Genomic DNA, 238,766 nt, shown 5'->3' on the forward strand with positions numbered 1-238,766 from the left:
CTTGCACCGAGTGATGTGTCTCTAAAGCTCCGGCAGGGCAATATGGTTATCCGGTAACACGTTTTTATTATTTTTTTCTCCCGTGAGAAAACTACCCCCACGATGTTTAGATGATTTTTAATTGTATGGATCGAAAAGATTGGCACTCATATAATCGAAAAAAAATGCACAAAATTGCAAACGTATAATAGCACAAAATGCACAATGGCCAAACAAATAAAGTCTGGTCCGGCGTCACCCCCCGGCATACAGTTCTTTGTTCTGGAGGGCCGGTCGAGGACCAGTTCAACCTACACGGCATGTTTTTACCCCTCTGTCACTGAAAATCCGGCAGAGTCAACCGCCTAAACAAACAAACAAAAAAAAACACATCAGAAAAGCACCCGAGTTGTTAAAGTGGGAAGAAAGAAAAATCACGGCGACGCGGAGACGAGGCGAGCCGAGTCCACTAGTCCACTGCCGTCTGCCCACCAAAACCCCACCCAGAATCGAACGATTCTCCGACGCAGCGTGCGGCCGGCAATTCCAAATGTAATACAGTACAGAATAGCTTATGCGTGGAGTAAGATCTAATATCAGATAGATACCGATTGTAATACCTATTGACACCTGACTCTTACACTTAGGTACCGTGCTAATGTTAGTATGGTATCGTAGATGTTACCGGGTTTAGTTCATGAGGTAAAGATACATCAGATTATTATATCTAAGTATCATGTTGACATCATAATAATATTAACTATTCAATTGAAACATTGCTACTCCCTCTGTCTTACAATGTAAGTTATTCTAGCATTTTCCACCTTCATATTTATGTTAATGAATCTAGAAATATATTCATTAATATCAATATGAATGTGGGAAATGTTAGTATGACTTACATTGTGAAACGAATGAAGTACTATTTTGTAAGAATATTTCTACGAAAAATGCTACAGGATGGTGCCCCGTATTCTCGTTCAGACGGAATGATGCCTCTGAGTTATCGTCGGATACTTATTAGGTATCGATCGATACCCTATTTAGACAGGTTGATATCTCTAAGGTATCGTGTGATACCTAATACTTATGATATCTCTGAGATGTAATCTGATATCTGATAAGTATCAACCAATACATTAAAAGTATCATTTCGTTCAAACGAGGTGCCGTTCTACAGCATTCCTATGTAAAACAAAACAATACCCTCCGTTTTAGTGAAAAAAGAAAACCCACGCGTCGCATTGACTTTTCCCTCCCGTTTCTTGCCTTTGCCGAGGTGAGCTCCACACACACACACACACACACACACTCTCTCTCTCTCTCTCTCTCTGCCCCACTCTGCCTGCCTCATGTTGAACCATTCCCCTTCCCATTCCCGACCCGGCTCGCTGTCCCCCCTCCTCCGCGTCCTCCTCCCCTCCCGCGCCGCCGCCGAGCGCCCGCCGCCGCTGAACTCCATCAGCTACCCCGAGCCCGCGGGGGCCTGCCGGGTGGCGATGGAATTCCCGTCGTCGACGTCGCCGTCGCCGTCGCCGTCGTCCGGGCAGCATCAGCAGCAGCCGACGACGCCGCGGCGGCAGCTTCAGGGCCCGCGCCCCCCGCGGCTCAACGTGCGGATGGAGTCGCACGCCATCAAGAAGCCGTCGTCCGGGGCGGCCGCGGCGGCGGCGCAGGCGCAGGCGCACCAGCTGCCGGCCCAGGCGCAGGCGAGGCGGGAGCAGCAGCAGCCGCCGCCGCGGGCGCCGGTGATCATCTACGACGCGTCGCCGAAGATTATCCACGCCAAGCCCAACGAGTTCATGGCGCTCGTGCAGCGGCTCACCGGCCCGGGGTCGGGGCCGCCGGCGCCGCCGCATCAGGGGGAGGCCCAGGCGCAGGACTACCCGATGATGGACGAGGCCGCCGCGCAGCAGTTCTTCCCGCCGGAGCTGCTGCTCTCGCCGTCGGCCGCGATGTCCCCGGCGGCGAGGCTGGCGACCATCGAGAGGTCCGTCCGCCCGATGCCCGAGCCGGCGCCGGAGTACGTGGACATCACGAACGGCGGCGGCGGCGGCGGGGTCGACGACGGCGGCCTCGCGGCGATCCTCGGCTCGATCCGGCCAGGCATCCTCTCCCCGCTCCCCTCCTCCCTCCCGCCCGCCGCCGTCCCCGGCCAGTTCTCGCCGCTCCCGTTCGACGCGAGCTGCATCAGCTGGCTCAACGAGCTGAGCCCCATCCTCCGGGCCGCCTCCGCCGGCGCCGCCTCGTCCGGCAGCGGCGGCGGCGGCAGCGGTGGCAACACCAGCAACGGCGGCGCCGCCCGCCCGCCGCCGTCCTACTACGCCGACCCATTCGTCCCCAGCCCACGTCACCTCCTCGCCACGCCCACCGTGCCGTCGCCGGCGACCTGCGCCGAGCTCTTCAGCAACCTGCCGGATCTCTAGCCCGCCGCCGGCCGCCGCATCCGTCCAAGGCAGCTTCAGTGGCAGAAGCTTAGCTCCATTTCCTCTTTTCTTTTTTTTCCCCTCCATTTTTTTTCTCTCTCTGGTAGGCTCAAGGTGGTGGGCCCGATCACTGATGACAAATTGATTAGTGCTCCGTTTCATCCATGCGCTTTGTTAATTATTCTTGGGCAAACCACTTAGCAATGAGAAGGAGCAAAGAGGAAAAGAATTGAGAAGAAGAAGAAAACCCCAAAAGAAACAATAGGCAGTGGCAAAAGTAGTAGCAGTAGCAGATGAGAGTGTAAGACTATAGAACAAACCGGCTGGCCCAGCCATGTCTCTTTTACTCCTAGTTTTCTTTTGATTCCGTTACATCTCTTGTGTAAGGTTAGGGAAAGATTGCTTGCTTAATGCATCATTTGTTTATTCTTTACTGCTGGTGTGCCTCTGATTGGATTTGGATTCTGCATGCTGACTTGGTGCACTAGACTAATAAAAACCGGTACTGTATGAGTAAAGTAAAATGAATGTTTTACTATACTACTCCCTCCGTCCCACAATATAAGAGATTTTGAGTTTTTTTGCTTGCAACATTTGATCACTCGTTTTATTTAATTTTTTTTGCAAATATAAAAAACGAAAAATTATGCTTAAAGTATTGTGGATAATAAAGTAAGTCACAAATAAAATAAACAATAATTTTAAAAAATTTTGAATAAAACGAGTGGTTAAACGTTATAAGCAAAAACTTAAAATCTCTTATATTATGGAACGGAGGGAGTATCACTACTAGTACTATGTTTCTTGTGATTAAATTGTGTGATGTTTGTGTGTGGACTGACCGTGTCAGTGGTAGCAAATGGAGTTTTCGTGCCGGCGGAAAATTGGAGAGGAGAGTAGTTGTTGTTGGGGCCGGGGGGCGGAGAAAAAAAACGGTGGTGGATAGGGATTTGCGGGTGTGAACGGGGAGGGGATTGGAAGGCTCCGTTTTTTTGTCGCTGGCGTCGCACGTGCTACGGGGGGGGGGGGGGGGGGGGGGGAAGATTCGGGGCACCCGTTCACGGCCGGGAAAAGAGGCTTCGCAGCCACGGACGCCCGGAAGGAGGGCAGAATGGGGGCCTGTGTCGTGCCGTTCTCCTCGCTCTTTTGCCATGTGGCTGTTCCTGAGGCCGTCGGTATCTTACGGGGACCAAAGATCCTTTACACTGAAATGCACGGTATCATTAACATATGGGTCCAGGGTTTCACATGTAAATGATAAAGTCAAGTGACTCCGATTACATAGAATAATGATCTATTTTTTGGTACTACGGATGTGTTTATTGCTGACCGTGCTGAGTTTGATGGATAAATTGTTAGTTATAAAGTATTGTAAAGTTGATAAAAAAATCAAGTCTATAATATACGAGACATAGTGAGATATTCGGCTGCTGGGTTGTGACTGCGCTCACTGCGAGCAGCCGCAGCCAGCACGAACAATGTTGTACTCACTGTGAGCAGCCGCAGCCGCAGCCGCCGGCCTACCGAACACTCCTAGTATTAAAAAAAATATGGTAAAACCGCAATTGTTGAGTTAAACAAACGTATATGCCTAATACCATCGCACAAACAAACAGACGACACACCAAACGGGGCAATGCTTATTTCACGACTATAAATTTTAGCTAAGGATTTCTTTTTCTTTACAACCGTAGTCTGTATATTTTATACGATCTGTATATCCTCATCTCTTTATTATATCATAAATTTTCAACGTGAATATGACATATGCTAAATATTAGCATTTGTCGATCTGGCGAGAAGATCATGGAGGAAATATTAATTCACACTATCTAATAACGTTCTATTTTATTTTTTTATTTTCGGCAAGGAATATTCAGTAATATATCGATGTATTTCAGATAGCTCTTTCGAGGCACCATATGAGTTTTCCAGTTAAGCATGTGGATTTTTCCTTTTTTAGAAATCGGTACTGCTCAATAGATATACGACTTACTTCCTCCATAAAAAAAAGGAAAATGCTAAATACTGGGATACCGTCGTGCTGCAGCTACTCGCGCCAGCTGAGGACGGCAGCGACGCGTGGGGCTTGGCCGCCGTCGCTGAGGTGCTGTGTTGACGAGCAGCGCGAGCTCGGCGTTGGAGCTTATGGACGTGGGTTGTCGCGACGGCCGGGGATGCAGCTGTCGCCGGAGTGGATAGACGTGGAGCAAGGAGGACACGGACGCCGGCGACGAGCTCCAACGTGGCGTGGACAGGGGAAGATGCGGCCGTCGGCAACGAGCTCCGGCATGGGGTGTGGATGATGGAGGATGTGGCTACCGCGACGAGCTCCGGCGTGGGGTGGAGGATGCCGGCAGCGGCGACTAGCTCCGGCGTGAGGCGTGGATGACGGAGGACGCGGCCGTCGGCGATGAGCTCCGACGTGGCACGGACAGGGGAGGATGCGGCCGTCGGCGACGAGCTCCGGCGTGAGGCGTGGATGGAGGATGCGGCCATCGGCGACTAGCTTCGGCATGAGGCGTGGATGACGTAGGACGCGGCCGCCGGCGATGAGCTCCGACATGGCGTGGAGCGTGGAGGACTTCACCGCCGGCGACAAGCTCTAGCGTGAGACGTGAATAGTGGGACCACCAGCGACGACACTTTGGTGCCCGGCTCCTGATACCTTGTAAGTATTACCTAATACGTGGTAAGAATCGCCTGATACCTTACAGGTTTCACCTGATACTTCGCAAGTATCACCTGATACATAATAGAAATCGCTTGATATTTGACAGGTTTCACCTGATACTTCGCAAGTATTACCTGATAAGTAGTAGGAATCGTCTGATACCTAACATGTTTCACCTGATACTTCGCAAGCATCACATAATACATGGTAGTAATCGCATGATACCTGATACCTCGCAAGTATCGCCTGATAAAGGTGAAGTATCAGGACATGATACCTCAGAGGTAGCAGGACCTAATATTTAACCGGTATCATCCCGTCCTAACGGGATTCTGCTGTATTAGCAGCCTCCAAAAAAACAAAGCTAGTTTGGTACGGAGGGAATAGCTCATTCCGACGATGAAATAGTGAACTCGCTCCTAAACAGCAGCAGGCAAACGTACAGCAAAATGAGTCAACATATATACTCCTACTTTTTCTGGAACTAAAGAGTCAATCAACATATATATACTCAACACTAGGTCACTAGCACTAGTAGCAACCATTAACCATGCATAGACTGTTGAGATTATAGACATATAATGATTTAATCTATTCCATAAATAAATCATGACATTACAGATGAAAACTAGCATGAACGCATCATTAGATCTATACATGTAAACTACACAGTACAACATGAACAGATCAAATATGCGCAACATATTGAACACGTACCGAGGTGACGGAAAGACCGGTTGTTTAGTCGAAACTTTTCGCAGGTGTCTACGAAGGCACGAAACACGCGAGCGAAGAGGAAGGCGAGCCGTCGCGAACGAACAGGGAGCAGTCGCGCGAAGCGCTTCCCGAAAACCTTATTGCCGCCTTCTCCCGGTGCAGAACGTCGAAGGCAGAGGTTCCGGAGACCTGCTCTCCCGATCGCCGGTGCACGCCGGCGAGCGGGATGGAGTAGTCTACGAGCGACGGCGCAGTACAGAGTAGGAGACAAACCCTAGATTGATTCGCAAGCGTTGTGTGAAGACGGCAAGTCGGTTTATATAGAGAAGGGTCGCTTGATCAGGGCGCCCGCACGATCTCTACTGCGCGTAACCGAACCGGATAAGTCGCGCGTAACTTATCCGGACTCCACGCCGTTTGCACGCACCGGATTTTTCGGAACGTTTCCAAAACAAAAACGAATCCGAATTTGCAGCAAAACAAAACTGCAAAAGGAGGTTGCATCTGCGCAAGGGTGAGGAGCCAATTTTTCGGACCATTCGACGCGTACGTCGTGCACGCGCGCCACCGGCCCGGCCCGGCCCGGCGAGGCGAGGCGAGCGAGCGCGCGCGTGTGTTTCCCCTCTTCTCTCCACCACACATGCTTCAAGTGGCTAGGAGGGCATCCTCCCTTTTAAGGAGGTCCCCCTCTCCTAGAATAAGCAAGGTGGTACTAAACTCCACATGCATGCCATCTCATGAGGTGGGCTTTTGTGATTTTCCAAAGAATTAATCTTCGAGTGGGCTAAGGCCCATTCATTAATTCCAACAATCCCCCACCAAATCTCAAAATCCCACTGAGATTTGCCTTTTCCAATGTACTGTTTATATACCAGCGGTTCGATGGAGACCAATTAAGGTTGAACATCCACCTAGAACTCCAAGCTACACTTACTCACAACTTGAACAATGGACTACGCCTTGAATTGCAAGTCTTGTGCAAGCAAGTTTCACTCAAAGTCTTATCTGGTACTAGACCGTCTGTAGACTACCCCTCGGGTGGAACGTATAAGTCATACTCCTAGGTCTTTAGTAAGCTTCCTAGAAGATTCACCCAAAATCTTCATAGACTGCGACCAACAGTCAAGCTCACAAAGGTGAGTTCTTTCAAGAATGCTCTGCAGGACAACATCTTTGCTAATTAAAGCCAACAGAACTCATTAAGGCATAGCCAACCTGCCTTGCAGCTCACGAGAGTATATGCATCTTCACTTGGAGAGGGTATATATATTGGTACTCTCCTCTAGTTTATTAATGGTTTGTTCTTCCCAGGATCTAATTCACGGGATCTCCGATCACATAGACTGGGTTACCACCATAGTATAACTCACATGGGTCTCAAACCCATCTCCTTCGATGCATTGTCTATCACATTTCGTGATAGTCCCTTCGTGAAGGGATCTGCCAGGTTTCTCGCTGTTTGGATGTAATCCAACGTTATAACTCCGGAGTTTCTTAATTTCCTGACAGACTTCAATCGTCTTTTCACATGTCTAGACGATTTCATATTATCCTTAGAACTATTCACTTTGACAATTACCGTTTGATTGTCACAGTTCATAAGGATAGCCGGCACCGGTTTTTCAACAACAGGCAGATCCATTAATAGATCACGCAGCCATTCTGCCTCAACAGTAGCAGTATCCAGTGCCGTTAGCTCTGCTTCCATGGTTGACCTCGTCAAAATTGTCTGTTTGCAAGACCTCCATGAAACAGCACCACCACCCAGTGTGAAAACATATCCACTAGTGGCTTTGATCTCATCCACATCAGAGATCCAGTTAAAATCACTATAACCCTCCAGTACCGCAGGATACCCAGTATAGTGAAGCCCCAATTCCACAGTACCTTTCAGATAGCGCATTACTCGCTCAAGCGCACGCCAGTGATCATCTCCCGGATTAGAGGTAAATCGGCTCAACTTGCTCACAGCAAAGGAGATATCAGGCCTAGTTGCACTAGCCAGGTACATCAACGAGCCAATGATTTGGGAGTATTCCAGTTGATTCCTAGCAATTCTCTTGTTCTTGCGAAGTAACAAGCTAGGATCATAAGGTGTTGGAGAAGGCTTACTATCAATGTAGCCAAAGCGATTCAAGATCTTCTCCACATAATGGGACTGCAAGAGTGTAATCCCATTCTCACCTCTAATTAGCTTAATGTTTAAGATAACATCAGCTACTCCCAAATATTTCATATCAAAATTTTGAGACAAGAATGATTTAACCTCATTTATCACCTCAAGGTTTGTCCCAAATATCAGTATGTCGTCAACATACAAGCACAAAATAACTCCCTCACCCCCACCATGGCGATAGTACACACATTTATCTGCCTCATTGACTGCAAAGCCTGCAGATGTCAATGTTTTGTCAAATTTCTCATGCCATTGCTTAGGAGCTTGTTTCAGACCATACAAAGACTTCAACAATTTGCACACTTTGCCTTCTTGACCTTCAACTACAAACCCATCAGGTTGATCCATATAGATCTCCTCATCCAGCTCTCCATTAAGAAAAGCTGTCTTAACGTCCATTTGATGAACGAGAAGACCATGTGAGGCTGCTAGGGAAAGTAGCACACGAATTGTGGTCAATCTAGCAACAGGTGAGTAAGTGTCAAAGAAATCTTCGCCTTCTTTCTGAGTATAGCCCTTAGCAACAAGCCGAGCCTTGTACTTTTCAATAGTATCGTCAGGCCTAAGCTTCTTCTTGAACACCCACTTGCACCCCACAGGTTTACACCCATAGGGTCGCTCTGTCACCTCCCAAGTCCCGTTAGCGATAATGGAATCCATTTCACTATGGACAGCCTCCTTCCAGTAGTCTGCATCAGGAGATGCATATGCTTCTGAAATTGACTTAGGAGTGTCATCCACGAGGTACACAGTGAAATCATCACCAAAAGACTTAGCCGTCCTTTGTCTCTTACTCCTTCGAGGAGCTTCACTGACATCCTCCTCAGAGACAAGTTCATGTGTATGTTCAGTTTGTTCTGGTGGTGTGATTGAACTGGGAATTATTTCAGAGGGTTGGTTCGAACCACTATGTGTATCCTTCATTGGGAAAAAGCTCTCAAAGAAGGTAGCATCATGAGACTCCATAATTGTACCAACATGCATGTCCGGTACCTCGGATTTAACTATTAAAAATCTATAGGCAATGCTATGATGAGCATATCCCAGAAAAACACAGTCCACAGTCTTAGGTCCAAGTTTGCGCTTCTTCGTTATTGGTACATTGACTTTCGCCAAGCACCCCCATGTGCGCAAATAAGAAAGTGATGGTTTTCTACCAATCCATATCTCATATGGTGTTTTGTCCTTATTTCTGTTAGGAACTCTGTTTAACACATGATTTGAGGTCAACAATGCCTCCCCCCACCATGCCTTAGGCAGTCCCACGGTGTCCAACATGGCATTCACCAAGTCAGTCAGTGTGCGGTTCTTCCTTTCAGCAATCCCATTAGACTCGGGAGAATAGGGAGGCGTCCTCTCATGTATGATGCCATGTTCCTCACAGAATAAGTCAAACTCGTTCGAGCAAAACTCTCCACCACGATCAGACCTAAGCCTTTTTATCTTTCTGTCAAGTTGATTTTCAACTTCTGCCTTATAAATTTTAAAATAGTCTAGAGCCTCGTCTTTCGTTTTCAACAAGTACACATAGCAAAATCTAGTAGCATCATCAATCAATGTCATGAAATATCGTTTTCCACCCTTCGTCAACGCCCCATTCATTTCACAAAGATCTGAATGTAGGAGTTCTAGTGGTGCCAAGTTTCTCTCCTCGGCAGCCTTGTGAGGCTTGCGAGGTTGCTTCGATTGCACACAACTATGGCACTTAGAACCTTTGACAATGGAAAACTTAGGAATTAAACACATGCTGGAAAGCTGAGACATCAAGCCAAAATTAATATGACATAAACGTGAATGCCAAACATTAGCCTCATCATCCACACTACCACAAATATGGTTCACAGACTTATTGCAGAAATCAGAAAGGGAAAAGCGGAACAGGCATCCGCACTCATAACCTTTACCAATAAAATATCCATGTTTAGACACGACTACTTTATTAGACTCAAAAACCAACTTAAATCCGTCTCTAGTCAGACGGGAGCCACTAACAAGATTCCTGTCGATAGAAGGGACATGCTGCACGTTCTTCAGCTGCACGATCTTTCCCGAAGTAAACTTCAGATATACCGTGCCAACACCATGAACAGAAGCATGTGACCCATTCCCCATTAGGACGGTGGAACCCCGTGCGACCTGATAAGAAGAAAACAATGAGATGTCAGCACAAACATGTACATTGGCCCCAGTATCAACCCACCAATTAGTAGATTGATTAACTGAAAAAACAGTAGGTAAATTACCATACCCGCTTCCATCTCCAGTGTTGCCAATGGTCACATTAGCAGACTTAGAAGTCTGCCCTGCAGGTGCCTTCATCCCCTTGCGCTGTGGACACTTCCTAGCCAGATGACCAACTTGGCCACACACAAAGCAAGTCCTCTCATCCTGATTAGGATTGTTTTTGTTCTTCTTCTGCTTCTTGAAGTTGGTGGTCTGCTGAGCTTTGTATTTCCCCTTGCTCTTGTTCTGGGCCTTGTGCACAACATTGGCACTGGACTGCCCACCATCGCCCTTAGACGCGGCATCTTTTTCCCGAGCTTTCTCCTCAACATCAAGAGACGCAATCAACCCCTCAACGGAGTATTCCTGTCTCTTGTGTTTGAGTGCAGTACCGAAACTCCTCCAAGATGGAGGTAGTTTTGCAATAATGCACCCGGCCACAAATTTGTCGGGTAAGACACACTTAAGGAGTTCGAGTTCCTTAGCCATGGTTTGTATCTCATGAGCCTGTTCGACTACAGAACGGTTGTCAGCCATTTTGTAGTCATGAAACTGCTCCATGATATACAGATCATTGCTAGCATCAGTAGCACCGAATTTAGTATTCAGTGCATCCCACAACTCCTTAGCGTCGGTCATATGCATATACACCTCGACCAGACGATCGCCAAGAACGCTAAGAATGCATCCCACAAAGAGAGTAGTGGCTTCCTCGAATTGCTTCTGCTGTTCAGCAGTAAGAACTCCTTCAGGTTTGCCAGTACTCACCCAGAAGCATTTCATAGCTGTCAGCCACAGAGTGACCCTGATCTGCCATCTCTTAAAATGCACACCGGTGAATTTATCCGGCCTCAGTGCATCGGAAAAACCAGCCATAGTAAAATCACAGTGCCTACAATAAGGTTTTTGGATTGTTGAGATTATAGATATATAATGATTTAATCTATTCCATAAATAAATCATGACATTACAGATGAAAACTAGCATGAACGCATCATTAGATCTATACATGTAAACTACACAGTACAACATGAACAGATCAAATATGCGCAACATATTGAACACGTACCGAGGTGACGGAAAGACCGGTTGCTTGGTCGAAACTTTTCGCAGGTGTCTACGAAGGCACGAAACACGCGAGCGAAGAGGAAGGCGAGCCGTCGCGAACGAACAGGGAGCAGTCGCGCGAAGCGCTTCCCAAAAACCTTATTGCCGCCTTCTCCCGGTGCAGAACGTCGAAGGCAAAGGTTCTGGAGACCTGCTCTCCCGATCGCCGGTGCACGCCGGCGAGCGGGATGGAGTAGTCTACGAGCGACGGCGCAGTACAGAGTAGGAGACAAACCCTAGATTGATTCGCAAGCGTTGCGTGAAGACGGCAAGTCGGTTTATATAGAGAAGGGTCGCTTGATCAGGGCGCCCGCACGATCTCTACTGCGCGTAACCGAACCGGATAAGTCGCGCGTAACTTATCCGGACTCCACGCCGTTTGCACGCACCGGATTTTTCGGAACGTTTCCAAAACAAAAACGAATCCGAATTTGCAGCAAAACAAAACTGCAAAAGGAGGCTGCATCTGCGCAAGGGTGAGGAGCCAATTTTTCGGACCATTCGACGCGTACGTCGTGCACGCGCGCCGCCGGCCCGGCCCGGCCCGGCCCGGCGAGCGAGCGCGCGCGTGTGTTTCCCCTCTTCTCTCCACCACACATGCTTCAAGTGGCTAGGAGGGCATCCTCCCTTTTAAGGAGGTCCCCCTCTCCTAGAATAAGCAAGGTGGTACTAAACTCCACATGCATGCCATCTCATGAGGTGGGCTTTTGTGATTTTCCAAAGAATTAATCTTCGAGTGGGCTAAGGCCCATTCATTAATTCCAACATAGACTTGGAAGACAAACGCTTGATCGAGGCCACGGTGATAGTGATGTACTCCCTCCGTTTGACAATGTAAGTCACTCTAACATTTCTCACATTTATATTGATATTAATGAATCTAGATAGATATATGTGTCTATCTAGATATATCTATCTAATGTAAGTCACTCTAACATTTCTCACATTTCACGATCCTCCTTGCTCCACGGTGATCGTGACATTAATATCAATATAAATGTGGAAAATGCTAAAATGACTTACATTGTGAAACGGAGAAAGTACATGTACAAACAGGGGTGGAGCTAGTATTGTTAGGGGGGTGCCCAGGAACCCGGTTCGAAAATTTTTTTACCTATAGTTTATCTATTTTGACCATATATATACCCCGTCAGTTTAAATATAGACACCCGTATCAAGCTAAATTTGATTTAAAGCAGAGTAAAGTAAGCGAGTGGAACCCCTTTTATTTTATTCTAGCTCCGTCCCTGTATACAAAACATAGCTCACTGCACTCCATTTCAAGAAATAGCGCCGTCCTTAGCTATCACCATTCGCCTTAGGCTTAAGATGGTGGTGGTAGTGTTGTGGAAGCAGCCTGAGCAGTAACTTCTTGTCCGCCTGGTTGGACATTTCACCGCTGGATTATTCCATCTCGGGTAGCAGATTTTGAGCAGCTCGTTCTTCTTCTCCTCGACTTGGCTAGTCGTACGTTGTTGTCGTTGTTGTTGTTGCAGGTAATTCTCTCATGTTGCCGGCCGGATTCGTATGATGAGACGGCGTGCGCGGCGTGTGATGGTTTGGTGCTCCGCCGGCCGCGGAGGTGAATGAGCGGAGGAGCGGCGTCGTACGTCGACCTGGCGCCGCCGGTGCCGGGGGGATAAGCTAGCCTCGGCAGCAGCAACACCCGCCATTCTTCCTCCTTGAGGATAGTAGCCGCCGCCGCCGCCGCCGTCCGTAGCACGCGACGTACGGCCGCCGGCTCCGACGACACCCTTCGCCGCGTGTCGAAAAGCCGCCGCCATGCGGTTGATTTCGCTCTCTGCGTACCCAGGTGTGGGCGTTTCGTGATCTCTTCTCTATTTTCGCCTGCCCTTTTTTGTCGATCCTCAAACATACCAGGAGTTTAGGTGGACATATGCATGGTGACACCATTTAGCTATCCGATTTGCACTATTAATAGAGAATCAATTACAAACTAATTTTATTATGGCCGTTTCAGTTCCAACAATATAAGTTTTGTTGTGTTCTTGCTTTGTTCCCGAGTACGGCTTGTGGATCATGAATGAGTCCATATAGAACGGGAATTACCAAGTGTCCTATACTAACTACGTAGACATAACTCCTTTCTTTCCGTACCAATATGATAAAATTAGTGGCATATAAATTTATAAGTAAAATACACCAACAGCTCCTAAATTTGTTATATTGTGTCATATAGGTTCTTATACTTTGAAAAATCCAAATCCATAGATTCTAGACCTTATTAAAGTGTGTCATCTCAGTCTAAAATTGTCATGACCCATTAGAAATCCTACTTGACGCTAATATGGTTGTCACCTCCTCCTAATTTTTTTTTAGAAATAATATTATTTTAATGGAAAATTGTAAAAGTAGAAGCTGATCGGCTGCCCTGTCAAATATCCACAGTTTGACAGGGGGATATATCAAACAACCATAATTCGACAGGGTATCTGTCGAACTGTGGTTGTTCGACAGGGCATAAAAAATACCCTATCGAACTGCCCCTGTTCGATAGGAGATAAAAAATGATAGAAAAAAAGAGATCAATCACTATGCGCACTATACACTACTGTGCACCTCTGTGCATGCAGACCTATCGAACTTTGGATGTTCAATAGGCCCCCTGCCATGCTCTTTCTAGTCCTTTTCTATTTTTTTAAGTGAACAACAACCCTGTCGAACAACTGTAGTTTGACATGATGTTAAACTTGCAATTTTAGCTGACCAGTTTCTACTTTTGCAATTTTCCATTAAAATAATATTATTTCTAAAAAAATTCCCTCCTCTCAACCCTAGCAGCAACAACCTACACAGCTCCACTGAGAGGCACCGCTGGCAACAGTGGCAGAGACAAGGGGACGGCCGGTGGCCTGGCTCTCTGTAACAATTTTTAATACACAGTTATCTAATTAATTAGTTAATTAACCTAAGTAATGATGTATTAGTTGATTCTGCCGCTGGCTGATAGAGAGGGAAAGAAATGAGGTGACAGGAGGGAGGGGTGGCAGCCGCGTTAGAGCAAGTTTAATAGTAGCCTATTACTGTCTCCAAATCATTTATTTATAGCCAATGTAATAGTCAATTCATATAATAGTTGCTTACTATACTATTAATACATGGTTCCACCTGTCATACACACATTACATCTTGAAGTCTGTGCTGCAGCTGGCTACAGATCTGTAAACCGCTGCTCTTCTCTCTTTTTTTATCTCTTTAAAATATGTTTATAGCTGGCTTATAGCCTGCTATTATACCTGCTCTTAGCGTGACTTATATTATGATCCCGAATGAGCCATGACAATTTTGAACTGAGACAACACATTGTAATAAGTCCTAGTTTAGGGACCGCTTGTGTGTTTCACTCTAGATTTAGGTCCGGTTGGCACAACTACAGATCACATAGGCCCTGTTCGGCAGGTATGGCTGCTGCAGCCGCTGCGGCTGCGGTAGTTCAAAATCGTTGTAAGCTGCAGTAATTTTGAAATGTTGCAACCGTAGCCGCAGCTGAAAAAATGGCAGCCGAACACACCCATATTCACTGTAAATTTGAAATTTCAATGTTTAATTAAAGAGGTTTAAAATTTTAAATTTTATCTAAAATATTAAAGTGGTTTAAAATTTTAAATTTTAGCTAAAATAGGAAATGTTATGAAAATAATCGCAAATATAGATTTATAGATTTATGGAGTTATGAATATCCAGCTCTAAGAAATATTGGATCTGTAAGCTGTGCCAACAAGAGACTTAACCTATGCCCAACACACCATGCAAGCTGTATCTAGATCCACCCATAAAATAATGTATTGCTACCTATGAGAATTTTCTTGCCAAATAACAAGATAATTGAAGAAAGGGAGTAGCTATACAATATTAGACAATTGATTGGTAGAAAAAATTAAATGTGACAATAGTATAATTAAAATATAATTATATTATAAATTTATAACTATATTATAATTACGTTATAACTTACATATAGCTCGTATAGAAAAAATTGCATGTGGCCAGTTGGTTGTTATAACTTAGACCTTGTTTAGTTCCCAAACAAAAACTTTTCACTCGTCACATCGAATGTTTGGATACATGCATGGAGTATTAAATGTGGGGAAAAAAACCAATTACACAGTTTACGTGTAAATTGCGAGACGAATCTTTTAAGCCTAATTGCGCCATGATTTGATAATGTTGTGCTATATTAAACATTTACTAATGACAGATTAATTAGACTTAATAAATTTATCTCGCAGTTTCCTGGCAGAATCTGTAGTTTGTTTTGTTATTAGACTACGTTTAATACTTCAAATGTGTGTTCGTATATCCGATATAACAAACAAACCTAAAAAATTTCCCCAACTAACCAAGATATTACATCTGTGCATCCTTCCTACCACACTTGGCACAAAATTTGTTCTCCCTACCCCGCCGGAGGTCGTGGTCACGGTGCATTGGACCATGGAGCCGTTCGTTGTGCATGTCTTGTCTCATTTTCCACATGCGTTCCCTCGGCTTCCCCTTACCATCACAGCGCGTGTATTAGGGGACCTACCAAATAGCAGCACTCGGTTGATATTTGTCAAGCTCCCAAAAATAGCTCCCTTTTATCATCCACTTTGGCGTTTCAGCTATAACCACCACAAAGGTACCATTCCTTGCTTTTTCTAGCCCATAAAACATTAAAGCGAACATTCATTCATGTTAAGAAACTTTTCACATATGGATTTGCATTATATAAATAGGTAATCTGCTAATTTATACACTTGATAAGAGAAGAGGGTCTCACCATAAACTTTGTGTCTTTACTTTTTCACTTTTAGATTATACAGCCCCGTTGGACTACTCTATAGTAGTGGGTTGTATAATAATTCTCGCTGTAGGATCATATTTTTCTGTTGAATCGGCTGGTTTTACTGGTCTTTTTTATGAAACACAGTGCAAACAAATGATCACAACGCGCATACACTCACTTTTATAAATACACACGTACTTCTTACTCTCGTAAGTATCTTTGAAAGTTTAAGCCGGCTATCTTGTGATTGATAAAGTTAACACGGACATCACACCGTCGACGGGTAAAGAATAATTAGGCAATCGATTGATCTATTAACACCACGGTTATTAGCTGAAGAGAAATTGTGAGGCTTGGCCGCCTTCCCCTCCCATACCACCACTGCATCTCGGCATGTACATGTTGGTCACGGTGATCCCCCCTGATCCTGACTAACGATAAGTAACTGGAGGAACCACGGACTGAAAGCGCTATGCCCAGGATCATACGCGGTCGGCGATTGTCCTCGTCTGCTTGACTAGAGGTAGACTAACGGCCTTTTTGGTTTCTAGGGACTTATTTCAAGTCCCTGTCACATCGGATGTTTAGACACTAATTTAGAGTATTAAACATACACTACTTACAAAACCCATTCCATAACCTTGGACTAATTCGCGAGACGAATCTTTTGAGTCTAATTACGCCATGATTTTGACAATGTGATGCTACAGTAAACTTTTGATAATTATGGATTAATTAGGCTTAAAAAATTCGTCTCGCGGATTAGCTCTCATTTATAAAATTAGTTTTTTTACTAGTCTATGTTTAATACTCCAAATTAGCGTCCAAACATCCGATGTGACATGGGCTAAAAAGTTTTAGCCCCATCTAAACACCCCCTAAAATGCAGACAAAGCATCTCAACTTCACACAGCTTGGCCTACGTAGGGATGACAGGGATAGCAGGCGACGTCAGCTGAGCTGAGCCAACGGCATCGCATCAGCTGCTGGTTAGTTGCACTTTCTTAATTATTAGATCTGCTCGTTAATTACCTCGGAGAGAGGTAGTACTCCAGTATTTCTGAATTGTTTTCTGATCAAGGTCAGATTCAGTATTCAGAGGGAAGAAGTCTTCCCACAAGTGGAGCAGTACATGGTAAAAATGGACTGAAATGGTACAGAAGCATATGGACAAGAGGGAAAAAACGCTTCTGGATTGACCACCTCATTTCGACAAGCACCACAAGTTCAGATTCTGAATTCGCAGTACAAAAAAAATAAGATCCTCTCCTCACCTTCCTACCATCTACTACCAACAAAAAAACTTTACTGTGTTAGTAAAGGCTATCACCAAAGCTACAGTTTTCTGTAGCTTCTTCTTCAGCGAACACACTCACGCACGCACGCAAATCAGAGTCAGACTATACCAAAGCTGATTGCCTTGCATTTGCAGATCATCACAATCTCACAGGCAAGCCGTAGTTGTGGAAAGACCTGATCACACCGTCTCGACTTGCAGTCACGATCACCGTGTTCCAAGCAGGCGAGATCGTGGAGAGACAGTCAGACAGTCGTGGGGCATCAGCGGCTTTTGCAGGTGGAAGCTTCTCCTCCGGCCATGTCGGAGTACCCTTCATGCCGTCAGCGAAACACCGCGCTGCGGGGGAACGGCGTTCCCCGTGGCGGTGCAAAATGGGTGAACTGACGGATTCTTCAGTCAGGCTGGAAGAATTCTTCACCTGCTGTCTTTCTTGATGCAGCCCGGGCCATGGTACCGCGGTTGTCACGTCCTTGGAGAAGAATTTCTCACAGGAGCGAACCGATTTAGCTTCGCCTTTATGATCGGCGACACTTGGAATGTCAAAGTTCCAGATGTAGACATTGGAATCCAATCCGGCAGATATGAGATATCTTCCATCTGATGTTAAAGATGGTGAAGAAAGAGCCTTCAAATTCCAAGGCCCTGCATCAGAAGGTATATAAAAGGAGATATCAGTACTGAGGCCACAAAATATTACTGTATAAGAAAAACAGTTATAAAATGACAGACTTCTCAGGAATGAAATATGGCATCTTGTTTAGCAAATATACCTTCAAACTTTTGAATGATATCAACACCATCGGCAACTCGAATTTTGGAACCCGTTGATGTTATTGTAATCCTAGAGGAATCACTTGAACGTGACTGCAAAATGACAACCACAAATTAGTGGAATGATATTAACGACTCCATGGAGATTATTGCTTGTCGATATCACTGTTAAAGAAATCTTAAACGAACCAAGTGAGGAGTAGAAATCAACCTGCAGACTGTTGACCCGATGGACAGCAGACTTCTTCCCTTGCATAAACAATTCTTTGTCTAGTTGGATGTTTTCACCTAATCAAGAAAATGAACTGCTCAGTTAGACGTACAAACACACCAATTGGGACAATAGTCATATTACTAACAGAAAGCACGCAGGTAGTGTGCACAATGAGCTCTATGTACCTGATTGATCGTAAAAGCGGCATTCTCCAGAAGTAGTGCCAACAATAAAGCCCTGGTTTGAAAAAAAAACAAATTAATAATTAACATCTAGTTGTGCAGAATATTTCAAACTACATTTTGATCAGATTCAAACCTTTCCATCCGGTTGGTAACTAAGAGCAGTTATGATCTTCCGTGTATCAGTCCAGTCAACTACTCTCTTATCCAAAGCATCCCAAACACGAACTTTTCCATCTATTGAACCACTGATGAAGTATCTTTCATCGATAGGATTGAATTGAACACATGTCACTGTTAACAATTTCAAAGGAATGAAAAAAAAAGTCAATGCAATAGCCCAAAGTACATATAACATTATAAGACTGTCTTTCATCGCAATAAGGATATAATCAACACAGAGCAAATAATTCTTTTTTGAAACCGAGGCGGAACTTTGTTCCAACTTTTATATTTAGAAGAAGAGAATTTACTCAGTTTATAAGGAAAACTGGGCCCGAAAACCATACAGAGCAAATAATTAGTAGTAAAGAACACTATAATAGTATGTTGCTTACCGTAGTCTTTGTGTTTAAACAGTCCAAGACAACCATCACAGCCAACTTTCCACAAACGCACCATCTTATCTTTTGATGAGGTCAAGAGATACTGCAGTCAAACCAGTTCAGACCTAGTAAGCATATGAAAAATTGAAGATATGCTAACATATGTTTATGGTACATGAAACCATGTTGATAGACATTGGACAGAAATTGTATTTTCAGACAAGCAATTTGAGTATGATTAATTGCGTATGCTAGCAATATAGTAAGATACAAGAGAAAAACTTACATCTGACTCTGACCATGCCATATCCAGGATATCATCTGTATGGCCTTGGAATTCATGTAATGGAGTCTCTGAAATGCGGAAACCCTTCTTTGGCACTACTGCAAGGGCATGATTCTTCCCTCTTCCTAGTTCCGTTTTGATGATTGTAATTTTATCATCATAGTTCTGAGGGTTGTCTCCCCCATGCAACTTCGAAGATGCTTCCACTTCCATAATCTGCCATATCCGTACAATGCAGTCCTCACCACCAGTTGCCAAATACCAGCCTGACGGGCTGAATTTCATGACTTTAATTAAACCCTTGTGAGCTTGGATTTCTTGACCCAGATGGACAGCAGAAAATTCCATAGTTTTTTTCTTTCGATGTTGAACTTTTGTTCTGGATGGTATGCCTATTGTGCAGTTTTTTACATTGACGTCGTGCTTGCAAATTCCACCAAAACTCCTGTTTTTCATGAAGCTCTTCCACAAGCTCTTGACACCCTTTTTCTTATTAAACACATTCTTTTTCTCTTCCATAGAACTGCTATACACCTTGCGCAACAACTTTTGAACAGATTGAGAAAGGCCTGGTACGCCATCAAACTCCAGAAGAGACACCACCTTATGTGATGCCACATCCTTAAGCATGCTAGTCAATTCGCCGTATCCATCATTCTGAACTGTGTATCTCTCGCCACTGTCAATATCTCCTATGCAACAGGAGGCATCAGAAACTGATTCATTCTCAGGAACAGATGAATTCACGGAAGAAATGTCACTGGTAGTACTCTCCTCCAACCCCAAGTCAGCGAAAGGACCAACAGTTGTGATTTCTCCCTGTGGTTGAGAAAAATCCACTCTGGTAGCAAGAAATTCATCAAACCCCATTCCCTTCAGGAACCTTTGCCGCCTTTCTTCAACACTCATTGGCTCGTTTCCCCAAATATCATACTCAAATCTCCTTGATGCTAATCCTTCGTCACTTGTGCTGCAATCATCTGACAATGAAGGCTCCCTTGTTGAAGTAACATCATCAAATGCATCAAAGAAGATATCATCCCTGTCTGATTCGGAACTTGGCATATCTAACCGAAATACTTCTAGCCCAAGAAAAAGAATCAACACAGAGGGGGGTTCTCTCACCCTCTGTGAAGTTAGCACGCGGTGCTCAAAATGTCATCTGCAATTGGCAACACAGGTAATCAGCCTCGTGATATATATATAGCAAACAACAACATTACCTCCTAATGTACAACAATATGGACTACATGGACATAAAAGATAATTGCAAATTTAACCATTTACAGAGCACAACTAATACAAAATGCAAACAGTGAAACAGAAGAAGCATCTAATTACCAAGAAAAACAAACAAGAACAAAGCACAGGATGCTCCTTGCCTCTCCCCACGCCAACTGTTCCCTGAACCAATAACTCACCAACCACGCACGCAAAACCCAACCTCGGGGATCCCACCCAACATGAGGAGCAGGAACAGGAACAGGAGAGCCCAACCCCAACCCCAAGAACCCACACGGGGGCGCAGATCCCAAGTAACCGAGACAAAGCAACAGCTAAAAACAGCGCAGAAAGGCTAAAAAGGGACAAAAGTAAAAGAGAGTTCTTTGATTCTTTCGACTAGGGGGCGGCTGGCACCGTAAAAACTGCTGCTACCGCGCAGTGCCGGTGCTTGGCTGGCTGGCAGCACGGGCCCACCTGTCAGCGACGTGCGCAGCCGCCGCGCGCCGGCTATCCTACCTCTACGCCGATGGCCACGCAGGCTCAGGGCGTAGGCGAGTAGTTGGCCATTAAAACCGCGTCCTTTATTAAGGTGTTCAAAGAGAGAGAGGAAAAAAAAAAACAACGAAATTCTGTGGCAGAAATGCAGGCCTAAAACAAAAGGAAGAAATTTTGACTCTTCGCTTTCCTTGTTTTTCCCCTTCAATAAAATGATTTAGGAGTACACTGAACCTGCAATCAGACGGATTAAAGTTTCGCACTTTTCAAAATCATTTAGCATTAATTGAGTGCTATAAATCTGGCGGCTGTAGCAAAATGAAAACATGAACAGAAAAGGGATTGCTGATTTGCTGGGGTTGAAAGAACATTAAAGATTCTCGACTATGCGCGCCATTAAAAGGAACAAAAATCCGATCATCGTGGCGATAAAGCGATCCGAGAGAGTTAAAAGCTCACCCGTTTTCGTACCGACAGAAATGAAAATTTGAAACTTTCCCTCTATTAAAACGACCGGAATTTTCGGTGGTGGGCGAGTGCTTTGTTCTCGGGGGAACTCCACAAATCCTCGGCTAAATTTGCGCAGCAGAATACAAAAAATTCATGCCTAGAAAAATCCAAATTCCCATAAAAAGAACCGAGAAAAAAATGATGAAAACAATCCGCGAATTCCTAATCGGCTATTCGTGTCTCCCCTCGAACTGTTCCATTAAAACAGGAAACCAAACCAGAGAGACCAAATCACTGCGCCATTCCAAACGCTAAAACCACACGAATCGATCCTAAACGGAAACAAACTTAGTACTACTAGAAAAGATTAAGAAAACCCGAATCCCATCGTCACCTTGTTCGTCGTCGTCGTCGGTGGTTCACTCCACGGAGGCGGCAGGAAGAACAACCGCCGCCGCCGCTCGTCTCCACCCGCGCCGCAGCGCCATGCCCAACCAGGTGTAGAGGAGGAGGAGGGGACACAGAGGGGGGGGGGGGGAAATGGTGGGGAGAGAGTGGGATCTCTCGCTCCTGCGCGAGCGAGCGAGAGAGAGAGAGGGCTTGGGATTTGGGATTCTGCTTGGACGCGTCCACCTCGCCTCGCCTCTCCTCTCCTCGTGGCCTTCGTTTTCTTGGCGTTTCGTTGTAAACCGGAGAGAGCTTTGTATCGCTAATGCTGATGATATGCTAATATGCTAATCCCAACCAAGACGAGGTCTTTAAAACTCGTCAGTCCAAAGTCGTCTCCGTCCTGCCCCTGGGCCCGGGCTGGGCCCCCGGATAGGGCCCGGTCCACACAGTCCAGCGATCTTCGTCATAAAAACAGTAAGTTGACTAGAACACTCCTAGTCCCCCTCACACAGCATCACCACAGAAAAACAGGGAAAAAATCTCACTGACAAATCACCAGAATATTTTCTTTTCTGATAGTAGTACGCATTATAAGGATTATTATCATAAAAATTATCTAAAAGAAATATATTTAGTGCTACTACTAATTAATACTGTTGTTTTTTCTCATTAGAATTGGGGAATAATTTTCTTTTCTACGCATTATAAGGTTTATCAAAAAAATATATCTTTAGTACTGCTAAAACTGATATTGTACGCATCAGAATTTGGTGTGTGTGGTCACTTGTAGAAGGGATTGAGGAGAACCTATCCAAACCGTCAGATGGATCTTGACAATGGATGAAAGGCAGTGGTGGTGGGGACAGTGACGCGTGCATGTGATTTTGGGTGAAGGACTGGAGGTAGTGGCCTTGATTAGTTTAGCATCATCTCCTCCTGCAATTGGGCGCTTTTCCATCCTCGAGATAAACCCCACTACGGTGCACATACTTCTAATAACATCTTTTTACGAAAAAAAAAAGATCATTATTCATTCGGCTTTTAGACCTTCTGAAGTTCTGATCGATCACTCACGGGGTACATATCTCACTTTGCATATTGTTCTTCTTCCTACAATCACTTGCCTGGGTTCACATGATGAGAAAGAACCGTGTAGTGCATCACTTCCCTTTACAGGAGAATTGGCTACAGTCGCTGTAGCATTTTTCTTTTCTTAGATGCTAGATGTATACAAGTTTATAGAGCTAAAGTCTTTGACCAGCTGGCCCAACCGGAACCCGACCGGGTCAGGTTAATCACGCTGGGTTTTCTCTTGGCCGCAAGACGCTTTTAGCAAAGCAAATATTCCAGCACACGCATGACAAGATCTAATCTGGCACAATTAGCTTCTCATAATGACAATATTATATTGTTATCTATGGTTGATAACTTACGTCTGTGCTGGAAGTAGTAGTACTGCTACTTGCTTCCATTTTTTCTGTACACGTTGGCACTTGATTTTCTCGAGAAGGGTACAGGTTGGCCAACTTGCCCATATGGCTGCAGTTGCGCCACCCACCCGTATTCTGAATATTCGCTCACGATCGAGCGTGTACTTATTTCTTAATCATTTCATTACTTGAGAAAAAAATGCGCCAGATGTCTGGATGCATAACGTTTCTTTATCAGAGAATGATGATGCTCGATTGCTCGCTGACTCTTAGGCATTTGACAAAAATAAACGATATGCCAAACTGTGCGCACAGAACTGATCGTGCCTCGGATCATCAGATATAGTTATGCACGGCAGCTTAGCTCTGAAGATGTAGCAGTACATGTTCTCCAGGAAACAAAAACAAAAAATGCAGTGAATGCAGCTGTGAACTGCGTCACAGCTGCAGATAACTTTAATATGTGATTGTGGGCAGCAGCGAAATGCAGACCACTTAAACAGCGAAATGCAGATTCACGTTTGACAGGATCATCATAATCTAATCTAGTCAAGCAACAACATCTGAACTAGTAAACCGAAATTACTCCCTACTTGTTATGTAGCAAATGCAGTGCTGGTCAGAGGATGAGTACGCACCTAATTAAGCTGCCGCTCGGCGACGGCGAGAGTTGCAAGAAGAGATCGAAGCCGGTCTCAGTCGGTAGTGACCAGCAAAAAAATGTTTCGGCAGGCAGCAGATCAAGAGTGCTTAGTTGGTGGTAGTTGTGTGCTTAGAGAAAGAAGAGCATGCAAGAACCTAAATGTATACCCATATATAGGCATGGTTAAGGCGACAGAGTAATTAACAGCTACCAATGAGCCGCAAAGATCGTTATTACTAGTATACTAACACTGTACTCGGCAGGTCAAAGCCATATCGCCATCGCCAACCTCCCAGATGGCAGGACAAGCATGTGGGCTCTCTCTCTCTCTCTCCCTCTCTCGGATTGACGATGCAGCAACGCTACGCTGCGTTATCTAATCTAATCATGCCCAATCAGGAAGATTCCGATACTTTTTTGTGCATGGATCCCCGCGCAATAATTCCGAAAAGCTCCACTTCCCCCTACTTGCTCCCGCAGCCAGTTGCACGCCACGCCGCCCGTCCGCGCGCGCGGCTCGCGTGCGCCATTACAAAATTGCCGTGAGACGCCCCCCGCACCCGCATCCGCCGCGCGCGACGTACGCGAGACAGCATTACGCGGTGGAGACTACTCGTTCTCGTCAGTCGTCTCGTCTCGGCTCACGGCGCGCGCGGGCGGGCTCGGCGGCGGCGGCGACGGGAGGACATAGATTATGCGGGCATGTGCGCGAGGGGGTACGTACGTACGCCCATGTGTGCAAGTTGCGGCTGGCTCGCGGTCGCGGACGCCGATCGATGCGTACGCGCCGCGGGTGGGCGCTGCACATGGCGGTGTGGTTGGTTTTGTTTGGAGAGTAGCGTGTGGTTGCGCCGGTTGCGACGTCGCCTGACAATCTGTCATGCGAGAAAGAAACGCGGGAAGGGGGGGGGGGGGGGGAGTGTTGCAGAAGTGGACAAGCGATCACTTTTCGGGGGGGGGGGGGGGGGGGGGTGACAGGAAGGAATCGGGAGATCACCTGCGCGCGACATGACAGGATCGCAGGGACAGCTGCAGGTTTTGATGATGATGGCGATGACGATGAGGATACGATCAGGACCGAACTTTTCAGGGGGGTGGGGACGGGAATTAAACTGGGCGATCGGATCATGACCGTATCAGCCTGGGTTTGTGTCGACGGTGTTGTTAAGTGGCGGTGGGGAGATACGGTTGGATTTGGTCATTTGGAGGCTGGGAGAGGAGAGGGGAGGATTGTGCATGTTGAGGCTGGCAGGATCGTCGCAGGGATATTTTGGTTCCATTCACTTGGCTATCATTGATGGTGATTAGTCTATCAATTGGATCATGATTCCATCGCTCACCAGGCACTTAAGATGGCACGCGACCTATACGTTTGCAACTTGAAGGAACACAAGTATGGGTAATTATAGATTTATAGTCCCATTTGTCATTGCATTAGGAAACAACCCTGACAGTCAAGATCAGACTATGTACACGGTGTACCCTCTCTCGGGACAAAGTACGCAGGGGCCATGCCTAGAGCCCTAGAGCATATGCATAAGGTATTCTACTACCTTTTGGACCTCTTCATGTTGGACCAAGGAGGATTTCTTTTGAGGGCCAGTTTAACATCAGAGATACACAGAGTTAGCCCACTATGTAGGAGTTTTTCCTACATTAATTTTCCTTACAAAAATTTCCATGTTTTTTAAAACGATGCATTCAAAATAGTGCGAGATCTCGTATTGATATAGCAGAAGAAAATTATAAAATTACAACCTTGTAAGATAATAGCTCCTAGCCTCCTAACACATCCTTGATCCTTGCTATTTTTAGAACATGAAAAGTACATTCCATTAGGACGATGATATAGACTGTGTTATTCTCCCAGTTTTTCCAACTCACCTCTTTCGTTTTCCACGCGGACGCTTTTCAAACTACTAGATAATGTGTTTTTTGCCAAAAATATATATATATGAAAGTTGTTTTATAAAAATCATATTAACCCTTTTTTTAAAAAAATAATACTTAATTAATTATGCAATAATACGTATTTCATTTTGCATGTCGGGAGGACCTAACCCCTCCTACCAAACAAGCTAAGTGGCTAGCTACCACACGAGTTACAAAGTTATTAAACCAGGACAAATGATTTGTCGCGTTCCATGGAAGCTCCCAAATCCGACAAAAGAACGGGCAACACGACTGGACATTGTTGGAGTCTAACATCATTATAACTAGATAGCACAAAAAGTTTATCTACTGTAAAAATTACAACATTAACACCATTATTTTGCCTCAGAATCATTCAAACCTTAAACTAGATTGAGAACAATATATATTAAATAGTTGGCAGTGTTCGGCAGCGCATGGAAGAGAGTAGATTTGTCTCGTTTTTTCACGCGCACGCTTGCCGAACAATTAAACTGTGTGTTTTTTTAAAAAAAATCTATGAAAAAGTTGCTATGAAAATCAAATTAATTTATTTCTCAAGTTTAAAATAATTAATACTTAATTAATCATACGACAGTGACTCACCTCATGTCGTATATTCAGATTTCCTCTCCTCTTGTACGCACCCAAGCTTGCAAGTTGCAATGCCCATTTCCGCTAGCAAAACCACTGTTCTCTCTGCAGCAGCAGATGCCTCAAATCTTGTACTAACTTTTTCAACCTTTCGGCTACAGCCATCAACAGGTTCCCAGTCTCATCACGAATGTAGAACACACCCCATTTCTCGTAGTTGAATCAAAAGTTCCGGGGAGACAGGGGAGATTGATTCTCGTTTTCCACGTGCACGCTTTTCAAACTACTAAACGGTGTATTTTTTGCAAAAAATTTCTATAGGAAAGTTGCTTTAAAAAATCATATTAATCTATTTTTGAAATTTAAAATAGTTAATACTCAATTAATCATGAGCTAATGGCTCACCTCGTTTTACGTATCTCCCCAATCTCCTCAATCCCCTTCTCCTCAAACACACCCTTAATATTTACTTTCAGAATATATATATATATATATATATATATATATATATATATATATATATATATATATATATATATATATATATATATATATATATATATATATATATGCTTACTCCACGATAGACGTTCTGTACTGGCCTGCCTTGTTTGCAAGCCGAATCACCCATCCTGCCATTCATCATTCATTCAATTTTTTGTTAGAAATATTCGGGATGCAAAATCTTTTGCACAAATATACCATCGGTCTCACACAATCATTACGCGAAAATGACGTGGAAATGACGTTGCGACCGGTATCGCGCAATGAAAGCGCACGGTCTCGCACGGTAGCAGTGCGAGACCGCGCGGTCTCGCCCAAGCAAACAGCGATAGCGCTGAAGCAATCAACGCTATCGCTCAAGCAAAGAGCGATACCGTGCCTTGCCAATTTAATTAGTGGTTAATTATCCTTATTAGTGATTAATTAATAATTAATTAATTAATCATTAATTAGAATAATTAATCACTAATTATTATTAGTTAAATGTTAATTAAGTAATTAACCACTAATCAAATGGATCCTATTGGACAATGTCGCTGATTGCTTCTGCGAGACCGAACGGTCTCGCTCTTCCATTCCGTGAGACCGCACGGTCTCGCGCCGTTGCCGTGCGATATCACCCGCGACGTCATCCCCACGTCATTTTCGCGCAACGGAAGTGCGACACTGATGGTATATTTCTGCACAAGTTTTTGCACCCCGAATATTCCTGAGAAAAAAATTAAATAAACAGTATATTTTCAAATTTAATTCACTGGAAGCTCTCTCACTGACCATCTTTTTTTTTCCTTGCAGTAATTAGCTTGTGCACCTTACCTTCTGATGCAGCTCGATCGCACGCACCTGCAGGTGCAGCGAAGCTAGCTGCCACTAAAGAGCCCGCGGTGAGTAAAGGAGCCAGAGAGAGAACTGCATTTGTTGGTTAAGGTCTCGCACGCAGAGACCGGTGGTAGTGTCGTCACACTGCCGTTTTTACACACTCATCATACATACTATTTGCTCCATTCTGAAACAACTACTGCAGCTAGCTTGGATCGGCAATTGGTGGTTTCACGTCGCCTTCTTCCTACTTCCCAGTGTCAAGAGATTAAATCCTCTCTGATCAAATTGTTACATGTACGTGGTTGTTCTTCCAATCAACAATGTGAACTCGCTAACACCATTCTAGTAGAACCCGTTTCCATGGCCCCTTCTAGCTTGGGATGATCACAGCGTGGTATTGCCTGCTGCGTGTGCTTCACTTCCCCGAATGGCGAATACCCGATCGATATATCATCCACCCACTCACAACTCGCGACACCGAAATGGAAAACGGGAAAGCGTTGGTTGATGATCTCGCTTCTGCCCCGTGGCCACATGCGAACATAACCAGTTAACCGCCAATTAAAGCTTCCGATCGATTCACATCCTTATATATTTAGTACAACTTTACAAGTTAAGCATTTGAGCACAGCGCATTATTTGCAGACGCCTTACCTTAACTTGCATTCGGCAACTTCCATCTCTTTGCAATGGTGCTTTGGCCAAGCAAGCCGGCCAGTTATATATGGCAGGTTGGAGCAGTCACGTCTGCGTTTCCGTTTTTCCTTCTACATTAGTGTGCTTACGTTTAATCCATGGACAGCCCGGTCTTGTATTCTTGTGCAAATGCACTGCCTAATTGGCCAGACCATGCATGCACTAGTAATACTGACCTTAATTAACTTCAAAGATTTAGTAGCTAGCTAGATGACCATCCTGGCATATGAGTATGTGCAGCAACACGTTGTGCTGGCAGCCGTTTCATTTCATTTCACATGTGCCTATATCACTATCCCCTTGAAGCCCAGAAATCCATTGCGTGCCAACTCAAATCCTAGGCAGTCTCATCCTCCCATGAAGAAGCAAGCTGCAGCTGCACGATGCAACGCCCTTTTTGTTGACAGATTTGAGAGTGAGTTCCTGTTAATCCTTGAATAATTCGTTTTTTCTGCTCCAATTCCCCTCCCGGCCCATGTATGATGTTTTTTTTACTTCATTTTTTTTTGTGCCTGCAGAGATAATGATGTATCCCCTGGTTGCGTCGTTGGAATACATTTTTTGTTTCGGGGGCTGGACTGCATCATGCGTGGTGTTCTTCCACTTGATCGTGTCATTTTACGGCACAGAAATGACGGAAAACCTGGTAATTAAACACATGTGCTCCTCCAAGTTGTATTTTTGCACTGTTCGTTTTAGTCTGAATCTGATGTGTTTGTAATATATGCTCGTGTAGTGTTCTTGCGATGGGATGACGGCCGAGGAGGCCGCCGCCATGCGCGGCGTCGAGGCGTGCATGCTGCTGAGCTGCGCGGCGCAGATGGCCGCGGCGGCGGCGGCCATGGCACTGACGACGGCGACGGCGACGTGGGGGCGGCGGTCACGGCGCGCGCGCGCCGTCCGCCGCGCGTCGGCGTCGGTGGCACTGGCGGTGGCCGGCCTCACCCTGTGGCTGTGGTGCGTCTACCTCCGGTTCCTGCCGGGGCTCCGGTGCTTCCGCTGCTTCGGCGTGCTCAGGAGGGTCGCCGTCGCCGCCGTGGCCCTGGGATTCGCCACGCCGGTGTTCGCCTTCGTCGCGCTGGGCTCGCACGCCGTCGTCCGCGGAGACGAAGCCGAGTGGGACGAGTGACGTCTACTGATCGATCGATCGATCAGTGAGTGTTTGGTGCGTGTGGTTTCTTGGGAGATCATGTTAGTGGGGACTAATTAATTAATGCGGTGATGTGGAGCTGATTAGTTTCATGCCGATTTTGGTTTTTGGAGTTCGGTCTTTCTCAGCAAGAGTGTTTACTGATCGCCAACCAGCTGTCTAGCGTGAAAGACATACATGAATGAAGTATAGTTAACTTGGTACCAAACTACTAGAGTACTAGTCCAGCCATAACTAGAAACGCTCTGGATTCGAAACCTCACCCCTTCTAATTATTTGATATTAGGTCATTCTCTAATATTCACGTTTTTACTAGTCCAGCCATAGAAACCCCAAATCTCTTGCCTGTGGTAACAGCTCACAGCTCAATTCCATTTCCATCCTACTCCATCATCAGTGTCAGGTAGGAGTAGAGCAAAACTTTGTAGCCAGAGCAGCGGGGCGCTGCCATGTACAATCGTAGAGCGGACGTGCAAAGCGGGCTGATTTCAATGGGCTGCGGCGCAGGGGAATGGCCTGACAAATATTTTTCCAGCCCAGAACGCATGGTCACCAAGCGATCCAATCCCTTCGGCTTGTAAGGCACGGTGCGGTCGACTGTAGGGGATCCCAATAAGCATTGGGCCGCATAGATAGACCATACGTGCCAGGTTGACAGAGTTTCAGCCCACACTGGCTGACCAAATGGTAGCGATCCAATCTGCCTCCGGGCCCTGTCACACTAACGGGCCAACTTGGTTAGGCGGGCCGCGTGTTGAAGAAACGGCCCATTTTTGTGGTCCTGTCACGGCGAAGTTACGGGCCTATATTCAATACGGGCCGAAATGGCAGGCCCACATAAGCGCACGAAACACAAAAAACATCACGACAAAACACCCCGATTCCACCCACCCCACCACGAAACCTCGCCCTTCGTCTCCGCCTCCGTCGCCTCCATCTCGCCGCGATCCCTCTCCCCGGCGATGGCCGCCGCCCTCCGCTCCTCCTGCGCCGCCGCGCGCCGTCTGCTCCGGATCTCCCCGGCCGCGCTGTCCACCCTCACCGCCGCCTCCTCCCGCCCCGCCGCGGTGGCGCCCCTCGCGCGCCCGATCGCCGCCGCCGCCGTCTCAGGTCCTCCTCCCATCTGACTCTTCTTGTTCTTGCTGTTTCGCTACCTTGTAGTCGATGATGATGATACCTCCTTCAGTTCGTGTTTGGGGTGGATTGGGCTGACGATGCGTGTTTAGGGTTCTGTGCGTGCTGCTTGCTTGTGCAGGCTGATTCCAGATTTGTGTTTGCCGTGTGGTAGAATCTGATTGTTTTGGGGGATTTCAACTCCGAGAGATTGGATTTGAGATGCTATCGTGTGTGGTGATAATAATTTGCCAGGAAGTTATTGGTTGTAAAGATACAAGGTTCGGGGGTGGCGGGGGTGCCAATTGTTGGTCGCTGCGTTGTAGTTAAAGCATCAATAGGAAAAATGTTAACACTCTGTGTATAAAGGTTTACATTTCCAAGCTGATCCTGAACTTCACTTCAGATGTGTTGTCCTGAAGTGTTGTTCCTGCTCGTGTTGCATCTTTGATCACATAATAACAGGCAATATTGTTTAAAATGATGTTGCTGCAAACCAAGAATAACTGGTTCAAAACAGTGAGATTTTTCACTTGATTCTGAAGTAAATAAGCTTATTATTCTCTAACCTTTTTGTCAAAGAATACGTTGACGGGAAAAAAAACCACTGTTTGTCCTTTATATGCCATAAGTGTATAAGAATGGGAGAAGCATGGTAAGAGGATGGTTGACAAAGAGAAATATATTTGGAAGAGTCATTGATGTCATCTTGCCTTTTGTGGTCTTCATTTTGCTGCAATGTAACACTGTTGCCTTAGTTCAAAATTGTACATACCCCAATATCAAATTTTCTGTGCTCAATGTTGTTTAACTTATACTTGTTTTAAATTCAGGTGGCAACAATGCCTTTTCATGGAACTTGAGGCGCTTGTTCAGCTCAAATGAAAAGCATCTGCCGGCGATATCTGACCCAGAAGTTGAATCTGCGTTTAAGGATTTGATGGCTGCTAGCTGGACTGGACTTCCAGATTCTCTTGTAATTGAAGCAAAGAAAGCTGCATCCAAAGCTACGGATGATAAGGCTGGGAAAGAGGCTTTGCTAAATGTATTTCGTGCAGCTGAGGCATGTGAAGAATTTGGTGGAGTTCTAGTCACCCTAAGAATGGCTCTAGATGATCTTTGTGGTATAACTGGTGAGGTCAGTACCTAATCACATATATCCCTCATTGATGTATTGCTTTCTGCCAATTTGGGGGATCAGTCATCAGTGTCTCTTTCTTATGCTTATTACTTGTTGTACCACTCCTTGCTCTTGCAGAATGTGGGCCCCTTGCCTGGTTATATAGAAGATGCTGTTAAATCTGCATATAAGCGTTACATGAAATATCTGGAATCATTTGGCCCGGAGGAAAATTATCTACGTAAGAAAGTGGAGAATGAGTTGGGGACTAAAATGATACACCTGAAAATGCGGTGCAGTGGTGTAGGGTCCGAGTGGGGAAAGGTACACTCTTATGTTACCTATCCCTGTTGTATATTTTACCTTTGTGACAGCTTCTGTGGTAGATTTGCATTTGACAAGTCCATGGATTGTGGGTCCTGATGTATGCTTTAGTGCGGATTTATGCTATCATTTTTAATGGTTTCTTATGATTGTATTCAAGATGTTGTGTAGATGTTATTTTCAGCGTAGAAGCAGAGTTAGTATGTGCAGTTTCTGCTATCACAAATGTGTTATTTGTGTTTAAGAATATATTCCTTTCTATGGCTAAGGATCATTTAATATCAGACTGCATCTTGGGTCATCACTTGTCATTGGAGTAGGTTGTACTATGTCAGGACAGTCCTTTATTATTATTTTGCTTGATACAAAGGGAGAAATGAGATTCTACATCCATCTTTTTACTTGACGATTAGAACATTGTCACAGCCTCCAGGGCTCATGTTTGATCATATCTTTTCTAATTGAATATGTATATAAAAATCATTAAAACTAAAACTACATTAAAGTGTTTTTCACGACAAATCTACTACAGTCATTTTCACATCAAATCTTAATGTTTTTGCAAATATCCGTGATTTAGGATTTTGAGGTTTGACCACATACATCCTAAAAAATCATGTATTTGAGAACGGAAGGAGTAGCTTAGAGTGAATATAAACACCTCAACCTCATCCAAAAAAACCAAGTGAATGAACTAGGACCATCATCTTGTCTATCTATTCATTTGGTTTGAAGAAGGGAAATTGCACAGGTAAGTTGAGATTTGAGAACAATTGCAGCGCATTCTCATTTTACCAAGTCTTGTGCTAGATATACTTCAAATAAATGTAAATGTAAAATGGAAGCTAAATCAGTTTATCCTGCACAGCTATACACTGTGTAAGGCTCGGTAATAAAAGGTACATGCTTGTTATTTTGTTGTTTGCTTGCACAGAGACCTGTAGTACTTCCAATTGAGCACTGGCATACACCCCTGGTACCATGTAACATGTTAACTTTCAAGAAGGGGGTATGCTTATCTTATTTTATCTGTAATTAGTCAAAAAAAAAGGAGCTGTTCATTTACCATTGTCACCACTTACTTCAAACCTTATAAGGGCTTATAGGGGTGTTTGCTTCCAGCCAATTTGGAACATATGATTTAGACCGAGTTTGAATTGTTTTCAAATTAAAATAGACGAGTTCATGCTTGACGTTGTAACATGTGTGGAATAATATTTTCATGTCAGTGTATAGCTGATATGCTCGTTCCTCCTTGCTTCGACTGGAGTTAGAAGGACAAATCTATATCCAACACCTGAAGCTCATGATTTATTTATTTCACTTGCAGATCACCCTGATTGGCACCTCAGGCATCTCAGGATCCTATGTCGAGCTAAGGGCATGAGGAAAGTCTGCAGATCATAACCATGGCAGAACATCGTTTTCTGAGGGAAGGATGCATATCAGAACAAGGTGTTCCGTTTCTCTTTTCTTCTTACTGTGTAGCTACCTTGCCAATAACAAGGAGATCATCAAACAGATGTGCACTTAAAGTAATTCAGTGTGCTCCAGACCTTCCTGCTGTAATAAGAACGTGTTTCTGGGGTTCACGTCGATTTGTTTTTGCTCCAGTCATGGTGGTGCGTGAAGCATGTAGATTCAGTTGATTCCTTGCATGAGCCGTGAATTGTTTGTTCAAGCTCCTACTCTGTATGGCTCTATTGAACTCAGAAGTAGCTTAATCGGTGTTCAGATTCCTTGCATGAGCCCTGATATGAGCTCTATTGAGTACTTCCTCCATTTTATAATGTAAGACTTTCTTATATTATGAAATGGATGGAGTACTAATGTTTGGCTTTGTTAAACATTAGCACTTGAATCGTCGTTCTGAATACAGTACGACATCACGGAGTATGGCCGTGTTTAGTTTCCCCTCTATTCCCGACTTACCATCATATCATATCACATCAAAAACTTTTCTACACGTATAAACTTTCAACTTTTTTTTTAAAACTCTCAACTTTTTTTAAACTTTAAATTTTTTTCATGAACTAAACATACCCTATGTTGATATGCGGGACGTTTGTCTATCCTTGACTTCAGAAGTTATAATTAGCTAGAATCGGTGGTCCAGAACTTAGGAGTGATGTGATATGGGTGTGTGAAGTCGTCATCCGAAGGCAATGATGCTATCGACCGCAATTGGACGACGAAAATGCCTCGGATGCCCAAACATCTTCCTCTCGCTCGTCGGCTGACAATGGCGCTGCTGCTGGGAACGGGGACACACCTGCCAGTTCGACTAATCAATCATCCGTCACCATGCGTTAGGGCTAATCATCCAGTCATCCGTCACACCGTTCGCTCGAGTACTTCCCAGTGTCTTGCTGTCTTGAAGCATTACAGCTAAATCTGTGGCTTCCAAGGCGGGGGCCCCGTTGCCGGCGGTGCGGCGGCGACTGGCAGTAGCAGGCAGCCATGGGCCATGCATGGCGAAGCGCGCGTATGGAGAAACGACGACGACGAAGACGAACGGGGGGGCACAGCAGCACACAGCACTACGCGTCTACGCGCGTGCCGGTTTGAAGTATGCAGTGGCAGCCTGCAGAGACGTCGGCCGCACGCGCACGCTCATACACACGTACGGTGTCAAACCCCCAGGCTGCTACTGCCGGTGCTCGTGGACGCGCGCGCCGCTGTGCGTGCGCCTGTTCGTTCGTAGCAGCAGCATGCAGTCGGCCAGCGCGCGGGCGTGCGGACTTCGCAACGTTGCGTGCGACTCGGCCCCGGTTGCGTGTCCATCCACTTGTGCCAGTCCTGTAGTACTCCTGTTGGCGTAGAGGAATCCTGTCCGAATCTACTACAGCATGTACTGTACTACTTCCTCCGTTTTACATTAAAGTCGTTTATTTTTTTTATTAGCCAAACTTTTAAGTTTGCTTAAGTTCAGAAAAAAATAACAATATTTTTAATACAAAATAATCATATTATCAAAATATATTTAATGTTAAATTTAATAAACCTAATGTGACGTTGTGGATGTTGCTATCTTTTTCTATAAACTTAGTTAAACTTAAAGAATTTTAACTAAAAAAAATAAAACAACTTGTAACATAAAAACATAGAGGGAGCTTTTATTTGATTTGTTTGGCTGGTAGTTTTTTTGAGCGGCCAGTAGTTAAGAATTGGTGCAGCTTGTAGCGAATTTGCGATGCAGCAGCTGCAGCTTGTATTGCTGACGAACAGAGCCAATTTACCCTCTCCGATTCGACCTGCGCGTATCACAGTGCATTCACGCTAGCGTTGCATATAAATGCAATGCGGGCTGGCCGGCGTGGTCGCGTATGCACGTAGCTTTCTTCCTCTTCTTGAGTTCTTGGTCGTCGCTTCAAGCATGATGCAGGCAGGCCAGCTGCAGCGTCACCCTCTAGTGTAAATTTTGCAGCAGCTCATCACAAGTTCACAACTTACGCACAGCACGGTTGCATTGCACGCCTTGACCGATCGAGAGGTCAAAATTGGGTAAAAGTCGAGCATACTGTTCTCGCACAGGACGACAGGCAGGCTGGCATTGTAGCATTCTACTACATTTCTATTGATCTTTCAGACGACGGACGCGAGACGAATAAGGCAGGGTTCACAATTCCAATGAAAACCAGTCGAATTCCGTAAAATTTTGACACTTTGACATGGCTCGGAATTAAGTTTCGATTGGAATTTCGAAGGTTAAACAATAAATTTGGTCAAAATTTATCGAAAACCAATCGAAATTTATCAAAAATCGTGATACTGATGGGGCTCAAAATTTAGTGGTCAATCGTTATTGTAAACCCTGAACGGAGGCTAGCAGCAGCAGCTGCACAGGTTATCTTTATTGGCCGTGAATGTGGTGCATTGGCCTCTTTCGTCTGCACCTCTCTGAAACGTCGTCCGCATTCCCTGTTCAGATCGAATGACGAGTGGTAGTAACTGCGAAAAGGGCGGCGAAAAGATCACACTATTCGTGCGCTCTTGCGTCGTCCTTGCCAATGTCCTAGAAAGCTTCCAGGTCACTGTGTGGGCGTCTCTGCCAGTTAATGAGCTGAGCTCACGTTCTGCAGCCACCAACAAGAGGCTTTTTTTTTAATCGCTTGTGATGATCTGAGAGGTCGTACTGCACGATTGTGTTTTAGTTATGATCCGAAATGCAATTTGAAGATCGAAAAGGACCGATGTCTGACATGAACCTCTGCAATCAGGCGTTGTGATGAAAGGGTTGGTTTCAATCACGAGTTGTTCAGATGATGTCTCGCATGAGCCTTTGCAATCACTGTACTAAGACGTTCTAATTAAACCACTAATCTCCTCGCATGCATTGCTTGGATGCAGTCTAGTTTCCTGCCTCCTAGGCTCCTGGCTTTATCTTTCTGAACTAGTCGATATCAAACCGTGTTTGTTAGTTCAGACGAGCACATCACAATTTCCAAGCGATTTTCCAAGCGATCAGCTTATTAGCATTCTCTCCAGGGGAGGAAAAAATATATATTTTATACTGTACGAAAAAGCAGCATGTCCAAATAGCGTCATGTCATCACGCCTTCATCCTTCTCGTCCACACCTGCTTGTTCTTTCCATCGATAGATCTCTACTACTTGACCAAATATCACAGGCAAAAAGTGTCAACCAACTACCCTCTGCAGAAGGCTAGTAATAAGCATACGCACTGTTTAATTAGCGACAACATATGACGTGATATTAGTTAGTTAATTAATTAGCATCGACTGACAAAGGTTAGCGAGATCGCATCCAACTACCTGGCGCAAGTTTAATGCGTATCCAACACACCAAACTTTGAGCTTGTGAGGATAAATGATTCAGTTGCAAACCGCTATTACTGTCGATCTCAACGGCCATTTAAATCAAACGTTTCTAAATATAAGTATCTTTTACACTATTGAGACTACTACTTAATTATCCCATCAATCATATTTCATTTAAATTTCTTTCTAACCTACCACTAACCGTGAAAGAGCATGTAGTCTAATAGTTACAGTGACCTGAGTAGCATCAAAAATCCTGAGTTCAAGTCTCCATAGTAGGGAATTTCATATAGGGTTATTCGAGAGCTAAGTTCCATATGTTCGATAAGCTAAGTTCCTAACTTTTAAAAAAAACTTATCGCTAACCAATCTCACACTCCATGGGCATCAAAAGTATATATTTTCTCCTCGATCTTAATCTCTACTAGACAATATATAAATGTAACAGTTGGAATGGAGAGAGTACATGGGGGCACACATATTTAAATGTCTTCATGGAGAGATTGTTTTAGAAAACACATATAGTTTCGAGAAATATTTAAAGCGACTTACATCATGCAACAACGTTTTATCTATATATAATGAGGGATAAAAATGATAGGGATACGCTGCCCTCTAAGGAGAAAATCTTTAATTTATATGGTCAAAGAAGTAGGATCAGCTGTTGGGCAAGGTGCTCCCAACTTCAACGTTTTTCGTCAAAGCTGGCCCTGCAATTCTGCCCCAACTAAGCTGCAGGAAAGTCATCAGCAGCCGACCAATTTCAGACATCCTCTCCTTTTCTCTCGAGAGAAAGAATGCCATAGCAGTATGCATCATCATATCATTGTTTAGCTTTAATAAACAAATGAAATCAGGTTTACAAATAAAAGAAAAAGAGCATCAACAACTCTGCATCCCAGAGTAAGAAAATGGAAGAGAAGCTTCCCCCCAAGTGATCAAAGTCGTTGTTAATCACCAAAACCTGCTCCCTTTTCTTTGATCTCCAAAATATGTAACCACTTCCTACATGGCACATGCAGGCTGCAGCTCATATATATATATATAATCAATACTACTAATTACACCACATAAAAAATGTATCTATATAATGATCTCTATACTATATACTCCAAATCTATAGCTCTCCTTCTCCTTCTTCTTCTTCTTCTTCTTCATGGAGTCTGCAGCTGGCTGTCGAGGCCGATGGAGTTGTGCTGCCTCGACGGGCCGGACGGAGGGATGGGCCCTCTCGGCAAGAACCCGAGGAAATGGTTGGAAGCTCCCCTCTCCAATGGCCTGGCCTTGAAGGTCTGCATGCCCCTCGAAGCCTTGCATCTCGGCACCATCAGCAGCAGCAGCAGCAGAAGAAGAAGCACAAGCAAGGACGACCAGCGAAACTGTAGATGATGATGAGCCTTCTTCTTCCTGCAGCTTCTCTGCCAGTAGCAACCCATGCAGATCGAGCAGCTAGCAAGATGAGGATCGGAGACTGGAGTTCTTGGGAGAGTTGGTATGATGTGAAAGTTTGAGATGTGATGAGGGTTTTGGTGAGTGCAAAATGCAGGTGAGAGGGGAGAGGAGCTGAGGGAGCTGAGAGATGGTGATATATAAGCTATAAGCTGCTAGCGAAAGTGTTGAGAACGTATATATGCGTAGTATGGACAGCATTGAGAGGAGAGGAGAGAAGAAGCCGCCATTAAATTTATATAGGAGCATATGCTGGACATATTCACAGCTCGCAGATTAAAGGGAAGAAGAAATTAAAATGAAAATCCACATGCATGACGTTGTTGCTGGCTGCTATGTATGTCTGCGAAATGCTTGTGTGGAACCATTCTTCTGGTGCAAACTGAAGATATATATGTGTCATGTACACCAATAATTAAGCTCGATCACATAAATATTTTTTTTGATTATTTGTTGGAAAAAGAAGAACAAAGTGGTGCATGATGTTAGGAGGTTTTTAATGTTGAATCTAAATCGATACAATCGTGCATATTGGTGCTCAAAGTTTAAAACTGTATTCTAAGACGACATCTAAATATAATACATTAATACAGCTACAATCAGATAAGATTAGGTCAAACTGTCGAAATTTATAAAAAAAAATTCAAGTGCTTAGCTTATAAACAAAGAATATGGATTTTGATTTGTCAAGACGTAGGTGTATGGTTTTATCCGCCAACCCTGATGTCATACTTGGGCCATGTTCTAAAGAGCTAATTGAACTTAACTGCTTCTTGTTTTTCGTTAGAACGTTTTCTAAACCGTTAAACAGTGTCTTTTATGTAAACTTTCTATATATATGGTGCTTTAAAAAATTATTTAAAAATCATTTCTTTAAATAATTCATAATATACTAATCACGTTTCTTGTTTTAGTTGTAGCTAATCATCCAAAACCTATGGGCCGAAAATAACACGCCCCTAGTTTGTGTTTAAGGATCAATTTAGTCCCTGATATTCTATATTGTCCAAACAAGTCACTAAAGTTTATTGTGTGATTTTAATATAGTCCTTAGACCCACTAAAAAGCCACGTGCACACACATCATCTATGCATTCAAATTCAATAATCAAATATCCATTCTACCCTTAAGTTTTTCATATGAAAAAAATAAAAATTATTGAGAAAAAAAGTGGCATTTGGCCATTGGCTGCCAAAAGATGTAGCATGCAATGGCAACTAAAACAATGTGGCATTTTCCTTTGTTTTATGATTGCTTTCTACTTGTTTTTCCCTTTGTTTTTCTTTTCTTTGTTTATAGAAAATGTAAGGTTAAAATGGACATTTAAATGTTGACTTTACATGCACGAATTATGTGGCATGTCCACGTGGCGTTTTAAGTGGGTCCAAAGACTATATTAAGACACATGATAATATTTAAGGACTTGTTTGGAACTTTAGACATTATAAAACATCAATGACTAATTCGAGTCCTGAGCAAAAGTTGAAGGATTGAACTAGCTATTCACCCAAAGACAAATGTTACCTTTCATTATTGTAAGGGATTGACCCCCCAAAATTGTGCGAATAAATTTCATGAGAAAATTATAAAGAAAAATCAAATAAGAATAATTTGGCTCCAATTGGGATTGAAATAGGTTCTATTTATTGCTCCTAGATTTACAGTTGTACATATGTGAGGATGATAATTATCTCAGGATGCACCTATAGAAGATTGATCAAGTTGGTGAAGAGGTTGGAAATAAATGTGCACATCTACCTCTAGCTAGCCATGGCCTATGAAGATATAGTTTTGAGACTTGATCAGGGACAACAGTGGTGATGGACATGGTCGGTGTGGGGTTGTGCATGGTGGGTCTGAGGATGTTGAGTGCATTAATAAGAGAGGTACTTGCACCTGTCTAGAGAGAATAAATTCTTTTGGAGTGAGAAAATAAGGGTTTCTTTTCTTCTTTTTTTTTTTTTGAGAGGAGATCAAGGGAGATTCAGAAGAAAAGGGAGGCAATGTGCTAGTAGCAGCGAAAGAAAGCTCATGGCCGCAAGGAAGAAAAAGAGGTGTCTGTCTCCTCTCATCATCCGTAGGTGAGTGAGACCACTGCATGCCCCACTTGGGGAATTCAATAGCCGACTTGGGCACTTGCTGATTTGCATAACCGTTCGTGCATGTACCTACAAACATCAGTGATTAGCTAGCAGGATCAGCAGCTGCGGCTCGGTGCTTAGCTGCTTGTTGTGTAGGAGTATATCTTCTGAATTTTGCAACTAGGGGTGTGTTGCCATCTCTGATGTCTCCCTGCATGTGGCCCTTGTGCAGTTGTGCTTGTGTGCCCACAGTACTTAGCAGAAAGATACTTGCCATGCCGTCAGATACTGATATGTTTTCGTACTATATACGATGTACATTGTATTGTATACGGAAGCTCTCAGACGAAACAAATTAAATGCAGATATTTGACCAGTCTTGCGTAGAGAATAATACAGTACATGCCTCTTTGATGACTGGCGATTGGCGAACAACTGTTTCTGAGGAACAGCACTGTGCAGCGATCTTTTACTGTTAACTGACCAACATTAACGATTCAACAACAGTCATTGACATAACACGTTTTGGTCAAAAAAGTTTCAGTCAAAAACTCAGTTTCCTATGTAGAAAGTTTTTTCTTGGCGTGCATAAAGTAAACTTGAACAATCTCCAGTCGATCCGTAGCTTTAGTGCAAACCGGGTGAGGTACATGACAATACGGCAAAAAGGACCAGGCAATGATCGAAAGAAATGACAAAGAAATCTAAAATAAACTACGGCCAGAACGACACAAACGCAGCACGACGCCACGAATTAAGACGAGCGTGCAACCAGCATAGGCTAAATCCAGGTTACAAAACAATAGTGCCTGCTTCCTAGAAGGGGAGTAGACGCAGTGGCTTGTGGCTGCAATCATGGATTAGGGTCTCCTAATTGCTGCCCCATGCAATAAACTATGGCCCACTGTAAGTCACTCCTGTCTGGGCTTTTGGGAGTTCAGTCCATTCCTTACTTGTTTGATAGGAGTAGGCGTCTAACAGACTAACGTACACTAAGTACACACCCCAAATTCAGCCACCATGCCTGGATAAAAACAACATGAAACGTAGCATCTACTCAATGATCAGCGCCACTGAATTACATCGACGTCCTTCTCTAGAAAGCCAATTTTTAGTAGCTCTGAACAGCTGCAGCATGGCATTGTTAGAAAAGAGTCTGGTAGTGATACTACATTTGAGCCCCCTTGATTCCATGAGGAAGCAATATAAGAGCAGGTACAATAGCAGGATACAGCTGTAAATATATTTTAAGAAAATAAATGAGAAGAGAGAAGAGGAGCGGGCTACAGATTTATAGCCAACTGTAGCACGGACTCCAAGACATATGGTGTGTATGATAAGTGGGACCGGGTATTAATATTGTAGTATGTAACTACTGTATGAATAAGCTATTAGATTGGCTATAAATGAATTAAAGCTAGTAGTTGGCTATACTATTAAACTTGCTCTAATGGAGACTCGGAGAGCCCCTGAATGCATGCACATCTCATCTCAACGTCCATATTTGCTATTTACGCGGAACGACCTATATATGCATGTGGGTTGTCATTTAGCATAGCTAAACAACGAAATTACTAATTGAGTACAGTACTCCCTCTGTCCCACAATATAAGGGATTTTGAGTTTTTATTTGCAATGTTTGACCACTCGTCTTATTCAATTTTTTTATAAATATAAAAAACGAAAAGTTGGGCTTAAAATACTATAGATAATAAAGTAAGTCACAAATAAAATAAATAATAATTTCAAAAAATTTTGAATAAGGCGAGTGGTCAAACGTTACAAATAAAAACTTAAAATCCCTTATATTATGAGACGGATGGAGTATTTGCTAGTAGCGGGGATTTACGATGTGACAGTTGATCGTGCAGCGACATCCATGGCAATCGATCAATTAATCTCGAGAGCTCATATCAGCAACAGCGATTTGGGGATCGATATACTCCCTCCGTCCCAAATAAAAAGACAAACCCTGAATTTTCGTGTTCAACTTTGACCGTCCGTCTTATATAATTTTTTTTATAATTCATATTTTCATTGTTGTTAGGTGATAAAACATGATTAATATTTTATGTGTGACTTGTCTTTTTAATTTTTTTTATAATTTTTTAAAATAAGACGGATGGTCAAATGTTGGACATAAAAACTATGGTATGTCTTTTTTTTAAGGACGGAGAGAGTATTCTTGTAGAGTCTAGACCGGCCAGTAGGACTCGCATGCATAAGGCTGTAGCTAGCTACGTTGTGTCACTCTCGATGTCGATGGGTAGATCGATCGATGACGTCCGGCACAGACGAAGAAGATCGATGATGATTGCCGGCAGGCGCTACAGTGCCGTGGATTCTCCGATCGGCGGGACTCACACTCACTATATCGGTGCAACTTTTGCTGCCGACCTGGGGCCATTAATTTGCTGCCTTGAGCTGAACTAGCATGGTGGCCCGCATAGATTGTATCTGTGCGGCTAGCATCATTATATTTTCTCTCATATAATAGCATATACGTTTTCTCATTATATTATTCAGATATATTAAAATGACAACATAATTTTAAATTTTGCAATAACTTTACGAAACAACTAATGTATAATATTCATATTTTATTTTATATACGTGATAGTTATTAATTTTTTTAATATCAAATTTTAGTTATTTGTAAATTATATATATTCCTATATGGACTCTAGACTCGTCTTTTAATATTTTTTTAATTCTGAATTTTTATTATTTCTAATTGTATTTCCATGTGGACTCTAAACTCATCTTTCAATATTCTTTAATTTTTAATTTCAAATTTCAGTTACTTCTAAATTGTATTCCTATATTGACTTTAAACTCTTCTTCCCATGTTTTTCTTAATTTCTAATTTTAGTTTTTTTTGTAAATTGTATTTTTATACGGACTCTAAACACTACTTTTAATTTTATTACGTTTATTCCGAATTTTAGTATAGACTCTATACTCTACTTCTAATATTCCTTATTTTTTAATTCCAAATTTCTTTTTTTTTCTTAATTGTATTTCTATATGGACTCTATACTCTACTTCTAATATTCCTTATTTTTAATTTCAAATTTCAGTTATTTCCTAATTATACTTCTATATGGACTCTAGTCTACTCTTCTAATATTCCTTATTTTTTAATTTCGAATTTCAATTATTTCTAAATTGTATTTCTATATGGACTCTAGTCTTCTCTTCTGATATTCCTTACTTTTTAATTTATAATTTCAGCTATTTCTAAATTGTATTTCTATACAAACCCATCTTTCAATATTCTTTAATTTTTAATTTTAAATTTCAGTTACTTCTAAATTGTATTCCTATATTGACTTTAAACTCTTCTTCCAATGTTTTTTCTTAATTTTGAATTTTAGTTATTAGTAAATTATATTTTTATACGGACTCTAAGCTCTACTTTTAATTTTATTATATTTATTCCGAATTTTAGTTAGTTTTAAATTCCTATATGGACTCTATACTCTACTTCTAATATTCCTTATTTTTTAATTCCGAATTTCTATTTTTTTTCTTAATTGTATTTCTATATGGACTATATACTCTACTTCTAATATTCTTTATTTTTAATTCCGAATTTCTATTATTTCCTAATTGTATTTCTATATGGACTCTATACTCTACTTCTAATTTTCCTTATTTTTAAATTCCAAATTTTAGCTATTTCCTAATTGTATTTCTATATGGAATCTAGTCTACTCTTCTAATATTCCTTATTTTTTAATTCCGAATTTCAGCTATTTCTAAATTGTATTTCTATATGGACTCTGCCTTTTCTTTTTCTCCGATTAATGTGAGAATTTCTAGACCATTTGAGCGAACGTGGAGTCTCTTTTTTCTATTCCTTTAATAATATAATAGATAGATTTTGGCATAATCCAAACATATTTTACTAATCGCTCGGTCTCACAGAGAGATTTCATTTATAACATGGCACAGGCAAATTAGTACTACAAGCGAAGGGAAGAGAAATGACTTTAGTGTACCTCATTAACACTCTTAATTAATTATAGTATACTAGTACTCCCTCCATTTTAAATTGATCTACATATTTCAAAGATACACCAAGACCAAAAAAAGCTAATAACTCTCTCATACTATATTTACTCAATGTATGCACCATCCCCACTATTTCCTAGCCAATAGCAAATCAAGATATTCCATGTGGGTTATAAATGCTTGTGTGCATGGATTTATCAATGTCCATTTATTCCAATGCACAAATAACGAATAGACCTAATAAATGAACACAAATATGTAGATCATTTAGGAATAACCTTAAAAAAAGACTATGTAGATTAATTTGGAATGGAGGGAGTATTTCTTAAGCTTCAATTAAATACGTATGCCAGTCTAATTGATTTTAGTCTCTTGAAGTAAAATCTTTGCTAGAGATGACTCAGATGAGGACTGCGTCGTCTTCTCGTTTTCCCAGCTGATGACTGATGTTGCCGCGCAGGGGGAAATGGGCCGGATGTTAGGAAAGGCCCAACTCAAGGCCCGTTTATGGAGCAGGCCACGCTGGGCCAGAGCCATGCGTGGCAGAAGAACTTGACTTCAGAAACCAGAATTGCCCAAACAAACAGATGGTCGACAAATTCCAACTTGTTTGGTAATAGTCTCCGTTCGTTTCCACTTAAAAAAGTGGATGAAGTTTTAAATATTCGTGGCACACTTTTTAAACTGCTAAACGATGTACGGTGTGTTTCGTGCGAAAATTTTCTATATAAAAGTTGTTCTAAAATATCATATTAATCCATTTTTCAAGTTTGCAATAATTAAAACTCAATTAATCATATATTATTACCACCTTATTTTACGTGAATACTTAATCTTAATCTTCATCTTCAGAAGATTCAATCACCACCTATGTCTGAAAGTTTTTGGTCAATCCTTCTAGTTGCGAACAGGTGTAGCCGCAAGAGACACGGCCAAGCCGAGCCAAACAAGCAGTCCGAGTTAGGAAGTCTAAGCGGATCATATCCATCTAGAATTCAGTTTGATCTGCTGGCCTAACTCCGGATTCAGGATCTCTAAGATTGCAACATGCACATGCAACTGAGGATCATATTCGTATCACGAAGTTTAGGATGCTGGGATTTTTCTTCTCTCTCTAGCAACCATGCCGTTACGCACATTGGCTAGTGAGAAGAGGAAAGAAAAAAAATATCCCATCCAACGACATAATTTTCATACGGATCATCCTTTTTTCTGCATTTCATCTTTACTGTCATAAAAGCGGGGTCCTTCTCTTTTTCATCCTCTTCTCCCAGCACGCATGAGAAACTAAATTGATTCATATGGAAATCTTGTAAAATTGCCGCATTTCAAAGGCCTCAAAGTCTACAACAGAGCTTGAATTTCAGGCCTATTTTGCTGTTACCGATGTCCAGAAGAAGAAGAAGAAGAAGAAAACCAGGGGACTGTTGGACGGAGACGTGTACAACTGTATCTCAAAGCGTCGCAATGCCAATACAATACTAGTACGACTCACTCAACTAGACCACAAGTCTACCGATGTACTAGTAGTAACATACGCTGTACCTTGGCACCAACTGACCCGACAACACACCACCACTACCAGCATACGTATCGCAGCGGGCATCGCGACGCGAAGGCTATCTCCTCCTCTACTCTAGCACGGCAGGCAAACTTGCAAGGCAAAAACCCGATCGACACGAAAGTTTTCGGGTCAAATAAGGAACAGAGAGATTCGAGCGGCAATTCCAAACTCGCGAGCTTGGATATCGTCGTCTTCCCTTTGCAAACACACATAGCTAGCACCACGCAGAGATTACAGCTCACACAACGCGAGAACTTTTCTCAACGTCACGCGGCGTCGCTGCTGCCTGCGTCGCCTGCTCGGTCGATCGGCGTCGTCGCGCGCCGTGCTAGGTCCTCGCAAAAACCAGACGTACACCGCCGCGGCGCCGCCCGAATCCGCGGCTCGTTTTCTGGCCGCGAACTCGTCGCCGTCACGCGCGCGAGCGCGGATTGGGTGGGGGTTTTTTCCTCGGCATCACGGGCGGGCGGCCGTGCTACCGTGCACCGTGCGACGGGACGGCCGGGACGCGAGTCAGTCTCGGTCACGCGCGCGCGCGCGCGCGGGCGCCCGAGTGAGTAGTAGTGTGACCGAGGAGGCGTGGGCGCGTCGCTCTCGTGCGCGCCACTCCACGTCTCCACCACCACCACGCCGCGGCGCCGTGGTTAGGTCGCGTGTGCCCGTCTCATCCGTTTCTTCCACCGCGACACCGTGCTCCGATCCGTGCGTGCGTGCGTGCGTGCGTGGGGGATCGGTAGGGATGCAAGCGGACCGACCCACGAGCCCACATATTAATCAAATAGGTGGTAACTCGTGGGTTTTCACGTCATGTTCAGCTATATAAATGGATCTATCCATAAATCCATTTATAAATTAAATTAGTAGATAAACCGTAGATTATACACTAATTTTGTTTATAAAACAGGTTTGCGGGTTAGCCCGCTTGCATCTCTTGAACGGGGTGGATTGGTGAGCGATTTGCTTTGCGAGCGATGGACATGGACTGACCGGCCGAGTGATGACTAGGCGGGAGAGGGTAGTGGTAGGCATTGTGCCGTTCATTGTGGGTGCTGATTAGTTATTTTTGGTTTTGTGAGCTTTGATTAAGTTTCGTGGTCGCGCACACACGCAACTTGCACGCCCCTGGTCAATGATTGCATTCTCCGGCATAATTCAAAGCGATTTATAGCTATATTGTTTTATTGCAGGGAGGGGCCAGCTCGTGTGGCCTTTTTTTTCTTTTAAAATAAATCTGGTTGAACTAGCTTGGATGTGTGACCAAGGAAATTGTGATTCCGCTATTGTTTGTGGTGCGTGACTTCGTGCACCCGAGAGCAGGAGAAATGAGGACCCGTTCGGGGCATGCACCTGCTGGAGCGCTGGGTACCCAAAATCGGATGCTTCAGATTGCACACGTCTGTCATGCCCGGTGGGGTCGAGAACCGTGAAATTTCGAATGTTTTTTTTCAGAATTCAAGCTTAAAATAGTAAAAGTTGACCAAAAGTTGATCAAAATATTTTCTCAAGAAAATTGATCGAAACAGGTCCAAATTTACAAAAAAAAAAAGTTATATCATGGGGTTCAGGATCTGGCACCAAATCGAATAAGTGAGCCTTAGAGAGTGTGAGAAGAGATTTACAAGATTGCGGTTATCATACGGTTATTGTGGTTATTACGTGCGGTAACCTTCTCAGTTTTTAAAAACCATGGTATACCTCACGGTAACCACGTGGTTACTGCAATAACCGCTAAACCGTGGAGTGGCGAAAACCCCACCCAAAACAGTTTGGTGAAACCTAATTTATACTTGGCCTTTGAGGAATCAATTACGTTTTTCCTTCGGTGATTCTTTTTAATGCAAAGAGTGCATATATAAAGAAGTCCATGCTATACCGACTATAAAATAGAACTGATTTATGGTTGAACTAATCTCTAACCATCTTGGTTTATTGACTTGAAAATGCAGGTTTGGTTTACTTTGAATAAATGGTTCTTTTTTTATATTCAAGGAGGGCATAAAGAAATCAATAACATAAAGAACTCTATGAATAAATATAATTTATAGTTCAGCTACTCCCAAACCATTTTGGCTTGTGAGTTCAAATAGTTCAAATTATAAAATCTACATTTAAGAGATCAAACCTTTTGTTTTAGGATTTATCAATTGAACCAATATATCTAAAACACACAAAAATAGGGAAGTCATGGAATAGAAATGATGTGTTCAGTCTAAGTCCCATATATAATACTACATCTGTCTCAAAATACAAAATACAGTGAAGTTTGATTAGAATTTTAGGACGTATACAATAGTATAAATCTGGACAAGCTATGCATATACCAATGGCTATATAGTATTTTAGGACGGAGAAAATAAAATTATATATAGCCATTGGTGTGGGTTACTGTATCAAATACTAACAATCGCTTTTAAAGCTAAGGCCTAAAAGCTACATATGCATGAATTTAAAAATTAAAGGAACTTTGGTGGTGACCAGAGTTGGGTTGGATGATCTTTTGGACTTTCCGGTCAAAGAGCGCATCAGAACAGATCGGTGTGACCATGCTAGCCGGGTTGTTCGCTTGGGGAACAAAAAATGGTTGGACTAAAGTGTTGAGGGTGCAGCTCTCCTCATCAACTAAAAGTGCACTAACACTACGTCCATTTCTTTTCAGTAAAATAAATATTTAAAGTGCTCATTTTTTTGAACGACTAATTTAAAGTGCTCATGATTTTACTCAAAGAAACATAAACACAATAATGATGCTTATGTGAGTTAGCAAGCATGGTGAGACCCTATTTGGAGCACCACTAAGGAGACGAAGGGCATCGTTTTGCATGATGAGAAGGTCCATGATTTGATTAACACAATGATGATAATCTGGATATAAGCATATTTGCACTGCCTTGTATGCGAAGTCATTTTCCTTCTTGATTGGGTGTCTTTATTATCATGAGATATAACAAAACGCGTTTTATTTTTTGGGAAGATAAAATTTTCATCCATAGAAATTTTGATTGGATATACTTAGATTTGATATGTAAAAATAAATCATAGTGTGTCTATATATATATATATATGTATATATATATATATATGTATATGTATATATATATATGTATATGTATATATATATGTATATGTATATATGTATATGTATATATATATGTATATGTATATATGTATATGTATATATATGTATGTATATATATACATATAAACAGTAAACAGTAAACTCAAAGTGGTATCAGAGCCAGTCATCATAAAGTGGTATCAGAGCCAGTCATCATAGAGAAATCAAATTCAGAAGCTAATATTGGAAAGGTAATTACTATCAAAGATAATCTGAATATAAGGTGTTAAATCACATTGAAGACCATAGTTGACACTCTAACAATAGTCAATTAATTTTAATTGTTGATCTGATATATAATTTTTATATAAATTGGGATAAAAAGCAGGAAGATTTAGAGCGAAGGTTTGAAGATTTGTTTAAAGAACGAAAGCAATCTGAAGAACAATATTTGCTTGTCAGTAATAAATTAAATTCAGTGCTAAAAGAGCTAGAGGAATATAAGATAAGGCAGAATAAGATATTACAAAACAGTGACTATATCAAAAAATTATTAGAAATAATAAATTCTAGTAAAGGAAAAGAGATAGTTTTGGCTTCAACAGGCATAATTACCTCGTCTCAAGCTATTAATTCAGAAAAATGGATCTATCTAGGAGTTTGTTTAGAAGAATAGCAAGCAGAGACGATAAATCTTTAAGTTGTATTGATAAACAAAAAGGTAAAAATGAAGACATAGATGAGCTTGAAGATATTGCAGAAGTAGACAAACAGCTCGAAAGATATCAAAGAGATACTCTGAGGGCAATAAGACCTCAACAAATATATTGCATGGGATTTTTTGAGAATAAAAATGGGTTATACAGAATATCTAAAGAAGTACAGTTAAGTGTTTTAACAAAGCCAATTGAGTTAAAAATTGTAGCCAAGGAATTTGAAAATGGATTAAAGTATTCAGGGTATAAATATATTCACCAATGTATGTATATAATAGGAATCAAAGGTATGACAAGAAAGAAATTAGGAGCTAAAGTTTTAATAATAAAAGGTGGGACACAATAGATAAAGCAGCATTAGGATTTTTAGAAGGTGATATGAATGAGAATATGTTGATAACATATATAGCCCCAGATCTAATGATGCCTATAAAAGAATTTATAGATAAAATAAGTTTTGGTTTTCAAACAAAGAGATACGAAGAATTTAAAGGAACAAATTTGCTAGTAAGCATAGAATTTATAGGAAGATTAACTAATAGAAGTGCCTCCAAATACAAAATAAATGTAAATGACGTGATTGAAAATATGCACTCTAAGGGAATAACTTTCATGAGCCCTTTAAAAATAAGTTCTGAAGAAAGGGCAGGAGAAGAATGGAAAATTAGTGATTTAATTGAAAGCAAAACTTTGAGTCAGCCTGAAAATTATATAAGTTATCAAAATAGTAAAGGAAATACCAGCATTAGATTTATAAATTACAAACCCAGAACCACAGATGACTTAGAAACAGAAGCATATGATAGAAATATAATAGATAATAGAAGACATAGTGTTTCAGAGTTTATGGAAAAATTAGATCAAGAAAGTGAGATAAAATATTACGAAAATAAATTAAAGGAAATAAATGAAGAATATAATAACACTCAAAGAGTGAGTGGCCTAAAATAAGAGATAAAGAACTTTATTTCTATAGAGAATTAGCTAGAGTAAAGAAAGTAAAGAAGAACGAAGATATGGCAGTAGAAATTTTTAAAAACCAAGAAACCAAGATAGAACAGATAAAGAGGAAAGAGCAAGATAAGCATGGCAAAGAAGAGCAAAATCTTGGTAAAATTTTAAGTGAAGAAGAGCAATGGGCAGAGAATGAAAGATTATTTCTGGAAAGTTATGAAGAAGAAATTAATCTAATAAATGAGATGGAGAATATAGAAAACGAAATAGACAATGCAGAACAATATAATGATTTTATAAACACATTAGATGAAGTAGGGTTACATAATCTTGATAATGCAATGGAAGCTATGGAAGTGGACTTAGGAACAGGAAAGAGAAAAAGATATGGAGAAGGTACTGTGAAAAACGAAGGAGAAAGAGAAAGACCAGCTAGGGCAGCAGGAAAATGGCCCCCTGATAGAGAAGAATTTTCATATAACTATATACCAGGACAATATAGGCACATGGGTACTAAGAGAAGAGACTTTGAGAAGCCTGTTAAATTTCAAAACCAGAGGAGTGATAGTGCTATATTAAATTTAGCCGCACATGACCCTATTGATTGGCCTAATATTATTAGTATTTGGAAAGGTTTAATAGTTCAAAAATATATACAAAACCAGCACAATATAGGAAGTAAAGTTGAAGATATGATAACCTACTTAGAAATATTTTTAGGTGAATCTGCTAAGGTTCTATGGGAACAATGGGTTGAAAAGAATCCTAATAATTATGAAGAATTGAAAAGAGCTGGTAGCAATCCGCATAATTTTGCAAATGTTATATCTAACATTATTATAGCTGAAGATCAGGAATTAGGTTATACAACTTTGCAGAATGAAAGGTTAAAAGAAATAGAAAAATTAACGTTAACAAGTTGGAAAGGCATAAAAGAATTCTCCCAACATTATTTATATAATGCTACAACTGCTAAACAAGGATATAACAGGGGAATAGTTGAACGTTATTTCAATAAATTACCTGACCCACTGGGAAGTATAATATTTGAAGAATATAAAAAGGAAACTGAAGAAGCTGAAATCAACATCTCGCAAGCCATAACTTTTGTGTTTAAGCAACTAAGAAAAATATGCACGGGTATCCAAGCCCAAAGATCTATGAAACACTCGGATTACAATTTCTGCAATAAAATAGTTCAAATACCCTTGTCATATGGAGAAGACAAGCATAGAAGTAAAAGGATTTATAAACATCAAAATAGAAACAACAATAATATTAGAACAAAGAAAAGGTATTTCTTAAGAAGATCAGATAATAGAGCACCCTTCTTACATAAAAGAAATGTAAGAAGATATAATCCAAAGAAAACCTATGACAAAACATGCAGATGTTTTATATGCAACTCGCCAGATCATTTAAGTAGAACATGCCCAAATAAAGATCAAAAGAGATATTCTAGTAAATATGAAGAACAAGAGAGGGTTCTAATTATAGATAGCGTAAACGAAAACATATTAGTATGTGATGATGAAATAAAAGATGACGAATCAATATATTCTATCATAGAAACAGACGAAGTTGAAACCATCAACGAAGAATATGAATCATCCGATGAAGAGTTAGATTTAATTGACGAATTAGCAGGTCTAAAAGTTGAAATGATGGATCAATTAAATTGTGAACATGATTGGATTAGAGGAAAGGGTGACTATAATATCAAATGTGCTTTTTGCATATATTACCCAAGTCAAGAAAATAGAGTGACTTGTAGTATATATCTAAAACAAGCTTGTGCTGAATGTATAAAAGTAAATAAACAAAAATGGAGAAAAGAAATAGAATTAGAATCAGATGAAAAGACTTTATCTAGTAGAGTACGAGTGTTAGAAAATAGACTAAATAAACTAGAAGTAGAATTAGAGAACCTAAAAAATAATTGTGATATTAAGGCATTACCAGAGAATAAGGACATACAAAACACCGAATTTAAAGAGCAATTGATAACACTAAAAGACAGTAATACTGCTAAAATAATTCAACTAAGAGAGGCCATAACTAATTTTGGAAATAAATATATAGTAAGATTGCCTTTCAAAGAAATATTAGGTATAAGAATCCCTGTTAAAATAAAATTGACACCCAAAGTATCTTATAAAATATTAGCACTAGTAGACACCGGGTGTACAAAGAATATTATTCATGACAAATATTTCATAAGATGTCCTTAAATAGTTCACACAATTGACGACAATAAGGCAGAAGTTTCCACAGACATGTCTGGAATAAAGAAAATTCATAATCAGCTAGCTTATAATATTGAGGTTTACATTAATGCAACTAAATATATAATAGATGAGATTACAATAAGAGATTTGTCAATGATTAATGATGACATGATAATTGGCCTAAGGTTCCTTCAACAATCAGTACAAACCACAGTAATACATGAGCAAGGAATTACTTTTATCCCATATCAAAATAATGTTCCATATATCTCAGAGGTACGAAAGCGTGGTGGAACCTCCCCCAAACTCGACAACTTAGAAGTACCTAATCTTGAGTCTGAAGAAAGAATTAATGAATATGAGCTTAGTGAGAATATAGACAACTATTATATATCAAATTCCAATATAGAGTGCATAGGACTACAAGCATTTGCACCAAATTGGTATAGGGATATTAAGTCTAAAAGGGATATAGAAAAAATTATTCAAAGATTAGAAGAAATCCAAATTATAGGAGAAATTCCTATGAAATATTGGGAAAAAAATGCTATTGAGTGCAAAATTAATATAATAAACCCAGAGTATATTATTAAGACTAGCCCAATAGAAGCAACTCCAAAAGACATAGAAGAATTTAATATGCATATAGAAGAACTGTTGAAACTAGGAGCCATAAGAGAAAGCAGAAGTCCACATAGGTCTGCAGCGTTCATAGTAAGAAATCATGCAGAAGAAGTTAGAGGTAAATCTAGGATGGTCATAAATTATAAAAGACTAAATGATAATACTATAGAAGATGCCTATAATATCCCAAATAAGCAAGAATGGATTAATAGAATACAAGGTAGTAAATATTTCTCAAAATTTGACTTGAAAGCTGGATTCTGGCAAGTAAAGATGGCAGAAGAATCTATAGAATGGACTGCATTTACATGTCCTCAAGGACATTATGAATGGCTTGTTATGCCATTAGGATTAAAAAATGCACCAGCAAAATGCAGAATATATTTAACGAAAACCAAGAATTCATATTAGTCTACATAGATGACCTGTTAGTCTTCTCAAGGACTTACAAAGAACATATTGCTCATCTTGAAATATTTTTTAGAAAGGTGGAACAAAATGGGTTAATATTATCCAAAAAGAAAATGGAAATATGCAAAGAAAAAATTAACTTCCTTGGACATGAAATAGGAGAGGGCAAAATTCATTTGCAAGAACATATTGCTAAGAAAATTTTACAATTTCCTGATGCTATGAATGATAAAAAGAAATTACAGCAATTCTTAGGACTTGTAAATTATGCTAGAAATCACATCAATAATTTAGCAAAGATAGCAGGACCGTTATATGCTAAATTAAGAAAAAATGGTCAGAGATATTTTAATTCTGAAGACATTAAATTAGTAAGATTAATAAAAGAGAGGGTGAAAGAATTAAAACCTCTAGAATTACCATTAGAAGAAAGTTACTTTATCATTGAAACTGATGCATCACAACACGGTTGGGGTGCTATATTAAAGCAAAGACCTACTAAATTTTCCGCTAAATCAGAAGAAAAAATATGTAGATATGCTTCTGGAAGTTATAAATTAAAAACTGTCAATAATACAGATAGAGAGATCATGGCAATAATCAATGCAATCAATGCCTTTAGGTTGTACTTAGGATTTAAAGAATTCACGGTTAGAACCGATTGTGAAGCCATTTGTAGGTACTATAATCAGCTAAATAGCAAGAAAAGCTCAACTAGAAGATGGGTTTTATTTGAAGATATTATAACAGGAAACGGCTATAAAGTTATATTTGAACATATTAAGGGGAAAGATAATAATTTGCCTGACATGCTTTCTCGTTTACCTGAATTGCAGGTATGAAAAGATCAATGAATTACAGCGGAATTGAATGCTTCACATTTGGAGATGACAACAAGCTCAGAATATTCCCACCAAATTCATATAAATTTAAGCCAAAAGACCATATAATCTTAGATGAAGTGCAAGAATGCATCTTGGATAATTTTTGGTACCAATACAATAATAAAAGGGAAGAAAAAGGATATATGTTATCAATATTGAATAGCCTCTCTGAATATTTTCACTTAATAAACGGGTTATTAATGCCAGCTAATGAAGATCATGAAATAATCCAACGGAAGCCTATATATGTCGTATTTGATAGAAAGCTCCTAGGGGTCTATATATCTTTTGAAGAAATTGTGGCCCAAAAGATAGATGCTAAATTTGATAGACTGATGCATGAGTTCGATCCTGACTGCTGCTACGTAACAACAATATTACAGGAAAATGCATATTTGCACTCAGGAAAATGCATATTTGCACTCGGGTTCATATGTACCTACAATCTACACCGTTGATGTGTTTCAAGATTCGTGCTGCAAAATGTACCTAACCTTAACCAAATGAACGCTTACTATAGGAAGAAAATATAATTAGGATTAGGTTGGTTCACAATATGTATAACATGTATGTTGCATTTTTTACCAAATAAAATTTTCAATAATAATCATATATGACATTTATATATCTAGTGCATTGTATTTCTGTAACCCTTATTTTGTTTATAACATGATATTTAGTCAAAATGAGAAAACAATATATCTACTATGTCACCAAATTGTCATCTTGCAAAAATGATATTTCCAAAATGATATATATCCTACCATCAAAAACTACATAAACAAGATAATTTATATAAACAAGGTAAACTACATAAACAAGTTTTGCATACAAGAAATACAAAAATTATATAAACAAGGTATTTTACACTTGTAAAAAATATAGTATAACGTAAATATCATGCATGCTACATTTTGTTAGCACCTAATATACTTGTCCTAAGATTCGTGCAATATACATATATTGTGGGTACATGTGAACTCGCGTGCAAAAAAATCAAACTTATATATATATATTCTTCTCGGTAACCATGATTACAGTCTCACTATGGTGCTCTTTACCGTAAGTAGAAAATAATCTGAGCCGTTGATCTAATTTTATCAAAGGGTTCAAATCTCGGTTGGCGCTAGTAGAAACGTCGAGGATATAATTATCCAAAAAAAGATCTTCTTTCCCTTTAAATAGGAAGCTACGTGAGATTTTAGGAAAAAAAAAAGATCGATCTCCACCTCACGACGACTCTAGCCTCGCTTTCGATGCATCTCTATGGCTGCCCTTACCGGCCATAGCCACAGCCGACGCAACATTCACGGAGCTGCAGTCAAAGGTTCACAAAACCGATGAAATTTTACGAAAATCAGTGAGCTTTTGTGAAACTGTTAGATGTCGGTTTATAAAAGCCGGTCGGTATTAATCGGTTTTTGTACGGCGTTGATAAAAAATAGTCGGTTTTTACCCATTTTTGGTCGGACTTTAGTAAACCGGTGAGGAGCAGTTTTTATTTCGAAATCGAAAAGTTAAACACTGGCTAGCTCCAGTGCCCACGCACGGCGGTGAAAATGGGTTGGCGTGGGATTGCAGGGTTGAATGTTGCCAGAGTGTATTGCCGTGGACGGGAGGATCTCACGATCAGAAGCGAGCGAGTTGTTTTCCTTTTTCTTTTTTTTTATTGGAATATGAGCGAGCGAGATGCCAGTGACCGTACGTGTGAGATGAATAATCAAAAGGCAAAATTTGCTACAGGGACACGTAAAAAACGTGTAATTAGCTGGGAGACACCATAAAAACGTAATACGGCTGATGGACACTACAAAAATTGTGTGATTGGCTATATGATACTGGTCGCATTATTTTATTATTTCTGGATCAAAAGAGGTGAGATATTTTCCAAAATGACCAAATTGCCCCTTCTCTTTCCTTCGTTTTCTCCTTTGCTCGGAACGCGCGCGGTGGGGCGAGGTTGGCGCAAGCTCAATGGCGGCAGTGGGGCGGCAGACGGAGAGGCCCGCCGTCGATGGCCCTCAGGCTATACCTCGACATGTCCAGCGGCGGCAGTGCGCTGGCGCCGGGAGGAGGGTAGTCGAGTAGGCAGAGCCCCGCGGCGTGGTGAGGTCGTAGTATATGCGGCCGTCGAGGCCGTTGAGGGAGTTGGTGAAGGAGACGAGGACACAGGAGAGCGCGAGCAGGGCGAGGAGGGCGGCGGTGAGGAGCCAGGCGGTGCCGTCATAGGAGCCGTTGTTGGTGAAGGTGGGCGCCAGCAGCTAGAACGCCATCATCGTTCCCGTCGGGAGCAGGTTCGCTAGGCTCGCCGTCGGCGCCAGCGCCTGCGAGAATAGCGATGGCCTTGCAGCTGCCGGCGGACGACGACCACCGCCGTCGCCGGTAGCAGCGCTCTCTCCTTCTCCAGCTTGCTTACCTACCGCTGGCCTTTGCCTGACGACAGCGGGAGACACCATGATCGATCGACCGGATTGTTCTTGGATAGGCAGCTAGCTAGCTCGCGCTCGCCCCGATCTCAACCCACCGCACGCGTTTTTGGCGAAGCAGAAAACGAGGGAAAGAGAGGGCAATCCGGGCATTTAGAAAAATATCTCACCTTTTTTTTTACCCAGAAATAATAAAATAATAAGACTAGTGTCTTACAGCCAATTACACAATTTTTTTAGTGTACATCAGCCATATCACGTTTTCGCGGTATCTCCTAGCTAATTACACGTTTTAGGTGTCTCCTGTGATAAATTTTGCCTAATCAAAAACAGGACAAGAGGAAATGAGCACAGACCAACCAAGAGGACAGAAACTTAAATATCAAACTTATCCCTAATCAATATGCTAGTAGTAAAATAGTGATATGTTTTTAAGAACTAGTAACTGTTTAGATCATTTCTATTCCTATTAGTATTAAAGCACCGTACCGTTTCTCGGGTTAATATTAGTATATGTTCGAAGGTATAATTGGGGACTTGGCTGTGTTCGGATGCCTGAGTTTCCAACACTAACAGTACGCACGAAAAACAGAGTGGTTCATTAGCGTGTGATTAATTAAGTATTAGATAATTCATTTTTTAAAAATGAATCAATATGATTTTTTAAGCAACTTACGTATAGAAACTTTTTTTAAAAAAAATGCACCGTTTAACAGTTTGAAAAACATGCGCGAGAAAAATGAGAGGAGAGTGTTAGAAACTTAGAGTTCTGAACACAGCCTTAGAGCAGGTACAATAGCAGGCTATAAGCCAGCTGCAAATATATTTTAAGGAGATAAATGAGGAGAGAGAAGGCCAGCGGGCTACAGATTTGTAGCCAGCTGTAGCACGGACTAAAAGACGCGGTGTGTGTATGATAAGTGAGATCATGTATTAATAGTGTAGTATGTAACTATTGTACGGATGAGCTATTAGATTGGCTATAGATGAATTAGAGCTAGTAGATGGCTATACTATTAAACTTGCTCTTACTAGTTACTCGTGACAGTTTACACCAAATTTAAGATAGGGTAAAGTTTCAAAAGTTTGAGTAAATTGAGAGTACCATGGAAGGACCTTTTGGATTTAGGGCAGTCCCAGCCCATGGTGTCTATAAGTAGTGTCTATGGTGCCATGTCAATAATACATCACAATAGAAACTACAGTGTATATTCCATGGTTTCTTAAAGTGGGCCATTAAGAAATGTTTCATCTCTCTTCTCTATCAATCATATTTATTCTTCATGTATTATGAAGACATTATTTTCTCCCAATGCAAAACTTGGTAGTGTCTAGTGCATAGGTTCTCGTGTTGGAGCTGTGTAGACCCAGTTTCTTCCTCTCTCTCCACTCTCTCTCTCTCTTAATTAATATAGTGCCACATAAGTTAAAAGTCTTATATGACAATGTAGTTAATATCATATACACCATTCTAAGCGAAGAGTTAGGACTGCCCATAGCAAGCACAATCCCAAGGAACACGTTGGAGGACCGACAAGGACGTGGTAATAAAGATATTTGAATATCGACCTTTTTCCGTTCACATCTTCACTGAACTTTTCAGTTGCAATATTACAGCTAATAATTTGATATGACCAACAAATCGCCGTCAATTGCACAACGACGTCTGGAAATGGATCGATGTGTACCGCAGGTTGAATAATATATACTGCACGGAACATAATTGACTTGGAACAACGTTACAGCCTTACAAGCTTACAGCTAGTCATGCACGATTTTTTTTTTACAGATAATTGTGGTTATGAACAATGTTTTTTTTTAAAAAAAAGGTACTAAATTCACACTATATTTTCTCGGGGCAGAGGCCGGTTTATCTGCATGTGGGTCCCAGCCACTGAAAGCAATTTATTTTTGAAAGGGAAAAGACCAAAACACAGGTCCCCAAAGCCACAATGTACATATATGCTCCTTCGCGGACAAACAAACAACCACATATATATAATATAAGATTAATACTCCTATCGAGGGATGATCATCGTTGTTAGAGTAATGAAAAATCGTATAGATCTCTCTGTTATTTGTGGACTGGATGGTGGGTAGTCTTTATTTTTTTTTCTTTTTGATGAAAAACATAGTAAAAATATAGGTGTCCACAACGCATCCACACTCACCACTATGAATACACACACGCACATTCTACCCCTATGAACACATCCAAAGAATTGGATCGATATATTTTGAGATTAGCGAAGTCACCATGACGACTCGCTGTCGACGGGTACGTCACGTACCGTTGAAAGAATAATTAGCCATAAATGCGAACACTCATGTTAAATCCAGGATTTGAATTTGGATAAACTGGTTTTACCACAAGAACCTAACTAAATTAGCTACGCTCACTCTTCAAAATTTTCTTAAACTATCATGATTTTCTGCACATGAGAAGAGATAAATTTACATGAGATTCCATGAAAAAAAGAATAGCAGTGACATATAATATGCACCCGCAGGCACGGATGGCACTGTTTGATCGGCATAAATGATTTTGGTGGCCTTGTGCTATCTAAATGATTTTAGTACTCGATGTATCATGCATCATCCAGCTAATTCGGAGGCTGGAAATTATTAGCAGCACCACACGCAGCGCGTCGTCCCAACTTCCGGCGGATCAGAGAAGATACATGTGAAATATGAATAATATTTAGGTATAGGATCATGTTCTTTGTGAAATGCTGCCCCCTTGCCCATGAGAATCACAACGTGATTTCTGTTCCCGTTAATAAGATACGCATATATAGATGGTTAGAAGAAGTTTAATAGTATAGCCAACTACTAACTTTTTTTTAGGTAAAAGCAGGAGCTCTGCCTATTTCATATAAGGAGAAGAGAGAGAAACCAGAGTTTTACAAACAAGGTTAAAAAAGGATCCCAAGAGGACCCTCCTCCGAGAATGGCAGGTCGGAGACAAGAATTTTTAGGTAATGTAAAGCAACTAATGTGAGGATACGAGGACTAATGTGAGGATACGAGGACTACTCATGTAAGTTGTGAGCTCCGTCATAGGCTTTTCACATGTTGGATTATGGACTCAACGACTTGCAACACTGTGCTGTACGCCCCATTGAAAATCCTAGCATTTCTTTGTAGCCAAATGCCCCAAGCTGTGTAGATGAAGAGGCCATCAAAGTTTCTTCTTTGATCTTTCGCCATCTCTCTCCTGCAGGCCGTCCACCATCCAAGCATGTCTCCATTGTAAGTGGTGGCTAATGGCATATGAAGGCCCGCTTCCTGCCAACTACTAACTTTTAATCATATATAGTTAATATAATAGCCAATTCATACAATAATTACTTATAAACATATACTACACTATTAATATCTGGTACCACCTGTCATACACACATTGCGTATTGCCCGCCGCTCTTCTCTCTCCACTTTTATCTTCTCAAAATATGTTTATAGCTGACTTATAGTCTGCTAGTGTACCTTATCTTATGTAAATGGAATCATCTGACTTCCCACCATGACACGCTTTGGATGTTGTACCTCGATACCTGTTAGTACTTTTTAAGCATAAGTTCACTACTAGAAAATTCATTTGTTGCCACGAAAAAAATCGTGGCATCAATACTAAAATTGTGGCAATAGATACATGTTGCCACAATTTTAAAATCGTTACTAGCCATGGTAATAAATAGCGTAGCAATAGGTTATTGCAACGATTTTTATTTAGTGGTAATAAATTTAGATGTTGCCACGGAATAGATGTGGCAAAAAGTCATATTGCAACACTTCGCATCGTTGTAATAAAAATTATTGCCACCACTCCATATGTGGCATTAGTTTTATGTACCAAAATAAAAGTTCAAATATTAATCTATCATCCTATCTATTTATCTATTTGTTTTTTTATATCGTGTCTTGGCTAGTATTCGAACCCAAGACCTATCCTTCACGCGTGCTCTCCTTTACCCACTGACCTACGCATCAGTTCTGTTGGAAAATGCATATCGTTCCATTTGAGCCTATCTAACTGAGATTTGAATCATAGATTTGATTATCTAAAAGATTTCAAATGAAAAAGTTATCACCTATAAAATTGTAGATCTCGTCAAGAGCTATAATTTCCATAAAAATTTGTCTCAATCCGTGTCCATATAAAAAAATTAAGTTAAATTATAATACGGTAATTTTTTTATTGCAATAAATTTGTTGATCGTGGCAACAAAAAAATAGTGAAAAGTAACATGTACTGTGTAAATTGCCACAAAAATTAAAATTGTGCCGATAGAACATGTTTTTTGCAACAGTACGATTTTTTTTAGCGATATCTCATTTTCTATTGCAACAAAAGTACTAAATAAAACAATGATTGTATATCGTTGCATTAAAATATAATTATTTGCCACAGAAAAATTATCGTTGCAATAGTACAATATATTGCTACAAATTATTTTTTGTTATAATAATTTGGTGGCAATAGCTCAATTATCTTGTAGTGGTTAGACTCATATCTTGTAGTGGTTGGACTCATATATCTATATAGACGCGTGTTGTACTTATGCCACACATATCTATGTGGATGCATCCTAGCGATGTGCGATATCTAAATGAGATCGAAGAAGATATAGCCTTTGCGTAGCATGAATACACATTTACCACTAAACATACCCATGTGTATATTCAATCTCTTTAGATTAAATTCCGCGAAGATGTGGGCACTGGTGCCAAGTTTGGGACATTAAAACTTTGTTCAAATTATTGCCAAATTGAACCTTTTCAAAATTTGACAATACCAAAATTCTGGTAAATTGACATCATTGCCTGGTTTTGATATGGTAGGCTAAATGTAATGTTGTCAAAATTCTTTAGGAATTAACGGCGTTTGGTAACAAACTAATTGCATCTACATGTTTATCCATTTTACCAAACAAGTGGTATAACTTAAAATGACACCAATCCAAACAAGCTTAAAACATGGGTTAGATTGAACATGGTTAGACAGGTTAAGGCTACAACTACCTAAGTCACAAGATTTATAAAAGGTTTACTCCATAGATTCATAGACATGATTTTTTCGAATACTTTTATAATGAAAATGTATTAGATACCGATATCTTTTGTACATAACCATATCCTACCCATTTATTTTTAAAATTTTGAGTCAACTGATTCATGACATGATGGCTTTTGGAATATTTTCTCTATAATGAATGTGTTGACAGCAGGGTTTACATTACCGTCAGTAACCGCGGTTACCGCTCTTACCGCGGGGGTACGGTAATAGAAATACCGCGGTAACCCCTTAAATTTTAATAAATTTAAAAAATAATTTGAATTTTTGATCAATTTTACACGGTTTCGTACGGTTTTTTATGGTTACCGCGGTAACCGTGCTTACCGCCGGGGGCGCGGAAACCCCGGCCCAGGCGGTTTGGGAAACCCTGGTTGATAGTGATATACATGTCTATCAACACATGATAGCTTTAGGGAGTATTTTGTAACATAACCTAGGTGAATCTGTTGGCCTTTTATTTATTTCTTTTTTCTTGTTGGATATTTTAATTGCCCATTCAATACAACTGGTTGTTTTTCACCCAACGAGAACACCTGGGGTCTTAAACACACGAGAAAAGGCAGCTTTTCCAACCCATACACATCCAAAAGTAAGAAACCTCGTTCCTCTCGAGAAAAAGGTAAAAATTTCAACGGCGAGCTTTTACCACCTTGCATGGTCGAAACGTCAAGGTCAATTACTGATCCATTCACCTGAACAATTTGAGAGAGAAAAAAAGTTGGTGATTCGACGAGCCTTTGATCGTGTGATACTAATTAAGAGCAAGTTTAATAGTATAGCTAATTACTAGCTTTAAATTACCTATATTCAATGTAATAGCTAATTTGTATTGTAGTTGTTTACTATACTATTAATATCTGGTACTACCTATCATACACACCGTACGTCTTGGAGTCCGTGCTGGCTACAAATCTGTAGATCGCAGCTTTTCTCTCTTCCTTTATCTTTTTAAAATATGTTTATAGCTGACGTATAGCCTGCTATTGTATCTGCTCTAATGGTTAGCTCAACAAAAGTTTGATGGCGAGAGCATCTAAGTTTAATACAGTAAAATACTTCATCCAAAATACTCCTACTACTCCATAAACATCTATGCGTGTTTTTTTAAAAAATAAACTCGGATGATGGATATTCAAATATACTTTTAAAAGCAATACTTATATTTCAAAATGGGTGTAGTAGTACTACACATTATGTAAATAAATAAAATAAAGACATACTCCCTCCATCTTTTTCATATAACATTAGCTAATTAAAAATGTAATAAAAAAGGAAAAGAAAGATGGAAGGAAACTGTTGAATTCTAAATCGCATTTGGCCGGTACAGCCATGGCCGAGCTGGCTGGAATGGCCGGTATCGTCGACAAGACTACAACCTCGGATATTTCAACCAAAATCACAATCAAATTTGACGAGCACATGTCATGCCAACATTCTCTACGCAGACACGGTGGAAGGAGGCGCCAGTTCATTTCTCGTTGTATGAAACGGCGATCGAGTTGGGCGACACGGTAACCAGCGAGCGACAAGAGGCGGACGCGAGCGCTAGCTCCATCGGCACCAGCTAGCGTGCGTGGCTCCATCTCCTCTCCCTCATCTTTTCTTTCGCCTTCGATTTGGACGGGGAGGCCGACGGCGACATGGATCCGTATCATCCTTGACCATTGACCGGAGGACAAAATCCGTGCAGCCCAGCCAGAATAATAATTCCCCCAAAAACAGAGACACGGCCATTTTTTCTCTTACTATGTGTTTAGTTACTTTGGCTGTAAAGTTCTTTTTAAAGTATATCGACGCATATTCGAAGTTTTATACGCAGACTAATAATAAAATAAATTATAGAATCCACCTGTAAACTGTGAGACACATTTATTACTTAATTAATCTGTCATGAGCAAATATTTACTATAACATCACATTGTCAAATCATATAGTAATTAGGCTCAAAATATTCATCTTGCAATTTACATGTAAAATGTGCAATTAGTTTATTTTTTCTCACATTTAATATCTCATGTATGTGTCCAAACATTTATACGACTTTTTAGCCAAATTTTTTTGGATCTCTTATACGGCCTTATTCGTTTTTCTTTCCAGTTTTCTCCACTGGAGTACGTGTTTATATATATATATATATATATATATATATATATATATATATATATATCGTTTTTCTGTGAAGTGAAAAACGAAGCGAAAACAAGGCCGGAGTGAGACGAGAGGAGGGAAAAGGAGAGAAAGGGAGAGGTGAAGCCGCACGACAGCGAGCAAAGCAAAGCCGGGGGGAAAGCGACCGCTCACCCCGCCCCATACGTCACCCTCAATTGCTCTTCCTTTGACTCATCCTGCTTTTCTCTTTGAATAACCCCCCCCCCCCCCCCCCCCCCCCCCTCCTTTTCTTTTCTTTTCCTCGTGGTATTCCCCCCCACACGCCCTCTTTTTGTAACACGCTCTTTTGCGGGTACACACCCAACAAAACGGAAAGTTGCATATCTGTACTAGTACATCATATCAATATGTAATTGTTTGTATGTTTTTTTCTGTTTTTTTCCCCAAATTCAAACCTGTTAATGTTCATATATGTGTATAATTTGAGAGTTACTACATACCAAAGCTTTCTCTGTGCTTTACTATCACAAATACTTGCTGTTCTTTATGGTAGTTAATCTTCCAAAAAAATCAACAATCGATATTTTTATTTTAGTTGGACAGATTAAAAGTATACATACGTATGGAGTATTATATTTGAAAATTATGATACTTGATGGATTATATTTTAATACAAATTTAATCGAATTGCATTTAGGATTTCGTATCAAATAAATGAAAAAAAATGTATTTACCATGTTTTAGAAAATCACGTATGAAATCTTATTTAAATATTTGGATTGACATAACCTGATTGGTTGAGCAAACTTGATAAGTCGTAAAACAAATAAACGAAGCACCAAAAATAATTTTAAGGTAAGACTTCTATATACTCCTTTCCTATGGGTCTAAAAGTCAAGCTGGACAATAGAAAACAATAAAAAGACAAAACTAACTTTAAAAACTAAGCTCTAAAATCCTTTTTTTTAAAAAAATCTGAATCTCGGATTTGAATTAATACTAATTAAACTATTTAAATCTCAATATAAATTAATATTAACTTATATCCAATTTATTATTATATTGTTATATTTTAAGACAGAAGGAGCAACTCGTTTCAGTTCACACTTCCTAATCTATCAGTTTTCAGATTACTATACATACATACGATCCAACTATCCGATTTATGTATGACTATATTTGATTAACGGTCATAATATATATGTATGACTATATTTGATTAACGGTTATAATATATATGAACATACGCTCTTTTAGTTGATTTATGGTTGTATGTCTCTAATTGTACATGACTTATATAATTAGATCGTATGTATAGCAGTACTCTTTTCGGACCTCGAACTCAGGCCTTGTTTAGTTTCTAAAACAAAAACTTTTCACCCATCACATCGAATGTTTGGACACACGCATGAAGTATTAAATATGTAAAAAAAACCAATTACATAGTTTGCGTGTAAATTGCGAGACGAATCTTTGAAGCCTAATTGCGTCATGATTTGACAATGTGGTGCTACAGTAAATATTTGCTAATGACGAATTAATTAGTCTTAATAGATTCGTCTCGCAATTTCCTGACGGAATTTGTAATTTTTTTGTGGAGTGTAATTTGTTTTGTTATTAGACCACGTTTAATACTTCAAATGTATATCCGTATATCTTGTGTGACTCCTAAACCTAAAATTTTTCCCCATCTAAGAGCAAGGATAATACTGGGATATAAACAAGCTATATGCTTACGTGGAAGAGAAAGATAAATAAAAGTGGAGAGTGTTGGCTCTCATGCAAGAGCTAACTACACACAAGCTCTAAGAAATATGCATTAAATTTATAGTGAGAGAAAGAGAGAGGACGAAGAAAATAAAGATAACCTTAGAGCAAGTTCAATAGCAGAGCCAACTACTAGCTCCAGTTCATCTATAGCCAATGTAATAACTCATTCATACAATAGTTACATACTATACTATTAATACCTGGTCCCACCTATCATACACACACTGCGTCTTGGAGTCCGTGCTACAGCTGGCTACAAATATGTAGCCCGCTGTTTTTCTCTCTCCTTATTTAACTTCTTAAAATATATTTACAGCTGGCTTATAGCCTGCTATTGTACCTGCTTTAATATAGCCAACCTACTATACATGTTAATTTTAACATTGACTAATAGTAAGTAGTGAGCTATACTATTAAACTGGCTCTAAACAAGGCCTCCACCTGATTGATATCCCTTTGTCATCATTTCCAAGAGAGAATTTCTTCCACAAATTAAACACATATAGGGACATAGCTGAAAATGCCGTTTGGCAAGAGAAAAAAAAAATATTTTGTAACGGTAGTGGTGGGCTTTCACACGAGCACGGTAGACCAGCGAGCAAAGACCCACTCCACCACACTTCCATATTACCACCACCCCCCACCTTCTCGCTTTCCTCTTCCTCTCCACTTCCATTTCCAAGAATCGAACGGAGGCGTCTCGCTATCGCCATCGCCATCGCCATGGGCAGGAAGGAATCGTCGACGACGACGACGACGACGGCGGCGGCGGCGGCGGCGGCGACGAGGAGCATGAGGCTGCCGCCGCAGCACCAGGCGCTGGAGGTGAAGATCCCGAGCTTCTTCCGGTGCCCCATCTCCCTCGACGTGATGCGCTCCCCGGTCAGCCTCTGCACCGGCGTCACCTACGACCGCGCCTCCATCCAGCGATGGCTCGACTCCGGCAACACCACCTGCCCCGCCACCATGCTCCCCCTCCCTTCCACCGACCTCGTCCCCAACCTCACCCTCCGCAGCCTCATCTCCCACTGGTCCTCCTCCTCCCCCGCCACCTCCGGCGATGCCTCTGTCACTTCTTCCCCCGCGGGCCTTGTCCGCCAGGTCGCGTCGCCCGACGCCGACCCTTCCGCGGCGCTGCGCCAGCTCGCGGCGTACCTCTCGGACGACGACGTCGACGAGTTCGAGAAGAACGCGCTGGTGGGCGCCGGTGGCGCCGCCGAGGCCGTGGCCTCGGTGCTCCGGAGGAAGGGCGAGCGGGAGGTCGGCGTGGAAGGGTGCGAGGCGGCGGTGCGGGTGCTCGCCGCGGTCGTCGCGATGGATGGAGTCGAGGACGCGAACAAGAGGCGGGTCGCCGCCGGGCTCGCCGCGGACGCCGCGGCGTCGGCGGCGTCCCTGGCGCGCGTGATGCGCGGAGCGAGCGGGCTGGAGGCGAGGGTCGACGCGGCGAGGCTGGTGGAGTTCCTGCTCGCCAATGCCGCCGACGAGGCGAGGGAGGCGGTGGCCGAGTCGGCCGAGCTCGTCGCCGAGCTGGTGCGGCTCGTCGGCCCCGCCGACGAGAAGGGGAGCCTCGACGCGAGGGCCGTCGGCGCGGGCCTCTCCTGCCTCGCCACCATCTCCCGGTCGCGCCGCGCCGCGCGCGCCGAGATGGTCCGCGCCGGCGCCGTCCGCGCCGCGGCGCGCGCGCTGCGCGCCACGGCGGCGGACCCGGCCGCGTCCGCCAGGGCGCTCCGGGTCCTCGAGTCCGCCGTCGGCTGCGCCGAGGGCCGCGCCGCGCTCTGCGAGGACGCCGAGCAGGCCGTACCCGCGGTGGTGGGCAGGATGATGAAGTCCGGCCGCGACGGCGCCGAGGCCGCGGTGGCCGTGCTCTGGGCGGTCTGCCACAAGTACAGGGACCGGCGCGCCGCCGACGCCGCGGCGGCGTCGGAGGGCGGCCTGACTCGCCTCCTCCTGCTGCTGCAGAGCGGGTGCTCGCCGGCGGCGAGGCAGATGGCGCTCGAGCTGCTCAAGATTTACAAGGTGAACGCCAAGAGCTGCCTCGCCGGCTACGACTCCAAGACCACCCACATCATGCCGTTCTGAACTGAAAAATCGAAGCTTTTGGTCAGGGCCATCATGGAACAGGAGATCAACCTTCGTGTTCCGTTCTTTTCTTTCTTTTCTTCTTTTGTTCTTTTCTAAATGTAATTTGATGATAGAGAAAACAGGAGGAGATCGAATTGATTTGTGGAGGGAAGAAGAAAAAAATAATCTGTACATGTGTAGCGAGAGTTTTGATAGGAAAAGAAAAATCAATGGGAAATTAACCGATGAGTTGTTGATTCTTAAGTCCAAATAGATTGCAATTGCGTGATCAGAAGTTCAGAACAGCCACATGTACATCTCCAAATCATTCACAACTTTTGGGAACAAAGTGAAATGTTCATTTCAATTCTATTGCGTGGTAGTAGTAGAGATTACAAATCCGCATGGCGTATATTAATCCAAGTCAGAAAGCAACACGTATGGTCATCAGAGAGGATAAGCCTAATGAGACATCATCTCCTACACGATGGCGCTTAGTAGACTAGAGCCCCTGTTCGATTTGACCGGTCATGCATCATGTCTGGTTCGCGCTCTCTCCAGTACGCAAGCAAGCAAGCAAAGGGAATACTGAAAGAATATATCTTGACTAATAAGCTCCATCAGGCGCCGTTTGGACTGTGATAAGTACTTCCCTCAATCCGTTCCTAAATATTTAACACATCTCTTATTTAGTTCCCAATTTTTTCTTCAAACTTTTAATTTTTTTCATCACATCGAAACTTTTCTACACACCTAAACTTCCAACCTTTTTATTCGAACTTCCAATTTTAGTCAAACTTCTAATTATAACGTGAAACTATAAACACCCGCACCTGCAGTTGATTTTTTTAAATATGTTTAACCATTCGTCTTATAAAAAATTATGTAATTATTAATTATTTTCTTATCATTTGATTTATTGTTAAATATACATTTATATATACATATATTTTTTACATATTTCATAAAAGATAAATGACGTCAAATATTTATAGACGGAGGGAGTATAATTTTTTTCCCTGCTAAACTAAAGCGTTCTCAAACTGTTCCAAACAAACCGGTCTGAAATTCTTGATGTGATCACCTAACTTCCTTTTGCTTTTCTAATGTGATCGTACGCGCGAGTAGGCGGCCGGACAGGCAAAGAACCAGAGTTTCCGGTGATCTTTATGGTTAAAGTCGTAACCAAAGGCAACAGCGAGTCAATCTCGTGCAGCTCGTAAATTATTGTTTAGGAGATACGGGCAGGCAGGCAGTGGTGATGGTTGACTCACGAGGACGTAGGATCCTAGTAATTAGGGGAAAATATCTCTTTTTTAAAGGAAAATGAGAAAATATTAGGGGAAAAGATGGTAGTAGTACGTGCTAGGGAGGCGACAAAAGAAGGAGAAGGCCGGCCATGCCGATCGATGCCGGCAAGGAAGGTCCGGAAAGGGGGCCGTGGTTGTTAATGTGCCCTTCTTTTTACTGCAGCCGTGTCCTACCGATCACTATGCAAGTTGGTCGCCGTGTTAATTGTGTCCACTTTCTGTTTGATCGGCTATGGAACACTCGATGAGTAAAAGAAAAATAAGGGTATAGCTATATTTATGGCGCCATATTTTTTATCAAAAAATAGTCGGCATGTATTTATATTGTAAGTTCCTAAATTACATATGTAATTTTAGTGTATTTACAATATAAGTCTCAAAATTACATATGTAAGTACTAAAATTACATATGTAAATTCAAAAATTACATACTAATTGCATATGTAAGTGGGGTGTAAATAAGGTGTAACTACTGTGTAAGTGGCTGAAAAAAAATCGACTGTAGCATATGGCGCCATATTTCTAGCAACTCCGGAAAAATAATACTCCTTCTGCTCTGAATTATATGCATTTCTAGCTATAAATCTGATTTTTTTTTAAATTACACAGCACAACACAGACACACCCAACCCTATAAACGCACGTACGCAAACCCTACCCCTATGAGTATCTTTGAAGACCGGGTCGGCAAATCCTGGAGATTAACGAAGTCACCACAAGCATCTCGCTGTCGACGGGTACGTCGCCTACCACTGAAAATACAAAGTCGTTAAATACTGAAAAATTCACTCTCATGGAGAGTCGAACCCAAGACCTAAGGTGCTACTGAATTTCTTGTAACCACTAGGCTACAAGCTCTTTCGCATGAATCTGAAAATTTTAGAACAGAGTCTAAATTCATAGAAATGCATACATTTCGGAACGGAGGGAGTACTACTTTTTACATAACTTAACTATTTAATTATAGCACTTCAACACCCAAACTACACCAAGCAGTTCTGCTTTCTCCGTCCGAAAAGTGCATTGTTGAAACTGGATTGGAACACCAAACACCTCTAGATTCGAGGGTTTCTATTATAGCCGAACGCAAAGTGTTTTTAGTTTTATTTTACGCATGCACCCAACTATTGAAAACGGTTTAGTTTACTCCTTAATTAATAGTTTCTCTTTATTATTTTTCTCTATGTAAGTTGCATTTTGCACCGATATTCGGTAGGGTCGTTAGATGCATTACAACTTATATTATACCTCAATATTTTCATAATTTTGTTATCACTATATTTACTTAGATTGAAAACACCTAAGATTGGTTTAAACATATTTCAAATTTTAAGCAAATAGTAAAGAACTTTTTTTTGGAACTTCGATAATATTGCCATCTATTTATTAAAAACTTTTAGCTTGCAATATGATTCGTATAAAGAGAAACGTAGATAAACGATATTAAGCAGTAAAGTAGACCTTTTTGAAAGTTTAAGGGGGTAAAATAAGAGAAAAAAATAGTTTACAAGGTTAAGTGATTCTAAAATAGTTCGAGAAAGTAAAATGGACAATTTTTTAATAAAAAAAGGCAGAAGTGCTAACACGATGGGTGTCGTTTGTGGATCTTTTAGGACTTATTGGAAGGCATTTTTTGAGTTGCGACTTGTATAAACTAAAGACACGTTATTCAAAAATGTTAGTATACCCATTCGGTTCAAACTATTTGTCATTCTAGCTAATTTCATCTAAACAGGAAGATGTGTGGTAAATTACATTGCTACCCCTCAATAACTATATGCGTAGTAGTTATCGAGGGTAGAGATGGAACACTTAACTAGTGGATGTCCCTAGCCCTCAGTAGTATTTACAGAAACTAATTAATATGGATAGCTTGGCCGTGCCTCGGATTGATTGGGTCCAATCACGCGCCTTGATGGCCCGTTTGGTTGGAGGAAGTTTTTAGGAGGGATTGGGAGTTTAGATGGATGAGGCTATTAAGAGTTTGGTTGGGAGACATGGGAATTTTGGTGGGATGAGGATGGGGAATTGAGGAAGGAACTCCCTCCTTTTCAATACCTGGGTAGGGGCAGGTAATTGGGAGGGAATTCCTCCTTTACTTTGTTTAAACAAATCTCAGCCATCCGTTTTTATTAATGACCTAATCTCCAACTAAATTCCCTATCAATTTTCATCACCTCTACCAAACAAGATATTGGGACTAAAAATCAAATTCCCATCTTAATCTTATCATCGATTCCCTCGTGTAAACACCCAATCCCCTTCCCTCGAGTTACCAAACAAGCCGTGAGCGGAATTCTCACAGAGTGGGAATAAGGGCAAGTTATATAGTGGAGGTGAATGCCACATCTAATTTAAACCAGGCTATCTTATTATTAATTAAGAGATAACAAATTCAACATATCACATCTAATACACAAATCCTAATATTAGTTTACTCTCAGAGCAGGTACAATAGGAGACTATTAGCCAGCTATAAACATATTTTAATGATATAAAAGATGAGAGAGAAGAGTGGCAGGCTACAGATCTGTAGCCAATTACAGCACGGACTCCGAGACGCAATGTGTGTATGACAGGTGGGACCGTATATTAATAGTATAGTAAACAACTATTATATGAATTGGCTATTAGATTGGCTATAGATGAATTGGAACTAGTAATGGGCTATACTATTAAAGTTGCTCTTATATCATCTTGCAATTTTCTTGGAGATTGTGTGAAGGTTGCCCCTTATATGCGTAATGGCTTATTCTCTCTTCTAACTTCTCTCCTCCACCTCATCATTTAATCCTATATGACAAATTTAGGGGTAACATGTAGGGGCTTATAGTACTTGTCCTAAGGGATTTTGCTACATCTAGGATGCCGCCTCGGCCTTTGTCTTCAGTCTAGTGGGACTCTCAACCAATTACATTTTTTACTCATTTAATTTCTCCACATATTTTCTTTTTAAAACCAATTAAAATCTCTTCATTTAATATACTTTCTTGAGGAATTGCTATATTTTAAGATAAATTTTAAATGCTAGAAGTCGCATGATTTGGGATGAGAGAGTACTATCTTAACACTCGTGTCCAACCCTAAAAAGTTTTATATTTTGGAAGTGAGATAGTGCATAGTAACATTGAAGTTGTCAACAATTTAAGGTTGTTCAGATTATAGTTAAAATAAACCTTATCAAAATTTGGCATTGCCATTTGGCAATATTGGCCAAGTTTTGACAGGATTTTTGATGTATTTAATAAAGTTTGGTAAAAAATTAAATCGATACATCTTTAACAACTTTATTATAAAATTGTATGGTTAAAATGACATCAATTTGAACAACCTCTTAGTAGAGCAAAATTGTCTCCAATAAATCGAATGGCAAATTACTCGCCCTTAACTTGGCACGTGCTAGGAGACGAGGATGGTCTGATCTGGTAGAGTGCCGAAGATACTCCCTCAGTCGCAAACAAAACCCAACGATCTAGGCTGTGTTTAGTTCCTGAAATTGATGAGAAGTTTAAGAAAAGTTGGTAGTTTGGAAAAAAGTTGGGAGTTTATATATATAGAAAAGTTTTGGATGTGATGTGATGTGATGGAAAGTTGGGAGTTGGGGGGAAGTTTGGTGTGAACTAAACACACCCCTAACCTGGACAATGAACCTAACAAGTCTTTTTGTTAAGATTTAGTACTCCCTCCGTCTCTAAATATAAGAGACGCATCCAACCAAAATCTCTTATATTTAGGGACGGCGCATCCAACCAAAATCCCTTATATTTAAAGACGGAGGGAGTATTATTATAGAATAGATCATATTCCATCGTCCATCGTAGATTGTTTTTTTCCTTTTTGGATAGATGGACTATGAACAACCATATACGTAGTGCACGGTACCGCACGTTCCCACTAACTATAGGCTACAGAGACCACGCGATCCGTGGACCGGCCATCTATCGCCCGCGCTACTACTGCGCTAGGTCGGGCCTTCTGCGTGGAGTTCACTCACACGGCGGATCCACGCAGCCACCACGAGATGAGATGACCAGGTGGGTTCAGAGTTGGGAAGAAGCAAACAAGTCAGTCATCAGTCTCATGGACGTCGTCGAATCGACGATTTTGGGTGTGTTTAGTTCACGCTAAAATTAGAAATTTAATTAAAATTGAAACAATGTGACGAAAAAATTAGAAGTATATGTATATATTAAAATTTTAATGTGACGAGAAAGTTGAAAGTTTAAAAAAATTATTTGGAACTAAACTCGGCCTAACGTACGCACAGGTAGCAGCAGCAGGGGCTAGCTTAGCTGACGCCTTGACATGACTTAACTCTGCCTGCCTCTGACCATGTTATGTTACCCGCACTACAAGGAAAACACAAGAACCGTGCACCGTAGCAGCTGCTAGTGCTCCAAACACGGCCGTCACTGCTCACTTCCGTGCCGTGCGCTGGTGCAGCTAGTCGTCTTCGTCGACGTCAACCTGCACCGTGTTTAACACCAAAGTTATTCTTTAAACTTTTAACTTTTCCATCACATTAAAACTTTTTTATACACACAAACTTTTAACTTTTTCGTCGTATCATTCTAATTTCAATTAAACTTTTAATTTTATCGTGAGCTAAACACAGCCCTGGTTTACTTGCTTTTCTTTCTACTCCTAACCTTTGCACTAGTAGTATGAGCTGAATTAAGAGGAGCTAGCCGGTGATCGATGGGCCGATTTCCATCTGCTTCATTTCCAGGCTGTTACGCGGATGGAAATTGGCCGAACAACCGACCGGACCGATTGTGCCTGGTAGTTTCGGCTTCAGGTTGTTGCTCAATTGGGCTACGGGTCGGGCCTATAATTGTATAGCCCTTGCTTTCCAACTTTGAAGGCAGGCGTACCTACTTCACTACCGTGTACTCGATCAGTGGCGTACTAGAAGATGACGGAGTTAGAATGAAATAGAGAGGAGTGTTGCTCGCTTGCTTTACTATATTTTAAATCAAGTTTAGACTGTTACAACTGCTTAAATTTGGATTGAGGGGATATACATATGATGAAAATAGATGAGCTATAGCTAAATAGATGAACATATGCCTAGTTCCTGGGCCTCTTTTATATAGCCCTACCACTGATTAAAATAACATACATACGAATTAATTGTATTCCCTCCGTCCTAGAATAAATCAATGAAATATGGAATGTGACACATTCTAATATTATAAATTTGTATTACCTTTATCATAAAACAAATCAACCTAATTCGGGATATACATATTCTAACTAGTTGATTTATTTTAGGGTGGAGGAAACAGTAGCTAGAAAGACTCCACCGTGTTTATAAGTTGTGGCATGCATGGGTAGAGCGTTTCCACACAAACTAATTAAGCACTGCAAATATGGGTGGCAAAGTTGCTCTCCTGGTGGTCCTTGTGGCCATGAGCGTCGTCCTCCTGGAGACCCAGGCGAAGACAAAGCCGAAGGCGGAGGAGAAGCCACCCAAAACCAAGGAGCACAGGCTGCCGAGCCACCCCGACAAGCCGCCGCCTTACCGTAACTCACACACCAAAACGAACACTCCCAGGACGCCCCTCTACGCGCCGCCCCCACCACTTCCCCACACCTCCCCTACTCCCGAACCTACGCCTCCGACGTACAGCCCCATCGCTAAGACGACCATACGGGCGGATCGATGGCGTCGTCGAAGTGAAGGGGAAGCGTGTGTCCGTGTATGGGGTGGTGTACCTTGTTAGATACAGAGTACCCCCTCCATCCCAAAAAAGACCAATCCTACCTACAAACCTGGATATGTGTGTGTCCAGATTTGTAGCTAGGAATTCAGTTTTTTTGGATGGAGTAGTATAATCTTAACTTGATTAGTTACGGCATGTTATGTGTGGTGCATGCATGTGCACATTGAGTACGTTTTTGTTTAGCGAACTGGTATAAGATTGTGCTAATTTTATTTCATTCAATAAAGGATATATTATTACAGCCCCTAGGGGCTATAGCGTCGATATACCTTTTATGATTATACCGAGGGGTAGAGAAGGAAGGAAATAGATGGGATGGCAATGGGGGCTCTCCTTTTTTTTTTTATTTTTTTACAACCGGGCTACCACGTGAACACCACATCAGTAGAAAACACCCTTAAAATAACTGAGGGAGTCGTTTTTGCACTGGTTATAACACTTAGGAGATGCAATACACCCGATTTTGTGGTTGAGTAATACAAATCAGATTCGCTAATAGTTAAGGGAGTTAGAATGAACTTTTTTTTCCCGATTACGGACTTGGTTTCAAAATTCTGACTTTGGTTGTTTGGTGGGCTATGGGCCGGGCATCTAATTGTATGGACCATTGATTGCTGGCCCCAACGGCGTGCCATTGAACGGATCGAGCTCTTCATGCTAATGGCCTCAATTCTTGACTCCTGCATTGGCTGACGCAGATGCCAGAGACAAATAATAGCCTTAATTAGCCGCTCGCTTAGAGCAGGTACAGTAGCAGGCTATATAAGCCAGCCGCAAATATATTTTTAAAAAATAAATCAGGAGAGAGAAGAGCAGCGGGCTACAGATTTGTAGCCAGCTGTAGCACGGACTTCAAGACGCAGTGTGTCTATGACAGGTGGGACTAGGTATTAATAGTGTAGTATGTAACTATTGTATGAATGAGCTATTAGATTGCCTATAGATAAATTAGAGCTGGTAGTTGGCTATACTATTGAACTTGCTCTTATCTGACTCTCGCCATGGTTTTCTGGTTCCATTCCTGTCTAGTTGTCCTCTGAGTTTATCTCAACAAGATGGGGCTCCATGGGGGTAGCGTCCAAAAGATCATTCAGCTCCCTGCTCGGCTGCTCTTCGGTGTACAGGCACCTTCACCCCGAGCAAACCCTGCATCTCTGCTCGGCCAACTTTTGTCCCCTCGCCGCTGCATCGACATGTCAGCGTGTGCAACTTGTGTACTAATCTCTCCTACCAAAATAACTCAATCTAGAATATGATACAATAAATCTGAACAAAGGATTATCTTGATTCATTGTATTAGAATGTGTCATATTTTATCAAATGTTAAGTTATTTTGGGACAGAGGGAGTACTAATATTTCCAACTTGCAGATCCAATTTAGGAATTCTATATCCGTGGGTTCCAGGTCCTAAAAGATGTACTAACATGTGGGAGCCATATCTCTAACGCCGGCTTTTCTAGTAAGAGCAAGTTTAATAGTATAGCCCACTACTAACTTTAAACCATCTATAACCAATGTAATAGTTAATATATACAATAGTTGCTTACTATACTATTAATACCTGGTCTCACATGTCATACACACATTATGTCTTGGAGTCTGTGCTGTAGCTGGCTACAGATCTATAGCCCACTGCTTTTCTTTCTCTTCTTTTATCTATTTAAAATATGTTTATAGCTGGCTTATAGCCTGCTATTGTACCTGCTGTACTAGTTCTTTTACATGCAATCTTTTAGTGCATCGATCTTGCAAACCAGAGGTAGATAGGCTCGTAGTTAAATGGCGCCATTGCGAAAGCTGTTGGTTTCCATGGCAATGTTTCAGAATTCTTAGGTAGGTCAGCACATGCATGCACATAAACATGAAGCAAGATGCTGAGCACAGCTCATTGTTCAGTGGATGATGCAGGGAATTACAATTAAGTACTAGATTATTAAAGGAGTTGAGACCATTTTCTGGGACTGCTACTGCTAGGCATGCTTGGGGGGTTCCTGCCAATGCATGTTAACAGAATCCTTTAAGCTGCCAAAGCTCCTTCAAAATCTAACTGAACTTGGTCTGTTTCTACTTTCTTCAACTCATCAGCAGCATTTTTCAGAATGTGCAATATTGCCTTTGGCAACTAGCCAACCACATAAGTTGAAGTTTCTTCTAATGTCTTTTCTTGGACGAATTCCTTCTGATGTCTTGTCACTGAAACAATTGCTCAAGCTAGCGAGACATGTATCATGCGTTCCTGCCATGCGTGGCTCCTAGAAAGCATTCAACGAAATCATGGTTGCTCGTGCTTTGTAAAAAAGTTTTTTTTTTGCGGGGGTGCTTTGTAAAAAGTTGAAGAGAGATTCTTTCCTATCATCTGAACCACGTACCTAGCTCGACTCAAAGCATATCAAAACCATATATGCATGCTAGTAGCTAGCTACTGAAACCACGAAATATACACAGAACCCCCCTAGCTCGTATGATCGTCGCCAGGAGCCTACCATTTTGCCAGTGTATGTAGCAACCATAAAATACTTGCGTACGACTCCTTTTACGAGATAGAGAAATGCCCTCTCCAGAACTTTCTAGAGGTGCGTGAGAATCTCATCTGCCCGAATGAAGAATTACACCACTGCCAAGTGACAACATGCAGGAAACGTGAGAGCATCATCCACATAAACCGGGATGGGCTAAAATTTTTAAGTACTACTCCCTTGGAAATTTTTAATTTTTAATCCCTTGAAAATTTTTAATTACTACTTTCTCCGTTTCATATTATAAGACTTTATATGTCTAGTTTCATTAACATATATATGAATATGGACAATGCTAGAAAGTCTTATAATATGAAACGGAGGGAATATTGAGTAGAGTAATTTTAAACTCACAAATCAATAAAGCCTGATACTCATTTTCATGACCATTTCAATAAATCCTAGCCGCCCTCGCCGCCACATCCTCATCCCCTCCTCCACCTCGTCGTTGTCGGAGCTCGCCGGCGGCGAGCCAGGAAGGCGGTGGCAAGGCCCAAATAGCTCGGCGGAACCGCCCCTGCGCGAGGAGGACAGAGCAAGGCCGACAATGGCATGGCCAGAGGCGGAGACGACGGGTCAGCAGGCGACGGATCTGGCGCCTCTGTGGCCGGATCTGGCTCCCTCACCCGCGGATCTGGCCAGCGCGGTGGGCGATGCGGCGGCTAGCGGCACGAGGGAGGATGGCGAGGCAGCCTAGCGCGGTGGCGGCGTGGGTGTTGGTGCCGGCTTCTGCTCTGCCCGGCGTCCTCGTCGGTTGGCCGCGACGCGTGCAAGATGGGCGGGATGGAGGAGGTCGAGGCCGCATGCCAAGGCAAGGCGGCGCCGGAGGTGTGCAAGGTGGCGGCTGGCGACACAAGATGCTATGGCCGGAGCGCGGCCATGGCCGGCAGCGTAAGACTGTGGGCAGCGATGCTGCGCGAGGAGGAAGCCGGTGCGGTCGCGCTTAGTCAACCAAATTCTTCTCTATTGACAGCTCGAGCTATGGGATGGTGGGCTGAGCTTGGGTGTTGAAGGATAGCGTGGTGGTCCGGCGATGGTCGTTGTACGGGATGGTTGTGTGGAGCTTTGATTGGGAATCGCTGGCGATAGCCTTGCTAGGCCACGGGCCGGCATGACGACAACGACGTCTTTAGGCGTTGTTCCCCTCCTTGGAGGCGTCGTTCCGGCGTTGACCTCTCCTAGCACCAAGAACCCTTTGCTTGCAATGGGTCATTGGTGGATTCCTGCAATGTCTCCGAAGCTCTACAAGCCTAGGGTGTTTTGACGAGGCCTTCACTGCCTTGGTTTCGTTCCTTGCTCTACGATGGGTGTTCATCACTCTTATCTGGTTATTGTTGAGTAGAGTCGGAGCTGCTTCGCTGTAGGGGTGCGACGAAGCTTGGCAATGATGACACAATGCAATCTCTTTATTGGATTATTGATGCTAGTTGTGAGTAGGATTGGTTCTTTAGTAGTTTAGGCTGATGTCCTTCGTGGGTATCATTTTTATTTGTTCATTTTGGCGTTGGAGTAGCATCGCAATGAAGTCGAAGCTGCTGTGGCGCTTGGGTGGCAAGCTCGGCAATGATAATATGTGTATGTTGTTGTGTCGTCTCTTTGGCAAGCTTGGACGACGTCTTGTGTCAGGCTCCGTCGCGGTAGTTTAGGTTAGGTTACTTGTTGGTGTGGTGTCGTAGTTGTGGTTTTCGCTTAGTTTTTCCTAATTACCTGAGCATTGTAAGGTTTGGTCCTATTTTCTTCTTAAAATAGAATATCTTCTTCTTAATATAAAACGTCGGCAACAGCCTGACCGTTTGAAAAAAAAAGACCATGTGCAGAGATAGCATCCTTTCAGTGTATACCATCTCTCTCGTCAAAGCATGGACATTGCTTGTAGGGCAATGCACATTGGACACAGCACTGTATTTGGATGCCATCTCATCACTATCGTGGAACATAAGTAATGTGCCAAAGCTACAGCAAAGTCTAATTGAACAGATGCTGAGCCATAATAATGAGATCCCCGGCTTGATCAGCGGTGGATTCATGAAGGCGTAGGTGGATAGGTGTGGCACGTAAATATCAGAGCAATTATTGCGAGCTTGTGATGTGTCCAATGGAGCAATGCTGAAGGTGTGAATGATATCTCAAGCTTACATTTTCCTAGATTTGGTGTCACATGACTAATTCGAGCTAAGGATTTTTTTTTTTTTAAAAAAAAAGTAGAAATTCTTGCCGATTTTAAGATATGGAGGATTGGAGGTTACATATTTTTTTGCAATTGCAACAAATCATCGCTGCAGCTAATAAGGGAGACTCCACCGACAGATACGGTTAACCTGGATGCAGACGGATTTGCAACGCATCCATGAGATTTATTTTGTTTAAGTATTGTTCGCACGTCTAGCAATTCCAGTGTTTGTCCTGTCCATGTATCATTAAAGACATTAAAGACGAGAATTAGCGCATCGATCTCGATTTCTGGGGGAGACCAAAATTTTGCCTGATTTTCTGCTGTTTGGCAGAGGGAAGAAGACAATATGTCTCACCTTTTCAGGAGTGTTTCTTTCCTTGGTGCACCCCGTATTTTGCTAAAGATGTTCACTATTTAATCAGGCAGATGATATTTGTTTCATCAAGCCGTTTAGTAGTACTAGATGACTAGAAGTGATTGCTTCTGAAATGAGGAGGTGACTATTAGGGACTACTAGCTTGTAGCCAAATGAAGGGTGTCCGAGTTTAAAGACGTCAATGGAAAATAGAACACCTCTGTTTATTTCTAGCAACTAAAAATGCACTAATTGATTAGATGCTTTAATGCTTATATTAAGATTCAGGCCTATGTGATAAAATGGAGGAAGATCCCATGGAACAGAGGAGAGAATTTGATACTATCGTCAATCACTCAATCTAGGAGCCTGGTCCATCTGGAAAAGGCGTAACGATCGAGTGTTAAACTGACGACAGTGAAACTTTTTTTTTTTTGGCGGGGTTTTGATTACGGCAGTGAAACTTGGTCGATATTACAAAGACAATGGGCGAAAGAAGCATAGCGGTTGGCGAACGTTGCAGTTCCGTAGCTACTTCTGTAGCCAGTGATAGCCCTAGGTTGCCTTATATGTTGCAAGAATCAAACTAGTGCAACAAGTTCCTTTCCCCCTGCTTTTTTTTTCCTGTTCCGTTGTAATTAGCAATCTTTACTTTCTTAATACAACAAAGATGCGTAAGTTTTTTTTCGTATTCCTGAAAAGAAAATGTAGTTCTTATATGAAGTTGCATGAAAATATATGAATATATAGATGAAGCCACAAAATGAAGTGTCTTAAACTCTTCTATATCATTGAGTTTGTCATATTTCAACAATTTACTATTGACTTTATCTTTTTCTACAATATACCAGCGACTTTATCAATTATTCTACAATACATTATTGGGCTGGGCTTATTTTTCAATAATATCTAAAATACCCTTATAGACATATAAGGTTAACAATTGATTTATACCATTGGAAGTTTTAAAAAATATATAAAAACTTGTATGTGGCATCCTTGCATAGTACAAAAGTTTGTATATAAGTTTTAATTTTTTTTTTCATTTCTATTTTTTAAAATAACTTATTTGTTGGTATATAAAATATTTTTTGTGTTGTTGTTTTTAATGTAAATTATTTTTCATATGCAACATAAGATATTTTTCTATTATCTTTTGTGTAAGCTATTTTTCTCTGATATACCATACAAAAATATTTTTTTTTCTAAGAAAAGACCAAAAAAATTGAAAATTATGTACATACTTCTTTGTTGTGTGAGGAGGCCATGTAAAAAAAATTCATATTTTTTCGATACTTTCTTATGAGATAAATTAAATATTAACCATTTATGTCTATAAGGATATTTTGGGTATTTTTTAGAAAGAGGCCTATCCCAATAGCGTATTGTAGAGCAATTGATAAAATCATGGGTATATATTGTAGAAAGAGAAAATATCAGTGGCAAATTGTTGAACTGGGATAAACTTAGTGGCATAGAATAGATTCTCTGTTAGGGAAAAGACTAATACGTAAGAACGATACAACCAGTTATCCATGGGAGTGTGCACAAACACAAAACACAAACATTTTAGTGATATATTGCTTGCGTCCTCGAGATGATTGTTACTTGCCAGATACATTTTAGTGATATATTACTTGTTCCGTGTTTAGTTGTTTTGGAAAAAAAAATTGACGTATACGAACACACATTTAAAATATTAAATATAGACTAATAACAAAACAAATTACAGATTCCGCCTGTAAACTACGAGACGAATCTATTAAGCTTAATTAATCCATCATTAGCAAATGTTTACTGTAGCACCATATTGTCAAATCATGATGTAATTAGGCTCAAAAGATTCGTCTCGTAATTTACATGCAAATCGTGCAATTGGTTTTTTCGTCCATATTTAATGTTTCATGTATGTGTCCAAACATTTGATTTGACGGAAAAGTTAGAAATTTGAAGGGAAGTAAACACAGCCTTGCATGATCGTTCTATACACCCGCGGAGCTGAGTTCTTTCCCACTTTTCCCAACTCACCTTTCTCGTTTTCCATGCGTACGCATTTCAAACTGCTAAACAATGTGTTTTTTGCAAAAAAAAAATTCTTTATGAAAGTTGTTTTAAAAAAATCATATTAATCCATTTTTTTTAAAAAAAAGTTTAGTTAATACATAATTAATCATGCAATAATACGTGGGCCGTTTTGCGTGCCGGGTGGAGGGTTTCCAACCTTTTATCTCGAACACAGCCTAACTAAGCTAGTGTTCTAGCCTCAAAAGGAGTATCTAAAATAAGTGCAGAGTAAATCGTATGTATCCTTTCCCGCCCAGCTAATACACCGTTTTGGTGATTTGACCTTGGAGTCACATGACGAACTGTAAGCGAGCTTAATAGGTGCACTTTAATTTTCAGCTATTCCAATAGTGCTACAATTCACATAGATCACACAATTAACGCCAAGATACCCACACCATGGACCCATCACATCTATAATAGCGAAGTGAAATAACCTTGTCGATCACCACATGTGAAAATGCCAAGCACACTGCTGCGAGGAAATCGACATACTCGTTGGGTTTCATGCATTATATTCTGAGTGATTATAAAAACGTGCTGGCAGCCCAGTAACAGTAGTAGCCGAGAGCACCATTTTTGTTTTCTCCTCGATCAATGAACGTCTTTCATCACCGACACAAAACACACAGCCGCCATCGATCCTCACGTGCCTCTACCACACAGATTGCCAGATTGGTGCTTGATTGTTAAGTATTATTATTACTGCGTGATAACGTGCGTACCACAAGGTTAATTAGGCTAAGAGCAAAGATAATAATAGCGCTCACTTCCTACTATTAATGTATCTTAAAGCCAACATATATAATGGATTAGCTATAAGGCTAGCTATAACTTTCTTCTTCTCTCTATCTCTCACCTATGCATTTAATGTATTTAATTAGAAGCTTGTGTTAAGCTAACTTTTACATTAGAGCCAACATCCTTGATTTTTTTTTATCGCTATTCTTCACGTAAGCTCACTATTATACTTGCTCTAATAGAGTAGTACTGCTAAGGCTAAGGCCCTGTTTAGATGGGACTAAAACTTTTAAGTCCCTATCACATCGGATGTTTGAAAATTAATTATAAATATTAAACGTAGACTATTAATAAAACCCATCCATAATCTTGGACTAATTTGCGAGACGAATCTAATGAGCCTAATTAATCCATGATTAGCCTATGTGATGCTACAGTAAACATTCTCTAATTATAGATTAATTAGGCTTAAAAAATTTGTCTCGTGAATTAGCTTTTATTTATGTAATTAGTTTTGTAAGTAGTCTATATTTAATACTCTAAATTAGTGTCTAAAGACAGGGACTAAAGTTAAGTCCCTGGATGTAAACACCACCTAAATACGACCTGCTCCACCGGGGGCCATCCCTGGTAAACAGCTAGAGAGTACTAAGCTATGTACAGTGATCCTGACCTACACGTACGTCAAACGTTTCAGACCACCACGGCGCCCCGACTGGACCAGCAGCGAACACAATGTGACCAGCGGCGAAACCCCCTCCCCCTCCCCCACATGCACGCCAATCCCCTCACCGCCACCACCATGCCGTGTCACATGCCCGCTTCCCCGGGCTACCATCCAAGCCTCCACCGTGTATATAATGCGGTGCCATGGGTAGAGCCATTCCACACACACTGACCTGCAAGCTCGCTGGGCAGCTTACACAGGGGAGTGAAGTAGAGTGAGTGTGAGAGAGAGTGAGTGAGAATGGGTGGCAAGGCCGCTCTCCTGATGGCCCTGGTGGCCATCAGCGTCGTCCTGGAGGCCAGGGCGGACGCCGGTGGCTACGGCGGCGGGTACACGCCGACGCCGACGCCGGTGAAACCGGCGCCGAAGCCGGAGAAGCCGCCCAAGGAGCACAAGCCGCCGCACCACCACGAGCCCAAGCCGGAGAAGCCACCCAAGGAGCACAAGCCACCGGCCTACACGCCGCCCAAGCCGACGCCCACCCCACCCACGTACACCCCGACACCCAAGCCTACGCCACCGCCATACACGCCCAAGCCGACGCCGCCGGCTCACACCCCTACTCCCCCGACGTACACGCCGACCCCCACTCCACCCAAGCCGACGCCTCCCACCTACAAGCCACAGCCCAAGCCGACGCCTGCGCCTTACACTCCCACTCCCACACCGCCAACATACAAGCCGCAGCCCAAGCCGACCCCGCCACCGACGTACAAGCCGCAGCCGAAGCCGACTCCCACCCCCTACACTCCCACTCCGACGCCGCCATCGTACAAGCCGCAGCCGAAGCCGACTCCCACCCCCTACACTCCCACTCCGACGCCGCCATCGTACAAGCCGCAGCCGAAGCCGACTCCCACCCCGTACACTCCCACTCCGACGCCGCCATCCTACAAGCCGCAGCCCAAGCCGAACCCGCCACCCACGTACAAGCCGCAGCCCAAGCCAAACCCGCCACCCACGTACAAGCCGGCGCCGCCAACCTACAAGCCGCAGCCTAAGCCGAACCCGCCACCCACGTACAAGCCGCAGCCTAAGCCGACTCCCACTCCCTACACTCCACCCACGTACAAGCCACAACCGAAGCCGACTCCCACTCCCACTCCCTACACTCCCACGCCCAAGCCGAACCCGCCGCCAACCTACAAGCCACAGCCCAAGCCGACTCCCACGCCGACGCCGTACAAGCCGCAGCCCAAGCCGACTCCTTCTCCCTACACCCCCAAGCCAACTCCGACGCCGCCGACCTACACACCGACGCCAACGCCGCCGTACCACAAGCCGCCGCCGTCCTACACCCCCGGCCCGCCGCCGCCCTACTAGTTGTGTTCCGCCACTCTCCGTCACGTTCCGACCAAAGGTATAGTACGCCCAACACTTCAGACGCTCACGGTTCAGTTTGCACATTTACTTATTTTCGGAAAGATTTTTGAGTCCGAACAAATTTAAATATAACTAATATTTTTACAATAAAAATTTCAGCATAGATTCACTTATCAACATAAAATTTTATATTGCTTATTAATTAACCTGCATGCATGGACGAACGGATATCTTGAATAAGTCTCTTAAAAGCGGGTGCTTAATGGCGTACTCTGTTTGTTTTCTGTCTTTGCAGGAGGTGACCGACCGACCAGAGTTGTGCGAGAGGCCAAAGAGGCTCTTCCTTCCGTGAAGATTGCTGTGCATGCCGAGCTGCGCTGCCTTTAATTACCTATAGCTAATTAATTAGCTAGGGCCAATGTTGCGAGGAGAATAATGCATGCTTGAGTGCCAATGTTGCTAGCTCGCTCCCTCTCTAGATGTGATGTGTATCATGTGTTGTGTGTTGCTCGAATTTGTACTGTCTAGCGTACGTCGATCCCGTGGTGATTTGTGGAGTATGGTATTGTTGTGTTACGGTATAACCAAAAATAACAGCGGAAATGGAAGTAAAAGCTGTTTTCGATCGTCCCAGCATTTCTTCTTTCCTCTATTCCTGTTCTTTCGCACCGTGCAACCACGAGAAATTGATGATTGCATGCATGTCAGAGAAGACTCTAAACTTTACTAGTACAAATTGTACTGATAATTAAACTCCACACAGTGACATATAGAGATTTCACTTGAAATAAATAGTACTTCCTCCGTTTTCGTATAACACCCGTTTCAAAGATATTTGATACTGTTTGATCATTCGTCTTATTCAAAAAATTTAAGTAATTATTTATTCTTTTCATATCATTTGATTTATTGTTAAATATATTTTTATATACACATAGTTTTATATATTTTATAAATATTTTTAATAAGACGAACGGTCGTGCTGCTACTGCGTCAAATATTTTAAAACGGAGGGAGTACTCCCCCAGAACGAGCCACAAGGGTACGACTATCACAATTGGTGACGCCATTATAAAAATGCAATAGTCTCTGCATTTGCAGGTGCAGCAGCATGCATGCATGCCTGAGCAGCCGTGAGCTGTCACGCGTTGCTACAGTCTCACTCGCCGCACAGCACACAGGTACAGCGACCGCCTCTGCATTTGCAGGAGGACGCCCATACGGCTGTGACATCAAAGCTAGCCTGCGCTCCAAAACTTCAGGACCAGAAACAATGTCTGTTTGCATCTCCATTTTCGACGCAGGCGCACACGTCGGTCCGATAGACTTTGGAGTGCAACAAGAACTCGAAAGACATAAGCAGAGTGTAATCAAGCATATGGTTTAGTGCTGAGTTTTTCATTTCATATAGCAAGGGCATGTTTATTTCGCGAAATAAAATTTTTTTTTGTCACATCGAATATTTGACTGTATATCGGAAGAGGTTTTCAAACACGAATGAAAAAACTAATTTTATAACTCGCCTGAAAACCACGAGACGAATCTTTTGAGCCTAATTAAGACGTCATTAGCACATGTAGATTACTGTAGCACTTATGGCTAATCATGGACTAATTAGACTCAAAAGAATCGTCGCGCGATTTCCTCCCTAACTGTGTAATTAGTTTTTCTTTTAATCTATATTTAATGCTTCATGCATGTATCAAAAGATTTAATGTGATGTTTTTGGGAAAAACTTTTGGAGAAATAAAGGGACCTAACAATAGCAACGTTAAGTGATGGAACATGATGAACAACGAGAAGAAAATCCACTGTGTCACTCTTGCGCAGTGGCGGATTTAGAAAGAAATAGTAGTTGGGTCTAAACAAATTAAATAGAGTTACAATGTCCCCACCCATCTATATATAATAAAAAAATTTAGCGGTATCTTCGTGGGGGCTCTCATAGTTTTCACGCCAGTAGTGGAGGCTCGAGACCCCGCCGCCCCCGTGCTAGATCTGAGAGTGAGAAATATATATGCACTCGCAAGCAAACTGAGAAGCTTGCAAGGACGTGTACTCTACACGATCAATCCTCCTTTGCAGTAGCAAACTGAGAAGCTTGCAAGAACAACGGATTGCAAGCTGGGCGATGAATTGGTGGAAGGTGGTGTGTGGTCACAGTGATGTTCGAAATCTGAAGCAATGAATTCGACGAAGGGGGAGAGAAAGCGTGCAAGGACATTGGTCGGTAGAATAAATTGGCTTGCAGTAAAAGAAGATCACGTGATGGCGCATGGCCGCATGGGAGAACTTATGGTCTTTTGATTCCAAAGGTTTCAAGCGCTTTGTTGTGAAAAGCTGAAAAGGTGAGGAGAACAAAGAAAATTTAGATCTGGTTTAGTTTCCAATTTTTTCTTCAAACTTTTAACTTTTTCATCGCATCAAAATTTTCCTACGCACACAAACTTTCAATTTTTCCGTCACATTGTTTCAATTTCAATCAAACTTCTAATTTTAGCGTAAACTAAGGCCGGGTTTAGTTACAAATTTTTTTCTTCAAACTTCCAACTTTTTCATCATATCAAAACTTTCCTACACACACAAACTTTCAACTTTTCCATCACATCATTTCAATTTCAATAAAAATTCTAATTTTGACGTGAGCTAAACATACCCTTAAAAAGATAGTCGTCATATTACTTCAAGGAGAATATACTACAGTAGTATATATAGGAGTAGTTTTATTTTAGATAATGAGTATATAGGAGTAGTAAATTATGGAAATGGTAAGATATAACCATGTTCAGTGTTCTACTTTTCAGTAGCCTCTCACAGGGTACACAAAAACAAGGAACCACCAACATTGTACTTGAGATGGTTAATACTCTAAAATCTAGATAAAACTTGGGAACAAAGAGAGGCACTAACATTTTCTTTTTGTTCTTTTGATAAAACTGGTGCGTAGCCATTGCACATGAAGCTCGTTTTATTACTACTACTACTACTGCTACTACTCAACTTGATTATAGAACTTGAATATAATGTTGGGTTGTTGTGATTATCTCCCGCGGTAATAATTTTTTTCCACTGAACGAGGCAGCGCAAGCCAGAATGCACATGTTCATGAGATAAGTGTCAGAGGGGATGGATTTAGTATTTGGAAAATAGCTTATGCCGATCTGAAAACTACTCAGATTTTCGCTCAGTGGTGGTGCACGTCGCTGGTCTTTTTTTCCCATTTCCTCGGTTCGTGGCTAGCAGCCTCTTGCCCTCTTCTAGTTCACACGAAACTGGTTAGTGCACTATTTTTCAATGTATCCTCCACATGGGTTTGTCGATGGATGTCAGATATCCCTGGAATAAACTTCAGAGAAAAAGTTATTTTTGCCTCCCCCATACCTCCTCTTTGGCATGGAAAGGCACACACGGGCAAAATAAGAGGGGTGAAAAAGGAATGCACAGATGCCAAAAATCCAGGTTTATGTCGCGGTGATGTTTACTAGTTGTACATGTTGAATTACAGGTGCATTTTAATTTTTCAACTGGTTTGGAGCATAAAATCTTACAAAACTTTCAATCAATTAATATAACCCTTTTTTGAATGAAATAAAAAGAAAGACAAAGATATTAGAAAAAAAATATAAATCTAAAAACAACAGTTGTAAAATCTAATTTTAATATACTGTAACCAAGTACAATGTAACCAAGTATAATTACTATGTAACTAACTGTAACTACAAGTCGAGTCTACATGAATACGAATGTTGATATAAAACCTTACGGACGAAAAACCGAAACCCAAAAAATCTATAGTAAGTGAAATAGCAACTTTATACTAAGTCAAAAACAAGATACATTAAAAAAAACAAAGACAGCGTGCTAGTAGAAAAATCATTGTACTAGTATATCATACTTCCTCTGTTAAAAAAACTAATCTATATATTCTAGTACGAGAGATGTGATATATTAGCTCATTTCTTTTCTTAGACTGAGGGTGTAGGTAAAAACATTGATTATGGGCTACTGCATTTCCATTGAGCAAGGGCCAAGGGGAAGAGGAGGGAACCTTGTGCCCGGGTGCGTGAGGACATGAGAATAACCTATAGGGTAGGTTTCAGTAATGGCGGTCTTAACCGGCCTGAAAATTTTTATCAATTCCTGCCTGGAGATAGATCTAATCCCATTTGAAAAATCCAAGGACGGGTTAGTGGTACAGTAGTTAAGTTTACTGGCGCAGTTTCTACCTCGTGAAGTTGTCATCACTCATCAGCTGCCCAGGCAATGCAATGCAGAACAGCTGGCTGAAGGTATGATGTTGATCCTTTCCTCCAAAAAGAAGAAAAAAAAATGAAAGCTCTAGTACAACAAATAACTACGGAGTACTATCATCATTGACCCACAGTGTGGAACTCAGTATGGATCAGAAGGATCCAGAGAAGCCAAAAAAACAACAAATGCTACGAGGGCTCCACATCACATTGACCACTTGAAGCGGCCTCTCTCTCTCTCACACACACATGTTGAAGCCCAACTAATGCTCACTACGAACAGAGCAATGGTTAGTGGCAGTAATTAAAGTGCAGTAACAGTATGTCAGTATCGCTATGCATCGTATCAAACAGCTTCACCTCCGTGGGCTCTGAGACGCGGGTAGCCGAGCACGGCCGCCACGAGCCAAAACTGGAGCGAAACACAGCTGCCGAACACGAACGCAAACTTGTAATCAGCGCCAATTTCTTCGATCTTCTTTACGAACGCGTAAAAAAAACACACACCAATATGCTATAGAAAAAAGTTTTAGTTACACAACACAATCAACCAGAACAACTTATATCAGAGAAAGGGAGAGAAAAAAAACTTAAACTTAGAAACTAGGGTGGCTAAACACGAACTACAAACAGCGAAAATGAGCCGAGCCACAGCTGCCCAATTTCTTCAGTCACCAGCGTCACTCACGTCCACGGACCACGGTCCGCCGCTGATGATGATAATGCCCGGCATTGCAGGGGAGATCGGGCAGCTGCAAGCAGCAGCAGGAGGAGGAGGATGATGAGCCGGGCCCAGGGTTTGACCAACCACGCATCGAGCAAACTGGCCGAGTGCCGACACCGCGCGCGGGACCGGACTACGTGGTCTCTCGTCTATCCAGAGCGCGGAACCAGCCGGCCGATGCGACGCAGTGACCGGGCGGGGCGGCGATTAAAGAAGGTTTCAGAGTACTAAATTATAATCGCAGATAAAATTATGGGTGCGATGCGGAGAATGAAGCGAGCTGAGCTGATCGACGATCTCACACGATCGGGTTAGGTGGCCACGGCGCCCAATCAGATTAGATGGGTCATATGGACGTACGCTGCAACTTGGGGATGGCCGGCCCCCTTTTCCCCTGTCCTTCACCTCCCTCTCTATACTTGCAGTTTCCTGTTCGGGTTTTAATGTTCCTCGTGTTCTTTTACGTGCGTGCGTCTAGGTTCATCCAGGGCAATCGATTCGAAAATCAATCATTGATGACCCGACAAGAGCTAATTATCAGATCGATCGATGATGGATGATGGGCATGGATGGCCGGATGGGAGATGGTTATCTATCACCAGTGACTACGTGCAGCGCGGTGGTGTGGCACTGTGGGGTACTCTACAATTCGACGTGTTTGGGCCTTATTTAGATTCTAACTTTTCTTTTCAAACTTTCAACTTTTTCGTCACATCGAATTTTTCTATACACACAAACTTTCAACTTTTCCGTAACATCGTTCTAATTTCTTCAAACTTTCATTTTTAACATGGAACTAAACATAGTCTTGGTCCGGTAAATTGTGAAGATGTGCTAAAGTCTCTGCTTGATTTGCTCGAATGGATCTCGATGGGCAAACTAGTTTTTGTGTTAGGAACGGCCTAAGCTAAGGAATCAATCTAAAGCTAAGAGCCTAACACGCATGCTGTTCCATGGATCTATTATTGGGGAAAACAAAAATGTTTCAGATCTCACTGTCATGAGAAGACCAGATCCATCCATCTAAAGCACCAAGCGTACCTACCTTTTTAGGTTGACCTTACCAGCGGATTAACGCCGTCGATCGATGCCGGTTTGGCCTAACCCATATCCTGTGTAGCTCACATGCCTCAAAGCGTAGCCGCTTAATAATGCAGTTTTTATCTTTTCCGTGATGGACAGTACGAAACAATAGAAAATGTTCTCTGAAGAGAACCAACCTGTCGAGTTGGCTATCATCATGCCTCCTGAATTTTGAAGTGTTTATCAGGATCAGAAAGAATTGCAGCTGTGCTTCATCAGGCCTCAGGTAAAGAACCAGCAATATCTTGTCCAAATCAATGCTGTTACAGTAAGTCCAAAATCCAGCAATTCAAGGTAGACCTGCCATAACATCAAAATGTACTCACAAAATGATCACAGTAACGGAATTTCATTTTTGAGTGAAATAACTATAAACTAAATGAAGAAGATGTGATTTCATTAGAGCCTGTAGTGCAAGGCTAGGAAAGAGCCAACCAATCAAGACAGGCCTGTAATGCAGGGCTAGGCAAGAGCCAGACAATCAAGACTGCTGATGATTACATTCCAAAATGACAGTATTACAGAAGTCAAATGTAAAACTTTCGTTGGATGCCAAACCATCATGTCGCAGTTCCAGCCTCCTCTGCCGCTAGTGTCTAGGGGTCTAGATTGATTTCTGCCAAACCGACGAAATTCATTTGTACCCATACTTTCCGTCCAGATAATTGTCCAGTCCAAAGACACGGACGTTGTTGAAGCCCACTAGTATCTCCTGTGGACTGTGGTTCGGTCCAAACACACCGCAGCCGCAAAGATCAATGCGTCCTTAAGGTCCAAACTAGCCCATTAAAGTGTCAGTTCAACTAAATTCAGCTAACGACGAGAGGACGCATCAAATCGAATAGATCAGTCAAGATATCCCATGATACTCTGTACTTCACTACTTGTGTACAGATATACAGCCGAAAGTGAAATAGTAGTAGGCACTCCGCTACCAGTGTTAACACTATAATGCAAGGTCTGATTTGAGTGTTCAGTAACAATCTATCTATAGCAGGTACTTTGTTCCACATCTTAATAGCAGTCATTTAGATGTACTTTTGAATGGAGCATATAGAATTCAAAGTTAGGTTGAGTGTGTTATCTAGCCATTTTATGTTAAAAATAGGTTGGAAACTTGAAATTCGAAGTGCCAGGATACCAAAGTCAGGTTGAAACTCGAAAGACCAAACTACTAGTACCAGCCAAGTCCAAGTACCAACAGCGTGAAATTTGGAGCTCCTTGCAACACGGCCCAGTCCTCCAAAGTCCAAAGCTCAAGATAATGGGTTTGGTAACATCGAACAAACGGGAGATTCAAACGCGCCACTATAAAAAGGCGCCAAATGGAGGAGATCACTCGAAGCAAGCCGAGCACTGCAGTGAAGCGATCGAGCCAAAGATGGCCGCCGCGAACCTCCACAAGTGCATCGCCCTCCTCGTCGTCGCTCTTGCGGCGGCGCTCTCGCCGTCTCACTGCACCGCCACCGCCACCGCCTCCCCGCCTCGCTACGCCTCCCCGCCGGTGGAAGCACCGGATGAGGAGGCTCCGGCTCCCTATGCCGCCGAGGCGCCATTGACGGGGCAACAAGGACCTGAGCACGGGAAGCATCACCACCACGAGTCGTCGTCGTCGTCGCCGCCGGCTGAACCGCCGTCGTCCTACAACGCGACGGAGCACAAGCACCACGGCCACCACCACCACCGCCGCCGCCACCACCACGGGGAAGCTCCACAGGCGCAGCCACCGGCTCACCGCTCGCCGCCGCCTCACCACTTGCCGCCGCCGCCCCCTGCTCACCCCTCGTCACCACCCCCGGCTCACGCCTCGCCGCCGCCTCATCACCTGCCGCCCCCTGCTCACGCCTCGCCACCGCCGCCGCCGCCGCCGTCCCGTTACCCGCCGCATTCCCCACCTCCTCCGGCGCACAAGTATCCACCGCCGCCGCCTCACGGCAAAGCAGCAGCAGCACCGCCGCCGCGCGGCCACAGGAAGCTCCCGCCGCCGTCTCCTCATTCGGTGAATTTGGCAATGGCGCCCTCGCCATCTTATTTCAGTGCTGATCCACCATCTAACTAATTAAGCAGAGCTGATCACATCAGCAGCTCTGATCGATCGGCGACGCTCAGAATGGAGCATCGCCACATTGCTATCTTTTGGAATCTTTGATATGCAAGGCCAAGATAAACACCTTAGCTAATTAAGTAAACTCGAGGTGAAATGAAACTGTTAGGCAAATAATCAAAAGCCCAGGAGCAACTTTCTGAGGGCGTTCGTGCTTTTTGTAACATTTTCTATCTTCCAAAATTTAACGAGAAAGTTACTGAGTAAAGTATGTGGTTGCTTTGAAATCATGGAGCTGACGTAATGTTGTTGCTTCGTTGTTTTGTGGAATGCAAGTTGCCATGTTCTGTGCTGGTGGCTGTGAATTGTGACACATGAACCATGCTTTATTCATGCTCATAAGTCATCACTATTACTTGTATGCCATTTACTATGTATTTTCACTGATGTATGTTGTAATATACATGTATGCAACAGTTTATTGGAAAAAACAGCGGCAGGCAAACGTTGAGATAAGTTCAAACATCTTAAAATGGGTATGCATCTGATGACAGTAAATTTCTATATTTATAAGTAAATTAATTAGGTCATAATTGCATCCTTACAAATCTTCATATATACGAAGGGCTACAGAACCATATTGGACCAAATTGTGTAGAATACCTTGCTATTAACAGATAAATTAATTACTGTAATACTAACTTATAGGAGCCCCAGCAGACTCACCAGTTTAGGCTTGTTAAGTGGGGCAAAGTGTCACGAACTCAGATTTGAGTCGGAACGAACTTTCTCCTGTGACTCGAATTGGAAGGGAAAGGAAGCTGGCTTGAGGAAGAAGAAGAACAGAGACACGAGAAAGCAGAGGAGCAGGAGGGAGATTAGAATTGAGTTTGAGGTTTCAGTTTGAATACAATATTTCATATCTCGCTCTCTCGCACCTGCCGACTATATAGCAATGCGCCATCTAGTCTCTCTCACTGACAGTGGCCCAGCCTTTCGCTACTGGGTCCACTCACTCGACGGGAAGCGTGTGTTGGGCCGCTTCATCCTTTGGATCGATCTTGCTGCTGGGCCGCTGTTGCCGTCTCAGGTTGAACGCCTTGCTCAGATGCCGCCGTGACATCCCCTCCTCCTTGAGTGGCAACTTGTCCCCAAGTTGTTGTAGTTGGAAAGCGACGACGTAGCTCCTGCTCATTCTCCCAGGTGACGGCGGCAGGTTCACCGCCAGACCACTTGATCAACACTTGTTCCACCATCTTGGATCCTTTGTGAACAAATCGACGATCCAGGACTTGAAGTGGTACCGGAGACGCCTCTGTTGTCGGACGAAGAACAGGAAGCCTGGGAGACGCTGTTTCACTTGGTGCCAAAGCTTGCTTCAATTGGGATACGTGCACCACTAGATGAATAAGGCTGGAGGAGGGTAACACCAAGCGATAGGCCACTTCCCCCACTCGCTCCAAAACCTGAAAGGGACCATAAAAACGGAAAGAGAGTTTGCGATTTACTCGACTGTTGTACGAAGGGCTGCAGCTTCATATACACCCAATCTCCCACAGCAAAAACTCGTTCAGAACGACGATTATCAGCCTGAAATTTCATCCGAGTCTGTGCACGCAGAAGATGCTCCCAAATCAGAGTTTGCATTTTCTCTCGCTCATGAAGCAATCAGCAAGCTCAGTAGACTGACAAGCTGTAGTAGCTGTCAACCCAAAATACCGAGGTTTGTGGCCATAGAGAACCTCAAAAGGAGTTGATCCCAAAGCGGAATGAAAGGATGTATTGTACCAGTATTCTGCTAAGGCGAGCCATTTACTCCAATGAGATGGACAAGCGTGCACAAAACAACGAAGAAAAGTTTCCAAGCACTGGTTCACATGTTCAGTTTGCCCGTCAGTTTGCGGATAATAAGAGGAACTCATCCTTAATTGAGTTACCGTGGAGCGAAGTCGAGGCCAAGCAAACAATTGTTTAACTCTGTGATAAGTAACATGAATGCCTGAATGCCCACCCACTGCAGTAGTATGAAGGTTTGCTAAAATTTTCTGTTGCACAGCTGTATTGGTACCAATCCATATACGATCCTTGAAATATAACACACCATTTCTCAGAGAAAAATTGGGTACAGCACTAGCACTGATGCATAAGGTCTGAACCTTGCTACACGCGTCAGGATCAAGTGAGTAACCAGACACCACTTCCTGAATCCAATCAGGCACAGCAACAGACAAGGCAGACAATTCCAAAGTGGCAGAAGAAGGGTACCTGGACAGAGCATCTGCTGCACCATTATCAGTGCCCTTCTTATAAATGATTTTGTACCGCAATCCCAGTAATTTAGTGAGAGCCTTGTGTTGCCAGGGAGTGGTCAGACGCTGATCATCTAGGAAAGAGAGACTGCGATGGTCCGTTCGAATGAAAAATTCAGCGTGTTGGAGATAAGGGCGCCAATGTTCAACAGCCAGCATAATGGCCAAGCTCTTCTTTTCATAAGTTGACAAGCCCTGATGGCGAGGTCCAAGAGCCTTACTGAGAAACGCGATTGGATGCTGATGTTGCATAAGAACAGCACCAATGCCTTTATCGGAAGCATCCGTCTCGACAATAAATGGTTCAGAAAAATTTGGCATGGCCAAGACAGGAGCAGTAATCAAGGCTTGTTTTAATGCTTGAAAGGCTGCCTCCGTTTCAGATGTCCAAATGTACAACTGACCCTTTCGCAGCAGATTAGTAAGTGGTTTACTTAAGATGCCATAGTGACAAACAAATTTGCGATAATACCCAGTTAACCCCAAAAAGCTACGCAATTCTTTGACTGAACCAGGCACCGGCCAATTCTGGACCACTCGAATCTTGTCGTCATCCGTCGACACACCATTAGGAGTGATGATATGCCCCAGATAGGAAAGACGTTGTTGAGCAAAAGAACACTTACTCTGTTTCACCTTGAGCTGATGCTTGACCAGAATTTGGAACAGTTGTCGCAGGTGGTTCACATGATCTTCCAAAGTTGCACTGTAAATGAGGATGTCATCGACAAATACCAGCACACATCTGCGAAGTAAAGGAGATAAGATGCTGTTCATTCCACCCTGAAAGGTGGCAGGTGCACTGGTCAAGCCGAATGGTATCACACGAAACTCATAATGGCCACTATGTGTTTTAAAGGCAGTTTTATGCTCATCTGACATCTTCATACGAATTTGATGATAGCCTGCCCTAAGATCGAGTTTGGTGAACCACTGTGCCCTCGACAACTCATCCAACAGCTCATCTATAATTGGCAGTGGGTACTTATTCTTCACAGTGATAGCATTTAGATGGCGGTAGTCCACACAAAACCGCCATGTCCCATCTTTTTTCTTAACCAATAGCACAGGAGAAGAAAATGGGCTGGAACTAGGTTGAATTATACCCTTGTCCAACATTTCCCTAACTTGCTGTTCAATCTCGTCTTTTTGAGCCGGTGTATACCGATAGGGGCGCACATTGACAGGCACTGCACCAGGGATAAGAGGGATTGTATGATCAAAAGATTGAGTTGGAGGTAAACCCATTGGTTCATCAAAGACAGAAGCAAATTCTTGAAGAACATGTTGAATCTTGACAGGAATTTGTTCTGAAGATTCTTTGTCATCCAAAGAACATAGCTGAACAAAATGAGCAACTGCTCTCCTGTCATCGAACTCTTTCAGTTGTTGAGTGGATATCATTTGGCACTGTTGCAATTCTGGCACAATTCCTTGAAGAGTGACAGATTTTCCCTGCCAACAGATAACCAAGGACTTTTGTACCCAATCTACTGACATTGGACTGCACTGCATTAACCAATCCATTCCAAGAATTGCATCATAATTGGTTAAGGCCAGAATCTTAAAGGTGGTGTAGAATACATGCCCTTGAGTCGTCCAAACACAATCAGGTAACTCAGCTGTACAAGACAAAACAGCTCCATTGGCCATCTTTACCTGTGTTGTAGCAAGAACTAACTGTACCCCTGACAACTGATCTGCCACCTTGGAACTGAGAAAACTAGTTGTGCTGCCTGAATCCACCAGTATTAGTACCTCCTTACCCTAGATATAACCCGAAATCCTCATTGAACCCACATGTTCTGCCCCTTGTATTGCCTGAACTGATACAACCATTACCACTTGTTCTTCAGACGTAATCAATTCAGCCGATTCAGAAAAGGAACTCTCTCCAATTGCATCTAAAACAGAGAATAATTCCTGAACTGCGTATAGCTGGACAAGAGTTTGCGCATCTATGAGTCGGAGACCACTTTTCAGCACAAATGTAACATAACCCCTGAGCTCGCCTTTGCGCCTTTAGAGCAACCATCTTGTTAGAACCCCCAACTGGCCGACCACCATCAATTCCCTTTTTGTCATCGACCTTTCCAACTGCAGATAGAACTCCTTTGCCTGGTGGTAGAGGAAGTGGCAAAGCCCCTTTTAATACTGAATTAGAGCGAATGTGCATTCCTCCTTTAGAGTCCTTCACACCAGACTCCGGTGGAGCTTCCAGCACTTCCTCCTGCAAAGACACAATAGCCAGAGCAGACTCCAAATCGTGGAGACGTTGTAACAATACTGCATTTCTAATCTCTCGACGCAATCCTTCAGTAAAGCGATGCACTAGATACTTTTTGCTAATGACAGGATCATAGGACAACAATTGGTTCATCAACTCATCAAATTTCTCATAGTATTCCCAAACTGTTCTCGACTGTCTAATTGTATCCATTTGCCTAATCAACACATCATGCTGATCCCTATCAAACTTAGTGGAAACTGCTATGCAAAAATCATCCCAAACAGGAAACCGCACATGAGCCCTAGACGAACGTAACCAGGATGCTGCTCTTCCATAGAAATAGATGGTGGCTACACGAACCCACAACCCTGGATAAGTATTGTTCACATCAAAATAGTGCTCGCATCTCATCCTCCAATCCTGAGGGTCCGTACCATCGAATTTTGGGAAATCTAGTTTAGGAACTCTATGATTATACTGTCTACCGCCTTGTTCAAAACCAAACTCCCCAACCTCTGAATCAGATTTGAAATTCTCCAACGAATGCAAAGGAACTGAAGGAGATTCAAACGTACCCTTGTCCGGAGTTGGGATCAGAGTGGTTACCACTCCAGATGCCCTCCTCCGGAAATTCTGTTGAGCGCCGTGGCCATGGGCCCAATTGCTTCCGCCTTCCGCCGCGACTTGATGTGAAGAGGTCGTCGGCGTAGGCAGCAACAGCGCCTTCCTTTCCTCGTCCGTCGACGGAACCCGAGGGGAAAGCGTCGTCGGTGAAGCTTGCTTCGGTTTGCCGAGGAGATCCAGCTGTTGACGAAGTTTGCCAACCTCGTCGTGCAAATCCTGAATCGCCGATTCCACTTGAGGCCGCCATCCTCCGACTCCTGCATCCAGCTTCGCCACGGTTGCTGCGTCTCCGCTTGCTTGTCGTTCAACGACTTCAGCGAATCCTGGATGTCGCCGAGAATTTTGCCGAAGTCGAGGTTCTGCTTCTCCATGGCCTCAACCTGCGATTGCAAATGGGACGTGTACCTTGGCTTCTCCAGGATCGATGCTCTGATACCAAATGTCACGAACTCAGATTTGAGTCACAACGAACTTTCTCCTGTGACTCGAATTGGAAGGGAAAAGAAGCTGGCTTGAGGAAGAAGAAGAACAGAGACACGAGAAGCAGAGGAGCAGGAGGGAGATTGGAATTGAGTTTGAGGTTTCAGTTTGAATACAATATTTCATATCCCGCTCTCTCGCACCTGCCAACTATATAGCAATGCTCCATCTAGTCTCTCTCACTGACAGTGGCCCAGCCTTTCGCTACTGGGTCCACTCACTCAACGGGAAGCGTGTGTTGGGCCGCTTCATCCTTTTGGTTCGATCTTGCTGCTGGGCCGCTGTTGCCGTCTCAGGTTGAATGCCTTGCTCAGATGCCGCCGTGACACAAAGGAAACATGGAAAAACAAAGCTATCATCTTGCAACACTGCAACTTGAAAATAGCTAGGAAAAGGAATAGCAGATACAACTCACCCAGTATCAGATTGCAGCAACACTGCAACAGAAAACTGCATAAGGTTCACCAGGCCAAATCTGCAACAGAAATTTGCTCGGCTCATTAATCCTATTAAAAAAAGCATACAAAAGCCCTAGAAATGGAGAATCTTATGTGCAACATATCATATACGATGAACTTAGGCATAGGCTGTTGCAGATATACAAACTCCATGATAACAAGCATAAACAATATTTTGAACCAAATCAACCAGTGACTGATCGACTGCTATACATTAACAACGACTTTTGTTTAAGTTGCATGAACGATATGTTGAGGTGATGTGAGGTCATTGATCGATCTCGCAGTTGTGCATCGTGAACCAAAGGTACTATCTCCATGTTTATGACTAGTACATCTGTACGCGCAGAGTAATTGCAATACAATCCATCATCCATGGCATGGTTGCATGAATTTTAAAGAGTCATACAAACCCTATATAGAGGCAGATTGAATGCCCTAAAATGTCACAGTTTATCAGCTCATCTCATCCCGGGTAGCAAATTCAGAAGTCCTCACCACCTATTCATATGCAAAATTGATGGCAGACAGTGAAAATTCATACCCGGCGCTGCAAGCATGAACTCTACATGCATGATGCAGCAAGAGAGCGAAATCCCAGAAAAAAAAAACGCACCAGAGAGCAATACAACGCATGCAGTCAGCAGTCTCGTCTACACAATTCAAAATCCGGCCCTGTTTATTTTGTACTACTACCGATCGGGCACGGATCAGCACAAATCGTAGCGATTCCACGCCCAAATTGGAGGTCCAAACCCTAACACCCAGAGATTTAGGAAATTGCCCCCCAAATTCAAAACAAAGTCTCTATGTATAATCCCAAGCTGCAACCATCAAACCATGAACAAACCCAAAATGTACCTAAGCGATCAGGCCAACCAGGCCAGGGGCCAGTGCCTCTCCGATCCGCGCGTCGTCAGGTACAGCCGGAGCCCGGAGGACATCACGCCGCGGCGGCGCCTTCTCCCTCGCGAGATAATTTTTTTTTTAAGACTTTTGTCTCGGGAAGAAACTTCTAGAGGTTTCTAGAAGATACTGGAGTTGGAGAGGTGGGGGGCGATCTGGCTGTTGAGGAAGGCAGGAAAGCCATCTGTTTTTTTTTTTCCTTTCACTTCCTTCCTGGGCTTTATTTACAACTATCGGCTTCGTGAGGCCCAAGGGGGAAGAAGAAGCTTTCAAATATGGGCCGGAATCTGGCAAGGCCCTGGCCCAACAAAGAGAGCAGAGTCCAATACAGAACCAGCCGATTCGCCTCCTCCTGCACAAGCTGAAGCTGCAACGCAACCGCCGCCTCCGCCGCTGGCGCGCTGGTCGGCGGCGATGGCGGGCGGCGCTGGGGGGCCGGAGGATCTTGGGAAGCCGGAGCTCTCTCCCCTGAGGCTGTAGCCCGTTGCTGTAGCCGCGGTAGTGCTGTAGTGGGGAATTGGAGGGGGGGCAAAAGGGAGATCGTGCTGGGATGGGGGCGAGCCTGCACGCGTCGTGCTTCTCGCGGCGCAGGAGCCCGAAGACGAGGGCGAGGTCGTCGGAGAGTGCGAGGCTGCCATGGCCGGCGTCCTTGCGAGGTTAAGCGCCTGCCCCTCTAGGCCTCTAACTTCGCATCCTCTTTCTTCCTCCCTATGTTGCAGAATCCTCTTACGAAAATGTTGGTGGGTGTTCCAGGAAATATCAACAGGAACATTCTTTGCAGATGGAGATGGAATTGGTAAAACCTTCTTTACTATTCAGAATGTTTTCCTGTTAGCACTGGCTTGAGCATTCTTACATATCTATGTTCTGTTCTGTTACATCTTATATAGGTGAAGTTTGATAGTTTGACACTTTATTCGTTGCCATTTTGATCATTTGTATTGTAGTGTACATGCAGGTGATAATTGGGGATGCATTTTTATGTCGGAATGGAAGAATTGAGTAGTTGTTTGCAACCTTCAGTACAATCTACTGGTGAGTAGTTTGTCTTGTTTGAGTCTGACAGTCCGTACGAGACTATGTCAAGATCAATAAAAGCATGCAATCTATTCATATGCATAATTAGCTAGATGACTTTGTACCTTTGCAGGTAATTTGTTTCATTACAGATGATGCAGTTTTGGGACTGATGATGAATGATAAGTTAGCTAGCTAGCAAACATTAGAAGCTAATTTTAAAGTTGCTGAACTTCCGTAGTAACTAAACTCTGAAATACACTATCTAAAGTATGTGACACTGCCTGATAAAATGTTAAGGAAGTGTAAGCATTTCTTGATACAAATGCTCTCTCTTATTTGCTGATGATCTAATCTAATATTTATTTTGCTCCATATAATTCATGCTCATGTTAGTGAAGGTATAAATTGCGAGCACTTTCACCATTAGGCATTAAGTGCTTTAGCCTGTGTTGCTTTACTTTTCCTGTGAATATTATCCACACCTGATTATTTAAATCATACCCTTTTTGATAAGCATGGATGTAGTCTATAAATTCTATAAGATAAAGCTTAAGTTCAGTTTTGTTCTGATAGTACAGATTAGATAAAGATGGCATCGATTCTTATCTCTGTCTATCGTTTTTTCTTTCCTGTCTAGTATCCATCTTCAATGTCTTTTAGCAAGGAGGAACGAAGAAAAGAAACATATTGTATATTTTACCTTTTATTTTTGCTTATCTTGGTTCTACCATCAATGCTTGCACTATTTTGTCTTTACCAATGGAAAAGCGAAGCACTGCACATGTGTAAGTTAAAGGAACTCTTTTGGCTTACTTCTGCAATTTCTTAAGTCTTAACATGATATAATGGCTTGATATTGTTGAGTTGCCAGTTTTGTAATAGTAGTTTGAGTCATATATAAGTATGCATTCATTTTTGGAAAAAAAAATATGGAAAGATGAGAGGGTGAGAAGTGAGATAGGACGTGGGATTTCTCTTTTGATGAAGAATCTAGCAAAGTGAAGCTGACAAGCATAGCACAGATCAACGGTGCTTTTCCTCTTTGCTTTGACAAATACCAAATAAGGCTAACACCGATGGTAGCTTCAAAACAAGAAGATCATGTAAATTCATCCTTGTTATCAACAAATTGCATGCATTATCACTGAGAAAATATCTGATGCTGTCTGCCGAATTGCCAATATTGTCAATTTGGGGAATTACCCTATAATACATAAAAGACTTTGATATGTAATACTTGCTGCTGATGCTAAGGTTCTGAGTTGAAAACTGCAACAAGCAAATAAAATACATTTTACTTCCATTTTTTTTCTGCATGGGTTACTTTGTCTCATTTTGCTGTGTGGATACTAAAGTATATCTCTTGCTTGTAACTTAAGATTGGTTATATAGACTAGGACTCCAAAGCATAAAGTGATGAGTTAAGATAACATTAATAAGAGAGCTTGGTACAGTCATATCACGTACACATAGATGTCCACAGCTGCATCACTGAGGAAGTGTTAGTGCAATGGTTAGACCAAGAAGTGCTTGAGGCAAAATGTGCAAACAATTTTGTGTATATCAGGAATCGAGTATTCCCAACCTTTGGCACATACATGCTCTTGATATTTTACATGAAACTCATATGATAGCTTCTTTTTTACAGAAGAATAAGTTGAAACTAAAAAAAACCTTCCAGTGATTACCTTCATGGTGTATACAAGCTATTGCCTGAAAATTTTGGTTGATCCTAACTCTCTTCAATGTTTTTTTCTCTTTTGGGGCACTATCTCATCTAAAATCCCTGCGATTCAAGTACCTCTCTCAGGCATTCGATCCTTCGCCATTTGCGTGCTCATCTAACTATATACAGACACAAACTCACAGCCCTTTAGTCCACTGGTGGTATATGTATTTGACACCAAAATGTTGTTAGTTCTCATTATCGACCAAATTTAGGAAATGTGATTTTTATCATTTATATTTAATCATCTCAAGGGGTACTTTGAATGACTACTTAAGTAATTTTTTTGTTATTACACATTGATGAGACATCAAACTATGCTGACTTGGATACCAGAGTGGCAGTTGGACTGCTATAGGCAAATTGAAATTAGCATGCAGCTCTGGGGAGGAAACATCACTCACGGTTTATGTAATGCCTTAAGATCACACATTGACTTATTTTTGTGCCAGAATTGAATATGAAATGCAGCTGTCTTGGACACCTGAGTGGGCTTTGAGGTTGTATATGTCAATACTGCATGAAAGAAACATGCAGATTTGTGGACAAAGGAGCACTCATGGTTTTTATAATGCTTCAAGATAACAAGTTTAACTTATTTCGTGTTAGAATTGCTTTTTTTTGTCGGCTAAATAGGTGCTTTACCAGTAGGATTGGTGTTGATGGCCCAAGCAGCTCTAAGGCGACAAGTCAGCCCCCAATTCGCTAGCTAGCTGGTTCTGGCGCACACAAAGTGGAGGGGATCAAAACAGGCAATAGCCAATAAATAATTTGTTTGTGAGTGCTCTAAGAATATGTAGCTGCTCCATTTGCTTTGTGTTTAAGCTTAAATGATTCATCTTTCAGTACTTGGTGCAGTCTCCTTGTTCCTACAGTTATATAGTTGAACTTCAAGTTGCAGAATCTACATAATTTATATCAAGTTTGCAATTGATTCCCTTTGGATCTGTTAATTTTAATGATGAAATTTGATGATAAATCCAGTAAATTTAAATTGACAAACTTATCTGGGATTTTTTTTCTGCATTTAGGGGTACTGTTTCCATAAATTAACAAGAAAGGGCACCAACGTTATTTTGTTTTTTCGCCGGGAAGGCCGAAGGAGGCCATCCGAGTATATTAAAAAGGAATAAAGTTACAAGAAAAAACTCGACAGAGGCTGTCGAGGTCGGAGGTGCATCGAAATGCACAACCAAAGCCACATGCTAATCACACAAGCACAACCCACTGAGAGAAAAACCTAGCACCGAGACGACCCCCGCTATGCGTGGCCGATCGCCGCCGGGCCAACGACAACACCACAAAGACGGGACTCTAAAAGTGATGCCCCTAAGGAGGTCACGACATCAAGGATGCCGCCATCGCCCATCTAAGGAGATGTGGTTTTCACCTAGAGAAAACTCGCCAAGGGAGAAAGGTATCCTTGCCAGCGCCCTCAAGGGGGTTACGACGCCCAAAAGCGTAGCCGCTGCCAGCCCGATGAATCATCAGGCGAGGCTTTCACCCGGAAACCCTTCAACCTTGCTTGAGGTTCGTCGCCCATCAACTCAGGAACCACCTCACAAGCAGATCAGCACGAGGCCTCCACCACACTGCGCCGGCGCCCCTCCACCTGCCGACCACCACACTTGCTGCATAGAGCTGCCGCCACCCTAGGAACTGGCCCAGACTTCCTCCGTCCTGCCACCCGTCGACCTCCTTGCCAGCTTTAGCCGAAGGATAACCCGGAATTGGACGGCGTCGTGTCGGCGGTCTGAGCTCCCCTCGCTAACCGGCTGCCGCCTCAATCCAACATAGAAACTCCCCACAGAGAAGGGGAGGAGCTCCAGGAAGGGCGAGGGTGCAGGCTGGCAGCGAGGAAGACGACCCACTGCCGCCAGCTCCCTTAGCACTGCCATCACTCCCTTCACTCCCTGCCTCAGGGCCTACGAGCCGCCATGCCCACCCCAACGCCACCACCGCTGCACCAGAAGGCCAGACCGCCGCCGTCCGACCGCCCATGCTGCGCCGCGCCGACCACGGGCCACGATCTGGCCGCGCCCTCCGGGAGGACCGCCGCCGCCGCCGCCATCCATCCGCCCAGGCCGCCGCCCGGATGCAGTTGGCCCCGCCCTCCATGAGGGCTGTCGCCGCTGCGCCAATCCCCGGCCGCCGCCCCGTGCTGGACCACGGTGTCCCACGGCCACCCGCGCCGAGCCGCGACACGCGCGCCGCCTCTGAGCCCCGGCCGTCACGCCGGGGATAGGTGTAACACCCTGAAAATTCGACGACAAAAATCTAAACTCTAAAAATGCGGATTTTCAAAAACTTTTTAAATAAATTGCATCATGCCGATTTTATTCGATTATTTTATTGGAGTTTGGGTTCGGAGTTTATAAATCGCGAATAATGGATAATTGGTTAGGAATAAACCCTAAAAAGTAAATGGACAAAGTAAGTAATTAAAGTGCAACTTAAAATAAGATTTGGTGAGGATAGAAATGAGTAAAATATTATTACGACCATATTTATATCCATCAAATTTAAAAGCAATGGAATGAGAATTAACTCTAATTAAGTTCAAGTAAATTACAATAATAATATATAAAACATGGAATAAATTAATCTAGAATGAATCCATGGATTGGAATGGCACAAATATTGAGTATACTTCATTTATGCAAAATTTGGGAATTAAAGAATCAAATTTAAATAATAAATGGGCCAAAATCGGGTTAATTAGAAAACGGCACTGTTCATTGCACCTAAAGTGTTCGACGAGGTCCCCTAGCCCTAGCCCCTCCTTTGCCGCGTTGCCCTCGCGCCCCGCGCGCCGCACGCCGCTCCACCTCCCCTCTGCCGACGCCGTCGCCATCACCGCGCCTGGCCGCCCCTAACCCCGCGCCGCCGTCGCCGTCGTTTCCGTCGCGTCGCCGCGCCGCCGTCCATCGCCTTGCGCCGCGCACCGCCGCTACCGCCGTGCCGTTGCGCGTCGCTCGCCGCCATCCCGTCGCGCCGTCCCATCGCGCCGCGCGCCGTCACGTCGCCACTGCCGAGCCGTCGCCGTCGTCGCCTCGCGCCCCGTGCCGCGCCGCTCCCCCGAGCCCCGTGCCGCCGCTACTACCGCGCCGCGCCGCCCGTTCCATCGTCGCGCGCCGTCGCCGTTCGGCCGTCGCGTCGCCGCTGCCGCGCCATCGCCATCGCACGTCGCATCACCTGCCGCGCCGCGCCCCCGAGCCCCGTGCCGCCGCTGCTGCCGCGCCGCTGCCGCGCCTCGCGCCCCGCGCCCTGCCGCGCCGCGTCGTCGTCACATCGCCGCGTCGAGCCCCGCGCCGCGCCCCCCCGCCGACGCCATGAGGCCGCCGCCCCTCTCCCCTCTTCCCCATTATCTCTCTCCCCCCTCCCTTATATAAGCCCCCCTACTCCCACTCTTCCCCTTCATCCTCACCTCCTCTCCTGTACCCACGCCACCACGCCGCCGCGCCGTCGCATAGAGCCGCCGCGCCGCCGCCACGAAGCCGCCGCGCCGCGCTGCACCTTGCGCCGACGTCACCACCGTCGCCGTCGCCGCCGTCGCCGCCACCGCCGTCGGTAAGCCGCTGCCTCCACCACTTGCTCGGCCGCCGTCGCCGCCCCGGGTAGCAGAGAGCCGAGAGAGAGAGAGAGAGAGAGAGGGAGAAACCGAGGGAGAGAAAGAAGAAGGAAGGATGAGAGAAACCGGGAGGGAGAGGGAGAAGGAAAAAGAAAAGAAAAGGGAGAGAGAGAAGGAAAAAGAAAAGAAAAGAGAGAGAGAGAAAGAAAAGAAAAAGAAAAAGAAAGGAAGGAAAAAGAAAAAGAAGGGAAGAAAAAGAAAAGGGAAATAGATAGGAAATTAGAGGGAGATTAGGGAAGTTTAGAAAATTTAAAATAATTAGCATTTAGTTATAGACTAGTTATAGACGTAGAATTGCGAAATTTAATATAAATTATGGATTATTCTTGGTAATTTCTACAAGAAATCAATTCGCGGTAGTAGTTTAAATGTAATTAAGAACTAAACGATTAGATGAATTCTTATAGACTATTATAGATTATTTTGGGTAATCTCTATAAGTAATTGATTTACGGTAGAAATTCGGATTTAATCACTAGGAATTTTAGACGTATATTATATTTAGTCGTTTAGTCCTAGACTAAAATTTAATTGTATAATATTATAAGATAATTTTAGGATTCCGTCCGATATTTAGCTTGCGATAGAAATTTCCAACCTATTATATGGATATAATGCTCGGGTAGATTAAATTAAAAACTTATGATAACAAAATATTTATACCCGCAAAATAGTTTAGGATATAAAAATCGAAATTGGGTTTGCCCTAGTTCGCGAATAGTAAAGTTAATATAAAAGAATCGACTTAAGCGTTCGACTTCCATTTGGATTTATTTGGATTTTTATTTGAATTCTAACCGAATTCAAATCAATTTTCACACGTAACTATAGAGCCCGAGGGAGTTGCGGATCCAAGTGAAGGCCAAGACCCGCAAGACTTTGAGCAAGGCAAGTCATCACTATTTCTTTAACATGTTGATCCCAATTGTAAAATTGTTTTGTTTACAAATAAAATTGCATGCAATGATGAACATCCTACTTGTGATTATGCCATGCCTTGATTATTGTTTGCCCCTTATTCCTTCGTAACCATGTTTACGTATGAGTCCCTAGTCAATTATGACAATTGCTTAGAAATGCTATTCTAGAATCATGCATACTCATATTTATCAAATGATGCTTGGGCAATTACTTTTGGGAAGGTAATTGAGATGCGGCATGTGGAGACATGAGCGCCACATTGCCATGATGTTGATGACATGATTTGTGAAAGGAGAAATAAAATTAAACAATTGTTTTCGACTGGGGTGGACGAAGGATTTGGGTGGTATCTGGGAAAGGCTAGTACCGTCCCCGGTCAATTAAGGACCGAGCCATGAAGTTAAGCATGAAACGACCCCCGTACAACCGTACTTCTCGAATGGGTATAGACCTAGCGGATTAGATAGCCGAGCGGAGGCAGTATCCCTGCATAGATGGTTCACCCCTGAGTGAGGCAGGTGCGCTACGATGGGACAGCCGTTGAGGTAGGGCCGAGAGGCGTGCCCTACATCGGTGTCGCCATTGGTAGGACTGCCATGAGTGTGTGTGAGAGAGAACTTAACTTGAACCATAATTTAATATGTGTGAGACTTCTCTTTTCCGGGAGCGCCAGAACTCCTCACACTGCTAGAAACATGGACACCTAGAGTGCATGAGGATTTAAGTTCATGGAGCGGATACTGCCAATGCGAGGTTATCGAAAAGCTTTGCCGTGACGCGTCTCATGTGTTGGGACGAGGCTCATGTGTTGAGCAGTCGCGGAGTGCGGGTAAAGTGTACATCCACTGCAGTGTGAGTAAACCAAATCTATTCGAATAGCCGTGCTCGCGGTTATTGAGCACCGGGACATGTATTACACTTGGCTAGACTCTAAATTCTTTAACTTGTGTGGGATGGGATATTGCATGATGATTTTTATGCTGATGGAGCCACTTCCTGAGAGGCGGGAATATGGACGTCCTCAGAAAACCATAACGACTCAATGGCGGGAAGCTATCCTTGGGATCACAATGGATGGTGGACAGAACCATCATTATTTAATATGAACACTGGTATTAAAACTTGATCAGTCTATGCTAGGTCTTAGGCTTGTGAAAAGAATTACAAAACTTGCTTTGCGCAAAAGAACCATAGCCATCCTTTGAATTCCTCTGTCATGTGCATCATTGCTGTGGTGGCTTGCTGAGTACGGTTGGTACTCACCCTTGCAAATATAATCAGAAGCGGGAGATGAAGCTTCGGAGGATCCCTATGCCTACTACTAGGAGGGAGATGAAGACGATGGCGCTCAGTAGGTCTTAGTTACGGTCGTTGCCTGTGGCAATGGCGTGCCACTGCCTTAACTCCACTGCCTTACCTACTTCTGTTTTTGGAATGTATTCCGGACCGCTCGGTCCGATGATTTAAGACTGTGCCTGCGGGCTTATGATGTAATAATTCGTACTAGACTCTCGTGTATGTGCACTTGATATTTCAGCTATGAGTTCGTGTGTACCAGACTACTTGATCCAGGGAAATGGTACTGTTTACACGATTGATTCCTGTTATAAAAACGGGGGTCCACAATAGGGCGGCCAGATCCGGCCACCGCCGGATCCGCCCGCCGTCCGCCAGGCCGCGCCGCGCCGCCACCCCGCGCTGGCCCGCGACGCCCCGCGGCCGACCGCGCGCTGCCGGCGAGCCCTGGCCGTCGCGCCTCCCGATCCGGACGTGGGGCGGCCAAATCCGGCCAAAGAAGTGCCAGATCCGCCGCCACCCCAAGCTGCCCCGCCGTCGTCGCCTCTGGTCGTGGTGGTAGACGTCGTCAGCCCAACTCCGTCCTCCTCGCACCAAGGAAAGGGTTGCTGCAGTGGAAGGCCTCGCCGCCGCCTTCCCGGCTCGCCGTTGACGAGCTCCGGCGGCGGCGAGGTGAAGGGAGAGGAGGGGGGTGGCGGCGCGGGCGGCTAGGGTTTCGCCCCCCGAGCCGCCCGCGCGAGAGCGACGCGGGGGAGAGAGGAAGAGCTCATCTGTTTCCAACGTTATTTTGTTGCTGGGCTGGCCAAAGATTAGGCCGACTAAATTTCTTTAAGATTAAGAGTTTGTACAACTGTACAAGTGTTAAATATTTCGACAAGAAGCTGTTGAAATTGAATGGAGTTTGCCGAGAGGCACCCTCCCAAAAGCAAAAGAGATTACACCTCTGTTGTTATAACGTTATGCATGAAGGTATTCCTGTTTCTCCTTTGCATATATAGTTAACTAGTTTATTCACTTCCTTTCTTCAAAGTAGACAAGATTGTACTAAGAAGGAGCAAGGGGAGTCACATAGTTTCTCCTTTGTGCCTTTGTCTATATTTTGTGTGTTACATGGAATTGTGTTTGACTAGGTCCAGCTAAGTCACGCACCAACTATTAAAGGTCAAATTTGTAGGTCCTTGCCAGAATGTTTACAGTCGTCCATGATGACCTTTGAGCTGTCTTATTTCTGAAACACACAAATCCATGTTCCAGCTTAATCTCTATTCTTGCGTATGTTCTTTATAGTATTATTAGGCAGACAATAGATGGTGCTGCTTGTGGCCCCCCGATCCCCAGAAAACCCACTGAGATGCAGCCCACTTGCCACAAGCAAAGAAGCTTCCAATTGTGCACCTTCTGGCCTTTGCCAAAAGCATTTGTCTCAACTGGTTGTCAGGACCAATGGGATAGCCCGTCGTACTAAACCAAATAAATAAATGAAACCATATTATTTGTTGTGTCGAAGAGTCTATAAATACTTCATCACAAACCAGCTTATGGTTCTATCTTAGGAAGAACAGGGCAGACCCACGCAACTAGGTGAGCCCAAGATCTTCAGTTGCAGGATTCCGAAGAAGGCTTTTGTCCATACACCAAGGGTAGAGATGTACTCAAGAAGGATACTGCTGCACACCCCATTCTCTGGGCAACCCTCTGGCCCTAGTCAGCCGGTGTCTGGAGCCACCATCGTTGAAGGTGGTTCTCCCGGGAGCAACTTTGATGCAAACATCGTCATGATCCTAGCTGTTCTTCTCTGTGCACTGATCTGTGCGCTTGGGCTCAACTCAATTGTCCGGTGCGCGCTAAGGTGTTCAAGCCGGATGGTGGTGGATCCTGAGCCGAGTCGGGTCACGCGGCTGGCTCAGAGCGGGCTGAGGAGGAAGGCCCTCCGATCCATGCCTATCCTTCTCTACTCAACTGGGTTGAAGCTCAATACTGTGAGTCCTATGTGTGCAATCTGCCTCTCCGACTTTGAGGACGGGGAGCATGTCAGGGTCCTCCCAAAGTGCAACCATGGGTTCCATGTCAGATGCATTGACCGGTGGCTCTTGGCGCGGTCGACGTGCCCAACATGCCGGCAGTCCCTGTTTGGGGCACCACAGAAGGCCTCTGGCTGCTCCGAGTCCGAGGGAAGCCAGGCCGAGCCAGCGCCAGCTCGCCCTGTGCTGGCGCCACTTAGACCTGAAGGTTTGGTTACTCCATATGATTTTTAGAGCCTTCCATTGCTTCTAGTTGTTGCATCAAGCATAAGGGAGTGTGGTGAAATAGAACTAGGTTGTGAACGTGTGATTTTTAGGTGTTACTGCCAAACTGGCTTGTACTGCTGTACATTGTGTGGTAGATCTGTAGTAAAAAAAAATTGCTGTACAGATTGATTTGGAATTCTATTAGTGTGTTAATACCTGATGTTGCTCGAGAATGAGGCGTGGATAGAAAAAAAAAGGTGCTATTGGCTTCTGTGAATCACATTTTCTATGCCATTTTGTAGGGAAGAAATAGGAGTGAAGATTTCAGATCTAATCATATGGCAGTGCTGCACCAACAATCAACCATTATGTTGGTTGGAAATCAAGCATTAGTTGCTAAGGTTCAAGTCAGTGGGACAAGCATATTCTCCTGCAATTATCGAGAGATCAGGGCTTTGTTATCTGAATGCATTGTGGTCATCTATGTCCCAGAATTGACAGGTGGGTCCACGGCCGACTATGCCCTGTGCACTTTGGCTATTTTGTGCTGTCTGCTCCAAAAGCTTGAAAGGTAAGTGGCCAATCCACACACAATCTTTTCTGCAGCTTCCTGGAAAGCTAATGCCTTTAAAGAATCTGCTAGCTTAGCAACTGTGTGGTTCATATGAATTTGAAAGAAAAATAACAAGGAGATCACTTAACTGTGCACACTGAAAACGAAAACTGCTTGGATGCCCACTGAATGGGAAGATAAACTCTTTTTCTGAACTTGCAGTGGTTATGAGAATGTTGTAGCAGTGTTACATATAGCTTGATAACAGTTTCACTATACACAAGGGCCCACTCAGAATATATGTTATGTGATAATGTTGTCGCAATGTTACATACTCCTTCCGTCTTATAATATAAGAGATTTTGAAAGGATATGACACATTCTACTACTACGAATCTGAACAGGATATGTCATATCCTTCCAAAATCCCTTATATTATGGGATGGAGAGAGTACTAATTTGGTAACAGTTTCACTATACTTAAGGGCCCACTAGAAGATATGCTATGATGAGAATGTTGTAGCAGTGAGTAGAATTTGATAATAGTTATTTTATTTGTTCTAAGGCCCCACCAAGAAGATACGTTACGAGTATTTGAAAAGGATGTTAGCACTGCTGTTGCCCCTTACAAGAAAGGAGGGCCAATGGTTGATAGAGTTCATCTGAATGCCTTTTTTTTTTGGAACGATATCATCCGAATCCGATTGCTTTTAAGAACAGTTTGTAGCGTATGAAGTCTGAACTACTCATGTTGAAGCTGGCAATGATATTGTCTGCCAATTTTGCGAACACTAATAATCAAAATCTTCTTCAGCCTTGTATTTGACATAGACATGTTTTTCTTTTGGATATATCAAAACGAAGGAAAATACTGTTATCAACTATTCAAAGAAAATTACGAGTCCTTTGTGTACTTTGGGGAAGGAAAGAAAATAGAGGTCTACGAAACAACTATTTTCTTCTATATTTTCTATATACCAATTTCCACGCAATGGATTCTTCCTTCAATAAAGAAGTTATGAAAGCGACATTTTTTTTCTGCAATGAAATTAAGAATAATCTTATAATAGTCAGTATGAATTACAATTCAATGCGTCTGACCTTTGACATTTTAGATCTCAAATCAACCACCATCAAATATAAAAAAGTTATGAAAATGACATATTTCCTACAGTGAAATTAAGTTGAGATGCCACTAGTGATAAGAGGTGTGTGGTTTCAACTCTGAAGTCATGTGTTCAATCCCTAAGTTTTTTTTCTTAAAAATTGTTTGAAGGGACATCTCTCCCTTCAAATCTAGTTTTTTTAACAGTGAAATTAAGAAGTCTTACAATATTCAGCATGAATCACAATCTTAAATGCTTCTGATCTTCGACATTTAGATCTCAAATCAACCACCATTTCTCGGGCGGAGCTAGAGTGAGATGGAGGGGGTGCCACTTGTTTAATTTACTCTGTTTTATATCAAGTTTAAGCTAATGCGGGTGTCTAATTTATAGTGAAAATATGCCAGATATAGCTATATTTTTTTTGACCGGGTTCCTTGGCACCCTCCTTAATACTCTAGCTCCACCCCTGATTTCTCCCACTATAACAAGATATCATATTTCTTCGAGAGGCGTTGCCTATCATTAACCCAAAATGGAGCCGCAAAGGGGATGATAAGCCTAGTCCACAAGTGGCAAGTTAAAGGGAATATGGCCATTGGGGGGGGGGGGGGGGCATATCATGTACTAGTAAAGCTATATGATCTCCATCTATCTGGTTGATATGACTGCAGCATCATCTTGCAACCTCAAATGCTCTCTCAGTGGGGAGGGTTCATTTCAGCCCCTGATTCCTTTGAAAGCCCCTCGGACTGATTGACCAAGCATAAGGTGAAAACACAGCAGGGGGGGATCATCCAATGAGCGGCTGCGTGACTCTTGTTCGTTCGGGTGGGTGTAGTTGGAGTATGATACGGCAGCCGCGACGGAGGCCAAACCTTAGCGGAAAAGCATGATGAGCACGCCGGTCACCTCTCAATTATCATCGCTGATCACCTCTTATAAGATCCTTTCCGGAGCTTTGACGCCTGATGTCCGTTGCTCCACGCCTTGACATGGTTCACCACAGCTTTTGAACAATGTGAATAATTCCTGTGTCTCATAAAGAGTGCACTTTTCAGTTTTTATACGACGTTTGACTCTTCATCTTATTTATTTTTTATTACTATTTTTATTGTTATTAGATGATAAAACATGAAAAATACTTTATACGCTACTTTTTTTCTTAATTTTTTTTTCATAAATTTTTCAAATAAGATGGACGGTCAAACGTTGGAAATAAAAACCCAAAAATGCGTTCTTGCAGATGGACTGATGTGCGTGATCTTGCAGATGAAGCTACAAGGGCAGTAGAGTGTACATGGTTTGTACCACACTTAGGCCCTGTTTAGTTCGCAGGACGAAAAGTTTTGGCGTGTCACATCGGATATACGGACACATATTTGAAGTATTAAACATAGACTAATAACAAAACAAATTACAGATTCCGTCTGTAAACTGCGAGACGAATTTATTAAGCCTAATTAATCCGTTATTAGCAAATGTTACTGTAGCACCACATTGTCAAATCATGAAGCAATTAGGCTTAAAAGATTCGTCTCGCAATTTTACACGTAATCTACGTGATTAGTTTTTTTTTTCTATATTTAATACTCCATGCATGTGTTCAAACATTCGATGTGACAGTGTGAAAAGTTTTTGCGTGGGACCTAAACAGAGCCTTAGGTTGTGTTAGTTTGTGTTGGTTGGGAACATATCCCTCCGCCACGGAAAATGAAATAGCTCATTAGCGCATGACTAATTAACTATTAACTAAAACTAACTTGAATGGATTAACATGATTTTTAAAGCAACCTATATATTTTTTTTAAACACACACCGTTTAACAGTTTGAAAAGCGTACACAGCCTTTATGTATGGAATGAAACCCATCTGTGCATCTTTTCCTATTATTCCGTTGCAACCGATATAATTGTATAAAGTTATAGAATATGCGTTAAATATACAACATGAAAAAAAATTGCACAATCTCTTATGCGGAACTATGGCCACGTTGATTATGGATTTTAGAATTTCGTTTGCACACTTCCCAAGTTCTTAAACAATATATTTCATGCAAAAGAACATTCTACATAAATTTTTTTTGGAGTGCTTTTCAACAATAACGTTTCAATATTTCTTTCGTTTATACCATTAAATAGCAATACAAAAATTAAATTATCCATCAACTTACAACTATCTCAAACCGGGCATATGAACCCTATGACTAATGTGATTTGGTCCCAAAGTTTGCCCTCCTAGTCGTTTGGTGGCTTCAATTGAATTGACATGTAACCTTATCCTATCAAAACTTACGGATTTGACCCTACCAACAATCTTACAGGCATCTTCATCGTTTGTTCTTCAGCTTATCAACTCCGACTAAAAACTATTCTAAGTTGATATTGTTGTTTTTCTTCGTAGCTTATTTTCCAGCGTTGCCATTTAAGTATTAAAAACCATATACAAAAATCTTTATGCACAGATTAATCTTAAATGGTTTATAAGAATTACAGCTTATCATCAGTTGCAAACCGGTGGTACTGCTTGAGAAAACCAAAGTCTCTTAATCCTGTGCAGAATGAGTGTGTCCACAAGCAATGTGGCCCACCAGGCCGCTGTTAGGCCAGAATGGGCCTACGCCTGGGCCGCATCTTCAATCGGGCTAAAAAAAAGTCATCATCTCCGCTCCCACCCAAGATCCTCTGACGTCTGGGTCCACCGATCCTCCCCCATCCCGTCCCAGCCAATAGCGTCGCGCCCTTCCCCCCACCCGCGGATCGCGGCCATCGTTAGACTCATCCCAGCCGTCCACCTAATCCGACGCTCCAAACCCCACCCCCCAAAAATCCCAAAATTTTTCGCGATCCCGCGCCTTCCGCCAACTACAAATACCCCCGCGCCCCCAACCCGAAATCCCCACGCCTCAATTCAAAAAATCCATTCGAATTTCGCAGCAAAGAGATCGAGAGAGAGATCCATCAATCCATCATCCATGGCGCGCACGAAGCAGACGGCGAGGAAGTCGACCGGCGGGAAGGCGCCTCGGAAGCAGCTGGCGACGAAGGCGGCGCGGAAGTCGGCGCCGGCGACCGGCGGCGTGAAGAAGCCGCACCGCTTCCGGCCGGGCACGGTGGCACTCCGGGAGATCCGCAAGTACCAGAAGAGCACGGAGCTGCTGATCCGGAAGCTCCCGTTCCAGCGGCTGGTGCGGGAGATCGCGCAGGACTTCAAGACGGACCTCCGGTTCCAGTCGTCCGCCGTCGCCGCGCTGCAGGAGGCCGCCGAGGCCTACCTCGTCGGCCTCTTCGAGGACACCAACCTCTGCGCCATCCACGCCAAGCGCGTCACCATCATGCCCAAGGACATCCAGCTCGCCCGCCGCATCAGGGGCGAGAGGGCTTGATGCCGTTATTGTTCGAGTTCATGGCTTGTTAGATCTAGAAGTGTTAATTAACCCATGGATCTGTGTTATCCTGTAATCACTCGCTTGAATTGGGTTCGCATTGATGGAATACAATCTGTTCTTGGCAAACTGTGGGATTTGTTTGTCTGTTTCGTGGGTTGTTTGATGCTAGTATCTGAAGATGGTAGCTAGGCAATACGTTTCTGTCAGTCTGCATGTCGATGGGTATGCGGATGATTTGGGAATCAACCACCCTATATTTCATTTTATTTGTAGGCTTGCAGTGGAGCCATGAAATTTCATGTGTTTGGTAATTTTTCTCTTTGATTGTCAGATATTGCAATTTTTTTTTTCAGATTTTCCTTTTGAAGTAAAACACTATACGAAAGAATCCTACAGTGTCATATTAATAAATATATAATATTTACAAAGTACAATTTACACCAAAGGTGATTACAAGTTCTCTAGCCATTGTTTAACTTTTGGGAAATAAGATTGTTTCGCCCTTTGGATAACCACGGCAAATTCTTGTCTTAAAGAGAAACTGATCTGAAGAAGAGAATTTATGTTTCTGAAGATTCTATTGTTCCTCCAGATCCAGATACTCCATGCCATTGTTATGACTATCTCCATATACTCAATTTTTTCAGATTGAATGCAGAAAAAGGAAAATGCTTTATACTACCAGTGTGTTTTGGGTCAATTCGATCGACACATTCACTGTTACCAAATCTGATACTAACTGATAAGCACTGAGGACTGATATGTTATGGGCTTTTGGATCAATTCTTGGGCTTGTTCTTCCGCGAAGGGCCAACTGGCCATGTCTGAACTCACAATCCAAAAGGAAGACAATTATTAGGAGTATCAATTATCATAACCATCCAAAAAAAGATCATACGAGGGAAGACTTGCAGAAGGTTTCAGAGCAATGATCACTGTCCGTCACCAACTACCCTTCATCAAATTGTTTCATAAAAACAAAGACTAGCAGTGGACTGGTACCAGGTTACAGCTTTGGGATTGTCGGCAAAGCCAGTTCATACTTCGCCATGCGGCTCCGACCATGTACTGCAATCACACAAACAGCGAGAAAAAAGAATATGAGCATTAAACAAAGGCTAATGCAGGTGTGAGCCTGCGCCCCACAATTGCTTTCATCTGCACGACTGACTTTAATTTCCCTCCAGTAATCAAATCAGTGGGAATATTTACAACCAGTACTCCATATCTATCTATACACGTACAGTAGTTGATGAACTAAGATGACCATATATAGGTTCAGTCCTAGTTCATGCTCACACTCTCTGCTCTGTTGAGTTACCCAATTTGAATAGAGTAAACTTATCTCTACAGTAAAGGATTCAGATATCTCAAACTGTAGATGTAAAAACAAAATGATTTGAAGAACTAAGAATGAAGAAACTTTTAAGAGGCACAGGGGTATGGCCTCCTGAGGCTCTAAAAGGTTCAGGCAAGGACCATGTGAAGTTACAACCGATGCCACATTTTCTAGTAGGCAGTCAGGATCCCTGGACCAGCATTCCATTCATTGCACTCATGACCAATCGGCAATCGCCATGCGAGTCCGGGGTAAATGATTGATCAATATTCCAGCACAAGAATAATATTTGTCGGATTCTCGATCACCTTTGCTCTAGACAACAACTTCATCCCTTTCCCAATGAAAAAAAAAGAAGAAGATCACTGTACACTAGACAACAAAAATATGTCATGCCTTTTCCAATAAAAAAAGAACCCATGCCATCCTGCTCAATTCCCTGATAACATTTGCTACCCCTTTTTCTCATGTGCTCCTCACCATTTCCTAACACCTATTTAAGTGCCCCAAGTGGCAAGAAACTTAAGTATCCATTCCAACATTGTGGCAGCTCCCTCTGAAATCCCCTCTTCCAATCATATCCACCAGCTCACAGTTTGTGATCCACTATGACTATCCTCCTTGTCATTCTTGGGCTTCATCTCTGCAGCCTACACCTCCCTGCAATCTCTGCTGCAGCAGACACGCTCTCTCCCGGCCAATCGATCGCCGGCGACGACAGGCTCGTCTCCAGCAACGGCAAGTTCGCGCTCGGCTTCTTCAACACCGGCAGTAAGTCCTCTGGAAATGACACTCTCAGCTACTGGTACCTAGGCATATGGTTCAACAAAGTCCCAAACAAAACCCATGTTTGGATAGCAAACAGGGGTAGCCCGGTCACAGATGCAACCTCATCACATCTCACAATCTCCCCCGATGGCAACCTCGCCATCGTAAGCCGAGCCGATAGCTCCATCGTTTGGTCTAGCCAAGCCAACATCACAAGCAACAACACCGTTGCCGTGCTCTTGGACACCGGAAACCTTGTACTACAAAGCTCCTCAAACTCATCACACATTTTGTGGGAGAGTTTCGACCATCCGACCGATGTTTTCCTCCCCAGTGCGAAGATTGGTCTCAACAAGATCACCGGCCTAAACCGCCGTATCTTTTCGAGAAGGGATCTAGTAGACCAATCCCCAAGTGTGTACTCTATGGAGTTTGGACCCAAGGGTGGTTACCAGTTGGTATGGAACTCATCGGTAGAATACTGGTCTAGCGGCGAATGGAACGGCCGGTACTTCAGCAGGATACCGGAGATGGTAGTCAAGTCACCCCATTATACCCCATTCATTTTCCAAATCGAATATGTGAACAATGATCAAGAGGTGTACTTCACATACCGCATACACGATGAAACCATACCACTGTACACCGTGCTAGAAGTAACTGGGCAAAGAAAGGCCTTGGCCTGGTTAAATGACACACAGGGTTGGCAAGCAGTCTTCACCCATCCAAATGATCAGTGTGAAGTTGCTGCTACCTGTGGGCCTTTCACAATCTGCAATGACAACACATTTCCATCTTGTAGCTGCATGGAAGGCTTCTCCATAGAATCACCTGACAGCTGGGAACTAGGAGACAGAACAGGTGGGTGCAGGAGGAACATTCCATTAGATTGTGTTAGCAGCAGAAGTGACATCTTCAACGCTGTACCGGCCACTAGATTGCCCTACAATGCCCATGCCGTAGAATCCGTCACGACTGCGGGCGAATGCGAGAGTATTTGCCTTGGCAAGTGCTCTTGCACGGCATATTCATTTGGTAATTACAATGGTTGCTCCATATGGCATGGTAAATTGGTTAATGTGAAACAACAAACTGATGACAGCACCTCTGCTAATGGAGAAACACTTCACATTCGCCTTGCTGCTAGAGAGCTTCAAGCTAGAAAAAGCAATAAAGGGTTAGTTGTAGGGGTTGTTGTATCTGCAAGCCTCTCTGCTTTGGGTATCTTAACACTTGTCTTGCTACTGATCATGATCAGGAGGCACAGAAAGAAGTTGCACTGTCAAGCATTGAACAGCATTTATGCTGGTACTGGAGTTATACCATTCAGATATAGTGATTTGCAACGTGCAACTAAAAATTTTTCGGAGCAAATTGGGGCAGGTGGTTTTGGTTCTGTGTTCAAGGGGTTGTTAAACGGGTCAACCGCTATAGCAGTGAAAAGGCTTGTCTCCTATTGTCAAGTGGAGAAGCAATTCAGGGCTGAGGTGAGTTCCATTGGAGTCATTCATCACACCAATTTGGTCAAACTGATTGGTTTCTCTTGCAAGGGTGATGAGAGGTTGCTTGTTTACGAATACATGTCGAATGGCTCCCTTGATACTCATTTATTCAGAAGCAATAACAGTGTAACCCTGAATTGGAGTACTAGATATCAGATAGCTCTTGGAGTTGCTCGAGGACTGGCTTACTTGCACGAGAGTTGTCGAGATTGCATCATACATTGCGATATCAAGCCACAAAACATACTTCTCGATGATTTGTTCGTTCCAAAAATTGCTGACTTTGGAATGGCAAAGCTTCTAGGAAGGGATTTTAGTCGGGTTATGACTACAGCAAGAGGAACTATTGGATATCTAGCACCTGAATGGTTTAGCGGAGTGGCTGTCACGCCAAAAGTTGATGTGTATGCTTATGGAATGGTACTCTTGGAAATTATATCTGGAAAGATGAACTCGCATAGAGAGTCTAATAGTTATGCTGATCACATCGTTTGTTTCCCTCTTGAAGTTGCACATAAGCTTCTTGAGGGGGATGTTCTAAGCTTGGTTGATGGCAAATTAAATGGCGATGTCAATGTCGAGGAGGCTGAAAGAGCTTGCAAGCTTGCATGTTGGTGCATTCAAGAGAATGAACTTGACCGGCCGACAATGGGTAAGGTGGTCCAAATTCTTGAAGGTCTACTCGAACTTGATTTGCCCCCGATGCCAAGGCTACTTCAGTCTATAGTACAGAGCTCATGGAAAACAGAGACCCAACACTGATTTGTAATGCCAAAAGAAGTGCTAGGATAAAATAATGTCTTTCCATGGCTTTTTTGTGGCATATGTTGGTATGAAGAGAGTTTTAGCTTGTAATGCCTTGTGTGCTATGTTGATGATTTTGGACATGTTGTGCCATAAGATGTTATATGCTCCGTTTATAAACACGCAGTTACAAGTGTACACAATTTGCTTTATTTGTTTTGCTATATATAATGATGCGCATGAATGATGTGAAATATTTTTCGGTCGACCCGGCAAATAAATGATGTGAAATACATATTTACTCTAGGCCTCTAGCTTAATAAAAAATATTCCGCAGCAAACACAGAGCCATAAGCCTTATCAGCCTTGCATGGAGACAATGCTAGTTTCAGGGACCTTTCAGAATTCTGGTATTGTACTAGGAAATATTACTCTCTTGAGTCATAAATATACTCTGTTTGTACTAGGAAACTTTCAGAGCATGTCATTTGATTTTTTTTAGCTTTTCTCAAGAAAGAATGTTGTAGGTTTTAAAAATACTACTTTGACCACAATTTTATACTCCCTCCGACCCAAAATAAGTGCAGTTTTACACTATTCATGACCAATATTTGACCGTTCGTCTTATTTGAAAATTTTAAATGAGTATTATTTTTTTTATTATTAGATGATAAAACATGAATAGTACTTTATGTGTGACTAATTTTTTTTATTTTTTTTCATAATTTTCAAATAAGACGGACAGTGATCAAACGTTTGGACACAGATATTCACGGCTGTACTTATTTGGGACGGATGTAGTACCATATTACAAAAGTTTGTAATTAAAATATTGCAAGTTTATAGTATAATCTTCTAAGGTAAATCTACCTATAACATTTTTTATGTTTTTAAACTAAGCACTTTTTAAAAATAAAAGTTTGCAATGTTGATCTAATCAATGATAGGCGATGTACCCGTCGACAACAACAAGGTGCCCGTGATGACTTCGTCAATCTCAGATATGCTGGCTTAGTTTTTCGGAGATACACATAGAGATAGAGTGTGCATGTATACGTTTATAGGAGGTGAGTGTGTGTATGTTGCGAGCGTCTGACGTTTGTATTGTGTTTCTCAGAAAAAAAAAATATGCCAGCTAACCAAAACACTCTACCGCGTAAAAATTAGAGTGCATGTGGCTGCCGTTCTCCCCGGTCTTGTAGCGTTCATGTGTTCCATGCTTTCCATGATCGATACATCGATTCAAACTAAGCTAGTTAGAGATGGTACGGTTTTTGTCACGCCCTGAAGTTCCCCTCCCTTGCTCTAAATTCATAAAATAAATCGTCCGAAGAAATTGTTTAATTTAACCTAGAGAGAAACCCTAAAGTAATAAATGCAAATAATAATCGGAATCGGCATGTGGAATTTTTCTTGGGTTCTACATGTCAAAATACGCTAACAGGATTTTTAGTGGAATTTTCAGAGCCTTGGAAATAATTTTAACCAATTAAAATAAGCAAAGTGCAATATTAAATCCCTGGGAAAATCCTTTTTTCCTTTTTATCTTTCCTTTTTCCCCCTCTTTTTCCTCCTTTGGGCCGCCGGCCCATCTCTCCCGCCCCCTCCCGAAGTCCAGGTCGCCTCCCCCTCACTCCCTCGGGCGCTGACAGGTGGGGCCCACCTGTCAGCCCTTTCCCTAACCTCCGGCAGCCGCCACCATCCGCCGCCGAAACCGCCGCCCACGCCGCCGCTTCCTCCGCCTTCCGCGTCCCGGGCCACGTCGCCCACTTTCCCCGCGCGCCCCGCCCTCCCCGCGCCCACGCCCCACTCCCGCTCACCCCCCGCGCCCGCGAGATGGCCGGGATTCAAATTTGAATCCCGCCTCTCTCTCTCTCCTCCTCCACCTCCTCCACTACTCCGGCGAAATTGCGCCGTTCCCGGCCACGACTCGCCGCCCCCTCTCCCCTTATTTAAGCATCGCCGGCACCCCCTCTCTCTTTTTCCCCATTTCGCCGACCCCTCCCGTGCTCCCCATCGTCCCCGCGCCGTGCAACCACCCACCGCCGCTTCTTCCCGCTACTCCGGCCGCCGCTAGCCGTCGCTAGGCTCGCCGCCGTCTTGCGCCGTCGCCGCCGTTCGATTCGCGTGGCCGAGATCCACCCCGTCCACCCCTCCTCCGTCGAAGTTCGTCGCCGGAGCCCTCATCCCCTCGCGCACGGGTGAGCACCACCTCCACCGCCGCCGTCGGCCATGGTTTCCGATCGCCGTGGTCCATCTCCCTCTCTCTAACCCCTCCCAACCTTTTCTCTAGGTCCTCCCGGAGCCCGTCGCCGTCGTCCTCCCGTCTCTCATCGTTGCTGTTCGCCGTCGCTCCTCCCTCGCGCCGGCCGAGCCCCTCGGTGAGGATCGGTCTCCCTCTCTTCCTCTCTCTCCCTTTGCCGCGCCGCCCGCCGCGTAGCGTCGCCGCTAGGGTCGCTCGCGCCGCCGCTTCGGCCGCCGCCGCCGTCTTTGCGCCGTCTGCCGCCGCCTCCCGTCGCCGGTTGCCGTCGCTGGCAACCGTGCGCGCGCGCCGCCGCCCTCGCCATAACCGGCCGGCCGGCTTGAAGCCGAGCCGAGCCAGGCCGCCTTCCTCCTTTCCCCGTGAACCGCCGCCCGGTGGGCCCCGCTTGCCAGCCGCGCCCCTCCCGCCTTGTGCCACTGCCCGGTGGGTCCCGCCTGCCAGCCGCCCCTCTCCCTCTCTTAGTGTCACTGACCCGTGGGTCCCGCATGTCGGCGCCGCCCCACCCCTTGGATGACGTCAGCCCTGGGGCAATATTGCGCAATAAATTGATTAAGGGTTTTTCTTTATTAGTAAAAACACAGATAATCTTCTAAAAATCATAACTAATTCATCCGAGCTCCGATTAAGTCCATTCAAGTCTCAGTAAATTCATAAAAATGTGTAGAATCCATTAAAAATGGCTTTGTTATCTGTTTCAGTAGTCTTATAGCATGTTTTGCTTGTGTGCTTTGTTTGTCGCGTAGATTTCGGCCGTTTCGTCGATCCGTGGTTTCTCGAAGACGTTGCTGTGGTTCCATCAGTGCGAGAGCAAGGCAAGTCATACATTGCAATTGATCATATTGTACCTAATTTACAAATGTCCCGCATTTCTATTAAATATTGCATTGTTTTACCATATCATGTGGGATGGGTCCTATTACTCAGCTATATGTTGTTTCCCTTATGCCATTGATAACTTGGGTATTAAAATGACTAGATGTTGGTTTAGGAGATGCTTAGCCATGCTTAGTTCAACTAGTGCATAAAAGGGGACAACATTAAAGCATAGACTTGATTATTGGCAATAGCTTTGGATTAGTGCCACCGCAATGGTGTTGGCTAATTAAAATACATTACCTGGTGGGCTGTGGGTGCATGGTTTTGCTAGACGTGCCCATGGCGATTAAGGACCGGTTCGCGGGATGCCCTGGAAGAATTTATCGTACTTACCACAAGCCAGCGTGGGCAACGGCTGGGCTTGTAGTGTAGCTTTTCTCTAGCCGACGTACCCAGGCGAGGGTGGGCGTGATGGAGTTGGGTCGGCCGGGGTGTCCGGTTGATCGGCTGCCGGATTCACCGCGGCACGAAAGGGGGGCTGCCCGTTGCCTGCTGGGGACGGGGGCGAACCCTAAGGTGTGGTGCGATCGGTTAGAGGGGGTTATGCGAAGGGTCCTGTCACGGCCTCTTTCCGGTATGTCGTGGTGGCATGTCGGCGCACGGGAACGTGTCGTGGGGCTGTGTCTTGTGGGTACAGTTGTACACCTCTGATCAGAGTAAAACTATTCGAATAGCCGTGCCCGCGGTTATGGGCGGTCGACCAGATTCACCGTGATTAGTTTCACCCTAGTTAGCTTTTGGAACTGGTTAGTTCAGGTGGTGGTTTGGGCCTGTTGCAACGTGGTGTAACGTTGGACAGTGATTGGTTAATATGGATTAATTACTACAACTGTTTTACTGCTTTCAACTACTGCTTTGAAATGCCGGCTTTATGCAAAAGAACCTTTAGCCTCCCTTGGATATATCTTGCATCATACCTCCTCTTCCGGTATGACTTGCTGAGTACAGTGGGTAGTACTCAGTCTTGCTCTCTTTTCCCCCACACCAGAGTTGAAGTCCTTCTCAGTTGAAGATGTCTCGAAGAGGTTGGTTTCGTCGCTGCCATCAAGGATGCCTGTGGAATGGAGTCGCCCACTGCAGGAGTCAAGTCTTCAGGCTTAGCTCGCTTTTCTCTTTTTCCGCTGCATTTGTAATCTTTTATATTTTTGTAAGACGTGGATCTGTATGTCAACAATTGTCGTTTGTGTACCCTGGCTGGTCCTGGACAGGGGTTTAATGCACATTCAGCTTAGAAATTCTGGTTCGTGAATTTCTGGGCGTGACAAGTTGGTATCAGAGCCGACCTTGACCGTAGGACAAGCCAAATGGAAAAACCTAAGAGCCCTCTGAATCCTTTTCATTGCATATATTCTTTGCAATTGGATTTGTTTCGGGAAAAATTTGGGGTTTTGCCTCTTTGGTTTGTGGGAAAAATCTTGGTCGTTCATTCGGATCGGATCCTTAAAATTAGCTCGGTCTAGGGTTTTAGAAAAATTTTATTTGGAGTTATATTTGATAGTCAGTTGGGAATTTATCGGGTGATATGCATTAGGTCGTGTCTATGTTCGATGGGGCAATTTTATGCGCATCATTTTCCATGCAACTAGTTTATGCATTAAGCTATGGTTTAGTCAGTCGCATTAGTGTCTTTATCCGGGTTCATGAAAAATGTTCTATGCATAAAAATCATCATGCTCGGCAAGTTACTTGAGTCATTTGTTGCTTTATTTAATTTGGTTTTGAGCATGTGTTGGTTCCTATCCCTCTGTACTCTTTAGATGTCAGACCTATTCTCCGATCGCAAGCGCCGCTCCAAGCTTCAGAGTCGCCGCCCTTAGCTTTATCGTCTTCTTAGTCTGTTTGCGTGCTAGTTTTTGTGTTTAGGTTTGTTGCTTGTGGGTTAGTCGGCGGTCGATATCATGTGTGAGTGGTATGACAGCCTTTATTAGGAGTTGTGTGCCTCTTTTTCAGTGTTTTAATCAAGATTAAGATAATGGCACTTAATCTTATAAGAAAGATTAGTTTCCGAGCCGTCTGTTTTCTTCCTTTCTCTTATTTCTACCTATCCTCCTCCAGATGGTGAAGACAAGGAATGATCCCCGTGACTCCAACGACGCCAGTGGCAGCGAAGAGCAGACCGATGGAGCTCATGTCAGTGGTGCATCTGGCAGCAGATCATCTCCACCGCCCGAAAACCCAACAGTCACTCAAATGATGACAATGATGATGCAACAGATGCAGCAACATTACCATCAGATGTTGCAGCAGGCGCAACAGAACCAGCAGTTTGGTCCTCCACCATCACACGTGTCCAAACTGTTAGACTTTCTTCGTATCCAGCCACCCACTTTCTCAAGCACCACCAACCCAATGGAGGCCAATGACTGGCTCCGTGCTATTGAGAAGAAGCTGAACCTACTGCAATGCAACGACCAAGAGAAAGTTGCTTTTGCTACACACCAGTTGCAAGGTCCCGCTTCTGCCTGGTGGGATAACTACGTGGCGACCCGTCTAGATGCAACGGAGGTTACTTGGGCAGAGTTTTGTCAAAGCTTCAGGAAGGCACAGATTCCTGAAGGGATTATGGCACAACAGAAGAGAGAGTTCCGTGCGCTCCAGCAAGGAACCATGTCAGTTACAGAGTACTTGCATGAGTTCAACCGCCTTGCGCGCTACGCTCCCGAGGACGTGCGCACCGATGCTGAGAAGCAGGAGAAGTTTTTGTTTGGGCTCGATGATGAATTGACCAACCAACTAATCTCCGGAGTCTATGAGGACTTTGAGAAGCTTGTGGACAAGGCTATCCGCCAGGATGAGCAACGCAACAAAATGGACCGAAAAAGAAAGGCAGCTCAGATCAGCTTTCCTCAGGGGAACAATCAGAAGCCTCGCTTCATGACGGGACAGCTAGGTGGGCCTTCCACCCTGATCGTCTGTCAGCACCGTCCCTATCACCCGAGTAACTTCGACAACGACTACAACGGTGGCAGTCACAACAACAGTAAGCAGCACAACCACAACTCGACTCCACCCCCACTAATGGCACCAGATCAGTCAGATCCGCCAGCTGTGTCAGTTCAGTCAGAACAACCCAAGAAGGGGGCTGTAGGAAAGCCAGGACCCTGCTTCAACTGTGGCAAGCACGGCCACTTTGCTGGCAAGTGTCCGAAGCTGAATCGCACTGGACCCAGGTTCATCCAGGCCCGCGCCAATCATGTGTCTGCAGAGGAAGCACAGGCAGCACCAGAGGTCGTGTTGGGCACGTTTCCAGTGAACTCATATCCAGCAACAGTTCTCTTTGATTCAGGTGCCTCGCATTCTTTCATTTCCAAAAGATTTGCTGGGACACATGGATTATCGGTAGTGGAACTTAAAATACCGATGCAGGTTCATACCCTTGGAAATGATATGAGGACAGCACACTACTGCCCCTCGGTGACTATAGAGATCAAAAGATCACCGTTTCTATCCAACCTCATCCTTCTCGAATCTAAAGACCTGGATGTCATTCTTGGAATGGATTGGTTGACCAGAAACAAGGGAGTGATTGACTGCGCAAGCCGCACCATCACCCTAACCAACGACAAAGGGGAGAAGATCACCTTCCGTTCCCCAGCGTCGCAGAAGTCCGTAGCGAGTCTGAATCAGGCTGCTATTGAGGGTCAGACAGAAACAGTGGAGAAAAGTCCCAGGAAGTTGGAGGATATTCCTATAGTACAAGAGTATCCTGAGGTGTTCCCAGAAGACCTCACTACAATGCCACCGAAGAGAGAAATCGAGTTCCGGATCGATTTGGCACCCGGGACTGCTCCAATTTACAAGAGGCCGTACAGAATGGCAGCTAATGAGTTAGCAGAGGTCAAGAAGCAGGTTGACGAACAGCTGCAGAAAGGGTACATCCGACCGAGTACTTCACCTTGGGGTGCTCCGGTTATCTTTGTGGAGAAGAAAGACAAGACCAAGAGGATGTGCGTGGATTATCGCGCCCTTAATGAGGTCACAATCAAGAACAAATATCCGTTGCCAAGAATTGATGACCTGTTTGATCAGCTAAAAGGAGCTAAGGTGTTTTCCAAGATAGACCTACGATCAGGCTATCATCAGTTGAGAATTCGGGAAGAGGATATTCCCAAGACAGCCTTCACCACTCGGTATGGGTTGTTTGAGTGCACGGTTATGTCCTTTGGACTCATCAATGCACCGGCTTTCTTCATGAACTTGATGAACAAAGTGTTTATGGAGTTTCTTGACAAGTTTGTCGTGGTATTCATTGACGACATACTTGTGTATTCAAAATCAGAAGAGGAACATGAGCAACATCTTCGTCTGGTACTTGAGAAATTGAAGGAGCACCAGTTATATGCCAAGTTTAGCAAGTGTGACTTCTGGTTATCGGAGGTCAAATTTCTGGGTCACGTCATTTCTGCTCAAGGCGTGGCAGTGGACCCATCAAATGTGGAATCAGTTACAAAGTGGACCCCACCAAAGACAGTTTCTCAGATCCGGAGTTTTCTTGGACTTGCGGGTTATTACCGTCGGTTCATCGAAAATTTCTCCAAGATTGCCAGGCCCATGACACAGTTGCTAAAGAAAGATGAAAAATTCAAGTGGTCAGCTGAGTGCAACCAAAGTTTTGAAGAACTCAAGAAGAAGTTAGTCTCCGCACCAGTTCTAATTCTGCCAGATCAGACGAAAGACTTCCAGGTCTACTGTGATGCATCTCGCCAAGGATTGGGATGTGTGTTGATGCAAGAAGGTAGAGTGGTCGCATATGCTTCGCGACAGTTGCGCCCACACGAGACCAATTATCCCACTCATGACCTTGAGTTGGCAGCAGTGGTTCATGCTCTGAAAATCTGGCGGCACTATCTTATTGGCAACCGCTGTGAAGTATACACTGATCACAAGAGTCTGAAGTACATCTTCACTCAGCCTGACTTGAATCTCCGACAGCGAAGATGGCTGGAGTTAATTAAAGATTATGACATGGGGATACATTATCATCCCGGCAAAGCAAATGTGGTAGCAGATGCTTTGAGCAGAAAAAGCTATTGCAATGCCTTATGCACTGAAGACATGTGTGGCAAATTGCAACAAGATCTTGAGCACCTAAATTTGGGCATCGTGGAACACGGGTACGTAGCTGCCCTAGAGGCACGGCCTACGCTCGTGGATCAAGTCAGAGCAGCTCAAGTAAATGATCCTGAAATAGCTGAGCTGAAAAAGAATATGAGGGTTGGAAAAGCTCGAGATTTCCATGAGGATGAGAATGGCACAATCTGGTTGGGAGAAAGATTGTGTGTGCCTGACGACAAAGAACTGAAGGATCTCATACTCACAGAAGCTCATCAAACTCAGTATTCAATTCATCCCGGCAGTACTAAAATGTACCAGGACCTCAAAGAGAAATTCTGGTGGGTCAGCATGAGGAGAGAAATAGCTGAATTCGTCGCACTCTGCGATGTTTGCCAACGGGTGAAGGCAGAGCACCAAAGACCAGCAGGTTTACTCCAACCTCTTCAAATCCCGGAATGGAAATGGGAGGAGATTGGAATGGACTTTATAACAGGACTGCCCCGGACATCATCGGGTCACGATTCAATCTGGGTAGTCGTGGATCGACTCACTAAGGTTGCTCACTTCATACCAGTACATACCACGTATACGGGCAAAAGGTTGGCGGAGCTCTACCTCTCGAGAATCATGTGTCTGCATGGGGTACCTAAGAAGATAGTATCTGATCGAGGGAGTCAGTTCACTTCAAAGTTCTGGCAGAAACTGCAAGAAGAATTGGGGACTCGTTTGAATTTCAGCACGGCTTATCATCCGCAAACAGATGGTCAGACCGAGCGAGTAAATCAAATCTTGGAAGATATGTTGAGAGCCTGTGCGCTTGACTTTGGCGGAGCCTGGGATAAAAGTCTGCCTTATGCGGAATTCTCTTACAACAATAGTTATCAGTCCAGTTTGCAAATGGCACCGTTTGAAGCATTGTACGGACGAAAGTGCCGCACACCACTTTTCTGGGATCAAACAGGTGAGCGCCAACTGTTTGGGACAGAAGTGTTAACCGAAGCAGAGGAGAAAGTTAGGACTGTCAGAGAAAGGCTAAGAATTGCGCAATCTCGACAGAAGAGTTATGCTGACAACCGCCGAAGAGAGCTTACTTTCGAAGCAGGGGATTATGTGTACCTTCGTGTCACTCCGCTTCGGGGAGTACACCGCTTCCAAACCAAAGGCAAGTTGGCACCACGCTTTGTGGGACCATACAGGATCTTGGAACGCAGAGGTGAAGTCGCTTACCAGCTTGAGCTCCCATCTAATATGGTTGGTATCCACGATGTGTTTCATGTATCTCAATTGAAGAAGTGTTTGAGGGTACCTGAGGAACAAGCTAGCTCAGAGCACATTGACATCCAGGAAGATCTGACTTATGTGGAGAAGCCGATTTGTATCCTCGAGACCAGTGAGAGAAGGACCAGAAACAAGGTGATCAAGTTTTGCAAAGTTCAGTGGAGCCACCACTCGGAAGAAGAAGCCACCTGGGAAAGAGAAGATGAATTGAAGGCCGCCCATCCGCACCTCTTCGCCAGCTCTTCTGAATCTCGGGGTCGAGATTCTGTTTAAGGGGGGTAGGTTTGTCACGCCCTGAAGTTCCCCTCCCTTGCTCTAAATTCATAAAATAAATCGTCCGAAGAAATTGTTTAATTTAACCTAGAGAGAAACCCTAAAGTAATAAATGCAAATAATAATCGGAATCGGCATGTGGAATTTTTCTTGGGTTCTACATGTCAAAATACGCTAACAGGATTTTTAGTGGAATTTTCAGAGCCTTGGAAATAATTTTAACCAATTAAAATAAGCAAAGTGCAATATTAAATCCCTGGGAAAATCCTTTTTTCCTTTTTATCTTTCCTTTTTCCCCCTCTTTTTCCTCCTTTGGGCCGCCGGCCCATCTCTCCCGCCCCCTCCCGAAGTCCAGGTCGCCTCCCCCTCACTCCCTCGGGCGCTGACAGGTGGGGCCCACCTGTCAGCCCTTTCCCTAACCTCCGGCAGCCGCCACCATCCGCCGCCGAAACCGCCGCCCACGCCGCCGCTTCCTCCGCCTTCCGCGTCCCGGGCCACGTCGCCCACTTTCCCCGCGCGCCCCGCCCTCCCCGCGCCCACGCCCCACTCCCGCTCACCCCCCGCGCCCGCGAGATGGCCGGGATTCAAATTTGAATCCCGCCTCTCTCTCTCTCCTCCTCCACCTCCTCCACTACTCCGGCGAAATTGCGCCGTTCCCGGCCACGACTCGCCGCCCCCTCTCCCCTTATTTAAGCATCGCCGGCACCCCCTCTCTCTTTTTCCCCATTTCGCCGACCCCTCCCGTGCTCCCCATCGTCCCCGCGCCGTGCAACCACCCACCGCCGCTTCTTCCCGCTACTCCGGCCGCCGCTAGCCGTCGCTAGGCTCGCCGCCGTCTTGCGCCGTCGCCGCCGTTCGATTCGCGTGGCCGAGATCCACCCCGTCCACCCCTCCTCCGTCGAAGTTCGTCGCCGGAGCCCTCATCCCCTCGCGCACGGGTGAGCACCACCTCCACCGCCGCCGTCGGCCATGGTTTCCGATCGCCGTGGTCCATCTCCCTCTCTCTAACCCCTCCCAACCTTTTCTCTAGGTCCTCCCGGAGCCCGTCGCCGTCGTCCTCCCGTCTCTCATCGTTGCTGTTCGCCGTCGCTCCTCCCTCGCGCCGGCCGAGCCCCTCGGTGAGGATCGGTCTCCCTCTCTTCCTCTCTCTCCCTTTGCCGCGCCGCCCGCCGCGTAGCGTCGCCGCTAGGGTCGCTCGCGCCGCCGCTTCGGCCGCCGCCGCCGTCTTTGCGCCGTCTGCCGCCGCCTCCCGTCGCCGGTTGCCGTCGCTGGCAACCGTGCGCGCGCGCCGCCGCCCTCGCCATAACCGGCCGGCCGGCTTGAAGCCGAGCCGAGCCAGGCCGCCTTCCTCCTTTCCCCGTGAACCGCCGCCCGGTGGGCCCCGCTTGCCAGCCGCGCCCCTCCCGCCTTGTGCCACTGCCCGGTGGGTCCCGCCTGCCAGCCGCCCCTCTCCCTCTCTTAGTGTCACTGACCCGTGGGTCCCGCATGTCGGCGCCGCCCCACCCCTTGGATGACGTCAGCCCTGGGGCAATATTGCGCAATAAATTGATTAAGGGTTTTTCTTTATTAGTAAAAACACAGATAATCTTCTAAAAATCATAACTAATTCATCCGAGCTCCGATTAAGTCCATTCAAGTCTCAGTAAATTCATAAAAATGTGTAGAATCCATTAAAAATGGCTTTGTTATCTGTTTCAGTAGTCTTATAGCATGTTTTGCTTGTGTGCTTTGTTTGTCGCGTAGATTTCGGCCGTTTCGTCGATCCGTGGTTTCTCGAAGACGTTGCTGTGGTTCCATCAGTGCGAGAGCAAGGCAAGTCATACATTGCAATTGATCATATTGTACCTAATTTACAAATGTCCCGCATTTCTATTAAATATTGCATTGTTTTACCATATCATGTGGGATGGGTCCTATTACTCAGCTATATGTTGTTTCCCTTATGCCATTGATAACTTGGGTATTAAAATGACTAGATGTTGGTTTAGGAGATGCTTAGCCATGCTTAGTTCAACTAGTGCACAAAAGGGGACAACATTAAAGCATAGACTTGATTATTGGCAATAGCTTTGGATTAGTGCCACCGCAATGGTGTTGGCTAATTAAAATACATTACCTGGTGGGCTGTGGGTGCATGGTTTTGCTAGACGTGCCCATGGCGATTAAGGACCGGTTCGCGGGATGCCCTGGAAGAATTTATCGTACTTACCACAAGCCAGCGTGGGCAACGGCTGGGCTTGTAGTGTAGCTTTTCTCTAGCCGACGTACCCAGGCGAGGGTGGGCGTGATGGAGTTGGGTCGGCCGGGGTGTCCGGTTGATCGGCTGCCGGATTCACCGCGGCACGAAAGGGGGGCTGCCCGTTGCCTGCTGGGGACGGGGGCGAACCCTAAGGTGTGGTGCGATCGGTTAGAGGGGGTTATGCGAAGGGTCCTGTCACGGCCTCTTTCCGGTATGTCGTGGTGGCATGTCGGCGCACGGGAACGTGTCGTGGGGCTGTGTCTTGTGGGTACAGTTGTACACCTCTGATCAGAGTAAAACTATTCGAATAGCCGTGCCCGCGGTTATGGGCGGTCGACCAGATTCACCGTGATTAGTTTCACCCTAGTTAGCTTTTGGAACTGGTTAGTTCAGGTGGTGGTTTGGGCCTGTTGCAACGTGGTGTAACGTTGGACAGTGATTGGTTAATATGGATTAATTACTACAACTGTTTTACTGCTTTCAACTACTGCTTTGAAATGCCGGCTTTATGCAAAAGAACCTTTAGCCTCCCTTGGATATATCTTGCATCATACCTCCTCTTCCGGTATGACTTGCTGAGTACAGTGGGTAGTACTCAGTCTTGCTCTCTTTTCCCCCACATCAGAGTTGAAGTCCTTCTCAGTTGAAGATGTCTCGAAGAGGTTGGTTTCGTCGCTGCCGTCAAGGATGCCTGTGGAATGGAGTCGCCCGCTGCAGGAGTCAAGTCTTCAGGCTTAGCTCGCTTTTCTCTTTTTCCGCTGCATTTGTAATCTTTTATATTTTTGTAAGACGTGGATCTGTATGTCAACAATTGTCGTTTGTGTACCCTGGCTGGTCCTGGACAGGGGTTTAATGCACATTCAGCTTAGAAATTCTGGTTCGTGAATTTCTGGGCGTGACAGTTTTCCAATTGACTGGCTCTCAATCATTTGCAGCTTTGGAGTCTTTGCCCACTGTAATTGTGCACAAAATACAGGTTAGACCCATGCCGACCAGAAGTCATCCAGCTGTGCACTGATCGAGCAAACCAAAGACCAAAGAAACAGGGGTAGTCTAACGCGCAAACGCGTGAATTCACACGCTTCAATTCTAGTAATAGTTAAAAAAAAGTTATGTTTAGCAACTTTCATTAGATATGATTAAAAAAGACCGTCATGATTCAAGAAACTTTCCACAGAAGATTTGAAAATAATTTACAGGAAAGACTAAAGAATACTCGGAAAACAACTTCCAACTATTCCATGTTGAGAAAAAGAATCTCTCTACTTGCCACTAACGACTGACTTGTCCTTTTACAATCCAGTTGCAATCATGTACAAGTTGCAGTATCACTGCCTTTTCTCCTGTGATGGCTGATGGAACTGTCGCGTTTAATATAATCCAGTTGCAGTATCAAGTAGGAGTACAAGTTGCAGTACATTAAATGTACAAGATTCATACTATGAACATCAATTTGGATGTCATAAAGAACTTAAGGACTAGCTATTTACAAACAATAACGTCAAGTTGGATCTTGGATGTTATAAAAGACTCAGTTACCATGGCTACTCCCTATGTCCCTCCCATTCTTTAGCCAACGCTCGATGCCATCTCACCGGGACAAGAGCTCGCCGCCGGCGACAAGCTCGTGTCCAGCAATGGCAGGTTCGCCCTCGGCTTCTTCCAAACCGACAGTAACAAGTCCTCCTCCAATAGCACTCCGAACATTTACCTAGGCATCTGGTTCAACACCGTCCCCAAATTCACCCCTGTATGGGTTGCCAACGGCGAAAACCCTGTCGCGGATCTCGCGTCGTGCAAGCTCCTAGTTTCCAGCGATGGCAACCTCGCCATCGTTGCAACGACCCATGCCAAGAACTCCTCCATGGTCTGGTCCAGCAAAGCCAACATCCCAACCAACACCACCCATGCTGTTCTCCTGGACGATGGAAACCTTGTCCTGCGTAGCACTAGCACAACCAATGCATCATCCACCATTCTCTGGCAAAGCTTTGATCACCCGACAGACACTGTTCTGCAGGGTGGAAAGATCGGCTGGAACAACGCCACCGGTGTGAACCGCCGTCTTGTCTCCAGGAAGAACACCGTTGATCAAGCTCCTGGCATGTATTCCTTCGAGTTGCTCGGACACAACGGCCCTACCTCCATGGTCTCCACGTTCAACTCCTCGAATCCGTATTGGTCCAGCGGAGACTGGAACGGCCGGTACTTCAGCAACATACCGGAGACGGTAGGACAGACATGGCTATCACTGAATTTTACAAGCAATGAGCAAGAGAAGTATATCGAGTATGCAATTGCAGATCCCACGGTGCTATCACGTACCATACTGGATGTCTCCGGCCAGCTGAAGGCGCTTGTGTGGTTCGAGGGGTCGCGGGATTGGCAAACCATCTTCACGGCACCCAAATCGCAGTGCGATGTCTACGCTTTCTGTGGACCTTTCACGGTCTGCAACGACATCACATTCCCCTCCTGCACCTGCATGAAGGGCTTCTCAGTACAATCACCTGAAGATTGGGAGCTAGATGACCGAACAGGTGGATGTGTGAGAAATACTCCGCTGCTCTGCAACAGCAATAAAACTGCAGCAGGCACGGCAGATAAGTTCTATCCTATGACTTCTGTTCAGCTTCCTGATAAAGCCCAGAGCATAGGAGCAGCTACTAGTGCAGATGAATGTGCAGCTGCCTGCCTCAGTAGCTGCTCATGTACTGCGTATTCCTACGGTGAAGGTGGCTGCTCTGTTTGGCATGACAAGCTGCTCAATGTACGACAACAAGGTAATGGTGTTCTCTACCTTCGCCTTTCTGCAAAAGAAGTACTGGAAAGTAGGAGAAACAATAGATGGGGGGTGATCCTTGGTGCTTCAATTGGTGCCAGCACTGCTGCTTTGGGTTTGATCTTTCTGCTGATGATTTGGATCAGAAAAGGGAAGAGATATAACCTCACAATGGATAATGTTCAGGGAGGCATGGGAATCATTGCATTTAGATACGTTGATCTCCAGCATGCAACTAAAAATTTTTCGGAGAAGTTGGGGGCCGGCAGTTTTGGTTCTGTATTTAAGGGGTCGCTAAGTGACTCGACTATCATAGCAGTGAAAAGGCTTGATGGTGCTCGCCAAGGAGAGAAGCAATTCAGAGCTGAAGTGAGTTCCATAGGGATAATCCAGCATGTAAACTTGGTTAAACTGATTGGGTTTTGCTGCGAAGGTGACAGGAGGTTACTTGTTTATGAACACATGCCAAAGAGTTCTCTTGATGCCCATCTCTTCCCAAGCAGTGGTGCAGTTTTGAGTTGGACTATTAGGTACCAAATAGCCCTCGGAGTTGCAAGAGGACTAGCTTATTTGCATTCTAGTTGCCGAGACTGCATTATACACTGTGATATCAAACCAGAGAACATACTTCTTGATTCATCTTTCACTCCTAAAGTTGCAGACTTTGGAATGGCAAAGTTTCTCGGAAGGGATTTCAGTCATGTCGTAACTACAATGAGAGGAACCATAGGATATCTTGCTCCTGAGTGGATAAGCGGAACAGCTATCACATCAAAAGTGGACGTTTACAGCTATGGAATGGTTTTGTTAGAAATCATTTCAGGAAGCAGGAACTCCAGTAAACAATCTTCGCGTGATGGCGTGCATGAAGCTTGTTTCCCCGTGCAAGTTGCACGCAATCTTCTGAACAGAGACATTGACAGTCTGGTGGATGCAAACTTGCATGGTGAAGTGAAACTGGAGCAGGTTGAAAGAGTTTGCAAAGTCGCATGTTGGTGTATTCAAGACAATGAGTTTGATCGACCCACAATGAGTGAGGTACTACAGTTTCTCGAGGGTCTATCTGAAGTTGAGACACCTCCAATGCCAAGATTGCTTCATACTCTTGCAGGAGGTTTAGATTCGAAAATAATGTAATCACTAGTTTTGATCGTTGTTCGTTCACCTAGGTAGTTCTACACGTCACATTTCTCATCTGCCGTTTATATCGTAAGCTTCCTTGCCGCTTCATTATGCCACCCTTGTAATGATTGTAACCATTATTCCCACTCCCAGCAGATTGTTAAACTTACGTGTTACATCCTAATAAATCAGGGGGAAACTTGACCTTTGGTCTGAAGTTCAAATACTTGACCCGAAATTTCAGATCAGGAATGCTAGACATCATATGACAGATTTTAGGGGAGAAATCACGTGAATTTCCGACCTTCTCTACCTACGATTCATGCTCCAAGATCTTCTCCAGCTCCGGCAACTCTAGCAAGCTCGTGAGTAGTTTGCTTTCGGGGTTGGTGTCAAGTGGTGGCAAAGGTGGACGGAGGGGTTTCGTAGCTTAGAGGAACGACCGGGACAGTGGCAGCACGATGGTGGGCCATTGGCCGTGGGGGTGACAAGTGAGATGGCTATGGCGCCACCTTGGCCACGGGAGAGGAGGTGACGGGCTGGTGTTGGTGGCGGGGGAAGCTTGTCATTGGAGTGGTTAGGAGGTAGTGGGAGGTGGTGATTGATCTGGTAGTAGGAGCTGCCGAAGACGGAGGAGGATGGTGGCACCGAAGCTAGGGAGTGTAAATAAGAAATGAGATGAAATGGGGCTGAGAGGAGGGGGCTTCGTGGTCTGGCAAGCCTCAATGGCGTTGGAGGTGATGCCCACGAGGGAGAGGGTGGTGGGGTGGGTAGGCGACATCGGTATGGGAGGCATCGAGATGCACGTGTTGCACCTGGACGTCGACACCAACACGGTTGGCCGCGCCCTTGGCCGTCAATGCCGACGCGGATGGCAACGCGTGGCCACTATCGCCGCCGCCCGTTCCTTGGCCGTCGACGCTAACGTGGATGGTGGCACATGGCCGCCGCCATCCGCGCCTAGCCACTGCTGGAGGAAGACGGCTCGGCCGCCGGTGGAGAGTGATGGCTGGGTGGGTGAGGAAATGAGGATAGGGTAGAGGGTGGGGAAATTAAGGTTTGGCTTTGTATATGATAGGCTAGATCGGCTTTTTGGGCTTGCAATATTAGTATTAATAGTCTAATATACACCCTCGGGGCTCTGCGGGTCATCCGCGGGTGGCTGCCATCCCCCGCCCCCGCCCATGGCCGGGGCACCGACCCGGACTCTCCACAGGTCAAAATCAGCACCCGTCCCCGACCCCGTAGGGGCGGCCCCACGGGGGAAATTGCCACCCCTATGGATGGTTATATTTTGATCCAACAGTTAAAATTTCATAATATGGAACCCCTAGAACATTCTAGTTTATATATAGACAATGTCATTTTAGATATTCATGAGAACGTAAATGTCATCTGGAAATCCTGGAGCCAGGATGGAGTCAGGATGGAGTCAAGATGTAGAACTTATGTTAAATTGATAAAATTGGTGTTTATAACATTTTTATATCTGTATGTAGTATTTAATCTATGACATGTCAGTTTGAAATTGAATTAACTATGGTAAAAGAATCTTACAAAATGTTGTACTCCCTCTAAGCTGATAATATTAGTCGCTTTGAACAAGGGTAAAGTCAAACTTTAAAATCTTTGACTATAAATAATTTCTAAAATATTTATCTTAAAAATATGAAAACCATATGTGTAGATTAGTATTAAAAAGTACTTCAATAAAATCATACTCCCTCCTTCCCAAATTGATTATCATATAATGGAATCCAAAATTTTCTCAAATTGATCATCATATAACTGTATGGACACGGATTTAATCGGAATACAATTAATACATCATGGGAGAATGTGTGCATGGTAGGGTGTAATTGGCATGGTGTTTTAATCGATGCATGCATTGTGGGAGAATGTGTGCATAATGTCTTGATTGATACGATTTAAATTATCCTTGGTCTTGGTGCATAAACACATATGATGATCATTTTGGGATGGAGGGAGTATATTTGTTGATATTTCTATATATATACTTTTTGGAGACTGTGTCCTTGTCCAAAACGACAAGTATTATCAACCCCAAGGGAGTATTCCAAATGAGACCTAGATGATAATAGTTAGTGCACGTGCAAGGCACATCGACATATAAAGAATTGAGTAAATATTCTTATATTCTTATTTTTTTTATACAATAATGGTGAGAAACACTGGTTGATGGAAAATATTTTGAATCCCAACGTTTGCAAAAATGAGAACCGTTGCAAATACTATCAATTGAGTCCATAGGTAACAAGAAGAAAATTTAAAGTTCTACAACCTAAACTAATATTTTATTACAATGAAATTATAAATGCAAAACTTGTAAACAATTTCTAGTTCCAACATTAGTCCATGTTAGTTGCCAGATCAGTTCCCCTCAGGAGATTAGGTATTGTATTACAATCCAGTTTTGACCATTCTAATCCTAAGGTAACCTTGAAGAAATCGTGAATTTTGTTTTGGTAGGTTTTCTCGAACATATGGATACATATAGGTTATATGATGCATTCAATACACTACTAATTTATTTATTTCAAACATAACAAATGAAATGTGTGCACGTGCATTCAAGAGGAGCATACATCCCACTGTTTGTTCACAACGGAACACTAGTGCCTGTATCGACTATACTGACCATACTTATCTAAAAATTAGGTATAGATGGTTTTAAAGCATTTAGTAGATAACATATATATAATTCAGATGAGTCTATAGATATGGATATACTCGTCAAATGGTCAACCTTCAAAAACGTTGCAACAAAAAAGGATGTTTCTATTTCACCTTAGCATTTTCCGCTAGTGATCTATTTGGTCTCCAAGCATTAGAAAAAAATTGATACTATGTCTACAAAGTGCAATGAGATTGTTGGTTAAAATAGAGATTATTAAAATGGCTAAAGTATGTAGTTTTGAAGCATCATTGGTACCAGATATCCATCAATCTTTTATCTATCACTCTCATTGGTCAAGCAAGACTGAAGTCACGAAGCCCTACATAAGCATAATTCTCTTTGTTCCTATGCGCTAGAAAAGAATCAATTGGTACGTTCTATATCAGGGGTTACTGAACAAAATATAACCCCTAATATAAATGTAACCCTTGACAAGAAGAATTATGCATATGTAGGGCCTAAGGACTTCGGTTTGGCTTGGCCAATGAGAGTGAGAGATATAGTGTTGATGAATATCTGGTACCATTGATGTTTAAACACTACTCATAATTTGGCAATTTTAATAATTTCTATTTAAACCAACCATGTCATTACACTTTGCAGCCATAATATCGATTTTTCTTCTAATGCTTGGGGACTAAAGAGATCACTACCGAGAAATGTTAATGCAAGCTGAAATAGAAAGGTCCATTATTGTTGCAAGGTTTTTGGAAGTTGACCATGTGACGAGTACGTACATGTCTATAGGCGCATAGATATGTAAATTATATGTTATCTAATAAATGCTTTAAAACCATCTTATTCCTGATTTTTAGAAAGTTTGTACTCCTTACAATCATTAGTGTACTGTTGTGGCCAAATAGTGGAAACTATGCTTATCATGAAGGTATGTGCAGCCATTTCATTTCTTTTATTTGAAATAAATAAGTTAATGTGTATCCAGATGTTCAAGACAACCTACTAAACACCATTGCTATTCATGATTTCTTCAAAATTGGTCTCAGGATTAGGATGGTCAAAACATGACTATTTTACGAAGATTGATGGAATAAAATGTTTACAAGTTCTCCATTTAGTTACATTATAATAAAATACTCCCTCCAATTTTTTTTTTAACATTGGTTAGATCAACATACATTAGCAAACATGGGTAGTAATAATTTAGGTCGTGGAACCTTAATTTTTGTTGTTACCTTTGAACTCAACTGATATATTTGTAACAGTTCTCATTTTTGCACAAATCGAGACTCAAAATATCTGTTGTGAATTGATGTTTCTCACCATTGTTAGTGTAAAGAATAACAATTTAAGAGTATTTACTCCATTCTACAAATAACAATTTAAGAGTATTTACTCCATTCTACATATGTTGACGTGCCTTGCACATTCACGTTAATTACTCCCTCCGGGTAATCATATATTCGTATATGACATTTACAAAACTTGAGAACAAAAATAGTTTGATTGCTTTGTCCGAAGCGCCATGTACTTATGACTAAAGGGAGTAGTTTCAATATATAGTACGGTTAACTCTTATTCGGTTTAATTTCTACGCCAACTTTAATCATAATTTTTTATTAGAATATAACACACTAATATCTAAGAAAAAAACATTCTGTAAAGGTACTTATAAAGAAATATCTATCTATATGATTTTTATGTTTTCAAACTTAAAGAGGTATTATATTGACGGTCAAGGTTCAAAAAGATTGATAGAATAAAATTAATCAACAATATCATAGATGTGAATACGGAGGGGAGTAGGAGTACCTTCTTTTTCCTTCCCCCTGCGATGGGAGATTGGATCTTTGCTCCAGAATCCAAATCCTCCACGACAGTGGTGCTGGTGCGTGAGAGATTGGGTCGTGCGTCTTACCAGGCGCCCAACGACGAGAGCTACGGCCGCGCCGCCGCGCGACAAGCATACCACACCGACGAGGTCCCCCCCTCCGCCGCGAACGCCGATCTCAGCACGCCGCCATCGACGAGGTCACGCTCCAGGTCTAGGGCTCCGCATCGGCTTACCAGTTTGCCGTCGCCTGCAACACGGCTGACGGCGCTACGAGGACGAGGCAATGGGGGAACACGGGCGGCGGAACCGAGAGATGGAGCTTGGGCCTCATGTTGCCTGTTGGGCCTTGGGTTCAGGGCCGCTCGGCCCAAAATCTCCGGGAGATCAGCGAGGGGCCGTGCAGGCCTCCACCAGCTCGGAGTATCGTATCGTGTAGGAATAAGTCTATTTACCATCTCTCATCTTCGTGTCGAGTTTAATTGACATCCCAAAACCACCAGATATCTTCACCAATCACCACTCATCTTGACAAAACAATTCAAATCAGAGTGATTTCGTTGACGTGAAATTCTAGTCAGAAAAAAAAAATAAAAAGCATGTGAGGCCCATATGTAAGTGGAATACATATTCGAAAATTTCCTATCGGATCCCTCCGATATGATATTATTTCAGCCGAAATTTTTAAAGGAGTAAAGGAAGAAGATGTATGCCATTTACAAGAGTCTCACATGTTTTTTATTTTTTTTCTGACTAGGATGCCACATCAACAAAACCATCATCCATATTACTATGGAACTTGATTTGGATAGTTTCGTTAAGGTGGGGGTGGAGTTTTTGTTACTGTGGTTTAAGGATGTCAATTAAACTCGATATAAAGATGATACTAGAAGGTAAGTGGACTTATTCCTATCGTGTCCGAGCCCACGTAAAGTGGAAGCCCGCTCCTGGGAGGCCCTGAAGCGCAGCTGCTTATCTGCATCTAGGCGTCTCATCTAGTGGTCACCTGAGTAGCAAGTTCGTGCTCCCTCCGTCCATAACGAAAAAAAAAACTCAAATACTAGAGAAGAATCTAATATTAAATAATTAGAAGGGGTGAGGTTTCGAATCCAGATCATCTAGCCCACCACCTTGTGGAGCTAACCGGAAAACCCCTAGGTGTTTCTCCCTCCGTCCATAACGCACATTGGACTAGTGATATCTAATCTAATTTTAGTTTGTCATATTTTATAACGGAGGAGTACTCTATTTCGTCGTACATATCTAAAGTTTTGGAAAAGATTTGGTTCAATATTTAAAATTTTGACAGTTAATTGTGTATTATAATATGTTTATAAAATACATAAGTTTATAGTATTATGGAAGTATTTCTAAAGAAAATTTATGCATATCATTTTTTTTCTTATTTTAAACTAAGCATTGATTTGGTCAAATATTTAAAACTTAGCAATCAAATATGATCAAAAACTTATTTGGAACATCAAAAAATATTTATGATCAGAGTACTCAAAGCTAAACCTTTAGGGTGTTCTACGTCCGTAATAGTATCTATGCTACTTAAAATATCAGTAGTTATGGTGTCCATTCTGCCACATTGGCCCTTTACTTTTGAGTATCACAATCTATATTATTATAAGACCCTCCAGCGAATTATCTTCCGTATCTTCCGTTTTACTGCTGGTTCTCCCTAAATTTCAAAGCCACCTACTTGTCTAATAAAGAAAATCATACGAGTACTACTTAGACTAAATATATGCTTAATTGACTTAATAAGTTAGAAACTCAATTTGTTTTATGTTGAAATGCACGGGCTCTTGGCTAGTTAGGATAGAAGGCATCATTTGCCTCTGGGATATTTCAGGGTGGCGTCGTACAATTGGTAAGAGTGTGAAGATCTTGCATCACGGTTGAATATATTTTTCACCAAGTTAATTCGGCGGATGCGCTTGCCTAAACACCATGCACTAGAAAAACCATTTGTGTAGCCAGTCCGTAACACATTTATACATGCGTTTAGCCAACCACTGCAGCTTAAGGCCTATAGGAATCAATGATTTATATAAGCGGATTCCACAGCTGCATGTAAAAATAGTTTTTCACATGTGGTTTATGACCCTAAGACAAAAAAAGAAACGCGAATATTAGAGAAGGAAGCACACTACCTTGTGAAACTAGCCGAAAAATCCATGGGCGTTTCTCTTATGACCCTAAGACGGCTTTAACCATCTTCATAATGGTTTTTCTTTTTGACCGCTTGAGATAAATAAAGCCAAGAACATGCAAAAATAATTTTAGTAGCGATGTTTTTCTCACTTTTATTAAGTTTATTCGTAAACCTTATGGTAAAAAATATTTAATTTATTCTTACAATCAAGTAAATAGTTCACAGCAATAATATGATGAATAATGGCAATATGAGATTGACACCTCCCCGCTATGAATTATTCATGCGGGGGGCTAGGAATCATACTGACGAAACGTGCTCAACTCCCAGAGCACAAAATCCAGTGAATAACAGAAGGTCAAGCACTTCAAGTACTGCTAAACTTTTTCTTCAAACTTTTAACTTTTCCATCACATCAAAACTTTCCTACACACATAAACTTTCAACTTTTCCATCACATCGTTCCAATTTCAACTTCCAATTTCAGCGTGAACTTAAACACAGCCTAAAGTGCTATATATGGATGATGTACAGAAGTTGTGCACATATCTTATATTGCTTGGCAAGATTTGCTCCGGTCTAACAAAAAGTATTTCGAGGTACCGATATCTCAAGATACCGAATCGTTTTCAATCGTTGGAGTTAAAAACAATTTTAAAGAGTGAGGTACCGATATCGTAAGATATTTTTTTTTCTCACCAGAGCAAATCTCATTGCTCGGCATACTTGCTGCCACTGGCTTCTGCCTTTGCCACAAAGGCACTGCTTCGCAATAATGGCAAAGATAGGAAAAGCTATATGGTGAATTGGTGATTGGTGAGTGGTGACTCGTGCATTAATATGGAGGTAATACGCATCTGTGGCATATATGTCTCGCATTTGTGGCATATATGCCTCATATGTTGTGTTCCCTGATAGTTCACATGGAGCACAGAGCTATAGTCTAGTGCCTTTTAGCCCACATATATAATGTTTACATGATCACTAAAATAAAACGACAAGATACTTGTTAGTAAAAGTTAAACAAGTTGGAAGCTGACTAGTCTGACAGGTGTGCACCAGGGATTTCAATTTTGATTTAATTCCTGTTGCAACGCATGGGTATTCTACTAGTAGTATAAAATTTGAATCCTATAAATTTTTATGTCTTGGAACAAAGATAGTACTAGATTATCATGAACACGTGTTTTAAACTGCTTAGATGATGTCATTTTTTTAAAAAAAACTTTCTAAAGTTTTTTTAAATCAAATAAGTCTATTTTTTAAGTTGGTAACAGTAACATATATTACTAATCAAGGACTAATTAGTAAGCTTGTCAGACACACAGCTATTTGGCTGATCAGCCATCTCAAAAGCGGCCTTAAAAGAAAACATTAGGTTGGAGCCCACTCGCTAGCTAGTAAATACATATACTCCGTTTTATAATGTAATTAAGGTGTTTTAATTTTGTTCTAAACTAAATTCCTCTAACTTGGGACTAAATTTATATAAGAATAGTTAAAACAAAGATCACTAGTATGGCCATCTCTAGCATTGCAACACCATCAAGACCTAGGGTGAGAAGTATAATATATGTACGACTGTCATTTGTCACACATAGTAGACATGCCGTGGATGTTTGGCAATTCATAGCAAAAGATCTTACATCACCGTCGAAACATTATGTAATTAATTGGGTTAATTGGATCATGCTATTATAAATTTGTGTATTAAAAATGACATTACAATTCATCTGTTCATAGCCATGCCAGGCTACAAACAGATGAATTGTAACAATATTTTTCTGAAAAGGCAAATTTGCAATGACATGAATCCAATTAATCTTAATTAATTACTATTTCCTTTTGGCTACTATAAATGAAAGAAGAACTGAATAGTGATCGCCCACAGTTGCTCACCATGGCTCTTCTCATTTTTGTAGTACTACTATTCGCCTTAAGCATCCCAGCAAGTTCTGCCACGATCGACACCATCTCAATTGGCACGGCGTTGGCCAAAAACGATAAGCTTGTCTCAGAAAATCGCAGGTACGCACTTGGCTTCTTTGAGACACAAAGAAAAGCATCTCAGAAAACTAGCAAGTGGTACTTAGGAATTTGGTTCAACCAGGTTCCCAAGCTAAATCCTGCATGGGTTGCAAATAGGGATAAGCCAATTGATGATCCCACATCAGTGGAACTAACAATCTTCCATGATGGAAATCTTGCCATCTTAAACCAGTCAACAAAGTCCATCGTTTGGTCTACACAAGCTAATATCACTGCCAACAACACCGTTGCTACGCTATTGAATAGTGGAAATCTCATCCTAACAAACTTGTCAAACTCATTAGAAGTTTTCTGGCAGAGCTTTGACTACCCCACAGATACATTTTTTCCTGGGGCAAAGCTTGGATGGGACAAGGTCACAGGCCTTAACCGTCAGATTATTTCTTGGAAAAACTCAATTGACCCAGCTACCGGTTCCTATTGCAAAGAGTTAGACCCTTCTGGTGTTGATCAGTACTTGCTTTTGCCATTGAATTCCTCCACACCGTATTGGTCTACCGGTGCATGGAACGGCGATTACTTCTCCTCAATCCTGGAGATGAAAAGCCATACTATTTTTAATTCATCATTTGTTGATAATGATCAAGAGAAGTACTTTAGATATGATTTGCTAGATGAAAGGACTGTTAGTCGTCAGATATTAGACATCGGAGGTCAGGAAAAGATGTTCCTTTGGCTTCAGGACTCAAAAGATTGGACACTGATCTATGCCCAACCTAAAGCTCCGTGTGATGTCTATGCAATTTGTGGGCCTTTCACAGTCTGCATCGATAATGAGCTTCCACATTGCAACTGTATAAAGGGCTTCACCGTAACATCACTCGAGGATTGGGAACTGGAAGATCGAACAGATGGATGCTCAAGAAATACTCCAATAGACTGCATTAACAACAAAACCACAACACATTCAACTGATATGTTCTATTCTATGCCATGCGTTAGATTGCCCCCAAATGCCCATAATGTGGAAAGTGTAAAAAGTTCAAGTGAGTGCATGCAAGTTTGCTTAACTAATTGCTCTTGCACTGCTTATTCATTCATCAATGGTGGATGCTCTATTTGGCACAATGAATTGCTTAACATAAGAAAAGATCAATGTAGTGAAAATAGCAATACGGATGGAGAAGCTCTTTACCTACGGCTAGCTACAAAAGAATTTTATAGTGCAGGCGTTGATAGTAGAGGAATGGTTATTGGACTTGCTATTTTTGCAAGTTTTGCTTTATTATGTTTGCTACCACTAATCCTACTACTGGTGAGACGGAGTAAAACTAAGTTCTCAGGTGACAGATTGAAAGATTCCCAGTTTTGCAATGGAATTATTTCATTTGAATACATTGATTTGCAACGTGCAACTACAAATTTCATGGAGAGACTTGGAGGAGGTAGCTTTGGTTCTGTATTTAGGGGGTCTCTAAGTGATTCCACAACAATAGCAGTGAAAAGGCTTGACCATGCATGCCAAATTCCACAAGGAGATAAGCAGTTTAGGGCTGAAGTGAGCTCAATTGGAACCATTCAACACATCAATTTAGTTAAATTGATCGGCTTCTGTTGTGAGGGTGGCAGAAGATTGCTTGTTTATGAGCACATGTCAAATCGTTCTCTCGATCTCCAATTATTTCAGAGCAATACTACAATATCCTGGAATACTAGGTATCAAATAGCCATTGGAATTGCTAGAGGATTGTCTTACTTACACGAAAGCTGTCAAGATTGTATCATACATTGTGATATTAAACCAGAAAACATCCTTCTAGATGATTTATTCATTCCAAAAATTGCTGATTTTGGTATGGCAAAGCTTTTGGGAAGGGATTTTAGCCGAGTTTTGACAACGGTGAGAGGAACTGCAGGTTACCTTGCACCTGAATGGATTAGTGGTGTTCCTATAACACCAAAAGTCGATGTTTATAGCTATGGGATGGTCTTGCTAGAAATAATATCAGGAAGAAGGAACTCATATACCTCATCTCCTTGTGTTGGTGACCATGATGATTATTTTCCAGTGCTTGTGGTCCGTAAGCTTCTTGATGGAGATATATGTGGTTTGGTTGATTATAGATTACATGGTGACATCAACATAAAAGAGGCCGAAACAGCTTGCAAGGTTGCGTGTTGGTGCATTCAGGATAATGAGTTTAATCGACCAACAATGGATGAAGTGGTTCATATTCTCGAGGGTCTAGTTGAAATTGACATACCCCCGATGCCGAGGCTACTTGAAGCAATTGTAGCTGGAAGCTCAAATCCAACATGTACCTCATCTAGTTTTTTCGGATCAATTCGAGAATCCTTGTAAATATTTATAGTTCCTTTTTTCCTACAAATATACATACACGTATATATATTAGGAAATGGCATGAACCCAACCTCTACATCCAACCATATGTACCCAGCCAAACTACAAATATATATGTATGCATGAGTGACGGACTGATGCTATGTGCAGCTATTATTGTTGACATTTCTGCTACGACTCATGCTATGTGCAACTATTATTATTGACTTTTCTGCTAGGACTAGGGATTTGTAACCTGTCATCATTCTTCTTTTCCAATGAAGTTTTTTACCACCTATTGTTGATGTAATCTACAATTTTGTTGTCCATAATTCAATAGAAATTTAGGTGGATAGATCTAACAAATCTATGATCTTAGGATATGCTATGTGATTCATGCGACAAGATCAATGGAAAGGTCGTTGTCTTGCGTCCTCGTGGCCAGCGTTTGAACTCTGGTCTCAATGCTGGACCTCACTGTTCTGCTAATGATTAAATGCTAGTCATTACTCTCTGCGTCTCAAAATAAATGAATCTATGATAATATGTGACATCATCATCATCATCATCATCATCATCATCATCATCATCATCATCAATGAAGAATGTTTATTTGTTTCCTGATTGAGCCACGTATACTGTAAAATATGAGCCATTGGATCTGGAAAGAACGACTTAAAAGTATGGAGGGAAAAAGAAGAGTCAGGACACTTCCATTAGAAGGATCTATAGAAGGCATGTGGCATGCAAGAGTAAAAAAGACCCAACTTGTATAAATTTGACAAAAAAATATTATTGAAAATCGAGAGTTAAAGCTAGAAAAATAAGAGTTTGCAAAAAAAATATGTCACCACATTTTTTATTTAATTGCCATCACTTTTCTCTATATGATTGGTTTCTTCTATATGTAAGTATGCTTTTATCTCTCCCGTCTCATTTTCCAAGTAGATAATAAATTACTTTTAATTCTAATTCTTTTATGCATTGTGTATTAGAAAAAAAATACAATGTAAGCATCAAAATTTACAATGTAATTACAGTTTAAGTTTTAAAATTTACAATGTGAGCGCATGTAATTTACAGTGTAAAAACGATTTGACTAATGTTGTGAAAACATAGTGCCGTAAATATAGCTACTCCAAGAAAAAAATTAGGAAGAAGATAAAAATAGTGGAAAAGAGAGGAAAACCCACATGTGTCCCGTTTCCTTGTCACCACTCACCACATGTCCGCCTGTCACACCATCATTGCTAGGGAGGAGGAGATGGTGGCACAAGTCGAGTTGGGATGAAGTGCGGGCGTAGATGGAGAAATAAAAAATGAGCAAACAAGAGAAAAGAACTGAGGAGAAGCCATTGCACGCCAACTTTGAAATATTTAACTATTTGCCACTTGTATAAGGATTCGTCACTGAACCATATGTCATAAACACATGAGGACCCACATATTATAGACTGTGAGTGTCAAATCCTTAATTGCCATATCTTAAAAGTGAAAAAAAGTTAAATGCCCCAGTAACGTCTGGTGGTGCCGCCTCTTCTCGTTCGCGTTGCCACGTTCCATGCTCTCTTTCAAGAATGTCTAAAACAACAAGTTCCTCAAAAGTTTGTTAGAAGTTATTATATTTTAAATATTTGCCTAAAGGATTTTTTAAATAAAAAAGGTCATTTGGGCAGATATTTAAAATATAATACATGCTACTAATATACATAATTTAGAACCTTCCAGTATTATATTTATAGTAAATATTACACATTAGGCATGTTAATTATTTATAATCACGAAAATATTGTTTGTTACAGATAAAAAATTGACTACACTTCCTACCAAATCAATATTCTTCGAGAACCTATTTACATTATACAACCATATAGCATTTAATAGACAGGGGCTAGAGCCGCGCGAACGCGCGGCTCTACTGGCTAGTTACATAGTATAACTAATCCGGACAAGTCCATGTCTAGATTGGTTGTACTGTGTAATACATTGATGGAGAAGTGCTTTTTATTCCCGGTTCATAACCCCCAACCGGGACTATGAATCCGGAACTAAATAGATATTTTTTCTTTTGTTTTTCTCTTTTTCATTGTTTTTAGCATTGAATATTGATTTCACACCATCCCCTAATCATGCCAAGAAATCCTAAATCCAAATCATCACATATCACAGAACATCTCCAAATCCTCAAATAGATCATCTCCAAATACATCACAAACTCTTAAAACAATTACATCACAAGTTCTAAAAAATACATCACAGATTCACATCACACACAAATCAAATACATCAGAGGATAAATCATAAATTGTGAAAAAAAAAGAAAAGCCGGCCGGCCACTGCTGCCTCCCCTCCTCCCCTCCTCCCCTCCGCGCCGGCCGGCCGCCGCCGCCGCCACCGCCACCGCGCCGCTGCGCCGGCCGCTGGCCGGCCCACCCTCTTCTTCGCTGTGTGGAAGGAAAAAAGGAAAGAGAAGGCTAGGAGTTAGAGATAAGGAAAGAGATAAGAAGTTAGAGAGGAAAAAAGAGATAGAGGGAGGAGTTTGTTGTGTGGACGGGAAAAGAGGATCGGTACTAGGATTATATAGTGTGTTTTGATTTTTATTCCTGGTTAGTAACATCAATCGGAACTAAAAATAGGTTTTTAGTCCCGAATGGTGTTAATAACCGGGACTAATGATCCTAGGGCCCTGACACGGCCTGACATGGAATCAAAAGATGAATTTTAGTCCCGGTTGGAGTTACCAACCGGGACAAAAGATGATTTTTAGTCCCGGTTGGTCCAACAACCGGGACTAAAGATCTTCCTCTTATAAACCTGGACTATTGTGGATTTGGGTCGACCGACCAAAGATAGTTTCTCTACCAATGATAATATATCGATCCTATGTTGATTTATTTTGGGATGAAGAGAGTACGTAGTAATAATATGTTATTTCTCCTTTAATATTTTTTATGCTAAATTTCTCCATTGTGTCCCAAGAATGACTGAATGGGCAGTGGTCAAGTGGAGGACAGACGTTTTTATGCTGAATCTTGCCGATTACTTTTATCCATCCTCTTTCTCAATTTCATCATGGTGATCGCCTTTCAAACAAACAAAGGAAGACCAACTCAGGATAGGGCCTATTTAGATCCCACCCCAAAATTTTACACTCTATCACATTGAACGTTTGAACACCTGCATAAAGTATTAAATATAGGCTAAAAAAGTAACTAATTGCACAGAATACAATTACTTTGCGAGACGAATCTTTTAAGCCTAATTGCTCTATGATTTGACAATGTGGTGCTACAGTAAACATGTGATAATGATGGATTAATTAGGCTTAATAAATTCGTCTCGCGGTTTACTAACGGATACTATAATTATTTTTCTATTAGTGGCCGAACACACATGCGATACCCTACATAATACCCGATGTTACGCGTCAGAACTATACACCCCTATACACCCCTGATCTAAACACCCCCATAATCATGTATGACAGTTACAAAACCTGAGAACAAAAATAGTTTGATTGCTTTGTATGAAGCTCGATGTACTTATGAGTAGATTAGTAGTTTCAGTATGGGGCAGATCGTTTGTGCTGGTTTGCAGCCGGCTATATATGGTTGCGATTGTGCTGTATGTACAGTGCAAGCAGTAAAACTTATATTGAGCTTAGTCCTGTTGCTGCTGCTGCACAACTCTCTTCTGATCAGCCCCTATATTACCGGTAATGTACCTGGACACTGTAAGTTTTGGTCCCGTTTGCTTCTTAAAATGGGACATCTTCTTTTTAATATAAAACGTCGGCAACAGCCTGACCGTTCGAAAAAAAAAATATATTACCGGTAATGTTAACTCTTAATTATTCAATTTTTTGCGCACGACTTTAACCATAATTTTCTATTAGAAATAGCAATAATACCTAACAAAAACTTACTTTACGTAAAAGTACTTGTTATATTGATTTTTATGTTTTTCAAACTTAAAAATATTATATATATTGAAGTTCAAAATGGATTGATAGAAAATTAATCAACAATACCATAGATGTAAATACTGAGGGAGTTGGCTGCGATGGGAGATTGGATCGTACGTGCTCCAGAATCCTCCAGGACAATGGTGCGTGCGAGATTGGATCGTGCGCGGCCTAGCTTAAGAGCAAGCTTAATAAGTTTAATACTCCAATCAAATAACAAATTTATACAATAGTTGCTTACTATACTATTAATACATATGGTCCCACCTGACATACACACACCGTGTCTTGGAGTCCGCGCTGCAGCTGGCTACAGATCTATAGCCCGCTTCTCTTCTCTCTTATCTTTTATCTCATTAAATTATATTTATAGCTGGCTAATAGTATACTATTGTAGCCGCTCTAACAGGCTAACGGACGAGCGCTACGGCCGCGCCGCCGCGCGACAAGCCGGCCACCACACCCGCGACGAGGTTCCCCCTCCGCCTCCGCGCGCCGATTTCCAGCACGCCGCCATCGACGATGTGGCCGCCGGGTGCGTCGATCGGCTGGTCGAAGTACACCGAAGCAATGGGGAAGTTCCGGGGCCACGAGGCCTTACGGCGCGCGTGCACACGAGTGGATCAAATGGCCCGCTCAACCGCCGTCACAACAAAACAGGGGGCAAAAAAAAAAAAAAAAACCTCCATCCTCATCGTCAAATTTTAGCATCTGCATTACATCGCAAGGATCACAAGCTGACTGGGCGAGGTGGCCCATGGATGAACAAATGAATAACAGAAACATGTCCTTTTGCAGACAAAAAAGGAACTAGTTGGGGCCAAAACAAGATGTAATAAGGGAGAATCATCAGTCATGTAGTGGTAAAATTCAAACCCTGATACGTACGAATATTACGCATATGTAGGTGGGTTTTTATCATAATTTTAGTGAGATCATGGATGTGTCTCGCTGGTTTAGCATGTGTTATGGGGCGTATTCGTGTGTGCGTATGACTCTCCCGTGTAATCTCAAAACAAGAAAAGAAAAACAAGAGGCACAACACGTTTTGATGGCACAGATGAATATAGGGTAGTGTTACAATATATACTTCTTTTAAAGAGTATAGTATTGGTAGCGGTGACCGGTGAGTAATAAATCTTCCACCACCTCACACCACCAACATTTTTTTTTAAAAAAAAGAGAGAAAAGAATGATGTGGGCCTAGATTGTCAACTACTCTCACTATTTTTTTTCGATAATTACACGGTACAACGCAGACATTCACAACGCACGCGCACTCACCCCGATGAGCATCTTCGAAGACTGGGCCGGCAAATCTTTTGAGATTGACGAAGTCACCACATGCGCCTCGCTGTCGACGGGTACGTCGCCTACCACTGAAAGCACAAAGCCGTTAAATCCTGCAAAATTCGCTCCCATGTGGAGTCGAACCCAGGACCTCAGGTGCTACTGAGGCACTTGTAACCACCATGCTTTATTTAAGAGTAAAGTGTACGGACGGTCCTTAAACTTGTAGGGATGTGTCATCTTTGTCCCTAAACTCTCAAAATGCACATCCAAGTCTCAGAACTTGTCATACTGTGTCATCTAGGTCTCAAATCACCAAAACCCCTTAGGATCCTACGTGGCGTTGATGTGGCATACCACACAGACATGACATGGCATTATTTTGGACTGACAAATATGACCCATTTAAAATTTTTCCTTTTTCTTTTTTTCTTCTCTTTTTTTCCCTTTCTTCTCCTTTCTCTGTGACCTGAGCAGAAGAAAGGAAAAAAAGAAGAATGAGAAGAAAACGAAAAAGAAAAAAAAAGAAAAGAAGAAAAAAAAGAAAAGGACATGTCACGCCCATGTGGCATGCCACATCAGCGCCACATAGATCATAGAGGGGATGTGTCGATTTGGGACTTAGATGATACACTTTGACAAGTTCTGGCACCTTGATATACATTTTGAGAGTTTATGGACCTATATGATACAACACTACAAGTTTAAGGACCGCAAATGCACTTTACTCTTTATTTAACTCCATACTTTTTATAGGAAGATAAAAAGACTACATGTTAACCCTAATGTTAACATTCATATGCAAAATTCATATGAAGTGCTTCATGTAAATTGGCACTTTTGAGTTAACCCTTTGAGCAAATTAATTGGCATCCTCCCATCCTTGGAGAGGTCATCATACGCTGATACGCATCAGTGGCATACTGATACTGGCATGTCTCACAGATCGTGCTCCTTGCTAGTCGACATGCTCAGAACTAGTCTACTGCATTTTGGCCACTCAATATTGTTACACATCACTAAAAACTACCGAGTCACCTGTTAACAACTACTAACAAGTTGGAAGCTTCAAAACTGACTAGTCGAATGGGTACTTTACTTTACACGACTTACCAGAGGCAGAGATTCAAACAATAGGTACGTGTTTGCTGAATATTTACTTAAGATCGGTGTCAAATAGCCATCACTTTTGGATTTGTACATCCATAAGGGATGTAGAGACCGGATTGATATATATTATCTTTATACTACCTCCATATTTTAATGTATGACACCGTTGATTTTTTGTCCAACGTTTAACCATTCGTCTTATTCAAAAAATTTATGCAATTATCATTTATTTTATTATGACTTGATTCATCATCAAATATCCTTTAAGCATGACATAAATATCTTTATATTTTCACAAAAATTTTGAATAAAACGAATGGTCAAACATTGGTAAGAAGTCAATAACGTCATACATTAAAATACGTAGGGAGTATAAGAAAAAGCCATCACTTTCTTGTATAAAGACTTTGGCTCAATAATCACCGCTGCAGCCCGCCATGGTTTAAGGTCATTGTCCATCAATTTTAGAAATTCATGCATGTAAAATTTCAGTGGGTATGAGTACATGTGCCCGTACAAAATGAGTACATTTCCCGTAATACGGGAGGTCTCTACTTTCTCAGATAATTTATTGGCGTTCGTATAGGTGTGCACTCATGGGTGTGTGTGTGAATGGTCTGACTGTGGTGTATCTTCCATTATAGGCCGTGTTTAGTTTCAAAGTTTTTCTTCAAACTTCTAACTTTTCTATCACATCGAAACTTTCTTACACACATAAACTTATAACTTTTCCATCACATCGTTCCAATTTTAACCAAACTTTTAATTTTGACGTGAACTAAACACAGCCATAATATCTTTTTAGAGGAAAACTGACAGGCTCATGTAAGGTATGGTTGTCATCTATTAATTCATCCATTCAGCCATTTAGAAGAAAAGAACAGGCGGTGCCTCTCTGATGTGGCCGTCTCTAGATGGTTGTTTGCATTGCTGCGCCATCGAAATCTAGCTGAAAAAAGTATTGTAGGTACGATTGTCATTCGTCACACATGGTTGCCATGCCGTGGATGTTTCGCAATTCATAACAAAAGATCTTGCATCACCAACGAGACATGTATCAACTGTGCCATTTTTCCCTCCAATATTACATAAGCATTCCCTCCGTTTCAGGTTATAAGACGTTTTAACTTTGGTCAAAATCAAACAACTCTAAATTTGACTAACTTTGTAGACAAAATAGTAATATTTTACAACACCAGCAAAGTTTCATTAAATCTATAATTGAACAAATTTTCATAATATATTGTCTTAGGTTAAAAATATTACTATTTTTTCTACAAAATTAGTCAAACTTAGAGTAGTTTGACTTTGACCAAAGTCAAAATGTCTTATAACCTGAAACGGAGGGATTACTATATATGTTTCTACTTCTCTATATATGCCTCAGTTCCCTACTATAAATGAAATCAGAACTGACCAGTGATCACATATACTACAGTTGGCCCTCATCATGGCTCTCCTCATTTATGTAGTGCTCCTGTTCTCCCTATGCATCTCAGCAAATGCTGCCATGACGGACACCATCTCAATGGGCAACGCATTGGGTAGAAAGGACAAGCTCGTCTCGAAAAATGGCAGGTATGCACTTGGCTTCTTTGAGACAGAAAGAGTAGAAGTATCCCAGAAAAGTAGCAAGTGGTACTTAGGAATTTGGTTCAATCAGGTTCCGAAGATAACTCCTGCTTGGGTTGCAAATAGGGATAATCCAATCAATGATCCCACCTCATTAGAGCTAACAATCTTCCATGATGGAAATCTTGTCATCTTAAATCGGTCAGCCAAGACCATCATTTGGTCTAGCCAAGCTAATATCACTAACAATAACACCAGTGCTATGCTCTTGAGTAGTGGAAATCTCATCCTAACAAACCCCTCAAACTCTTCAGAAGTTTTATGGCAGAGCTTTGACTACCCCACTGATACACTTTTTCCCAGGGCCAAGCTTGGATGGGACAAGGTTACCGGCCTAAACCGTCGTATTATCTCATGGAAGAACTCAAAGGACCTAGCTGCTGGTGTATATTGTAAAGAGTTAGACCCTAGTGGTGTTGATCAGTCCTTGCTTACACCATTGAATTCCTTCACACCGTATTGGTCTAGTGGCCCATGGAATGGGGATTACTTTGCTGCGGTCCCAGAGATGGCAAGCCATACTGTTTTTAATTCAACATTTGTTCACAATGACCAAGAGAGGTACTTTACATATACTTTGGTAGATGAAAGGACTGTTAGTCGTCATATAGTGGACGTTGGAGGTCAAGCCAAGACGTTCCTTTGGTATGAGGATTTGCAAGATTGGGTAATGAACTATGCCCAACCTAAATCTCAATGTGATGTCTATGCAGTTTGTGGGCCTTACACAATTTGCATCGACAACGAGCTTCCAAATTGCAATTGTATAAAGGGCTTCACAATAACATCACATGAGGATTGGGAACTAGAAGATCGAACGGGTGGATGCTCAAGAAATACTCCGATAGACTGCACTAACAATAAAAACACAACTCATTCTTCAGATAAGTTCTATTCTATGACATGCGTTAAACTGCCCCAAAACGAACAGAACATAGAAAATGTTAAAAGTTCAAGTGAGTGTGACCAGGTTTGCTTGAATAATTGCTCTTGCACTGCTTATTCCTTCAGCAATGGTGGATGCTCTATTTGGCACAACGAATTACTTAACATAAGAAAAAGTCAATGTAGTGACAGTAGCAATACAGATGGAGAAGCCCTTCACATACGTCTTGCCGCAGAAGAATTGTATAGTAAAAAAGCCAATAAAAGAGTAATGGTTATTGGAGTGGTTATTTCTGCAAGTTTTGCTTTATTAGGTTTGCTACCACTGATCCTGTTATTGCTGAGACGGAGGAGTAAAACAAAGTTCTTTGGTGACACTTTGAAAGATTCTCAGTTTTGCAATGGGATTATTGCATTTGGATACATTAATTTGCAACGCGCAACTAAAAATTTCTCAGAGAAGCTCGGGGGAGGTAACTTTGGTTTTGTATTCAAGGGGTCTCTAAGTGATTCCACAACTATAGCAGTGAAAAGGCTTGACCATGCATGCCAAGGAGAGAAGCAATTTAGGTCCGAAGTGAGCTCAATTGGAATCATCCAACACATCAATCTAGTTAAACTAATCGGTTTCTGTTGTGAGGCTGGCACGAGGTTGCTTGTTTATGAGCACATGCCAAATCGTTCTCTTGATCTCCAATTATTTCAGAGCAAAACTACAATAACTTGGAACATTAGGTACCAAATAGCCATTGGAATTGCTAGAGGACTAGCCTATTTACATGAAAACTGCCAAGATTGTATCATACATTGTGATATTAAACTAGAAAACATCCTTCTCGATGCTTCATTCATTCCAAAAATTGCAGATTTTGGGATGGCAAAGCTTTTGGGAAGGGATTTTAGCCGAGTTTTGACTATGGTGAGAGGCACCGCAGGTTACCTTGCACCTAAATGGATTAGTGGTGTTCCTATTACACTAAAAGTTGATGTTTACAGCTATGGGATGGTCTTGCTAGAAATAATATCAGGAAGGAGGAACTCACGTACCTCATGTTCTTGTGGCGGTGATCATGATGTTTATTTTCCGGTGCTTGTAGCCCGTAAGCTTCTTGATGGAGATATGGGTGGTTTGGTTGATTATAGATTAGATGGTGAGATCGACATAAAGGAGGCTGAAATAGCTTGCAAGGTAGCGTGTTGGTGCATTCAAGACAATGAGTTTAATCGACCAACAATGGGAGGTGTGGTTCAGATTCTCGAGGGTCTAGTTGAAATCAACATGCCCCCAATGCCAAGGCTCCTTGAAGCAATTGCTGCTGGAAGCTCAAATCTGACATGTTCCTTAGCTTCTTTTGTATGAAATATTTCAGCTCAAGAATCCCTTTAAATACGTATAGTTCCTTTTGATACAAATATATGTATTGAGTGACAGACATATTGTTTGCAACTATTATATTGTTCTAGGACTACAAGGGGATTTGGAATTCCTACCATCTTCCTTGTCTCTCTCTCTCTCTCTCAATTGAGTTGTTTATCACCTACTTTTGATATATTCTACCATTTTGCTATCCATTATTTAGTAGAAATTTGGGTGGGCAGATCTAACAAACATCTGATCAGGATCTGCTCCATGATTCATGCAATAGTGAGATCAATGGCAAGGTCATTACGTTGCGCCCTTGTGGCCACGTTTGAACCCTAGTCTTAATTCTAAATCTCATCGTTTTGCGGTTTTGCTAATGATGCTAGGAAGTAATAATATATTCCTTCTCCTTGCACCTTTTTATATTAAATTTCTCCATAGTGTCGTAAGAATAAGGGAAGCACCATTGGCGTAGTGATATAGTCATGGATGCATGACTTCGGACCCCATTAGGATTCAAATCCTAGTGCCCACAAATATAGTTGTGTGCATCATTAATTGGTGCAGAGGCTGAAAGTTATACTTTATTTTTCTAAAGAAATTCCAAGAATGAGTGACAATATCATTCGAAAAGAGTTGCATTTGTTTTCTCTACAATTGGGGGATGGTACAATACCAGATATCATAGGCACAAATGAACAATTTATGATGACTCCAAGATACTCTTTTTAAAAGAGGTCATGAACAATATCCACTAACAGCAAGAAGTGTGGGATGAGAGGTTAAGAATGTCTGATGAGGATATAGTTGGATTTTAACTATAACTTTTTGTATGGAAGAGCTTTTAAGGAGCCCAGTTGGCTTTCCTATAGGTTTTTATAGGAAGATGTGGGCACACATAAAGGAGGTAGTGAAGGAGATGCTAGATGAGCTTTATGAAGGAGAGCTAGAGGTGAAAAGACTTAACTATGGAATTATAGGAATTATATCTTTAATCTGCATGATAAAATATGTGTGATTGAACAATACGGACCATTTGTTTGCTAGATATTGTCCTTAAGATATGATGAAAGAAAAGTGTATAAATGGAACACTGTAGATTTCTGACAGATGTATGGGCTGATAAAATATCCCCAAGAGTAAATAGTCCGAACTTATATAGAATCCAGCTTGGACACAATGTAAGGAGCTTTTTAATGATGGCGATTGGTGAGTGGAAGTTAGAGTTTAGGAGGAACCCAAGTGAGGCTGACAAAAATGATTTGATAGAGTTGCTAGATGTAAGGCATGATGGGGAGAGTGTAAGGTGATATGGACAACTCTGGGGAATAAAAAAGATCTATACAATTAACAATGATCCCTGCACAGGCAGATTACCTTAGGAGGTGTAATTGGCTCTGAAATGAATCTGATTTGGTTGAGTAGAATTCCCATGAAGATTAAACAATTCTTTGTACCTAACAATAATGGGCAGAATCCCTTGTGCGGCTCAACTGGTTAAAAATAAACTGAAAGGGAGGGACATAATTAAGCTTCTAAACTTTATCATAAACCTGAAACTGTTAATCATATCATCTTTTAATATCGTTTAGCTGTTTTTTTTCCTTATTAGAGATTTTTTTGTTCGAATTGCGTGTTTTGTAAAATGCAGAAATTTTAGAGTTTGGTGTAATTAAAATTTTGAAGGCTTTGCTTGGTTTGAAGGGGATTGAGGGGGAATTCTTAAGAAGAAGAAGAAGAGGGAGGAGGAGGAGTTAGAGGATGCAATGTAAGTTTTATACCCTGCAAATAATTTAAAATCAAACTCAATTGCATTTGCAGATTTAAAACATATATACTTTATGTACAAAGTTATAATGAGTTTTGTCTCTCTGTATATTTCAGAGACCGTTGAGTTTAATTTTCAGTTCAGTAATAGCATGACACCCCCTGTTACATAATGCTTTTAGAGTTTGTGTCGAATATATCTAAGTAGTCGATTATAAATTAGGACTTGGATTTGTAATAGGTGTTAATAAAATAGTAAGGCTATAAAAACAAAATTTTGAGTTCGACTTGTCCTAGGCTCAATTTAAGCTTGATTCGAGCTCTAGACTAGCCGAGCTTGGGCTCCTGTCAAGCCTAATAATATATAATTTTTATTATTTACTTTATATACTAATAGATCAAATATGCTGCCATTTATATGTATCCACACGATAAAATAGTTTATATTAATATCATATATTTATCTTTATTCTTTTTCTTCTATTCACAAATATAACTAAATAGAAATTAATTACTTTTATTTAGAGATTATATTCTTAAAATATATGTTAACTAAGCTTGATGGTCGAGCTCGAACCGAGTTCGTCTGGAAGCTTAAAGGTTACACAGGCTTAGCTCGAGCCTAGGTAGGTGAGCTCGCTCGAGCTCGTCTCGTTAACATCTCTAGATAATAGTAAAGTCAGACTATTATCTTAGGTTATGTTAAATTATAATCGCGTACTTTATCATAGATGATGGATGTCTGACCAGTGGCCTAACGGTCGATGGTTGTGCCCAAAATTCGCATCAAAAGCTTGGATGCTAAGTATTCACTACTTACTGGACTCAAGTTACATGTGATCGATCGTTCCAAACAGAAAGGAAATGGTTTCCAACGCTGCATTGCACCTGAGGACCAAACAAAGTCAGGGTTTTGTTCGATCGGATTCCCTCCATTCAAATCACTTCCAAATTCCGTTACCCTTTGCATTTCCACTCTCCAACCAAAACGCCTCCAATAGTCATCTGTCCATCAGTGTCACTGATCAGGCAGCCAATCCACACGATGCACCACCAATTAATACGCCAGCCCTGCACCATTTTATGACCAGGAATTAATGGGACCTGGAAACTGGAAGCAACATGAGACTGACTGTTTTAAGTTCTAAGGCCCTGAATGGATCATTCAGTCCCTAGACTAAAATTAGTCTCTAGACTAAAAACTTTAGTCCCCTACTGTTTAGATACAGGAACTAAAGACATGTGGACCGAGACAGAGAAGAGAGAGGCTATCACTTTAGTTCTTATAAGTACCTCCAAGAGAAACTAATGAATTATAGTCCCAATATACACTTTTAGTCTTTTTTTTTTGTCACATCTGTTTAAATTCTTAGGGACTAAAAGGGACTAATGAATTAGTCCCATGAACCAAACAGAGCATGACACACCAGGTTCTCGTTCGTGCCGTTGCCGCTACAGCACTGCTAGCTCGCAATAACGCTGAAGTTCAGTTCAAGATTCTGTGGTAACTTAAACTTGTTGATTTTTTTTCTTTTTGTCTGGACCATCAGGATCTTTGCATCACTATACCCAGGGTCATTTTCCCAGTCAAAGCCACTGTAATTCCACACAAAGTCTCCATGCCGTGGATATTTTGCAAAGCATAACAAAAGATCTTATTACATCACTGTCCAGATATGTTATCACTGTTACCATTTTGCCCTCCAACATTATGCAAGCGTATCCTTTGTTAACTTATTATCCCCTATGGGCCTCATTAACCTACTATAAAATGCAAGAAGAAGTGAAGAGCAGTGATCACCTATCCTACAGTTTCACTATGTCTCTCCTCATTTTCATAGTACTATTGTTCTCCCTATGCATCCCAGCAAGTTCTGCCACGACGGACACCATCTCAGCTGGCCAAACGTTGGCCAAAGATGACAAGCTCGTCTCGAAAAATGGCAGGTATGCATTTGGCTTCTTCAAGACAGATACAAAAGCGTCTGGAAAAACTAACAAGTGGTACTTAGGAATATGGTTCAATCAGGTTCCCACGCTAACTCCTGCATGGGTTGCAAATAGGGATAAGCCAATTGATGATCCCACATTATTGGAGCTAACGATCTTTCGTGATGGAAATCTCGCCATCTTAAACCGCTCAACTAATGCCATCCTTTGGTCTACCCGAGCTAACATCACAACAAATAACACCATCGTTATTCTCTTGAGTAGTGGAAATCTCATCCTAACAAACCCCTCAAACTCTTCAGAAGTTTTCTAGGAGAGCTTTGACTACCCCACAGATACATTTTTCCCCGGGGCAAAGCTTGGATGGAACAAGATCACTGGCCTAAACCGTCGTATTATTTCTAAGAAAAACTTAGTAGACCCAGCTACTGGTATGTATTGCGAAGAGTTAGACCCTACTGGTGTTAATCAGGTCTTTCTTGCACTAGTGAATTCCTCCACGCCATATTGGTCTAGTGGAGCATGGAATGGCGAGTACTTATCCTCAATCCCAAAGATGGCAAGCCATAATTTTTTCATTCCATCATTTGTGAACAATGACCAAGAGAAGTACTTTACATATAATTTGGCAAATGAAAATATTGTTAGCCGTCAAATATTGGATGTCGGAGGTCAATCAAAGACGTTTCTTTGGCTTGAGGGATCAAAAGATTGGGTAATGGTCAATGCCCAACCTAAAGCTCAATGTGATGTCTATTCAATTTGTGGGCCTTTCACAGTTTGCACCGATAACGAGCTTCCAAATTGCAATTGTATAAAGGGCTTCACCATAACATCGCTCGAGGATTGGGTACTGGAAGATCGAACAGGTGGATGCTCAAGAAATACTCCAATAGACTGCATCAGCAACAAAACCATAACCCGCTCATCAGATAAGTTCTATTCTATGCCTTGTGTTAGATTGCCCCCAAACGCCCAGAATGTAGGAAGTGTTGACAGTTCAAGTGAGTGTGCACAAGTTTGCTTGAATAATTGCTCCTGCACTGCTTACTCCTTCAGCAATGGTGGATGCTCTGTTTGGCACAATGAATTGCTTAACATAAGAAAAAATCAATGTACTGGCAGTAGCAATACAGATGGAGAAACCTTTCACATTCGTCTTGCTGCACAAGAATTGTATAGTCAAGAGGTAAATAAAAGAGGAATGGTTATTGGTGTTCTTTCTGCATGTTTTGCTTTATTTGGTTTGCTGCTAGTTATCCTACTACTCGTGAAATGGAGGAATAAAACAAAGCTATCAGGTGGCACAAGGAAGGATTATCAGTTCTGCAATGGGATCATTCCATTTGGATACATTGATTTGCAACGTGCAACTAACAATTTCACAGAGAAGCTTGGGGGAGGTAGCTTTGGTTCCGTATTCAAAGGGTTTCTAAGTGATTACACAATTGTAGCAGTGAAAAGGCTTGACCATGCATGCCAAGGAGAGAAGCAATTTAGGGCCGAAGTGAGCTCAATTGGAATCATCCAACACATCAATTTAGTTAAACTAATTGGTTTCTGTTGTGAGGGTGGCAGGAGGTTGCTTGTTTATGAACACATGCCAAATCGTTCTCTTGATCACCAACTATTTCAGACTAATACTACACTTACCTGGAATATTAGGTATGAAATAGCCATCGGAATTGCTAGAGGATTGGCCTACTTACATGAAAATTGTCAAGACTGTATCATACACTGTGATATTAAACCAGAGAACATCCTTCTCGATCATTCATTCAGTCCAAAAATTGCAGATTTTGGGATGGCAAAGCTTTTGGGAAGGGATTTTAGCCGAGTTTTAACTACAACGAGAGGAACTGCGGGTTACCTTGCACCTGAATGGATTAGTGGTGTTCCTATTACAACAAAAGTCGATGTTTACAGCTATGGGATGGTGTTGCTAGAAATAATATCAGGAAAGAGGAACTCATATGCCTCATGTCCTTGTGGTGGTGACCATGACGTTTATTTCCCGGTGCTTGTGGCGTGTAAGCTTCTTGACGGAGATATGGGTGGTTTGGTTGATTACAAATTACATGGTGGCATCGACAAGAAGGAAGTTGAAAAGGCTTTCAAGGTTGCATGTTGGTGCATTCAAGACGATGAGTTTAGTCGACCAACAATGGGAGGAGTGGTTCAAATTCTCGAGGGCCTAGTTGAAGTCGACATGCCTCCAATGCCAAGGCGACTTCAAGCAATAGCTGGAAGCTCAAATTCAACATGCTCCCTGTATTCTCTTCCAGCAAATATTTAAGTTCGAGAATCCTTGTAAATTAAAAGGAACTTTGTAATTCCTGACATCTTTCTTCTTTTTAAGTTGTCTTGTTAACATAGTAATTTTTTTACAGTCTTGCTATCTGTCGTTCAGGATTCAGCAAAGTACAAAACTAGCACAATGTTCACCTGAAAATTAAGGAATAATTAACTATTTGCCACTCTTACGAGTGGTTCTAAAAGATTTACCACTGGACCCACATGTCATAGACACATGAAGGCCCACATGTCATAGACACATGAAGGCCCACATGTCATAGATAACGAGTGGCAAATTCTTAATTGACACATCTTAAAAGTGGCAAATAATTAAATGTCCCAAAAATTAACTCCATGTGCAATTTCTGATCTCTTCAGTCTTCAGAATAACAGTCACACATGAATGGCTTTATTCGTGAGTTTACTGATCGCTGGTCGACGGCGTCTGAGATAAAGCTTGTGTTGGCCCGGATGGTCGATTCATCACTTTTACTCTGAACAAGTTTGAAAGCCAGATCGACTGTTAGTTCATCATTTTGTTCTTTCTCTCTCTCTCTCTTTTTTAACAAACCGGCACGAGACGATGCCCGTTTCAATTAATATAGAAGGAAGAAAGGTTTGCATCCCCTAGGGGCTGAAAAAAAAAGGTAACTATAGCTATACAAATGCCGATTGTAGCTCAAGCAAACGCTTTGCCCCTGCTGAAAGCCCATGTTTAATGTTTTTGCCACTTCCTTGATTTTATTGACCAGACGATGTACTGGGGACTCCTTGGAGCAGGTACAATAGCAGGCTATAAGCCGGCTATAACCATATATCGAGAAGAAAAAAGAAGAGAGAGAAGAAATCAGGCTACAGATTTGTAGCCGGCTGCAACACGGACTCTAAGATATTATGTGTGTATGAGAGGTGGGACCAGGTATTAATGGTGTAATATATTTTTATAGTTAACTATTGTATGAATGAACTATTAGATTGATTATAGATGTTTGGGAGACAGTAGTGGCTATACTATTGACCTTGCTCTTATGCATCCTCATTCATTCAGCTCTTAAAGTGGCTGAAATCTGTATCGCCAGTCAACAAGTGATATGGTGTAGCAATTCTGAATTTGCCAACGACTTTGTGCGCTTAGCAGGCTGTTACAACTTACAGCTAGTAGCAACCACCATTTCAGGCTTTCAGCTGGCTTTGCCACGCCTCTCGCTATCCATTTGTTCAGAAGTCATAAACCTGTATATCAAAGAGCCTGTCCAAGATCGTCGAGATCGGTCAGACAGCAACGCTGTCGCGTTTGGTTCTGGCCTTCCGGTGAATGATCGAATTATTATGTGCCAATTTCACAAGGAACATTTGTTTAATGGCCATGCTAATCATGATTATATTTTAAAGGTTAAACAGACGACGATTTCTCTCCGGATATCACTGCCACAGTGCCACTGGACGCCAACTTTGTCTCCAGCTATTTGACCAGGTTATCTCTGAGCTCCACAGTCCAAAACATCGGAAATGATAAGATATTAATAAACATCTCAAATGATATAGAAGTCCAGGAAGACATGATTAATTTTAGTTTCCAAAGTTGAAAACAAACAGATGTTGAGCACAGACTTGGATCATTCGCCACTACGGTACAATTTGCGAGCTTTCAGATGTCATTTGTGCCACAGTCAAATTACTACCATTTACCAACAACTTGATCCAAATTCAACCCGATCGATCATTGACAGAAATCACCCATACCTTGAGATTCTTTAATTCGCCGGCCGATACAGATGCTAAACATAAATTTGGATCATTCATCACTAGCGCTACAAATTTCTGGTTTTCAGAAAGTCATTTATGCCACTATTGAAGTACTCCCTCCGTTTCATTTATGAATGAATCTATACACATACATATATATCTAGATTCATTAACATCTATATGAATGTGGACAATGCTAGAAAGTCTTATAATATGAAACGGAGGAAGTATCATTTACCAACAACTGAGTCCAAATTACAACCCGGTCGATTGACCATTTGACAGAAATCAGCCGTACTTTCGGATTCTTTAATTCGCCAGCCGACTAATTGGTCACAAAGCCCTAAGAGTCGGTTATATGTCTGTATCATGATGTAATTTTTTTACTGCCATATATGCTAGGTCAGGCCAATGACTCCATCCTTCTTTCTGCCTTCAAATATGTTACCATCTGCCAAGTCCCAACGACCATGCAAGCTTACTCACTTTCCCTCTTGCAGTGTGTTCTCTCGTATCCACACGCGCAAGCCGCAGTTGGCATCCTCTGTCATCCTTTTTTTTTAGATAAAATTGATTAAACCCGGCCTCTACATCCAAACTGGATGTACACAGCCAAGGCATCCTCTGTCATCTACCTCACCCAAGTACCTTTGCAGCTGTGCTAGCTAGTTCTTGATTTGTTCACCATGGCTCTTCCCATCACTGTCCTGTTCCTCCTCTTCACACTGCACATTCCTGCATCCTGCAAGGTGACAGACACCATCTCAGCTGGGGAGACACTCGCCGGCAATGACATACTTGTCTCCAGCAACGGCAAGTTTGCGCTTGGCTTCTTCCCAACCAGCAGTAAGTCCTCCCACAATGCTTCAAACTGGTACCTGGGGATATGGTTCAACCAGGTGCCAAAGCTCACTCCAGCATGGGTTGCCAATGGAGATGAGCCTGTCACTGGCCCCACTTCGCCGGAGGCCACAATCTCCGGTGACGGAAACCTTGTCATCTTAGATCAGGCCACAAAGTCCATCTTCTGGTCAACCCAAGCTGACATCACAGCAAACACAACAATGGTCAAGCTATTGGATAATGGCAACCTTGTCCTGCAGAACACCTCAAATTCTTCGGTTGTCTTGTGGCAAAGCTTTGACTACCCAACAAATACCCATCTCGCCGGTGCGAAGCTAGGCCGGAACAAGGTCACTGGCTTAAACCGCCGTCTTGTTTCCAGGAAAAACTCTGTAGACCCAGCTTCTGGCATGTACAGTTACGAGTTAACTGACAACAATGGTTCTACCAGGTTCATCCTTGCAGCTCTCAACTCCTCTATACCATATTGGTCTAGTGGAGAATGGAACGGACATTACTTTGGTTCCATACCAGAGATGACAGGTCAACGCTTAATTGATTTTACTTTTGTCAACAATGATGAAGAAGTGTACTTCACATATACCTTACTAGATAACGCAACGATCATGCGTTTTATGCTGGACATCTCTGGTCAGACCAAGATATTTTTGTGGGTGGAGCATGTGCAAGATTGGGTACCAACCTACACCAACCCAAAGCAGTGTGATGTGTATGGCATTTGTGGAGCTTTCACAGTCTGCGAAGAGAGCAAGCTTCCTATCTGCAAGTGTATGAAGGGCTTCTCTGTACGATCACCCAATGACTGGGAGCTAGATGATCGAACAGGCGGCTGTGTGAGAAATACTCCATTAGACTGTGGTATAAACAGAAACACCAGTATGCAAGACAGGTTCCACCCTATGCCGTGTGTTGGATTACCCAGTAATGGCCAAATCATAGAAGATGTTACAAGTGCAGGTGGATGTGCACAAATTTGCCTGAGCAACTGCACTTGCACAGCATATTACTATGGTAATACTGGATGCTCTGTTTGGAATGATGAATTGATTAATGTGAAACAGCTACAATGTGGTGATATTGCTAATACTGATGGAGCAATTCTTTACCTTCGCCTTGCTGCCAAAGAGGTGCAAAGTATAAAAAGCAGTGGACGATCAATATTCATTGGCGTTGCCATCACTGCAAGTGTTGCTTCCTTTGCTTTGGCACTCTTCTTGATAGCGAAGATCCCAAGGAACAAGAGTTGGCTGCTTGGTCACAGAAGAAAGAATTTTCATAGTGGTAGTGGAGTTATTGCATTTAGATATGCTGATCTGCAACATGCAACAAAAAACTTTTCAGATAAGCTAGGGGCAGGTGGTTTTGGCTCAGTATTCAAAGGGCTTCTTAATGAGTCTACTGTCATAGCAGTAAAAAGGCTTGATGGTGCTCGTCAAGGAGAGAAGCAATTCAGAGCTGAAGTAGGATCAATTGGAATCATCCAACACATCAATTTAGTTAAACTAATTGGTTTCTGTTGTGAGGGTGATAGAAGATTGCTTGTCTATGAACACATGCCAAACCTCTCTCTTGATACCCATTTATTTCACAATGACGCTACAGTCTTGAAATGGAGCATAAGGTATCAAATTGCTCTTGGAGTTGCTAGAGGACTAGCTTACCTTCATGATAGTTGCCAGGATTGCATTATACACTGTGACATTAAACCAGAGAACATACTTCTTGATGCATCATTTGTTCCAAAAATCGCAGATTTTGGGATGGCAAAGTTTCTGGGAAGGGAGTTTACTCAAGTTCTCACTACAATGCGAGGAACTATAGGGTATCTTGCACCTGAGTGGATTAGTGGTACAGTTATTACATCAAAGGTTGATGTCTACAGCTATGGAATGGTTTTGCTGGAAATCATCTCAGGAACGAGGAACTCAAGCAAAGAATTTGCAACTCGTGATGACTATGAATATTTCCCTCTGTTAGTGGCACATAAGCTGCTGGATGGTAATGCTGGGAGTTTGGTGGACCAAAATTTACATGGCGATGTTGATTTGGAGCAGGTAGAAAGAGCTTTCAGGGTTGCATGCTGGTGTATTCAAGATAATGAGCTTGATCGACCTACAATGAGTGAAGTTGTTCAATATCTCGAAGGTCTTCTTGAAGTTGGCATACCCCCAGTGCCACGACTACTTCAAGCTATTGCAGGCAACCCATATTCAAAGTGAGCACTAAGCAGAATTTTTCTTATACAAACATCTTAAATTGAGAACTTATCATAATCCCAGAAATATATGTGCGGCTGAGAGGCATGATAAGAGCATGATATTTTTCCATGACATCATTTTGTATAATATCATAAAAGAATATGACACATCAACATTCCATGCCAGCACTCCTAACTGCATCTTTTTTTTTTGTTATATGTGCAGGTAGTTGATGGGTACCTGAACCAAGCTTCAGAAGAGGCAGGCCAACTGTAAGATACAATAGAGCACCGTGCACCTCATTCTTGACACGAAAGTAGCTCTGATGTAATCCTGGGGCTTCCCTTCAGTAGTTGCCTGGAGTCTAATCTGTCAAAATAAAAGCAGTGATGATTTGATAATCCAAGTCTCCTGCAGAAACCAAAGTCCTCTGCTAATCTGTGGCACAGCTTTGAGCACCTGATAAGTAAATTTCTCGCCGGTACAAAGATTATTTAGAACAAGCTTGCCGGTATAAACTGCTGTCTAATTGTGTTGTTCCCAGTAAGAATTTGTCAACCTTGTACCTGGAATATATCATGAGTAAGGTCATCCTCAAACAACTGAAATCTCCCCAGCCACACTTGGTTTTTTACTGAACCAAGACACACTGCTTGAACAAGAAGGGATCGATCAATAGCTCAATTTGATGTTAGCCATGTTATGTCAATAGCACCAAACTGTACATTTAGCAACAATGGAAGAGGATAGCACTTTAAATATACCTTATGAGACGAGATAACAGCTGTGCATCATTTACAGGATTCTTCTTGTGAAATGGAGATTAAGACCTCACGAGACTGCATAATAATGTATTATATGCCAACCCCAAAAATATTTGTGAGATGTCTTCTGGTCCTCCAACAAACAGCAGCGGCAATCAGAATCAGTCTTCGGTATTTGGAACATATCACCCCCCAAAATAATCTAATTTCGTCGTAACTCTGATCAGCCAAAAAATACTTGCATCAACGTTATGTAACTGTAGACTTGAAAATTGAAATGTACAAACTGCTAAGTGAGAGATGAACTCTAAATCCCCATTAACCTTTGTCTCCTCAAGCGCGCGCCAATTTCTACCGGAACCCTAGTCCATTCCAAGCGAAACGAGGATCAAACAATTCGTCTCGCTTTGGCGACGCTCGCGGGGGCACCTGCGAAAGGATCCCCAAATCGTAGAGGAACAGATACCAGTGTATGTAGGGGCGACGAAGAAAACCCATACCTTGCCACGGAGAGGCTCCGTCCCATTTCTCGGCGTCTCCGCCGGCGGCGCCGGTGGCGGCGACCGGCGAGGTCGGCGGCGGCGGCTGGCCGCCGACAAGGAGGCGAAGAGAGAGAGGAGAGTCAGAGAGATTCTAGGCCACCAGCACAGGCCGGCCCATCACCCCCATGCGAGCGAGCTTTTCTGCGCGAATTCGCCCACAAAAAAAGTCCACATTACGTCCCTTAGCTATGGGTCCGAGTTTCATCCGCGTCCCTCAACCGCGAAACCGGGATACACATTGTCCCCCAAGCTATAAAAACCAGTGTAAATCAACACGAGCCCCTCAATGATTTGGGTGTCGATTCCATCTTAGGGCACCCACAATGGTTATCTATAAGCTCTCTACAAGAGATCCATGTCAGCATATTTTCCTACTTGGAAGAGATTAAATGAAGAGAGAGAGCAAAGCTATCTACTAACATGAAGATAGTCTATAGAGAAAAACGAGGCAATGGATTAGAGAGCTATAGATACCCATGTAGACATACCATTGAAGTGGTTTACTATTAATCTAGTCTATTGTTGAGGTGTACATATTTTATAGATAGCACCTTACCATTGCGGGTGCTCTTATGTGATACATTGACATAGTTTTCATCCGATGTGGCGTGTACTTATAATCTTCATCCTATCCCTATCAGTTCATCCATAACCTCTAAATGAATTAACTTTAATCCTCTTGTTTTTTCGCCTAGTCCCCCTCTCTCTCAGCTCAAATAATCACATGACGAGAGGACGACGAGAAGAAGAAACAGAGAAGAATGCCTTTTTTTTCCTTACTAGCAAAAGTGCCCGTGCGTTGCAACGGGTGAAAAAATTCTAATGATAATATACGTTTTTCATGAATAATCATGTCAATGACAATGTTTGTATTTTAATGAGCGGCTTGTTTTTTTATAAATGGTGTTTTTTTTCTTGCGCGATTTTCTCAAACCATTCAGAAATGGCACATTTCTTTCTAAAAGTTTTTTTATCATTTTTCTTTTGCTTTTTTACTTACAATGAAAACCATATTTTTCTCTCTTTTGTGCCTTTTTTTTCTAGTGTGTTCTTTTGTCTTTTTTTACAATTATTTTCTCACGCATTTTTTTTCTTGTTTTTTCTTCAAATGTTCTTTTTTTGCTTTTTTCCAATACAGGACTTACGGGAAATAGAACTTTTGTTGTTGTTGTTTTTCTTTTTATGCACCTTTCTGCTTTTGTTCTCTCTCTTTTTATTATTTTTACCAAAAACGACCACAAGTATCTTGTTGTAAGATTATAGGGACTCAAATGTAAATATAAAAATTACAGGGACTCAAATACAAAAGTACAAACCCAAAAAATAAAATAATATAAAAATGGAATGCTCTCGACATGTAGGTTTCGTTTTTGTAAACAGATCTTCAATCCGGCACATTATTTTATTTCACCAAGATTTGAGAGATAACACGGTACAGATTGAAACTGAGAGGAGGGGTGGCGGGTATCTCGGACTCAAAAGGACTGGCGCCTTTTATTTTTCGGGGGAATCGGATCTATAGTCGGATTTTTTTCGTTTTTGAGAGAGAACCGGATAGGAGTCGGACTTTTTTATTATTATTTTTTCGCTATTTTTTTCAAGATTTTTTTCGTCCTTTTTTTTGGCACGTACGGAATCGGATTATTTTTTCGCTTTTTTTTTATCGGACGGTTACGGTTTTTTTATCGCTCGTCTAGTTTTTTCGCCGGTTTCTTTTCGCCCTTTTTTGCAGGGAATCGGAATTTTTTTGCCCTTTTTTTATCGGACAATTACGGTTTTTTCGCCTGGTTTTTTTCTCGCTCGCCCTTTTTTTTTTGCCGGTTTTTTGACGGACGATGGAAGCATCTCTTATTTTTTAAGTAGTAGAGATAAATCCAATACAAATAATTATGAAAAATTCTAAAAAAAACAATGTAGGGTATATTGACATGTATTGTTCTGCCAGAAATCGAATTCAATTTTGACCTACACATTAAGGAACTAAAATAAGAAAAATTCAAATGTGAACAACGCGTTACTATTCTATGCTGAATTTATCTTTTATATCCTACCTCCATCCCAAAATAAGTGCAGCCATGAATATCCGTGCCGAACGTTTGACCGTCCGTCTTATTTGAAAAATTTGAAAATATTTAGTCACACATAAAGTACTATTCATGTTTTATCATCTAATAGAAATAAAAATACTAATCATAAAAAATTTTTAAATAAGACGAACGGTCAAACGTTGAACGTAAATAGTGTAAAACTGCACTTATTTTGGGACGGAGGGAGTATATCTTACGTGTGAGTTGAGTTTGTACCCAAGATTTTATATAGTGGTGTGTGTACAAATCTTCTGAATCAAGTACCGACTGTTTGTTCTGAATCATTTTTGGATGAGTCTGTTTGTTCCTTACTCCTGAAAAGTTAGGATTAAATTTTAGATTAAAGTGGCATGCTTTTCAAACTACTAAACGGTGCATTTTATGCGAAAACTTTCTATATGAAAGTTGTTCTAAAATATCAGATTAATCCATTTTCAAGTTTGTAATAATTAAAACTCAATTAATCACACGTTATTACCACCTCGTGTTACGTGAAACACTTCATCTTCATCTTCATCTTCAGTAGATTCAAACACCACCATCACTCTATGCTTATATAGTGTCCTTCTGAACTATTCTTCTCTTTACCTTAGAAATATAAATAAGGTAGATTAGTTGTATGAATTGATCAATAAATTTGAGCTAATTTATTCGTAATCCCCCTTTTCAATTCGGTTTTCGTGTGGGGCAAGTTTTGACAAGCTTTTCTCTAACTTCATTCTTCTTCTAGAATTTGATCTAACCGTTAGATTTTAGGGTGTGTTTACTTCACACCAAAATTGGAAGTTTAATTGAAATTGGAATGATGCGACGGAAAAGTTGAAAGTTTGTGTGTGTAGGAAAGTTTTGATGTGATGAAAAAGTTGAAAATTTGAAGAAAAAGTTAGGAGCTAAACCAGACCTTAGTGTGGAATTTTTGTTAGCTCTATAGTGAAGTCTGGTTTCTACAAGCAAAGTTTGTCATAGTTCTATCGGTTACTTTCAATTAATCTAGGTTTCAGTAAACATATGTTTTCGTTCAGATTAAAGTTTGTTAGATCCCCTCAATTTTATCCATTGCTTTTATGTCTCTTGACAAAAAAAAAATAAACCAGGCTTATTCTTCAAGATTTCTATTATATGGATTTGAATTGCCGACGTTCAGTCCGAGGAAGCTTTGCTGTTTTTCTCCGTTGGCTTCCCACGTACTGTAGCTGCGCTACTGTAGTACTGTTTTGAGGCTTTTTGCATATTAGGGTGACTAATTTAGTGTTTTAGTGATATTAGAATAACTTTATTACTACCTCCGTCCAAAATAAGTGCAGTCATGAGAATCCGTGTCCACGTTTGACCGTTCGTCTTATTTGAAAATTTTATAAAAAAAATTTTTAAAAAAGAAATAGTCGCACATAAAGTGCTATTCAAGTTTTATGATCTAATAACAACAAAAATACTAATCATAAAAAAATTTCAAATAAGACGAACATTTAAACGCTAGATATGAACGGATAGAGTATTATTTTCACTGCGGTTTTGCATTTTTTCTAAGAAAAGAAACAGGTGATCATTCACTTCTTGTCATCGACACCACCCCGATATAAAATCTAATGCCTAGAAAAAAGTATTACGAATTGCTTCTTTCTTAAAATCGAATTTAAAATTAAGTTTCAAAATTTAAATTCACGGATAAACCAACTAGCAAACTACTCCCTTTATTCTAAAATAAGTCAACCTCGTAATAGGATATAACACAATTCATATCCTAACACAAGATTGATTTATTTTGTTACGAAGAGAGCATGAAGCGATACCGAGAGAAGGTGACCGAGCACAATCTCTAGAAAAGGCACCGGAAAAGTTGAGAAGTGGACTGGATAATCATTTTAGCATTGAACATTGTTTTTAGTTGCAGCACGCGTAGCCGTACAGACGACCAGAAGCAACGCAACAAACAGAGTCAATGATAAGCGTCATCACCTGTTTGCTGGGGTTGGGATCACCTGCATAATGGCAGCCATCCGTTTTTTTTTAATGAACGGATCAGATCGTTAGCTACAATATCGATGTATTTAGTACTCATCGATTCTTTCCGTAGTGATCTACAGTAACCAGATGCATCCTTCAACTCCAACTCTAACTCCACTCCTCCTGGAGCTGGAGCTCAGCCAAACAGTTTCAGCTCCACCAAAACTGGGAGTGGAGTTGGATGGAGCTCTCTCACAAAATGTACTAGAGTTGTGGAGCTGGATTTAGGCAGCTCCACAACGCCACTCAAGACTCAACTCCTGAAGTTATATTTAAGAATTGGAGCTGTACCAAACAGATCCTTAACACTCAATTTCAGATTTAACAGCTAGAAGTGGACTATACAAGTTGTAGTCATATTATTAACTGCACTGGATCCAAATCCTGCCTGCGGAAGTGCTGTACTGCTGTCCATTTTCACTCTATTTAATCTACTACCAATTAGAACATTTGTGCAAGGAACTGGTGAAGATGGAAATACTCTAGGCATGGCTGATACATTAAATTTTCATATTTCAAATCAAAATGATTTAAAATCAACGTACATGTGGAAGGAAAGAAAAATAACTTGTGACATGTTCGAAAGAGCTAGCTGCTGCAACATTGCTGCTACGCTTACATCAACTAGCCAGCAGCAACTACAGCAGCCTAAGAGCACCTCCAACAGTCTCTCCAAATGTCTATTTGGCTAACTCTCCATCTAATTTAGCAAGTCAAACTCGTTGTTTACTCCAACAGCCTCCCCATTCACCCTCTCTATTCTAAGTCTATTACAGTGGGACCCACGCGTCAGTCTCTCAACATTTCCTTCTTTTCATCTTTCTCCCCCTTTCCCCAAGCCTCCTCTGCTGGTCTGCCCCCATCCGCTGCCGCCATCTACCGCCGCCGCCGCCACCTACCGCCGCCGCCGCCGCCACCATCTACCGCCACCGCCGCCGCCGCTACTCGGGCTCCATCCCCATCCACTGCCGCGGTGCCGCCATCCGCCGCCGCCGCTCGGGTTTTGCTCCCATCCGTCGCTGACATCCGCCGCCGGGCGCTCGGGCTCCGCCCCCTCCATCGCCGCCGCCGCCGCCATCCACCGCCGCCGCTCGGGCTCCGCTCCCATCCGTCGCCACCATCGGGCTCCGTCTTCATCCACCGCCGCCGCCGCTCGGGTTCCGTCCCCATCCGCCGCCACCGCTCGGGCTCCGCTCCCATCCGTCGCCGCCATCCGTCGCCGGGAGCTCAGGCTCCGTCCCCATCCATCGCCGCCATCCGCGGCCGCTGCTCGGGCTCTGTGCCCATCCGTCGCCGCTCGACGGCGAGGGACGACGAAGACTACGGCGATGACGACGGCGAGAGGGGAGAAGCCAGCACCATGAAGCCGTCGCCGGCGGTAGCTAGCTGCGCCGATTGCAAGTAGTAGGAGGTGAGAGAGAAGCATCTTCAACGTGGGGCCCACAAATAGCAAGGCAATTTGGGCTGGCCAAATTTGGCCATTGAGAGGAGGAGTTTGGCCAGTTATTTGGCTTAGCCATTCTAGTAGAGAGGCTGTTGGAGTAGAATTTTTTTGCTAAAATAGCTAAATTTTAACTTGGAGAGACTATTGGAGAGTTTGTTGGAGATGCTGTAACAGAGTAACAGTTGGGATGCAGTACAGACCTGCAGCCCAACAAACTGTAGAACAGACCACCGAAGAACAGTGAACAGACCACCAAACGTTCCACTGATTTCAAGTAAAAAAAAGGTACTTTATCCTTTCAAATTACTAGTTTTATCTTAAATTAAAATATTTATACATTTTTTTATTAATTTTTAGAAATTTGTATAATTCAATAACATGTGAATAATTACTAGAAAGCATTTCTCATGATAAATCCAAAAACATAAATCTTATAATAAATCTCATAATGTTAAAATATATGAACGTCTAGAAATTGGTGATAAAAATACAAATGTTTGACTAAAGAGAAAGCTAGGGTGGCAAGTAATTTTAAACGGAGGGGGTAAAGTTTAAATGTAGTTGCATAAATGTCACACCCTGAAGTTTCCCCCCTTTTCTTGCTTTAAAAATTGGTTAAATAAATTGCCCGAAGAAATTATCTTAATTAACCTAGAGCTAAATCCCTAGTTAATAAATTCAATTAATAATCGGAAATAGCGTGGTGGAATTTTTCTTGAGTTCCCCATGCTCCAATGCATTAACAAGATTTTTAGTGGAATTTTCAGAGCCTTGGAAATAATTTTAACCAATTAAAAATCACCAAAGTGCAATTTTAAATCCCAGGAAAAATCCTTTCTTCTTTTCTTTTTCTTTTCCTTCTTTTTCTCTATTGGGCCGTCGGCCCACTCCCTCCCGCGCTCGGCCTCCTTCCTTTGGGCTGGCCCGTTCCCCTTTCCCCTCTCTCCGGGACGCTGACAGGTGGGGCCCACCTGTCAGGTCGTCCCCTTCCTCCAACCGCCCGCCCCACGACGGCAACCGCCGCCAAAACCGTGCGCGTCGCCGCCGGTTGCCATGGCCGGCCGGCCGGTTTTGAAGCCGAGCCGAGCCGTGCCTAGCCGCCGCCATGCCGTCCGATCGGCCTCCTGGCCAATCCGGACCGGCGGTGGACCACCCGCGTGGTCCCGGTCCACGGTAGACCGGCCACCTTGAGCCACTGCCCGTGGGGCCCACATGCCGGCGCCCCCTTCCTCTCCCCTTTGAGCCGCTGACCCGTGGGCCCCGCCTGTCGGCGCCGCCCCCCCTGGATGACGTCAGCCCTGGGTATTATTGCGCAATAATTAATTAAGGACTTTTTCTTTATTAGTAAAAACACAGTTTATCTTCTAAAATTCATAAGTAATTCATCCGAGCTCCATTTAAGTCCATTCAAGTCTCAGTAAATCAAGAAAAATGCAAAGAATCCATTAAAAATGGTTTTGTTTCCTGTTTCAGTAGTCTTATAGCATGTTTTGCTTGTGTGCTTTGTTTGTCGCGTAGGTTTCGGCCGTTTCGTCAATCCGCGGTTTCTCGAAGACGTTGCTGAGGTCTCATCAGTTCGAGAGCAAGGCAAGTCATGCAATACGTTTGATCATATTGTACCCAATTTACCAATATCCCGCATTTCTATTAAATGTTGTATTCTTTTACAATTTAATGTGGGATGGGTCCTATTCCTCAGCCACATATTGGTTACCTTATGCAATTGATAACTTGGGTATGAAAATGACTAGATGTTGGCTTAGGAAATGCTTAGCCATGCTTAGTTCAACTAGGACACAAATGGGGATCACATTATTACATAGACTCTCACTATTGGCATAGCTTTAGATTGGTGCCACCGCAAGGGTGTCAGTTAATTAAAATATTCTGAATGGCGGGCTGTGAGTGCATGGTTTTGCTGGTCGCACCCATGGCAGTTAAGGACCGGTTCACGGGAAACCCTGGGAGACTTACCGTGCTTACCACAAGCGGGAGTGGGTAACTACTTGATCTGAAGTATAGCTCGACCCTTTCCTAGGCACCGGTGGCGAGGGTGGGCGTGATGGAGTTGGGTCGGCCGAGATGTTCGGTTGTCCAGCTGCCGGATTCACCGTGGCGCAAGAGGGGACCGCCCACTGCCTTTTGAGGGGTAGGGGTGAAACCTTAGCGTGGTGTGGATGGTTAGGGGAGGGTTATGTGGAGGGTCTTGTCACGATTTTCCCCTTTGCAGTATCATGGTGATACTTCGGGGCATGGCGACATGTGTGGAATCATGTCTTGTGGGTACAGTTGTACACCTCTGGCCAGAGTAAAACTATTCGAATAGTCGTGCCCGCGGTTATGGGCGATCAACCAGATTCACCGTGATTAGTCTCACCCCTAGTTTAGCTTAATAAACTGGTGTAGTTCAGGTGGTTGGTTGGGCCTGTTGCAACGTGGTGTAGCGTTAGACAGTGATTGGTTAATATTGATTAATTACTACAGCTGTTTTACTGCTTTCAATTACTGTTTTGAAATGCCTGCTTTATGCAAAAGAACCCCTAGCTTCCTTTGGTTATATCCTACATCATACCTCCTCTTCCGATATGACTTGCTGAGTACAGTGGGTAGTACTCAGTCTTGCTCTCTTTTCCCCCACACCAGAGTTGAAGTTCTTCTCAGTTGGAGCCGTCTCAGAGAGGTTGGTTTCGTCGCTGTCGTCAAGGTTTGCCTGTGGAGTGGAGTCGCCCGCTGCTGAAGTCAAGCTTCCCGGTTTAGCTCGCTTTTATCTTTCCCGCTGCATTTGTAATCTTTTATATTTTTGTAAGACGTGGGTCTGTATGTCAATAATTGTCGTTTGTGTACCCTGGCTGGTCCTGGACAGGGATTTAATGCACATTCAGCTTAGAAATTCTGGTTCGAGAATTTCTGGGTGTGACAAGTTGGTATCAGAGCCGACCTTGACCGTAGGACAAGCCAACTGGAAACCTAAGAGCCCTCTGAACCCTTTTTTTTTCATATGCATATGCCCTTTTGCACTTGGATTTTGTTTCGGGAAAATTTTGGGGTTTGTTCTTTTGATTTGTGGGAAAAATCTTGGTCGCTTATTTAATTGGATTTCTCGACTAGGGACAGTCTAGGGATTTAGTAAAAGTTTATTCGGAATTTATTCGGTAGTCGGTCGGGAATTGTCGGGTGATATGCATTAGGTCGTGTCTATGTTCGGTGGGGTAAGTTTATGCGTATCAGTATGACTATGCATCTATTTCATGCATTAAGTTATTGTTTAGTCAGTTGCATTAGTGTCTTTTGTCTCGGTTCGTGAAAAATGTTGTTCTATGCGTAAAAATCATCATGCTCGGTTATTTATTTGAGTCTTCTTTTGCTTTGTTTAATTTGGATTTGAGCATTAATTAGTTCCTATCCCTTGTCTACTTTAGATGTCAGTCCTATCCCTCGTTTGCGAGCGCCGCCCCGAGCTTCAGAGTCGCCGCCCTTAGCTTTATCGCCTTCTTAGTCTGTTTGCTTGCTAGTTTTCGTGTTTAGGTTTGTTGCTTGTGGGTTAGTCGGCGGTCATTATCATGTGTCAGTGGTATGACTGCCTCAATTAGGAGTTGCGTGCCTCTTTTTCAGTGTTTTAATCAAGATTAAGATAATTGCACTTAAATTCATAAGCAAGATTAGTTTCTGAGCCCCCTGTTTTTCTTCCTTTTCTCATATTTCTACCTATTCCCTTCAGATGGAGACAAGGAATGGTTCACGCGACTCCAACAACGCCAGTGGCAGCGAAGAGCCGATCAATGGAGCACGTGCCAACAGTGCATCTGACAACAGTCCGTCCCCACCGCCCGAGAACCCAACAATTGCTCAGGTGTTGGACAATCAGACTCAGATGATGACAATGATGATGCAACAGATGCAGCAACAGTACCATCAAGTGTTGCAGCAGGTGCAGCAGCAAGCACAGCAGCAGCAGCAGAACCTGCAGTTTGGTCCTCCACCTCCTCAGTCCAAACTGTTAGAATTTCTTCGTGTCAAGCCGCCCACTTTCTCAAGCACCACCAACCCAATCGAGGCCCACGACTGGCTTCATGCCATTGAGAAGAAGCTGAATCTTTTGCAATGCAACGAGCAAGAGAAGGTTGCTTTTGCTACACACCAGTTGCAAGGTCCCGCTTCTGTTTGGTGGGACAACTACATGGTGACTCGTCCAGCTGGGGCAGAGGTTACTTGGATAGAGTTTTGTCATAGTTTCAATAAAGCACAGGTTCCCGAGGGAATTGTGGCACAAAAGAAGAGAGAGTTCCGTTCCCTGCAACAAGGAACTAGAACAGTTATAGAGTATTTGCATGAGTTCAACCGCCTCGCGCGCTACGCCCCTGAGGACGTGCGTACCGATGACGGGAGGCAGGAGAAGTTTCTGTCTGGTCTTGATGATGAATTGACTAACCAGTTGATCTCTAAAGATTATGAGGACTTTGAGAAGCTGGTGGATAAGGCTATCCGTCAGGAGGAGCACTGTAACAAAATAAACCGTAAGAGGAAGGCAGCTCAGTTCAGGACTCCCCAGGGGAAGAGTCAGAAGCCTCGTTTCACGATGGGACGTCACGGTGGACCTTCCACCATGATTATCCGGCAGCACCGTCCCTACCACCCGGGTAGCTTCAACGAGAACCACCATAGTGGCAGTCACAACAACAGTGAGCAGCATAGCCTCAACCCTACTCCGAGTTCACTAAAGATTCCAGCTCAATCAGTTCAGCTAGCTCTGCCAGAACAGCCCAAGAGGTTGGGAGAAAAACCCGAACTCTGCTTCAATTGTAACAAACCCGGACACACGGTTGGAAAGTGCCCAAAGCCAAGATGTGCTGGACCCAAGTTCGTTCAGGCCTGTGTCAATCATGCATCTGCAGAGGAGGCGCAGTCAGCACCAGAGGTTATATTGGGCACATTCCCCGTCAACTCGACACCGGCAGTAATATTGTTTGATTCTGGTGCAACCCATTCCTTCATTTCCAAGCGTTTTGCTGGTGCACATGGGTTATCTTTAGTGAAGCTTAAGATACCAATGCGAGTTCATACTCCTGGAGGTGGCATGACCACAACTCACTACTGCCCATCTGTGACAGTTGAAATTCAAGGGTTGATTTTTCCAACCAACCTCATTCTTCTCGAATCCAAGGACCTGGATGTCATACTTGGAATGGATTGGTTGACAAGGCACAGAGGAGTGATTGATTGCGCCAGCCGCACCATCAAGTTAACCAATGCAAAAGGAGAGGTGGTAACCTTCCAGTCTCCAGTGCCGCAGAAGCCAGGGATCAGTTTAAACCAGGCTGCTGGTGAAGAACAAGAGGTAGCAGTGGAGAAAACCACTAAGAAGCTGGAGGATATTCCCATAGTCAGAGAGTATCCAGAGGTTTTTCCGGACGATCTGACAACAATGCCACCAAAAAGGGATACCGAGTTCCGGATTGACTTGGTACCTGGAACTGCACCGATCCACAAGAGGCCTTACAGAATGGGAGCCAACGAGTTGGCGGAAGTCAAGAAGCAAGTCGATGAACAGTTACAGAAGGGATACATTCGCCCGAGCACGTCGCCTTGGGGTGCTCCGGTTATCTTTGTGGAGAAGAAAGACAAAACCAAGAGGATGTGCGTTGACTACCGCGCACTCAATGAGGTCACCATCAAGAACAAGTATCCTTTGCCAAGGATTGATGATCTGTTTGATCAGTTGAAAGGAGCTACTGTGTTCTCTAAGATAGACCTGCGATCAGGCTATCACCAGTTGAGGATCCGCGAAGAGGATATTCCAAAGACAACATTCATCACTCGGTACGGGTTGTTCGAATGCACAGTTATGTCTTTCGGACTCACTAATGCACCTGTCTTCTTCATGAATTTGATGAACAAGGTGTTTATGGAATTTCTAGACAAGTTTGTCGTGGTTTTTATCGATGACATACTTATCTACTCCAAGTCCGAGGAAGAACATGAGCAGCATCTCTGGCTGGTACTTGAAAAGTTAAAAGAGCACCAGCTATATGCCAAGTTCAGCAAGTGCGACTTCTGGCTTAAGGAAGTTCAGTTTCTCGGTCACATCGTGAATGCTCAAGGAGTAGCTGTGGATCCAGCAAATATGGAGTCAGTTACCAAATGGACCCCACCAAGGACAGTCACTCAGGTTCGGAGTTTCTTAGGACTTGCGGGCTATTACCGCCGGTTCATTGAGAACTTCTCTAAAATTGCTAAGCCAATGACAGCTATTGAAGAAGGAAGAAAAGTTTATCTGGTCTGCTGAATGCAATAGGAGTTTTGAAGAACTCAAACGACGGTTGGTGTCTGCACCAGTCTTAATTCTGCCTGATCAGACGAAAGATTTCCAGGTCTATTGTGATGCATCTCGCCAGGGGCTAGGATGTGTGTTGATGCAGGATGGCAAAGTGGTCTCTTATGCTTCACGGCAGTTGCGTCCTCATGAAGGCAACTACCCGACGCATGATCTGGAATTGGCCGCAGTTGTTCATGCTTTAAAGATTTGGCGGCACTATCTCATCGGTAACCGTTGTGAGGTATATACATATCACAAAAGTCTAAAGTACATCTTCACTCAACCTGATTTGAATCTCAGACAGCGAAGATGGTTGGAGCTGATCAAGGATTATGATATGAGAATACATTATCATCCCGGCAAGGCTAACGTGGTTGCAGATGCCTTGAGCAGGAAGAGCTACTGCAATGTTGCATGGGTAGAGCAACTATGTTGTGAGGTTCAACGCGATTTGGAACATCTGAACCTTGGTATAGTTGAGCACGGATTCGTGGTTGCCCTAGAGGCACAGCCCACACTGGTGGAGCAGGTTCGCATAGCTCAAGCAAGTAATCCTGAAATAGCAGAGCTCAAAAAGAACATGAGAGTTGGAAAAGCCCGAGGTTTTGTTGAGGATGAACAAGGAACAATCTGGATGGGAGAAAGATTGTGTGTACCCGAAAACAAGGAATTAAAAGACCTGATACTAACCGAGGCTCATCAAACTCAGTATTCCATTCATCCCGGTAGTACTAAGATGTACCAAGACCTCAAAGAGAAGTTCTGGTGGGTCAGCATGAGAAGGGAAATAGCTGAATTCGTAGCACTCTGTGACGTCTGTCAACGAGTAAAGGCAGAACACCAAAGGCCAGCAGGTTTGCTACAGCCACTTCAGATTCTAGAATGGAAGTGGGAAGAAATCGGAATGGATTTCATCACCGGTTTGCCCAGGACGTCATCGGGGCATGATTCTATTTGGGTAGTCGTTGACCGACTCACCAAAGTGGCTCACTTCATTCCGGTGCACACTACCTACTCAGGGAAGAAATTAGTAGAACTCTATCTGGCAAGAATTATGTGTTTACATGGTGTACCTAAGAAGATCGTGTCTGATCGAGGAAGCCAATTCACTTCAAAGTTCTGGTAGAAATTACAAGAAGAATTGGGAACCCGGTTGAATTTCAGCACTGCTTACCATCCACAAACAGATGGCCAGACCGAGCGAGTTAATCAAATACTAGAGGATATGTTGAGAGCCTGTGCGCTTGACTTTGGTGGAGCATGGGACAAAAGCTTGCCGTATGCTGAGTTCTCTTACAACAACAGTTACCAAGCTAGTCTGCAGATGGCACCGTTTGAAGCACTGTATGGACGAAGGTGTCGTACTCCGCTCTTCTGGGATCAGACAGGGGAACGCCAGTTGTTTGGTACAGAAGTTTTAAATGAGGCAGAAGAGAAAGTCAGAGCTATCAGGGAAAGATTGAGAATCGCGCAATCTCGGCAGAAAAGCTATGCAGACAACCGCCGAAGGGAGCTCGCTTTCGAAACAGGGGATTATGTGTATCTCCGTGTCACTCCGCTCAGGAGAGTACATCGCTTCCAAACCAAAGGAAAGTTGGCACCACGCTTTGTGGGACCATACAGGATCTTGGAACGTAGAGGTGAAGTTGCTTACCAGCTTGAGCTTCCCTCCAACATGCTTGGCATCCACAACGTGTTCCATGTCTCTCAGTTAAAGAAATGTTTGAGAGTTCCTGAGGAACAGGCAAGTCCGGATCACATCGAAATTCAGGAAGATCTGACGTATGTAGAGAAGCCGACTCGTATCCTCGAAACCAGCGAGAGAAAGACCAGAAACAAAGTAATCAGATTCTGCAAGGTTCAGTGGAGTCATCACTCAGAAGAAGAGGCCACTTGGGAAAGAGAAGATGAGTTAAAGGCCACCCACCCGCACCTCTTCGCCAGCTCTTCCGAATCTCGAGGTCGAGATTCCGTTTAAGGGGGGTAGGTTTGTCACACCCTGAAGTTTCCCCCCTTTTCTTGCTTTAAAAATTGGTTAAATAAATTGCCCAAAGAAATTATCTTAATTAACCTAGAGCTAAATCCCTAGTTAATAAATGCAATTAATAATCGGAAATAGCGTGGTGGAATTTTTCTTGAGTTCCCCATGCTCCAATGCATTAACAAGATTTTAAGTGGAATTTTCAGACCTTGGAAATAATTTTAACCAATTAAAAATCACCAAAGTGCAATTTTAAATCCCAGGAAAAATCCTTTCTTATTTTTCTTTTTCTTTTCCTTCTTTTTCTCTATTGGGCCGTCGGCCCACTCCCTCCCGCGCTCGGCCTCCTTCCTTTGGGCCAGCCCATTCCCCTTTCCCCTCTCTCCGGGACGCACCTGTTAGGTCGTCCCCTTCCTCCAGCCGCCCGCCCCACGACGGCAACCGCCGCCGAAACCGTGCGCGTCGCCGCCGGTTGCCATGGCCGGCCGGCCGGTTTTGAAGCCGAGCCGAGCCGTGCCTAGCCGCCGCCGTGCCGTCCGATCGGCCTCCCGGCCGATCCGGACCGGCGGTGGACCACCCGCGTGGTCCCGGTCCACGGTAGACCGGCCACCTTTAGCCACTGCCCGTGGGGCCCACATGCCGGCGCCCCCTTCCTCTCCCCTTTGAGCCGCTGACACGTGGGCCCCGCCTGTCGGCGCCGCCCCCCCCCCTTGGATGATGTCAGCCCTGGGTATTATTGCGCAATAATTAATTAAGGACTTTTTCTTTATTAGTAAAAACACAGTTTATCTTCTAAAATTCATAAGTAATTCATCCGAGCTCCATTTAAGTCCATTCAAGTCTCAGTAAATCAAGAAAAATGCAAAGAATCCATTAAAAATGGTTTTGTTTCCTGTTTCAGTAGTCTTATAGCATGTTTTGCTTGTGTGCTTTGTTTGTCGCGTAGGTTTCGGCCGTTTCGTCAATCCGCGGTTTCTCGAAGACGTTGCTGAGGTCTCATCAGTTCGAGAGCAAGGCAAGTCATGCAATACGTTTGATCATATTGTACCCAATTTACCAATATCCCGCATTTCTATTAAATGTTGCATTCTTTTACAATGTAATGTGGGATGGGTCCTATTCCTCAGCCACATATTGGTTACCTTATGCCATTGATAACTTGGGTATGAAAATGACTAGATGTTGGCTTAGGAAATGCTTAGCCATGCTTAGTTCAACTAGGACACAAATGGGGATCACATTATTACATAGACTCTCACTATTGGCATAGCTTTAGATTGGTGCCACCGCAAGGGTGTCAGTTAATTAAAATATTCTGAATGGCGGGCTGTGAGTGCATGGTTTTGCTGGTCGCACCCATGGCAGTTAAGGACCGGTTCACGGGAAACCCTGGGAGACTTACCGTGCTTACCACAAGCGGGAGTGGGTAACTGCTTGATCTGAAGTATAGCTCGACCCTTTCCTAGGCACCGGTGGCGAGGGTGGGCGTGATGGAGTTGGGTCGGCCGAGATGTTCGGTTGTCCAGCTGCCGGATTCACCGTGGCGCAAGAGGGGACCGCCCACTGCCTTTTGAGGGGGTAGGGGTGAAACCTTAGCGTGATGTGGATGGTTAGGGGAGGGTTATGTGGAGGGTCTTGTCACGATTTCCCCCTTTGCAGTATCATGGTGATACTTCGGGGCATGGCGACATGTGTGGAATCGTGTCTTGTGGGTACAGTTGTACACCTCTGGCCAGAGTAAAACTATTCGAATAGCCGTGCCCGCGGTTATGGGCGATCAACCAGATTCACCGTGATTAGTCTCACTCCTAGTTTAGCTTAATGAACTGGTGTAGTTCAGGTGGTTGGTTGGGCCTGTTGCAACGTGGTGTAGCGTTGGACAGTGATTGGTTAATATTGATTAATTACTACAGCTGTTTTACTGCTTTCAACTACTGTTTTGAAATGTCTGCTTTATGCAAAAGAACCCCTAGCTTCCTTTGGTTATATCCTACATCATACCTCCTCTTCCGGTATGACTTGCTGAGTACAGTGGGTAGTACTCAGTCTTGCTCTCTTTTCCCCCACACCAGAGTTGAAGTTCTTCTCAGTTGGAGCCGTCTCAGAGAGGTTGGTTTCGTCGCTGCCGTCAAGGTTTGCCTGTGGAGTGGAGTCGCCCGCTGCTGAAGTCAAGCTTCCCGGTTTAACTCACTTTTATCTTTCCCGTTGCATTTGTAATCTTTTATATTTTTGTAAGACGTGGGTCTGTATGTCAACAATTGTCGTTTGTGTACCCTGGCTGGTCCTGGACAGGGATTTAATGCACATTCAGCTTAGAAATTCTGGTTCGAGAATTTCTGGGTGTGACAATAAATCTCGCGATTCTGCTACTACTAAAACTACATATTTTGATATTCGAGCATTAAGGAAAACAAATTTTAGTGGAGAGCAGATGCAAACAGGCTCCTGTACAGCCCCGCCCTAGTTAATTGCCCCATGTACAACCACGGGATCGGACGTCTTTATCGTCACAATTCTAGGCACATCACAAATAGGACGGAGCCGAGTCACTCATCGGCTCCCAAGCTCAGATCAAGTCGGCATCTCTACTTCGCAGCCGCTGTCAACACTCTCTTGCCGTCGCACGGACAGCGGATGAAAGAGGCGGCAGAGGCAGCGGCTGCAGAGTAGAGATGCCGATGCAATCTGATCACAATGCAATCTGAGCTCATGTGATGAGAGGCTTCAAAGCCGATGAGCGACTTGGCTCCTCCATTTAATCTATTTCCGTTGCATGCGCCGGGCTGCATGCGAGCTAGTTTGCATTCAATATCCACCATTTTTTTTTCCTAAATCCTATGCTTGTTGAAATCCCACCTATACTTGCATTCATTTTCGTTGATGGATATTTGTCTCCTAAAGGGATGTCCTCTTCTCTTTTACATGGCATTGCATGTCATTAAAAAATTATAAAAATATTTGACAGTGTAGATCAATACATGATATCTTACTCCAAAACCTATGCAAGTATAAAAGAAAATAACAAAATAAACTCTAACTAGTACATGTACTACTGACAATTATACACAGTTTGTATAAGTCGAACTTAAACTTGCATGTTTGTGAACTTATATATCACACATTGATCTATGTTATCATTTTTTTCATATTTTTTCACAATTATTTGAATAGCATGCAAGCCATGAGGGTACATCCCTTGAAGGATAAAAAGTCTTTCCCTTTTTTGTTGAATCTTGTGCTAACTCCCTCACTTCTTGCCTCTCCTCCAATCCTCCACACATTCTTCTTGACTTCTTTTTTGATGGTCATGGCCCATGCACTACTGCATTATTGTGCAACTTGTGTGAAACGGTTCCCTGATGTCGGCCAATATGTCATTTGAAGAACTTGATTGATCAGGCTCCTGGTATATACTCCTTGGAGTTAGGACTCAATGGGGATGGTCATTTGCTATGGAACTCAACCGTGGCGTATTGGTCCAGCGGAGACTGGAAAGGCCATTATTTTGGCCAATTGCCGGAGATGACAGGCTCTTTCATGCCAAATTTCACATTTTTCCACAATGACCAAGAGGCTTACTTCATATACACCTTGTCTGATGAGACGACGATGATGCACGCTGGAATAGATGTATATGGAAGAGGTTTGGTGGGCATATGGTTGGAGGAATTGCAGGACTGGTTTATCTATTACAGGCAGCCTGTAGTGAATTGTGATGTGTATGCAATTTGTGGACCTTTCACAATCTGCAATGACAATAAGGATCCGTTCTGCGACTGTATGAAAGGCTACTCCATAAGATCACCGAAGGACTGGGAGCTTGATGATCGAACAGGAGGGTGCATGAGGAATACTCCTTTAAGTTGTGGTGCTGGTAAGGACAGGACAGGTCTCACAGATAAGTTCTACCCTGTGCAAAGCATTAGGTTGCCTCACAATGCAGAAAATTTGCAGGCTCCTACCAGTCGAGAAGAATGCTCACAGGTTTGTTTGAGCAACTGCTCTTGCACTGCATATTCCTATGGGAATGGTGGCTGCTCCATTTGGCATGATGAGTTGTACAATGTAAAGCAATTATCTGATGCTTCTCCAAATGGGGATGAGGGGGTTCTTTACATTCGACTTGCTGCAAAAGAGTTGCAAAATTCACAAAGGAAGATGAGTGGAAAAATAATTGGTGTTGCCATTGGTGCGAGCATTGGCGTTTTGTTTTTGATGATCCTTCTACTGATAGTTTGGAAGAGTAAAGGGAAATGGTTTGCTTGCACACAGGAAAAGCCTGAGGATGGTATTGGGATCACTGCATTTCGATATACTGATCTGCAACGCGCAACTAAAAACTTTTCAAATAAGTTGGGGGGAGGCAGTTTTGGTTCTGTGTTCATGGGGTACCTAAACGACTCTACCATCGCAGAGAAAATGCTTGATGGAGCCCGTCAAGGAGAGAAGCAATTCAGGGCTGAAGTAAATTCAATTGGAATCATTCAACATATTAACTTAGTTAAACTGATTGGGTTTTGTTGTGAAGGTGATAATAGGTTACTTGTGTATGAATACATGCCAAACTGCTCCCTTGATGTGTGTTTATTCGAGGCTAATGATATAGTTTTGGATTGGACTACTAGGTACCAAATTGCCATTGGAGTTGCCAGAGGCCTTGCCTATTTGCATGATAGTTGTCGGGATTGCATCATACATTGTGATATCAAGCCAGAGAATATACTTCTTGATGTGTCTTACATGCCTAAAATTGCAGATTTTGGAATGGCGAAGATGTTGGGGAGAGAATTTAGTCGTGCTATGACTACAATGAGAGGAACAATTGGATACATAGCTCCTGAATGGATTAGTGGAACAGTTGTTACATCCAAAGTAGATGTTTATAGCTACGGGATGGTTTTGTTTGAAATCATATCAGGAAGGAGGAACCGAAGTCATGAACATTTCATGGATGGTGATTATTCCTTCTACTTTCCCATGCAAGTTGCACGCAAGCTTCTCAAAGGAGAGATTGGATGTCTTGTGGATGCCAATTTGGAAGGTGATGTTAACCTCATGGAGGTTGAAAGAGCTTGCAAAATTGCATGTTGGTGCATTCAAGATCACGAATTTGATCGGCCAACAATGGCCGAGGTGGTACAGTCCCTTGAAGGTCTACTTGAGCTCAACATGCCTCCACTGCCAAGACTACTAAGGCAGCGTTCGTTTGGACGACATTGAGGGAGAAAGCACCTCGTTTTCCGCACGCACGCTTTACAAACTATTAAACGGTGTGTTTTTTTAAAAATTTTCTATAGGAAAGTTGCTTTAAAAAATCATATTAATCCATTTTTGAAATTTAAAATAGTTAATACTCAATTAATCATGAGCTAATGGCTCACCTCGTTTTGCGTATCTTCCCAATCTCCTCAATCCCCTTCTCCTCAAACACACCCTAAATGCTATCACAGGAGGATCACACTCGATGACAACACAATATTTTGATTCACTATAAATCTGTATACTGATTCCCAATTTCAAGTTATGTATCAGAACATTATATATCATCTTGCCCTTTAAGAAAAGTAGGCATAAGATGTAAGATCTCTAAGAGATCATGTCTTGTATTTGAATGAACTAAGTGTCGTAACATGTAATTAAGATCTCTATACCCGAGAAGGAACCAGCCTTACTAACAAAATATACTTGGTTTCTGTTGTCTCTGTGATATGTAAGATCTGTAGGTATCAGTGTGCCCCCATACAATTGTCATATGATGTTTTTGAAAAACACAGGCGCGACTGAATTGTCAGTTCAGAGTGGATTGTTGAGCCTAACATTGGCGAATGTGTGACATCCTGACAGTTATGTTCAAATTATGCACACATCGGCTATATATCACCTATATATACGAGGCATAATTGTTCACTCAAACAAAAGGGAGAAGCCTGGCTGCTAGCCTGAAACTTGTTTTTTCAAGGGTAGGCACATTAATTTGGCAACTACAACCCAAGAACCTTTTTGTTGAGAATATGCAAAAGATGTGCACATCATTGTATTAAGATACAAGAGTTTCATTACAAACCTTGCTAGATAGTGGTATAGATATGTGTGTGTACATGGTATTTAGCTGATATTTATGTAAATTCGTGGAAATTGGAAGCCATAAGAAATAAGACTGTTTTCACACCCAGCCAATACAGTACTTGTAGCTTGCAATAGTGCCAAAGATTTGTTCAAGATTCTTTCAGATCAGTACTAACAATATATGATAGCTTGTGCAAGTTGAATCTTTTGTCTTGGCCAATAGGACCTTTGCACCACTATCCCCACGGCAGGATATTTTTTCCATTTTCTAGTCAAGTCAAGCCACTGTCATTCGTCACCTAAAATTTCTATACACGCCGTGGATGTTTCAAAAAGATCTTACATCACCGTACAGACCCTTTCGACTATATACCATTTTGCTCTCCATCATTATATACAAGTTGCTAGTTTTTCTTTTGTCCTCATTTCCCTACTATAAATGAAAGCAGAACTGAGAAATGATCACCAATCCTACAGTTTGTAACTATAGCTCTCCTCATTTTTATATTACTATTATTCTTCCTACGTATACGCATCACAGAAAGTTCTACCATGACAGACACCATCTCAGTTGGGAAAGCATTTGACGAAACCGACAAGCTCGTCTCAAAAATTGGCAGGTGTGCACTTGGCTTCTAAGAGACTGGTAGAAAAGCATCTAAAAAAATAGCAAGTGGTACTTAGGAATATGGTTCAATCAGGTTCCCAAGCTAAGTCCTGCATAGGTTGCAGACAGGGATAAGCCAATTGATGATCCCACAGCAGTGGAGCTAACAATCTCCAGGATGGTAATCTTGCTGTCTTAAACCAGTCAGCAAAGACCATCATTTGGTCTACCCAAGCTAAAATCACTACCAATAACACCATTGCTACGCACTTGAGTAGTGGAAATAAATCTCATCCTAACAAACCCTTCAAACTCTTTAGAAGTTTCTCGGTGGAGCTTTGACTATCCCACAGATACATATTTCCCTAGGGCAAAGTTTGGATGGAACAAGGTCACCGGCCTAAACCATCATATTATTTCTTGGAAAAACTCAAGAGACCCAGCTATCGGTGTGTATTGCAATGAGTTAGACCCTACTGGTGTTGATCAGACTAGCCTTTCGCCATTGAAACTCCGATTCCTCTGTTCTTCAGTTTCGTCAGGTTACTGTAGCAATCTGAAATTCTCGCTTCAGAAATCAGAACGTGCGAGTGATACACAGAGCTGAGTGGGGAGGATTGAGAGATAGGTTAGCTAATCACAACACGGGGCACGGTATAAACTTCGGCCAACGACAACCGCGGTTAATGCCGTCCGAAGTGGAACCATAATCCTGATCTCGTGATCTCTACTCTCTAGAGCGCTAATTAATTTCTACCGGAAGTTGAACCCTAGCCATCCCAAACATGCTATATCCGTCTCTCGATTCGCTCGATCGGCGACAGCGACACTCGCAGGGGCACTGAGAAGAGGGGTGACGAGACCCATACCTTAGCCGCGGAGAGGCTCCGCTCCCGTTACTCTCCATCTCCGTCGGGGGCCGCCGGTGCCGGCGAGGGTCGCGGCGGCGAGACGGCGACGGCTGGCCGCCACACAACCCAAGGAGACGACGAAGATAATGCGAGAGAGATATGGACCTTCCGTCCCGTGGTGCCGCGTGGTGAGGCCCAAGAGCGGGGACCAATCGGAAACCCAGCCACGGCCCGTTTCGATGAGCGGTGCAGCCCAATAAAAAGGAAGAAGTTCACTTGACATCCTTTATCTAAGCGAGTCGAGTTTCAATCGTATCGGTCAACCGCAAAACCGGTTATAATGCATATCTCATCTTCTAAAGCCAGCACGAATATAATCCAAAGACAGTATTAAGGTTGTGTTCGGCATATGATGATTGATGAAGATTTCTCTCGTTCGCCGCGTGTACGCTTCCGAACTACCAAAAAATTTGCTTTAAAAATCATATTAATCTATTTTTAAATTTAATATAGTTCTCGATCTTCTCTTTTCCTCTCTTATCAACACAGCCTAAGTTGTTTTAGATGACAAGATACTGACATGGCACTGAAAGATAAAGGACCAGAAGTGAACTTATTCCCAATAAAAATACACGTAAAGAAGGCCCATCAACCACGCTCAACGCCCATTCAGTGCGCCGATTTGTGCTCAGCTCAACGACAAAATGCTCTCTCTCACTAAACATGGAGATCTCAAGGAGATTTGGAGGCCAGTGCCAAACTTATTGGGTACCCATGATTACGCGACGACGTGACATGATAATGTATTAATGTTGTTAAGGCAATAGTTAATTTGCTAATCATTGTTTGCCACCATAGTTTTTTTTTTTTTGATCTCCTGCCACCATAGTTTTGGTGGTTGACTGTGGCCGTTTTTTTAACACGCTTCTGTGTGCTGCAGTGCAAGCCCAGCCACAGCTTTCTGCTCCCTTTCACACCCTTCTTTTATTTATTTTTTTAGACTTACCCTTTTTTTATTTTGAGCGGCAAATCTATCGCCTATTGATATACTCTCCGTCCCTAAATATCTGACGTCATTGACTTTTTTAAACATGTTTGACCGTTCATCTTATTCAAAAAAAATTAAGTAATTATTAATTCTTTTGATATCATTTGATTCATTATTAAATATACATATAGTTTTACATATTTCACAAAAGCTTTTAAATAAGATGAACGGTCAAATATGTTTTAAAAAGTCAACGGCGTCAAATATTTAGGTACGGATGAAGTATGATTTGCTAATATACGTAGATTCACGTATACTACTAGTTCATAGTTCACACAATCACTCGCCCAATCGGCAATGCAAGAATTCTTGAGAAGGCGACATCACTGTTGAAGTAGAGTACTCCCTCCATGAAAAAAACAAGAGACAAACTTAAACATGAATGTGACATTATAATGAATCTAGATAGGTTTATTGTACCAGAAAATATTATATCCGTGTCTAGGTTTGTTTTTTTACGAAGTAGATAATCACTTTAGCACTGTTGAACAATATTTTTACTTGCAGCATGCGTAGCCGTACAGACGACCAGCAAAAACTCAATTACCAGAGTCAATGATAAGCGACACCACGTTGCAGTGCTGTCCATTTTCACACTGTTCCAGAGCATATGTAAAACGTTCTAGCATTGGCATCACGCCACACAAATCTGCCAATTATAACACTTGCGTAAGGAACTTGATGAGGCTGGAAATACTTAAGGCATGGCTAAACACTCTAAACACATTGTCATGTGCACTCATATTTCAAATCAGATGTTTCAAAGAAAATCAACATACATGTGGAAGGAAAGAAAAAACAACTTGATCTCAAGTAAAAGAAAAAAATAGTTTATACCAGGTAGTTGCACAAACTACAGATTTCGGTGTTCCAGCATTAGCACAGTTGCAACCTCACACTGAGCGTCATTCAGTCAATTCCTACGCTTGTCTCGTTTCAAAAAATTCTGACGCCTATACTTGCATTTTTGACTGTTTGCGTTGACTCCCTCACTTCTTCTTGCCTCCTCTCCAAATCCTCCGCATCCTTCTTGGACTTCTGTTTTGTTGTTGGCCATGGCCCATGCTCTGCACTGTGCAACTCCGTGTGTGAAAGGGTTTTCTGATGTCGGCGAAGATGCTAATTGAAGTTGATATTTTACATCCCTTGGTCATGAACTCATGATCGAGTGGTCCAAATTTGTGATCAAAATCAGACAAATTTGCTTTTGGATAAGAATATAATAATTGATCTCATCAGTGCCCACTACAAAGTCTAGCCTAAATTTTCTGTCTCCTAGCTTTTCCATTTGGACCTGAAACCATTAAAAACAAAATTGGAGCAAGTAGAGTACACTGCATTGGTGTTGGGAAAATGGGAAGGAACTTGCAGTGTTTCGCAAGGGTTTGAAAAAAGAGTTCACATAAAGAATACACCTACTCACCTGCGTATGGCTGGCAGAGGAATAAACAACCAATTTTGATCTCGAATAGTTGGGCACAGATCATTTCTGAGTCCAAACGCTCCAGCGTTGAGGTTTGACCAAGATGACAAAGATTACTATTATACTGATGATAACCAATCATACTTCTCGAGGTTTGTTTCAGGTTAAACACAATATCGTTAGTGGTTACGACTGATTGAGATGTGTGCTCAGACAGTCACAACACCACGTTGACCTGCGATTCTGCGAGCTGAACTAAATCCATGGTCTGAATTCTTAACAGCAACTCAACCTGCTTGCAGCATCGTGCTGTGTATAAGCTAGCTTCAAACCATTCCTCCTTCAGTTTTCCTTCTCCACCACTCTTCCCCCGTGTTCATCTTCTGCTTCCCCATGCTTCTCCCTTGTCATGTCCTTCTTGGCCTCCTGCTCCTCTCCCTGCACACTCCGGCGAGCTCCGCCGCCGCCACGGATACCGTGTCACCCGGCCATTCACTTGCCGGCAGTGACAGGCTTGTCTCCAATAACAGTAAGTTCGCCCTCGGCTTCTTCAAGCCAGGTAATGAGTCCTCCTACACCAACCACAACTCCTACCTTGGCATATGGTTCAACAAGGTCTCCAAGCTAACCCCGTTGTGGACCGCCAATGGCGAGAATCCAGTGGTGGACCCCACTTCACCGGAGCTCGCAATCTCCGGTGATGGAAACCTGGCCATCCTGGATCATGCCACCAAATCCATCATATGGTCTACCCGTGCCAACATCACAACCAATGACACCATTGCCGTGCTTCTGAACAATGGCAACCTTGTCCTACGAAGCTCCTCAAACTCATCCAACATTTTCTGGCAGAGCTTCGACTACCCAACAGATACACTTTTCGCTGGTGCAAAGATTGGCTGGGACAAGGTCACCGGCATGAACCGCCGTCTTGTTTCCAGGAAAAGTTCGGTTGATCAGGCTCCTGGTATATTTTCCTTGGAGTTAGGGCTCAATGGGGAGGGTCATCTGCTATGGAACTCAACTGTGGCGTATTGGTCCAGTGGGGACTGGAACGGTCGATACTTCGGCCTAGCGCCAGAGATGATAGGCGATGTCATGCCAAATTTCACATTTGTCCACAATGACAAAGAGGCCTACTTCACATACACCTTGTATGATGACACGGCTATCGTGCACGCTGGACTAGATGTCTTTGGGATAGGTTTTGTGGGTATGTGGTTGGAAGGAAACCAAGAATGGTTCAAGAATTACAGGCAGCCTGTAGTTCACTGTGATGTGTATGCAGTTTGTGGACCTTTCACAATCTGTGACGACAATAAGGATCTGTTCTGTGACTGTATGAAGGGCTTCTCCGTAAGATCACCGAAGGATTGGGAGCTTGACGATCAAACAGGAGGTTGCATCAGGAATACTCCATTAAGTTGTGGAAGTAGCAAGGACAGGACAAGCCTCACAGATAAGTTCTACCCTATGCAAAGTATTAGGTTACCCCACAATGCAGAAAATGTGCAGGCTGCAACCAGTGGAGATGAATGCTCACAGGTTTGCTTGAGCAACTGCTCCTGTACTGCATATTCCTATGGGAAAGATGGCTGCTCCATTTGGCATGATGAGTTGTATAACGTGAAGCAACTATCTGATGCTTCTTCAGACAGAAATGGGGGAGTTCTTTACATTCGCCTTGCTGCAAAAGAGTTGCCAGGTTCAGAAAAGAAGAAGAATAGAAATATAAGTGGTTTTGCCATTGGTGCAAGCACTGCCACTTTGTTTTTGATGATCCTTCTACTGATACTTTGGAGGAGAAAAGGGAAATGGTTTACTCGCACATTGCAAAAGCCTGAGGGTGGCATTGGGGTCGTTGCATTTCGATATATTAATTTGCAACGGGCAACTAAAGCCTTTTCAGAGAAGTTGGGGGGAGGAAGTTTTGGTTCTGTATTTAAGGGGTACCTAGGCAACTCTACCATAGCCGTGAAAAGGCTCGATGGAGCCTATCAAGGAGAGAAGCAATTCAGGGCTGAAGTGAATTCAATTGGAATCATCCAGCATATTAACTTAGTTAAACTGATTGGGTTTTGTTGTGAAGGTGATAACAGGTTACTTGTGTATGAATACATGCCAAACCGCTCCCTTGATGTGTGCTTGTTCGAGGCTAATGATATAGTTTTGGATTGGACTACTAGGTACCAAGTAGCTACTGGAGTTGCAAGAGGTCTTGCTTACTTGCATAATAGTTGTCGGGATTGCATCATACATTGTGATATCAAGCCAGAGAATATACTTCTCGATGCATCTTATGTGCCTAAAATTGCAGATTTTGGAATGGCAAAGATTTTGGGGAGGGAATTTAGCCGTGCAATGACAACAATGAGAGGAACTATTGGATATATGGCTCCTGAATGGATTAGTGGAACAGTTGTTACATCAAAAGTAGATGTTTACAGCTATGGAATGGTTTTGTTTGAGATCATATCAGGAAGGAGGAACTCAAGTCATGAATGTTTCAGGGATGGTGATTATTCATTCTTTTTTCCCATGCAAGTTGCACGCAAACTTCTCAATGGAGACATCGGAAGTCTTGTGGATGCCAGTTTGAAAGGTGACATGAACCTAGTGGAGGTTGAAAGAGCTTGCAAAATTGCATGTTGGTGCATTCAAGACAACGAATTTGATCGACCAACAATGGCTGAGGTGGTACAGGCCCTTGAGGGTCTACTTGAACTCGACATGCCTCCATTGCCAAGACTACTAAGTGCTATCACAGGAGACTCACATTCAGTGACACCACAATATTTTGATTCAGTGTAAATCTATATGCTGATTCACAATTAAAAGTAGTCTACCAGGACATTATAATTCATCTTGCCTTTTTAGAAAATTAGGGATAACATCTAAGGTCTTTAAGAGATCATGTTAAATAAACTCGTAGTTATTAAGATCTCTGTGCCCAAGCAGGAGATCGTGCCAGCCTTCCAGACAAAATATATTTTGTGTCTATGTAAGATCTGTAGGTATTAGTGTACCGTATACATTTTTCATGTTGCCAATTGAGATGTTTCCGGACACGCAGGCGCAATTGCCTTGTCAGTTGAGAGAGTATATTGTTGAGCCTAACATTGGCAAATGTGTGACAACCTGACAACTATGCTGCTCATATTATGCAAAGTTGCAAACATGGCCTATATATGGCCTATAAATACAAGGCTAAATTGTTCACTGGCAAACAAAAAGGAGAAGCCTGGCTGCTAAGCTGCAACTTGTATTTTCAAGGATAGCCACATTCTACAACTATAACACAAGAACTTTGTAAGCCAGAATTACGCGCAAATCCTAACACTAACTACCTTAACTGCAAGGAATTTAAAAGTTGGGGTGTGTGTTACCAATCACTGAAGGAAGATAACGGATGAGCATGTTTGATTGTCTCTCTTTCTTCATCTACAGTTGTTGCTGCTGCTGCAGTTAGTTGCGATTTATAGGCCATTCCATCTGCCAAAGGCAAACTGTATACTGCATCAGTTTCCATCAAAACTATTGATCTGAGAAAGATAAGTGCCAAGATGAGTAAATAACAGAACATAATAGAAGAATAGAACTGCCGCTGCTAAACCAAAAGTTACCTTTGGTGAACAGGTCAAGGCAAGTCGATGGTAATAACCAGCTAAGTAGAGTTGGATTAGCTTCACAAGTAGTTGTTGTGTGCATGTGCCAAGCCTCACAAGTCGTCACAAGAAGCAAGGTAACTGCAAGAAGCTTCAAAAGAAGTTGACACATCAACATTCCTAGCTGGATTTTTTTTTCATATGTAGAGCTAGTTGATGGGTACCTGGACAGAATAAGCTTTACAACAAGCAGTGCACCAGCCAATTAACTCTTGACATGAAGATAGGTTTGATGTAAACCTGAGAGGTTCCCTTCAGTAGTTGTCTGAAGTCTGAACCCTGAATATATTTTAGTATATGTATTGTTATAATTAAATTTTCTCTTAGTACATAAACTGGATAGAGAAGGCTGCATCTCTCATCATGCTTACTTCAATTCTGTTCATCGTGAAATGGCATCCAATCCAATGACACACTGCATGGGATATATGAAAAAAAACAATACACAACAAGAAGCCTTCCATTGCGACTGTAGAAATCAAATAGCACAAATGCCTTCCATTCACTGTAGAAATCAAAACCATCTGTAGCGCTGCTTTGAGCACCTGACAAGTAACTTTCTCCCTGGTACAAAGATAGATCAGAGCAAGCTCAATGGTATGAACTGGTGTCTTGTTTGTTTCCAGTAAGACTATAGTATTACTGTACTATGAGTTAGGCCCAAATGCCCAACGAAGTTAACACTGCCAATCTTACGATTCGCTTGTTCAGTGAACGATGAACCATAAATACAGCATTCTTTCCCTCGAACAAAGTACTGACAAAAATAGTAGGAAAAGAAAAACCTAATATGTTCAAATCTATTTTTCCTTTTAACGAACAACAAAATGGCGACGGTTTCCAATCGAATAATCTACCGGAGAGCACGACGCATCCCACAAATCTCACGCTTGCGAGCATCCGGGCTAGCCCCCAAGGATCCCTCAGTATCTCGAGCGATTCGCATCGTCCTCAGCGGCGCATCTGCTAACATTTTGTGGAATAACAAAATATGCTTTCCCCCAAATCGAAGAAACAACTGGTACAAAGGAGACGTAGCGGCGGCGAGACCGTACCGCGGAGGGAGATGCTCCGTCGCACATCTGCCCCATCTCCGTCGGCGGCGACGGCGGTCGGCGGACTGGCGCTGCTCGCCGCTCGCCGCTCGCCCCGCGCGCAGAGGAGGAGGATTTCACGACTCGTCCGAGGCTGCAGGCCCATCGTCTTCATCACCGTGGCCGAAGAAGCCCACCACAGCCCACCTAACTTACGGACAACGGGACAATGCCGCGACAGGTCCAGCGATACATAATGCCCGAATGCCCGATAAAACACATGCTGCGCTTGGAGAGTTGGAGAGGTAAAATTAATACGTAACTCTAGAATTGACTCGTGGGTTACCTATTAATTTGATTTATACTTTCTCCGTTCTAAAATATAAGAGCAAGTATAATAGTAGGCTATAAGTCGGCTAAATGCTGAGTTGGAGGAAAGAAGAGAGGAGAGAGAGGAGAAGCGGGCTATAAACTTACAGCCGGCTTGGACACAAGAACCAAAAACTCTGTGAGAGAGACAAGTGGGTCCTGTATTAATTGTGACAAGCTAACTATTATATAGGTAGGCTGAGAGAAGGCTACAAATGTCCTTATAGCTAGCAGGTCGGTTGTATTATTAGCCTTGCTCTAAGGCACAACTACTTTTTAAAGTTGTTTCATAATATAAGGCGTGCATGCATGCATGTAATTAATTAGCACATTCTCTCCCATAAATTATTATTATTTTAAATCCTACACTCACAAGATTTTAATTCTATTGGTTGCATGTATTGTACTAGTTGGGGTGATTTATGACAATGATGTGATATTAATTATTTCTTGGACTTCGGGTTAAGGTTGGTTGTGCCTTATATTTTGGAATTGAGGGTGTAAATAATTTTATGGATCGACCCACTTGCATCTCTACGTGGTAAGTCGGACCATAATAGGCCCACGGGTTGACATATAAGTTCGCAGGTCAGTCCTCTTTTCATCCCTAGCTGCGCTCCATGTTATTAGTTAGTTTGTGCTTTAAATCGTCAATAGTAGTTGTGTATATGATGTAAATTTATAATGCAAACTTGATAGAAACTTCCTTGTTATTGTGATACGGTGTTTCCGATGCCCTATTCTAATACTTCCCCATCCTAGTTTGATCATTAGTTTTCTCAAAATGATCATCATCTAATAAAATCTCTTTATTTATTTGTGAAAAAAGTAAATGTGCATCGCGTAATGCCCTGCATGCATGTATGCTTGAATGATAATTAATTTATAAATGATGAATGTTTTGATATTCTTGGTCTAGGTGTCCTTTTGTTTAGTGGATGATCATATTGGGACAAAGGGAGTAGCTTCGTTCATGATATTTTCCGATATTACGGTAGAATCGGTATCATTTTCGTTTCTGGCTCTACCGTTTGGTTTGTATTGTTCAAGAAAATAGTAACCCTTTCCTGATATTTTCATCCTTACTCTAAAGTCTTAATTGGGTGTGGCCTACGCTAGAATGTGACTCTTCAATTATATTGCTTAGGCCAGGTACAATGATCTTTATAAGTAAACTCTCTCTCTATTATCATGTAAGTAAAATTTGATTACATGGAAGAAAAAGAGGGGATGAAAATAAAAATATGGTTGCTATCTAAGCCCTCTTAGCAATTAGTAAAAAAAAAAGAATTGTTGCATGGATACGAGAGAAAGGAAAGAAATATTATTTTGGTACATTAATGTTTAGACACCATGCTTACAGAGATAACATTTAATGATAAAACAAGTCACAATAAAATAAATAATAATTACATAATTTTTTTAATAAGATGAATGGTCAAACGTATATAAAAAGTCAATGACATTATACATTAAAATACGGTAAAATACGGACTGAGAATCTGTTTAGACTTTTGAAAAGTCCTACAATTCCGCGAGCTAAAAAAACTGTGATGCGGTGTCTGCACCCGCGTTGCACCCGCGTTGTTTGACCTCACTAAGAGCAAGTTTAATAGTATAGCCAACCGCTGGCTTTAAATTATCTATAGTCAACTTAATAGTTAATTTATACAATATATATACAGTCTGCATCAATCTCTTCAAAAGTACTACTTAATAAAGAGGGTTGTAAACGAAATCGTTAGAGTTGCAGCATATTTCAACATGACAGAATTTTGCAGGATGCGAAGAAGTAAAACTCAAACTCTCGGCTGATAAAGGTCGAGCTGCATACCAAACTCTCAGCAGCAACGAGCTCAATAAAACTACTGAAGTAGCCTGGCAAAGGCTCGGTTTAAAACAGATTGTTGAGTAGATGGTTGCCCCGCATTATTACTTGATTATAGTGATAGATTAAATATTTTAATAAATAAACTTAAAAAATACAGTGGAATAAAGTTCTTTTTTTTGAAAAAAAAGTATTTTTAAATTGTGTAGCAAATATCCCTTTTCAACAATCTAGCACTAATTTAAACGAACTAAGCCTAAAAGATGGAGTTGCCTATCGTGAGCAGGTCAATTCAATCAGATGGTCAGTACCAGCTTTGAGTACTCGTGATTAAGCACTAAACGGCATGACCAAGTCAAGGCATTTTTCATTATTTGTCTCCATTATTTCCAAGGCCGATCAAGCATTCTTTTTTTTTTCTTTTTCAACACACCTGTGCCACCCCAGTTACGATTCCATTCTCTTTCACATTTGAGGGAGCTACTTCATGGCTCACACGGCTGACAGGGCAAGAAAACGATCTCTGAAAAAAAAAATAAAGTGCAGTGGTTAGTTATAAATTGATCACTACGATTGTATGAAAATGATGTTTTTCTATCTGTCCTGCAGCATGCATTCACAGTTACGTAGTCATACAGGTGACAAACGAACAGATTCATTGACCAAACTTACCCATTTGTAGCAGGTAATGGAGTCTAAAATTGGCATCCCAAGCAAACTGAGCACAAACAAAATATAAAGGGGAGGAGCTGTGGCTCTGCAGTTCTCATTCCTAACCAACACTCTGCATCCATCCATCCCAATTTCTCGTTCAGAATGCCTCTCGCCCTCACCCTTCTTGGATTATTACTCTTGTCACTACACATCTCTGCATCTTGTGCTGCCATGGACACCATGACACCTGCGCAAGCGCTCTTTGGAAACGGCAAGCTCATATCCAGCAACGGCAAGTTCGCGCTCGGCTTCTTCCAGACTGGCAGTAAGTCCTCTCATAACACCCTAAATTGGTACCTAGGCATATGGTACAACAAAATCCCCAAGCTAACTCCAGTATGGGTGGCAAACGGTGATAACCCAGTCACAGACCCCAACAATTCAGAGCTCACGATCTCTGGCGATGGCGGGCTCGTCATCTTAGATCGATCCAACAGATCCATCGTTTGGTCTACCCGAATAAATATCACAACTAACGACACAGTTGCCATGCTATTGAACAGCGGAAACCTCGTCCTACAGAATTTCTTGAATTCATCCGATGCGCTGTGGCAAAGCTTTGACTACCCAACACATACTTTCCTCCCTGGTGCAAAACTTGGTTGGAGCAAGATCAGTGGTCTCAATAGCCGTCTGGTTTCTAGGAAGAATTCAATTGACCTAGCTCCTGGCAAATACAGTGTTGAGTTAGATCCAAGTGGTGCGAATCAATACATCTTTACACTGTTGAACTCATCCACACCATATTTGACTAGCGGGGTATGGAATGGCCAATACTTTCCCTCAATTCCAGAGATGGCAGGACCCTTTATAGTAAATTTTACATTTGTCGACAATGATCAAGAGAAGTACTTCACATATAGCTTACTAGATGAGACAGTGGTTTTCCATCATTTCTTGGATGTCTCAGGTCGAACAAAGACATTTGTTTGGCTTGAGGGCTCACAAGATTGGGTAATGACCTATGCACAACCCAAAGTTCAATGTGATGTATTTGCTGTTTGTGGACCTTTCACAATCTGTAACGATAATGAACTTGGGTTCTGCAAGTGCATGAAAGGTTTCTCCATAAAATCACCAAAGGATTGGGAATTAGATGATCGGACAGATGGGTGCATGAGAAATACTCCATTAGACTGTGCTAGCAACAAAACCGCATCAAGTTTGACTGACAAGTTCCATTCTATGCCATGTGTTAGATTGCCTCAAAATGGCTACAGCATTGAAGCTGCTACAAATGCAGATAAATGCGCCCTAGTTTGCCTAAGTAATTGCTCTTGCACTGCATATTCTTATGGCAATGGTGGCTGCTTGGTCTGGCATGCTGAGTTGTTCGATGTAAAACAGCAGCAGTGTGATGGCATAACTGATACTAATGGAGGGACCCTTTACATTCGCCTTGCTTCAAGAGAGGAGCAAAGCCAGAAAAAGAACAGAAGAGGATTGATCATTGCAATTGCCCTTGGTCTAAGCTTCGCTGCTCTGTTTATGCTGGCAATCGCACTAGTGATTTGGTGGAACAAAAGTAAGAGGTATAATTGCACATCAAACAATGTTGAAGGTGAGAGTGGAATTGTTGCGTTTAGATATATTGATCTGCAGCATGCGACTAAAAACTTCTCAGAAAAGCTGGGGGAAGGTGGGTTTGGTTCTGTATTCAAGGGATTTCTCCATGACTCAAGAACTATAGCAGTGAAAAAGCTTGCTGGTGCACATCAAGGAGAAAAACAATTCAGAGCAGAAGTGAGCTCGATTGGACTAATCCAACATATAAATTTAATAAAACTAATTGGCTTCTGTTGTGACAATGATAGTAAACTGCTTGTTTATGAACACATGCCAAATCGTTCCCTTGATGTTCATCTATTCCCAACTGATATTAAAATTTTGAATTGGGATACTAGGCATCAAATAGCTATTGGAGTTGCTAGAGGACTATCTTATTTGCATGACAGCTGCCGCGACTGCATTATACACTGTGATGTTAAACCTCAAAACATACTTCTCAGTGAATCATTCACTCCCAAAATTGCAGACTTTGGAATGGCAAAGTTTCTAGGAAGAGATTTTAGTCGAGTTTTGACTACAATGAGAGGAACTATAGGATATCTTGCACCTGAATGGATTAGTGGAGTGCCTATCACACCAAAAGTTGATGTTTATAGCTATGGGATGGTTTTGTTGGAAATTGTTTCAGGAAGGAGGAATTCAAATGGAGGATGTATCACTGGTGGTGACAAAGATGTTTATTTCCCAGTGAAAGTCGCGCATAAGCTTCTGGAGGGAGATGTAGAAAGCTTGATAGATCCCAACTTACATGGCGACGCCAACTTAACAGAGGTTGAGAGAGTTTGCAAGGTTGCTTGTTGGTGTATTCAAGATAATGAGTTCGACCGACCTACTATGGGTGAAGTGGTTCAAATTCTCGAGGGAATATTTGAACTTGACACACCTCCAATGCCAAGACTACTGCAAGCTATTGCCGGAAGCTCTTGTTCTATTGCAGAATAATATTTTCACAATCAAATGATTCTATTTAATCGATAGGGTTATTTTTACCTTTCTTGTGCATAAGATTGTCAGACGTAAATGTAAGCTACATTGTGGATCTATATTGAAATGTTAATTAGTGAAATCAACACAGCAGGTACCATTGCTTAGCCTATAGCAATGTTTAAACCTACGACTTCCCTTTCCCATATTCTTTTGAAGCTCATCCCCCTAGGCTTTTCAACCAAGCGGTCTAATTACTACTTTCGATTTTTCAACAATTATATTCGCATCATTTACTAGATAGCCATAATCCCTATGATATTTTTTTTGTCCCACAGTTCTGCATCATCTACTGGATGCATCTTGTCAAATAAAAACTACTAACCACCCATCTGGCTGGAGATATCACTGGATTGGTTGTAACTAACAAATGTTTTCTCCTCTTTAAATCTTAATGAGATTGGTCGGACAACCTTTGGCTGACCCGGCAAAAAAAAATGTCACTGGATTGGATAATGTCCTGTACTAACCATAAAGATTGGAAAGATGTAGCAAAAATACATGATATTAGTAGTTTTTTCAGTCTTACGCACCAGGAAATTGATCGATCTTCTCTAGTTGCAAACGAACAGTATAGACCAATCTGTCTGTTGAATGTAAGTTTCAAAATATTCACAAAAGTCTTGGCAAATAGGATTGCGTTGGTAGCCCAAAAAATCATAAAGCCTTCTCAGACAGCTTTTTTAAAGGGTAGGAACATTATGGAAGGAGCTATAATTTTACATGAGACCTTACATGAGATGCATAAAAGAAAGAAGGATGGTGTTATTCTTAAGCTTGATTTTGAGAAAGCCTATGATAAGGTTGATTGGAAGTTTCTACAACAAACTTTAAGAATGAAGGGCTTTGAGCCTAGGTGGTGTAAGTGGATTGATCAAGTGGTAAGAGGTGGCAGTGTAGCGGTGAAAGTTAATGATGAGATAGGAAACTTCTTTCAAACAAAAAAGGGACTGAGGCAGGGGGATCCCCTCTCCCCTTTACTTTTCAACTTGGTGGCAGACATGCTGGCAGTGTTAATTCAGAGAACAAGCGAGCATGGTAAGATTCATGGAGTGATTCCACATTTAGTAGACGATGGTCTTTCCATTCTTCAATACGCAGATGACACGATACTTTTTATGGAGCATGACCTAGAGGATGCTAAAAATCTTAAACTTGTACTAAGTGCTTTCGAAAGGTTATCTGGCTTGAAGATTAATTTTCATAAGAGTGAATTGTTGTGTTTTGGCAAAGCTATAGAGGTTGAAAGAGAGTATGCTCTCCTCTTTGGGTGCAAAACTGGTTCATATACACTAAAGTACTTGGGCCTCCCGATGCATTACAGAAAGTTGTCTAATAAAGATTGGAAGGAAGTAGAAGAAAGATTTCAGAAAAGATTAGGTAGTTGGAAAGGCAAGCTACTTTCGGTTGGAGGTCGTCTCGTGCTCATCAACTCAGTGTTGAGCAGCCTTGCAATGTATATGTTATCCTTCTTTGAAGTGCCTAAAGGCATAATCAAAAAGCTGGACTATTATAGATCCAGATTTTTTTGGCAAAGTGATGAACACAAGAAGAAGTACAGATTGGCTAGATGGAGTGTTCTATGTAAACCCAAGGAATGTGGGGGCTTAGGGATTCAGAATCTTGAGGTTCAAAATAAGTGCTTGTTGAGTAAGTGGTTATTTAAGTTGATTAATGAAGAGGGGGTCTGGCAAAACTTGTCTGGCAAAACTTATTGAGGAAAAAATATCTTGCCAAGAAGACTATAATGCAGGTCCAAAAGCAAAGGGGGGACTCCCACTTTTGGACAGGTCTAATGGGAGTGAAGGATACCTTTAGCTCTTTTGGCTCGTTTAAACTTCAGGATGGTTTACAAATCAGATTTTGGGAAGACTGTTGGCTTGGAAACCAATCTTTAGAGAAAATATACCCATCGTTGTACAATCTTGTAAGAAATAAGAATGTGGTGGTGGCTAAGGTGTTGGAGAGGGTTCCTTTGAACGTCTCCTTTAGGAGAGCCATAATAGGAGATAATTTGAAAGCATGGCATGAGATTGTAGCTAACGTGGTTGATATAAACCTTAGAGGGCAAAAGGATAGGTTTACTTGGGATGCTAGTAAAAATGGAACTTTCACAGTCAACTCGATGTATAAAAAACTCATGTTTGGAAATGTGATACCAAGGCAATCTTTTATTTGGAAGCTAAGACTTCCGTTGAAAATAAAGATCTTCTTGTGGTATTTAAAAGAGGGGGTCATTTTAACCAAGGATAATTTAGCTAAGAGGAGGTGGAAAGGTAGCCTTAGATGTTGCTTTTGTAGGTCTCATGAGACAATACAATACCTCTTCTTTGATTGCCCCATGGTAAGATATGTGTGGAGCGCAGTACATTTCACTTTTGGCATCTGCCCACCGCACAATATGTCTCATTTACTTGGTAGTTGGCTAAGTGGTGTTAACATTAGGCTAAAAAATCAAGTTTTTGTGGGCATAGCGGCGTTGTGCTGGGCGGTGTGGTTAAATAGGAATGATGTGGTTTTTAATGGACCATGTACTTACTCTTTTATGCAGGTAATTTTCAGAGGGACACACTGGGCAAGACTTTGGTCTTTGTTGCTTAAGGAAGAGGATGGCAACATGTTGAAAAATTATTGCAAGGTGTTAGAGATGAGGGTCTTAGAATTCTTCTCTAATTATGGCTGGAATTTCAGAGGGAGAATTGAAGCTTACACTGTTGTTTAAGCTTGTTTGTTGAGTTTGCTTGGTTGTCTTGTTAGCTGGCATATTAGTTGAACTTGGTACTTCTTATGTTACTTTTAAGTATGTTTTGTAACCCATGTAATGGGAGGAGCCTTAGTGCTCTTGTATGGACTTGATTGGCAGTGTACATTCTTCGGGATGTAGAAGCCGGGGTTTATATAAATCCTTTATCTAAAAAAAAGTTGCAAACGAACAATATGGTGGCCGACCTCGTGCGCCCCTAATCCCAGGTAAGCTACTACCAGCTCTTGCCAGGTGACAAACGCCGGCCAAGGTGAACGATGGTGGAGGACGAGCAATCAAATGCAGGGCAGGTTGCATCCCCCCAAATATTTGCGCTGATTTCTACCGGAATCTTCAGTTTTTTGCAGGCACACACGGAGATATATATATATTCTTCGACGAGATGTTGATCCCCAAAACGTACAAGAACAGAGAGACCAAAAAGCGTAAGACGACGAGACCTTACCACTGGGAGAGAGAGAGAGAGAGAGAGAGAGAGAGATCCCCCGCCGCCGCCGTGAGTCTGGTCATCTCCGGCGGCGGCTCGCCGCCCCGAGGTTACATCGCCCACGACGCCGACGAGCGGTGCAGCCCAAATGAAAGCCACGTCATCAGCAGCACCGGGCCGGCCCATCTCCCCTTCCCAAGCAAATTTCTGCGCTCGCGGCCCAACGCTTCGTGGCTCTTCCTGCTGTGGAGAATCTGGAGATCACGTGGATTTTTTTTAATATATTTATTTTAAAAAGATTTACAAAAATAAACTACCATTTCAAAGTTTTTTTTAAAAAAAGAGTAAATTACACCCACAGTACGATAACTTAGTAGATGCGTGCGATTTAGTGCAAGAACTTGAAAAATAAGTAGAGTAGTACATAAACTGACAATCACGTGCATTTTAGTAAAAACATTGATACGTACCTTTTGATTAATCCTGGTATTATAAGCTTAACTGCTAGATCATTAGCTCATGGATTCAATTTTGTGTTTTGCCATGTTCATAGCCCAAGATAATGAATATGTTGATTAATCGAATCGCTCGGAAATTATGCTTATTTGCATGCACTTACTTTTGATAATCATATATCTTTCGGTTTCAAATCGATAGAATTATTTTATTATTATTATAACTAACAAATTAAAAGCAATACATAATACATGTAGATCCTTGTCGAGATGGAATAAGTGGCTGCTTTTTTATATGGCATAAAAAGTATGGTGTGGAATACTGATCTTTTAACCAAAATGCACGCACTAGCCAAGTTGTTGCACATATATGCTTATTTTTTAAGTTTTTCACTAGATCGCACCCACATACCAAGTTAATGTACTATAGACGCAATTTACTCTAAAAAAAATAAACTCCACGCGGCGCTCTATGATAGGGTAATCTATGTGACGTGGCACCGGCCGCACCCCGCGGGAGGGGGCTACCTACAGAATTACCACGGTGCAAAGTTTAGTGATGCATGGGGTGCACCAAGGCAAATTATATTTATATTTCTATAGAACTTCAAAATGAGAATTTATTTTTGTAAATCTTTAAAACTAATAAAAACAAAAAAATCGATCACGAGTAACCTTTCAATCTGCCAAAGCCCAAAGGCCATCGTATTCGTGAGGATCAGGACTGCCAAAGCCCTAAACCAATCACCAGTGGAACGAATGGTAAGGAGTAATTGGTAGGGGTGAAAACGGTACAGAAACGGATGGAAACCATCCTTATCGTTTTCGTTTTCATATTTTTTTTCGGAATCGGAAACCTCGGATACGAAAACGGAATCGAATATTATAGAAACCGAAAACGGAGCGAAAATGAACCGGCGCGAATACGGTAACGAAAATTTATCGGAATAAAAACCCCCTCAAACTGATAAATCCAATTGAATAAATTATCTATGTTTAAAAGAGTAATGTTGTTGATAAATTCTAATGTAGTACAAAATATTCTTATATAATTTTAGATTTGCATAACAAACATTTTTTAAAATAATAACAGACAAACACCATGGTATTCACTATTTAGTGCTTAAAAAAAGAATCCAGGGTATTTCGATCACAAAATTTCTAGTAATTCCAAGAAAATTTCCGGAAAGTTTCCGACCGATTCCGAGTTCCGACGGAAACTACCCTTATCATTTCCGATTCCATTTCCGAGAAAATATTTCCAAATTCGTTTCCGTTTCTGAAAAATTCCGACCGACAGATTCCGTTTTCAAAAATAGGTCTGGAATTCGGAAAGTTTCCGTACCGTTTTCACCCCTAGTAATTGGTAAGTATTATTTCTTTTCTTTTCAACGTGAGTGTATACAAGTATAGATTAGTCAGGATTAAAGATTCCTACTTACTCCGTTTAACTATGTAAGACTTCTATATAAATGTGGGTGATGGTAGAAAGTCTTACATTATGAAACGGGGGGAGTAATAGTTACGCTTTAAATACAATTTTCAATCTGCCAAAGTCCATGTATTCGTGCGTGCTTTCCATTGGTTCAGCCGATGATTGCGCGGAGAAAAGGTCAAACTGGGTGAAATATACTTAATCACACTATTATGATAAGCTGTGCTCATTGGCAAGCACTCATGGGCCCTGTTTGGAAGATTAGCCCAGGGCTAATTTTGAGAGCTAATGTTTAGTCATGAATTGGTAGGCTAAACATTAGCCTAACATGATATGTTTGGATCCATAGGCTAATTCAAGACTAAAAGGTGGAGAGAGAGTAGAAAGAGATGAGAGAGAAGGAGAGAGAGAGAGCTGCTTTTTTATGGTCCCCACACAAAATTAGCCCTATTAGCACTCTTTGGAGGGGCTAATGTTTTGAGGGGGGCTAATTCACATTAGCTCAAAATTAGTCCACCTGTTTGGATCCTTGAGGGCTAATTTGAGACTAAAAGATGAGAGCTGAACATTAGCCTATGGAACCAAACAGGGCCTGGTAGCCTGGTACACATGGCGATCGAGGAAATTTGGTGGTTAGTGCCACGCCTTCGAGTACCCATAGTCCCGTATCATGATGTACGCACCGATTTGGCATGATAATATAGTTAATGTGTTCAGCATTTTTGCCTCCTTTAATTCCGCCGTCCAAGTCCATAAGAATGGTTTGCAACACGCTTTGGTATGACCAAGAAGAGATGTACACTATTCCAGCATTAACTCATACTCCTTACGTACTAGTAAAGGAAGTCGTTTAGGACAGCGGCATGGTCTCCAAAACACAACTTTGACTTCTTGTTTCTATAAAAATATTTATTGAAAAGTGATATATGTATACTTTTATGAAAGTATTTTTCAAGACAAATCTATACATATAATTTTTACATTTTTAAACTCAACAACTTGAGAGTTATTTATGATTTATATTCCCAAGGTTTGACTTAAACATTGTCCTAAATAACTTTCTTTATGAGTACGGAGGGAGTATTCCATTATTTCTATAAAAAAAACTTCTAGCCGCATCATAACTAGAAATTGGATTTTTATAGGATGGAGGGAGTAGTCACGTACTTATATACAGCCGCACCTGAGCGTTGACATCCTGCATCCTGTGCTCAACATGAAACTGATTTGATTTTGGAGAAGGAATGTCAGATTTGATCTCGTGTGCCACACTGGAAACTGGACAAAATTTTGTCTACTAGCTGAAGTTTTCATTTGGACCCGAAACATTTTTTTGCTCAGGAAAGGAAAATGGAACAAAGTAGAGTCCACAGTGTCCACTGCATTGGTATGTGGGATGAACTTGCTGTGCTTTGCAAGGTTTAGAAGAATATATAAACCTACTCACCTGCGTACGTGTTGATGGCAGAGGCATAAAACAACCATTTCTGTCTGGAATAGTTGGCAAGGATCATTCCTGAGTCCAAACGCTCCAGCGTTGAGGTCTGACCAAGATAAGAAGATTATTTATTATTCAGATAACCTATCATATTTCTCGAGGCTTGTTTCAGGCTAAACACAACGTCGTCAGTTGACAAGGTCTGATTTCTAAACAGCAACTGAAGCTGCTTGCAGGACCATCATCTGCTTCAATCCCACTCTTCCCTCAGTCCTCCACCACGCCTTCCCCTTGTTCATCATCTGCTTCCTCATGCCTCTCCTTCATCATGTCCTCCTTGGCTTCCTCCTCATCCTCCTCTACCTACGGACTCCGACGAGCTCTACCGCCACGGACACCGTGTCTCCCGGCCACGCACTCGTCGGCAGCGACAGGCTTGTCTCCAACAACGGGAAGTTCGCGCTCGGCTTCTTCAAGCCAGGCAATGAGTCCTACACCAACCACAATTCCTACCTTGGCATATGGTTCAACAAGGTCCCCAAGCTAACCCCACTGTGGACTGCCAACGGTAATAACCCGGTGGTGGACCCCACTTCACCGGAGCTCGCAATATCCGGTGATGGAAACTTGGCCATCTTGGATCATGCCACCAAGTCGATCATATGGTCCACCCATGCCAACATCACTGCCAAGGACACCATTGCCATACTGTTGAACAACGGGAATCTTGTCCTACGAAGCTCCTCAAATTCATCCATAATCTTCTGGCAGAGCTTCGACTACCCAACAGATACACTTTTCCCCAGTGCGAAGATTGGCTGGGACAAGGTCACCGGCCTGAACCGTCGTCTTGTTTCTAGGAAGAACTCGATTGATCAAGCTCCTGGTATATACTCCTTGGAGTTAGGGCCCAATGGGGATGGTCATCTGCTATGGAACTCAACCATAGCGTATTGGTCCAGCGGACAGTGGAACGGCCGATATTTTGGCCTAACACCGGAGATGACAGGCGCTCTCATGCCGAATTTCACATTTTTCCACAATGACCAAGAGGCTTACTTCATATACACCTGGGATAATGAGACGGCGATCATGCACGCCGGAATAGATGTCTTCGGCAGAGGTTTGGTGGCCACATGGTTGGAGGAATCGCAGGACTGGTTGATCTATTACAGGCAGCCTGAAGTTCATTGTGATGTGTATGCAATCTGTGGACCATTCACAATCTGCGACGACAATAAGGATCCGTTCTGCGACTGTATGAAGGGCTTCTCTGTAAGATCACCAAAGGACTGGGAGCTTGACAATCGAACAGGAGGGTGCATCAGGAATACTCCGTTAAGTTGTGGCAGTAGAACGGACAGAACAGGCCTCACAGATAAATTCTACCCTGTGCAAAGTATTAGGTTGCCTCACAGTGCCGAAAATGTGAAGGTTGCTACCAGTGCAGATGAATGCTCACAGGCATGCTTGAGCAACTGCTCCTGTACTGCTTATTCCTATGGGAAAAGTGGCTGCTCTGTTTGGCATGATGAGTTGTACAATGTAAAGCAACTATCTGATTCTTCTTCTGATGGAAACGGGGAAGTTCTTTACATTCGCCTTGCTGCGAAAGAGTTGCAAAGTTTAGAAAGGAAGAAGAGTGGAAAAATAACTGGCGTTACCATTGGTGCAAGCACCGGTGGCGCTTTGCTTTTGATTATCCTTCTATTGATAGTTTGGAGAAGGAAAGGGAAATGGTTTACTCTCACACTGGAAAAGCCTGAGGTTGGCGTTGGGATCATTGCATTTAGATATATTGATTTGCAACGGGCAACTAAAAACTTTTCTAAGAAGTTGGGGGGAGGCAGTTTTGGTTCTGTATTTAGAGCAATGCTCCGGTGCTTTCTACCGGTAGTATATACTACCAGTAGAACTAATCTGAACCGTTTATTTTTAAGGGTAGATTAGTAAAGTACTGAGGTAGATTTGGGATAAATTTGGCACTTAATTTATTTTTGTCGTGGATCGCTCGGATGTTTCTGGAAAAGCAGTGCTGCCACCGCTTCCTCATCCATCGCAATCGAGCGGAGGTGGAGAGAGCGACTCCTTCCGCCGCCGGCGCTTGTGCATCACGTTCCCTTCCGCCGGTGGCAATACTCTCCGGCGCCCCCTCTTGTTCAGTTCCCCTTCTCTGCCGGCGTCTACCCGCTTCCCCGCCGCAGGAGCTTCTGGTGCCACCCTGAAGACTTCCGGCGTGCGCACAGGGGCAGCGGTGCAGAGGAGCCCCGCGTGGTTCCACCTCCTCTCGCACGACACCGCCGGCGGTGGTGGCAGCCGCGACGACGGCTACAGGCGTGCGTGGAGCCGGCTGTTGAGGAGGCTGGTGCAGGAGAGCATGAGCTTCTGTAGCCTCAGCATCAGCAGGCACGGTAATGTTAATTTTCGTGGATGACTTCACCAGAATCAAGAATCTGATTCTGAATCTGAATCAAGAATTTAATTTGGAGATGGACAGTATGCTCTATTGCTATACCAGAATCAAGAATCTGAATTTGCTATGAAAAGAAGTAGCTCAACTTCTGTGAGCCTGATCCATTAAATTTGTGCTTTGCTTCCTCTTTACCCAAGCTAATGTAATGTGAATAGGCCCATCTTGTTGGAATTCTGCGTGAAACCCATTCCAGCAATCCAGTCCACGAAGGCTTCCCCTTGCGAGTCGTCACGGCGGCGAGCGGGTGGCGGTGGCGCCATGGATGGCCAGCAGGAGGAGCAGCACGCAGGGCGGCGGCAGCTGAAGCCCGGGAAAGACAAAAGTATCCCTCCGCAAATATTTTTTTTTGGACAAAAATATCCCTCCACAATTCTACTACCATTAAGTGTGATGGTAGTAGAAATAGATCTGAACCCTATGATCAAATGAGATCAACGGTTCAGATTATTTTCTACTACAATTAGAGGGCACCGGAGTGGGTATCCTGTATTTAAGGGCTACCTAAGCAACTCTACCATAGCAGTGAAAAGGCTTGATGGTGCCCGTCAAGGAGAGAAGCAGTTCAGGGCTGAAGTGAATTCAATTGGAATCATCCAACGTATTAACTTAGTTAAATTGGTCGGGTTTTGTTGCGAAGGTGATAATAGGTTACTTGTGTATGAATACATGCCAAACAGCTCCCTTGATGTGTGTTTATTCAAGGCTAATGATATAGTTTTGGATTGGACTACTAGATATCAAATAGCTATTGGAGTTGCCAGAGGCCTTGCCTACTTGCATACTAGTTGTCGGGATTGCATCATACATTGTGACATCAAGCCAGAGAATATACTTCTGGATGCATCTTATGTGCCTAAAATTGCAGATTTTGGAATGGCAAAGATTTTGGGGAGAGAATTTAGCCGTGCTATGACTACAATGAGAGGAACTTTTGGATATCTGGCTCCTGAATGGATTAGTGGAACAGTTGTTACATCTAAAGTAGATGTTTACAGCTACGGGATGGTCTTTTTTGAGATCATATCGGGAAGAAGGAACTCAAGTCATGAAAATTTCAGGGATGGTGATTATTCATTCTTTTTTCCCATGCAAGCTGCACGCAAGCTTCTCAATGGAGACGTTGGAAGTCTTGTGGATGCTAGTTTGGAAGGCGGTGTGAACCTCGTTGAGGTTGAAAGAGCTTGCAAAATTGCATGCTGGTGTATTCAAGATAACAAATTTGATCGACCAACAATGGGCGAGGTGGTACAGTCTCTTGAGGGTCTACTTGAACTCGACATGCCTCCATTACCAAGACTACTAAATGCTATCACAGGAGGCTCACATCCAGTGACACCACAATATTTTGATTCACTATAAATCTGTATGTTGATTTGCAATTTCCAGTTGTCTGACAGAACATTATAATTCATCTTGCCTTTTAAGAAAACTAGGTATAACATGTAAGATCTCTAGGAGATCATGTCTTATACTCGTATTAAATAAACTCAGTACCGTAACATGTAATTAAGATCTCTGTACCCAAGAAGGAGATTGTGCCAGCCTTATTAACAAATTATAGTTGGTGTCTATGTAGTATCTTTAGGTATTAGTGTACCGTATACACTTTTCATGTTGCCAATTGAGATGTTTTCAGAAATACAGGGGCGATTGCCTCGTCAGTTGATAGTGGATTGTGAGCCTAACATTGGCAAATGTGTGACAGCCTGACAGTTCTGCTCATGTTATGCAAACATGGCCTATATGTGGCCTATACATACAAGGGAAAATTGTTCACTGGCAAACAAAAGGGAGAAGCCTGGCTGCTAACCTGCAACTTGTTTTTTCAAGGGTAGCCACATTCTTAAACTACAACACAAGAACTTTGCAAGACGGAGTAGCTCATAGGTTGTAACACTAACTACCTGAACTGCAAGGAATTCAAGCTGTGGCGTACCGTACTGTGGTTACCAATCACTGAAGGTTGATAATGGATGAGCACGTTTGATTGTCTCATGTTCTTCATGTACAGTTGTTGCTGCTGTTGATAGTTGCGGTTTATAGGCCGTTCCATCCACCAGAGGCAACCTGTATACTTCATCAGTTTCCATCAAAACTTAACTGGTTATTGATCTGAGGAAGGTAAGTGCCAAGATACTGATAGAACATAGGGCCTGTTTGGTAGAGCTTCAAGAGGTGGAGCTGGAGGTGGAGCTGTGACAAACAGACCCATAATAGAAGAATAGAACTGCTGCTGCTATATATTTTTTACAGGAAAGGTTGAAAAGCTTTTTTGAAAGCATAAGAGCCTTACAGGTTTACTGCTGGGGGCTCCAGCTTGTCTATACATCACAGGGCACCGACATCCCCAAAGCACCTGCATGCTCAAAGCTACATTATAGACATCACAAAACACCTGGCTAAGGCTAAAGTGACAACCACAAATAAACTTTCACCAAAGACTGATGTCAACCCACTCCAGATCTTGATAGTCCTCAAATTTTGTCCAGTGCCTTGGATCACCATGATCAGAGCTTCCATTTCTTCTGCTTCAGATGACTTCAGTAAGATCTTCCATTGCATAAGGAACAGAATTCGAAAAACAATTATTAGGGGTGAATGTAAACTTTCTCTCTAAACATAATGTCATTCCTGAATAACCACAACTGCCAACAGCCAACACACATACAAGAATTCTATTTCTTTTACGCCCAGCTCTCCCAATAACAAGGTGAAAGAAATGATCAAAAGAGAAAGGAGAACTTTGCCAACCCAAAGCATCGCTAATAACACACCATTTGCTGCAGATCAACTGGAGATAATATGTTGCGAATCCTCCAGCACTTGCATAGCATGCAATGTTCTGAACCCTCCTAATTTCTTTTTTTTTTCAATTGTACAGCAGACTGGATTCTATCTCTACTAGCCAACCGTAGAAAGTGTTAGGGCAAGGAGCTCTATAATTTCCATCCCTTTACTATAATGTACCCCCCTAAATGTCAAAGCATACACCGTACAGGGACCTGGATGAGTAGCCCTTGTTCCTCTCCATGCCCAGGTCAGGGTATCTACTCCCTCCTGTTGAGGTGTCATCTCTATTACCATTCTCAATCCCCACCATGCATTCATCTCTTCACTCCCAAAAGATCTTCTAAAAGTTAAGCAGTTAATACCTCTCTCTAGAATTTCAGCCACTAGGATATCTTTGCTGGTTGCAAATATCAAATAAATTACCAAAACTAACTCTCAGTGGCCACCGCTATACTCACAATCGATTTACCGGATAGGTACAATCGATTTTTCAGCACCTATATTCACAGCATTTACTGGACAGGTATAATTCCTATGATATTTTTTCCCACAGTTCTGCATCATTTACTGGGTACCTCTTGTCAAATCAAGATTGCACCCATCTGGCTGGAACGGACACCTCACAGGATTGGATAATGTATTGTGCAGTTGTACGGTACCAACAACCAACCACAAAGATTGAAACGATATCTATCCTACATACATTCCTACTGATAGTAGCAGTTCTTCCACAATCTAACGCAGCACGAAATTGGTCGATCTTCTCTAGTTCTTCCACAACCTAACGCAGCAGGAAATTGGTCGATCTTCTCTAGTTGCAAACGAGCAATAATGGTGGCCGACCTCGTGCAGCACCCATAATCGAACAGGAGTACAGTTAAGCTACTACGCGTGCAGCTAAATGCAGGGCAGGTTGCATCCCCCAAATATATATATACTCCCTCCGTTTTAAAATGTTTGACACCGTTGACTTTTTAGTATGTGTTTGACCATTCGTCTTATTCAAAAAATTCAAGTAATTATTTATTCTTTTCATATCATTTGATTCATTGTTAAATATATTTTCATATACACATATAGTTTTACATTTGAATAAGACGAATGGTCAAACATGTGCTAAAAAGTCAACGGTGTCAAACATTTTGAAACGGAGGGAGTATTTGTGTTCCCCTTCAGTGCTCTGATTTCTACCGGAATCTTCAGCTTTTGCGGCGAAAGGGAGATCAGGAGATCTATTCGACGAGATGTTATCCCCCCACCACAAAACGTAGAAGAGCAGAGACAAAAAGGAGTAGGAAGTCGAGACCTTACCACGGGGAGAGAGAGAGAGAGAGAGAGATCCCCCGCCGCCGCGCGTGTGACCATCTCCGTCGAGAATGGCGGCGCCGCCGGCGGCCGCTCGCCGCCCCGAGGTTCCGTCGTCATCTCGCCCACGACGCCAACGAACGGTGCGGCCCAAATGAAACGCGGAAAAGAGGCCATCGGCGCCGACCCGACCCGGCCTGGCCCGGCCCATCTTCCCTTCCAGGCGAATTTTCTGCGCTCGCGGCCCATGCTTTGTTGCAGGTAATAAGTTCACTTGGTGACCCTTAAAAGTGATCGAAATCTAATCCGTGACCCTAAACTAGAAAACCGGATATCTTGACCCCTAAACTATTGAAACCGGTGTAATTTGATTCCCTCGGCGGTTTTGGAGGACGGTTTCGCTGACGTGGCGCTTGCGTGGCGGTATTGACCTAGTCTGTGTGCTGACGTGGCGCTTAGGTGGCATTTCAATTAAAAAGTTATACATGGGACCCGTTTGTCATTCACACGCACACAATTATAGGGCCCACTGCCATCTTCTCCCTTTCTTCCTCCCTTCCCTTCTCTCTTTCTTTCTCCCTCTCCCCTACGGCCGTCCGCGAGGAGCGAGCGGCGGCGGCGAGAGCTAGCTAGAGCGGTGACGGCCGTGGGCTGGAGCTGAAGCGGCGGGCTGGAGTCCATGTCGCGCCGCTCACCGTTCCTCTCACACCACCACCACCCGCACCTCCCGCCGAGGAGGTCACCTCACGCCGTCACCCGAGAAGGTCACCTCACGCCGTCCACCGAGAAGAGAAGCGCCATGATCCGGTCGCCGCCGTCGCCGCTTCCTCTCGTCCTCCCTCTGCCACAAGCCGCCGCCGCCCTCGCCCGCCCGTCCTCCCGCCGCCGCCGGCTCCCTATGTCCTCCCACTGCCACAAGCCGTCGTCGCCCTCCCCCGCCCGCCCTCCCTCCACCGCCGCCGACTCCCGCCCGCCGGCCCCCGTCCCTCAGCCACCGCTCGCACTGTTGCCGGCTCCCCTCGTCCTCCCACTGCCACGAGCCGCCGCCCTCACCTGCCCGCCCTCCCGCCCGCCGGTTACGGCGTCGAAGACCTAGTCGGCGGCCGCCGAGCTCGCCGTACCCCGCCACATGTGCCTCCCGCAGTCGCTGATGTGGTCTTCGCCGCAGTGCAGCTCAGCCCGGGCGCCGCCGTCTCCACCCGCCGCGGGAGAGAGAGGGAGCGGCGAGGAGAGAGAAGGAACTGAGGGAGGGGGAGAAAAAAGGGACACATGGGTCCTACAATCTATTTTCTGTGTCAATGACAAATGGGTCCCACACATATTTTTTAATTCTAAATGCCACCTAAACACCACGTCAACGTCACGTGTAAAGGAGACCCGGTCAATACTGCCACGTCAGCGAAACCGTCCTCCAAAACCGTTGAGGGAGTCAAATTGCACCGGTTCCATAGTTTAGAGGTAAGATATTCGGTTTTGTGGTTTAGGGTCATGGATTAGATTTCAATTACTTTTGAGGGTCACCAAGTGAACTTATTCCTTGTTGCAGTGGCTGCATCAGTGCAGCCCAGCCCAGCCCAGCGATGCGCCCTCTCTGTGGAAATCACGAGCGTTCCATCAGTAATATGAGGTATGTAGATTAAGTAGATGTGCGTAAAATGGGAAAGTTATTAGCACATAATTAATTAAGTTTTAATTATTATAAACTTATAAATAAATGTATTTAATATTTTAAAACAACTTTTTTATAAGAAAGTTTTTCATGAAATGCTCCCTTTAATAGTTAAAAAGGCGTGCTAACAGAAACTGAGATAAAATCTAAATCTTATAATCAGAAAATAACAGGGCCACTTGAACCGATTATCGCGCGGAGAAAGGTCAAACTGGATAAAATACTCAACGACAGGCTGAAATCATTAGCAAGCACTTCTGTTACACATGGTGATCAAGGAAATTTGGTGGCCTTCGAGCACCCATGATTACGCAACGATTTTCACATGATAACATAGCTAGGGCCCCTTTGATTTGGAGGAAAAACATAGGAATTTTAGGGCCCCTTTGATTCGTAGGAAAAGTTTAGGAAATTTGAAGGATTTCAATCTAATGGAAAAAATTCCTATGAAAACATTTGAAACAAAGGATTGAATCCTATAATATCCTTTAAAATTCCTATGGAATGGGTAATCATAGAGAGATTTTGTAGGAAAGTTAGCAAGAGGTCCAACCTCTTGGAAAAATTCCTTTGAGCCTATCTCTCTCATCCGAATCCTGCGTTTTTCCTTTGGTTCAATCAAACGATCATTCCTATGTTTTTCAATCCTTTGTTTTACACCTGCATTCCTGTCAGAATCCTACGTTTTTCCTATTCCTCCGTTTTTACCTTCCTGCGATTCAAAGGGGCCCTTAGAGGATTTCAATCCTATAGGAAAATTTTCTATGAAGCCTTTTGAAACAAAGGATTGAATACTATCCAATCCTTTGAAATTCCTATGGAATGGACAATCCTATAGAGATTTTGGAGGAAATTTAGCAAGAGCTTCAACCTCTTGCTAACTTTCCTTTAAGTCTATCTCTCTCATCCAATTCCTATATTTTTCCTGTGGTTCAATCAAACGGTCATTCCTGTGTTTTTCCTATTCCTACGTTTTCTCAATCCTACGATTCAAAGGGCCCTTAAGAGCATCCCCAGCAGCTCGTCCAAATTTGATCATCCATATGGCTATATAGATGGTCATCCAAAAAAGATTCCTCCTTCATATTTCTCCCCATATTTCTCCCCACTCCAACAGATCATCCATATTACATCATCTATATCACATCCTCCTATATATTAATAGTATCCTTCAACTACCATCAATTAATATTATTTTTTTCTTTTTTCATCATTATCTTCTCTTTCACTCCCTTCTCTCACTCCAGAGAGCTCGAGAGACACGAGCTGGCGGAGGAGCGGAGGGGCGACACGAGCGGCTCGCCGCCGGCCGGAGCGGAGGGTCGGCGCAGGCGAAGGGTCAGCGCGAGCGGCTCGCCGCCGGCCGGATCGGAGGGGCGGCGCGGGGGGCTCGCCGCCAGCCGGAGCGGAGGGGCGCGCGAACGGCTCGCCGACAGCCGGACAAAGTGGCGGCGGCAGCGGAAAGGCGACGCGGCCGAAGGTACCTTCACTCGATCTACCTTCACTGCTTCACCTCTTCCTCGATCTCGATCCGGATGGGGACGGGAGAACAAATGGCAGCGGTGGTTGCGGGATGGCGTGAGGAGAGAGAAACACCAAATCTAGCGTTTCTCTCTCCGGGAATAGCGCATGCGCCATCTATGGAGGCCCATATGGCGTATCCGTTGGAGCCGGATTTTCTCCCCCCATACGCCATTTCCTGGATGGAAGATGGGATGCCGGAACTGCTGGGATGCTCTAAAGGCCAAAGTCAATGTGCTAACCATTTTTTTCGTTTTTGCCTCCATTAATTCCGGTGTCCCACTGATCGGTTTTCAACACGCTTGTCTGCAAGCCCCAGCCACAGTTCTGTTCCCTTTCACGCCCTTTTCTCAGCAAACACATACTACAGGCGTACAGCCGCACACCCTGAGAAATATATGCTCCAACAAGTCCTCCTCAATATACAAATGAACCTGATGACATTATTTGGAGGGGATCGATCAGCCAAATGGGGAATAATACTCTGCAAGACGTACAAATACAACATGCGATTTCAAGGCACAATCAAGTTACAACAAATTCAATGTTCTCTGGCAATCTGAAGCCCAACCGAAACATGTCAGACTCGTTGGGTGGCTCCTGACTCATCAGGCGTACAAGGTCAATCAATTCCTATGCTTGCTTCGTTTCAGAAATTCTTGCATCTTACATCCCTCGGTCATGGTCTGTGCTTAAAATCAGACCGATTTGCTTTTGGAGAAGGAATGTCGGATTTGATCATACTGGAAACTAGACTAAAAATTCTGTCTCCTAACTGAAGTTTTCATTTGGACCTGAAACCATTTCTTGGTCAAGAAAAAAAATTGGAACAAAGTAAATCCACTGCATTGGTGTGAGGAAAGAACTTCCAGTGTTTTGCAATGTTTTAAAAGGAGTTCACTTAAAATAATATACCTACTAACCTGCGTGTTGATGGCAGAGGCATAAAACAACCTTTTCTGTCTGAAATAGTTGGCAGGGATCATTTCTCAGTCCAAACGCTCCAGCGTTGAGGTTTGACCAACATGAGAAGATTATTATTCAGATAGCTTATCATACTTCTCGAGGTTTGTTTCAGGCTAAACACGATGTCGTCAGTTGACATGGACTTAGTGATTGAGACAAAGTGCCCACACCACCACGTTAACTTGCCAATCTGCGAGCTGAACTAATCGCTGGTCTGATTTCTAAACAACAACAGAACCGGCTTGCAGAATCGTACTGTGTGTGAGCTAGCTTCAATACCATTCCTCCTTCAGTTCTCCACTTCTCCTTCCCTTGTTCATCATCTGCTTCCACATGCCTCTCCTTCGTCATGTCCTTCTTGGCATCGTACTCCTCTTCCTGCACACTCTGGCGAGCTCCGCCGCGACAGATACCGTGTCACCCAGCCAAGCACTTGCCGGCAGCAACAGGCTTGTCTCCAACAACAGCAAGTTTGCTCTCGGCTTCTTGAAGCCAGGTAATGAGTCCTACAACAACCACAACTCTTACCTTGGCATATGGTTCAACAAGGTCCCCAAACTTACCCTGCTGTGGACCGCCAACGGCGATAACCCAGTGGTGGACCCCACTTCACCGGAGCTCACGATCTCTGGTGATGGAAACCTGGCCATCCTGGATCATGCCACCAAATCCATCATATGGTCTACCCGTGCCAACATCACAACCAATGACACCATTGCCGTGCTTCTGAACAATGGCAACCTTGTCCTACGAAGCTCCTCAAACTCGTCCAAGATCTTTTGGCAGAGCTTCGACTACCCAACAGATACGCTTTTCGCCGGTGCGAAGATTGGCTGGGACAAGGTCACCGGCCTGAACCGCCGTATTGTTTCTAGGAAGAATTCGATTGACCAGGCCCCAGGTATGTACTCATTGGAGGTGGGGCTCAATGGGGATGGGCATCTGCTATGGAACTCAACTGTGCCATATAAGTCCAGCGGGGACTGGAATGGCCGATACTTTGGCTTAGCACCAGAGATGATTGGAGTTGCATTGCCAAATTTCACATTTGTTTACAATGACCAAGAGGCTTACTTCACATACACCTTGCGTGATGACACAGCGATCGTGCACACTGGAATAGATGTCTTCGGGAGAGGTTTCGCGGGTACGTGGCTGGAAGGGTCACAAGACTGGCTGATACATTACAGGCAGCCGATAGTTCATTGTGATGTGTTTGCAATCTGTGGACCTTTCACAATCTGCGACGACAAAAAGGATCCGAATAACAACCCATTCTGCGACTGTATGAAGGGCTTCTCTGTAAAATCACCGAAGGATTGGGAGCTTGATGATCGAACAGGAGGGTGCATGAGGAATACTCCGTTAAGTTGTGGCAGTAGCAAGGACAGGTCAGACCTCACAGATAAGTTCTACCCTATGCAAAGCATTAGGTTGCCTAACAACGCCGAAAATGTGCAGGCTGCTACCAGTGGAGATCAATGCTCACAGGTTTGCTTGAGCAACTGTTCCTGTACTGCATATTCCTATGGGGAAGATGGCTGCTCCATTTGGCATGATGAGTTGTATAATGTAAAGCAACTGTTGGATGCTGCTTCTGATGGAAATGGGGTAGTCCTTTACGTTCGCCTTGCTGCAAAAGAATTGCAAATTTCAGAAAGGAAGAAGAGTGGAACATTAATTGGTGTTGCCATTGGTGCAAGCACAGGCACTTTGTTTCTTATTACCCTTCTACTGATACTATGGAGGATAAAAGGGAAATGGATTATTGCTCACCCACTGGAAAAGTCTGAGGATAGCATTGGGATCATTGCATTTCGACATATTGATTTGCGACGTGCAACTAAAAACTTTTCAGAGAAATTGGGGGGAGGAAGTTTTGGTTCTGTATTTAAAGGGAACCTAAGCGACTCTACCATAGCAGTGAAAAGGCTCGATGGAGCCCGTCAGGGAGAGAAACAATTCAGGGCTGAAGTGAATTCAATTGGAATCATCCAGCATATTAACTTAGTTAAATTGGTCGGGTTTTGTTGCGAAGGTGATAATAGGTTACTTGTGTATGAATACATGCCAAACTGCTCCCTTGATGTGTGTTTATTCAAGGCTAATGATATAGTTTTGGATTGGACAACTAGATATCAAATAGCTATTGGAGTTGCCAGAGGCCTTGCCTACTTGCATACTAGTTGTCGGGATTGCATCATACATTGTGACATCAAGCCAGAGAATATACTTCTGGATGCATCTTATGTGCCTAAAATTGCAGATTTTGGAATGGCGAAGATTTTGGGGAGAGAATTTAGCCGTGCTATGACTACAATGAGAGGAACTATTGGATATCTGGCTCCTGAATGGATTAGTGGAACAGTTGTTACATCAAAAGTAGATGTTTACAGCTACGGGATGGTTTTGTTTGAGATCATATCAGGAAGGAGGAACTCGAGTCATGAAAATTTCAGGGATGGTGATTATTCATTCTTTTTTCCCATGCAAGCTGCACGCAAGCTTCTCGATGGAGACGTTGGAAGTCTTGTGGATGCCAGTTTGGAAGGCAGTGTGAACCTCGTTGAGGTTGAAAGAGCTTGCAAAATTGCATGCTGGTGTATTCAAGATAACGAATTTGATCGACCAACAATGGGCGAGGTGGTACAGTCTCTTGAGGGTCTACTTGAACTCGACATGCCTCCATTGCCAAGACTACTAAATGCTATCACAGGAGGCTCACATCCAGTGACACCACAATATTTTTATTCACTATAAATCTGTATGTTGATTTGCAATTTCCAGTTGTCTATCAGAACATTATAATTCATCTTGCCTTTTAAGAAAACTAGGCATAACATGTAAGATCTCTAGGAGATCATGTCTTATATTAAATATAAACTCAGTATTGTAACATGTAATTAAGATCTATGTACCCAAGAAGGATATTATGCTAGCCTTACAATATGGATTATCTCTTAAAAGATACTTGGTGTCTGTGATATGTAAGATCTGGTATCAGTGTACCACATACACTTGTAAATATTACCAATTAAGATGTTTTTGAGACACGGGCAATTCAGATGAGAGTGGATAGTTGAGCCTAACGGTGGAAATGTGTGGCATCCTGATAGTTATACTCATATTATGCACACATGGCCTAAATATACAAGGCAAAATTGTTCACTGGCAAACAAAAGGGAGAAGCCTGGCTGCTAGCCTGCAACCTGTTTTTAAGGTAGGCACATTTTACAACTACAACATAAGAACTTTGTAAGCTGGAGTAACTCATAAGTCATAACACTAACTACCTGGATTGCAAGGAATTTAAGTTATGGCATGTTGTTCAGTGGGTACCGAATCACTGAAGGTTGATGATTGACGAGCACGTTCTGTCTCTTTCTTCATATACAGTTGCTGCTGCTGCTGCTACTGCTGCCACAGATAATGTGATTCATAGGCTGTTCCATCTGCCAGAGGCAACCTGTATCATGCATCAGTTTCCATCAAAACTGAACTGGTTATTGATCTGAGAAACATAAGTGCCAAGATGAGTAAACAACAGAACATAATAGAAGAATAGAACTGTCTCTGCTAAACAAAAGGTTACCTTGGTGAACAGGTAAGGCAAGTTGATAGTAAGAACCAGTTGAGTTGGATTAGCTCCATGCTTGATATGGCATTCTGACTTGGACCATTCAGGACAATGTCATGTATTATTCAGTTAAACCCTTCTCTGACTGTGTACTGCCCAGCCACAGTTCCGTCTTTTCACCTTCTTATTTTACATGACAAGGTGAGACTTGAGAGATACACCATAATTTATGGATCCAATAGTCAGTACAACAGGGGGAAAGGTAGGAGAACACAATTAAGGAATAACAATCAAATTGTTAGGCATGTTTACAGTTAGCAATGGTTTTTCATCAACTCTGCCAAGTGCAGCAGCATATTCATACAGGCCAGTGAAAATCGGAATTATTGCTACAATCTTTTTACTTTCAATTAGTAATGAAAGATGGAATTGATATGACACCATTTGTTTACTAGTAAGTTAGGAATGCGCCTGTTATTAGAGGGTATTTTGATCACATTTGTCCAAAACATGAAAACCTTGGTATGCATAATTTTGTGAGTACACTGGTGAAATGTTACATCCTAAGCTATCAGAATACCAGCCTCTAGGTGAACTGCTAGATATTGCCAGACCTCTAGACCTCATTGTAGGTTATACTGAACACTGACCTACCTTTGGATATTTAGCAATAGAGACAATTGCGCTTTTGACCCTGTTTTAAAACCTAACTATCAATTTGACCCTACTTTTTTAGGGTTTGATAGATAAACACTAGGTAGTTTATATGCAACGTCGACTATAATCAATGAAATAACTAAATATTCATCCTTTCCTCTTGTCCAAAGTGATTCTACAGATAACCAGACAGCCCCAGTAGTCATGTACATAAGTCGACCTCCCTAGGGTAATGAAAAACAGAAAGACTAGGGGGAATGACATAAGTTAAGTTGTGGTTACATCTTGAAGCATTTCCTGCGCACAAAAGGCAGACGCCATCTTATGGCCTACAAGTTGTACATCTGAGAATATATATATACATTCATACAGGCTAAGGTAAAGAGGTAATCCAGCTCTTAGTACCAACCTGCCAACTACAATAAGAAATAATCAACTCAAGTTGCAAGAAAGAAAGAGTAGCTAGTAACTACAGCTACTTGTACTAATTGAACTGCTACATACCAATGATGTATATGCCCATTTCTAGCTGGTCCATGCCATCTATAGTCGATGGATGACATCTAATCATCTCGAGCCTCCAATCTACAAGACGCCAAGATGGAGCTTACATGTTCCGTGCTGTGCTCAAAAGAGAGAAGCACAGCACCTTGCAATGAGGCATTCATATCTACAAGGCCTACAGAGAAGAATGGAGATTGTTCAACTCAGATGTTTTTGTGCAGAAATTCTCATCAGGTTGCTGAAGAAAACAACAAAAACAAATTTTCAATAATTTCCCAAGCTTTACATGTGAAGTGATAGAAGGGCACCCACACATATCCTATGATCATTTACCTGGTTGTGTGGGCTGCTACTTGACACCTGAGAAGTGTGATAGGTTGCAAAACCTAGATGCTGAAAAAGTGTCAATCACGTTAGTACTATTTCCAATACTCAAAGGCTAGAATGGGTTCAATCAAAAGTTCTTAATACCGTCGTGAAAGTCGGATCTAAGCCAGAGGGCATTTCATCATAGCTAATTGGGCCCATCGGACTTGAAAGATCAATCCCCTAGATTAAAAAGGAAATAAACAACTATCTCAATCCCCTGGATTAATAGGAAATAAACAACTTCCAATACAACACCACTAAAAGAACATCATATGTAGGGAAGCAATTTGTATGTAACTTCATACCCTGTAGGTTTTATAGGTCGGAGTTTGGGTACCCAGTGGGGACATGTTAGGAGGACCCTCGAAAGCCTGCATGTTGAAAAATGCCATGACTATTTGTTGCACTAAGTAAAAAAATGCAGCACAGCATAATGCAAAATTGTTAGTAAGTTAGATTATCGACACCAATGCATGGAACATTGCAGCTTAACATGAAGTGATGAAGACAACAACTTTATATCAGATAAAATAGTACCTCAGCACAACTGTACAACAAGCGAACTTAAAAAATGCAAAACATAAACTTTTCCCAACAAAGTTCTCTGCCAAAAAATGTGGGATATGGGTAGAATCCCAGACAACAGACGAATCCATAGTTTGAAATGAAAAACATATTCAGACTTACAATTTGACTAAACAAAAAATTGGCGAAAAATACCTGAAACATGTTTCCAGATTGAGAACCACCTAACAAAGCATACTCTGAAGGTTGTTCTGAGTGAACCTTCTGCTTCTTTCGTAAACCTTTTTCAATGCAATTTCTTGATTGGATCTTATTTTTCTGCCCCTTCTTCTTTGACTCTTTTGCTGTTGTGCCACTTGATTTGTCCATGATATTTTCTGCTTGAGTGCCGTTTGTAATAGAAGGTAAGGAAACCTTAAGGTTCTGAACATCAGTCTGGGTCAGAGTTGCATCGACACAAGTTTGTTTCTGTAGGATTTCTTCAACTTTGTTGCTAAGATCTACCCAACATTGGTCCAGTACTCTGTAGGATTCCTCACATTCTGATGCTCGAGCAACAAGCCTAACATACTTTGGGCACATGTATTGATAGCGACTGGAGGATTCTGATAATTTATCTGCTTGAATTGCTTGACCTTGAACATCTCCAGACATCAAAGTCCTAGCATATTTTGTCCAGCGCTTCATAATATATCTGTCTGGTAGATATTTTATATCCATTGCATCTAAAATTTTCAGCGCGTGGCTACACAAGAAACCATTTCTTTCAAACTTCTTACATGAGCATGAAACAGTCTGCTCAGTAGGGTTTCCATAAACTGTATATCGCTTCTCTTTCTCAACAACTGAAACGACATACTCACGACAAGGGCCACTTTCATCACGGTTTACAATGTAAGCTGACTGGAATTCTTCGTATTCTTCTTGAAAAAGCGGAAAGATCGTATTGGTATAAGCCTCAAAAGCTTGTGTCAGGATAGGAGCTTTAATTTTAAAGTACAGCAACTTTAGCCTTGAACTATACTCAACCTCCAATTCTTTCCGCCGCCTATCATTAATAACTGTCTCAAGATGCCTCAACAATAAAAGAATATTTACCTCAGGTCTCAAATGATCCCGCACATCAGACTGGAAGCGGTCGTTCAATCGTGTGCCTTTCATTCCAGCTGAAAAGACCCCTCTCATATAAGGTCTAGCCCATTTTTCTTTTTCTTCAAATACCTTTTTCAACCATACATTATCATGAAGGTTATGCTTATTGATCATAGCATCCCAAGAAGTGAGAAATTCCGTCTCCTCTTCATACAAATTGATGCATGCCTTGAACTCCTTCATGAAATCACTGTCACTTTTAAGCTGATTTATGTTCCTCGTTGCAGCATGCTTTAGGTGCCATGCACATATAACATGGGTTGTGTCTGGCATCACTATAGAGACAGCCTTTGCTACAACCGCATCTTGATGTGAAAAGAAAGTTTTGGGTGCTCGTCCAGACATTGCATGCAAGAAAGTCTCAAACAGCCACTGGAAAGACTCTGCAGTCTCGTCATACATGAGCGCTAACCCAAAAACAATAGGCTCACCAAAATTGTTACAACCGACAAAAGAGGCAAAATGACGGAGGCTTATACTGTTCCTAGACACCACATCAAATGCAATAACATCACCGAACTGACTGTAGTCAGTAATCATCCTTGGATCGGCCCAGAAAACATTTGCCACCTTATCCTCGACATCCAACTGCACGGAATGGTAGAACGAGGGGTTAGCCAGAGACTGGTCTTGAAAATAATTTAACAAAGCACCAGCTTCTCCATACTTCATCTCCCATTGCCTCCTGGTTCGCAGCGGCTGCCGGCGCCCTTCCCCTGCACTCGCGGTACTATTCTCTTCGGTAGAATTCTGCCCTCCCACCTCACCCCCGTCCATCAGAAGATCAGGCGGCGTAACGGCATCGGGCAATGTCGTCCAGTGCACGACATTGGGCTGCAGAGGATTGGGCATGCAGGATGTAGCGAAGAGCGGGTGGTTGTGCCGCGGCTGGAAGGCGTAAACCTCCAGCTTGGCGCCGGGCTTCTTGCGGCGGATGACGAGGTGCGCGTTGCAGCCGGTCCTCGAGTCCGGCATCGGCACCATGTGGTTGCCCCGCTTGACGTTGGCCCTGTAGCCCTCGCGGGAGCAGGCGAACTTCCGGGAGGTGATCTCGCCGGTCTTCTTGCTCTTGTTGGCGTACTCCTTCCGGACGTTGAACCCTACTTTCCAGCCGTAGTAGCGGTAGAACTCGTACGCCTCGTGCTCGCTCTCGAACTCCATCCCCATCCGCGGCGTGTACTCCTCCGGGCGTGTAGGAGCGGCCCGGAATCCGCCCCTCCCCACCGCGGCAACGGTGGCGGTGGCGGCGGCGGCTCCCGTCAAGGGATTTCGGGATGCCGCGTGGGTCGTCGTGGCATCAGTTGCCCTCAAGGGAATTCGGGAGGCCACTGCGGCGGCGGCGGCGGCGGGCCTTCGGGACACCGAGGTGGCGGTAGTGGTGGTGGTGGCCCTCGTGGCGGTCCGGGACGCCGCGGTGGTCGCCGGGATGTTCCGGGCGGCGACGGGGGCAGTGGTCCCGGGGGGCTTCCGAGGTAGCACACCGGTGGTGGCGGCGGCTACCCCCGAGGCCTTCCGGGTCGCCGCCGCGGGGGCGGCGGCGGATGTAGACCCGGATTCCTTTCGGGATGGCACGGGGGCTGCGGCGGCGGCGGTAGCCGGCGATCCGGATGGCGGCGCGGCGGAGGCATTCCGGGCAGGCGCGGGTGTGATTGGGGGGTTAGGTTTTGGTGGGGCGGCGGCCTCATTGCCTGAGGCGGCGGGGTGTGGAGGCGGGGAAGCGGGCGCTGGCGCTGGAGCTGGAGTAGGGGGGTGCTCCGGTGGAGGGGGCTCTGCCGGCGAGCTCATCGCCGGCGGGCGCGGCGACGGGGGAGGGGTTGGAGCCGGTGCTCGCCGCCGTAGCTCTGTAACGCTTTCGTGCAAACAAGACAGCTTTCGGGAGAGGAGGGGAAGTGCACTGCCAACCAGGAGATGACGCTTTCGAAGAAAGAAGGCGCTAAAATCATCTGCTGTTTCCACGAGAAAAAAAATCGTCTAAAAAAATGCACCAAGGAAAGCTGATAGCCTGATACTGCCTCGAATCAAATTCATTGACCTGAAATATTTTTTACTGGAGGGAGTACTGGATGGGTCGAATTAATTTATGAACCCAGTTTTGTTTTCTCACTGATTAAACTCATTTTCTGTAATTCCATATTTTTCAGGTTAGTTTATACATTAAAAAAACGGCATATTAGTTGTTATTCCACTACTGCTCAAAAATAAAATGCAAGTTCCCAAACTACATAGGAAGTACATGAATACTCACAAACTACAGAGGAAGCATATGAATGCAGAGTACTCCTTCCGTTTTGAAATGTTTGACGAACAAACTAAACATCATAAGAAAAACAAACTAAAACAACATCATAAAAAAGAACAAAGGGAGTAGTAGTATTTTTCCAGCTGAGAGAATAAAAAAAGGAACGAAACAACGAGAAGAAATTACCGTAATAACATGACGGTGATGTTTCCCTCAAAAACTGGCATTTGATTATAGTTAATTCACTTGATTCACATGACTTCGGGTTTCAACCCAAAAGAGGAAATTAAAAAAAAAAAAACTACAGCGAACTTCAGTCACCAACTCTCTATCAGATTTAAAATAGAACCACAAGGTGTGTGTGTACAAAAAAGAATGTATCTTGAACTGAAAACATATTCATAAAATGGAGTATACAGCTAATGTCATTATAGGAAAAAGAATGTTCGGGTCCCTGATAAAATTACATCAAAGGATCATTCACGCAACCAAGAAAAATCATATATTCATCAGCTGGAACAGTGATAACACCAGGAGTCCAGGAGCAGCTGTCACTTTCGCGGCTTCCTTCCCTCATGGCCTTGAAGCTCAAGCAGCCTGCTCTGCAATAGCCACTTTAAAATCAGACTAGCACGCGGCATGGCATCAGACAATACTAGGCATATCTCCAACCCAGCTACAAACTGCCCGTGGCCATCGGGTTCTAATGCAGTCCACCAACGGTGCATGCTGAGAAGTTTGAACAGGTGGAGCAAGTGAAAGAACACTGTCATCCTTGCTCCCGCTGGTGGACGCGCTTACAACATCAGCTAGATACTCATCTTGAGTCCACCTTGGCGGGACACTGACATTTAACTTGCACAGTCTGGGTCTCTGTATTGTTGAACCTCCAATGTTAGCATTCCCATTAAGCACGGACTTCGCGATTCCATTGAAATGGTAGATAGTGAATTGCTTCTTGCCCATAAGGCCTGTAGGATCCTTCATGCCTCCAGCCCTTTTATCCAATTGTAGCAGCGCCTGCCAGAATTCACTCCATACTATAATGCCAGCATTACAGAGGTCCTCAAGCTTATCAGAAGGAAAATTTATGTCAGTGTCCCTCAGAACTTGTTGGAACCCCTCAACGCTAATAAAGCCTCCACCTCCACTTTGATCTTGTGCATCAAATGCCCTCCTTATTTTAGATTCCCGCTCTTCCAGCTCATTCTCTTCTTGAACATTGGGATTTAGGGCAAAAAGGACGGAGTAGTGACTTTCACTTCCTACCACCCATATTGGCCATTTCGGGCACTTTAAGTATTGACCAACCTTGCAGAAGTTTAGTGATTCCAGAAGGGTAAGGAAACCAACTTCAACATCATTTGGTATCCCATTCAGGAACATGCCACCACCAAAGTCCACCTTGCCATCAAATACATTTGACACAGCCTCTCCACATAGCAATAAATTCACAACTTCCTGCAAAAATCACACTAGTCACATTTGGGTCGAAAACGTTGGCTCAATATAACTGTTACCAAAGTGACTTCACTACATTGCAAGAGTATGTGGCAGTGTGAACTGACACGGTATTATCTACTCTGCTAAATAAATATCTGCATGTCAATGCCATCTATACCTGTGAAGCATGCCCAAATGGGGCAGTGACCAATGGTAGGCTTGGATCATCCCTATCCGCTTGAATACGTTCCTGTGTACAAAGACGTATAAATTGCAAGAAAATGAAGATAATATCGAGATGCTTTGAGATGACCATCAATGAGTGGAAGAAGTGACGATTAATAAAACAAATGGAAGAAACAAATTGATGGCAATCATAGAAAAAAAATACTGTTTTCTTATGAGAAGTAGGAAGCATAACTAAATTACCTTCATAGATAACAAGGCAGAACTAAACTAGCCGTCCATAAGATCCTAACTGAATTAACCCAAAAGCTAACCTATGTAACACTCATTATCATTACCACATTCTAGACCAATCAACTAATCTATATTTCCCTGTCATTATATTACTATGTTGATAATTTTAACTGTAGTATGATTTTGTAATATCAAAGCATGCAAAAGTCATTGGTGGTTATGCCAGGGCATGTACATGAAATTTCTGACAGATTTAAATAGTGTTGTGTTCACTTATTGAACATGGATTAACAGAATGCATAAAAAGTTGAGAACTAAAGGATAAACAAAGGCATACCAATCCTCGAGAGAGAAGAGCAGATATAAGGAATAGCATGGCTCCTAATCGACTTTCAAACAAAGAAATGTTTGCTATAAGACTGTTGAATGCATCCTTCCTTGAGGTAAATGTACTTATTCTAAGAACTTTCTGCAGATCCATAGCTGAGTCAACAGAAAGGCCTTCCAAGACTGCAGCAGTTTTCTGCAATAAGTTTCATAAGAGTATCACTGGCATGTCGAAGATGAAGGTATAAAAAACTCGAGTCACCTGATCTTCAACACGTCCACTTACCGCTTCATTGACACTTCCAATGGTTGCTACAACTGCTCTGTTCCCCGTTCCGCATAAAAATAGAATTTCCAGCATGGCATGAACCAGTGCTCTAACAAATGACAGGAATTTGATAGCAGTCATTTTAATGTAAAGAATATTAAGGAAGCACTACTCTGTATATATTCTGCACCATGAATATATTTCGTGACACATTTAGAATATCGATTGTACATTATAAATGAAATAGTATATAACAAAAGGAAAAGAGGAAAATGATAGTTCTAAAAGCATTTTACGATTCCAATAATAATATATAAAACACTGATGTTGTTCCAATAAATATTTAAATATTCATTTGTAAAAGAGTTCTGTTGGTAAAACAAGGGCCTATGTTTTCTTGGCTAAAATTTAAATTGTCAATCCCTAATATGAACTTGAGTGGACAAATAATCAAAAGATAATGCTGACACCAGTATTATCTAAAAGGAGCAAAAGAAACCACCTCATCTTTCTGTCATCAGTCAGAGAAGAAAAATCATCCCTCGCAGCAAAAGAGCTCTGATAAAAGCGCCTTTGTCCCAGGGCATAAAACGGATCACTAACCTCCGGATTACCCAATTCATCAGAGAAAAACAAAAGATATTTAAGAACATAGGCCTGCATTAAGAAACACACCATCAGAAATGTTGAGCTTTCAGAAAACAGAAATAAATAATGAAGAAATAGTTTGATCTTGTGTCTGTCTATCAGATAGCGATACACTAGTGTCACAAATCAGGAAAAAAGAATTAAAATCAGGTCAAGGTGACCACACAAAATAAACATCTAAAAAAGCTACTTACCTTTAAATAGCATTTTTCTATTAAATCTAATGAAACAGCAGAGAAGTCCAGCCTATCTCCTACTAACATATATCTGTTTGTACATTGAATCATCAAAGATACTTTGAATTTCTTTCATTGGTATCTAGTGTTCTAGACAGGTTGCTTAGGTCCAGTTTGAGTTGTGAGGATCATGTACAGGCAGTCCAACCAAAAAGGTCCACTAAACGTAGCTTGTGTTGACAGAACAGGTGTATTAAAATTTAGTTGCAGCAATTAGAAGGGTTTCTCAAATGCATTTAGTAGCTTATGTGCTACAAATAAACTGATAAAACATGTCACAGCATGAGAAAGAAGTAACAATAAATATGAAGTCAGTATGGAAATCTGAGTTCAGAAGAAGACTGGAACTAAAGATTAACATTTCTGTCCAAAAGGGACAATTAATTAATCACATTATTTAGGTAAAGCAAGGGAGCGGTACCTGTACTGTAGCTAGGACACCACAAGGGCCACCTTCATGCTGTACCAGTCCCATGGTTGTTTCAGGATCAGAGCTAAATCTGTTCATTTAACAATAATTAAACAAAAGCAGATTAATTGCATAGCATTGAATTGTGCAACAAAAGGCATGATATGATTAACACTGTACCATATCCAAGCAACTGTTTGCATCTAAATTAAAATGTGCTGTAGTAGTTCTCATCTAACGTGCAAAGTCAATTGCTGTACAGCTCTAACCAGTCAGGGACTAGAATGACAGATTAAATTAACTAAGAGCTGCTTCTCGTGTTCCTTATGTGGATTATGTAGGGCTGAAAATATCACACTTCATCCCATCAGTAGTTAGCACCATTCTAAACAGGTGGACACAGACAGCATTCTACCAAAGGCACAGGGATTCGTTGTGTAATTGTGCTACAAAAAAAACTTCTACACATAAAAAAAATGCATACAGATATGTTCAATACCACAACAGTCCTACTTTCAGATGCCTCAAATCAACCCATTAACAACGCATATATGGATGATAGTAAAATTTGTAACACCTATCAGCTCTTGTTTTCACAAATACTACGGAACAAGAGCTATCCTTTAAAGCCTGAACTTAGTATTACATGTACATTGTCCGTAACTGCAAAGAAAACACATGGTCTCATTTAACATCCAATTCTGATATTGGTATGAACCAGATCAACAACTTCAAATCATCAGCTGAAAGCACAAACAAAAACACCAACAGCCTATGTATGGCAGCAATAGTTGACTACAAAGAAAAAATAAGAATGAATTTTCAGCCTTTACAGTTTACAAACATTGAGAACCCCGCAAAAGGAAAAAAGTTTACACCAGCTACTATGACCATTCTTCAAACCCGATTTATGGTGTGTTTTAACCATTCATATCAATTAAGCAGGTGAGAAAACGACACAAGAAAACAGCTGTATTACCCTTTATAACTGCCTCGGAAAAGCAAGGAGGGGTCAACTTGTGTAGTTTAGTAATAAATATTATGGAGAAAGAATAATAGGGGTAATGATGCATCGTAAGGGTAGACATCCATCAGAGGGAGGCTGGATGGAGACAACTTGACGTGAACTGCAGTAGGTGAAGGAGGAATAGATCTAGAATATGTCATAGGAGAGACCACGTCGGAAGTATAGGGGTTGGGATTTGTCTATAGATTTTTGGTTGCTACGTAGAAATACAATCCCCATCCTTATATACATGGGATAACTTGACCTTCAAGAAGCTGATCTGGTCTAATCTCTAACAATAAAGGAAATAAATAACTCGATCTAATCTCATCAGTAAAATGCTGCTACTGCCACGCATGGTCAGTATTCATGAATAATAATTTCGGCCAGTGAAAAAAGAACTCATTAAGCTTTTACCAAGCCATCTATTTTGTGACCAAAATAGAAAAATTGAGTGCTTTTATATTTCCCGCGCATGGAATATTTATTAACTGCCCGCCATAGACGATACTCTTGAGTGAAGCTAAGCCTAGTTGCCAATCTGACAAACCACAAGCACCACAAATAGCTCTTATTTCCTACCCTACAATCTCAGTCTGAACCTCTAACATAAATATAACCTTGAATCAACAGCGTCTAACACACACATAAACAACTGTTCATGCAAACTAAAACCTAGAGTTGCACCAGATCCTGAAGGATTCAGGGTAACATCCTAATGGTCATTTCCAGACGTCCATCCTTATACTCATCATCAGAAATAGAAAGCATCCAAGTAATATACACTCCTGTGGTCGATTGACAACACCACTGAAACAGAAATATGTTGATATGTATACAATCTTACGACCAGATAACAAAATGCTAAGCATCTCGCAGGCTGATAGTCGTTTCAGCTGGCCGCAGCTGCAGCTGCAGCTATAGTAACCAGCAGTAGAGCTGTGCTGTGACTGTGCAACCGCAACCTCGGATCAGCTGCTCACTATAAAAGCCACATCTTGCATACATCTACACGCATATTAGTACAGAGTATCCCCAACACCCCTTCTTCAAATAATGAAGGAAGAGGTACTCTTGGACCCTGAGAACTGCAAGCTTAGTAGACCTTATTCGGGTTTTTTTTTTCCTTACGTTCCTAAAGCACTAGGATTTGATCATTTTGTTACATCTCTCAACTTTGAATTTCTATAACCGGACCCTTTCTTCCCCTAATATATCGAAAAGATAACAGATCTCCTGTAATAGCCGTTCAAACAAAATGAAAGAAAGAGACAGTAGAGAACGCAAGGAAGAAGAGCTCACCTGATGCCCTGATTGCTCCACTGCGCCAACACCTCCTTCTCAAGCTTGTTGCCGAACACCATTAGCCACAGCTTCTCGGCCACGTCCGTAGGCAACCGCTCCCCTTTCTCCTCCTCCACCTCCTCCGCCTTCGCCTCCTCCATAGATACCCCCGATGGCCCCGGGTCCGCCTTCACCTCCACCTCCACCTCCCTGGCGACCACCTCCGGGGCCGGCGGCCGCGGAGCCGCCGCGGCGGGGGAGGGGGCGACCGCGCGGAGCCGCTTCTCGGCGGCGGCCGCCCTGAGCTCGCGCTGCTTGCGGCGCGCCTCCGCCTCCGCGTCCGCCGCCGCCACCCCCTCCTCGGCGGGCGGCGGGGGCGGCTTGCTCCGCTTCGGCTCGGGCTGCTGCGCCGGCGGCGAGCCCTGGAGGCTCATGCGGAGCGCCATCTGCAGCTCCTCCTCCTCCTCCTCCCCCCGATCCCCCATCCAGGATCGATCCGGGGGGGGCTCCTCCCAAACCCTAGCACGCGCGCGGGGGGTTTGGCTTGGCGCTCTCTCTGTCAGAGGCGAAGAAGATTACCGCAGCCGACGCGAGGTGGAGAAGGTCTCGGGATTCGGGCCTGTCGCATCGGGATCCGGGAGGTGGCGGCGTATTTGTAGGGGCGGCGTCGCGGCGGCGCGGGGTCTCTGGGGTGTCAGAGATGCGTTCGGCTGCGGCGCGGCTGCTGCTGCAGTGCTGCTGCCTGCTGGTGATGGGGGGGATTGATCTGCCGCGCGTGGACGCCGGCGGTAGGATGCCGTCATAGTAGTCGATGACTTGTGGGGACGGGTTTGAGTCTGGCCCACTTGTCATTGACTGGGGGTGGTAGGCCGTGGGGTGGCCGGTTGGACGTTCCGGACGTTTTCTTTTCTTGCTTTGGGGGGTTTTGGACAATCTGGATCCGTCTTCAGGTCTGATTTGCGCACGATGCCGTTGGATGCGAATACGATGTTCGTGTTGCGACAGGTCGCATTCTGATTCGGTTTAGGACTGCTCCTTCAGTCGAGGAAGACTGAAGATCAACTTTTAAGTTTTAACTATATTAATCTAAACATAGTCTAGTCCAGATTCTTTTGAAGAGAGGATAGATTTTAAGAACAACACACACCAACATTAAAACTAATTTGGAACAAAGAAATTTATAGGATTTTGTAAGTGCAGTTCTATTCAGGAGGTGTTTGGAAACTAGGGACTAAACTTTAGTCCCTCTCACAAAAACATTGTCCCATAATACGAGGCGTGTCTTCATATAGTGATTACGTGATTATTCACTTCATCGGCATTCATACACGTGCGCCCTAACATTTCGTATGTGCGTGTGACACTTCATTAACCCCTTCCATACACATGTATGCAAGCCCCTAACGTGGGTGCATGGAATTATTTAGAACGACGTACCGTCTCCATGCATAATACGCGCATCAATCACCGCAATTAATCTTATGCATGCATCGTGCATTTATTTACGGGAATATCATCCAGAAACTTCCTTCCATATCATCTCCCTAATAAATTTTTTACATGCCTATAAATTAGGACGGGTAATATTATTTTCCTACTTAATGACGTTAAATTCTAAGTAAGTGAGTGATATTAAAGGATACCATAGATGAATCAAAAGACAAGATGGATGAGTGATCCCCGAGCGTGAGGAGCACTATCGAACAAGAATGTGAGAACATACACCTATTATGAATCTAGTTAATCTCTTTAGTTGATATGTAGGTTTTTTACGATAAAAGTGTGTCTTACAACGATCTTAATGGTATCCTCATGTTTTGGCAAACAAAAGTAAACAGGAAATCAAGACCAAAGTGAATGTTTTGGAAATAATGAAGATCCAACTATGCAAGGTTAGGTCAAGATCCAATAGTGTTTGATTGTACCATTGAATTTAAGGAAGTCCAAACTGTGTCCTATCTGCACAAGGCATTATGTTATATTGATTCATAATCGTCATAGTTTTTTTTTCTATGTTAGAAATCGTCGCCTATTAAAGTATATCGCAATAACTTAGTAGAGACATAAGAGATCTAACAACCATTCTCTCTCATTTATTGTGTACTGCACCATTTTGCAAGAACCATCTCTTCAAAGCAGCAAGATAATTTATATTGTCAACTAAGACGGAATTGAATTAAGCAATACAAGTAACCAATCAGGTCTAAAGTAAATACTCCATCCATTCCAATATAAGTGCATTATAGTACAAGATGTAACATATCATAGTATTACGAATCTAGATAGACGACGTCCTAGTACAAATGTATTCTAGTCCAGGATGTGACATATCCTAGTATTATGAATCTGGATATATAGGCATAGATCCATAGTACTAGGATATGTCACACATTGTACCAGAATGCACTCATATTGGGACATAGAGAGTAAAACTCACTTGTCTCTATGATAATTGATAAGCCATTACTCAAGACATATAAAGCTATCACCTTTGCACATTGTACT

General features: G+C 42.8%; 23 protein-coding genes, 7 long non-coding RNA genes and 1 pseudogene across 37 annotated transcripts; 21 read left to right on the forward strand and 10 right to left on the reverse strand.

Annotated features, from left to right (window-relative positions):
• The first annotated feature begins 1,279 nt into the window (after positions 1 to 1,279).
• LOC9268987 (uncharacterized) lies at positions 1,280 to 2,838 on the forward strand. The gene has a single exon (XM_015778793.3). The coding sequence runs from the start codon at positions 1,332 to 1,334 to the stop codon at positions 2,403 to 2,405; it is 1,074 nt and encodes a 357-aa protein (XP_015634279.1). The 5' UTR covers positions 1,280 to 1,331; the 3' UTR covers positions 2,406 to 2,838.
• Positions 2,839 to 17,258: 14,420 nt separating this feature from the next.
• On the reverse strand, positions 17,259 to 22,261 carry LOC4335815 (uncharacterized). 2 transcript variants are annotated; one of them, XM_015778225.3, is made up of 8 exons: positions 21,953 to 22,261; positions 19,390 to 20,551; positions 19,116 to 19,206; positions 18,695 to 18,852; positions 18,562 to 18,613; positions 18,374 to 18,450; positions 18,162 to 18,255; positions 17,259 to 18,033 (listed from the first exon to the last, which is right to left on the reverse strand). In XM_015778225.3, the coding sequence occupies exons 2-8, from the start codon at positions 20,452 to 20,454 to the stop codon at positions 17,528 to 17,530; spliced, it is 2,043 nt and encodes a 680-aa protein (XP_015633711.1). In that variant the 5' UTR covers positions 20,455 to 20,551; positions 21,953 to 22,261; the 3' UTR covers positions 17,259 to 17,527. The 2 variants fall into 2 exon arrangements, with proteins under 2 accessions (XP_015633711.1, XP_015633712.1); XM_015778226.3 differs by lacking the exon at positions 21,953 to 22,261 and adding an exon at positions 20,731 to 20,842.
• A 6,353-nt stretch (positions 22,262 to 28,614) lies between these two features.
• On the forward strand, positions 28,615 to 29,906 carry LOC9266346 (uncharacterized). The gene is made up of 3 exons (XM_026025119.2): positions 28,615 to 28,963; positions 29,067 to 29,194; positions 29,285 to 29,906. The coding sequence occupies exons 1-3, from the start codon at positions 28,759 to 28,761 to the stop codon at positions 29,675 to 29,677; spliced, it is 726 nt and encodes a 241-aa protein (XP_025880904.1). The 5' UTR covers positions 28,615 to 28,758; the 3' UTR covers positions 29,678 to 29,906.
• A 661-nt stretch (positions 29,907 to 30,567) lies between these two features.
• LOC4335816 (succinate dehydrogenase subunit 5, mitochondrial-like) lies at positions 30,568 to 34,168 on the forward strand. Its single transcript, NM_001402367.1, has 4 exons — positions 30,568 to 30,808; positions 31,645 to 31,949; positions 32,070 to 32,255; positions 33,586 to 34,168. The coding sequence occupies exons 1-4, from the start codon at positions 30,661 to 30,663 to the stop codon at positions 33,640 to 33,642; spliced, it is 696 nt and encodes a 231-aa protein (NP_001389296.1). The 5' UTR covers positions 30,568 to 30,660; the 3' UTR covers positions 33,643 to 34,168.
• Positions 34,169 to 67,057: 32,889 nt separating this feature from the next.
• On the forward strand, positions 67,058 to 68,733 carry LOC4335817 (U-box domain-containing protein 29). The gene has a single exon (XM_015778405.3). It carries the CDS (start codon positions 67,125 to 67,127, stop codon positions 68,478 to 68,480), a length of 1,356 nt encoding a protein of 451 aa, XP_015633891.2. The 5' UTR covers positions 67,058 to 67,124; the 3' UTR covers positions 68,481 to 68,733.
• Positions 68,734 to 84,235: 15,502 nt separating this feature from the next.
• Positions 84,236 to 86,034, forward strand: LOC4335818 (extensin). The gene is made up of 2 exons (XM_015781308.3): positions 84,236 to 85,435; positions 85,694 to 86,034. Exon 1 carries the CDS (start codon positions 84,316 to 84,318, stop codon positions 85,396 to 85,398), a length of 1,083 nt encoding a protein of 360 aa, XP_015636794.1. The 5' UTR covers positions 84,236 to 84,315; the 3' UTR covers positions 85,399 to 85,435; positions 85,694 to 86,034.
• A 6,554-nt stretch (positions 86,035 to 92,588) lies between these two features.
• LOC9271072 (protein TRACHEARY ELEMENT DIFFERENTIATION-RELATED 7A) lies at positions 92,589 to 93,786 on the forward strand. The gene has a single exon (XM_015778936.3). It carries the CDS (start codon positions 92,720 to 92,722, stop codon positions 93,512 to 93,514), a length of 795 nt encoding a protein of 264 aa, XP_015634422.2. The 5' UTR covers positions 92,589 to 92,719; the 3' UTR covers positions 93,515 to 93,786.
• Positions 93,787 to 99,210: 5,424 nt separating this feature from the next.
• Positions 99,211 to 100,558, reverse strand: LOC136356269 (uncharacterized). Its single transcript, XR_010740965.1, has 3 exons — positions 100,462 to 100,558; positions 99,558 to 99,617; positions 99,211 to 99,447 (listed from the first exon to the last, which is right to left on the reverse strand). It is a non-coding gene; the product is annotated as an uncharacterized lncRNA (long non-coding RNA).
• Positions 100,559 to 100,864: 306 nt separating this feature from the next.
• On the forward strand, positions 100,865 to 102,828 carry LOC9267673 (uncharacterized). Its single transcript, XR_001545065.3, has 4 exons — positions 100,865 to 101,162; positions 101,260 to 101,302; positions 101,454 to 101,541; positions 101,657 to 102,828. It is a non-coding gene; the product is annotated as an uncharacterized lncRNA (long non-coding RNA).
• Positions 102,829 to 110,707: 7,879 nt separating this feature from the next.
• LOC136356270 (uncharacterized) lies at positions 110,708 to 111,177 on the reverse strand. The gene has a single exon (XM_066309986.1). It carries the CDS (start codon positions 111,175 to 111,177, stop codon positions 111,052 to 111,054), a length of 126 nt encoding a protein of 41 aa, XP_066166083.1. The 3' UTR covers positions 110,708 to 111,051.
• On the forward strand, positions 111,129 to 116,501 carry LOC4335822 (uncharacterized). Its single transcript, XM_015778756.3, has 3 exons — positions 111,129 to 111,329; positions 111,631 to 111,899; positions 115,547 to 116,501. The coding sequence occupies exons 1-3, from the start codon at positions 111,129 to 111,131 to the stop codon at positions 116,370 to 116,372; spliced, it is 1,296 nt and encodes a 431-aa protein (XP_015634242.2). The 3' UTR covers positions 116,373 to 116,501.
• A 1,655-nt stretch (positions 116,502 to 118,156) lies between these two features.
• LOC4335824 (G-type lectin S-receptor-like serine/threonine-protein kinase At2g19130) lies at positions 118,157 to 120,926 on the forward strand. The gene has a single exon (XM_015778008.3). The coding sequence runs from the start codon at positions 118,323 to 118,325 to the stop codon at positions 120,744 to 120,746; it is 2,424 nt and encodes an 807-aa protein (XP_015633494.1). The 5' UTR covers positions 118,157 to 118,322; the 3' UTR covers positions 120,747 to 120,926.
• A 5,503-nt stretch (positions 120,927 to 126,429) lies between these two features.
• Positions 126,430 to 133,693, forward strand: LOC136356215 (uncharacterized). The gene is made up of 3 exons (XM_066309809.1): positions 126,430 to 127,716; positions 129,328 to 130,438; positions 133,689 to 133,693. Exons 1-3 carry the CDS (start codon positions 126,430 to 126,432, stop codon positions 133,691 to 133,693), a joined length of 2,403 nt encoding a protein of 800 aa, XP_066165906.1.
• A 142-nt stretch (positions 133,694 to 133,835) lies between these two features.
• Positions 133,836 to 136,840, forward strand: LOC4335826 (G-type lectin S-receptor-like serine/threonine-protein kinase At2g19130). The gene has a single exon (XM_015780261.3). The coding sequence runs from the start codon at positions 134,577 to 134,579 to the stop codon at positions 136,629 to 136,631; it is 2,055 nt and encodes a 684-aa protein (XP_015635747.1). The 5' UTR covers positions 133,836 to 134,576; the 3' UTR covers positions 136,632 to 136,840.
• An 8,313-nt stretch (positions 136,841 to 145,153) lies between these two features.
• On the forward strand, positions 145,154 to 147,895 carry LOC107276012 (G-type lectin S-receptor-like serine/threonine-protein kinase At2g19130). Its single transcript, XM_015780262.3, has one exon. It carries the CDS (start codon positions 145,168 to 145,170, stop codon positions 147,616 to 147,618), a length of 2,451 nt encoding a protein of 816 aa, XP_015635748.1. The 5' UTR covers positions 145,154 to 145,167; the 3' UTR covers positions 147,619 to 147,895.
• Positions 147,896 to 155,394: 7,499 nt separating this feature from the next.
• Positions 155,395 to 157,968, forward strand: LOC107276251 (G-type lectin S-receptor-like serine/threonine-protein kinase At2g19130). Its single transcript, XM_015780263.3, has 2 exons — positions 155,395 to 155,539; positions 155,897 to 157,968. Exons 1-2 carry the CDS (start codon positions 155,412 to 155,414, stop codon positions 157,836 to 157,838), a joined length of 2,070 nt encoding a protein of 689 aa, XP_015635749.1. The 5' UTR covers positions 155,395 to 155,411; the 3' UTR covers positions 157,839 to 157,968.
• A 3,423-nt stretch (positions 157,969 to 161,391) lies between these two features.
• On the forward strand, positions 161,392 to 163,492 carry LOC107280764 (G-type lectin S-receptor-like serine/threonine-protein kinase At2g19130; annotated as a pseudogene).
• A 2,105-nt stretch (positions 163,493 to 165,597) lies between these two features.
• On the reverse strand, positions 165,598 to 170,078 carry LOC4335829 (uncharacterized). 2 transcript variants are annotated; one of them, XR_003241739.2, is made up of 7 exons: positions 169,926 to 170,078; positions 169,749 to 169,854; positions 169,426 to 169,644; positions 169,121 to 169,227; positions 168,902 to 169,030; positions 167,570 to 167,776; positions 165,598 to 167,292 (listed from the first exon to the last, which is right to left on the reverse strand). It is a non-coding gene; the product is annotated as an uncharacterized lncRNA (long non-coding RNA). The 2 variants fall into 2 exon arrangements; XR_001545393.3 differs by having other exon boundaries at positions 169,121 to 169,310.
• Positions 166,286 to 169,442, forward strand: LOC4335830 (G-type lectin S-receptor-like serine/threonine-protein kinase At2g19130). The gene is made up of 2 exons (XM_015780264.2): positions 166,286 to 168,678; positions 168,887 to 169,442. The coding sequence occupies exons 1-2, from the start codon at positions 166,286 to 166,288 to the stop codon at positions 168,888 to 168,890; spliced, it is 2,397 nt and encodes a 798-aa protein (XP_015635750.1). The 3' UTR covers positions 168,891 to 169,442.
• A 16,586-nt stretch (positions 170,079 to 186,664) lies between the features above and the next one.
• LOC107280640 (G-type lectin S-receptor-like serine/threonine-protein kinase At2g19130) lies at positions 186,665 to 189,066 on the forward strand. Its single transcript, XM_066310144.1, has one exon. It carries the CDS (start codon positions 187,319 to 187,321, stop codon positions 189,014 to 189,016), a length of 1,698 nt encoding a protein of 565 aa, XP_066166241.1. The 5' UTR covers positions 186,665 to 187,318; the 3' UTR covers positions 189,017 to 189,066.
• Positions 189,067 to 190,433: 1,367 nt separating this feature from the next.
• On the reverse strand, positions 190,434 to 191,448 carry LOC9266284 (uncharacterized). Its single transcript, XR_001544891.3, has 2 exons — positions 191,339 to 191,448; positions 190,434 to 191,025 (listed from the first exon to the last, which is right to left on the reverse strand). It is a non-coding gene; the product is annotated as an uncharacterized lncRNA (long non-coding RNA).
• Positions 191,449 to 193,073: 1,625 nt separating this feature from the next.
• Positions 193,074 to 198,671, reverse strand: LOC107280812 (uncharacterized). Its single transcript, XR_010741115.1, has 6 exons — positions 198,512 to 198,671; positions 197,828 to 198,020; positions 197,621 to 197,735; positions 197,415 to 197,537; positions 197,178 to 197,297; positions 193,074 to 193,662 (listed from the first exon to the last, which is right to left on the reverse strand). It is a non-coding gene; the product is annotated as an uncharacterized lncRNA (long non-coding RNA).
• On the forward strand, positions 194,136 to 196,857 carry LOC4335831 (G-type lectin S-receptor-like serine/threonine-protein kinase At2g19130). The gene has a single exon (XM_015781355.3). It carries the CDS (start codon positions 194,185 to 194,187, stop codon positions 196,600 to 196,602), a length of 2,418 nt encoding a protein of 805 aa, XP_015636841.1. The 5' UTR covers positions 194,136 to 194,184; the 3' UTR covers positions 196,603 to 196,857.
• Positions 198,672 to 200,988: 2,317 nt separating the features above from the next.
• LOC136356371 (uncharacterized) lies at positions 200,989 to 207,313 on the reverse strand. Its single transcript, XR_010741116.1, has 2 exons — positions 207,164 to 207,313; positions 200,989 to 201,210 (listed from the first exon to the last, which is right to left on the reverse strand). It is a non-coding gene; the product is annotated as an uncharacterized lncRNA (long non-coding RNA).
• On the forward strand, positions 201,456 to 204,084 carry LOC107280541 (G-type lectin S-receptor-like serine/threonine-protein kinase At2g19130). Its single transcript, XM_015778706.3, has one exon. The coding sequence runs from the start codon at positions 201,504 to 201,506 to the stop codon at positions 203,910 to 203,912; it is 2,409 nt and encodes an 802-aa protein (XP_015634192.1). The 5' UTR covers positions 201,456 to 201,503; the 3' UTR covers positions 203,913 to 204,084.
• Positions 207,314 to 210,763: 3,450 nt separating the features above from the next.
• Positions 210,764 to 214,330, forward strand: LOC107280641 (G-type lectin S-receptor-like serine/threonine-protein kinase At2g19130). The gene is made up of 2 exons (XM_015779348.3): positions 210,764 to 212,342; positions 213,442 to 214,330. Exons 1-2 carry the CDS (start codon positions 210,786 to 210,788, stop codon positions 214,303 to 214,305), a joined length of 2,421 nt encoding a protein of 806 aa, XP_015634834.1. The 5' UTR covers positions 210,764 to 210,785; the 3' UTR covers positions 214,306 to 214,330.
• Positions 214,331 to 214,526: 196 nt separating this feature from the next.
• LOC9270521 (uncharacterized) lies at positions 214,527 to 217,179 on the reverse strand. Of its 2 annotated transcripts, XR_010741118.1 has the most exons (3): positions 217,048 to 217,179; positions 215,240 to 215,496; positions 214,527 to 215,013 (listed from the first exon to the last, which is right to left on the reverse strand). It is a non-coding gene; the product is annotated as an uncharacterized lncRNA (long non-coding RNA). The 2 variants fall into 2 exon arrangements; XR_010741117.1 differs by having other exon boundaries at positions 214,527 to 215,496.
• A 541-nt stretch (positions 217,180 to 217,720) lies between these two features.
• On the forward strand, positions 217,721 to 218,137 carry LOC136356216 (allergen Asp f 7 homolog). Its single transcript, XM_066309810.1, has one exon. The coding sequence runs from the start codon at positions 217,721 to 217,723 to the stop codon at positions 218,135 to 218,137; it is 417 nt and encodes a 138-aa protein (XP_066165907.1).
• A 2,557-nt stretch (positions 218,138 to 220,694) lies between these two features.
• On the reverse strand, positions 220,695 to 229,891 carry LOC4335832 (protein FAR1-RELATED SEQUENCE 5). 5 transcript variants are annotated; one of them, XR_010741121.1, is made up of 9 exons: positions 227,025 to 229,891; positions 226,610 to 226,675; positions 226,407 to 226,484; positions 226,269 to 226,328; positions 225,936 to 226,110; positions 224,790 to 224,954; positions 224,537 to 224,663; positions 221,155 to 222,830; positions 220,695 to 221,025 (listed from the first exon to the last, which is right to left on the reverse strand). XR_010741121.1 is itself a non-coding variant. In XM_066310145.1 (5 exons), exons 1-5 carry the CDS (start codon positions 229,764 to 229,766, stop codon positions 226,102 to 226,104), a joined length of 2,955 nt encoding a protein of 984 aa, XP_066166242.1. In that variant the 5' UTR covers positions 229,767 to 229,880; the 3' UTR covers positions 225,563 to 226,101. The 5 variants fall into 5 exon arrangements, 1 of the variants encoding a protein (XP_066166242.1); XR_010741120.1 differs by lacking the exons at positions 220,695 to 221,025; positions 221,155 to 222,830 and having other exon boundaries at positions 224,277 to 224,663; XR_010741123.1 differs by lacking the exons at positions 220,695 to 221,025; positions 221,155 to 222,830; positions 224,537 to 224,663; positions 224,790 to 224,954 and adding an exon at positions 225,563 to 225,840.
• Positions 221,531 to 224,104, forward strand: LOC107280791 (G-type lectin S-receptor-like serine/threonine-protein kinase At2g19130). Its single transcript, XM_015780935.3, has one exon. The coding sequence runs from the start codon at positions 221,531 to 221,533 to the stop codon at positions 223,955 to 223,957; it is 2,427 nt and encodes an 808-aa protein (XP_015636421.1). The 3' UTR covers positions 223,958 to 224,104.
• A 536-nt stretch (positions 229,892 to 230,427) lies between the features above and the next one.
• LOC4335833 (uncharacterized) lies at positions 230,428 to 237,029 on the reverse strand. The gene is made up of 7 exons (XM_015781395.3): positions 236,280 to 237,029; positions 233,984 to 234,062; positions 233,181 to 233,335; positions 232,697 to 232,787; positions 232,421 to 232,606; positions 231,842 to 231,913; positions 230,428 to 231,681 (listed from the first exon to the last, which is right to left on the reverse strand). Exons 1-7 carry the CDS (start codon positions 236,744 to 236,746, stop codon positions 230,866 to 230,868), a joined length of 1,866 nt encoding a protein of 621 aa, XP_015636881.2. The 5' UTR covers positions 236,747 to 237,029; the 3' UTR covers positions 230,428 to 230,865.
• Positions 237,030 to 238,766: the final 1,737 nt, after the last annotated feature.

This window comes from Oryza sativa, chromosome 4 (assembly GCF_034140825.1).
Source record: "Oryza sativa Japonica Group chromosome 4, ASM3414082v1".
NCBI lineage: Eukaryota > Viridiplantae > Streptophyta > Magnoliopsida > Poales > Poaceae > Oryza > Oryza sativa.

Coding starts and splice junctions, on each gene's coding strand:
- LOC4335824 (XM_015778008.3), top strand. CDS start 118,323: ATGACTATCCTCCTTGTCATTCTTGGGCTTCATCTCTGCAGCCTACAC.
- LOC107280541 (XM_015778706.3), top strand. CDS start 201,504: ATGCCTCTCGCCCTCACCCTTCTTGGATTATTACTCTTGTCACTACAC.
- LOC4335816 (NM_001402367.1), top strand. CDS start 30,661: ATGGCCGCCGCCCTCCGCTCCTCCTGCGCCGCCGCGCGCCGTCTGCTC. Junction 31,950..32,069: donor TTTGTGGTATAACTGGTGAG/GTCAGTACCTAA, acceptor TTGCTCTTGCAG/AATGTGGGCCCCTTGCCTGG. Junction 32,256..33,585: donor TAGGGTCCGAGTGGGGAAAG/GTACACTCTTAT, acceptor TTTCACTTGCAG/ATCACCCTGATTGGCACCTC.
- LOC9268987 (XM_015778793.3), top strand. CDS start 1,332: ATGTTGAACCATTCCCCTTCCCATTCCCGACCCGGCTCGCTGTCCCCC.
- LOC4335815 (XM_015778225.3), bottom strand. CDS start 20,454: ATGCCAAGTTCCGAATCAGACAGGGATGATATCTTCTTTGATGCATTT. Junction 18,853..19,115: donor GTTTAAACACAAAGACTACG/GTAAGCAACATA, acceptor AATTGTTAACAG/TGACATGTGTTCAATTCAAT. Junction 18,034..18,161: donor TATCATTCAAAAGTTTGAAG/GTATATTTGCTA, acceptor CTTCTGATGCAG/GGCCTTGGAATTTGAAGGCT.
- LOC4335830 (XM_015780264.2), top strand. CDS start 166,286: ATGGCTCTTCCCATCACTGTCCTGTTCCTCCTCTTCACACTGCACATT.
- LOC107280641 (XM_015779348.3), top strand. CDS start 210,786: ATGCCTCTCCTTCATCATGTCCTCCTTGGCTTCCTCCTCATCCTCCTC. Junction 212,343..213,441: donor GTTTTGGTTCTGTATTTAGA/GCAATGCTCCGG, acceptor CCTGTATTTAAG/GGCTACCTAAGCAACTCTAC.
- LOC107276012 (XM_015780262.3), top strand. CDS start 145,168: ATGGCTCTTCTCATTTTTGTAGTACTACTATTCGCCTTAAGCATCCCA.
- LOC4335826 (XM_015780261.3), top strand. CDS start 134,577: ATGGTCTGGTCCAGCAAAGCCAACATCCCAACCAACACCACCCATGCT.
- LOC4335822 (XM_015778756.3), top strand. CDS start 111,129: ATGTCAGGGTCCTCCCAAAGTGCAACCATGGGTTCCATGTCAGATGCA. Junction 111,330..111,630: donor GGCGCCACTTAGACCTGAAG/GTTTGGTTACTC, acceptor GCCATTTTGTAG/GGAAGAAATAGGAGTGAAGA. Junction 111,900..115,546: donor CTGCTCCAAAAGCTTGAAAG/GTAAGTGGCCAA, acceptor AATCCTGTGCAG/AATGAGTGTGTCCACAAGCA.
- LOC9271072 (XM_015778936.3), top strand. CDS start 92,720: ATGGGTTTGGTAACATCGAACAAACGGGAGATTCAAACGCGCCACTAT.
- LOC136356270 (XM_066309986.1), bottom strand. CDS start 111,177: ATGCATCTGACATGGAACCCATGGTTGCACTTTGGGAGGACCCTGACA.
- LOC107276251 (XM_015780263.3), top strand. CDS start 155,412: ATGGCTCTCCTCATTTATGTAGTGCTCCTGTTCTCCCTATGCATCTCA. Junction 155,540..155,896: donor CTCGTCTCGAAAAATGGCAG/GTATGCACTTGG, acceptor ACTTTTTCCCAG/GGCCAAGCTTGGATGGGACA.
- LOC107280640 (XM_066310144.1), top strand. CDS start 187,319: ATGACAGGCTCTTTCATGCCAAATTTCACATTTTTCCACAATGACCAA.
- LOC107280791 (XM_015780935.3), top strand. CDS start 221,531: ATGCCTCTCCTTCGTCATGTCCTTCTTGGCATCGTACTCCTCTTCCTG.
- LOC4335831 (XM_015781355.3), top strand. CDS start 194,185: ATGCTTCTCCCTTGTCATGTCCTTCTTGGCCTCCTGCTCCTCTCCCTG.
- LOC4335833 (XM_015781395.3), bottom strand. CDS start 236,746: ATGGGGGATCGGGGGGAGGAGGAGGAGGAGGAGCTGCAGATGGCGCTC. Junction 232,788..233,180: donor ACTGATGACAGAAAGATGAG/GTGGTTTCTTTT, acceptor GTCATTTGTTAG/AGCACTGGTTCATGCCATGC. Junction 231,682..231,841: donor CATTTGGGCATGCTTCACAG/GTATAGATGGCA, acceptor TGATTTTTGCAG/GAAGTTGTGAATTTATTGCT.
- LOC136356215 (XM_066309809.1), top strand. CDS start 126,430: ATGGCACAACAGAAGAGAGAGTTCCGTGCGCTCCAGCAAGGAACCATG. Junction 127,717..129,327: donor TAGCAGAGGTCAAGAAGCAG/GTTGACGAACAG, acceptor CAACGGGTGAAG/GCAGAGCACCAAAGACCAGC.
- LOC4335818 (XM_015781308.3), top strand. CDS start 84,316: ATGGGTGGCAAGGCCGCTCTCCTGATGGCCCTGGTGGCCATCAGCGTC.
- LOC9266346 (XM_026025119.2), top strand. CDS start 28,759: ATGACCATCCTGGCATATGAGTATGTGCAGCAACACGTTGTGCTGGCA. Junction 28,964..29,066: donor TTTTGTTGACAGATTTGAGA/GTGAGTTCCTGT, acceptor TTGTGCCTGCAG/AGATAATGATGTATCCCCTG. Junction 29,195..29,284: donor CAGAAATGACGGAAAACCTG/GTAATTAAACAC, acceptor ATGCTCGTGTAG/TGTTCTTGCGATGGGATGAC.
- LOC4335832 (XM_066310145.1), bottom strand. CDS start 229,766: ATGAGCTCGCCGGCAGAGCCCCCTCCACCGGAGCACCCCCCTACTCCA. Junction 226,485..226,609: donor CGACCTATAAAACCTACAGG/GTATGAAGTTAC, acceptor TTTTTAATCTAG/GGGATTGATCTTTCAAGTCC. Junction 226,329..226,406: donor TAGATCCGACTTTCACGACG/GTATTAAGAACT, acceptor ACACTTTTTCAG/CATCTAGGTTTTGCAACCTA.
- LOC4335817 (XM_015778405.3), top strand. CDS start 67,125: ATGGGCAGGAAGGAATCGTCGACGACGACGACGACGACGGCGGCGGCG.
- LOC136356216 (XM_066309810.1), top strand. CDS start 217,721: ATGTCGCGCCGCTCACCGTTCCTCTCACACCACCACCACCCGCACCTC.